The 288,358-nt window shown below is 41.0% G+C and overlaps 3 protein-coding genes and 3 long non-coding RNA genes across 68 annotated transcripts in view; 4 read left to right on the forward strand and 2 right to left on the reverse strand.

The window, feature by feature from the left end:
• Nucleotides 1-10,638: 10,638 nt before the first annotated feature.
• On the reverse strand, nt 10,639-124,343 carry sanbr (SANT and BTB domain regulator of CSR). 2 transcript variants are annotated; one of them, XM_049463958.1, is made up of 21 exons: nt 123,890-124,343; nt 91,676-91,828; nt 88,576-88,765; nt 88,002-88,095; nt 86,711-86,958; nt 85,720-85,778; nt 78,822-78,982; nt 78,307-78,393; nt 78,044-78,154; nt 77,627-77,750; nt 77,337-77,489; nt 55,243-55,388; nt 52,490-52,583; nt 31,388-31,420; nt 26,670-26,769; nt 25,484-25,572; nt 25,364-25,392; nt 23,751-23,824; nt 21,265-21,353; nt 21,032-21,123; nt 10,639-14,589 (listed from the first exon to the last, which is right to left on the reverse strand). In XM_049463958.1, the coding sequence occupies exons 2-21, from the start codon at nt 91,823-91,825 to the stop codon at nt 14,553-14,555; spliced, it is 2,160 nt and encodes a 719-aa protein (XP_049319915.1). In that variant the 5' UTR covers nt 91,826-91,828; nt 123,890-124,343; the 3' UTR covers nt 10,639-14,552. The 2 variants fall into 2 exon arrangements, with proteins under 2 accessions (XP_049319915.1, XP_049319916.1); XM_049463959.1 differs by lacking the exon at nt 31,388-31,420.
• A 12,382-nt stretch (nt 124,344-136,725) lies between these two features.
• Nucleotides 136,726-149,796, reverse strand: pex13 (peroxisomal biogenesis factor 13). The gene is made up of 4 exons (XM_007242500.3): nt 149,651-149,796; nt 143,199-143,899; nt 142,986-143,108; nt 136,726-137,630 (listed from the first exon to the last, which is right to left on the reverse strand). The coding sequence occupies exons 1-4, from the start codon at nt 149,719-149,721 to the stop codon at nt 137,320-137,322; spliced, it is 1,206 nt and encodes a 401-aa protein (XP_007242562.3). The 5' UTR covers nt 149,722-149,796; the 3' UTR covers nt 136,726-137,319.
• A 9,953-nt stretch (nt 149,797-159,749) lies between these two features.
• Nucleotides 159,750-169,879, forward strand: LOC125781049 (uncharacterized). 50 transcript variants are annotated; one of them, XR_007424114.1, is made up of 11 exons: nt 159,750-161,557; nt 161,652-161,839; nt 162,177-162,415; nt 162,753-162,995; nt 163,807-164,053; nt 164,148-164,233; nt 164,422-165,138; nt 165,374-165,471; nt 165,899-165,945; nt 165,993-166,086; nt 166,566-169,879. It is a non-coding gene; the product is annotated as an uncharacterized LOC125781049 (long non-coding RNA). The 50 variants fall into 50 exon arrangements; XR_007424116.1 differs by lacking the exon at nt 165,993-166,086; XR_007424118.1 differs by lacking the exons at nt 165,374-165,471; nt 165,899-165,945 and adding an exon at nt 165,613-165,659 and having other exon boundaries at nt 166,040-166,086.
• A 3,481-nt stretch (nt 169,880-173,360) lies between these two features.
• LOC125781051 (uncharacterized) lies at nt 173,361-182,819 on the forward strand. 13 transcript variants are annotated; one of them, XR_007424154.1, is made up of 8 exons: nt 173,361-174,187; nt 175,170-175,417; nt 175,604-176,038; nt 176,184-176,244; nt 176,535-176,596; nt 176,690-176,783; nt 176,907-176,936; nt 181,876-182,819. It is a non-coding gene; the product is annotated as an uncharacterized LOC125781051 (long non-coding RNA). The 13 variants fall into 13 exon arrangements; XR_007424158.1 differs by lacking the exon at nt 181,876-182,819 and adding an exon at nt 177,030-177,132; XR_007424155.1 differs by lacking the exons at nt 176,907-176,936; nt 181,876-182,819 and adding an exon at nt 176,969-177,132.
• A 22,964-nt stretch (nt 182,820-205,783) lies between these two features.
• On the forward strand, nt 205,784-208,949 carry LOC125781054 (uncharacterized). Its single transcript, XR_007424165.1, has 2 exons — nt 205,784-206,932; nt 207,021-208,949. It is a non-coding gene; the product is annotated as an uncharacterized LOC125781054 (long non-coding RNA).
• A 20,712-nt stretch (nt 208,950-229,661) lies between these two features.
• pdzd8 (PDZ domain containing 8) overlaps nt 229,662-288,358 on the forward strand; it is a 73,749-nt gene continuing 15,052 nt past the window's right edge. The window contains exons 1-2 of the mRNA XM_022672715.2: nt 229,662-229,927; nt 242,366-242,468. Of these exons, the coding sequence (XP_022528436.2) occupies nt 229,677-229,927; nt 242,366-242,468 (354 nt within the window). The 5' untranslated portion in view covers nt 229,662-229,676. The remainder of the gene's footprint in view (nt 229,928-242,365; nt 242,469-288,358) is intronic.

Raw genomic sequence — 288,358 nt, forward strand, 5'->3', positions numbered from 1 at the left:
ATACTCTGGATTTAGTTTTGACCCTGGGTGTGAGCATAGATAACCTGAATATTCGTTCTCAAACCTCCGCAATTTCAGATCATTACCTTCTTTCATTTAAATTACATCTTAGTCATAATATATGTACATCCCCTAGCTACTCTGTAAAACGTTCAATTACGCCTTTTACAGCCCAACAATTTACAGATAAGCTTCCCGATTTATCATCTATAATGTACTCTCCTGTAGACCCAGTAGAACTAGACAAACTAACCGAAGGGTTAGAAAATACCTTTCGCTCTACCTTAGATGTTGTAGCTCCCGTTAAACTGTAAGGGCTGGTGGCCGACCGAGGCACCCTCCGGGGCAACAGAGGGCGCGCCAGGCCAGCACCGAGGGTTAATTGGCTAATTGCCAACACCTGCTTTGAACACCTTATAAGCAACGCCAACCAGCCACTCGGCGCTGGATCTTTGAAGCTCGTGAGAGCGAATCTATGCTCGATTTTTCTCTGAGCTCCGGCTCTCATTTCCCTGCTTTCCTATCCACGGCAAGTGCCGTTTTTCCCTCTCGAGTTTGGTGTGGCTGTGTAGAGCTGTGAGCTCCACCGCTCTCCTCTGTTCTCTTAGTCTTTGTACCTCGCGCCATAAGAGGTAGCCGGCATTTACCGGCGGTCTTTGTTTTGATTCACTCCCCTTCTCTCTCGCTCACGCTAGGCGGGACTTTTGTTTTCCACCCGTTTTGATTATTTGTTGCTCCGCCCCTTTCGGCGGAGGCTCTAGGGGTGAATAAGGCGGCCGTGTCCCAATCTGTTCGCTGGTTCAGCGGTTAGAGCATTGGGCTGCGGTTGTGACAGCCTGGGTTCGATCCCCGCGTGGAACGGGGTTTAATAATAATTATATATTTATAATATTATTATATATATTATATACCCTATTAATATATATTAACAATGATATATTATTATTATTATTATTATTTTTATTATTTTTCTTTCTCTTGGGATTACCTGCTTTGAGATCTACTGCTCTGCACTTGGGTTCTAAAACCTTCTGGGCTGGAGAGCTACTGCTCCCAACCCATTACATAATCATAAAATAGAGAGAGAGAAAAAGCTCGCACCGTGGTACAATGATCAAACTCATACCTTAAAGCAGTTAGTACGAAATTTAGAGCGTAAATATCGATCAACTAAACTGGAAGTTTTTCACTCTGTGTGGAAAGACAGTCTTTTTAAATATAGAAAAGAACTTAATAAAGCCCGCTCAGCAGATCTGACCTCACAGATCGAGATAAATAAAAATAATCCTAGAGTTCTCTTTAGAGTTATTTCCAAATTAACTAAAAACCAGGAAGGTACTGAACCTCAGATCCCAGCCATTCACACCAGCAACGCTTTTATGGACTTCTTCAATAGTAAAATTGAAAACATTCGGGATAAAATTAAACAGATAAATAGCACATACTGGTCATCTGGTGTGGATCATCTAGAACAAAACCCTGTTACGGAAGTTAGGTTGGAAGTCTTTAACCCACTTCCACAGCTAGAACTAGAGAAAATTATCTCCTCTTCAAGCAGCTCAACCTGCACACTTGATGCAGTCCCCACAAAATTACTAAAACAGGTACTACCAGATATAATTAAACCTCTGTTAATGATAGTAAACTCATCGCTCACCCTAGGCCATGTACCTAAAGCCTTTAAAACAGCTGTAATTAAACCTCTGATCAAGAAACCAAATCTTGATCCTACTGTACTGTCTAACTATAGACCTATTTCAAACTTACCGTTTATTTCTAAGATTTTAGAAAAAGCTGTAGCCCAACAACTTTGCTCTTACCTGCAAAGAAACCAGATCTATGAACCTTTTCAATCTGGATTTAGGCCCCATCACAGCACTAAGACCGCTTTAGTTAAAATAACAAACAATCTACTTATAGCCGCCGACCAAGGCTGTGTTATCCTACTGGTACTTCTCAATCTGAGCGCAGCCTTTGATACAATAGATCATACTATCCTTTTAGAAAGATTAGAGAACATGGTCGGTGTAACAGGAACTGCATTATCATGGTTTAAATCATACTTAACCGATCGTTATCAGTTTGTGAGGATAAATGATATGTCTTCCAGTTATACTAAGGTAAGACATGGAATTCCACAAGGCTCTATATTAGGACCGTCATTATTTACATTATAAATGCTCCCACTGGGCAAAGTTATTAGAAAACATGACGTTAATTTTCATTGTTATGCGGATAAAACGCAGCTCTTCATATCAGCCAAACCTGACGACAGAGTGAAATTAAAGAATATCGAGGATTGTGTAAAAGATGTAAAATTATGGATGTCATGCAACTTTTCCTATTAAATAGTGATAAAACAAAAGTTCTCCTATTAGGCCCCAAAGCTGCTAGAAATAAATGATCAGACTTAATGCTAAATCTGGCCGACTTCTCGGTCACCCCTGGTTCAGCAGCAAATTACCTTGGAGTTATCATAGATTCAGATCTAGCATTCGATACACACATATCTAATTTTACTAGAACAGCTTTTCTACACCTACGTAACATCACCAAGCTAAGAAATGCCCTATCACTGCATGACGCAGAAAAATTAGTACATGCCTTTATTACCTCAAGGCTAGATTATTGTAATGCGCTATTGTCTGGATGTTCCGGCAGTAACTTAAATAAACTTCAGCTAGTTCAAAATGCTGCAGCCAGGGTCCTTACTAAAACTAGAAAATTTGAGCATATTAGTCCAGTACTATCAGCACTGCACTGGCTTCCAGTCAAATTCCGCATAGACTATTTGAGTATTTGCGAGATCTCATCTCTTATTATGAACCACCACGATTACTTAGATCTCAGGGTGCTGGTTTCTTAGCAGTTCCTAAAATTCAGAGGAGCTCTGCAGGAGGAAGAGCTTTCTCTTATAAAGCGCCTCAGACACAGTCTCAATCTTTAAGTCTAGACTGAAAACTTACTTGTTTAGTTTAGCTTTTGGTAATTAATGTTTTTCCCTTTAGATGAGGCCGCAGATCCAGGGGTTCATGGACAGCGGGAATTGTGGTAAACTGAGATGCTGGTGCTCTTGTTCTCCCAATGCACACGGTCACTCAGGTTTGTGGATGGTGGAGTGGGTGGATGCCTTTAGTGTAACGCTGTGTGAAGGACGGGACGAGGAGAGCGGACGCTAATGCAAGTATCATTTATTATAGAACAGAAAACAAAACATAAATCAAACAGAAACTCAGAAACAGGAGACTAACTAACAGGCAGGATTTAACACAGCCGTGACAGACGTATACACGCACAAGAACCAACAAAAACACTAATGACAGAGACGCTTAAATACACACACAAGGCGGGAAAGAGAACAGGTAACACCTGGGGACTGACTAATGAGGGGCGGAGCTACAAATGGACACAGGTGAGTGGAAAAACACTGGCAGAACACAGGGGCACGGGTAACGTGGGACAACACAGGCACGAGGACAGACAGGAAACAGGGCCAGGCGTGACAGAAACCTCCCCCTAAACGCGCAGCTCCCGAGGCGCGTAAAAACAAACCCCGGGGGCTGGCGGCAGGGAGAGGCCGGGGAAAACAGGAGACCGAACGGGAGACTGGACAGGGAACTGGACAGGTGACGGAGAGTGGACGGGGAACTGGACAGGAGACAGAGACTGGACGGGGAACTGGACAGGTGACGGAGACTGGACGGGGAACTGGACAGGAGACTGAGACTGGACGGGGAACTGGACAGGAGACTGAGACTGGACGGGGAACTGGATGGGTGACGGAGACTGGACATGAGACGGAGACTGGACGGGGAACTGGACATGAGACGGAGACTGGACGGGGAAATGGACAGGAGACTGAGACTGGACGGGACCGGACATGGGAACAGGGACGAGAACATTGACGGGGACGGACACAAACACGGTGACTGGGACAGGAACAGTTAAACCACAGGGGACAGGAACAGGAACGAACACAGATATGGGGACCAGGACAGGGAGAGACAAGGGAACAAAAAACATAGGTGGGTGCCCAGGACTGGCAAAAGTCTGTGGGGATAGCCTGGGCACATAACTGGGGGCAAAGTCAGGAGGCCTAGGAGCAGGCCTGGAAATACGGGGCCTGGGCCCAAACATAGTTCTGGGAGCTGCAGGTGCTTGGGCAGGAGCCGGAGCAGCAGGGACTGCTGGTGCTTGAGCTGGAGCCGGAGCAGCTGGGACTGCTGGTGCTTGAGCTGGTGCTGGCGGCGCGGCGACTTGGGCAGCTGGCACTGGTACGGAGACTTGGGCAGCTGGCACTGGTACGGAGACTGGAACTGCTGGAGCAGACACTGAGACTAGAACATTTTCAGCTAACACGGAGGCTTCAGCAGCTTCAGCAGACACGGAGGCTTGAGCATTTTCAGCAGACACGGAGGCTTGAGCAGCTTCAGCAGACACGGAGGCTGGAGCAGCACGCACAGCAGCATATGCAGAGTCTAGAGCGGCAGGAGTTCGGGGGCGTGGCTCAGCAGCCGAAGATGCCTCGTAGGTGGGCGTGTCCGCCGAGTGAGTTTCGGAGCTGGGCGTGTGGAGATCCAGCGCTGCTGCTGTGAGGCCTAGAGCCGCGGGTGAAACAAAAACCCGGACTGGATTATTACTCCTGGAGAGCGGCTCGTCCACCGCAGCAGTCCCAGAGCATGGCGTCTCATCCGCGGGCTTCACGGAGTGCGCCGTCTCAGCCGCGAGAGTCGAGGAGCGCGGATGAGCCACGGGAGTCACGGAGTGTGGCGTCCCATCCACGGGCCTCACGGAGCGCGGCGTCTCGGCCGCGGGCTTCACGCGAGCTGGCGTGGAAACAAGAGGCGGCCAGCAAACAGGTGCGGGATCAGGCAGCGGAAGGCGGGTTGGTGCGGAGAAAGGCTCCTCGTCCTCGGAGCTGCTGGGAGCACAGCCAAGAAAGTCCCACGGCTCCCGGGTAGCCCGGCCTCCTCTGTAAAGAGAACCGAGGCTAACCGCACCAACCCGTATTGCCCCCCCAAAATTTTCTCCGCTCCGAAAATCCTCCACAGGTGAGAGGGAGCGCTGAGAGCGCCGCGCCCACCTTTTCTCCTCCGGCGCCGGGAAGTGGAGGAGTTTTCAGCCGCATACTCCTCCTGAACGCCGCGAGAGAAGGGAGTGGGTCGGATAGCCAGCCTGGATCCATAAAACGGATTACTTGCAGCGTCCATGGTTTAAGGTCGGTTCTTCTGTAACGCTGTGTGAAGGACGGGACGAGGAGAGCGGACGCTAATGCAAGTATCATTTATTATAGAACAGAAAACAAAACATAAATCAAACAGAAACTCAGAAACAGGAGACTAACTAACAGGCAGGATTTAACACAGCCGTGACAGACGTATACACGCACAAGAACCGACAAAAACACTAATGACAGAGACTCTTAAATACACACACAAGGCGGGAAAGAGAACAGGTAACACCTGGGGACTGACTAATGAGGGGCGGAGCTACAAATGGACACAGGTGAGTGGAAAAACACTGGCAGAACACAGGGGCACGGGTAACGTGGGACAACACAGGCACGAGGACAGACAGGAAACAGGGCCAGGCGTGACATTTAGTTAGGCTGTTTTATTTAGAGTCATTAGCCACACTCTGATAATGTTTTATATTCTATTCTATTTATATTTTACATAAATCCAGTTAAAACTAATTTCATCTCTCTGCCTTCCTCCGAGTTACTGACTGCCCACCTGTCTGATCAGGTACTGATGGATGTTGGACCCTCAGGCTCTCACGTCTCCTGTCCGGCCAGACTGATGGAAGTTTCTGAAGTCAGCTCTTTTCCATCACCCACCACAGATCAGCTGCTCATCATCCATCTTACTCTCCACTACAGATTACATCCAAGCCATTAGTGGTGCTGCTATACTCCTGAATATATAAAACCTATGTGGATGTATAAAAGACTTTTTAAATTTCAATTTAAAAGCCATTTGACCAGTGGTAGGATGGTCCCCCCTTAAATGTGAGTCTTGGTCCTCCCAAGGTTTCTTCCTCCTCCTGCAGCTCTGAGGGAGTTTTTCCTTGCCTCCGCGCTCGCTGGGGGTTCTGTATTATGTATTTTCTATATTTAATGTGATCATGTTTCTGTAAGCTGCTTTGTGCCAACACCAGTTGTAAAAAGCGCTATACAAATAAATGTGTTATACCTAACATTGAGTCATAAATTGTGGCAACACCACCACCACGACCGGAGCTGCATGGGTAACTAAAATAGCTAAAACCTGGAGAGGTAGACTCATTTAAAGTGATATATTTATCAGGTTTAATCCAGGTTTCACACAGACATAGTGCAGTAAGGTGATTATCAGTAATAATATCATTAACAATAACTGATTTTGGTGCTATCGATCTTATATTTAATAGCCCTAGTTTCATACGGACGCTGCTGGTAGGTGGGCATCGGACCAGAGATGAGGAGGCGGGCGCGGGTCAGTCTGCGAGCGGTGTCCAGGAGAGTGCGGAGGTGCTCCTTCGGGACCTCGCTGCTCCGGGCGGACGTGTCGTTGGTACCCACATGCAGGATGACGGTGCCGGGGTCCCCGCGATGCCGAAGCACTGTAGGAAGCCGCCAGGCTGACGTCCAGGACCCGAGCTCCTGGAAAACACGACACAGCAGCATTACCCTTAGCGTTAGACACCTTTAAATGCCTAACAATAGATTCCCCGACAATGAGGGTACTGCCCTTATCTGTTTTCCTCGGGCTGGGGGAGGTGAAGGAGGCGACGTCGAGGAGCTGAGGACCTCAAACACATCCCAGTCTGTTGTAGCAAAACAGTCCTGCAGGATGCCCTCAGTCTCCAGAGACCACAGTTTAAATGTTTTGGTAACAGGGTTTGCCTGTTTGAGATGTGGTCTGACTGTCCGAAGTTGGGGCGAGGTGCGGCTCTGTATGCACCGCGCACATTGCTGTACACGTGGTCAAGTGTGTTCTTGTTGCTGGTGGGAATGTCCACGTGTTGGTAGTGTTTGTGAAATACAGTCCGTAAGTTGCACTGGTTAAAATCCCCAGCGGTGATGAAGACGGCATCAGGGTGAGCCGTTTCCAGCACGCTGATGACGTCATGGAGTTTGCCGAGCGCTGCTGTAGAGTTACCCCATGGGGGGATGTAAACAGCGGCTAAAAACACAGCAGTAAATTCCTGTGGTAGATAATAGGGATGGCATTTCAGCAGTATGAACTCCACGTCTGGTGAGCAGTGCTAATAAGCGGTCTGTATGTCTCCATACCACGCGTTGTTTACAAACACACACACACAGTCCGGGGTGCGTTTCCCGTACAACGACGGAGCCTAGCATTGAACTAACGTGGTACGATGCATCGTTAAACTAACTAACATCTGAAGTACGACAGTTTCCCGAAACCATCGTACTTTGTTGGTACCACAGAAGTCTGAACTATATTGGTTTGAACCACCATGGTCTTAACTAAGGTGTTTCCAGATGTGTTCGGCCAGACTTTCCCAGCAGAAAACGTGCAAAACTCACAATCTTTAAAATATTATGCCAAAAATATGTTTCTAATGTATCATTTAGGCTATTTATATTGTAATTATCACCAGAACATAAGGTCCGGCAATACTATTAATAAAATAACAATGAACTGCCAGTAAAATGTACACAATAATTGCTATATATTAATTATTATTTGTAACAGACAGTGTTACTTAAAAAAAAACACATATTTGCTATAGCAATATTTTTTTAAATAAAATAATCACCATTCTGAATGAGTCTTATTCAAATGAGACCTGAGAAATGTGTGTTACTCAGTGGTTCAGCAGAGCGCCTACGACGGTGCAGCGCGCGGTGTTCTGTCGAATTGTGCAACACATCGAGATGTGCTTCTCAACACCTGCGCCCATGCGTGGAAACATATTTTATTTATTGTTTTTTATGGTAATTCTGTTCTTTTTGGGTGCATTAAACAACCAGAAACCCCTTGAAATTATTTGAGTATTACAAATGCGTAAATGACAGCTGATGAAAATGAAAGTAATACTAAGTTAGCAATAATAAAAAATAAGGTTTATAATCACCCCTAATAACCCTAAACTAGTACGGTTTGACAGGGTAGCAAAACTCGACAGAACACCGGATGGACGCCTAGTTCGAATCCCAGTCGTGGTTTAATTTTCTTAATGGTTTTTTTTTTCATAATGGCAATTAATGTTATTATTTTTTACATATATATTAATGTAGCCTACATATTTCTACGTATTTCCTGTAATATATTATTTAACAAATACTAATTGATAACATTTGTATAGGCCTAGAAACACACGTTGTATTGGCTAAATGATACATTTTCTTTATTCACACTCTGTCTGGTCCTGTTACCTCCAGAGGATAATTAGGTAATTCAAAACACCTGCTTATTACATGTCTCTATTTATTTTAAGACACTTTTTACTTAGTTTTTTCTTGTTATGAATATATTATTAAAAGACACCTTCTTGCCTACTGTATGGATATATTTGTTTCACTGGGTACAAACAATGCAAATATACCCTCAAAGGTCCTTAGGGTACAGGTGTTTACGTTAAAGCCATTTTAGAGTATTACCCCAGTGACAGTTTAATAGCCTTATTCACAGAGTGCATATAGCACAGTGGGTTTAAAAAAATAATTATTAACTATTTCATAAATGTGCACAGCACAAGTTATCTTTACTCAAGAGATGCCTGCTTGAATAATTGACATACATCTTTCCAAGACTGTAAAATACATTTTAGCTAAAGGGCACTTCAGTGCACTCTTTTCACTACACTGAATTCATGTTTGCCAAATAAAGCTAAATTTTAAAGACATACATTAAAAAAGGACTGAATTTTATTATTTTACCTGGGCGCACATGGATAAAAGTGAAGTGGCTCAATTAATGTAATTAACACAAACATTAAAAAAATAGGTACACTTGACATCTTAAATCCTCGTGCAGCAATATTAATGTGATTTATCAGCTTTCTGAGTCCTACCGTCCATCGTCTGCACTAATAACCAGGAACTAAGCTCCTAACGACAGGTCTAGAGCTGTAGTTGGAACGACGCAGCTGAACCACGGTAGTTGCGAATATTCGCTGGAACTACGGTTCTGGGAAACACCTGAGTAGCTTAACTAAGGTTCGCACTATGCAAGTTACTAACGTGGTTACCTCCATAGTTCCAACCACGCTTTTGGGAAACACCTGCGTCGCAGCTGCATCGTCCAGACTATGTAAGTTGCTAACGTAGTTAGCAACTACGCTTTTGGGAAACGTACCCCCGGTCTCCCCTGTGTACGGAGTGAGTCTCTAGCTGAATATCGCTCTCCGGAACTTTATCTGAGAGAGCAGCACTCTCTTAATTCCCGCTGTGATGTAATCCTCGCTCTCAGCTCGTCCAGTTTGCTTTCCAAAGACCGCACGTTAGCTTACAGGAGGCTGGGCAGCGGTGGTCGGCTAGCGCAAGCCATTAGCTTAGCATGTAGCCCTCCTCTCCTGCCTCGCCTGCGTCGCCGCCTCCGAAGTGCTCTCCTTGGGTCAGCGCACTCGCTTGGGATCGGTGCCGCCGGGTCTTCCTGGCGGCGGCAGTGGCTGTGGGAGCGAACAATGGGTTGCAGCTCCGGTGGAATAAAGCCAGTAAGTACCATATTACTGTGTGATGCGATGTCCAACAGAGTGCTTTTGCTTTTGCACTCTGTTTGTGGCGTGCTTGCAGAAATGGCTTCTTTCGCATCACTCTCCCATACAGCTTCTCCTTGTGCAAAGTGCGCTGTATTGTATAGTGCACCGATGCACAGTGACACCATCTGCAGCAAGATGATGCTGCAGCCCTTTGGAGGTGGTCTGTGGATTGTCCTTGACTGTTCTCGCCATTCTTCTTCTCTGCCTTTCTGATATTTTTCTTGGCCTGCCACTTCTGGGCTTAACAAGAACTGTCCCTGTGGTTTTCCATTTCCTTACTATGTTCCTCACAGTGGAAACTGACAGGTTAAATCTCTGAGACAACTTTTTGTATCCTTCCCCTGAACAAGTATGTTGAACAATCTTTGTTTTTAGATCATTTGAGAGTTGTTTTGATGAGCCCATGATGCCACTCTTCAGAGGAGATTCAAATAGGAGAACAACTTGCAATTGGCCACCTTAAATACCTTTTCTCATGATTGGATACACCTGGCTATGAAGTTCAAGTCAGTAAAAGTCAGTAAAAAGTAGTTAGGAGTATTCAAATCAATAAAATGATAAGGGTGCCCATACTTTTGCACCGGTCAAATTTTGGTTTAATGCATATTGCACATTTTCTGTTAGTTCAATAAACCTCATTTCAATCCTGAAATATTACTGTGTCCATCAGTTATTAGATATATCAAACTGAAATGGCTGTTGCAAACACCCAAATATTTACAACTAAAAATGATTAAGATTAATAGGGGTGCCCAAACTTTTTCATATGACTGTATGTGCATAAATAAAATACATTTAAAAAAGATAATTACCCAGACTGGTTTGAATGATTGATAGACCAAATTAAATTAAAAGTGAATAGGATAGGACTACTCCAGACACTGAAATAGGAATCACTGCTCTGGAAAAAAGCACACAGTCAGCATGTCAGTTTAGGAAGCATTTCTTATTCTTTATTGTAGATTAGGTGTCCTTTTGTGTAGATTTGGTGTGGTTGGGACAGTCCACCTTGGATTTGGACACTGCCTCTAGCTCCAGAACTCCAGAAGAGTTAAAGTGCAGGATACTACAGAGGTGAAGTGCATAGAGACACCTGAGATTAGGGCTAAAAGAATAATAGACTAATGCAGATACAGAAGCAGTAAGTCAGGGAACAGCTGAGAGAAATTACAGATATAGAGAAGAGGAGTAAGTTATAGACGTAATAGTGAAAAATCTAATTTCCCATAATGTAATCCATCAGTCAAGACATGTTTGGAGAGTGGTGTTGGAGCTATGAGGCTAACGTACAAATCTAAAGCCAGATTTCAGGCTCAAGACAGCTGCTGCTAATGTAGCATGCTTTTATCTTTTTAGATGTCCTTTTATATCAAACAGTGCGAGAAACATTATCAGCAAGACCATTAGCACCATGCTAATTAGCATAATACAAACATTTACTACTTGTTAGCAACATTAACGCATCTTACAATACTTACAGTGCCTTGCAAAAGAATTCCCCCTTGAAGTTTTCAACTTTTTGCCACATTTCATTTTGTCTCTATGAGTTTTGCACATCGAGAAACTGAAATTTTTGCTTATTCTTCCTTGCAGAACAGCTGGAGCTCAGTGAGGTTGGATGGAGAGCGTTTGTTTGTGAACAGCAGTTTCCACAGATTCTCACGGTTGGATTCAGGTCTGGACTTTGACTTTGTTATTTAAACACCTGGATACGTTTATTTATGTTTAAAGCCTGAAATGTGGCAAAAGGTTGAAAAGTTCAAGGGGGCCTAAAATTGTAAGGCACTGTATGTTAATTACATTAAATCATACCATATATATATATATCATAGATTACCTAATGAAAAGAGACCAATAATATTAATTAGCATGTGAAATTAGCTAATTATTAATGTATATTAGCTGTTACAATTAATATTATGTTCTTTATTTGGAATTTTTATTTTCATTATATTCATATATACGCAATGTCTGAATAATTAAAAGTTAATTAGTCTTTAAAAGCAATTTGTAAATGCATTAGTACACTGTTATATTATCATTATATTCATGGCATAAAGTTGTCTTAAAATGACAATAATGTAATTTATTACTGTTTGATTATAAATCGTTGTGAAGGTATTGGATTAAAAAGAAATGTATTTTATTACATTCATTAAATTAAAATACACTTTAATTAAACAGGTAGCATATCCTTAAGTGAAGTATTAACAAATATACATTTGTCATATATCTTTTAAAGCAAGAGCTAAAAGAAATATATTTTTAAATCTTTATAATTAAATATACACTCACCGGCCACTTTATTAGGTACACCTTGCTAGTACCGGGTTGGACCCCCTTTTGCCTTCAGAACTGCCTTAATCCTTTGTGTCATAGATCCAACAAGGTACTGGAAACATTTCTTAGAGATTCTGCTCCGTATTGACATGATAGCATCATGCAGTTGCTGCAAATTTATCGGCTGCACATCAGGATGTGAATCTTCTGTTCCACCACATCCCAAAGCTGCTCTACTGGATTGAGATCTGGTGACTCTGGAGCCCATTCAAATACAGTGAACTCAAAAAAACAGTCTGAGATGATTCACACTTTATGACATGGAGCATTATCCTGCTGGAAGTAGCCATCAGAAGATACTGGTGCACTGTGGGATGGACATGGTCAGCAACAATACTCAGGTAGGCTGTGATGTCGACACAATGCTCAATTGGTACTAATGGGCCCAAAGTGTGGCAGGAAAATATCCCCCACACTATCCCACCACCACCACCGTAGAGATGGTTGTGCGTGAAAATCCCAGTAGATCAGCAGTTTCTGAAATACTCAGACCAGCCTGTCACCAACGACCATTCAAATGTTCAAAGTCACATAAATCACCTTTCTTCCCCATTCTGATGCTCGGTTTGAACTGCAGCAGATCGTCTTGGCCATGTCTACATGCCTAAATGCATTGAACTGCTGCCATGTGATTGGTTGATTTGACATTTGCTTTAATGTGCAGTTAGACATGTGTACCAAATAAAGTGGCTGGTGAGGGTAAATACAGTACCAGTCAATAGTTTGGACACACCTCTTCTCATTCAATATGTTTCTTTTTTATGATTTTTTATATTGTAAATTTAATATAAAAGATACTAAAGCTCTACAGGAACACATTCACATTTATTCTGTAAACAAAAAAGTGTTAAACAACCAGAATATGTTTTATACTTTGGATTCTTCTAAGTATCACATTTATGTTGAGGACAGATCTGCACACTGATGTTATTTTAATCTTAGAGTCTTCATCAGGGAGAATCACCTGGAATTGTTTTCTCAGCGTCTTGAAGGAGTTCCTGGAGGTGCTGAACAATATATACTGTTTAATTCCATATGTGTCATGTGTTTCATGTCTTTAATATTACCTTACAATGTAAAAAATAGATTAAATAAAGAAAAACAGTGAATGAAATGTGTCCAAACTTTTGACTTGTATGTATGCCAAAAATATGTTTAATAATACATATGTAAATTTTTAAGCACCTATTGCTGACACAGATGTGCAAACACACCGACATATTATCTCTCTGTGAAGCACATAAACATGAATTTATTTGCATTAAGCCTAATGCCAGATGAGTTGCGGAGTTGGGATGATTAGATTATGAGCCAACATTATTACCTCACTAATGCTTTTGTCACTGTGGTTTATATTTGATAAATTGAATATACTGACATATATTTATTAAAGGAAAAAACTATCCAAACCAATCTAGCCCTTTGTGAAGAAGGTGCCCCTAAAACTAATAACTCTCTAAAACTAAAAACTTTCCACTCTTGGCACTCAAGTTTTACTGATAACTTGTAATGAGTCTTTCACATCTCTGTGGAGGAATTTTGTTCTACTCTTTTTTACAGAATTGTTTTAATTCAGACACACTACAGGGTTTTTGAGCATTTACAGCCTGTTTAAGATCATCCACAGCATCTCAATCAGACTTTGACTAGGCCACTCCAAAACCTCCGTTTTGTTTTTTAAGCCATTTAGAGGTGGACTTGCTTTGGATCAATGTCCTGCTGCAGAACCCAAGTACTCCTAAGCTTGAGGTCAGGAACAGATGGCCGAACATTCTCCTTCAGGACTGTCTGGTAATCAGCAGAATTCCTGGTTCCATCTATTATAGCACGTTGTCCAGGTCATAAAGCAGCAAAGACCATTACACTACCACCACCATGTTTTACATTAAAGTATGATGTTCACCAGTGGTCCTTATTTTTTTTTCATTTGTGAATATTAGCTCTTACTGTGGTTCACTGGAGACCTAAAGTCGTGTAAATGACTTTGTAACCTTTTCCAGACTGATAGAGGTCAATGACTTTGTTTCCTCATCTGTTTTTGAATTTCTTCAGATCACAGCCTAATGTGTTGCTTTTTGGGACTGTTTATTCAAACCAAATATAACATGTTTTTAAAACAATTTAAACGCAACTGCTCACCAGCTAGATTGGTTTGGATAATTTTGCATATGTAAATGAAAAAAATAGACATCAAACAAGCCTTGGCTGACTGGAAAACAGGGTAAATGAGAGTTCACTAGACTAACATTTTTACCAGTTTAAACATTTACGAAGCAAGCAGCATGATGGGCAAGGAGAAATCCAGGAGATTCTCCATGGCTCATTTCAGTGCAACTCCACTTACTCAATCAAATTTGCATGTTAAACCGCACTGTTTTCTTTATGGCTTTAGAAATTTCCCTGTTTCTGTCTGTCTGTGATGGTCCAAGTGAGCTTTGACTAGTGGGGTGTGGGCACAGACTCCTCAGCTCATTGCATCTGCCGCTTCTCTTCTTTTTTCTTTATGTGGGTCTAGACTGTCCCGAGCGCGTCTTCAGCCTAAAAAAAATCACAAAGAGTGGTTAAAAATGGAAATAAAACAGGAGAAAATAGTGAGTAAATAAAGAAACACCAACAGCCCATAAAGAGGATCAGAAATAAGATGATTTTAGTCTCTCTCTCCACAAAGAAAAACAAATAAGCAGAAAGAAAGAGGTGAAAGAATAACAACCACAATTACAGGTACAGAAATACCTGGGTGAGATTGGAGTCAAGTTGTGGAGGTGATTATAGCATGTGTGTTTGTTATAATGTGTGCAGAACACACACACACACACACACACACACACAAGATATAGTTCATTTGTGGTTTAAATATTTTGTGTTTTCTGTTTAAGAATTCGGAGAATATCAAAACTATTTACTATCCTACAGCATTATAAACCCCCCACCCCTACACCATTACATTCATTTTACCTGATGTTTACATAAGTTGTATATCTGCATAGAATCTGGATCTACTGGATACTGTTTACACTTGTCACTACAAAGGGTCCCTAGTGCGAGCAGATACAATTTGCAGATAAAATAGTGTGAGCAGATGAAATTATTTTATACTGAATGAGTTGTAAGGTAGTGTTTCTGACCATGTGGTGATTATTATTACACACCTGGCCCAGAAATCGACATCAGGAGCTAATAATAATTTTTCTTCCTATTGTTTGCAGGGTAGGGTAACAGTAAGATTTAATTGAGATTATTTTAAATATTTTATATAGTATTATTTCTGATTGCTAATGCTAATAAATTCTGAAATTGGTGTAGGCAGGTTTAATGTGGTTGGGTTACTTTTTGAACAGATGAGTTATCTTAACTGGTGGTATTGGAGAAATTTAGTTCTCCCAATGCCATAATTCTGTTGTAGTTGTGGTTGTGATATTGTGGTGGTATTGTGATAAATGTGTTTGAGGGGTGTACTGGCCTTTTTGTTTCAAAGTGAGTAGTTGGGAGTAGGGTTGGGCAGTATTGAAGTTTTTATACCATCATACCGTCGTCAGATTATAAGGCGGTATACGGTATTACTGGCGGCAGCGGCAGGGGGTTATGTATATTATTTTATTTTTGTACCTGTGTGTACAATATTTCGTTTTGATATTTTAGAATTCGTTAGCTTATATTTCCTTTAGCATTTTGAGCTTACTTTAGTTAGTTATTTTCCTATTTCATATCTATTTTTCTGTTTTCATTAAATGTTGTTATTAGCTTATTAGCTTTTAGCTTGTTGCTGCTTTCTTTGTTATTTAGCATACAGAAAAACTGACTGGTCTTTTCCATGAATGTTGATTTATTAATTTAATAGCTGTATCTAACTATTTTAATCTAACTATTTTTAGACAGACAGTGTGTGATTTTTTTAATCGGTGTGGAGAGCTCATTCGCATGTTTGAATGGTTTATCCTGTAGGAAAACGCACGCGATTTATCTGCTGACACTGTTGTCTGACTGGCAGGCTGAGAGACTGCAGATCATGCAGCCCGTAGGCAGTAGAAGAAGCTCCAAATCCATGCGAGCCGCACACCTATTAATCCACCTGCGGAGCTTTAAACGTGCGGATGAGCTCGCGTTCAGTCTCGCGTTCACGTCCGGGTTCAGGCAGACAATCTAAACTCTAGTATGCAGAAGTATATTATTATTGTTATTTATTTTCAATTCTTTTAAAAAGCAGGACACTTTGATTTTTATTTCTCTGCCCGGACCCGACCCGAGGAAAGTAATGGAAAATCTCGGGTCGAGTCCAGGCTCCAGGAAATAGTCTGTGATGTAGTCATCTAATTTTTACTACTGTTTTTATTTTATATAAAGCTATGGCATGCTAATCACCATATACCTAAGTAACAAAGTATTACTGTTAACGAAAACAAACGAAATAACGAAAACTGAAAGTGAAAGTTCTCCTTAACTGAAACTAATAAAAACAGCAATTAAAAGAAAAAAACTAAAAGGAACTGAAATTACAGATTGAATACCCTCATTTTCGTGTTTGTTAATTTATTTATAAGCGCTGTTTCAACTACAGCGGGTGGTGTTGTGCAGTTTCTGCTCGCGAAGGGGAGCCGGGGTTCTGCGGGGGTCAGATTTCGGCAGCGCGGTGCAGCGCGCAGAGCAGTCCTCTCATTGGCGTAGGAACCGGGGGGATTAGAAAATAGAATATTAGAAACAGGTGGATTTGTCCCCCCCAAAAAGGATATCTTTTCGCTTAGCTCAGCTGTACTATTAATGAGGAGACAGACCGGACCAATCACGGAGCCGGCTCAAAAATTAAATCCCGCCTCTCAGTAGAAACAGCCAATCAGCTTGCTGGTTTTGCGTCGCGCGGAGAAGAGGCAGTGTGCTGTTGGGGAAGCCCCTCCCCCTCGCTGTGAGATTTAGCAGCGGGACCGGGATGCAGCAGCTTCAGCTGATTTTAAAACAGATCTGGATATACGGAGATTTTTCTAAAAGAAATGGAACGACAGGCTAACCACGTAAACTGTGATGATATGTTTCTGATAGCTGGTTAAACATACACGTCTCTGAATCAGCACACAGTTTAAACCCACTGTGATTAATAAACTGCAGCTGTGTTAGTGGGTTAGCTTTACTTTGGAATTAGCTAGATTGGGAGTTAACTATTTATGTTTTACTTGACCTGTACCTGATCAGCTAATCACCATTTCATTTTCAAACTGTGTTTATTAATTTAGCATTAAAGGACTTACTGTGAGCTATAATGAACGAAAATTAATTTAGTTAACTAGTTAACTAGAAGCCAGATGTAGTGGGTAGCCAGAATTTAGTACAGTACTTTATGTTTGTAGTTTAAAGCAGTTTCTTAACCCTGATCACTGCCCCAAAATTGTGCTTTCCACCTGATCCACCTGATCAGCTAATAAACAGTAATTTACTGAGTTTACCTGTTAAAATCCTTTAGCCACTTATGGAGCCTAAATTAATCATGTATATCCAGCAGTGTATTAGACACATCATGCCACCACTAACTTTATTAAATGCCTTTAAACAGAGAAAGCTCTAGAATATGCAGAACAGTGTTAATATGCAGTAGAATATGTAAGAACAGGGTTGAGAAACACTGCTGTTAAGTGACTTGAGTTCATTTGTAGTTCACAGTAAGACCACATGTCCTGACGTTTATAAAAGTCTCTATGAAACGTAAAGTTACATTCTTTTACATAAAAGGACACCATCTTAAGAAGAGCTCTTAGTAGAAAAAAAAATTAAAGCACAGGAGAAAATGTAAATGTACAACAGAATTGACATGCCAATACATAATAATAAGAATAAGAATAATAATAAACAATAATAAACAAATTTATTATTATGAATATTAGGTGATAACTAATCATTTTTGTCGTATGTATATAATTCAGACATTGCGTGCATAATTTTTTCTAACAACAGTAACTGTAACGTGGAGTAACATGTTTAGGTTGTAAAATCACCTTATAATAATAATTTACTTTTAATTAAAAGTAATTTCCACAAATGTTGTTCTAGGAAACTATAGGGTGGGCTTGGGTTCATATTGGCAAATGTGTCCCCCCCCCCCCCAATATCAAGCCCACTCCTACGCCCTTGCTCAGAATTACTTAAATTTCCAGCGCTCGAGCTAGCGGAGAATTAATGAGTCATACCACCCAACCCTAGTTGTGAGTGTAGTTTTATTTATGATAAGGGGAGAATAGGTGGTTGGTGTGAGTACAGAGTTTGTTATCTTGTGAAATTTCCACAAAGCTGTCAGTTGCTACAGTTCGTTGTTGAAACGTGTTTTTTTATTGATTGACTAACAAATGGTGAGTCAGATATCTGGATATTATTGCATAATGTTTGTTCTAAATCTATTTAAGATCTATTTGAACTATGAGATGTTATCTACTTTAATATGTATTTAAGTTAAATTGCATAGAAATAATGGTGGAAGTTTGGTGCCACAATAAGATTTTGAGTTTTGTAATGTGGTGAGTTTGATGTGGACCCACTAGTGTGCAGAGAACAGTATTTAAAACAAGTAGAATAATAAAATAACATAGAATATACAAATAACTTTACAATAGACAATACGCACAATAACAATACACATTAACTATAGACAATAAACATATTTACACAAGGTATGCACAGAAATACATTAAGTATGACTGAATATATAAGTATACAATGTTATATAGATGTGCAGATATCTAGAGTGTGTGTGTGGAAGTGAGGAAATAGGTGACAGAATAACTATGAGTAAGTGCAGGTAAGGAATGAGTTGAGTGGGAAGTATATATGGTATAATATGGGAAAGTCTGATAGATGCAGTGTAAAGTACAGTGCAGGGTGCAGTATGGGTGTCAGTGGGGTGGGTTGGGCAGAACAATATTCTACTGGCTGTTCCACAGCCTGGTCGCCTGGGGGAAGAAGCTGTCTCGGAACCGGCTAGTTCTGGTCTTCAAGCTTCTGAGCCTCCTTCCACTTGGCAGCTGTGAGAACAGGGAGTGATTTGGGTGGAAGGGGTCCTTTCATGATCCTTCTGGATGTTCTCAGGCAGCTGGATGGTGTATAAATCCAAAAGGTTTGGGAGCTGAACTCCGGTGATGTACTGCGCTGTACGCATTACCCTCTGCAGGGATTTCCGCTCCAGAGCAGTACAGTTCCCGTACCAGGTGGTTATTCTGCCTGTCAGAACGCTTTCCACACTGCAGGTGTAGAAAGTCCTGAGGATGCTGGAGTTCAGACGTCTGAGGAAGTAGAGACATTGTTGGGCCTAGTGTTCTGTCCACATCAGATCCTCGCTGATGTGAACACCAAGGAATTTGAAGCTGCTGACCCTCTCCACCGCTGCCCCCTTAATTGAGACTGACGAGAGTCCACAATCAGCTCCTTGATCTTGCTGACACTTAGAGAGAGGTTATTCTCCTGACAAGTTTTTCAGGATGTTGACCTCCTCTCTGTAGGCCGATTTGTCGTTATTGGAGATCAGGCCTACAGGTCAGCAAATTGGATCTGGACATTGGAGCAGTGTCTGGCTGTGCAGTCGTGGGTGTGCAGGCAGTTCAGGAGTGGACTGAGTACACAGCCCTGAGGGGCTCTGATGTTGAGGGTCAGTGAGGAGGAGCAGTGTATAAAATATGTTTCTCCAAACCAGAGTTTGTGCAATGTGGTAAATAGGAATTTCCAGTTTACTCTGTCAAAGGCTGAGTGCAACCACTGTTGGTATATTGCTGTTGGTGAGAGGTGTAATCTAATATATTCAATAATCTGTGCATATTGGTGGATGAGCGTCAATCCCTAAGGAATCCAGTTTGATTAGGATGTATTAAATTATACATTTTTGTTTATATTCTCTTGGCTAGAGCCTTGCTGATAATTTTTGTGTCTGTATTCATTAGGGATAGTGATAAGGGTCTGTATCTGGAGGGTAGAGTGGGGTCTTTGTTTAGTTTAAGGTGAAGGGAGATGATTGTAGTATTCATGCCTGTTGGTGGTTTTGCTTTTTGTTTACTTTCTGATATCAGTCTTTTAAAAAGTTTGGATAGGGAGGCCCGAGGTGTTTATAAAACTCAGCAGGGAATCTGTCAGGTCCTGGTGCTTTTATATTTACATTAAAAACACATTCTGTTTACATATTAATTAAATGTGTATGAGATTCATTGCTGACCACCTCTGAATGTGGTTTGAGTAATCCAAACGTAATCCAATCATAATGCATCTTGGTTGTGTTTACACCTGGCTTTTTATGCAGACAAGTGAAATTCTGACACAAGGTATGTGAACACCAGCACACGCCTACTATAATGTGAAACCACTGCCTCTTTTCCACCTGCTGCCAATGCAGCATCAGTAGGCTGTTCACGCAGATGGAGGAATGCACCAGATCCCCAGCTCTGATACATTAGCCAACAGATGCCTGTGCTGCTCATCATCACAATGGGAGTGATGTGCAACTAACCAATCAGTGTGTCACTTACTATTCCCTTTAAGAGTCACATGCACTCTGACTACCTGGACATGTTCAACGCTTTTCAGTTGAGGAGGTATTTTACACAAATAGCAATGTATTTTGATATTATACTTTGTTTAATGTTTATGTAAAAATTAAGTTTATGCACTGCTGCATGTCCACGTGTGCATAATAAGATAGCAATGAAAATCTGACTGTTGACATTCATCTAGATTGAATTCGCCAGGATAGCAATATGCTAGAAGTGTACCTGAACACACCTCAATTCAAGATCTCTACGGCCATTGACGTACATATATTTGCAAGCACTGCTGTTATTCAAACGACGCAGGTGCACGGAGTGGAAATAGACATGTTAGAGGGGTTTAAGGCATCAATGAGCTTTGCGACACATCATGAGCAAGGTGTAAGATGTGATAAATAACACTACTGTCCAGCAGTAGTCTATTAGGTTTTTAAGCGTTGGAACAATGTATGTGAACTTGTGTGTGTATGCCGTACCGGAGTGTTTTATCTGAACTGCTTTGTCGGCCACTTGGCTGAGTGGAGCTTTTAAACTGGGCTTCCAACCTGGAGTAGATACCTCCTGCAAGCTGAACAAACACACACACACACACACACGTATGAACAAAGAGTGTGTCTGAATTAGGTTCCATTTATATAGTGTATTTGAATTGTGGCTTTATTGCACACAAACTCACACAAACATCCACATACTAAGAGTAACTTTTTACCTCTTTAGTGTCCTTGAACTTGTTCTGCTCCAAATCTCCAAAACGCATTTTTGTAAGATGACCTATAATCTCCACCATTCTCCTCTGGTCTGGAGTGAAAGAGAGTAGACAAAGAGTAAACAAAACACATACTGTGGTTCTTCAATATCTCTCACACACACCCCTACATAAATATGTGTGTGTGTATAGAGTTTACTGAACTAAACAGCTAGTGATATTTCCTCTGGACTAGATACTCAACAGACATAAAAAAGTCAGACTACGTAAAGTTACAAAAAGTCTCCAACCAACATTCTGCAGAGCTCTGCATCTGCTGTTAAAAGTACAAAGTTTCCCTTACTGCATATTAATGCATAGGGGTTTAGATTAATTAAAATACAAATAAAAATATTTTAATTTAGAGTAGGGATGCACCGATACCAGCTTTTCTGGTATCGGCCAATACCTAGTACCGATACCAACTGTTTTATCCTGAATAAGATATAACCTGATTGGCTACTCCGCAGTGTCTGCCTTTTTTTTTTTTAAAGATCTGTTAAGATGATTGGCTGCAGTAGATAATGATTGACAAGGAGCTCCTGTTGTTGCCTTAAAATTATTCAATTGAACATGTAATGATCAAAATATGGTAAAAACCAGGAAAATCTTTAGGCGCTTTTCAGATTTTCTATTTTTATTTTTTATTACAAGATATATATGCAGTGTTCCTTTAGGAGCCCCCTCCCCCCCCCTCGGGTTACACACAACACCCCCCCCCTCCCCAACCGCTCTCTCAGCATAACGCTAACAGCTAAATATTTTAGCAGATATTTTAAGCTTTAAATTGGCATGTTGGGTGTCTATATTGAACCTATAATTATTCATCAACACAGCCAGATATTAATTATGCGTTAAGAGGTTAAGACTGTTACTCAGGCAAGTATTAATTATTCAGATGGTTATTTAGGTAGCTGGCTCATTTATTCAGATCTGTATTGTGTAAACTGATATAGGAGATGTAAAGTTCGGCTCGGTTAGCGTTAGCGTTCGGCTCGGTTAGCGTTAGTGTTCGGCTCGATTAGCAGGTTACTCAGGTTTGGTTGTTTACCGTTTGCTGTTTGAGCAGAAAGGCACGCTGCTGTAGTAGCAGCACTTTGCTATTCTGCTCTATTTTGTCTGTATGTTCTACCCGAGCTGTTTACCCTGCTATTTTTTTACTCCTGCATTCCAAACCAGGAAATGGTATCGGCCGATACTGTGTGTAGGTGCCAGTATCAGTGCCGATACCGATACAGTATTGGTATTGGTGCCACCCTAATTTAGAGCCTTTATTTGCAGAAAATGAAAAATAGCCATGACAGGGTCTTGATCTGGTGGTCTTTTATCCACACCTCAACCTGTGTGGCATGAAGCATTGTCCTGCTGAAAATCCAGGCCTCAGATTTGGGCAACACTGAAAACTGGACTCAGGTAAATCAGGTAAGATGATCTTATTCCAGTCCAGTTTAAACTAAATTAGGCAGGTGCATACATTTGGAAATTACAGTGGTATGAAGTCTGGGCACTCCTGATAATTTTCATGATTTTCCATTATAAATCTTTGGTTGTTTGAATTAGCAATTTTAGTTAAACCTAACTACTTCTAACATCTTCTACAAACTACAAACTACTACTTCTACAAACAAACTACTTCTAACCTCATTTCCTTCTTCCCCTCCTTCACTTCTCTATCCCATTATTTCCCTTTGACCTCCTTTAGGCCCAATCTAAAGATGTTTTTACCTTCTATTACTTTTGTACTTCACTATTGTAAGTTGCTTTGGACAAAAGCGTCTGTCAAATGTAATGTAATGTAATTAAACATTATCATATAATAAAAGTTTTTTTCCTCTTTGCATCTTTTCTGAGGAGTGACACAACTCTCAAATGACCTAAAAACAAAGATTGTTTAACATCATGGTTTAGGGCAAGAATACAAAACGTTCTTTCAGATGTCAGTTTCACAGTTTCACTGTGAGGAACATGGAAAATCACAGGCACAGTTCTAGTAAAGGCCTGAAGTGATAGAGCAAGAAAAATCTCAGATAATGGATGGTGGGAACAGTTATAGTCAACCCACAGACCAGCTCCAAACACCTACATCATTATCCTGCTGCAGATGGAGTAATGCAGAAGAAGCCTTTTCTGTGCCACAAACAGAGTCGCTTGAGGTATGCTGAAGCACATTTAAACAAGCCAGCTTCATTTTGGAATAAGGTGCTGTGGACTAATTAATCTAAAATTAAGTTATTTAGAGGGTGGCTTGCATGGTGGAAAAAGAACACAGCAGTACAAGACTACCACTTGCCCCCCACAGTAAAATTAGGTGGTGGTTCCATCATGTTTGTGGGGCTGTGAATTCACATGCATCAGAGCGTTAACTTTATTAGGATTAACTTTGTGTCCACTACGCAGATAACAGAAACATAAGAGGGTATGAGGGTTAGATGATAAACATCCACAATTACCTTCCTCCCTCTGAGCATCCTGATTAAACCTCAAAGAACGAGTGCTGTCCCATTTACTCTTCTGCATGCTCACACTGTAAGAGAAACCAAGAGAAAAAGTATCTACAGTGTTTACTAAGATACACCTATAGATTATTGATGACCTAAAACTTATGTACAAAAGTATTAACAGTAAAAAGAACATTAATTGTTCAATTGGGACATTGATGTGAGGAGGATTTGATTGCATTCAGCCTCATAAGTTTGCGCTCACATAGCTGCTGCCTCACTTTTACTACGCGTTTATTACGCGTACTTCTTAACTCTGCGCCACCATACCTACTTAAAATCACGCAATCAGGAGTATTATATAAAAGTACAGTTGCCAGTGTAAAGTAGTGCAGTGCAACAGTTTAATTTATTCATTTTGAGTCACATTAAAACTTTTTTTTACTTTTTAAACAAGCATATTTGAAAGAAATTAAGTAATGTTTATTTAAAAAATAGTAAAAACTAATGCCAAGTGGACCAGTGGTCTAAAGCGCTGCCACTATGAGCGGGAGGTCGCAGGTTCGAACCCCAGCTCATGCAGCTTTGCCATCAAGCTGCCGGCGCTCAGAGGGAGCAAAATTGGCCCTGCTCCCTCCGGGTGGGTAGATGGCGCTCTCTCCCCACATCACTACTACGGTGATGTCCACAGAACAGGGCGTCTGTGAGCTGATGTACCAGAGCTGAGCCGCTGCGCTTTCCACCGAGCCCGCTGGCTGCTCAGCAATGCTACATCAGCAGCAGCTCAATAGATATCGATTGGGGAAAAATGGGATATATATCATATAGCAGAATAACACAGTGATATTTGAGAAGGGAAATTAAGTATATAGGATTTACAGAAAATGTGCAATAATTCTTTAAACTAAATTAGACAGGTGCATAAATTTGGGCACCCTTGTTTTATTGATCTAAATACCTTTATCACTAATTATTGGTAAACTCATTGACACTTAACCTACTCATCCAGGTGAATAAAAAAAATTGGTGGTGGTTCCATCATGCTGTGGGGCTGTGCGGCTAGTTACAATGACCCTAAACACTGCAACAAATCTACTAAAACATTCATGCAGAGGAACAAGTACAACGTTCTGGAATGATCATCTCACTCCCCAGACCTGAATTTTATTGAAAATTTCTGTGGTGTGATTTAAAGTTCATGCTCAGAAACCATCAAACCTGACTGAACTGAAGATGTTTTGTAAAGAAGAATGATCCAAAATACCTTCAACCAGAAGCCAGACTCTCATTGGAAGCTACAGGAAGCATTTAGAGGCTGTTTCTGCTAAAGGAGGATCTACTAAATCTTGATGTATTTTTTTCTGTGGGGTGCCCAAATTTATGCACCTGCCTAATTTTGTTTAAAACTTTCTGTAAATCCTATAAATCATAACAGATCGATACAAGGATATACTTGCTTTTTGGCCCTTTATTTGGACTTTTTTCTGAATATTATTCAACGTGTTCAAATAATTCAACTAATTCATAAAAAAAAAATTATTTGCATAATTATTCAATTTTACACAAACGATTCAAAGAAAGTGACAACAAAACAGACAAAGTAGAGAAAGCAGCAAGAGACATACGTGAATGGGGTGGAGTCCCTTGAAGATGCCTTTAAAGCGGTGAAGAACAAAGTGAGTTAAGACAAGTTTTATTAATGAAAATTTATGTAATGAAATAAATGAAGTTATAAGCAGACACACTTTCTCTCCGTTTTTCTCTTTGCGCTGTATGCTGGGGGAGGACACCTGTCTCTTCAGAGGTCGGCCTGATTTTCTGGCCTTCTTTGCAGCTGCATAAAAAAAAAACACACAAATGTTTATGTGTATATATATATATATAGACATTTGTGTGTTTTTATACACATATTTTATATACACATATATAAACTTCTGCAGACTGAATGGCTAGAGCTAAACAGTTATATTCTCAATAAGTGAGTCTAATCTGCTGTAGACCAAAAGGGCTGAGCTAAATTGTTGTAGGTTGAATTGTGGGGGAACAAAATTTCTGTAGGCTAAATGGATGTAGCTAAACCGCTGTAGATTGAATAGCTAAATTTCTGTAGGCTAAATAGATGTAGCTAAACTGCTGTTGACTGAATGGATGAGTCTATAAAGTCTGCTATAAATGGTGGAACTAAACTGACGTGCCCTTAAAAGTTGGAGCTAAATTACTGTAGACTAAGAGAGTGAGTCTAGATTGCTATAGGCTGAACGTGTTGAGTGAACTGCTGAGTAGGGCTGGGTATCTAAAGATTTTGATACCAGTGCCCAAACGACCAAACAAATACAATAATAACACAATAATTATTTTCACACAATGCATTTATTTACCAGCCTGCAGGAATAATCTCATTTTCATACTGTCACTATTAGGGTCGCCATCTTTCAGGATCTTGTTTGTAGTGCTTTATTAAGAACAAAAACAGCAGCATTACTTAAACTATAAACCTTTACTCTAAGCATTTTGCTGGATCCATTTTAGATTTTAACAGTTCATCCTCATTAGATTAAATTATATTTATCTTAGTGGTGCCAATAACTTAAAAAATTAATTATATTAATGAATTGTTTTTTTTATGGTGGTAATTCCCTGTATTTTGGAAGGAAACATAATAATAGTGTAGTTTGGTTTACGGTACGTCTGATTAACTCATGACAGACGTACTGTACTATAATATCTCATGTCAGAGTGCAAGAGGAAAGTCGGTACCTTTTTGGTATTGTATTTTGATACCTAGCCCTACCTGCTGAGCTTACTGTTTTAGAATAAATAGGCAAAGCTAGACTGCTATAATGCTGTGACAGCAATAGTAAAAGCCTGGCATCTGACCAAAATCAATGCATCTGAAATATTTTATTTTAATTTAGACAAGCTTTAGTCAACCTTGTTTCTTTGAAGCGTCTTCTTCATCCCCAACTTCGTCCTCAGTAACCTCTGACCCCGTGGTGTAGTCCTCATCCTCAGACAGGAGAGACTGCTGCCACTGAAAAAGAGCGTATTAAGATTGAGTCTACATCAAGAGTATACTGGGTAGAGCTTCTTTTTAATAACATAACCAGGACCAGTTGCTTATTTAAATGACATCAGTTAAAGTGTTGCAGTGGTGTGTGACTGTTCGGACACTGTTGCTCAAATTACATCGTATGGAATTGTCACTGTAACTGTAATTAATGCTGTGGGCTGTAAATAACGTCTGTTACTGACACCTGAAGAACATCAGAGGGAGGTTTGTTAAAACCATATTAAAACAAATATGGGTCAGATCAGATGTAGAAGATTGAAGTGTCTTTTAGTGTTTAGTAAAAAGACATTTTGTCATCTCGTCTGTTGCTTAATACCAGTTGTTCCATTGTAGATAACAGAAGAAAGGAGAGTATGTGAGACTGTAAGTTAAGACAAAGCTTGATAGTCACTGATGTAGCAGCACCATGGTGCAACTCCACAGCTCAGCTCAGCTCAGCTCTAAACTCCTACTAGCCACAGGCAGAACTCCAATACAAACGGGGGCAGAAACAGGAAGTAAACCAAATATGGTCAGTTACCCAGATCACACAGCTAAAATCAAATGTCCAGCAGTGCTGATTTGAAATGGAACAACATGTGAGGGACTATGTGTGAGTCTCGGAAAAGCTAAAAACACCACCTAAATCAAGTATTGTAATATTGGAAAGGTACAGTGGTATTTAAAAGTTTGGGCACCCCTGATAATTTTTGGTTTTTTTGTATAAATCATTGGTTGTTTAGATCAGAAAATTCAGTTAAATATATCCTATAGCAGACTAATGCAGTGATGTTTGATATGTGAAATGAAGTTTATAGGATTTACAAAAAGTGTAAAATAATTTTTTTAACTAAATCAGGCAGGTGCATAAATTTAGACACCCCAACAGAAAAATTACATCAATATTTAGTAGATCCTCCTTTTGCAGAAATTACAGCCGAGTATGCTTCCTATAGCTTCCATTGAAAGTCTGGCTTCTGGTTGAAGGTACAGTGGCTTGCAAAAGTATTCGTACCATTTTTTCCATATTGTCACATTACAACCACAAACATACATATACATATTGGAATGTAATGGAATTTAAGACCAACACAAAGTGGTATACAATTGTGAAGTAGAAAAAAATATGTATGATTCAAAACATTTTTTACAAATAAAAAACTGAAACTGGTGTGCAAACGTATTCATCCCCTTTTCTCTGTGTGCCATCAATAAGAGCTTATATCAGGCCCAAATATCCGACCCAACCCGGCCCGAGCCCATGCACGTTCTGCCCGAGTCCGACCCAACCCAAACCATAAACTGTCATTATGAGCCCGAGCCCAAACCGCCCTATAAACTGTCTGTTTTTGGGCTGTTTGAATGAGCGAAATATGATCAGAATTATGTTAATTAACACTGTAACATAGAAGAAGCGCAGACCTATTATTGAATAAAAAAGAATTCTGCAGTTTTCTCAGTGTTTTCTGTTGTTTTGTTGTGGCTATTGTGAGCACTGTAAACAAGAATAACGCACGTGCCGTGCGCTGCCGATGTTGTGCTGAATCTGACTCCCCGCAGAATCTGGCTCCGCTTCACGAGCAGAATCGGCACAACACTGCCCGCTGTAAAACTGCTGGAGTGGAAACAGAGCTTATAAATGAATTAACAAACACGAAAACGAAGGCTATTTTATCAGTACTTTCAATTTGTTTTAGTTTGTTTTATAAACTCTCAATTCAGTTTCAGTTAGTGAGATTTTTTTTGTAATTACCATTTTTTTTAGTTTCAGTAAATGAAAACGGTATTGTTACTTTAAATTAGTCATTTCGTTCGTTTTCATTAACGATAATACTTGGTTACGTGGCTATATTGTGATTATCACGCCAGAGCTTTATCTAAAATAAAAATAGCATTAAGAAACGATGCCTATGTCACAGACTATTTTCTGAAGCCCGGCCCGAGGAAAGTGCTGGGAAATCTCGGGTCGGGCCTTGGGTCGGGTCGGGTTCTGGCAGAGAATCTAAGCTCTACAACCAATTGCATTCAGAAGATGCCTTGTGACTGCCAATGACGGAAAAGAGTCCACCTCTGTGTAATTTAATCAAAAAATCTGCTCTGTGACGGCCTTAGAGGATGGTTAAGAGAATATTGGGGAGTAAACAGCATCATGAAGTCCACAGAACACACCAGAAAGGTTAGGAATAAGGTTGTGAAGAAGTTCAAAGCAGACTTATGCTATAAAAATCTATCTATCTATAAATATCTCACAGGGCACTGTTCAATCCATTATGCGGAAAGGGAAAGTGTATGGCACAACTGTAAACCTACCAAGACAAGGACTTCCACCTAAACTTACAGGCTGAACAAGGAGAGCACTGATCAGAGATGCAGTCAAGAGGCCCATGGTGACTCTGGATGAAAGTCAGAGACTCACAGCTCAAAGAGTGGAGAGAGTGGCAAGAGGAAAGCCATTGTTAAAAAAAAAAACAAAAAAAAACAACAATAAAAAGTCACGTTTGCAGTTTGCCAGTAGCCATATTGGTGCGACAGCCAACATGTGGAACAAGGTGCTTTGGTCAGATGAGACCAAAATTGAACTTTTTGGCCAAAAATGCAAATGTGTGATCAGAATTAACACTGCACATCACTCTGAACACACCAAAGTAAAACAAGGTTGTGATAGCATCATGCTGTGGGGATACTTTTCTTTTGCGTAGACAGGGAAGCTGGCAAGGAAGACTTGAGACTTGGGTGGAGATTCAGCTTCCAGCAGGACAACGACCTTAAACATAAAGCCAGGACCACAATGGAATGGATTATAATAAAACATAATCATGTGTTAGAATGGCTCAGTCAAAGTCCAGACCTAAACCCAGTTGAAAACTTGTTGCACGATCTGAAAACTGCTGTTCACAAATGCTCTCCATCTAATCTGACTGAGCTTGAGCTGTTTTGCGAAGAACAATAGGCAAAAAAGTGGAAAGCTGTTGGAGACATACCCTAAAAGACTTGGTGCTGTAATTGCAGCAAATGTGATTCCACAAAGTATTGACTCAGGGGGGCTGAATACATTTGCACAACACACTTTTCAGTTTTTTATTTGTAAAAAATGTTTTGAATCATGTATAATTTTCTTTCCACTTCAAATTTGTACACTACTTTGTGTTGGTCTTTCACATTAAATTTCATTGAAATATACTTATGTTTGTGGTTGTGATGTGAATTTTGGATCATTCTTCCTTACAAATCATCTTCAGTTCAGTCAGGTTTGATGATTTCTGAACATGAACAGCTTTAAATCACACCACAGATTTTCAATAAAATTCAGGTCTGGAGTCTGAGATGATCATTCCAGAACGTTGTACTTGTTCCTCTGCATGAATGCTTTAGTAGATTCTGAGCAGTGTTTAGTGTTTAGGGTCGTTGTCTTGTTGAAGTATCCAGCCCCGGCACAACTTCAACTTTCTCACTGATTCCTGAACATTGTTCTCAAGAATCTGCTGATATTGACTGGAATCCATGCAATTCTCAACTTTAACAAGATTCCCAGTACCTGCACTGATCACACAGCCCCCCAGCATGATGAAACCACAGCCACAGCGACTCTGTTTGTGGTGCAGAAAAGGCTTCTTCTGCATTACTCTCCCATACAGCCTTTCCTTGTGTAAAGTGAGCTAAATAGTTGAATGATGCACAGTGAATCCATCTGCAGCAAAATTATGAGGTAGATTGTAGTTGACTATAACTGTGTTCTCACCATCCTTCTCCTCTGATTATCTGAGATTTTTCTTGTTCTGCCACTTCACCTTCCACCTTTACTAGAACTGTGCCAGTGGTCTTCTTTTTCTATGTTCCTCACAGTGGAAACTGCAGCTGAAGTCTCTGGGATATGAGCTTTTTGTATTCTTCCGCTAAACCATGATGTTGAACAATCTTTGTTTTCAGGTCATTTGAGAGTTGTGTTTTGACGCGCCTATGTTGCCACTCTTCAGAGAAGATGCAAAGAGGAGAAAACCTTGTAATTGGCTCCTCAACACAATTAGATTAACCTGTATATGTAGGTAAAGGGTCAATAAGCTTACCAAACTAATTTTGGGTTTCAAAAAGTAGTGCCCAAATGAATGCACCCGCCTAATTTTGTTTAAACTATTATTGCACACTTTCTATAAATCCTATAAACTTTATTTCTCTTCTTAAACATCACTGCGTTCCTCTGCTATATGATATATTTAACTGAAATTTATGATCTGAAAAACCAATGATTTCTAAAGTAAAATAAAAAAATGATCACCCACATTAAAAAAACAAAAAAACAAACAAAAAAAAAACCTCCTACAAATAAAACTAAAACGTAAATAAAGTGTCACCAACAGTACATGTAATTTAACCAGGAGTGCCCTAACTTTGTGTAGGACTAAATATCTTAAGTCAGAGGCAACTTGTTTAAACACAATGAGTCATGCACTAATTAATATATGATATGTTGGTACAGGTATAGTAACAGCACTGAAATACAGCACAAGTGCAATAAACTGGCTAATTATTATCAGTGTTGACACTGTCATACTGACGACTATATAGGATGTGTATTGATAATGAGAGTGTATTTGTTTCTTACTAGTTGGAGACTCCAGTTCTTCAGCAGTGAAAACTGTGGTGACAGAGAGAGAGAAAGAGAGAGAATTATGTTGTCAATAAATGAGGCCACTTGCGTGTGTGTGTGTGTCTATAGGAGAACAACACGGTAGCATTTGTGAGAGCACAAGTGTATCTATTTCAGTGTGTTTGTGTGTGTATAGCTCTGAAAAAAATGAGACCACTTAAAATTATGGGTTTCTTTGATTTTATCAAATGATATATATTTATATCAAGAGGAAGATGGATGATCCCAGTCACCAAACCAAGCTGAACTGTTTGGATTTTTGCACCTGGAGTGGCATAAAGTTATCCAAAAGCAGTGTGTAAGACTGGAGGAGGAGATACATGAAAACTGTGATTAAAAACCAGGGTTATTCTACCAAATATTAAATTTTAAGAATAGAAACTTGTTTTCTTTGCATTATTTGAGGTCTGAAAGCTCTGCACCTTTTTATTATTTTTTTTTTATTATTATTATTATTATTCTGCATCGTTATTTTTATTTGGAATTTGGGAGAAATGTTGTCCGAAGTTTATAAAATAAAGCAACAATGTTCATTTTACTCAAAGAAATACCAATAAATAGCAAAATCAGAGAAACTGATTCAGAAACTGAAGTGTAAGTGTGTGTGTGTGTGTGTGTGTGTGTGTGTGTGTGTGTGTGTGTGTGTGTGTGTGTGTGTGTGTGTTTGTCTGTGTATGTCTACTGGTGAACAAGTGCTTCTATTTCTGTGTGTATGTGTGTGTGTGCTTGTGTCTATTGGTGAAATTCAACACTGGTATTGTTTGTGAGAGCACAAGTGTATCTATTTATTTCTGTGTGTGTATGTCTACTGGTAAACAAGTGCATCTATTTCTGTGTGTACGTGTGTGAGTGTGTGTGTGCTTGTGTGTGCGTGTGTCATTGGTATTGTTTGTGAGAGCACAAGTGCATCTATTTCTGTGTGTGTGTGTGTATGTATTTGTGTCTATTGGTGGAATAAATTCAAAACTGGTAGTGTTTGTGAGAGCACAAGTGTTTTACTATTTTACTGTGTGTGTGTATGTGAGTGTGAATGTGTGTGAGTATGCAAGTATGTGCAATGTTTGTGAGAGTGCAAGTAAGATCACTTACTCCAACAGTGTTTATATTGTATGTAGCATGTGTATGCATGTTCGTGTCTGACATTATAATGTTCTTAATATTACAGTGTGTGTGCGTGCGTGTGTGTGTGTGTGTGTGTGTGTGTTTATGCATGCTTACTTTAAACGCCTTCACAGTGAGTTTGAGCACCAGGACATTTATGTGTGTATGTGTTTGAAAAACTAAGAGGGAGCACTCCAAGAAGATAATCCAACACTTCAGTGACAGCAGAAACACACTGAACCTGTGGCAGGGTCTCCAGTCTATCACAGGCTATAAACCACATCCACAGACCTGCGACAGCGACACATCTCTGCTGAACGCTCTGAATGGATTCTGAAGGTTTGAGCCACTCAACCACACACCCGCCCAGAAAACCATTCCTCCTCCTGGTGACCAGGTGCTGACGCTGTCCCCAGACAGAGCATTCAGCTGGATCAATGCTTGAAAAGCTCCTGGGCCTGAAAACATTTCTGAAGGACTGTGCCTGGAAACTCGCAGAGGTTTTTACTGACCTCTATAACACCTCTCTGAGCAGGCTGTTCCCACAAGCTTCAAAGCCACCACCATAATTCCTGTACCAAAGAAGACATCGCCATCCTGTTTCAATGACTATCGTCCAGTTGCACTCACCCCCATCCTCATGAAGTGCTTCAAACGACTATTCATGCACCACATCAAGTCTTCAACCCCCTTCTGTTCTCTCTGCTGACCCACGACTGCACACCAGCACACACCTCCAACCTCTTCATCAAGTTTGCGGATGACACGTCGGTGGTGGGTCTCATCAGCACCAACGATGAGTCACACTACAGGTGCGAGGTGAGCCGCCTGGCCTCCTGGTGCAAACACAACATCTCTCTCTGAACACAGAGAAGACTAAGGAGATTGTTCTGGACTTCAGGAGATCTCACACACAGCACACCCCTCTGTCCATCAACGGAACTGCTGTGGAGAGGGTGAGCAGCACCAAGTTCCTGGGTGTGCACGTCACAGAGGAGTACCACCTCTCCTGGAGTACCAACTCAGCATCACTGGCCAGGAAGGCAAATCAGCGTCTCTACTTTCTCCGTAAGCTGAGAAGAGCTGGAGCCCCCACCCCCAGCATGACCACCTTCTACAGAGGGGCCATCGAGAGCATCCTGACCAGCTGTTTCACCGTGTGGTACGGGGCCTGCACAGCATCCTGCCACAGGACCCTCCAGCGCATCGTGAGAGCAGCTGAGAAGATCGTTGGCACCCTCTCCTCTCCCTTTAGGACTTGTACAGCTCTCGCGTCACACGAAAAGCCCTCCGTCTGGCAGGAGATCCCTCCCACCCACTACACAGCTTCTTCAGCCTGCTGCCATCAGGGAGGAGACTGCGGAGTCTCGGGGCGAGGACCAGCAGACTGAGGAACAGCATCCTGATTGTCTCACATTCCCTGCATTTGTGTGTGTGTGTGTTGGAGTATTTATTGAACTGTAACCATGGTTGTGTTTATGTGTTGGGGAATGGGTTCTGAGGCTCACATAGCTGTAGATGTAGAAATGCTGAAATTCAGTGTATAAATGAAAATGTAAGATTATGGGCACATTATGGAGAAACACACATGCTGGAAATGTAATTTGTATCATTTTGAAAAGGATTATGCATTTATAATAGTTAATTTATGTAAGTACATTTCTCCATTCATATGTGTATTTGTTTATATTGGAAATGCAGCGCCACCCAAAGGGTGATGTACACCAAATTTGGTATACCACTTCAAAGTCACATGATGTATGTGTGTTTATTTTTACGGTCTCAATGACCGAGTTATTAGTAAACACTGCCCCCATTGACCGACACCTGGCATACCTGGCCTAGGGAGTCCATATATGGACATGTCTATCAAGCTGCGGTGTGATCAGGCAATTCTAAGGCTGTGAAGTACATGCTGAAATTTGATTGTCTGATGTTTTTTTTTATATGACCTAATACTCAAAGATGCTGAGTCAGGACAGCAGATGCTAATTTTTTTGTTGTCAATACCCACTTTATCCGCCAGGGTCGACACCAAAAAGGTACCCACTGAAATGCCTCGGTACTACCGATACTCTGCAAGAAACGTGCATACACATGGAGGGCCCTATTTTAACGATCTATAGCACAGTTGGATTTAGGGGGGTGTCCTGTGTCTTTGGTACCGTAAGGGCGTGAAAAATACGCCTTGGGCAGCTCCAATGGCGCAGGGGGCGTGTTTTAATTCCCTTAATTATTCATGGGTGTGTTTTGGGCGTAACATGAAATAAACCAATCAGTGTGTCTGTAGTCATTACCTTTAAGAGGCAGCTGCGCTCTGTCTTCTGTTCATTCCTATTTTAAGAGCGCATAAACTGACTGCGCTTCACGCTGTTCAAATAAGGGAAGCAGCTGAAATAAGGGAAGTGTAATGTTATTTTATTATTTATTCTGTTTATTGTTTAGGTAAAAACTGGGTTTGCAACATTGAATATTAATCAAGCAATCAACCATCAGTTACACTGGAGGGGGACTCTCATTTACAATGCCACTGAGCATTTACAGTTGAAAAGGGATTAAAAATAATTTTTAAAAATATCAATTAAAAAATATACGTAAAAAAGAAAAAATAGGACATTTATAAAAGATCATAAAAAATGATACATAAAAAATAAAGAATTTATATCTTATAAAGAAAAAATAATAGTAGTGAATATAAAGTAAAATGATAATTATAAAAAATATAAAATGTATATGAATAAACGAAGAACATGGGAATCATGGGAAAAATATATAAATGTATAATGTGTTTTAATATAATTTGATCAATAAAATAATTTAAATGAATTAAAAAATAAATAATATAAAATATAAATGTATTAAAAAACTAATTTAAAACAATCACAGGCTTTCTGATAATAGAAGAGAATAATAGAAGTTTCAGTTAGTTTCAGTTTCAAATCATTGAAACAGCTCATCAAAACCTCTACCAATCCTTTATATTTGACAATATTTGATTAACTTTACAGGTCCTCACTCATCTTAATTTAATTAACTAAACTGAGTTTATATTATTTGTAGCCTCGCACTGAATTCAGCTCCGCACTGCGAAAGAGAGAAAGAGAGAGAGAGAGAGAGAGAGACAGAGAGAGAGAGACAGAGAGAGAGAGAGAGACAGAGAGAGAGAGAGGGAGGCGCAGCGCTGATTTTTTTTTACTAATTATCTTTAAATCTAGTGAGTTTTATAACACTAATTTTACTACACTTGATACAACCTTATTTTTTAAAAGACTTTTTTAAGAAAACAGAGGTAATCCCGCGCCACGCGCGCTGCCAAACCCGCTAAGCGCCTGCGGTCTTTTTTTAACGCTGGACCAAATTTTGTTAATGAATTATTATATTTAATATTTTAATAAATTGGCCCTGGTGATAAGAAACGAACGCTAACATATAGCTTTACATTTCTGTGTATTTTTAAAGTTTTAAGTTGTATATAATTGACGGACAGCCCAAAAGGCCAGGGTGACAATGTGCTTTATTTTTCAGATATATAAAAGATAATAATAATAAAAGTGAATTTCTAGTTAAATAACAGTGAAGTGAAATAAAAAAAAAAATGTTTCGTCGATTTGTCCATTATGTTTATTTTTTATTTCTAAAACTGCATCTGTTAAAATTCTCAAACAGCAGAATGCTGCATACTGAACATAAATATAAGTCCTTATAACTGTCATGCAGATTTTTCAGTATATTTTATTTTTATAGTTAATTGCTAAAGGCTCTGGGTAAGTTTTTATTTTTTTACTGTGGTAAGGAAGTGATGGTATGGGGTATTTTGGAGCGCAGGGCGCAGGGTGACCGTGATTCAGTTTTGGGCGCCAGTGACAGGTGAATTTCGACGTCCTTTTACAGGATCAATCGCGTAATGCGTTTTTCCGCCGCCAAGAGCCCTGACGCACAGAAACACAGAGCATGCACAGACACGTAGTTGTTGTGCTGAAATGTCTCTGGCTCGCTCGGTCTCTCTCACACTCTCTTGCACGTCTCTTTCAATTCCATTCAAATCAAGTTGGCTTTAATAGCATGACTGTTTTAAAACAATGTTGCCAAAGCACACGAATGTCAAAAACTGAACATATAGTAAGACATCAATGAAAATATTAACAGAAACATCAATAAAAAGAAACAATGATCATAACAATAGTAATAATAATTAGACTAATTAGAATAATCAATTTAATAATGAACTGTGGTTTAATGGGACAGTTACTCACTGTCCTTTAGGCAGGTTTGGGTGTTTATTTAAAATTTTCGGGTAAAAATATTTCTTATAAGGTTATATTTTGTACATATTTATTATATTTTGGTATAGTTTGCTCTTTCACCGTTCAAAGGTGTGTATTATCGGCCTGTAGCCTGCTGCTAACCCTGGCTAGCACTGCTGGAGCAGCATTAGCATTTTCCTTTTCCTGGCTTACCGGAACACTCAGGGTTCCTCACCAGTGTTGGGCACATTACTTTGAAAAAGTAATAAGTAATAGTTACTAGTTACTTCTCCAAAAAAGTAACTGAGTTACTAACGGAGTTACTCCACTATAAAGGAACAAGTTACCAGTAAAGGTAACTATTGCGTTACTATTGCGTTACTTATTATAGTAATAATAATTACTATTATTATTAGAAAAATAACAAACGAAAATAAACCCAAAAATGTTGACAAAAATATAATCTAACGAATTAAAGAAATTTAAGAAACGAAAAACTCCACAGGACCAAAGAAAATTACTAAGACTTGTAATACTGAAAAAAAAAAAACGGAAAAACCAAATAACATCTGGGGATAAAAATTAAACAAGCCAAACCACACTCAAAGGAAAAATGTATATATAAACAAAACAAAAGAATGGACAAAAACAACAATCTATTAAAAACCTCCTTTAAAACAATCACAGGCTTTCTGCGCATAATAATAAAAGCTTTGGTTAGTTTCAGTTTCAAATCATGAAAACAGGTCCTTACTTATTTTTATTTAACTGAGTTTTATATTATTTATAGCCTCGTGCTGAACTCAGCTCCCCGCTGTGAAATAGAGAGGGAGAGAGAGAGAGAGAGAGAGAGAGAGAGAGAGAGAGAGAGACAGAGTGAGAGAGAGAGAGAGAGAGAGACTTTGACTTTTAACACCACTTTAATTAAACATTGTCCACATAAAATCAGCAATTAGAACTATAGCTGATTAAAAAACAAAACAAAATAGAAAAGAAAAAAGCAAAATCAATCAGTGTGCAAAAATCTCAGCTCACACGTTCAGTACAAACCCTCCAAACTCTTCTGGTTCACAAAGCAACCCCCCAGCTCCCCACACAGCAAAGAAAAAGTCCACATTGTCAATGAGGCTGTAATAGGCAAACTCAACACGGAGTCTCTTCATTATAAACCCCCTAACCATCAGAACCGGGTCGGTACCCCCACGACCTTTAATCCTGTTCTTCCTCGTGCACCAGATAGCTAACTTAGCCACTCCATACAATAAGTTCAACAGCACCACTCTGTCCTTTTTCGCCACTGAATACTTAGGGCCATAAATAAATAAACTCTCAGTAAAAAAGCCTAAAAACTCCAACCCCCAGTCTTTAATTAAAATCAGAATAGGACCCAACCGGCGACACTGAAGAAAAACGTGAAAAACAGTCTCTGACATCCCACAAAACGGACAGCCATCACCTAGTGAGGGATCAATCCGTGCCGCGTGCCTGTTTGTGGCTATAATACCATGCACAATCCTCCACTGAAGGTCACCCACCCTCTTCTCAGTGGGTCTCTTGTACAAGAACCGCCAGCTACCTTTAGGGGAAGAGTCGGTCTGAACAACCTCTGTCCACTTAGTCTCTCGCAGGTCTCTCAGGCTCGAAAAGTTTTGGGTCTTATATACAGCCATTATACAGTGCACCCTTCTGGAGAGTGCTGAAAAGTCTGAGACTCAGTTTTCCCAGTGACAACAGCATCCCCTGACCCTCCTGCCAGTCATCCCAGCCCAGGTCCATCACCAGCTCAGGAAAGTCACTCTGGTCAATCTGACACTGTTCAACAAGGTTGATGTCCAAAAAGTCACACAGGGAGGCAGACAGGTCAGACTTCAGTCTGTTTAAGACCTGTTTAAACAGGCGCACTGACCTATGACCGTCCAAAACTGCCAACTGTTCCTCTGTCACCCAGTCCACACCCCTCCTTAAATGGCAAACCTTAAAAACACCTTTTTCCAGCAAACCAATCCTCAGAGCCCCCGAAACCTGGTTGAGAGATGGAAAAAGGGGGTTAAAAAACAGCGGCTCCTCAAAAATCCACATGGACGGAGCAGCACCACTCTCCCGGGAAAAGGAAAAGAGCTGCCACGCCTCCACAGCCGCTAGATAAAAAGAAGTCAAACCACGTAAATCCACTGCCCTCAGTCGAAGAGAGAACAGGTGTCTGTCCAAACCCATTCTACCAGCAGTCCTAAGGAGAGCACAAGCGACATCCATCCAGCTGTGATGATCAAGGTACAGCAGCCTTTGTACTGCCTGCAGCCGCAAAGCAGCAACCCTGGAACGTATGTCAATTAGACCCTGTCCACCCTCCTGTACAGGAAGGTACAGAACTTCAGGTCTCATCCAGTGTTGTCCACTCCAGAAAAAGTTCACCAGTGCCTTTTGAACTGCATCGATCAGCAGCCTTGGTGGATTTAGCACTGTAAACTTATGCCATAAAGCAGATGCAATGAGGTTGTTGGCGACCAGAACACGACCCCTATACGATAGCTGGGGTAGCAACCAAGACCATTTAGACAACCTGGCACGGACATTCTCCTCTACACCTTCCCAGTTCCTAGCCATAGCCTCGTCGGTTCCCAACCACACCCCTAAAAACTTCAGTCCAGTCCTTCTCCACTGAATACCCACTGGAAGTGGTGGTAAAGGCTGCTCCCTACTATTAGGATCACACTCCCAGTTTAGCTTGGCTGAGGTGGCTGAACCATAAACCTGCAGGGCAGTTTTTAGGGACACAACATCCTGATCATGCCTAATTACTGCAGTAATATCATCAGCATAGGCAAAAACCTTAATAAGACAAGACTCAATCTGTAAACCAGACAGTCTCTTTCTGAGCAGACAGAGTAGAGGTTCCACTGCAATGGCATATAATTGCCCAGACAGGGGGCAACCTTGCCTAATCCCCCTGCCAACTGGAACAGGAACACTCAATCCCCCCTCACCTTGATCAAACATGCAGCACCCAAATACAGCAGTTTGATCCAAGAAATAAAACCATCCCCAAAACCAAAAACTTTCAATGTAGAAAAAAGATAGTTAAGATCTACATAATCAAAAGCTTTTTCTTGGTCAAGAGACAAAAGACCAAAATCCAGTTCAGACACTTTTGCATAGTCAATCATATCTCTTAATAAAAATAAATTGTCATAAATCGATCTTTTGGGGACACAGTAAGACTGATCTTTGTGTATAATGAAATCTAACACTTCTTTTAACCTGTTAGCTATACAGCGTGATAAAATTTCCTCCAGTTTTTCAGAAGGCAAAGATCTCCCTTCTTTGGTAAAAGAGATAAAACAGCACGCTGACAGCTTTTTGGAAGAACACTGGCTTCAAAACTAGCCAGCAAAACTTCAAACAAGTCTTTCCCAATAATTCCCCAGAAGTCCTTATAAAAGTCAATTGGCAAATCATCAACACCAGGTGCTCGCCCAGAAGTGAGCTTTCGATGAGGCCTTGGTGACCTCATCGAAAGATAATGCAGCATCCAGGTCCTGCTGCTGCTGTTCATCCAGTTGAGGTAGATCCTCATGAAGAGAGTCCAAACACTGTTGATCCAGAGGACTGGCCGTGAATAAATTAGAATAAAAACCCACAGCCAGCTTCTTCACCTCAGTCAGATCTGTTGTAACTGTCCCATCCTCCCTACGAACTGAGACCAATGTCTTATGTTGAGGAGTAGATTTTTCCAGATTAAAAAAGAATGAAGTGGGAGCATCCATTTCCTGCACAGACAGGAACCTGGACCTAACTAAAGCTCCTTTCGCCTTCTTATTCAAAATGTCACTTAGTTCCTGCAGCTTCACAGTAAGATCGGCTCGCAAATCACCCACATTCTGCTGGATCATTGCGCTGTGTATCCTGGTAATGTCCCGCTCCAGTACACCAACTGCACTTCTAAGTCTTGAGGTAGAAAAAGCAGTAAAATCTTGACAAAAAACTCTAATCTGGGCCTTTCCCACTTCCCACCATTGCATGAGGCTCTCAAATTGAGACCTTTTCCCAACCCACTCTGCCCAAAAAAAATTAAAATTGTCACAAAAAATCTTATCTTGCAAAAGCGCCTTATTAAAATACCACATACAACTCCTGGGGGATTGAAAAATAAAAGAAAATGCCAAAGTACATAAGTGGTGATCAGAAAAAGAAATGGGCTGAATACTAGACTGGCCCACCATGTTCCTCAGACCATTAGAAACATAAAATCTGTCTAAGCGTGCAGCAGACACTCTCTGTTCTGACACTTTTACCCAGGAGTACTGCTTAGTTGTGGGATGTTTTTCCCGCCAAATATTAATCAGATTAAAATTAGAGACAATGTTGGCCAGAGTACTAGCGGATTGAGGATGAGGCTCCTCCCCATTTCTGTCCTTCACAAAATCCAGAGTACAGTTCCAGTCCCCACCCAACACAACAGTGTCACCTGAGGAGAGTGGCAGTAACAACTGACTCAGTCTAGCAAACAGCTCACTTCTATCTGGTCCCCGGTTTGGTGCATATACATTAATAAAAACAAAAACATGGTCATACACCTTAGCTCTAAGCAGAAACAAACGCCCAGCCACAACTTCATTAACAGACAGAACAGACATTACAGACGACTGCGTTAGGAGGAAACCCACACCAGCACTGACATTCGAGCCATGGCTGAGATAAAAATCCCCTTTTGACCATAACCCCCAATCAGATATTGTGGTCTCATCACTGTGCGTCTCTTGTAAAAAAACAAATATTCAATTTTTTAAGAGTAAATAACTCTGAGAATATGGCCTGTTTACTTCTATCTCTAAACCCGTTAACATTTAATGATCCCACTCTAAAGACCCCCATATAAAGAAGAGAGATACAACAGAGTACAAATCCTCCCCAGTGCACTGACTTCCTCCCGCACCAGACACCTCAGACATCCTGTCATCCTCCATCCCCTCCTCCGCTAGAGACACCACTGAACCAGCCTCAGACTCATTTACCTGATCACTCAAACCAACCACCACAACCTCTTCACTCACCTGAGAACCACCACTACACACCTTAGAACCACCACTCCTACCCACGTGATCCTTTGGACTACTGTCTAGCTGTACACCATCCGTGCTACATACCCAAATACTAGTATTACTACTAACTTGAGCATCAGCCCCACTACACACCTGAGCACCAGCCCCACTACACACCTGAGCACCAGTCCCTCTACACACCTGAGCACCAGTCCCTCTACACACCTGAGCACCAGCCTCACCGCGCACCTGAGCACCAGCCTCACCGCGCAGCTGAGCACCAGCCTCACCGCGCAGCTGAGCACCAGCCTCACCACGCACCTGAGCACCAGCCTCACCGCGCACCTGAGCACCAGCCTCACCGCGCACCTGAGCACCAACCACACTACACACCTTGACACCAGCCACACTACCCACTTCGCCATCACTATTTCTCCTGTGATCAGCCACCCCACTTTGTGTAGCACTAAACACTACACTCCCCTTATCCCTACCTACACCTTCACCATGTTCAGCCTGCTCCTGATCACCCTCACTAACCACAGCCACTCCCACCAAACGCTCACTCACCTCTTTCCTGCGTTTAACCCCGGCAGCTGTAGCAGCAGAAGACCCCTCACCCGAATCTTCCGTAGCGCCAGACACAGCAACCCCCTCCGGAGCGCTGTGTTGAACACTACCACACTGAAAACACTTCAGATTGTCCGTACTGGCGTACACCATATAGGAACTCTCACCGTGAGGCACACGAAAAGAGACCTCAAGCGTCTTATCCGCGCTGTTTAAAAACATCAGCACTTGTCTCCTAAAAGACAGGACGTGCTTCAGCGCCTCGTTCCTACAGCCGAGCGGAATCAGCCGGATCTCAGTCACCAACTTCCCGAAGCGACCGAGCTCCTTCGAGATCGATTCTTTAGAAATGAAGGGAGGGACATTGGAGATGGTGACTCTGGTCGCCGGTGTAGAAAGTGGAGACACCGGGACAAAAGTCTCCAAAACCCAAATCCCCCCCTCCACCAGCTCATTAACTAACCGCGCGTCTTTTATAAACACCACTACAGCTTTATTCATCCTAGACGCGGAGTAGATCTGTTCATGGCCAACTTTACCCCCCAACCGCGAGCAGCACGTCCTCCAGTGCAGCCTCGGCCGGCGGGACACACCTGAACCCATTTGAGCGGGAGAGCAACGGCGCCTCCGCAACAAGGCGAGAGGCCATAGCGGGCCCCCCCCCACACCGCTCTCGCGGTAAGCGGTGTACCGTGATCAGTGAACTCAGAACAATAGAAAACCCAGAAAGAGGGGAAAAACTGAAAAACACACTCTCACCTCCACACACACCACCGCTCCCTCACACATCCGCACATGCTCCGCCCACTCCCAGCATGCAGAGAGAGAGAGAAAGAGAGAGAGAGAGAGAGAGTGAGAGAGAGGGAGAGAGCAAGAGAGTGAGAGACAGAGTGAGAGAGAGAGAGAGAGAGGGAGAGACAGAGAGAGAGTGAGAGAGAGACAGAGTGAGAGAGAGAGAGGGAGAGACAGAGAGTGAGAGAGAGGGAGAGAGCGAGAGACAGAGTGAGAGAGAGAGAGAGAGAGTGAGAGAGAGAGAGAGAGAGAGTGAGAGAGAGAGAGAGAGACAGAGTGAGAGAGAGAGAGAGAGAGACAGAGTGAGAGAGAGAGAGAGAGAGACAGAGTGAGAGAGAGAGACAGAGAGAGAGAGAGACAGAGTGAGAGAGAGAGAGACAGAGAGAGGGAGAGAGAGGCGCAGCGCATTTTGCCTGATTTCTCTTGATTAATTATCAGGACATTTGTTGGCTTTAGTGAGTTTATTAACATGAATTTTTACTACACTTGTCCAACCTTATTTATTAAAACATTTGCATTTTTTTAGAAGACGCGTTGCCCCAAGCACCACTTTGCTTGCCTGACATTTTAGAGCGCTGGACGAGATTTTAATTCATGAATTAATATATTTAATATTTTAATAAATTTGCCCTGGTGATAAGAAACGAATGTTAACGTATAGCTTTATATTTCTGTGTATTTCAAATGTTTTAGGTTTTATATAATTAAAGTGCAGCACCACACGCCAGGGTGACAATGTGCTTTATTTGTCAGATATAAAAGTGAATCAGTTAAATAATAGCAAAGTTAAATAAAATAAATTTATGTTCAGTCAAAGTCCTTTTCTCTTTTAATTTTCCATTTCAAAAACTCCAGCATTTGATTGAGAATGAGCATCTGTTGAAATTCTTAAACAGCAGAATGTCTGTGTCTGCTATATTAAGTTACAGTTATTTAGTCTGTGTACTAAACTTGAATATAAATCCTTATAACTGATAGAAATAAATATAACTAATACTAATTTATAGTTACTGTGCAGATTTTAAAGTATATTTTATTTTTATAGTTGATTGCTGAAGGCTGTGGGTGAGGTTTTATTTTTCTGTGATGGTATGGGGTATTTTGGAACGCAGGGCGGAGGGTGATTAATCGTGCAAAGCTTTTTTCCACCGCCAAGATAAAAACACACCAGAAATTTACCTCAACACACATCATTTCCAGACCACCACGCCCATCGGCGTTAATATATTCCAGAAGTCCAACGCTATTTTAAGGACGCGTGCAAGGCGTAAAAATAGACTGTTGACGGGTGTACGATGGCAACGCGCGACGCTACACGCCTTGCGCGGGGTGTATGATAGGGCCCTTTATCTGTATGCGCAAAGTTAAAAAAAAAAAAAGTTCATTCAGCTGCTAAAGTAACGTGTAGTAACGGGGTGTCGGAAATGGTAACGGCGTTACAGTTACAGTCAGAGTATTTAGTTAGATTACTTGTTACTGAAAAAAGTAACGGTGTTAGTATGTCTTTAGAGTACTCTTCAGAGGAGATTCAAATAGGAGAACAACTTGCAATTGGCCACCTTAAATACCTTTTCTCATGATTGGATACACCTGGCTATGAAGTTCAAAGCTCAATGAGGTTACCAAACCAATTTTGTGCTTCAGTAAGTCAGTAAAAAGTAGTTAGGAGTATTCAAATCAATAAAATGATAAGGGTGCCCATACTTTTGCACCGGTCAAATTTTGGTTGAATGCATATTGCACATTTTCTGTTAGTACAATAAACCTCATTTCAATCCTGAAATATTACTGTCCATCAGTTATTAGATATATCAAACTGAAATGGCTGTTACAAACACCCAAATATTTAGAACTAAAAATGATTAAGATTAATAGGGGTGCCCAAACTTTTTCATATGACTGTATATGGACATGTCTATCAAGCTGCGGGGTGATCAGGCAATTCTAAGGCTGTGAAGTACATGCTGAAATTTGATTGTCTGATGTTTTTTTTTTTTATATGACCTAATACTCAAAGATGCTGAGTCATGACAGCAGATGCCAATTTTTATGTCAGTTCCACAAAACTTTAAGGTACATCTTGGCTCTAGATATAGAGCCTTATATACAGTGCCCTCCATAATTATTGGCACCCCTGGTTAAGATGTGTTCTTTAGCTTCTCATAAATTGAGTTTTGTTCAAAATAATATAGGACCACGATGGGAAAAAAAGTAAAGTCCAACCTTTAACTCAAGTAAATTTTAAGGGGGAAATAAAATCCCTGACTAAGAAATAATTATTCTTCATAAAATCACCTGTTCCACAATTATTGGCACCCCTAAAAATTCTTAGGAAATAAATTTAATAAAAGTATTTCTGTCACTTCTACAGTAGTTTACGAAGTTGATCAGAGTATGTAGGAACATTTAATTAGTAATTCACAACTTCCTGTTTCCCTGGGGTTTAAATATGACGTGACACAGAGGCCATTTATCTTCAACATGGGAAAGACAAAGGAACATACCATTCAAGTGAGGCAGATGTGTGTTGACCTTCACAAGTCAGGCAATGGCTACAAGAAAATCGCTACTCGCCTACACCTGTCCATATCTACTGTCAGAGGAATTATTAAGAAGTTTAAAACAACTGGAACAGTGGTAAACAAGCCTGGACGAGGACGCAAGTTTATTTTGCCACCACGCACAGTGAGGAGGATGATAAGAGAAATAAAAAGTTCTCCAAAGCTCACTGTTACAGAATTGCAACAAATGGTAGCTTCTTGGGGTCACAAAGTCTCCAAAACAACCATCAGGCGCTATCAACCATTTCTCACTCACAATCATAAACGCAAACGTTTGGAGTTTGCTAAGCGGTACTGGGACTTCAACTGGGACCGTGTGCTTTGGTCAGATGAAACAAAGATAGAGCTTTTTGGCAACAAATGCTCTAAGTGGGTCTGGCGTAACACAAGAGCTGAGTATGCAGAAAAGCACCTCATGCCCACTGTGAAATACGGCGGGGGATCAGTGATGCTGTGGGCCTGTTTCTCTTCTAAAGGCCCTGGGAACCTTGTTAGGGTGCATGGCATCATGAATGCTCTAAAATACCAGGACATTTTAAAACAAAATCTGGTGGCTTCTGCCCGAAAGCTGAAGATGGGTCGTCACTGGGTCTTTCAGCAAGATAATGACCCTAAACATGTGGCCAAATCTACACAGAAATGGTTCACCACACACAGAATCAAGCTCCTCCCATGGCCATCTCAGTCCCCAGACCTCAACCCCATTGAAAACCTGTGGGGTGAGCTGAAGAGGAGAGTGCAGAGGAGAGGACCCAGGTCGTTGGATGATTTAGAGAGAATGTGCAAAGAGGAATGGTCAAAGATCCCTCTTTCTGTATTCTCCCATCTTGTGAAACATTACAGGAGAAGATTAGGTGCTGTTTTGTTGGCAAAAGGGGGTTGTACAAAGTATTAACATCAGGGGTGCTAATAATTGTGGCACACATGATTTGATGTTAAATAATTATTTCTTAATGTGGGATTTTTTTCCTACTGAATAAATTCACTTGAGTTAAAGGTTGTATTTTACTCTTTTTTTCCATCGTGGTCCTATATTATTTTGAACAAAACTCAATTTATGAGAAGCTAAAGAACACATCTTAACCAGGGGTGCCAATAATTATGGAGGGCACTGTATATTTATATATATGTCTGTAAGTTTGTATATTGATAGGATCAAAGGTTCTTGTCTTAGGTCCATTTAGGTTTAAAAAAAAGCCTTCTAAAATCACTGTCTCTATTTGGCCATTGTAGAGGGACAAAATGTCCAATTTGGCTCAAAATTGGTAATCAAGATCATACTATTAATATAATTGATAGGCCATTAATAGAATTGATAAGTCTTTTCTGCCAGGTAAATTAAAACTGTGGTGTCTGCAGCTCGTCTAAGGTAACAGTAACCTAACAGTTTATGATATTCCGATTTCTGAGGTTGAGAGGTTAGAAAGGGTTATGAACAAGGCTATAAGGACATGGTTGGGGTGCCGCGTTGCCTCAGTAGTGTGGCGTGGTGTGGGAGAGGGATGCTGGAACTGCCGTTGACGAGCTTGGTTGAGAAGTTTAAATGTGCTAAGGTAGGACTTTGGCAAGGTCACATCACCTGAGAAAAGGCGTATGGTTACAGGGTTTATTCGTGAGCAGGACGAAGCAAGGGGAGCAAAAGCAGCAGGGCAGAGTAAACAGGGGCAGTGGATGAGATGGGAAAGTGTAGAGAAGCGGAGAATCACCTGGCGAGAGTTATGGGGATTGGACACAGGTTGTATGAAGTTTCTTTTGGGAGCTACATATGATGTTCTGCCAGCGCCATAAAACCTTGCTCAGTGGGTGGGTGAGGATCCAAGTTGTAAGCTATGTGCAGGAAGTGGCACGCTGAAGCACATTTTGTCGGCATGTAAGGTGAGTCTATCCCAGGGGCGCTACACATGGAGGCATAATCAGGTACTTAGATCTCTTGCAGGTGCACTTGATAAGAAACGGTTAGAAGTTAATAACATGCCCGTGTAAGTTTGCAGTAGGGTAATCAAGTTTGTGTGTGAGGGGCAGCATAGTGGAGAAACAGCACAGTGCTTGAAAACTGCTGGTAAGTGGGCTGATGCATGAGATTGAAATTTGTTAGTGGATGTAGGTAGTAAACTGCAGATCCCGGAGTGCATTCTGGTTACAACCTTGAGGCTGGATGTAGTATTGTACTGTGAAAGTAAGGGGATAGTGTATTTTATAGAGCTGACTGTTCCGTTTGAAGACGAGGCAGGTGTGGTCCTGCTGTTCTTGTAGTAATATGTCTTATGAGTTTTTGTAGACGTCTGAGTACTTGGCAGTTGAGGCACGGACCATGAACATAGTTCGCTATGCTTCTGGATTCTTGTCGAGCCAGTATCAGATGGTAGTGGTTGCTGTGTTCTGCTCACGCAACTTATAATGTCATTTATTGTGTGTGATTGTGATTAGGTAGGGGGCTGTGGTGAGTGTGTTGTTGCCATAGTTAAAGGAAGTGAGCATAGATTAAGGAGTGATTCTGCTTGTTCATTGGTTATTTTTTCAGTAGGTCTGGATACTTGGCAGTTGAGGCAATGGACCATAAACATAGTGGTAGGCTGTGCTTCTGGATCCTTGTCGAGCCAGTATCAGATTGTGGTGGTTGTGGCTATTGTTGTTAGTTGAGTGAGTAGTAGATCCTGGCTGAGCCCTATGCATAACCCCAGCTGTTAGGTGCAGGATTATATTACTATATATGTGTCTAAATTTGTGGGTTAATAGATGAAAGGGTTCTTGACATTTAGCCATGTAATTCATAAAAACCTACCATGGGACATTCTGACCAATGTACTGATGCCACAAATTTTCAAAAAGTCAAAAGTTTTTAAATATAATTATTTACCTACACGGTCAACCCATTACAACAAGACCATTTTTAACGGGATCAGTAAAGATTCCTAGGACAAGTTCACAATTTATAAACAACAGGCCACTGAAGAAAAAAAACATTTTTGGTAAAGCCATGTAATTGCAAAGTTGTTAAGGCTACAGGAGTGGATAAAACTGCAAAAGAATTACATGTACAGTGAGATATTCTTGATTTTTTGTTATAGCGACCCCTAGAGGCCAATTCTTTTAAAAATTTACAGGATAATAGAAGGTCCCTAGATACCTATGGTGTATACATATCATAATGATTGGTGAATGTTTGGCGTGTCAAAACCCAACTGAAATGTGATTGGCTGATCAGGATGCCCCTTTAGTATCACTTGTAGCTTACATATGAGACTCTGCTTAGCAAGTTTGAGCTTTATAGCATGTACTGTTGCAGAGAAATCTACAGGAAAGTTTACATCATAATTATACCGCCCCCTATTGGACTACTCAAATGAAACTTTACAAGCAACCTCAGAGTCTACTTCTTAACACATCTGTGAAGTTTTAGATTTTTGGGAGTATGTGTTCTTGGGTTATAGATTTTTAAATTAAATAAGATTTTTTTTTATTTTATCGGTATGTGTTCATTTGCATTTTATAGCTAATTGGCATGCAAATATCAAAATTTTAAATATAATTATTGACAATAAGCCTCTGCTACATTTCTTGCATATATATATTTTTTTAATTTTTCACCTAAAACTATGAGATAAGTTCTCAAAAGTAGGTTTTGAACATTATGCTAATTTGCACAAAATCTAAGTAATCTAAGACCTTTTTGATTTGTCATGACCCAAGGAACAAGAAAAAAAGGGTTTAAAAAATCTGAAAATTTTTGTTTGAGATTTTTACGACAAGGCATTTCCATGTGCTATAGTGCCCCCTTGAGGCAGATCGAGATCATTTCGAGCGCCTGAGTAGAGAGAGGGAGTACTACCAGGTGACCAGGTTTCATGCCTCTAGGCCTTATGGTTTAGGCTGTGTGATCAGTTTTATGGCAGAAAAAGAATAAGAATTAAAAAAAATATAGCCGCAAGCAGCGATTTATGGGGTCCGAGCATTACAGGCAATGAGGCCCATATAGGCCAGTTAGGCTCAAAATGTATTGCTGGTTGACCAGCATGACCAAACTGGATGACCAGTAAGACAAATCTGGTTGGTCGGCATGACCAAAATGGATGACCAGCATGACTGTAAAGACCAAGCTGTACGGCCAGCATGACCCAGCTGGATGACCAGTATGATAAAGCTTGATGACCAGCATGACCAAGTTGGTTGACTAGCATGACCATAAAGACCATGCTAGATGAGTGCTGTGACTTAAAAACTTTAAAAAGCATTGATAAATTGGGCTGTAGTGTTCAGCAGGTTTTATGTGTTGTTTTCCTGCACTCTAGTGGTCATTTGGTGAAGCAACTCCAGAACAAAATAGAGCCTACCAGTGAGGCATAAAAAGGCCACATATAAATAACCCACATATAGTGTATAAGTTTTGATCTGATTAACATTCAGCCTGTCAAAAGCTTGCTGGAATGTGATTGGCTAATAGTGACCACAAAAGTGTACTTATTTTCCTTTAGTGTACCATTAGTGCATGGGCCATATATTATAATTGCCAAGGCTGACCTTGATAGCTTGTATGGTTGTAGAGAAACAGCTATCTAGCACTGTCTCCGCCCCCTGTGGTGTATGTCTACATAAACTGATGGGGTATCTGTGAATCATGTTATAAACAAAGGACTGAAGTGCTATTAGTGTCAGGTTAAGCATTCAAAAGTTGTAAGTGTTAGAAGACATTTTGCTGCACCATTGTACGACTAATTTGCATATGGCGGCCATATTGTTTACAAATTTCAAGATTTTTTTAAATAGTTATTGAGGAGTAAGCTCTGCTGAACTGTTTGACACCAAACATGTCATGATTGGTCAATGAGCCAAGGACAAGTTCTCAAAAGTAGGCTTTGCATTTTATGCAAATTTGCAAAAAAAACAAAAAAACAAAGTGGGCAGAGCATAACCAAGAATGATAAAGTTGTTTCTCCATCAAGATAAAATGGGTTTAGAGTTTAACAGGGCTTTATTTTAAAATTAATAACCTAGTTGTTTCACCAAATGACCACCAGAGTGCAGCAAGAGACCACTTATAACCTGCTGAAAGCCTAGCGGAGTAAGAAATGAAAAGGCCTCTCAGTAGATTTTTAAGCATTGTAGAGGTAAGAACAGTCCGATTTGGCTCAATTGGTAATCAGGATCATGTTGTCTGTGTATATATGTATGTAAGTTTGTGTGTTGATGAGGTTAAAGGTTCTTGTCTTGTGTCCGTTTAGGTTTGAAAAAAGCGATAAATTAGTGTTGAGGCCTCTCCTATCACAATAGATTTCTGGCTATTGTAGAGAAAAACAATGTCCGATTTGGCTCAGAATTTGCAATGAAGATCATGTTATCAGTTTGTATATGTATGTAAATTTGTGTGTTGATAGGTTCCTGTCTTCAGTCCATTTAGGTTGGAAAATAGCGATAAATGGTTTAAATGCACAATTGTTAATTTTGCACTGTAGAGCCTCTTGAAAACTCAATTGGCTAATACTTGCCACATGTGCTTCAAATGCTTCAAATACATTTGACATACCACAAACTTTTTTGGCCAAATAACTCAGAAAAGGCTTTCACGTACCTGATTGATCAAGGTGTTGGGGCCACAAATAGCCAATATGTCAAGATTCTTTTGATAATTATTTACCTACAGGCACTCAGGATTGCATCAAGGCCAAATTTGTTTTGATTGATTGAACACATTTTTGGTAAAGACATGTAATTATAAAGTTGTAAAAGCTACAGAAAAGTATACAAATCAAAAAGAATAACATGCCTAGATCACTTGATTTTCTGCTATAGCACCCCCAGAAGGCCAATCAATGCAATATTTTAAGGGATGATAGGAAGCCCTCATATACATGTAAGGTATAAGTTATGTCCTGATTGGTGATTGTTTAGCCTGTCAAAAGCTTGCTGGGATCTGATTGGCTAATAGCGATCACAAAAATTTACATATCAAATTTTCCTTCAGTATACCATGAGGACATAGGCCCAAGATGAAATTTGCCAATCCAGAGCTTGATAGCTTGTATGGTTCCTGAGAAACAGATTTCTAGCATTGGCTCCGCCCCCTGGGGGCGGATGTCTACACAGAGTGACCGGCTACCTCAGAATAATGTTAGGATCAAAGGTCAAAAGTGGCATTAGTGTAGGTTTAAGCATTCAAAAGTTACAGCTGTTAGAGTAAATTTGGGTGTGTCACGGTAAGACTTATTTAAATATTGCTGCCATATTGTTCAGAAATTTCAAGATTTTTTTTGATAATTATTGAGGTTGGGACTCTGCTGAGTTGTTTGACACAAAATATGTCAGGATTAGTCAATGACCCTAGGACAAGTTCTCAAAAGTAGGTTTTGCATATTATGCTAAATAGCAAAAAATCAGTAGCAATAAGTGGGCGGAGCTTAGTGGTTCTATTTACCTTTTTGATTTGCCATAAACCAAGGAATAATATAACGAAAGAATTTTTCTTCTAGCTATCAGGGCGTGGGAGTTATGAGGCAAAACGCATTTTGCTTTGCCATAGCGCCCCCATGAGGCCGATCAGGCTCATTTTTTGAATCTGTAGGCCTTACGGTTTCTTCTGCCCAATCACTTCTATGGCGGAAACTACGTTGCTTGGTCACCTAATTATCGGAACAATTACAATAGGGTTCCAAGCACTGCGTGCTCGGACCCTTAATAATAATAAAAATCAGAACAAATACAATACAACAAACCCCTAAAAAACTGTTAGTACTGAATATACTGCACAAGACTTACACCTGTGGTTTCTCCAACTCTCTGAACATTCAGGACTCCAGGCTCTATGGCACAATCTGGTGTTGGCTCGCCCCCTGCAGGAGACTCCGTAGACCTGTGCCAAAACAGAGTCAGACTTATGATACTTCCACAACGCTGACAAAAGTGCTTTTTCTTCATACTGATCACACAAAAGGCACCATGATCCCTGGAGTCATTGAGTGATGTAAAAATGTACAGAAGTATATAGTCCAACAAACCTCCAAGAATCACAAAACATGGCACATACAATACCAGTGAAAAGTTTATAAACATTTAAAATTCAGTGTTTTTTTATTATTAAAATGTTCTGTAATGTAGATGAATACTAAAGCCATCCCAACTGTGAACATATGGAAACATATGAAATTATTTAGTAAACAAAAAATAGTTAAACAATCCAGAATATGTTTTAGATTTTAGATTTTAGAAGCAGACAACTGACAGCTTTGGACATCTTGGCTGGATTGTCTCGATCAGCTTTATGAGGTAGAATCACCTGAATTGGCTTTCAGTTAACAGCTGTGATAAACAAAATATATATTATGTGTAAAGAGGTAGAGTTGGTAGACAGTAAATAGCCTTATCAGAATAATGTTCTAATATATATTACATCAAGAACTACTCAACTACAGTGGTAAAAAAAAATTGGGAACCCTTGATAATTTTCATGATTTTCCTTTATAAATCATTGGTTGATTGGATCAGCAATTCAGTTAAAAACAGCCACTTCAGTTTCTGAATCAGTTTCTTTGATTTTGCTATTTATAGGTATTTGTTTGAGTAAAATGAACATTGTTGTTTTATTCTATAAACTACAGACAACATTTCTTCCAAATAAAAATATTGTAATTTAGAGCATTTATTTTCAGAACATAAAATGGCTGAAATAACAAAAAATATGCAGAGCTTTCAGACCTCAAATAATACAAAGAAAACAAGTTTAAAAATTATAACTCTGCTTCAAAGTTTTCATGCATCTTGGCATATTCTCCTTCACCAGTTTTACACACTGCTTTTGGATAACTTTATGCCACTCCTGGTGCAAAAATGCAAGCTTTTCAGCTTAGTTTGATGGCATCCATCTTCCTCCTGATTATATTTCTGAAGTTTTCAATTTGGTAAAAACTCATCACTTTAAGTGGTCTCTTATTTTTTCCTGAGATGGTATATCATATAGCAGATGAACACAACGATATTTGAGAAGTGAAATGAAGTTTATAGGATTTACAGAAAGTGTCCAATAATTTTATTTTTAACACAATTAGACAGGTGCATTAATCTGTTTAAAGAATTATTGCACACTTTCTGTAAATCCTATAAACTTCATTTCACATCTCAAATATCATCTGCTATATGTTTAACTTAAATTGCCAATCCAAACAAGCTTTCTTTTAAAAAGGAAAATTACGAAAATGATCATGGGTACCCGGACTTTTTCATACCACTGTAAGTAAAGAAAAAAAAGTATTAAGGTGGAATAATCCAAAAAATAACAAAATCTGTATCCACAGGTGCAGTCGCAAATAGAATCAAAAACGCTACGATAAAACTCTCATCAGGAACCACCACAGAAAAGGAAGATCAAGAACTGCACATTTCATCAGAGTTACCAGCCTCAGAAACTGCAGATTTACAGCAATTCAGATAAGTGCCACCTAAATACTTCAGTATTTTGGTTTGTTGGTTTATTTTAAAGTTTTAAAGTTTTTTTTACATGATTCCTTATGTTCCGTTATAGTTTGGATGAATTCAAAAAAACAAAAACATTAAATTTCCACGGTCATAGACTTTACAACTGTGCATGCACCACAAAAGCAACAAAAGTCACACAGCGAGTTGAGTGGGGTGACGGTCAGCAATGCAAAGTAGGTGAATTCAGATAAGATCAAGTTTATTCAAAAAGTGTGGACAAGACAATCTCTATTGTATTTCTAGTGCGATAATACTTACTACTCAGTTCTATTGCGTTTTTTTATTCAGTATTTTTTAAGGATGTCCATTAAAAATGATATAAACTGTTGCTTGTTAAAAACATAATTTTTTTATGATATAAAAGCTTATGTCAGGGTTATAAAACTTTATAACATGGGAATGGCGACCCCCAAGAGGGTCCTGACATAGCTCTTATGAGGTGTGATAGTAACACTAATTAGGGGCATTTTCTCTGTAAAATGTGCAGAGAACTAGGTCCAGACATTATTAAGAATTGTCTTTTCACTAAATTAGCCTGACTTATTCATCATTCTACTTGATTCATACACTCAGTTAGATCAAGATGCACAAGTGTGTATTGTGAGTGTGCACGTCCAGGTTTGCTTACACATATAACACTTTTTAGGTGTTAAAACTGGATGCAGTAATGTAAAAACAAAATGTGTCGAAACACCTGACTTTAAAATTCATCTATGAATTAGAATTTTCTGCACAAGTACAGAGCCTGTCTCACAGCAGATGATGTTTAGGGACTGTTCTTAAGTCCTACGAAGTCTGTATGCAATATCTCTGTGTCTTAGTGCAGGTCAGACATTACATTAAGTAAATAAAAAGAATGTAATTTTTATTCTTATAATAAGCATTACTTCCAAGCATCTGCTTTTGTAAATAATTTAAGTCTATAGGCTCAGTTTTTACACAGGTTTGCTTGACAAATGCTTGCCTGTGATTTGTTTTTTGGTAGGTGGGCGATAGGAAGTCTTTTAATAGATTGTGGTGTACATGCAGCCCCTTGTTACCTGTCAGTAGTATGTGTGCTGAACACACACACGGCATCTCTGTGGAGCAGCAAGTCGTTCAGGATCCTGGTCTGGTTAGGATTCACGTTATCTTCACAGTCCAGACCTTCCCACACACTGACCACATGATCCCTCACCTTACAACCCTACAGGCACACACACACACACACACACACACACACACACACCCACACTCAAATAAACAAACAAACAAATACACAAACCACAAAATATGTCCCCAGATGTCCCAATAGATGTCTGAAGTACAAGCAGAGGGGTTAGGATGTTGAGTGAGTGTATGCTCGAGCCTGGTGGATGGAGCTGTCCCTCAGTCTGCTGGTCCTAACCCCGAGACTCCACATTCTCCTCCCTAATAGCAGCACATGTGGTACATGAGGTGGAATGAAATTGTATTCTCACGCTCCAGTTTACACGCAAAGAACAATTATTAAAATAGATAAATATAAAAAAATAGAATAAAATAGAATAGAATAAAATAGATATCAAGATAAATACACAAAAAATAGGGAGCATAGGCAGTGCAAGTTTGCTGTAGCAGCATGATAGCGTGAATTAAGAGCAGTAACAAGATAAAGTGTTTTAGTTCGGGAGAAGTGACAGTGTTTGTAAACAGTAATTGTCCTTGTAAAGTGTCAGTGCAGTGTGTTGTTTAGGTAAAGTTTAAGAGTCTTACAGCTTCTGGAATGAAGCTGTTTCTGAGTCTGGTTGTTTTGCACTTGATGCTCCGCAGCCTCCGGCCTGAGGGGAGCGGGACAGGAAGTGCGTGTGCTGGGTGGGTGGGATCCTTCCTGATGCAGGTGGCCCTTTTCCTGCATCTGGAGGTGTAGATGTCCGTGGTTCTGGGGAGGCTAACTCAAACAATCCTCTGTGCAGCCTTCACCACCCTCTGCAGTGCTTTCCTGTCTGCAGCAGAGCAGCTTCCATGCCACACGTTGATGCTGGAACACACGACGGAGGTGCACTCCCAAGTCCAGCTCGTCTCAGCCTCCTGAGGAAGTAGAGCCGCTGATGTGCCTTCCTGACCAGAGTGGAAGTGTTGTTGCTCCAGGTGAGGTTGTTACTCAGGTGCACACCCAGGTACCTGTAGCTGTCGACCACCACAGATCCTCCAATGTGCAGGGGGAGGTGGGCATGCTGGCCACAATCCACAATCATCTCCTTGGTTTTCTTTACAGTGATGCAGAGGTTGTTCTCTCTTCACCAAGCCTGTACTCAAAGTGGGCGTAGAACTTGTTGAGAGCCTCAGGCAGGGATGGTGCTTTGTGCAACTTTGTGGAGCTTTGTGCAACATTGGTTTTGTAGTATGTAATACACTTGATGCACTTGACGCACAGTTAGCATCAGCCTTTAGCCTGGCTAGCACCCTCTTCTGCCTCTGCTCGCACCACCTCCTCCTGCCCTTAAGGCCTCGGCATTCCTCATGCGGAGACAACGTTCGCGTGGCTTCAGCGAACAATGTGCTGTAGTTGCGGAAAATGAACAGCCGCACACGTCGCACAGGGGCTTCTTTAGCCATGTCGTGCACATGGAAGTTGGGCGAACTCCACGGCCGAACACAAGCCGCAACAATGCCTGTGATTGGTCGTCAAAAAAGAGGCATTCAAACAAAACAAAATGGACAATTTCAAAGAGAGACTTGCTGAGCAGATACAGCGTTATCGTCACCTTTATGATTTATCATTGAGAGATACATTGCATACATAGCTTGTCTAGGAAGAGCGCGATGGGTGATCGTTTTCCGGTAGTCATGAAACTTAACTTTACTAATGTCACAGCACCACCTGCTGTTTGGGAGCATACGACACCGCAGAAAGTATGCCAGATCAAAAGCTTGCGAAAGCACGCTTGACTTCGTGCAATGCTCACGAAATTCGGGTCGCTGGAAGTATGCCGAGGTTGGAGCTTGGAGGAGCAGCAGTCTGCCCAGCATAGCTCTGATGTTATTGTCCATAGTTGTTGTTTTACTGGCCAAACTGTCTTTAATCCTAAAAAAAACCCTTTATAGTAATATTGGGCGGTATACCAGTTCATACGTAGCACATACCACACAATAACCTTTATAGTAGTGATGAGCGGTATACTGGTTCATACGTAGCACATACCAAACAATAACCTATATAGTAGTGATGAGCAGTAGAAGAGAAGCGCTGTGTAGAAGAGGAGCACTGTGTAGTAGAGGAGCGCTGTGTAGAAGAGGAGAGCTGTGTAGATGAGAGGAGAGCTGTGTAGTGTAGGAGAGCTGTGTAGAAGAGGAGAGCTGTATAGTGGAGGAGAGCTGTGTAGAAGAGGAGGTGTGTAGTAGGGAAGCGCTGTGTAGTGGAGAAGAGCTGTGTAGAAGAGGAGCGCTGTATAGTGGAGGAGAGCTGTGTAGAAGAGGAGGTGTATAGTAGGGAAGCGCTGTGTAGTGGAGAAGAGCTGTGTAGAAGAGGAGAGCTGTGTAGAAGAGAAGCCCTGTGTAGAAGAGAAGCGCTGTGTAGAAGAGGAACGCTGTGTAGAAGAGGAGCTGTGTAGTAGGGAAGCGCTGTGTAGTGGAGAAGAGCTGTGTAGAAGAGGAGCACTGTGTAGTGGAGGAGAGCTGTGTAGAAGAGCAGAGCTGTGTAGTGGTAGAGAGCTGTGTAGAAGAGGAGCGCTGTGTAGAAGAAGAGAGCTGTGTAGAAGAGGAGAGCTGTGTAGTGGAGGAGAGCTGTGTAGTGGAGGAGAACTGTGTAGAAGAGGAGCTGTGTAGAAGAGGAGCTGTGTAGAAGAGGAGCTGTGTAGTAGGGAAGCGCTGTGTAGTGGAGAAGAGCTGTGTAGAAGAGGAGCACTGTGTAGTGGAGAAGAGCTGTGTAGAAGAGGAGCACTGTGTAGTGGAGGAGAGCTGTGTAGAAGAGGACAGCTGTGTAGAGGAGGAGAGCTGTGTAGTGGAGGAGAGATGTGTAGAAGAGGAGAGCTGTGTAGTGGAGGAGAGCTGTGTAGTGGAGGAGAACTGTGTAGAAGAGGAGCGCTGTGTAGAAGAGGAGAGCTGTGTAGTGGAGGAGAGCTGTGTAGAAGAGGAGATCTGTGTAGAAGAGGAGAGTTGTGTAGTGGAGGAGAGCTGTGTAGTGGAGGAGAGCTGTGTAGTGGAGGAGAGATGTGTAGAAGAGGAACGTTGTGTAGAGGAGGAGAACTGTGTAGAACAGGAGAACTGTGTAGAAGAGGAGAGCTGTGTAGTGGAGGAGAGCTGTGTAGGGGAGGAGAGCTGTGTAGGGGAGGAGAGCTGTGTAGGGGAGGAGAGCTGTGTAAGGGAGGAGAGCTGTGTAGTGGAGGAGAGCTGTGTAGAAGAGGAGAGCTGTGTAGTGGAGGAGAGCTGTTAAGTGGAGGAGAGCTGTGTAGAAAAGAAGAGAGCTGTGTAGAAGAGGAGCGCTGTGTAAAAGAGGAGCGCTGTGTAGAAGAGGAGCTGTGTAGTAGGGAAGCGCTGTGTAGTGGAGAAGAGCTGTGTAGAAGAGGAGAGCTGTGTAGAAGAGGAGAGCTGTGTAGAAGAGGAGAGCTGTGTAGAAGAGGAGCTGTGTAGTAGAGAAGAGCTGTGTAGAAGAGGAGCGCTGTGTAGTGGAGGAGAGCTGTTTAGAAGAGGAGCGCTGTGTAGAACAAGAGAGCTGTGTAGAAGTGGAGGAGAGCTGTGTAGAAGAGAAGCGTTGTGTAGAAGAGGAGAGCTGTGTAGAAGAGGAGAGCTGTGTAGAAGAGGAGAGCTGTGTAGTGGAGGAGAGCTGTGTAGTGGAGGAGAGCTGTGTAGAAGAGGAGCGCTGTGTAGAAGAGGAGCTGTGTAGTAGGGAAGCGCTGTGTAGTGGAGAAGAGCTGTGTAGTGGAGGAGCGCTGTGTAGTAGTGGAGGAGAGCTGTGTAGAAGAGAAGTGTTGTGTAGAAGAGGAGAGCTGTGTAGAAGAGGAGAGCTGTGTAGAAGAGGAGAGCTGTGTAGTGGAGGAGAGCTGTGTAGTGGAGGAGAGCTGTGTAGAAAAGAGGAGAGCTGTGTAAAAGGGGAGCGCTGTGTAGAAGAGGAGAGCTCTGTAGTGGAGGAGAGCTGTGTAGAAGAGGAGCTGTGTAGTGGAGAAGAGCTGTGTAGTGGAGGAAAGCTGTGTAGTGGAGGAGAACTGTGTAGAAGAGGAGCGCTGTGTAGAAGGGAAGCGCTGTGTAGAAGGGAAGCGCAGTGTAGTGGAGGAGAGCTGTGTAGTGGAGGAGAGCTGTGTAGAAGAGGAGCGCTGTGTAGAAGAGGAGCGCTGTGTAGAAGAGGAGCTGTGTAGTAGGGAAGCGCTGTGTAGTGGAGAAGAGCTGTGTAGTGGAGGAAAGCTGTGTAGTGGAGGAGAACTGTGTAGAAGAGGAGCGCTGTGTAGAAGGGAAGCGCTGTGTAGAAGGGAAGCGCAGTGTAGTGGAGGAGAGCTGTGTAGTGGAGGAGAGCTGTGTAGAAGAGGAGCGCTGTGTAGAAGAGGAGCGCTGTGTAGAAGAGGAGCTGTGTAGTAGGGAAGCGCTGTGTAGTGGAGAAGAGCTGTGTAGTGGAGGAGCGCTGTGTAGTAGTGGAGGAGAGCTGTGTAGAAGAGAAGCGTTGTGTAGAAGAGGAGAGCTGTGTAGAAGAGGAGAGCTGTGTAGAAGAGGAGAGCTGTGTAGTGGAGGAGAGCTGTGTAGTGGAGGAGAGCTGTGTAGAAAAGAGGAGAGCTGTGTAGAAGAGGAGCGCTGTGTAGAAGAGGAGAGCTGTGTAGAAGAGGAGAGCTGTGTATAAGAGGAGAGCTGTGTATAAGAGGAGCGCTGTGTAGTAGAGGAGAGCTGTGTAGTAGAGGAGAGCTGTGTAGTAGAGGAGAGCTGTGTAGAAGAGGAGCGCTGTGTAGAAGAGGAGCGCTGTGTAGAAGAGGAGCGCTGTGTAGTGGAGGAGAGCTGTGTAGAAGAGGAGAGCTGTGTAGTGGAGGAGAGCTGTGTAGTGGAGGAGAGCTGTGTAGTGGAGGAGAGCTGTGTAGAAGAGGAGAGCTGTGTAGTGGAGGAGCGCTGTGTAGAAGAGGAGCGCTGTGTAGAAGAGGAGCGCTGTGTAGTGGAGGAGAGCTGTGTAGAAGAGGAGAGCTGTGTAGAAGAGGAGCGCTGTGTAGAAGAGGAGAGCTGTGTAGAAGACGAGCGCTGTGTAGAAGAGGATAATAAAGTCTGATTTCTTCATATATTGTGTAACTTTGTGGGACAAAATAAACCCAATAGTAATCAGAGCCTTAATTTAAAGCCTTAGTGTTTGATATTATATGTACTCCTAACAGTACAATATGTTACAGACCTATATTAAAGCCCGGTCATGCAAAAATATATAAATAAATAAAATAAATAAAACCACTGTGATATACTGTGAAACCGTCAGAATCTTGAAAAATACCGTGATATACATTTTTGAACACACTGCCCAGCACAACTTTATAGTCATAAAAAGGGCAGGACAATAATTCAATACTGTGTATCATGTAATCATTTCATATTTATTGCGAAAAGAAATAGCGTCAGTTCGAGCTGAACACAACTAGCCTCCGTAGCCAGGCTAGGTCAGTGTGTGATGAAATAATTATAAAGGCACATAGCCAGATAGGCTAGGCCAGAATCGACTAAGCTCGGCTCGGCTGCACTCCGGTCCGCATCTAAAATGTCCTGCGCTTAAGCCGAGCAGAGCCCGGCCCAGCTTCAGTGCAGGAGATTTTAGATGCAGAATGAGTGTATCAGAATGTTCCACAAGTGATTAAACAGAAAGACATAGTTGAGGAAGGCAGGACTAATTCAGTGTTTCGGCTTTTAAAGGTCTGATAAACTTCAGACTTCAGCTTCCTGCAGATTGTGCTGTAGAGTGGAGCAGACCATTAGCAGTAATTCATCTAATCTGTTCCACCACCTCAAGCAGTTGCACTACATACAATATTTTCCTTATTCTGACTGAAGCACTTTTACAGTTTATGTTGTATATAAGTTATTTATAGTTGATAAAGCCTATAGGTCTGTTTATTTGACAGGGATGTTATGTTTTTCTAATGCTTTTTGTGTTCCTTATCCTGGTTGAAGCACTTTTGTTTTGATCTGTTAAATTTGTTTACAAAAGAATAAGAAGCTCTGCCTCTGTTGTAATGTTGTAAAGTTATTTATATTGGTAATATGTATATGTATATATATATGTATATATTGTGTTTGACAGAGATGTCATGTTTTTATTTTGATACATGCAATTAAAAGTGAGCATTGATTTATTTTGGCCATTTTTATTTATACAGTATTATACAGTTTTTGTGAGAGGAGGCTTTAAAGACTTAAATTAAAATTTCAGACAGTAGTGTACAGATTTCCATTGCTGGAATCCAATTCTGGATTCTTAGCAGTTTTTCTGAGCCATTCAAAGTATTTGGGCCCTATCGTACACCCCGCCAAGGTGTGTAGTGTGGCGCGTTGCCATCGTACACCCAGTCAACAGTCTATTTTTACACATTACGTGTCCTTAAAATAGCGTTGGACTTCTGGAATATATTAATGCAGATGGGCGTGGTGGTCTGGAAATGACGCGTGTTCAGGTAAATTTCTGGCGTGTTTCTATCTTGGCAGCAGAAAAACGGATTGGGCGATTGATCCTGTGAAAGGACGTCGAAATTCAGCTGTCACTGGCGCCCAAAACTGAATCACGATCACCCTGCGCTCCAAAATACCCCATACCAGAGACTGTAAAAAAGATGGACGTCGTGTCGCCGTTCCCATTCATTAAATGAAAATGAAGCCATGTTGCCGATCCTGAAACCGGAGTCTGCACAGTAGAGACCAGATTTATTTAAATAACCCCGCCCCTGAAGGCTGCCTCGCGCTCATAGGCTGCAGAGCGGAGCTAAGGGTCTGTTATTGGTCCCGCCCATAACCAGCCCTTTTACAATAACCAAACCTTTTTTGAATAGAGCTGAATAACGTTTTAAAAAACGAATTCAATCGAAAAATACATAATTGAAAGTTGTCTGCTTTGCCATTGAAACCTATGGGGATGGGTGGGGTTAAACAGCTTTCTGCAACCGAACAGCAGGGGGTGCCCGACCTGTGGTGGCTTCACTTTTGAGAGACAATGCTCTTTCCAGCTATACACAGTCTATTCCCCATACCACCAATTCCTAACCACAGTAAAAAATACATCTCACCCACAGCCTTCAGCAATCAACTATAAAAATAAAATATACTTTAAAATCTGCACAGTAACTATAAATTTCGCCTCCCGCATGAACAACTCAATGGTTCTGTTTCTAAACACCGTGGAAAGAGCGAACGACCTGATCAGTAAAGGAGTAATTATAAACGGTCAGCTCTTCCCGGTGTTGCCCCTCAGTACCCCCGCGAGAAAGGTAATACTGTCGAATGTTCCCCCATTCATTAAGGACGAGCTACTCGTGCGTGAGCTTTCCCGCTACGGGAAGCCGGTCTCATCCGTGAAACGGCTTAGTCTCGGACTCAAATCGCCTCTTTTAAAGCACCTTGTGTCCTTTAGGAGGATGGTTTTAATGAACCTGAAGGATGGGGAGGATCTGGACCTGGTCCTCAAACTAAAAGTGGACGAGTTTGACTACACGGTGTACGTGTCCACTGACACCGATATAAAATGCTTTTGGTGTGGACAAGCGGGTCATCTGGTGCGAGCCTGCCCGGAGAAGGCTAACGTGAGCTCAGATGTTCCCGCGGGTGCTGAGCGCGAGCGGCCGGGTCCTGCAAAGGAAAGGAAAAAGGGAAGAAGCAGGCAAAGACTGAGGTCAGTGGTACAGATGAGGAGGTGAAGGGGAGTGAGGGTGATGATGAAGGTGAAAATGATGGCTCTGTTTCTGACTCTGGGTGGTCTGTGTGCTCTCAGGATGAGAGAATGCCTGTTGTGTATTCTACTGTACAAATTAAGAAGTTTTTAAGAGAGTCTAAAGGGCAGAGAGGTGTGCGGGTGGAGGATCATTTATTGACACAGACCAGTTCATCCACAATGTAAAACTTTTAAGACGGGAGAAGGCTTTTACTACCACAGAAGTGTTCCGGTTAAATAAGATACTGACTAACCTGCAAAGCTTGTAATGTTGCTATTTTTAAAGTTTTTTAGTCCCTGCTTCGGACTGGCCCTTGCCATCACTGTTTTATGTCCATTTATTATTTTAATGGGTGAAATTAAGATTGCTACTTTAAACCTGAATGGTGCACGGGACAATGTAAAAAGAGCAGTGATGATGAAATTAATACAGAATGGGCTAAAGAGTGGGATGGCTTGGCCATTTTAAGTAATTATTCCTCTGTCAGCAGTGGAGTTGGTATTTTATTTGTGTCCAGTTTTATCCCCTACTCTTACACAGTAGATTTTACCCGGGAGGCTGCCTTTGTTTTTATGTGTGTGTACGCTCCCACTCTAGGAGTGGAGAGGATGTTGTTTTTAGACAGGCTCATCTCTGTACTCTCTGACTGTGATTTTACTGATTTTTTAGTCTTTGGTGGGGATTTTAACTGTACAGCCGATAGCCTGGACAGGAACCACCTGGAGCCACACACTGCATCCCGCAGGCGGCTGTGTGAGCTCATCGAGACTCACGATCTGTGTGACATATGGAGGAATTTACATGGTGTAAAAAAGCAATATACATATGCACATTCTAGAGATAATGCTCTCTCTCTGGCCAGGCTTGACCGATTTTATGGTTTTAAGCATCATTTATCTGTTTTTACGCACTGTTTTATTTCTCCTGTTGGTTTTACTGACCACTGTATGGTTCAATGTGCTTTTAGAAAAAGTAATATTAAACCTCAGAGTGCGTATTGGCATTTTAATACCTCACTTTTAGATGATGCTAATTTTAAAGAGTCTTTTACTTTTTTTGGGGATGTTTTAAAGTCACAGAAAGCATCTTTTAATTCATTACAGAGTTGGTGGGACGTAGCAAAAGTACACATTAAAGTGTTTTGTCAGCAGTACACTGTCAATGTCACTAGAGACATTACCAGATCTCTGAAAGCTCTGGAGATTGAGATTGTGGAGCTTCAAGGTTTTACAGAACCCACAGGAAATCAAGAGCGTATTACAGCTCTTAAAAGAAAATAGGCTGCGTTAGCTGATCTGCTAGGCATTATGGCACAGGGGGCGTTGGTCCGTTCTAGTTTCCGTAATGTAACGGAGATGGATGCTCCTTCAAAGTTCTTCTTTGGTCTCGAACGTAAAAATGGACAGAAAAGGTTTATGCATGCTGTGCGAACTGAATCAGGGGTTCTCATATCTGAGCCTACTGAAATTCGCCAGCACACAGTCAGCTTTTTCTCAAAGCTGTATGAGAGTGAGCAGGCCAATGCACAGGGTGTAGAGGAGAGGTTCTTCCCCCTGCAGACGCGAATCACGCCACAATCCGCCAGGGCACTGGACGCTGAGCTCACTGTGGGTGAGCTGTACGAAGCCCTCCAGGGCATGGAGAACGGCCGGGCTCCGGGCATTGATGGCCTCCCGGTGGAGTTCTACAAGGCGTTTTGGTCAGTCTTGGGTCAGGACGTGCTGGAGGTGCTTCAGGCAAGTGTGCAGGATGGGAAGCTCCCCCTGAGCTGCAGAGCTGTCCTGACCCTACTGCCAAAGAAGGGGGATCTGACTTGGCTAAAGAACTGGCGCCCTGTGTCATTGTTGTGTACAGACTGCAAGCTACTCTCAAAAGCATTAGCCTCGAGACTGGGGAAGGTGATGGAGCAGCTGGTTCACCTTGACCAGACGTACTGTGTGCCTGGCAGGTCTATTTTTGATAATGTTCATTTAATTCGGGATGTTTTGGCCGTCTCCAGACTATTGGGTTTAAAAACTGGTCTCGTATTTTTGGACCAGGAAAAGGCTTCTGACCGGGTTGAACACGAGTATTTGTGGAAAGTTCTGGAGAACTTTGGGTTCAACCCTGGTTTTATAGCCATGATCAAGGTTTTGTATAGTGACATAGAAAGTGTACTAAAAGTAAACGGTGGTTTATGCGCTCCTTTTAATGTTCACAGAGGTATCAGGCAGGGGTGTGCTCTTTTGGGAATGTTATACAGCCTGTCTATCGAGCCTCTGCTCTGCCAGCTGCGGCAGAGGCTCTCTGGATTTATCATCCCGAATTGTAGCACACCTCTACGCCTTTCTGCTTATGCAGATGATCTGACTGTCCTGATAACCTCTCAGAGTGACATTGATGTTTTAGTGGATGTTTTAAATGATTTTAGGATTTTATCATCTGCTAAAGTGAACTGGACGAAAAGCACTGCTGTTTTAGTGGGCGAATGGCCTGGTGGGGGACCCGCACTGCCTGGGTTGTCATGGAGGATGGGTGGTTTTAAATATCTGGGAGTGTACTTGGGAAACAGCGAATACGAAAAGCAGAACTGGGAGGGAACTATTGAGAAGGTGAAGGGTCGTCTCAATAGGTGGAACTGGATAATCCATCAGCTGTCTTATCGGGGTCGGGTTTTAATTGTAAATAATCTTGCTGCTTCGTTTTTATGGCATAAGTTGGCATGTGTGGATCCCCCACCGAACCTACTTGCTGGCATTCAGGCTTTACTTGTGGACTTCTTCTGGGACTGACTGCACTGGATACCACAGGCAGTTCTCTTCCTGCCCAAGGAGGAAGGAGGACAAGGTCTGGTCCACCTAGCCAGCAGGACTGCTGCCTTTCGCCTCCAGTTCATACAGAGACTGCTCACCGGCCCACAGGACTTGGTATGGAGAACAGTGGCATGCAGGATTTTACAAATGGTGGGCGGATTGGGATTGGACAGAACTCTGTTTTTAATGGACACTAAAACACTGGATTTTACTGGATTACCTCGTTGTACTGGCTCCTGGAGGAGCCTTTGGTCTATGGGTCACGACTGGATGTGACGAGCTGGACCTCCCCCTCTCTGGTCAGGATGCTGGTCTCCACGAACGTCATGACGCTTTGTCAGCTGGTGGAGGTTGCAGGGCCTGGGCTGGACGGAGTGGAGAACCTGGCGGTGCGTCTGAGGGTGAGGTCCTTTAGAGTCGTGGCCCAGATCTTGCAGCGTTGGAGGTCTGCGATGTCCACCGAGGAGCGGGTTCTGATAACGGACTTTGGCACAGGAGAACTCAGCCCTGATGGAGATGACCCCTTTCCCAGGGTCATCATCACTCCGGACTATCAGGGCTGTCGGGGACCGCTCCTGGACAGCACAGAGGAGCCGGTCATGGATCTCAGTTCCGTGTCTGGAAAAAAACTGTACAAGACCTGTATGAAAGTTTTTAACAGAAAAAGACTGGAGACCAGAGCAGACACACCGTGGCGTGATGCTCTGGGTCTCAGTGATGAGATTCACCCAGAATGGAGAGCGCTGTATAAACCACCGTTAACTAAGAGAGTGGCTGACCTGCAGTGGAGGATTTTACACGGTATTGTTTCTGTTAATTCTTTTATTTCCATTTTAAATCCTGAAGTCACTCAAGGTTGTCCCTTCTGTTTTCAGAGGGAAACGGTGTTTCACGCTTTTATGCACTGTTTTAGGCTACGTCCCCTTTTTAAGGTTTTACACTCTGTTTTTACGGCTCTTAATGTGTTTTTTACCCCTCAGATTTTTATCCTGGGTTTTAAATATGTGCGGAGAGGGAGGTTCAGGTGTCAGCTAATAAATTTTATCCTTGGTCAGGCTACGTTGATGGTCTACATTAGTCGCAGGAACAAAGTGGCTCAAGCAGCTGACACCGACGCAGTAACAATCCTCTCTAGACTTGTCAGATCCAGGGTTTTAATTGATTTTAATTATTATAAATGTATGTCTGATTTTATGACTTTTAGAGCAGTGTGGTGCTGTGGGGATGCAGTGTGCTCAGTTTATGAGGATGAGCTCTGCTTTGCACCTCAATTTCAGTAAAAAAAAAGAAAAAAAGTCATGTTATTTATTTATCTATCTTTTGTGACATAATGTCCTGATTTTAATGATGATTTTAATGGCCGAGATGGCCAAAAATGACTTTTACATGTTATAACATGATTTAGTTATAATAAAGTGTTGTTAAAAGTCAAAAAAGTCCCTCCCTCCCCCGTCCCTCCCTACCCCTCTCCCTCTCCCTCTCCCTCTCTCTCCCTCTCCCTCTCCCTCTCCCTCTCCCTCTCTCCCTCTCCCTCTCCCTCTCCCTCTCCCTCTCTCCCTCCATCCGTCCATCCCTCCATCTCTCTCTCTCTCTCTCTCTCTCTCTATATCTCTCTCTTTCTCTCTCTTTCTTTCTCTCTCTCTCTCTCTCTGCGCATGAGCGGAAGTGGGAGCGAGCGCCGGCATGGAGTGAAGGTGGGGTGCCGGCGCAGCGTGGAGGAGTGCTGCCTGGCAGTGGGAGATGTGATCGGACACAGTAACATCGTGTCCGCCTCCCGGATGAATAATGCTGTGGTTTTGTTTTTGAACTCTGTAGAGAAAGCCAATGAACTGATCCAAACTGGAGTCGTGATTCAGGACCAGCTAACACCTGTACACCCCCTCAGTACCCTGGCTAAAAAAATCATCATTTCAAACGTCCCCCCCTTCATCAAAGACGAACTGCTGGTAAAAGAACTGTCTTGATTCTGAAAAGTTGTCTCTACGGTGAAGAAGATCTCACTCGGCTGTAAGTCTCATCTGATAAAACACTTGGTTTCGTTTTGGAGGCTGGTCTACATGGTCCTGAAGGACGGAGCTGAGGATCTAAACCTGGTTTTTAAGCTGAGAGTGGATGGATTTGACTATGCTGTCTACATCTCATCGGACGCTGATCTAAAGTGCTTTGGGTGTGGACAGGCAGTTCACCTCATCCGCGCTTGCCCCGAAATAAGGGCCAGGGCTGAGGTGAGCGAGGAGGCGGCGGGACCGGGCGCGTTCGTGCCCGCTGCGGACGTTCCCCCTGCGGACGTGGCGGGACCGTCGGGTGCGTCGGTAACCGGGACGCCGGCTCCGGGTGAGCAGTCAGCGCCGACAACGGACGAGCTGCTGGACACTCCACCTGTTGCAGGAGAACAGGCTGAGGTGGAGTCGCACCGGGACATGGCCGGTGATGTTATGTAGGGACTGACTTTCACCACACCGGCGGTACCACCTGCCGAGGAGGAGCAGGCGGACGCGGTGTTGGTGATCCCCGGGATGATGGACAAAACACTGAGGTACTGTTTGATAACTCTGGGATGGAAGCAGTGCTGGGGCAGGGGGAAGTGATGGACACAGACCCGGTGTTTAAAACTACAGGTAAGAGGAAGAAGACAGCTCAGAGTAAAGCTAATAAACAGGTTAAGAAAGATGACGTGGTTACTGATGCTGATGTCTCTGATGCTGATGGTGGTCAGTCAGATTCAGTTTGGTCAGTAGGGTCTCAGGAAGAGCTCTTCCAGCCCATGTACTCAGCTGCTGACATTAAACTGTTTTTAGAGCGCTCTAAAGGACAAAGGAATGAGAGTTTGACAGAGTTATTTCCTGATAAAAAGCAGTTTTTAATGATGTTCGGCACTTTAGAAGGGAGGGGTTCTTTACCAAGACAGAAAAGTACAGACTGAGTAAAATGCTGACTGACCTGAAAAAAGAAGTAAATAGTGATGATGGTACTGACGTGGTTTAATTTATTTATATTTTTTATTGTTTGGATTACTTGGTGGTTTTCTTTTAACTATTATTTTATGGATGGTTTTAAGATTGCCACATTAAATGTAAATGGTGCGAGAGACTGTGAGAAAAGAGCAAAGATATTTGAGTTAATTAAACAAAAAAGAATTGATGTAACATTTCTCCAGGAAACTCACAGTGATGATAGTAACTGTGCAGACTGGATTGAGGGCTGGGGTGGCCTCGCAGTGTTAAGTTCAAAAAGTGCCGGTGTGGCTATCTTATTCTCTCAGGGTTTTATTCCATATTCTTATGATGTTGAGGAAGTGGTCAGTGGGAGGCTTTTAAAGGTGAGGGCATGTTTTGAGAACAATGTGTTTGTTTTTATCTATGTGTATGTACCGACTGTGGGGGTGGAGAGGATGCTCCTATTAGATAAGTTGAGTGAGGTACTCGCACAGTGCACTCCTAGTGAGTTTTTAATTTTGGGCGGGGATTTTAATTGTACTGCTGATACACTGGACCGGAATCACACTGAACCACACACTCCTTCTCGCAAACGACTGTGTGAGTTAATAGAAACCCATGAACTGTGTGATATCTGGAGAACTTTTCACAAAGGACTGAGGCAGTACACATGGACACATATAAAAGATAACATGCTCTCACTGGCAAGACTAGATCGGTTTTATGGTTTTAAGCATCATTTAAATGTTTTTACACAGTGTTGTATTATTCCTGTTGGTTTTACTGATCATTTTATGGTTCAGTGTGACATCAGGAAATCGTGTGTGAAACCCAGGATTGCTTATTGGCATTTTAATACTGCACTTTTAGATGATGCTAATTTTAGAGAATATTTTATATTCTTTTGGAATGTTTTTAAACTACAGAAGTCTTCTTTTAGCTCTTTACAGCAGTGGTGGGACATTGCCAAACTCAGATAAAGGTATTCTGCCAGCAGTACACTCTTAGTGTCACTAGGGACATCACTAGATCTCTTGCAGCTCTGGAGAGTGAGGTGGCAGAGCTCCAGAATTTGGGTGCTGCCACAGGAAATCGAGAGCATATTAGAGCTCTCAAAAGAAAAAATGCCACTTTGGCTGACCTGCTGGGTGCTACAGTACAGGGGGCGCTGGTCCGATCACGCTTTAGAGGATAGACGCCCCATCTAAGTTCTTCTTTGGTCTAGAGCAGAAAAACGGACAGAAGCGTTTTATGCATGCTGTGCGATCTGAATCAGGGGATCTCCTCTCGGAGCCTGCTGAAATTCGCCAGCGGACAGTCAGCTTTTTCTCAAAGCTGTTTACCTGTGAGCAAGCAGATGCATGGGAGGTGGAGGAAGGTTTCCTTTTACATCTGCCCAAAGTGACACAACAGGCTGCAAAACAGCTGGATGGGGAGCTGTCACTGGAAGAACTACATGTTGCCCTCCAAGGCATGGAGAATGGTAGAGCTCCTGGTATAGACGGACTCCCTGTAGAGTTCTACAAGGCTTTCTGGTCGGTGTTGGGGCAGGACGTGCTGGACGTGCTTAGATGCAGCTTGGTGGAGGGAAAGCTTCCATTAAGCTGCCGGAGAGCCGTCCTCACGCTACTGCCTAAAAAGGGTGACCTCACGGAGCTGAAGAACTGGCGTCCTGTTTCCTTATTGTGCACTGACTGCAAACTGCTCTCTAAAGCCTTAGCTGCTAGACTGGGGAAGGTGATGGGGCAGATCATTCACCTTGACCAGACGTACTGTGTACCCGGCAGGTCAATTTTTGACAATGTACATCTAATTCGGGGAATTTTGGACCTCTCCAGACTTTTGGGCTTAAAGACTGGGTTGTTATTTTTAGACCAGGAAAAGGCTTTTGACCGGGTTGAACACAGCTACTTATGGAATGCTCTACAGCATTTTGGGTTCAACTCTGGTTTCATAGCCATGATCAAGGTGTTGTACTGTGATATTGAGAGTGTGCTGAAAGTTAACTGTGGATTGTGTGCCCCTTTTACAGTATCCAGAGGCATAAGACAGGGATGTTCATTGTCAGGATTTCTTTACTCCATCGCCATAGAACCCCTGCTCTGTAAACTCAGAGAGTCACTCTCAGGTTTTAAAATCCCCAACTGTGACACGTCCCTTTGTGTGTCATCTTACGCTGACGACCTCGTGGTTTTATTAAATTCGCAGGCTGAGGTTAACATTTTACATAAAGTACTGAATGATTTTAATGTTTTATCTTCTGCCCGAATTAATTGGCACAAGAGTGAGGCGATCCTGGTTGGAGTCTGGAAGGGTACGGAACCCAAACTTCCAGAGGGTCTCACTTGGAAGCGGGGGGGTTTTAAATACTTGGGGGTGTATCTTGGGGACAGTGATTTTATGGTGAAAAACTGGGAGGGTTTTTTAGAGAAAGTGAAGGGTAAGCTTTTAAAATGGAAATGGTTGGTGCCCAGAATGTCTTACAGGGGACGAGCACTCGTTATTAATAACTTGGCTGCATCCTCTCTGTGGCATAAACTAACCTGTGTTGACCCCCCACCTAGTCTGCTTTCCAATATCCAGGCAGTCTTGGTGGACTTCTTTTGGGACCGACTGCACTGGGTTCCACAGGGAGTTCTCCATTTGCCCAAAGAGGAAGGTGGGCAGGGGCTAGTCCATTTGGCCAGTAGAACTGCTGCCTTTCGGCTTCAGTTTATACAGAAGCTGCTCACTGGCCCAGTGGACACGGTATGGAGAGTTGTTGTAAACAGAATTTTAAAAACGGTTGAGGGGTTGGGACTGGACAGGACTTTGTTTTTAATGGATTCTAAGAAATTGCATTTTACTGGTTTACCAGCATTTTATAGGGGACTTTTTAAGATTTGGGACTTTTTTAAATGGTACAGAGAAAGATGCTCATCCCTTTACTGGCTTTTAGAGGAACCCTTGATTTATGGTGCTCGTGGTTTTATCTACTCATAACTCCCTTGTCCTGTCTAAAGACTTGGTGTCAGCTGGGGTGATGACTATTAGGCAGCTCGTGAGGCTGGTGGGACCTGATTTTAATAGTGCAGAAAACCTGGCAGCACACCTAGGGATGAGGTTGCGGCGTGTGGCGCTCCGGATCCTGCAGGGGTGGAGATCAGCTCTCTCAGCTGAGGAGCTGTCCCTCCTGAAGGACCATGCTGCAGGGGTTGAGCCTGACGAAGCTGACCCATTCCCTACCTGCACCATCACCCCAAACCTGGGGGAGTGTGGGGGCGTGTTGTTGAAGTGTAAGGGGGAGGCTGGTATGGAACTGAGCACAGTCAGTGGGAAGCTCTTATATAGAGCTTGTGTAAAAGTCCTGAATAAGAAAAGGTTGGACGGGAGGGTGGACACTCCGTGGAAAAGAGAATTGGGGCTGGATGTAGATACTAGGCCAGAATGGAGAGTTTTATACAAGCCGCCGTTAACTAAGAAAGTAGCAGATCTTCAGTGGCGAATCCTTCATGGCAGTGTCCCTGTAAACTCTTTTATCTCTGTTTTAAACCCTGTGGTTTCACACACATGTCCCTTCTGTCCACTAAGAGAAACAGTGTTTCATGCTTTTATGCATTGTTTTAGACTCTGTCCTCTTTTTGGACTTTTACAGACTGTTTTTATGAATTTTAATGATCATTTTACACCTCAGATTTTTATCCTTTTAAATATACCCAGACTCACAGGTATAAGTGTCAGTTGATAAATTTTATTCTTGGACAGACAAAACTTTACATCAGCAGAAAAAACAAAGCAGAACAAGACACAGACTATGATGCAATGCCCATTTTCACACGGCTAGTCAGAGCACGCGTAAAGATTGATTTTAACTTTTATAAAAGTATGAATGACCTGGAGAAGTTTCAGCTGGTGTGGTGTTGTGAGGAGACTGTATGCTCAGTGGAGGAGGGCGAGCTCTTTTTTGCACCAGAGTTGCTCTGATTATTTTACTCTGATTGTGATTTTACTGTGTTCTTGTTTTTAATGATTAATGCTGCTGGTTCTATTTGTTCTTAAAATGCTGTATGTATTTATTTATTTATCTCATGACTTTTTATGAGTTGAATCCAATTGGATGATGTTTTTTTTGACACGTGATTTAGAATAAAGAGTAGTTAAAAGTCAAAAGTCTCTCTCTCTTTCTTTCTCTCTCTCTCTCTTTCTTTCTCTCTCTCTCTCTCTTTCTCTCTCTTGCATTGATTTGAAACTGAAATTAACTGAAACTGAAACTTTTATTATTCTGCACACTATCAGAAAGTCTGTGATTGTTTTAAATTAGTTTTTTAATGAGTTTATATTTTATATTATTCATTTTAATTATTTTTATTATTTTATTAATCAAATTATTAAATATATGTATATTTTTTTTTTCCCCATGATTCCCATGTTCTTAGTTTATTCGGTACCACTTTAAAATAAGACTACCTTTATAAATGGTTTATAAATGGTTTAGTTTATTAATGGTTACTAATTAGGTTGTAAATGCCTTAAAAAGCATTAATAATCAGTTATAACATATACGTAGAAATGTACGTAGACCTGTTGTTTGCCAAATAGTGAACCCACAGCCACGTAACTGATTATTAATGTTTTTTAAAGCATTAACAACCTAATTAGTAACCATTAATAAACTAATTGTAAACCATTTATAAACCCTTTATAAAGGTAGTCTTATTTTAAAGTGGTACCGTTTATTCTTATAAATTTGATATATTTTTTTATCATACTTATAATTTTACTTTAATTTCACTACTATTATTATGTTATTCAAAATATATAAATTCTTTACTTTTTATGTCAATGTTTATGATCTTTTTAAAATCATAATTTTTTTTAATTTTTCAGATTTTTCCTTTTTTACGTATATATTTTAATTGTCTATAGTAAACAGTTTTTATTTCTCTTTTTAAAAATATTTTTAATCCCTTTTAAACTGTAAATGAGAGTCCCCCTCCAGTGTAAATAATTGATTGCTTGATTAATATTCAGTGTTGCAAACCCATTTTTTTTTTTTTTTAAATAATTTTATTTCTAATTTTTCCCATTTTTCTCCCCAATTTACACGGCCAATTACCCAACCCACTCATTAGGACTCCCCCTATCACTAGTGATGCCCCAACACACCAGGAGGGCGAAGACTAACACATGCTTCCTCCGATACACGTGAAGCCAGCCACCGCTTCTTTTCGAGCTGCTGCTGATGCAGCATTGCCGAGCAGCCAGCGCTCTTGGAGGAAAGCACAGCGGCTCGGCTCCGGTACATCAGCTCACAGACGCCCTGTGCTGCAGACATCACCGTAGGAGTGATGTGGGGAGAGAGCGCCATCTACCCACCCAGAGGGAGCAGGGCCAATTTTTGCTCCCTCTGACGCCGGCAGCTTGATGGCAAAGCTGCATGAGCTGGGGTTCGAACCTGCGACCTCCTGCTCATAGTGGCAGCGCCTTAGACCGCTGGACCACTCGGCGCTGCAAACCCAGTTTTTACATAAACAATAAACAGAATAAAGAATAAAATAACTTTACTCTTCTCTTATATAAGCTGCTGGTGTATTTTCACAGCCTGACGCACAGTCAGTTCCCTATGCGCTCTTAAAATAGGAATAAACAGAAGTCAGCGCGCTCCTGTGTCTTAAAGGTAATGACTACAGACACACTGATTGGTTTATTTCACGTTACGCCCAAAACACACCCATGAATAATTAAGGGAATTAAAACCCACCCTTTGTGCCGTTGGAGCTGCACAAGGCGTATTTTTGCGCCCTCAAGATACCAAAGACACAGGACACGCCCCTAAATCCAGCTGCGCAAAGCGCAATTACCTAGTGTGCTATAGATCGTTCAAATAGGGCCCTTTATATCAATATCAAAATTACATTGGAATTAAGGAATATATCATGATACATGATACAGCAAAATCCACAGTTAGTCCTGCAAAAAAACACACAATGCTATTGGCTGCTAGCTTTCATTAGCTTTCTCACCATTCAATTTTAATTCATATTCTACATGATCTCTCCTACAGGAATCATTTGTTATTTAATTCTAATTAAATAGAAAATAACAATGTAACTGAAAATCACTGTAGATAAGGCTTTTGTTCCATCTCATTCACATATTTTAATCACTAGGACTACAATATTAAATGTTAAGGGAAGATATAGGAATGCATTTATATAGCTTGGTTAATGCCTTTTAAAAAGCTTGGCTATTGTTAATTTATAAAGTAGCCTAATAAAAAGATAGAAAATTAGTCTTACATTAAAAAATTGTAATACATCAGTTTAAAACTAATAGTAACTAATTCTTCACTAGGTCTACTTACTGCAGCTTATAAAGCTTTTAGTTTCTTGTTCACTTTCCCTTCCGCCTTAAAACCCATTTACATTCCACCTTAACAGTTTCCCTGCATTAAAACAAAATTTCTCTGCACTAAAACACTGTTCCCTTTTTAGACTGTAGTAGATGATAGAGTTTTAAGTGTTTTACAAATTTCTGCTTGGTGCAGAAATCACAAACAATCCAAATAAAACAGAACGTGTATTTCCATTTCAATGTTCTGTTCAACCTTAAAAGAGCTGAAAATAGTATCTGCCACGACAGCAGCATTTAAGGTGGATTGGAAAATTAGCAGCATTTAAGGAGGGACAGCAAATTCATGTGAGTTAATTATCTAAGGAAAAGTAATTACGAGGTAACAATGGTTGGACACATGCTTGTAAGCAGCAGCAGACATCCACACAGTTTTGCGCAGATATTTCTTGTTACAGCCAAGATCATGGTTTTAATCCCAGAAAAACACTTATATTTACCTTTTAAATGCTTAATTATTTTTGTTTTGCTGTTTTCTTTGAGTTAAAGAGCTGACTTCGTCGGTCTGGATCTCTGTCGTGAGACAGCGTGCGGGTGAGGCTGGTGCCGTCACGGTTCCTGCATTGTTTAATATTGCGCTATATCGGCATAAAAAAAACAATGTGATGTCATTTTTTTTCATATCGTGCAGCCCTATTCTACGTATGCTGTTCTTACTGTAGGTTGCCAGGTCTAAAAAGCTCTATGGGATTTTTGCTCACAATAGACATGATTATGCAGCTCTACACAGTTCTCTGGACATAAAGTGCCCTCCAAAAGTATTGGAACAGTGAGGTCAGTACATTTATTTCTGCTGTAGACTGAAAACAATCCAATTTAACATTAAAAGATTAGTGGAATACAAAAGATCAACATTTCAGTTTTTATTTCAAAGTATTTAAATCTGGATCTAATACACAGTTCAGTAGATAGCACCTTCTGTCTGAACACACATTTTTCTTGTGAGCTAAAGTATAGGAACATGTGACTGTCAGGTGTGTTTTGTTGGACAGGTGTGTCCTGATACATTAATTATTCAAACAATAAATAGCGTTGTATGTCTACACTTTGTTCCTGATTTGGGTTTTATCTGTGCAGACTGTGCTTTTATAGTTAGGGGAGTAACCAACATGAAAAGCAGAGATCTGTCTGTGGGTGGAAAAACGGATGTGAAGCTGAGAGAAGATAGAAAATCAATCAGAATCAGTGCACAAATATTGTCTATAGCCAAAACAACTGTTTGGAATGTCCTGAAAAAGAAAGTCATTACTGGTGTATTAAATAACAGGTGATGAACAGATAGACAAAGGAAAACTACAGCAGTTGATGACAGAAACATATTGAGTGCTGTAATAAGAAAACCCTAAAACAACTGTGACATCAGCATCAACCTCCAGAGGGCAGGAGTGAAGATATCACAATCTACTGATCACAGAAGACTTCATGAACAAAAATACAGAGGCTTCACCAGAAGATGAAAACCATGAATCAGCAGAAGGAATAGAAATACCAGGTTGGAATTTTCCAAGAAGTACAGAAACAAGCTTATGGACTGATTATGGACTGATGAGACAAAGATCAATCTTTACCAGTGTAATGTAAAGTCTAAAGTGTGGAGAAAGATAGGATCTGCTCAAGATCTCCAACTCACCAGCTCATCTGTAAAACATAGTGGAGGTAGTGTCATGGTTTGGGCTTACATGGCTTCTGGGACAGGCTTATTAATCTTTATTGACCTCAAAAGTCCACAGAAACATTTTGTCTGTGAATCTAAAGAAAGATAGATCATGCAGCAAGATAATTAGCATCAAATAGAATCACAGAAGAAAAATACAGAAAGTTAGTGATGCAGTTACTGCAAGCGAAGTATTTGCAACTAAGTATTAAGTCTTTTATTAAGCTCATCTGTTCCAGTCTTTTTGCTCACAAGAAAAATAGGTGGGTTCAGACAGGAGGTGCTATATTCTAAATTGTGTATCAGGCATAGACGTAAATACCTGGAAATAAAAACTGAAATGTAGATTTTTTTTGTGTCATATTTATCTTTTAATGTAACACCCAAATGTTTTTAGTCTACAGCAGAACACAGCACACCCACAATTTTTTGACTCTGATGTGATGCCATAATCATGGGCATAAATGTTTCGGTTCTAAATGGGTGTAGGTCATTCTGACTAAACACTTCTATATGGTTCCAGCTCACCCTGGGCATGGCAGCAGGGTCAAAGCGAAGAGCCCTCTGCTTGCAGCAGGGATAAAATCCAGCACCATGCCAGCTGCGGTCTGCGCCCATGCCTGGGTACACCACAGCTTCTGGGTGATACCTGCACTGGGCCAGGTCACAGCACAGGAACACCTGCAGCAAAACACACACACACACACACACACACACCATTCTACAGTGTGGGCAAAACAAGACGTCCACCACATAAACTCTACAGCAGGTACCAAAATCTATAGGAACATGGTGCATGTGTTAACAAGTGTGTTTACCTGTTTACAGTGAGAGCAGGTGAGGAAGTTGATGGTGCCCCAGATCCTCCAGTAGACCAGCACCCAGGATCTCAGCTCTTCATACAGGCTGTTTAGATACTCATGAATGTCCCAGCCCTTATGTCTAAGAGAAGACATCGCATAACATACAACACATACTGTAGATGAACCAGACAACATGCCCATACAGATGAAACACATCGGCAGTCTGACCTAGTCACAGGTGTTTCCCAGCATATTTGTCAGTGTTAAATTAACAGTGTTAGTGTTAATATGAAATTAAACACTCATTTATTTGCACTGGAAATCGTTTTCAGTTTTGATCTAAACAGAGTACATCTGAACAGTGAGAAGAATGTAGTGTTGTCTGTTAAAAGCTGCTCTGGTAATGTTAAAGCTACACTCTTCACTGTGTACCGGGAGTGTGTATAGATGATGTTCCCTCGAGGGTTAATGTTAATTTTGCCTGGAACACAAGAGATCTTCTTCTCAGTGTCTTTGGTCAAAAGCTTAAGGCAAAGACCACACCTGAAAAGAGAGAGTGAGAGAGAGAGAGAAAGAGATAATATAAGAATATTATGTATTATCCAACCCCAATAAAAAACATTATAATAATATCTGGACATTCTTCTTATAATGGCAGTGTGTCATCAAGTGGACCTTTATAGCAGATGTCTGACCTGTACAGTGTAGAAGCATTTCCTGGAGAGTCATGGTTTTCATAATTAGGATCAAACAGCTTCTCAATCTTTTTCTGAAACAACTTACTGGAATCAAAACAAAACATAAATATTAATTAGACTGCAGTTCCTGTTGTCCCAAAACTCTTGCTTGAAAGCTAGGTGAATAACAAGGTGTTGCTACATAGTGTCTATGGTGTACTTGGTGGTTGCTTTGGTGTTGCTAGGTTTTTACTAGGTTGACACATTACTGGAGAGCTTATTGATGTGCAGGGTGTACAAATTTTTTTACCAATAGCTGGTTAATCCAACAGCTCATTCATACACACACGGTGCTGCATTCACACAAATAATAATATTAAAATCTCTTAAATACTAACCGCCTTAACTGTCTGCAGTACTTGCACATTTATTTCACAGTAAAAGCTAATTAAACAGTAGGTACTGATAATTTCATCAAAGGTACTGATGCTATATTAATGGTCTTTCCACTTCAGTGGTGTATTTTGTCCGACCTTTTGAACTTGTCCTTTTTGTCTTTGATGTCGTCAGCCTGGTTGTGTGTGAACAGCACAGCGATACGACTGGCCAGGTTGCTGTTGATGCAGCTCATGTTGCACGTCGTGCTTACGATGGCGCTCATATGTTTGTGACAGTACTGAATACACTCCTCCACCTGTGGACCACATAAACAGCACTAACAATCCAGCACTTTTGCTAATGGGCCAAACTAGCCATGGGATGTATAAAAAATATTATTATTATTATTATTATTATTATTATTATTATTATTATTATTATTATTAGTAGTAGTAGTAGTAGTAGTACTTTTGTTCCCAATTACTTAAAAACAATTTTGGCAGACTGTAATATGCTACAGAAGGCATAAAGACTGCTTTATAATGCTCTATAATGCTTCATTCACAAGCTGATTCTGAAAGACTGTAATTTACCAGGATAGGGGGTGCTTTAAAACATTTATACTGTTCATACACAATTTTTAGAGACTGTAATACACTACAGTAGAGCTTAGATTCTCTGCCCGAGCCCGACCCGAACAAAAAAAAAAAAAGGTCTGTGATGTAGGTGTCAGTTTTTGATGATATTTTTTAAGGTGGAATGGAAAATTAGCAGCATTTAAAGAGGGACATCAAATTTATGGGAGTTAATTATCTAAGGAAAAGTAAACACGAGGTAACCGTGTCTTCCTCCACATGGTTGGACACGTGCTTGTAAGCAGCAGATATTTTTGATATATATATATTATACAGCACCTATATATATATATATATATATATATATATATATATATATATACAGGGGTGATAGTGAAAAAAAATCCTGAGCCTGAACTTTTTTTCCTGTTCCAACAGGGTGAGGGGGGCACAACATACTGCTTATGCGACGTAACGTAGGCATACATTTTGATACATTATTCAAACATTTAATAGTCTGTGTATGACCTTATTGTCAAGTGACACATTTTAGATAATGTTTTAATTTTTTGCCTTATGTCTATAGTGTTATTCACGAAAACAGAGATCATTTCCATCTTGGTATAGGACTTACGATTGACTGAAAGAAACTGGCCACGTTCGATTCTACCTGTAAAAACGAATACCTGCGTATGCCGTTAAAAATGCATTCTAGCCTTGTGATGTTGCAGTATAGTTAGAAATTGAGGTGGGTATTGAACCACAATGCAACATTTCAACACCAGAATGCATTAACTCAAAGCTGCATATGCAGCAGCCATACCAAGACAGGTCAGAAGGGGCAATACTACTCCAAAGTACAGTAACTACACTCTGTCTAAAATAGAGGAGGTGATTACCAATTAATTAAGCAATACTTTTTTAATGAAATAACATTACCTTTGTTTATAGACGACTATTTATCTGATCATTCATATAAACCCAAGAGACACGATTAACGTACCAGCGCCAAGAGAACAGCTCTACACTGCTATGTGCCTCTGTGTGCTAATTCTTCAAGCTACAACTCGGAGATTAGCTTTCAGCTTCAATTTCTATCCAGGACTGGCGTCTGAAGCTTGTAGTTTGCTTTAGCAAATGAAAAGGAAGCACTAAGAGTGCATAATTTTTTTTAATGCAGTGGTTTTTTTAAACATGAGGAATGATTATGCACGTTCTGCCCCGTTATGCCCTGCACACTCATTAAACCAAAACAACAATAATTTACAATTACTTTTCTAATACTAATACTTCTCTAATATGCTTAACATTGTTTAAGAACACGCAATTTTTTAAGCATATAGACTAATTTTATAGCCTTTATTTTAAGCTTATAGCACTCTGTGCTTAACATACTCATACAACAACTAACTTGAATTAGCTCCATACATCTGACTGTCCTTTGCATTGGACCAAATTTAGCTCACCTTATGTAATGTTCCTCCTCACTTCAGAAGGCTCCATTTTGCGGAGAGGAGGAGCGCATGTGTGAGTTCGGGTCGGAAATCGGGTCAGGCTCCGGCTGACAATCTAAACTCTACTGCTGTGGAAGCTTGAATGATGCGTTGAAAATCATTTATTTTTATTTTTGCAAATCCTGAAGACATCACGAATAGAAAGCCTACTGTTGCCTCTGTTTACCAGCCATAAAATATCTTTAAAATGTGCACAGTAACTATTAGTTACTAGCTATATATTTTTAACATTTATAAGGATTTATACTACACGGACTTACTCCTAGATTAACAAAGGAGATTTGCCGTTTGAGAATTAGACAGATACACGTGATGCTTATTCTCACTCATTCTCTCTCACATCCTGAAAGCGCAGTTTTGGAAAGAAAAAATGAACATAAAAAAGCTCTTTGACTGAAGATAAATCTATTTTATTTCACTTCGCTATTATTTAACTGAAATTCGCTTTTATATTTGAAACAATCGGCTGCTCGTTTGGGCAGTTAATCGGCCATCCCCTCTCACACTGGACGACAAACGACGCATGATGAAGCTAAAATTCAGCCGATTATGAAATTCAGCAAAGCAATCGCAAGGAGCATCACACGCGGTGGCATTGACACTGTTGTATTGTTATAGTTAAATAATACAGTGTTTAGATTTTGCGGGCCGTCTCTACCTGCAGCCTCGCCTGTATTGCGCTTGGCTTCGGGACCCCCCGCCGCGCGATGCTGCTTCGTAAGAGCGCGCGATGCCGCGTCCTGAGAGCGCGCATTGGTCCGCGGAGTTCGTCAGCTGCTTCACTTCAAGTTATTGCGATCAAAGGAACGTAAATACAATCAGTTCCAGTCATGAATAAATGAAATAAACCTTTTACTGATGCAGGAGGACTGTCTCTGTGTTATCAACTGTAAAGCATTATATGCGTGTTAACCTAGAGTTTTGTTTATTGACTTGGTCCCAACTGTACGCTGTAAAAATGAGGAAAGAAAAATAATAATAAAAAAATATATATATAATGGAATTAAGGACTTCTATAAATGGCTCACATGAGACCTGCTTTATGATGAATGATGACCTAAATCTGATTTAAATCTGTAACACTATATTAAATTATAATTGCTGGCCTAAAATAAAAATAATATGTTTTTAAGATGTTTATTTGAGTAGGGAATTTATATTGCAATTTTGATTAATCCGATAATTTATTCCAATATTAAATGTGTTTTAGATGTGACCAAATGTAATTGTAAGATGTAGGACAACTTATATCATCACATTACATTTAAAAACTATTATCCTTTTTATAGAATTCATTTGTAAGCCTAATATAAATTAATGGGAGACTAAAACGGGTGTTTTTGAAAGTAATTTCTTTAAAGCCAGTTATAAAGAAAATATAACTGCTGAGCACCGTGCGCTCTCCCGGCTGGACGCGTCTCGCTGCGCATTAAGTCCTACGAGTTATTTAGTTCTGCAATACCCGTCTTTCTTTTGCTTTATATACAACTAAACTAGCACTGTCTTAAATGAGTCTTTGTTTGGCTTTATATCTTGCTGTGTTCTGAGGGAAATATTATAAAAATACTAACGGACAGCGCGAGAGTAACTTTTAGCGCCCACATGTGTACCAGACGCGTGTGCACGCAAAAGAGAGTCGGATTCTGCCTGGGATTCAAAATTCGGCACACCTGTTATATATAATATGATTTAAATACATTTAATTAAATTATATATCGGGCTTTTCATCAAACCCGTCCACTCAACTCAGAGCTCCACTTCAAATGCGCGATTCATGCTGGTATGCAGCTGTCCTGTATTAAGCTTTAAGTTTATTTGGGTGAGTAAATCACGTGTGAAGCTCGTTAGCCCCTAAACAAAAAAATATATTAGACAAAAAAAGCACGTTAACTTTTACTTCAGTAGCATTTTAGCAAAGTAAATGTACTTTTATTACTTAATTACAATTTTTAGTACTTTTTCCGCCTCTGCTTATTACAGTTAGGAAGTCGTAATGCGCAGAATTTTAAGCTGCCACTGAAGTATCTGGGCCGTAACAAATTTTTCCAACTAACATGCCCGGAGGACTCGGAGCCCATGAGCGGCCAAGACAAACAAGACCCGCCGGCGTCCTATTTCTGATTGGATGGAAGGCTTGCGTTGAGCTTTAAATGGTCTGCACACGTCAAACGTAGGGGAGGAAAGGCTTTTCATAGGGGATGGGGAAAGCTTTTTTTTTTTTTTTTACAGAGCCAAGCTACGCCGGATTTCCGGCGCGGCGCCGGAACGCTATCACCCCTGTATATATATATATATATAGCGTGATAATCACAAAATAGCAAAGTAATGAAAAAAAATATATATTTTTGCACAAATCACGCAGCTCTGTCCTGCGCAGTCGCACTGCGCTCCTTGTCCGCATTGTGTGCTGTGTGTAGCTACTAATAGTAGCCTTCTGAAGATGAGGCCTTCTGAAGTAAGACGAAAATTGGCAGCAGGTGAGATAACTTTGGCCCAATGTGATGGAAAATCAGAGGTATGGAGCTACTTTAAGTTAGTTGTGGATAGTAGCAACATCTGTCGGCTTCTTGAAGTGTGTTAAGTGCAGCGTGCTCCTAGCACTCCACAGCAAAAAGACGGGGACCTCCACACAGTAGGCATATGAAGAAGGCCTGCCAGCATGGTAGAAAAGATAAGAGTCAGCCTTCAATGTCTATGTTGGCCACATTAAAAAACGTACCACTTAGAGCGAAGCAAGCCATCACAGAGAAGTGTGTGGAGTTTTGCTGCAGAGACATAAGGACATTTTATGTTGTCAGTGGAGAGGGCTTCCATGGGCTAGCTCAAGAGTTGATAAATGTTGGTGTGACACATGGTCGTGTTTCGGCCGAGTCTGTCCTGCATTACCTTTTCCAAGGCTTGCATAGAAAATTCTGATGAGAAACGAAAACTTTTAACAGACGCGAGACAGTCCGCATGCTAGTCAACAACTTCCACCTGCAGCCCAGCTCCTTGAACCGAATAGTATGGGAGACAGATCAAGGGAGCAACATTGTTAAAGCCCTGGAGTCATATAAGAGGTGAAGTATCAGGACCACCGGGTACAGAGGGTGCTGGACCAGAAGGTACACTGCAGTGGGCCCTAACTTAAACACATGTTTTTTCAATTAGAGGCTGGAAGGTATATGGCACACTGAAGTATTCAGCTGATTAGTGTGTGTAACTTTCTGATTGGATATTTAGGGGTATTTAAAGACCTCAAACAAAGAACCTGGGAGAGAGATGCTACCGCCCTGATGGACTGATCTTTAATTTGGACCCCTCTCTCCAAGCACAGCACGAAGTGTTTGAGCTGATATTTTGTACCTGTATAATTAATTATTTTTCTTGCAAAATACATCAGCAGAGCTTCATTTCGCACAGCACCAGAAAGAGACAACAGAAACAACAGAGGCTTTCTTGTCTTTAATTACCTAATTAACAATGTACTTCGCCATGGTTTGCATGTTGACCTGAAAAAGCTCTGCATATAAAGCGCACAGCCATGTATTTTGGCGCAGGCTATATGTTAAATATTAAAATATTCGTTCGTTCAGAAGGTGTTTTATAATAAACTTCTAAACCATGTTAATTATTTTAAAGTACAGAGAAAAGTAATTGTAAATTACTTTATTGTTCTTGGTTCATTGGGCTTTATGTTAAATATTAAAATATTTATTTGTTCAGGAAGTGTTTCATATTCTTAAACTATGTTAAATTATATAAGATTAGAGGAAAGTCATTCAGACATTATTCTTGTAGTCTAATTTACTGATGCTTTAAACAGCCAAAAACGTGTTAAAAAGCTCAGTTTTAATGCTCTAATTACAAAAAAAAAAAAAAAGAATTGGGCTCGGGCTTATAATGACTATCGGGTTGGGTCGGGCTCGGGCAGAATGCGCACCGATCTAAACTCTACACTACAGGAAGTGTAGGGGTGCTATAATGCTCTATCAGGTTTTTCTGATCCACACACTCATTCTGATAGACTGTAATACACTACAAGAAGGATAGGCGGCGCTTTATAAGATTTATACTGTTCACACACTTATTTTGACAGATTGTAATACACTACAATAAGGATAGGGGGCACTTCATAACGTTTATACAGTTCACACACTCATTCTGACATTGTAATCACTACAGAAAGTGGTAGGGCTGCTTTATAATGCTCTATAATTATATGCATATATTTCACACGTTGACACTGTGTTTTAGCTCTAGGACCAGATTGCATTTTTCATGTGTGACTTCTATTCCAACGTTTCTTTCATACTGTACAACTATTAGCATAGCACTGGTCATGCAGCATGCTCTGTTAAAACAGCATCCAGACACCCAGCTCCACCATTACTATTTAAATCTAAGAATTTAAAAAGGCCCAACCGAGAACTGTTACAGCTAAATGCTATTCCCGTAGTAAAATCTAATACATTTACTTTTCAATGGTGTCAAAAGTATTCACATTCATTACTCAGGTATAGGTATAGATGCTATGGTTTAAAAATACTTATGTAGTTGAAATATCAACTCAAGCTTTTTCCTCAAGTGTAAAAGTACTGGGGAAAAAATGCCATTAAGGACAAAAGCTTAGGCTGAGCACATAAATCTATGGTGCACTACACCCCACCCCCATTCTAAAAGCAATAATGACTACACTGTTATATTAAAATATTCACTCTATCTGAATGGAGAGATTTATCTGGATAGGGGTTTTATTAAATGATGAAAAGCCAGAATGAAAACAAGATGGAATGAAAAATGAGTAACAAGGCTATTTTGAAAATGTATGGAGTAAAATACAGATAACTGTGTAAAATGAGTACAAGAAAAAAAAAATGTTATTAAAAATAATGACTCCAGTAAAATACAGATTGACTTTTGCCTTTTTTCGCTATAACATACACATACACACACACTAAAGTATACACAGTATACACACTTACTAAAGTATCCATCTTCAAGAACTCGGATGAGATCAGGATAGAGATGACGTTGCTGGGCTCTGAAACCAAACACAACAGAGGATGACCAAATTACATCACAGACATCCAATGCGTCAAACACACACACACGAGCACAGAGCGGTCCAAAACGCTGCCACTATGATAGGGAGATTGCTGGTTCGAATCCTGGTCATGTAGCTTGCAATCAGCTGGCAGAGCCCTGAGAGAGCACAACTGTCCTTGCTTACTCTGGGTGGATAGATGACGTTTTTGACCCTCATCACATCTAGGGTGATGTTGATCAGCTCAGAAGCCTGTGAGCTGATGTATCAAAACCGAGTTGCTGCGCTTTCCTCTGAGTGCGCTGTGATGCTACTCGGCAATACTGCATCAGCAGCAGTTCAAAAAGAGACGGTGGCTGACTTCATATGTATGGTAGGAGGCATGCGCATCTTCACCCTCCTTGCGTTGAGGTTTTACCAGTAAGTAGGAGCTAAATAGGTGGGACAATTGGCCGAGCTAAAATAGGAGAAAAAAAACAAACACCCAACATACCTGAGTCTAGTATCTTCAGTTTCACATTAAACATTTCATGAATATGAAATAAATACTAAATGCTGCATAATGTTTACACAAGCCAGACTGTAATACAACACAGGAACCGTAGGGGGCTAAAATGTCCTATTAATGTTCATATGATCCACATGCTTATTATAATAAACTACAGAAAACTGTATATTGCATACTGTTCACACTGCCATTCTGACACTCTACACACTACATGATGTGTAGTTGGTACTTTATAAAACTCTGTAATCCACATTTGTTCCATTCACTCATTCTGAAGGACTGTACACTACAGAAAGCATGAGGAAAGATATGGCTACTTTAAATATATCATAAAAGTTTTCTTTACAATAGTCCCAGAACTAATACCTATTAGTTGCAGCCCAATAAAACTAATGTTTCTCTGCCATCTTAGTGAACTGACCCAGTTTGTGTTTGTCGATGTGTTTTCCTGGTTCGTGGGCAGCTGAGTTTCTCTTGACATAGTTCATAAGCCAGTCGAATATCTGGATGTCACAATGCACTGAAATGTCTACTTCTTCCCAGCGCTGCGTATCCACCGACAGGTATTCTTCAAAATAGCGCATCTCTTTCACTAGCAAATCTCGGGGACAGGAAAAGTCCTGCTTCAGGTTCTTTGCTTCATCACACACGTGGATCACCATGGTTGGACTGTGAAATGGAAACAAAAGAAACAAAATTTGGTAAATATATAATAATTAAATAAAGGGCAATTCAATGTCGCCATCTTGAAAGTATACAGTTGAGAAACTGTAGCCCATCATCAGTGTTTAGCTCTTGGTTCTTGGTTTGATCAACTCTGTGACCTAGCAGTGATAAAGAATATGAGAAAGCTGTGCCTGAAACACCAGTACCAGATCTAAATTCTATGAATTTAGAATTGTACAATCTCTAATACACTTGAAGCATTTTGTAAATGTACTAAATTGCATTTTGATGCACATATTGTTAAAGCTATTGGAAAAAAAAATACACTGAAGTGCACTTTAAGCAGTATTTAATGCCACCTTTATACACTGTTCAAAAAGAGGGCAACAACCCAGCAGCAGGGCCGCTACCTCCTCCTTTGTGCAAGCAGGAACAGGAGGAGCAGTGCAAGAGCCCTGCAAAATGATCTCCAACAGGCCTGTCAGAAACAGACTCCATGAGGGTGTGCCTACAGCCCATTACCGTCCAGGGCGATTGATATTTCCGAAGAACACCAAGATTGGCTGATTTGCTCTCGACACCCTGTGCTCTTCACGGATGAGAGCAGGTTCACACTGAGCACATCTGACAGATGTAACAGAGTCTGTAGACTGTGAAACCATATGCTGTGCAGTGGGACCTGGGTTCCTCCTGATGCAGGACAATGCTAGACCTCATGTGACTGAAGTGTGTTCCTGCAGTTCCTGCATGATGAAGGCATTGAAGCTATGGACTATCCTGCCCGTTCCCCAGACCTGAATCCAATCCAGCACATCTGGAACATCATGTCTCGTTCCATCCACCAACAACACACTGCACCACAGACTGTCCAGATGTTTACTGACGCTTTAATCCAGGTCTGAGGGGTGATTTTGTAATAGAAATATTTGGTGATGGGCAGACCTACACATCATACTGCCACCAGTCAGTAGAAGAAGCAGACTTGTGGTTTAATGTTGGCACTGTCTATGCTTTATACAGTAATTTCTATAAATGAATGGGATTACCTTTTCTCTCTGTCTTCCTTCTCTCGCTCCTCTGTAGCTACGGTTCTCTCATCTTCAGCCCTGGATCCTCTAACAGCAGGGCTCTTATTCGGGCCTGAGGAGCATATGGTTACAACATGGTCTTTGCTGGTGAGATTTCAAAGAATTCTCATTAGCAAATTTAAAAAAGTTAACATTTCCAAATGTTTAAAAAAAACACCCCTTCTTATGGATGCATTCTTCTGCTTGCTTCTTAATCTGCAACACTTGCTGACATTCTCTGGAGAGGATAAAAAAATAACATACTGGCACTATAACTAATGCCAGACATGGGCTAGAGGGGCATCAAGCCCCCAGCACTGAGCTGTGGAGCAGTATAACTGTGTTTTCTGGAATGAGGGTGCTTCATCCAGTTGAGGGGGGGGGGACATAAAATCAGTTATGAAAAAGCACTTATATTGTTGCTGTATATAATCAAATTCTCACAGCAATGCTTTCAAATCTAATAGAAAGCCTTCCAGAAATGCAGAATGACACCTTGATTTTAGAAGAAAAATAGAATTTGCCTTTGTCCATACAGTGTAATTTGACTCACCTGATGCTGACAGTGTGCTCTGATTGGTCCGTGGTGCTCCCGTCTCAGCAGTAATATCCAATAATGTGGATCTGATGTAAGCAGACAGCGGCTCAGATGGAGAGCTGCTGGCTGCAGTCAGGCCATTACACTGTTCGTCCACTAGAGGAAAAGTTCCAGTGCTCTTCAGTTCATCAAACCTGCGTGCGCACTGTTACCACACATAGATCCGTAATTACAATTTTATAACTGTGTAAATATAAAAATCCATACACAATTCTTGCCTTAAAGCACTGCTACAGCTTTAGTTCTTCTAATGTACTTTTCATCTTCTAATGTAGCACATCTTTTAGATAGCAATGAGTTATTCAATGCCATAAATCTCAATCAAGTCTATTTGAAATTACTGAACACCTCCACACAGTTTCAGAAAAGTGTGTGATTATTTAGGTCTGCAGTTATGCTGCCTTCAAGTCGGAAATATTGCATTTACAAGATGAGAGCTCACAAATACCATAAACTTTTTACCAGTGGGAGTTTCCCAATTGGGGGCGTGTCAGTAACAGGAGGTGATTAATTGATGCAGACAGTTTGTATTGTAAACTGCTTACACTTCTGTTATTCCTACAATACTAGAACACTTGCAGGTTGTTATTAGCTAAGTAAAAAATTAAAAGTCTAGTATAATTCACGTTTCTAATAGGATAAAAACATCACTCACCTAATGTGTGTCTTATTCGCTTCATTCTCTTAGAGTTTGGCAAAATAAACCTCCTGTTTCTTATGATAAAAGTATTAACAAAATATTTTCCTAATGGCGTATATTTTCACCTTTCAGACTTGTCATTCCAGGTGCTAAACAAGAGAGCCGTTTACTCCGGACACTAAACCCGGGCAGACCGCACCAGACAGCCGGTCACTCCAGGTGCTGAACAAGAGAGCCGGTCACTCCAGACACTAAACCAGGCAGACCGCACCGGAGGGCCAGTCGCTGCGGGTGCTGAACAAGAGAGCCAGTCCCTGCGGACACTAGACCCAGGCAGATCGCACCGGAAGGGCGGTCGTTTCAGGCACTGAACGAGGGCCGCTCACTCCGGACACTAAACATCTAAACAGACCGCACCGGAGGGCCAGTTGCTACAGGCGCTGAAAGAGAGCCGGTCACTCCGGACACTAAACCAGGCAGACCGCACCGCAAAAATTAAGCATCTGCGCTCACGAGAAGTTAGTTTACACACGCAAAACTTTAAAACACGCTGGTTAATTTTGTTCACCTGGTATTTTTGTGCTCCAGACTTTTGACATTAATGTGACGCCATAGTTGTGCAAAGCAATACCCTCATGAGGTCTAATATTATGAAGAAAAAGTTCTGTTAGAGTATAAGTTATTTGTAGTAGTGTTTAATCAACTTTTAAATGCATCTTTTGTTGTGCTGTTTTTGACAAGGGGAGGGTAAAACTAGTCAATTTGCTAGCCTCAGCTTGCTAGCTAACGCACTGTTTACATGGTCTAATTACGAAAATATTAAGATTTTGCTTTTTTACATTATCTCAGGAGTTTCTATGCTGTGCCCACTCACTGATATGAATGAACTATTACTCTCTTTTGCAACTCAGGTACATATTCTGTGCATTATAAGTTTTGGACAGTAGGGGGTAATGTTTCACCTCTTTGTGTAGTAAATGTTATATAAAATGGTTGAAGCTCTAACTGCATGGTTGGTTGTATTCATTGGCGTAGGAAGCGGGGGATATTAGAAACAGGTGGATTTGTCCCCCCCAAAAATTAAATCATAGAATCAGCTGTACTATTAATGAGGAGATATACCGGACCAATCACGGAGCTGGTTCAGGTATTAAGTCCCGCCTCTCAGTAGAAACAGCCTTGCTGGTTTTGCGGCGCGCCGTATGCTCGCTGTGAGATTTAGCAGCGGGATCGGGATGCAGCAGCTTCAGCTGATTTTAAAACAGATCTGGATATACGGAGATTTTTCTAAAAGAAAGGTAATGGTAGGCTAACCACTTAAACTGTATTGATATGTTTCTGATAGCTGGATAAAAAGACTCGTTTCTGAATCAAAACACACAAATTAACCCCACTGTGATTAATAAACTGCAGCTGTGTTATTCAGTTAGCTTAATTAGTTAGATTGGGAGTCAAGGTTAAAGAAAAAAAACTATATATGTAATGTTCAACTTGCCCTATACCTGATCAGCTAATCACCATTTCATTTTCAAACTGTTTATTAATTTAGAAGTACAGGACTTATTGTGAGCTATAATGAATGGAAAAAGAGTGGAGAAAATGTTAATGTACAACAGAATAGACATGCCATTACATAATAATAATAGTAATAATAAAAAAAAGAATAATATTAACCAAATCTGTTATATTATTTTAAATATTAGGTGATAACTGATCAGTTTTTTGTCATATGTATATAATTCAGACATGGCATGCATGGCATAAGTTTTACTAACAACAGTAACTGTAACGTAGAGTAACATGTTTAGGTTACCTTTACGTGGATGTTAACTAATAATAAACAAAATACAGAAAAAACGATTATTTGTGATTAAAAGTAATTTCCACAAATGTTGTTCTAGGAAACTATAGGGTGGGCTTGGGTTCATATTGGCAAATGTGTCCCCCCCCCCCCCAATATCAAGCCCACTTCCTACGCCCTTGGTTGTATTAATTATGGTACTGTATGTACTATTACGTAATTTTGGTTGTGATACAGCAACTGGGGAATTTGATTTATCTACATTTCGTGAAAACTATTTAATTTTATACATTTATTAAGAATTATTATTATATTATAATATGTATGTGCCCATGAATGTATATTAAATCTGAAAATATAGCTGAATATTGGGAAATAATCCAATGTGTATTTTTTTTTTCTGTTTTATACTGTTTCCATGAGGACTTTCTATGCTGTGTGCTCTCACTGACATTCAATATTATTCTCTTTTGCAACTCATAAATAAACAAATGAGGAGACAGTTCTGACTCCTGTGAAGTTAATGACACAATGCAGAGGGGTAGCTGGATGGGCAGTGCAGGGGTGGAGCAGAATCAGTCCAGTTACACTAGCCACACTAGGCTCACAATTACCTCTTTCGGTGTGAATCCAGGAACAAGCCGAGCAACATTCTCCCAGTTGATTGGCTGTGGCACTCCCCATAGTGAGCTCAGGATCATGTCCAGCACTAAGAGGTTATTGTCGTAGGGAAAATTATTGTTGACAGAACAAAGACGATTCATTATCTGAGGAAAAATAACAAAATATGGAGATTAATTATTAACATTAATATTTGGTGTTGTAACAAAGTAAAGAAATGCCTAAAATGTAAAGACCTGAAAGAAGAAATTTATTTGTTGGTTCTGATAGCTGTATACTATCGTATGTTTAAATATATATACAGTGGCAGACTGCAGTACTAAAACTTCAAACCTAAAGATTGGCTTACTTAATATCAGATCTCTAAATTCAAAAGTAGTTAAAGTGAATAAAATGATAACTGATCAGAAATTCGATATTCTGTGTCTGACAGAAACCTGGATTAGGCCAAATGAATATGTAGCATTAAATGAAGCCACCCCTGCAGGCTATAATTATATACACAATCCGAGATTGTCCGGTAGAGGAGGTGGGGTCTGCATACTTTTCCGAAGTACCTTAGTTAGCAATGAGAAACACTATGATAATTTTACTTCTTATGAGCTTCTTTACACCAGTATAATTAATCCAGTTACAAAAAAGAATGCATTTTCCTTAATTAATATCTACAGACCACCAGGGCCCTATTTAGATCTATCAACTATGTACTCTCCTGTAGAACCAGTAGAACTAGACAAACTAACTGAAGGGTTAGAAAATACCTTTCACTCTACCTTAGATGTTGTAGCTCCCCTTAAACATAAAATAGAGATACAGAAAAAGCTTGCACCGTGGTACAATGATCAAACTCATACCTTAAAGCAGTTAGTACGAAATTTAGAGCGTAAATATCTATCAACTAAACTGGAAGTTTTTCACTCTGCGTGGAAAGACAGTCTTTTTAAATATAGAAAAGAACTTAATAAAGCCCGCTCAGCGTATCTGGCCTCACAGATCGAGATAAATAAAAATAATCCTAGAGTTCTCTTTAGAGTTATTTCCAAATTAACTAAAAACCAGGAAGGTACTGAACCTCAGATTCCAGCCATTCACACCAGCAACGATTTTATGGACTTCTTCAATAGTAAAATTGAAAACATTCGGGATAAAATTAAACAGATAAATATTACATCCTCTCTGTCATCTGGTCTGGCTGATCTAGAACAAAACCCTGTTACGGAAGTTAGGTTGGAAGTCTTTAACCCACTTCCAAATCTATGAAAAATTTCAATATGGATTTAGGCCCCATCACAGCACTAAGACCGCTTTAGTTAAAATAACAAACAATCTACTTATAGCCGCCGACCAAGGCTGTGTTTCCCTACTCGTACTTCTCGATCTGAGCGCAGCCTTTGATACAATAGATCATACTACCCTTTTAGAAAGATTAGAGAACATGGTCGGTGTAACAGGAACTGCATTATCATGGTTTAAATCATACTTAACTGATCGTTATCAGTTTGTGAGGATAAATCATATGTCTTCCAGTTATACCAAGGTAAGATATGGAATTCCACAAGGCTCTATATTAGGACCGTTATTATTTACATTATATATGCTCCCACTGGGCAAAGTTATTAGAAAACATGACGTAAATTTTCATTGTTATGCGGATAAAACGCAGCTCTTCATATCAGCCAAACCTGATGACAGAGTGAGAATAAAGAAAATCGAGGATTGTGTAAAAGATGTAAAATTGTGGATGTCGCACAACTTCCTCTTATTAAATAGTGAAAAAACAGAAGTTCTCCTATTAGGCCCCAAAGCTGCTAGAAATAAACTATCAGACTTAATGCTAAATCTGGCCGACTTCTCCATCACCCCTGGTTCAGCAGCTAAAAATCTAGGAGTTATTTTAGATTCAGATCTAGCATTCGAAAAACACATATTTAATCTTACTAGAACAGCTTTTCTACACTTATGTAACATCGCCAAGCTAAGAAATGCCCTATCACTGCATGACGCAGAAATATTAGTCCATGCATTTATTACCTCAAGGCTAGATTATTGTAATGCGCTACTGTCTGGATGTTCCTGCAGTCACTTAAATAAACTTCAGCTAGTTCAAACTGCTGCAGCCAGGTTCCTTACTAAAACTAGAAAATTTGACCATATTAGTCCAGTCCTGTCAGCACTGCACTGGCTTCCAGTCAAATTCCGCATAGACTATAAAATTCCCCTGTTAACGTATAAAGCCCTACATGGGCTCGCTCCTGAGTATTTGCGAGACCTCATCTCTTATTATGAGCCACCGCGATTACTTAGATCTCAGGGTGCTGGTTTCTTAGCAGTTCCTAAAATTCAGAGGAGCTCTGCAGGAGGAAGAGCTTTCTCTTATAAAGCGCCTCAACTCTGGAATAATCTCCCCGAATATGTTCGGGACTCAGACACAGTCTCAATCTTTAAGTCTAGACTGAAAACTTACTTGTTTAGTTTAGCTTTTGGTAATTAATGTTTTTCCCTTTAGATAAGGCTGCAGATCCAGGGGTTCATGGACAGAGGGAATTGTGGTAAACTGAGATGCTGGTGCTGTTGTTCTCCCACTGCACACGGTCACTCAGGTTTGTGGATGGTGGAGTGGGTGGATGCCAGTGTTTCAGGGTGCCTCCGTGTCTATGTTACCTTCTGGCTCTCTACCTTTAGTTAGGCTGTTTTATTTAGAGTCATTAGCCACACTCTGATAATGTTTTATATTCTCCGTTTTACATAAATCCAGTCAAAACTAATTCCATCTCTCTGACTTCCTCCGAGTTACTGACTGCCCACCTGTCTGATCAGATACTGATGAATGTTGGACCCTCAGGCTCTTGCGTCTCCTGTCCGGCCAGACTGATGGAAGTTTCTTAAGTCAGCTCTTTTCCACCACCCACCACAGATCAGCTGCTCATCATCCATCTTACTCTCCACTACAGATTACATCCAAGCCATTAGTGGTGCTATTATACTCCTGAATATATAAAACCTATGTGGATGTATAAAAGACTTTTTAAATTTTAATTTAAAAACCGTTTGACCAGTGGTAGGATGGCCCCCCCTTAAATGTGAGTCTTGGTCCTCCCAAGGTTTCTTCCTCCTCCTGCAGCTCTGAGGGAGTTTTTCCTTGCCTCCGCGCTCACTGGGTGTTCTGTATTATGTATTTTCTATGTTTAATGTTTTGCCTGATTCTTTGTCCTGTAATCATGTTTCTGTAAAGCTGCTTTGTGCCAACACCAGTTGTAAAAAGCGCTATACAAATAAATTTGATTTGATTTGATTTGATTACAAAGTTTGGGCACCCCTGATTATTTTCATGATTTTCCTTTATAAATCATTGGTTGTTTGGATCACTAATTTCAAATATATCATATAGCAGATGAACACAGTGATATTTGAAAGGTGAAATGAAGTTTATAGTATTTACACAAAGTGTGAAATAATTCTTTAAACTAAATTAGGCAGATGCATACATTTGGAAAACCCCAACAAAAACAATTACATCAACTTCCAATGAGAGTCTGATTTTTGAACATGCACAACACTTTATTCCAAAATCAAGCTGGTTTGTCTAAATGTGCACAGTGACTCCATCTGCAGCAGGATGATGATGTAGGTGTTTGGAGCTGGTCTGTGGGTTGACTATAACTGTTCTCACCATCCTTCTCCTCTGATTATCTGAGATTTTTCTTGTTCTGCCACTTCAGACCTTTACTAGAACTGTGTCTGTGATCTTCCATTTCCTCATGCTCCTCACAGTGGAAACTGACAGCTGAAATCTCTGCACATTCATATCAGCCAAACCTGATGACAGAGTGAGAATAAAGAAAATCGAGGATTGTGTAAAAGATGTGAAATCATGGGTGTCCCACAACTTTCTCCTATTAAAAAGTGATAAAACAGAAGTTCTCCTATTAGGCCCCAAAGCTGCTAGAAATAAATTATCAGACTTAATATTAAATCTGGCCGAATTCTCCGTCACCCCTGGTTCAACAGCTAAAAACTTTATTATAGATTCAGATCTAGCATTCGATACACACACATCTAATGTTACTAGAACAGCTTTTCTACACCTACGTAACATTGCAGGCTTATCTCTGCATGATGCAGAAAAATTAGTCCATGCCTTCATTACCTCAAGGCTAGATTATTGTAATGCGCTACTGTCAGGATGTTCCTTAATGAAAGAAAACAGCAAAAAAAAGCAAAACCATGCAGACCTAAAAAATTACCAACTGCTCCTGGCTTCTTTTTCAGCCAGCCTCACTACTGCTAAAGCTAAATTTTACCACAAAAAAAATCTCTCAGATTCCCGGAAACTATTTGCAACATTTAAAACACTACTCAACCCTCCACCTCCTCCTCCGGCTACATGCCTTACAGCTGAAACACTTGCCTCATTCTTTACTGGGAAAGTGGCAGCCATCAGCAGCCATCCTTTTACATGCTCTGCTGCCCGGTATCCCTCTACTGAAGGAGCCACTTTCTCCTCATTTACTCCTCTCACTGAGAACAAGACACTGGCTCTCCTAACACAAAGCCGTCCTACTACGTGTCCACTTGACCAAATTCCTTTAGACCTACTACAAACCATTGCACCTGCAATCATTCCGGCTATTACTCACACGATCAATGCCTCCTTAACTTCTGGTGTATTCCCGACTGCTTTAAAACAAGCACATGTGTTAAAAAGCCTTTTCTCAGCCCCGTCCAGGTTGATAACTACAGACCGGTCTCACTACTACCTTTTCTTTCTAAAACATTAGAAAGAGCAGTTCTCAATCTGGTCTCTGGTTTCCTCTCCCAGAATGACCTCCTGGACCAGAGCTGCAGGACAATCCTCAGAGGCTCAGAGGCTGCTCGTATCAAAATCAAAGCTCTTACAATCGCCTACAAGGTGATGACAGAACAGCTCCTTCCTACCTGCACTGATCACTCCTGAAGGCTTATGCTACCTCCCGGCCGCTGTGCTCCAACAATAAACGTAGCCTCGCTTTACCAAACATTCACACAAAGCAATCCAGACTGTTCTCATACAGAGTTCCCCAATGGTGGAACAACCAACTACCTTCCACTACCAGATCAGGAGAATCTCTCACTATCTTTAATAAACTCCTGAAGACAGAGCTCTTCAAAGAGTACTTACTCTCCTAACACCTCTAACTATCTACCTTCTACTACCAGATCAGGAGAATCTCTCACTATCTTTAATAAACTCCTGAAGACAGAGCTCTTCAAAGAGCACCTACTCTCCTAACACCTCTAACTAACTACCTTCTACTACCAGATCAGGAGAATCTCTCACTATCTTTAATAAACTCCTGAAGACAGAGCTCTTCAAAGAGCACCTACTCTCCTAACACCTCTAACTAACTACCTTCTACTACCAGATCAGGAGAATCTCTCACTATCTTTAATAAACTCCTGAAGACAGAGCTCTTCAAAGAGTACTTACTCTCCTAACACCTCTAACTAACTACCTTCTACTACCAGATCAGGAGAATCTCTCACTATCTTTAATAAACTCCTGAAGACAGAGCTCTTCAAAGAGCACTTACTCTCCTAACACCTCTAACTAACTACCTTCTACTACCAGATCAGGAGAATCTCTCACTATCTTTAATAAACTCCTGAAGACAGAGCTCTTCAAAGAGCACATACATTTTTTAACCTTAAACTTCAATTACTCTTTGTACGTCACTATTGTAAGTCGCTTTGGACAAAAGTGTCTGCCAAATGTAATGTTATGTAAATAAACTTCAGCTAGTTCAAAATGCTACAGCCAGGGTCCTTACTAAAACTAGAAAATTTGACCAAAATTATCCTATCAGCACTGCATTTCAGGGTGCCTTCGTGTCTATGTTATCTTCTGGCTCTCACCCTTTAGTTAGGCCGTTTTACTCAGACTGCCGCAGTCATTAGCCACACTCTGATAATATTTTATAGTCTCTGTTTTACATAAATCCAGTTAAAACTAATTCCATCTCTCTATCTATCTCTCTATCTCTATTTATAAATTAGTACATGTTACATAAGCTATAGCTCTATATTATATTATCTCTCTTTACTGTTGTTTTGTTCTGTTATTTGTTTGTTATTTCTTAGTACTGAGTGGGTAGACTCGAGGGGAATGGGTTCCTCTGACTGAGTTTTGGTTCCTTCCAAGGTTTCTTCCTCTTGATGTAAGGAAGTTTTTCTTTGCCACTGTTGTCACCAGAATAATTGGCATGTATGTGGCGCTGCTCATAATAAGCGTGGACCGTTTTTTTCTCTGTAAAGCTGCTTTGTGACTATTTCTGTTGTAAAAAGCATTATATAAATAAAATTAATTGAATTGAAAGTGTGTTATGAGTATAATATGATAATATGAGAAATAGGGGTGTGGCTTCACAGGTAACAAAACCACTAATCCCAAAGGAACTAACCCTCGTGGTTGGGTCGGCAGGTGGCGAAGAGGGGAGATGACACAGGAAGGGAAGGAAGTGACACAGGAGAAGAAAGTGAACCAGACGTGTCGGGGAGTGGGATTCAGGGTTTATATACCTCCGCCAGTGAGATGTTTTAACTGTCAAAGGTATTGGCATATTGCCTCGGTGTGTAGAGCAAGAAAGAGGTGCAAGGTTTGTAGTGGTGAGCATGACTTCGGGCAACGTGGTACAGATGTTTAGTCTAAATGTTGTAACTCCGGAGGTTGTGAGGTTTGGAAGAAGGCTCTGGAAGTACAGATGGATAGAGCTGTTCGAGGTCTGTCTTATTCTGAGGCGCTGAAAGAGGTGGGCTGTACTAGATCTCCTGAGGTAGTTCCTCCGAGGTCAGATGACTGTTCGTCGGATCATGGTACAGTCTCGCAGCCTCTTGGTAATGTATCTAGAAATGTTGATTGTGGAGAAGGCTAAGTTTGTTATCTGTCTTGCAGATGTGATTAATTGTACTGCCCAGACAGGTAGTAGGACGGAAAAGTTTGAAATAATTGTTCGATCTGCTGAGAGAATTTAAGCACTATGTGGTGTACAGGCACACTCACTTTGGAGATGCTTTCTGGGGGGAGTTCAGGTATGGACCAGAATGGTACAGTGTTGGAACAGTTTCTGTTTGAAAGGGATCTAGTATGTCTCAATGATGGTAGGGGCACGCGGTTGAATGTGGCTAGAAATACCACTACTGTGTTGGACCTTATGTTCGCTTCTTTAATATTGGCAGGGATGAGTAGTTGGGACGTGTGCCAGTCTACCTTTCTGGGGAGTGATCATTTTCCAGTTGAAGGTGAGTTTGGTATTGAGGTGCATAGGATGGGCTGTATTTTTTGGCATAGATGGAATTTTTCTAATGCAAATTGAGATGGATTTTCTGACCTGTGTGCTCAGAGACTTAAGAACATGGGTATTTCGAATGATGTAGATGCCTGTAATGAATTGTGTAATATATTGTATAGGTCTGCAGAGGATGCTATTCCTCTTAAAAAGCCATATGGGGGAAAAAGAAAGCTGTTCCTCAGTGGACAGAGGAATGTTCAGCGGCAGTTGTGGGCGCTCCGACAGGTTTGGAGATCTTTGTTGTTCTGTGATTTAATGGTGTATAAAAAGGCACAGGCAGTGGTACGCAGAACTGTTAAGTTGGCAAAAAGATCCCATTGGAGATCATTTTGCAGCATGAATGGGCCAGGAATATCTGGGCCAGGTATAGGGGCACCAGCGGCAACAGTTACTTGTTTACCGGGAGCCAGAGCACTGGCCATTAGTGGCAACCTTAGGCTGTTAGGAAATAGGAGACATTCGAGGGTAGTAATTAATGCCGGGACCAGACCGCAGACAGAGAGCTGCAAACAGACGTTACCAAGATACCAGTATATTCAGACTATGTCTGTCCCCCGAGTCAAACTCAAACAGTCAATCCAAATAACTTAACCTACATTAAAAAACACCCAAAACCTAAAGATTGGTTTACTTAATATTAGATCTCTAAATTCAAAAGCAGTTCTGGTGAATGAAATGATAACTGATCAGAAATTCGATGTTCTGTGTCTGACAGAAACCTGGATTAGGCCAAATGAATATGTAGCATTAAATTAAGCCACTTCTGCAGGCTACAATTATATACACAATCCGAGATTGTCCGGTAGAGGAGGTGGGGTCTGCATACTTTTCCGAAGTACCTTAGTACCTCCCTGCTCTGCTCCCTGCTCTGCTCCCTGCTCTGCTCCCTGCTCTGCTCCCTGCTCTGCTCCCTGCTCTGCTCCCTGCTCCGCTCCCTGCTCCGCTCCCTGCTACTCTTGTCTGCTGCTGTGCTTGTCTGCTGCTCTGCTGCTGAAAGCTTGCTCTAATCTTAAACTTCTACACTTTTCTCTGCTTTCTTCTCTTTTACTCTCTTCACACTTACTAATCCACTTTTAGTCTGCTTCCTCTTTGCTCTACACACCTATTAATCCACTCTCAGTCTACTTTTATAGACTTTTTCCTCAGGTTTGCTGGATTAGCTGTTTGCTGCTGCAGTTTGTTTGTGTAAGTTTCTAAATTCAACTGAAACAAGGTGAGTGCTTTTTTTTCTCCATGGCTTCTGCTCAGGTTTACTCCTGTTTAGAGTGTGGCATGTATAGCTTAGATCCCTTATCCACCGATACTGGTAACAATAGTGGTATTTGTACTAAGTGTGAGATAGTTAGCACCTTGGTGGATAAGGTGAATAAGTTAGAGCTGCACGTCCGGGGTTTAATAAGGGATAGACAGCAGGATTCACTGTTAGCAGCCCCGGGTGTCTCAGGGAGAGTTAGTACCCCCTCGACTCCGGCCTTAGAGCCCTCACAGCGGGGTGAATGGGTAACGTCTCGGCGGCATAGTCGAAAGGCTAAGGCAAATGCTACCGCAAAGGCCACAGCCAGCCCACCTGAACACCACGCTCCCCCAGTTCACGTGTCAAACAGGTTTGCCCCGCTCAGTGAAGCACCAACTGAGGAGCCTGTTAAAGGTACTCTGGTGATAGGAGACTCTATCGTCCGACACGTGAAATTAGCTGCTCCTTTAGGGGCACCAGCGGCAACAGTTACTTGTTTGCCGGGAGCCAGAGCACCGGACATTAGTGGCAACCTTAGGCTGATATAGGAATAGGAGATATTCGAGGGTAGTAATTCATGTAGGGGCCAATGATATTCGTCTGCGGCAGTCCGAAGTAACTAAGGCTAATATTAAAGAGGTGATTAAACAAGCCCAGACGCTGTCCGAGGAGGTAATCTGCTCTGGCCCCATCCCAATGAGGCGTGGTGATGAAGCTTACAGCAGGCTTTCTTCGCTGAACCGCTGGATGTCCAAGTGGTGTGCAGAAAATTATGTGGGCTTTATAGATAACTGGCTACAGTTTGAGGGCAAACCTGGTCTTTTAGGTAGGGATGGTGTCCACCCCACGCGGGAGGGTGCTGCCTTACTTTCATGCAGCATAGCTCTTAGTCTTTTAGCTAGTCGGCAGAGTAGTATTAGAAGCTGCTGCCAATCCAGAGCCGGGACCAGGCCGCAGACAGAGAGGCTTAACCAACCGTCTGCGAGCTGCAAAGAGACGTTACCAAGATACCAATGTATTCAGACTGTGTCTGTCCCCCGAGTCAAACAAAAACATCAAAAAACTAAAACAGTCACTCTAAATAACTTAACTTATATTAAACAATCATATCCAGACTGTAGTACTAACACTTCAAGCCTAAAGATTGGTTTACTTAATATTAGATCTCTAAATTCAAAAGCAGTTCTAGTGAATGAAATCATAACTGATCAGAAATTCGATATTCTGTGTCTGACAGAAACCTGGATTAGGCCAAATGAATATGTAGCATTAAATGAAGCCACCCCTGCAGGCTACAATTATATACACAATCCGAGATTGTCTGGTAGAGGAGGTGAGGTCTGCATACTTTTCCAAAGTACCTTAGTTAGCAATCAGAAACACTATGATAATTTTACTTCTTTTGAGCTTCTTTACACCAGTATAATTAATCCAGTTACAAAAAAGAATGCATTTTCCTTAATTAATATCTACAGACCACCAGGGCCCTAGTTAGAATTTTTAAAAGAATTTAGTGATTTTGTCACAGACTTAGCAGTAGTGATAAAGTGATTATAGTTGGAGACTTCAACATTCATTTCGAAAAATTGGATGATCCATTAAAAAAGGCATTCACAATGATTTTAGACTCAGTGGGTATTATTCAAAATATAACAGGACCTACTCTTTACTGTAATCATACTCTGGATTTAGTTTTGACCCTGGGTTTGAGCATAGATAACCTGAATATTCGTTCTCAAACCTCCGCAATTTCAGATCATTACCTTCTTTCATTTAAATTACATCTTAGTCATAATATACGTACATCCCCTAGCTACTCTGTAAAACGTTCAATTACGCCTTTTACAGCCCAACAATTTACAGATAAGCTTCCTGATTTATTAATTATAATGTACTCTCCTGTAGACCCAGTAGAACTAGACAAACTAACCGAAGGTTTAGAAAATACCTTTTGCTCTACCTTAGATGTTGTAGCTCCCCTTAAACATAAAATAGAGATACAGAAAAAGCTTGCACCGTGGTACAATGATCAAACTCATACCTTAAAGCAGTTAGTACGAAATTTAGAGCGTAAATATCTATCAACTAAACTGGAAGTGTTTCACTCTGCGTGGAAAGACAGTCTTTTTAAATATAGAAAAGAACTTAATAAAGCCCGCTCAGCAGATCTGACCTCACAGATCGAGATCAATAAAAATAATCCTAGAGTTCTCTTTAGAGTTATTTCCAAATTAACTAAAAACCAGGCAGGTACTGAACCTCAGATCCCAGCCATTCACACCAGCAACGCTTTTATGGACTTCTTCAATAGTAAAATTTAAAACATTCAGGATAAAATTAAATAGATAAATAGCACATACTGGTCATCTGGTGTGGATCATCTAGAACAAAACCCTGTTACGGAAGTTAGGTTGGAAAACTTTAACCCACTTCCACAGCTAGAACTAGAGAAAATGATCTCCTCTTCAAACAGCACAACCTGCACACTTGATGCAGTCCCCACAAAATTATTAAAACAGGTACTACCAGATATAATTAAACCTCTGTTAATGATAGTAAACTCATCACTCACCCTAGGCCATGTACCCAAAGCCTTCAAAATAGCTGTAATTAAACTTCTGATCAAGAAACCAAATCTTGATCCTACTGTACTGTCTAACTATAGACCTATTTCAAACTTACCGTTTATTTCTAAGATTTTAGAAAAGCTGTGGCCCAACAACTTTGCTCTTACCTGCAAAGAAACCAAATCTATGAAAAATTTCAATCTGGATTTAGGCCCCATCACAGCACTAAGACCGCTTTAGTTAAAATAACAAACAATCTACTTATAGCCGCCGACCAAGGCTGTGTTTCCCTACTCGTACTTCTCGATCTGAGCGCAGCCTTTGATACAATAGATCATACTACCCTTTTAGAAAGATTAGAGAACATCATACTTGTACTCCTGCTTTTTTTCCTCTTTCTTTCTTTTTTGTTTCCTCTATCTAGCTCTTTTACATGTACTGAGATACCCTGTTCCTGAGGTTCCCAGCCTGGCTCTCCACTGCCCGCTGTGTACTCTGGCTCTGGAACCCTGCACTGATCAACATTAACACACTGTTATGCGGATGACACGCAGCTCTTCATATCAGCCAAACCTGATGACAGAGTGAGAATATAGAAAATCGAGGATTGTGTAAAAGATGTGAAATTATGGATGTCACGCAACTTTTCCTATTAAATAGTGATAAAACAAAAGTTCTCCTATTAGGCCCCAAAGCTGCTAGAAATAAGACTTAATGCTAAATCTGGCCGACTTCTCAGTCACACCTGGTTCAGTAGCTAAAAATCTTGGAGTTATTATAGATTCAGATCTAGCATTCGATACACACATATCTAATTTTACTAGAACAGCTTTTCTACACCTACGTAACATCACCAAGCTAAGAAATGCCCTATCACTGCATGACGCAGAAAAATTAGTGCATGCCTTCATTACCTTAAAGCTAGATTATTGTAATGCGCTACTGTCTGGATGTTCCGGCTGTAACTTAAATAAACTTCAGCTAGTTCAAAATTCTGCAGCCAGGTTCCTCACTAAAATTAGAAAATTTGAGCATATTAGTCCAGTCCTGTCAGCACTGCAGTGGCTTCCAGTCAAATTCCGCATAGACTATAAAATTCCCCTGTTAACGTATAAAGCCCTACACGGGCTCGCTCCTGAGTATTTGCGAGACCTCATCTCTTATTATGAACCACCGCGATTACTTAGATCTCAGGTTGCTGGTTTCTTAGCAGTTCCTAAAATTCAGAGGAGCTCTGCAGGAGGAAGAGCTTTCTCTTATAAAGCGCCTCAACTCTGGAATAATCTCCCCGAATATGTTCGGGACTCAGACACAGTCTCAATCTTTAAGTCTAGACTGAAAACTTACTTGTTTAGTTTAGCTTTTGGTAATTAATGTTTTTCCCTTTAGATAAGGCTGCAGATCCAGGGGTTCATGGACAGAGGGAATTGTGGTAAACTGAGATGCTGGTGCTGTTGTTCTCCCAATGCACACGTTCACTCAGGTTTGTGGATGGTGGAGTGGGTGGATGCCAGTGTTTCAGGGTGCCTCCGTGTCTATGTTACCTTCTGGCTCTCTACCTTTAGTTAGGCTGTTTTATTTAGAGTCATTAGCCACACTCTGATAATGTTTTATATTCTCCGTTTTACATAAATCCAGTCAAAACTAATTCCATCTCTCTGACTTCCTCCGAGTTACTGACTGCCCACCTGTATGATCAGATACTGATGAATGTTGGACCTTCAGGCTCTTGCGTCTCCTGTCCGGCCAGACTGATGGAAGTTTCTGAAGTCGCTGAAGTTGCTTCCATTAGTGGTGCTGCTATACTTCTGAATATATAAAACTTATGTGGATGTATAAAAGACTTTTTAAAATTGATTTAAAAGCCATTTGACCAGTGGTAGGATGGTCTCCCCTTAAACGTGAGTCTTGGTCCTCCCAAGGTTTCTTCCTCCTCTTTCAGCTCTGAGGGAGTTTTTCCTTGTCTCCGCGTTCGCTGGGGGTTCTGTATTCTGTATTTTCTATATTTAATGTTTTTCCTGATTCTTTGTCCTGTGATCATGTTTCTGTAAAGCTGCTTTGTGCCAACACCTGTTGTACAAAGCGCTATACAAATAATTTTGATTTGGTTTGATATTAGGCACATGATTAAAAAGATGAGGGGGGTTAGGAAAGGGACTGCTGCAAAAGTTTATAGCTCTGCTAACTTAAGTGAGGATATGCGGTTGTCTCGGGAGAAAGTTTGTTTGCAATTTCCTGGGGTTTTGTGTTGGAAAGAGGCTTTTGATTGTGTTCTAGATGCTAACTTTACTTTAAGGAAACTCAAGATAGCAGTAGCTAGGTCTGGTCATACGATCCCGGGAAAGGATGGGCTATGTTATGACATGATTAAGCATTTGACAGATGTATCTCTCTCTGTGCTTGTTGATTTTTATAATAGAATTTGGAAGTTGGGTAAGATCCCTTCAGCGTGGAAATTGGCAGTGGTGGTGCCCCTTGGTAAACCCGGTAAAGATCTCTCTAGTCCGATGGGACATAGACCTATAATCACTCACGTCTTGTCTGAGTATGATAATGGGGGATCGGGGGAAGGGTTTTAATTGGAAATTGGATTTTTTGAGTCATAGGACTTTTCAAGTGAGAGTGGGAAATTACCTGTCAGGGAATAATATTGCAGAAAGTGGGACTCAGGGTAGTGTCTGTAGCCCTTTGTTGTTTAACATTATGATCAATGATATCTTCTCCCTGGTTGGAGCAGATATAGGCAAATCTCTTTATGCAGATAATGGGGCTTTGTGGAAACGGGGCAGGAATCTTACATTTGTTATGATAAAGATGCAACAGGCATTGACCACGGTAGAGCGCTGGGCTACTGATTGGGGTTTTAAGATTTTGACTTAAAAAAAAATTTAAAATCTGTTTCTCAACTGGACGGAAACCAAATTATGTGAGCTTGCAGTTATATTGTTTAGAGATAGAACAGGTTAAAATTATAAAGTTCCTGGGTATGTGGATGGACTCCAAATTGACCTGGAAGGTACATATCACAAAAATGGTAGATAAGTGTTAGAGTGCTCTGAATGTGTTGAAATACTTGTTGGATTGTGATTGGGGAGCTGATCGTCAGTCGCTTGTCTATATTTACAGGGCATTGATACGATCAGTTTTTGATTATGGCTGTGTGGCGTATAGGTCTGTTGCTGTTTCCAATCTGGAAGTGTTGGACCGGATTCAGGCACAGGCACTAAGACTCACTAAGTAGGGCAGTGAAATCCTCCCCTGTAGTTTCTTTACAGGTAGAGGTTGGGGAATTGCCACTCCAATTGCGTAGATTGGCTTTGTCTGCAGTTTACTGGACGAACATTAAGGGTCATATGGGGAATCATCCTGTAGTATCCATTGTACATGACTGCTCTGATAATTATCACGTTCCACCAAAGAGCTTTGGGTGTTGTAGTACTGGAGAAGTTATGGATTTGGGTTCCATTCAGTTAGAGTCGGTTTGGCTTCAGCGTGGGACATTTTAGATGCGGAGTGGAGCGCAGCCGAGCCGAGTTCCGCTCGGTTTGGCTTCAGAGCCAAACATTTTAAATGCAGAGTGGAGCGAAGCGGATCCGTAGGATGACGTAGCCCGGCTTCGGAGGCTGATCGTGTTCAGCTCTGCAGCGAAATGACGCTGGTAAAAAAAACGCCTGTCCACGACATAATCTGTAAATAATACATTTCGATATAGAACAAAAATTATATCACCGTTATTGAAACATTTCTTCTCGCGATAAATACCGATATCGAATTATTGTCCAGGCCTACTTTTATGTATAAATGTATTATTTATATTAATTTTCTTTTTTGACTGCTGCTCTGGATTTTCTGATATGCAAATATATTCCCTGGATTCAAATAGTTTTGCTATGGATGCTTAATAATTATAATCTTTTGGTAGACAGCAGAATTCATAGTTCCATTTATCACAGCAAGTCTTTCAGGCCATGATGCAGCAAAACAGCCCCTGACCATCACACTACCACCACCATGTTTTACTTTAGGTATAATGTTCTTTTTCTGGAATGCAGTGTTTCTTTTATGCCAGACGTACTGACACACACCTTCCAAAGAGTTCAACTTTTGTCTCATCGGTCCACAAAATGTTACCTTCTTTCTCAATTTTTCCTGAATTTCTAATTTTTAAGGATATTTTGGTGGACTAAACTTTGTCAGGCATCACTTAAACACTGCCTATTTAGGTGATGTCTTGATTAAGAACAGGTGTGGCAATAATCAGACCTGCGTGTGAGTGTGTGTGAGAGAGAGTGAAACCACAGTGACGGTATGTTTTAAAAAGGGGGCAATGACTTTTTCACACAGGGACATGTAGGTAAACACCTTCAGGAAATCAGGAAGGGGGCAAACACTTTTTTAACACCACTGTACCTGTCAATCAGTGATTAGGACCTAGTTTGGTACCCAAACTTTTAGCCTTTTCTTCTTGTTGAAAACTCTCCTTTTAATAGATCTATTAAAAGGTCTACCTATTTTGACATAGTCACAGAAAATCTTTATTAACAACCAGAGAACCCCAAATAGTACCTCTAGCTGGTAATAACCACTTTTGAGGTGAACCATTTGGTCTCCTCAGTGTGAGGTAAGGGATAGGCATCTTTTTTAGTCAGACTGTTTAGCTTGTGACAGGGCAAAACCGCTCTTAGATCACCATTCTTTATACAGACAAGGACTATGGCTGATGCATAAGGGCTGTTAGACTGTTGGGGAAATTGTGATGTCACAACAGGAGGTATTCCTCACAGCAATTTTTCTTGCAACAGATTCTTGCTTTACTTCAACAATCTGGTCATGGACTAGCTGTCCTCCAGGTACATGGCAGTTGTGTGACTCTTCTAGAATGTGAATTTTTGTTTCTCTTGGTTTCTCTTTACTTGTACTTGAGCCTTGCTACTCAGCTTCACACATTAACCCTAATAGGTAAGGATTTTAGCTGCATACAGCATTCAGAGTACACTGTTGCCCAAAAACCGGAAAACGGTAAGCCACCCTTTTAATGCAGTCAGAGATGAGTTATTGTAGGACATTTGTGCCAACTAGCAGAGGCACTCTTTTGTTGTATGACTGGTCAGGACCAGTTGAAATAAACGGCGTTACTAACACCGTTACTTTTTTCGGTAACGAGTAATCTAACTAATTACTCTGACTGTAACTATAACGCCGTTACCATTTCCAACACCCCGTTACTGCACGTTACTTTAGCAGCTAAATAAACTTTTTTTTAAACTTCCCACATACAGACAAAGGCGCAAGTGTGCGTGAGTCACAAGGGACATGCTCTAATCAATTAGAGGTTAGATCAAGCCCAAAAAATCAGCCCACCCAGCCCGTGCACGTGCACGTTCTACCTGAGCCCAACCCAACCCGAACCATAAACTGTCATTATGAGCCCGAGCCCGACCCGCCTCATAAACTGTCTGTTTTCAGGCTGTTTGAATGAGCGAAATATGATTTGAATTATGTTAATTAAGACTGTAACATAGAAGCATAGAACTATTATTTAATTAAAATGATTTTTAAGAGCAGCTACACACAGTGCTGCAGGTCAAACACGGTGCATGAGTTCACGTGCACCCAGAGCTATGTGATTATAACATTTTAACATTCATTATAGTTTAATTTTATTTTGTTTTGTTTTTTTTCTCCTACAGTTCAGTTAGTTTTAATTAGTTTTTAGAGTGGGCTTGCTAGTTTTTATTAGTTCACACATCTTATCAGAGAGATCAATCTAAGAAACACAAACGAGAGAGAGAGATTTGAGTGTTAAGGTGTGTGAGCTACTCACAGGTAAAGATTCTCACATACTGTATCTCCTGTTTCTCTACAGAACGCGTGCTTTTATCTCGTCGTGCTCATATTCTAATCCCATACAGAATTCTACAGTTTCTCAGTGTTTTCTGTCGTATTTTGCGGCTAGCGCGAGCGCTTTAAACAAGAACTAACGCCATCAATTCAGTGATTGGGTGGTAGTGTTGTGCTGGGGTCTGAGGCCTTCATTCGGTTTCTGCTGCGCATCTCTGTTGCTTTATCTCTTCCTATCATCACCATTTCACTGTTCCACGGCTTTACTCCAGGTAGGAATATTACTCTCTGTTGATTTTTAATTATAAGATATTTGTAGAATTTGTAGAGATTAATGAGAGAATTGTTGTATCCTTTTTAGAAGTGGACAGGCCAAGTTCCGTTTTAAGGACGTTAAGCTCTCTTTCGCTGCTCCGGTTTCTGCTGTTTTCTCTTTTCCTCCTTGGTGAAGCTGTTTGATCCAGCTTAAACTGTGATATTAATACCATTTTAACAGTCATTAGATTGTTGTTTTTGTCCTGGAGACTGAGGGCATCCTGCAGGACTGTTTTGCTACAACAGACTGGGATATGTTTGAGGCTGCAGCCACTATGGGGGACTCTTCAATCAACATACAGGAGTATGCTGAGCACGTGTCCGGTTACATCAGCACGTGTGTGGACAACATCGTGCCCACTGTACAGGTGAAGAGGTTCCCCAACCAGAAACCTTGGGTCAACAACCAGGTATGACACATGCTGCGTGCTCGTTCTCTTGCATTCAGATCAGGCAATGAGACTGAGTACAAAGCTGCGAAGTACAAACTGAGGAAGACCATCACAGTGGCCAAGAGGCAGTACAGGGAGAAACTGGATGGCTTCTACTCCACTGCTGACTCAAGGAGGATGTGGCAAGGCCTGCAGGACATCACAGACTACAGGAGCACCATCAGCTCCACAGACAGCCTACCGGATGATCTCAACACATTCTACACCCGCTTCGAGACCTCCAGCAACAACACTGAGAGGGGTACACACACCCAGCTCTCCCAACCCCCCTCCTCCACACTCTCAATATCACCAGGCCAAGTTTGCAGAGCTTTGAGTAAAATCAACCCCCGCAAGGCAGCAGGACCAGACAACATTCCTGGGCGGGCCCTCAAAGCATGTGCGAACGAACTGGCTGGTGTTCTGGCCTCCATTTTCAATCATTCCCTCAGCCAGAGCATTGTTCCCACCTGCTACAAGACCACAACCATCGTCCCCCTCCCCAAGAAGAGCCCCCCCACCTGCTTGAATGACTACAGGCCAGTAGCACTCACTCCGATCATTATGAAGTGCTTCGAGAGAGTGGTGCTGGCCCACATCCAGCACAGCATACCGGACACCCTGGACTCACTGCAGTATGCCTACCGTCATAACAGATCCACCTCAGACGCCATCTCTGCTGCCCTCCACTACTCCCTCTCACACCTGGAAAACAAAGACTCCTACATTAGGATGCTCTTTGTGGACTACAGCTCTGCCTTCAACACGGTCATCCCCCAAAAACTCACCCACAAGCTGTCCACACTCAGCTTGCACCCCTCCCTCTGCGACTGGCTCCTGGATTTCCTCACTGGCAGGCCCCAGTCTGTAAGGATTGGCAACAGGACCTACACCGGCACCCCACAGGGATGTGTCCTCAGCCCCATCCTTTACACACTGTTTACCCACGACTGTGTCGCCTCACACAAGGACAATATCATCCTGAAGTTCGCTGATGATACCGCGGTGATAGGACGCATCACTGGCGGAGATGAAGCGGCCTACAGAAGTGAGGTGACCAGGCTGGTGTTATGGTGCGAAGACAAGAATCTCGCTCTCAACACGGTCAAGACAAAGGAGCTGATAGTGGACATGAGAAAGGGGAGGAGACCTCATCAGCCACTGTTCATCCGGGAACTTGAAGTGGAGGGAGTGAGCAGCTTCAAATACCTGGGCGTCCACATCAGTCAGGACCTCACATGGACAATAAACACAACGCAGCTGGTCAAAAAGGCTCAACAGCGGCTGTACTTTCTGAGGAGACTGAGGAAGTTTGGGATGTCTCTAGGGGTGTCACGATCTCGATATTTTATCGAAATCGATCGAAATGAGGTCATGGTATCGTGTATCGAAGTCAAAAAGAGTATCGACGATCCCTCCCGCGCGCACAGCGCGCTACGCAAATGGCGCAGCACCAACACAGCGCATCCTATTCATTTAAATAGAGAGAGCCGCTGCATGAGCGCAGCCCCGCCCTCAGTTCTGCTGTGTGAGAGGCAGAGAACAGAGAAACTGAAACTGAAACTGAAAACAGGGCTTTCAAGTTTTGAGTGTCGGCGGGAGTGTGATCACTGGTTTTTATCTGTCCAACGGGGCGAGGGGGGGCGGGCGTTGTGCGCGCAGGTTTAGTTTTCTGTGTGTGTGTGTGGGGGGGGGGGGGGGGGGGGTGCGTGTGAACTCGCTGAAATGCGTGTGTCTGTGTGACTTGAGAACGCTGACTATAGATCACAGTGAGGTGGATTAAAAATCTTAAACTTATGATTGACTACACCTGTTGCTTCATTTGAATTAAAAAAACATCTTTCTCTCAGATAAAGTTAATAATATATCTTTCTTAAAGAAAAAAAACTTGTAATTCTCAGGGACCGAGTCTTATTTTTCATGTTTAACTGTTATAGTAGGATACAGTTCAGTTTGTTAAGGCTTTAATTGTTCCTTTTTTAAATTTTTTTTTTTATTTTATGTTGCACGTTGCAGTTTTAATAGTGCACACTGTTGCTACCAAAAAAAGTCACTAGATGGCATTACATATATATCTTAATAAATAATAATAATAATAATAATAATAATAATAATAATAATAATAATAATAAAAATAATAAATAATATATTATTAACATTTTATGAGGCATAAAATAATAAAATGTAAAAATATAATAAAAAAGAAAATCGAGAATCGAATCGAATCGTGACCCTCAAATCGGAAATAAAATCGAATCGAGGGTTTAGAGAATCGTGACACCCCTAGATGTCTCCCAAGATCCTCAACAACTTCTACAGCTGTGTGATCGAGAGTCTCCTGACCAGCTGCATCACCGTGTGGTACGGCAGCACGACTGTGGCAGAGCGCAAACGTCTGCAGAGAGTGGTGAAGACTGCCGAGAAGATCATCAGGACTCCACTGCCCTCCCTGCAGAGCATCTACCACCACAGAGTCCACAGGAGAGCTGCATCCATCCTCAAAGACTCCACCCATCCCCAGCATGGACTGTTCACACTTCTGCCCTCAGGCCGGAGGTACAGAAGTGTAAAATGCAAGACCACCAGGTTAAAGAACAGTTTCTTCCCCACAGCCATCAGACTCTTGAACACACCTAAGGAATGACCCTGCCTTCAGACTCTAAACACACCTCAGGTATAACCCTGCGATCAGACTCTTGAACACAACTCAGGAATAACCCTGCACTTTACTTCAACATGTTTACATTGCAGCAGTCACTTTACTGTTAATCTTTTTTTAATATATATAGTTAATGTCCATAACTGCATTATTTCGCACTTGCACTTTTTTTATACATTTCTTTGCTTAAGTAACTTTTATTTTTTTATGTCTTTGACAATTAGTTTAATATTTATAACCTTATTGTATTTTTTTGCACTTTTTCTATCTTCTATTTGGCATTCTTGGCGAAGAGCAAAGAAATAATTTCATTGTACACTGAAACCCGTTTCTGTACTGTACATATGACAATAAACTCTTTGAATCTTGAATCATTCTTTTGTTTTGTTTACATATACATTTTTTCTTTGAGTGAGGTTTGGTTTATTTAATTTCATCCCCAGATGAATTTGGGTTTTCCGTTTTTTTTCAGTATTACACATTTTTTTTGGTCATGTGGAGTTTTTCGATTCTATTTTTTGAAATTCGTTAGATTATATTTTTGTCAACATTTTGGGTTTATTTTCGTTTGTTATTTTTCTAATAATAATAGTAATTACATCATTTATTTTCTTTTGTTAATTGTTTTATGGGCGAACAACAGAAGTAATGCAATATATACTTTTACTGGTAACTAGTTACTTTTATAGTGAAGTAACTCCGTTAGTAACTCAGTTACTTTTATGGAGAAGTAACTAGAAACTATAACTAATTACTTTTGTAAAGTAACGTGCCCAATAGTGACGTGCAGACTCTATGGCCCAGTGTGCTTGGGCAACTGCCCTTTTGCCCTTCTTGGCTGATATTGCCCTTCCGAGGGAGGGGAAAAAATAATATAGGCAAATATGATTTCATATTTCAACAAGATTTTCTTTATAATTTGTAATTTTGATAGAAGTTTCGTAAAACAAAGTTTTCAGAGTCAATCATTCAGCCACAAATAATTCACATGAATTTGCTGTCCCACCTTAAATGCTGCTAATTTACCATTCCACCTTAAATGCTGCTGTCGTGGCACACAGGCTTCAGGCTGTAGATACTATTTTCAGCTCTTTTAAGGTGGAACAGAACATTGAAATGGAAATACACGTTCTGTTTTATTTGGATTGTTTGTGATTTCTGCACCAAGCAGAAATTTGTAAAACACTTAAAACTCTATCATGTACTACAGTCTAAAAAGGGAACAGTGTTTTAGTGCAGAGAAGTCACTATCCAAGCTATGTACAGGGGCTGGACAATGAAACTGAAACACCTGGTTTTAGACCACAATAATTTATCGTCCGGACGGACAGTTCTGGTGTAAACAGGAGAGTTGAGGTGTACATTGAATTCTGACATGATTTGATCAGCCGTGGTTTTATGTTTTTTGAATACAATCCGGGTTAGCAGCCGAACATCCCTTTCAGACAGCTTCCTCTTACAGCATCCACAGTTAATCCTGTTAGATGTGGTTTGTCCTTCTTGGTGGTATGCTGACATTACCCTGGATACTGTGGCTCTTGATACATCACAAAGACTTGCTCACAGATACGCCAGCACGACGTGCACCAACAATTTGTCTTCTTTTGAACTCTGGTATGTCACCCATAATGTTGTGTGCATTGCAAACAGTGCTCTTACCCTGCTAATAGGGGTGTAACGGTATGCAAAAATCACGGTTCGGTACGTACCTCGGTTTTGGGGTCACGGTTCGGTACATTTTCGGTACAGTATAGGAACAAAATGCATGAACCATTTTCTTCCACAGCGTTTTGTTTATTTAACCAAAAAATTGCCAATATACAAACTGAAACAGTAAATAAATATAAAGTGCTGCTTGGTACCATTAAGTTACCAGCCTTAAGCTATATACCATATACCATATATGAACTACTGATATATACTATTTATACTGTCATTCCATCTCAATCACCATCAATATTGCACTATTGTCTTACGTATGTTTGTGTCTTGTTGTATTGTACATATAGTGTCTCCCACTCTATTATATTATATATCTATTCCTTTTTTTTTTTACTTATATTTGTATATCTATTTCTCCCCACACTACTGCACCTTGTTTTTGTCTCATGTATGTCTATTTGTGTCCCTGCTGTATTGTACTCATACTATTATCTGTACTTGCTGTAAAATTGGGAAGGAGAGTAACGTAATTTCAATTCTCTGTATGTCCTGTACATATGCAGCATTGACAATACAACTACTTGACTTGACTTAAATGAAATATTCTCAAATGATTAACCAATGTTAAAAATAAAAAAAATAAAATTAAAAATAATAAATTGAATTCCCTTTAAACAGTAAACAAAACTTTCCACATGTAAAGTGCAGCACTCAGTTCCAGAATTCTAGTGTTACAGTATTCAATTTTACTCAATCTTCATATGTTTTGCCAAGAAAATCAGTTTGTCCACATTGTCAGCAGTGAGGGCAGATCTGCTGGCAGTTATAACGTCCCCAGCGCTTGAAAATACCCTCTATATACCCTCGATGCTATAAAAGCCCCAATGGATGCTGTAATGGTTTTAGCCCGATCTGAATTGTGATTGTAATGATGCCTGAACGCAGATATCAGTGGCGTTTGCACTACAGGGATCTTCTTTTTTGTCGCGGTAATTTTAGCACTTGGGTGGCTCTGTCTCAGATGACTTAGCATGTTTGAAGTGTTGCCCGAAACATAGCCGACCTCAGCAAAACAATAACGACATACCGCTTTCGTTTTATCCACATGTCTTTTTCCGTCGCAGGTTTTCACTGGGAAACCGCAGTGCTCCCAAACGGGAGATTTTAAGGACAGGGGAGGATTTTCTACCTCCGGTTGGTCGCTAGATTCCGCCATGATGTCAAAATAGTCTCCACCATTCTCTGATACAGCAGACGCGTGCACCTCGCAAATGTGTTTTGAAGAGTGGTTAGGAAAGGAAAGGCTCGACGTCGCCCCCACATGGTCACAAGAGCACGAATCACGAAAGAGTTGCTTTAAACTTATCTAAGAACCTCCCCTTTACTACTCCAATCACGTACTGGCATCTAATGAATATTAAATAGCCACATGTCGCGACAGGCACAGACCTAGGGTAGAACAGGCGCTGGGTAGAACATATAAACTGACTGTATTCGTTCGGTACAGCACTGTACCGTACCAAAGGTCTGTTCGGTACGGTTCGGTACGAACACATTATACCGTTACAGGCCTACCTGCTAACCTCATAAATCATAATCTAACGGGAATCTAATCAAACTGGAAAATAAGTGACTATACCAACCCCTACTGGCCACTTTTTTAGAAACACCCACTATAACTTGCACTTATTTTCACTGACCACTTTGTTACAAACACCGGGCCACTATCTTATACATATTAAATATAACTTGTACTTTTGCTCACTGGCTACTTTATTAAAAACACTAACTATAATTATATAAATGTATAATTATATAAATAAATTACAATTATATAAATTTGACTTCCGGTCTCTGGCCACTTTATTAGAAACACCCACTATAACTTGTACTTATGCTCAAAAGACACTTTATTAGAAACATCTTCTATAACTTGTACTTTTGCACACTGGCCACTTTATTAGAAACACCTAGTATAACTTGTACTTCCGCTCTCTGGCCACTATATTAGAAACACTCACTGTAACTTGTACTCCTGCTCACTGGCCATTTTATTATAAACACCTACTATAATTTATACTTCCGGTCTCTCGCCACTATATCACCCACTGTAACTTGAACTACTGCTCACTGGCCATTTTATTTGAAACACCTACTATAACTTGTACTTATGCTCAATGGCCACTTTATTAGAAACAACAATTATAATTTGTTCTTCCACTCTCTGGCCACTTTATTAGAAACACCTACTATAACTTGTACCTCCGCTCACCTGCCACTTTATTAGAAACACCTACTATAACATGTACTTCTGGTCACTGGCCACTTTATTAGAAACAACAATTATAATTTGTTCTTCCACTCTCTGGCCACTTTATTAGAAACACCAAATATAACTTGAACTTCCTTTAACTCTCCACTTTATTAGAAACACCAACTATAACTTGTACTTCCGCTCACTGGCCACTTTAATAGAAACACCTACTATAATTTGTACTTCCGCTCTCTGGCCACGTTATAAGAAACACTTACTGTAACTTGTACTTATGCTCAATGGCCACTTTATTAGAAACACCTACTATAACTTGTACTTCTGCTCACCTGCCACTTTATTAGAAACACCTACTATAACTTGTACTTATGCTCAATGGCCACTTTATTAGAAATACCAACTATAATTTGTACTTCCGGTCACTGGCCACTTTGTTAGAAACACCTGCTATAACTTGTTTTTCTGTTCACTGGCCATTTTATTAGAAACACCTTCTATAACTTGTACTTCCACTCACTGGTCATTTTATTAGAAACACCTACTATAACTTGTACTTCTGCTCACTGGCCACTTTATTAGAAACACCTACTGTAACGTGTAGTTCCGCTCACCTGTCACTTTATTAGAAACACCTACTATAACTTGATGTGTAGTTTATCACCGTTAAATGCAGACCCCTATACCTCCCCCGTGAGATAAACGCCATTCTACTCACTGCTGTTTACATAGCACCAGATACAAATACTAGCACGCCCCTGGGGCTTCTGCATGACGTCATCGGCAACAACCAAAATAAGTATCCAGAGGCTGCTCACATCGTTTCTGGGGACTTTAATCATGCTGATCTGAAAGCAGTCCTTCCCAAGTTCCATCAGCACGTGAAGTGTACAACCAGGGGAGACAAAACACTGGACAAGTTGTACACGAATTTCAGACATGCCTACAGGGCTAAGCCCCTAGCAAACCTCGGAAATTCTGGTCACTTTTGCCTGCTTCTGATCCCTGCTTACACCCACATTCGGAAACGGGTCCCTGTTACAATCCAGACCGTTACTACATGGCCGGAGGATGCCTCCCACCAACTACAGGACTGCTTCCAGAGAACTGACTGGGACATTTTTGCACATCAGGACCTGGAGATCCATACTTCAGCAGTCTTGGATTACATCAGATTCTGCACGGATAATGTCACCAGAAGCAGACGTGTTTACCCAAATAGGAAGCCCTGGATGACCAAGGAGGTTCAGGGCCTGCTGAACGCCAGAAATACTGCTTTCAGGTCAGGGGACAAAGCACGCTACAGTTCTGCCAGAGCCAACCTGAAAAGAGGCATTTGCCAGGCCAAAGCACCATATAGGGCGAAAAATAGAGGACCAGTTTGGGAGTAACAACACCAGACAGGTGTGGCAGGGTATCCAGCATATCACCAACTACAGATCCAGCAACCTACCATGCACGGAGGGAGAGGCTTCTCTAGAAGAGGAGCTGAACATCTTCTTTGCTTGATTTGAGAAGACACCAGCGACAGCTCCATCACAGCTGCCCGTTCACAGCAGCCCCACTCTCGCAGTAGAGGAGCATCAGGTGAGGCTGGTGATGAAGAAGGTGAACCCAAGGAAGGCTGCAGGACCTGATGGCGTGGCAGGACGGGTGCTTAAGGACTGTGCTGATCAACTGGCTGGAATCTTTACAAGGATTTTAACCAGTCCCTGTCCCAGGCTACTGTCCCTCCCTGCTTAAGGTCCGCTACCATTGTGCCGCTGCCGAAAAAAACAACATCAACACCCTGATTGACTACCGACCAGTGGCACTTACACCTGTCATCATGAAGTGCTTTGAGAAACTGGTGCGGTCTTATCACAGGCGGAAAAGGGGAGTTGGAGTACAGGGATGAGGTGTAACGGCTATTAGAAACACCTACTGTAACTTGTACTTCCACTCTCTGGCCACTTTATTAGAAATATCTACTATAACTTGTACTTCCGCTCTCTGGCCACTTTATTATAAACACCTACTATAACTTGTACTTCCGCTCCCCTGCCACTTTATTAGAAACACCTACTATAACTCTTACCCACCCAAGATGGCGGCGCGTTAACACGCAGCGGCCGCTCCGGGTTCGTTAAATGGTGCTTTTGTGTTACTATTTGTCGTTTTTTCTGTTTATTTCCTGCAAATATGTACATCGGAACACCCGTGCACAAGTTCTGCCACCGCCAGACCCTGCTACAGTGGAGAAATCAGCCAGAAAACACGCTACCAGACGAGGTTCTGCAGACGCTACTTGAGCTTAGCCTGCTAAGAGAGCCAGGCCTGCAGCCCACGGTGTTTGGCCCAGCGGAAGTGCCATCGCAAGCGGTGCGAGCGAAAGCACGGAAAGAGAGCCGGGATCTGCGCGAGGCTAAATGCTAGTCCTAGCCGGCCGGCTATACCATCGCTCTTTCTGGCAAACGTCTGTTCCCTCGACAATAAACTGGACTACATCCGACTCCAGCGAACTACCCAGCGTGAGTTCAGTGACTGCTGTGTTTTGTTTTTTGTGGAATCGTGGCTGAACAACAACATTCCGGACAGCGCCATTCAGCTAGCCGGGCTAACCGCGTTCAGAGCGGATAGGAGCGCGGCTCTATCCGGGAAGACCCGCGGTGGAGGCGTACGTTTACATCCACACGGAATGGTGTAACAACGCTGTGACTGTCGTCAAACACTGCTCTCCGCTGGTGGAGTTCCTGATAGTCAAGTGCAGACCTTTTTATTTAGTACGGGAGTTCTCCGCCGTGCTAATAGCTGCTGTTTACATCCCACCCAGCGCTAGCATTGGTGCTAATGCTAAAGAGGCTCTGTGTGAACTCTATCGGTCTATCAGTGATCTGCAGAACAAACACCCAGACGGACTGTTTATTATCGCCGGAGATTTCAACCACGCAAATCTCAAGTCAGTGCTCCCTAAATTCCATCAACATGTGGACTTTGCAACGAGAGGAGCGAGCGCACTGGATCTTGTTTACACAAACATGCCCAGCACGTACCGGGCGGAGCCCCGCCCCCACCTCGCTTTCTCGGACCACATGTGTGTTTGGCTGACTCCAACATACACACCACTCATCAGACGCTCCAGACCAGTTCAGAAGCAGGTGAAAACCTGGCCGGCAGGCTCCATCTCTGCCCTTCAGGACTGTTTTGAGTGCACTGCATGGGACATGTTTAGGGAGGCTGCTACTGAAGGCGATTCTGTTGATTTGGAGGAGTATGCAGCATCAGTCACTGGCTACATCAGCAAGTGTATTGATGATGTCACTGTCTCCAAGACCATCACCACACGCCCAAACCAGAAGCCTTGGATGACTGCTGAGGTACGTGCGCTGCTGAGGACCCGCGACTCCGCCTTCAGAGTGGGTGACAAGGTGGCCCTGAGGAAAGCGAGAGCCGACCTGTCACGAGCCATCAGAGAGGCAAAGCGCTCACACGCCCAGAGAATCCACAGCCACTTCAAGGACATGGGTGACGCGCTGCGCATGTGGCAGGGCATCCAGGCAATCACCAACTACAGGACAATGCCACCATCCTGTGAACGTGATGCCTCCCTCCCTGATGCCCTGAATAACTTTTATGCACGGTTTGAGGCACAAAACAACACGTTGGTGAGAAAGACCATGCCCAAGCCGGACGAGCAGGTGTTGTGCCTGACTGCAGTGGACGTGAGGAACACTCTGCGCAGAGTCAACCCACGGAAAGCTGCAGGACCAGACAACATCCCCGGGGAGTGCTCAGGGAGTGCGCAGACCAGCTGACAGATGTTCTCACGGACATCTTCAACATCTCCCTGTGCAGCGCCACTGTCCCAACGTGCCTCAAGTCCACCACCATCGTCCCCGTGCCGAAGAAGTCCACAGTGTCCTGCCTCAATGACTACCGTCCCGATGCACTTACACCCATCATCATGAAGTGCTTCGAGAGGCTAGTCATGAGGAACATCAAGACACAACTGCCCTCTTCACTGGACCCCCTGCAGTTTGCGTATCGTCCCAATCGCTCCACGGACGATGCCATCACCACCACCCTTCATCTCTCCCTCACCCACCTGGAGAAGAAGGACACTTACGTCAGAATGCTGTTTATAGACTTCAGTTCAGCATTCAACACCATCATCCCACAGAACCTCATCAGGAAGCTAAGCTCGCTCGGCCTCAACACCCCCCTCTGAAACTGGATCCTGGACTTTGTGACGGGGAGACCCCAGTCAGTCCGGTTCGGGGGCAGCACCTCCAGCACCATCACACTGAACACGGGGGCCCCCTAGGGCAGTGTCCTGAGTCCTCTGCTGTTCACCCTGCTGACTCATGACTGTGCTGCAGAACACAGTTCTAACAGCTTTATCAAGTTCGCCGATGATACAACCGTGCTGGGTCTAATCACCAAAGGCGACGAGTCAGCATACAGAGAGGAGGTGCAGCGGCTGACAGACTGGTGTACAGTCAACAACCTACACCTGAATGTGGACAAGACAAAGGAAATAGTTGTTGACTTCAGGAGAGCACAACACACCCACTCTCCACTCAACATCGATGGGTCCTCTGTGGAGATTGTTAAGAGCACCAAGTTCCTTGGTGTCCACTTAGCAGATAACCTGGACCCTGAACACCAGCTCTACAGCCAAGAAAGCCCAGCAGCGTCTCTACTTCCTCCGGAAGCTGAGAAAGGCCCGTCTCCCTCCACCCATTCTCACACTCTTCTATAGAGGGACCATTGAGAGCATCCTGAGTAGCTGCATCACTGCTTGGTTTGGGACCTGCACCGTCTCTGACCTCAAGACCCTCCAGCGTATTGTGAGGACAGCTGAGAGGATCATCGGCGTCTCTCTCCCCTCCATCACGGACATTTACACCACCCATCCTTCACACGAACTGTTCTCCCTCCTGCCTTCGGGAAGAAGGTACCGCAGCATCCAGTCCAGCACGACCAGATTCTGCAACAGCTTCTACCCCAAGCCATCAGACTCCTCAACTGCAGAGACTGAACTGATGGTTTTTCTGTACATGCACACACTGTCACTCTTACCCCACTTACCCCAGAAAATGGAAAGCACTAAAAACCCTACTACCTCACTGGACTCTATTGCACACTGTGTAATAGAGGTAATTACTACCTCACTGGTCTTTTTTGCACACTGCATAATTTGCACACTGTCTTGTTATTTATTATTCTTTGTCTGTATTGTGTTGTATTGTCTGTCTGCACTTTTTTGTACTGTTGCACTATTGTTCTGTCTACACTGTGTTTATGTGCACCATGGTCCCTGGAGGAACGTTGTTTCGTTTCACTGTGTACTCTGTATATAGCTGAAATGACAATAAAAACCACTTTGACTTTGACTACTTATGCTCAATGGCCACTTTATTAGAAATACCAACTATAATTTGTACTTCCGCTCTCTGGCCACTTTATTAGAAACACCTGCTATAACTTTTACTTCCGGTATCTGGCCACTTTATTAGAAACACCAATTATAATTTGTACTTCCGCTCTCTGGCCTCTTTATTAGAAACACCAAATATAATTTGTACTTCCACCCTCTGGCAACGTTATTAGAAACACCTACTATAACTTGTACTTATGCTCACAGGCCACTTTATTGGAAATACCTATTATAACTTGTACTTCCGCTCAATAGACACTTTATTAGAAACACCAAGTATAAATTGGCTTTTCGCTCTCTGGCCATTTTATTAGAAACACCTACTATAATTTTTACTTCCGCTCTCTGGAAACACCAATTATAACTTGTACCTCCACTCACTGGCCACTTTATTAGAAACACCAACTATAACTTGGTCTTCCACTCACTGGCCACTTTTTTTATAAACACCAACTATAACTTCTACTTCCGCTCACTGGCCACTTCATTAGAAACACCAACTATAACGTGTACTTCTGTTCATTGGCCACTTTATTAGAAACACCAACTATAACTTCTACTTCCGCCCATTGGCCACTTTATTAGAAACACCAACTATAACTTCTACTTCCGCCCACTGGCCACTTTATTAGAAACACCAACTATAACTTGTACTTCCGCTCACTGGCCACTTCATTAGAAACACCAACTATAAGTTGTACTTCCGCTCTCTGGACACTTTATTAGAAATACCTACTGTAACTTGTACTTCCGTTCACTGGCCATTTTATTATAAATACCTACTATAACTTGTACTTCCACTCTCTGGCCACTTTACTAGAAACATCTACTATTACTTGTACTTCCGCTCTCTGGCCACTTTATTATAAACACCTATTATAACTTGTCCTTTAGCTCACCTGCCACTTTATTAGAAACACCTACTATAACTTGTACTTATGCTCAATGGCCACTTCATTAGAAATACCAACTATAATTTGTACTTCCGCTCTCTGACCACTTTATTAGAAACACCTGCTAAAACTTTTACTTCCGGTAACTGGCCACTTTTTTAGACACACCAATTATAACTTGTACTTCTATACTATGTACTTCTATACTATTTATACTATAACTTGTATAAATTGGCTTTTCGCTTTCTGGCCATTTTATTAGAAACACCTACTATAATTTTTACTTCCGCTCACTGGCCATTTTATTATAAATACCTATTATAACTCGTTTTTCTGCTCACTGGCCATTTTGTTAGAAACACCTACTATAACTTGTACTTCTGCTCACTGGCCACTTTACTAGAAACACCTACTATAATTTGTACTTCCGCTCTCTGGCCACTTTATTAGAAACACCTACTGTAACTTGTACTTCCACTCACCTGCCACATTATTAGAAACCCCTACTATAACTTGTGCTTATGCTCAATGGCCACTTTATTAGAAACACCAGATATAACTTGTACTTCCGCTCTCTGGCCACTTTATTAGAAACACCAACAATAACTTCTACTTCCGCCCACTGGCCACTTTATTAGAAACACCAACTATAACTAGTAGTTCAGCTCTCTGGCCACTTTATTAGAAACACCAGATATAACTTGTACTTCCGCTCTCTGGCCACTTTATTAGAAACCCACACTATAACTTGTACTTCCGCTCACTGGCCACTTTATTAGAAACACCTACTATAACTTTTGTTCACTGGCCCATTTAAGATGGACATTAAATGGGGGGGCAGTGTATGTGAGTGTATGTTCCTAGCCTGTGTCCCACCATAACCCACGGGTATTATCCGGAGCTGGATCAGATCAGGTGTGGTGTTCATATTTTTGTTACTCGTTTACTTTATTTGTATTTAATTCAGCAAAATTAAGCAATTTTACATTAAAATGCTTTACACATGCTTGCTTCACTTAAATTGCAAGCAATATAAACAGCTTATATGGTTAATATTTGCCCTTTACCTTTCTTATGTTACATTTCTTTCAAAAAGTGCTACTCTTTTTTTTATTAGTTTTTTAATAAAATGTAAAAGAAAATGAATTAAACTCAAGATATGAGTAGAAAATTTGTTTAGTTTCAAATTTACAAATCAAGCAATGTTTATTAGCCCTTGGCCAAACATACTGTAAGTAATATATAAATGGTTAGGGGGTGGGGGGTATACAGTGTGTGTTTATCAAAAATGTGTTTTGATATATGTTTTTCACAAAAAAATGAGCCAATGCCAATGAGTTTGAGTTAGAAAAAATATTTTTTTTGTATCATTTGATGAAAAATTAAAACGGGTCCCACAGACCCGAACACCACACAAGGGTTAAACAGGAAGAACCCAACGCTGCAGAGCAGGTGGACCCGAGCCCTGGAGCTAAGGAACACTGCAGTAACATTTATGTGACATATGGCATACGATGAGCACCAGAGATCGTACCTTTAATAAACAACACCCTGAATATATAATAAGTAATATATTAGTTAACAACACTTACTCAGGCTAAAGACGGTGGAGCTCTTCCCCCGCAGGCTGAGGTTTTCCTCTGGGCCAGTCTGCAGGAGCTGATGGTGTACTTGAGCAGGGAACACAGGCGGCCTGTATCTCAGATGCTGAGGGTTTAAACGGGCTAAAACACTAAACCGGGCTGTCCGGTTTGGTCTCACGCGTTTGTTTTTACATGTACGCGCCGCTTTTGGCTGCAGGAACCGGCTGTGTACAGTGTAAACCGGAGTAAAGTGTTAATTCTCGGATCCTCAGACCGGGGGATGCTCCTCTCTGACGATGCGGTTCCTCTGATAAACCTCAAACCCCGCCCACGCTGAGAAATGCTGCGTGCTGATTGGATGAGCAGCTGTGTCGCGGGTTAGACGCTGTAGTTCGAGGTTTGACGTTATTTGTAATTTTGTAACGTTAGTTTTTTTGTCGTTTTGTAGAAATGTAGTTATATCTCTCTTCCACTGCCGCAGTGCAGCTCGTGCGTTCAGCCGTCCATGTTGCTAGGCGACAGCAATACAAACGGACAACAAAACCACTAATTATAAAATAAAAGTCAATAATAAGGTAATTTAGACGTGACAATTAATTATAAATTATAGTCTTATATAAATAACAAATATAAATAACAAAGGACATAATTTAAATAATGAATTATCAAAATAAGTGTAACTTTGTATATGTTCTCACACCGTCTCAAAAAACTGTCAGACTTAATAAACAATTCATCAGACTGGTAAAATTCTAAAGATGAACAAATATTACTGTGGACTTTTTTATAATGACCGTGTAATAATAGGATTTAATATAATAAAAAAGGTCAAATGCTGCTTTGGTTTAATTCTCAGGGCATTATCTCAACAATTTAAGTCGTCTTAAAAAAATGCTAGTCAGACATAAGACATGCTATATCAGACAGTAAGAATCCTGATAAAGAACACATTTTACTGTGGATTTTATTTTAATAAGCCTGTGAACATATATATAATATAATGTAAAAATAGGACATTATCTCATCAGTCTTAAGCTGTCTCAAAGAACTGACTGTCTTATATTAACTGTTCTTGTCTTTGACTTAAGAAACAATATATCACACAGTTAGAATCCTCAAGATTAACAAATATTACTGTAGATTATTTTCATAATCACCCTGTGAAGAAAGCATGTAATATGCAGTGGAATATAAAAATTTAGGCACCCCTTATCATTTTCATGATTTTCCTGAAGGAGAATATCAGCAATATCAGTTAAATATATCATATAGCAGTGATATTTGAGAAGTGAAATAAAGTCTGTAGGATTTACAGAAAGTGTGCAATAATTATTTAAACAAAATTAGGCAGGTGGCTAAATTTGGGCACCCTTCTCATTTTATTGATTTGAATACATTTAGCACTAATTATTGGAACACAAAATGTGTTGTTAAACTTATTGAACATTGACCTACATACACAGGTGAATCCAATTATGAGAAAAAGTTAAGGTCACTAATTGCAAGTGCAACAACATGGGAGCCCCAAAACACAACTCTCAAATGACCTAAAACAAAGATTGTTCAACATCATGGTTCAGGGGAAGGATACAAAAAGCTCTTTTAGAGATTTCAGCTGTCAGTTTCCACTGTGAGGAACATAATGAGGAAATAAAAGACCACAGCCACAGTTTTGGATAAGGCCCAAAGTGGGAAGCCAAGAAAAATAAGCATAGTCCAAGGATGGTGAGAACAGTTATAGTCAACCCACAGAGCAGCTCCAAACACCTACATCATCATTTTGCTGCAGAGTCACTGTGCATCGTTCAACTATTCAGTGCACTTTACACAACGAGAGGCTGTATGGGAGAGGAATGCAGAAGATGCTTTTTCTGCGCCAAAAACAGCTTGAGTCGCTTGAGGTATGCTAAACACATTTAGACAAGCCAGCTTCATTTTGAGATAAGGTTCTGTGGACTGATGAAGCTAAAATCAAGTTATTTTGAGGGTGATATGCATGGCGGAAATAGAACACAGCATATCAAACACTTGACCCCCACAGTAAAATTTAGTGGTGGTTTCATCATGCTGTGGGGCTGTGTGATCAGTGCAGGTACTGGGAATCTTGTTAAAGTTGAGGGTCACATGGATTCCAATCAATATCAGCAGATTCTTGAGAACAATTTTCAAGAATCGGTGAGAAAGTTGAAGTGCTGGGAGATAATGCTCTGAGAATAAGGCTTATAATACAATTTTACTGTTTCTTATATGATATTACATGCTATGTTCCTACAATAATATTTGTTATTATTTAGGATTCTGACTGTGTGATTATGTCTGACAGTCAGTTTTTTGACACGATTTAAGAATAATAAAATTACGCCCTAGGAATTAAGCCCACAGTGCCATTTGACCATACATTTCTTTATGTGATATGCTAGATTCACAGGGTCATTGTGAAAAAATTGCACAGTAATATATGATCTTCTTCAGGATTATGACTGTCTTATATATATTTTCTTAAATCTATCAGGCAGCTGCTTGACATGGCTTAAGACTGATGAGATAATGCCCTGGAAAATAGACCCAAACTGCAATTTGAACTTTTATTAAATTATGTTACATGTTATTTTGACCGGGTCATTTTTTTTCTCCTTCAGGATTTAAAAAAAATCATATATTGTTTCTTAGGTATACCAATCAGTTTTTTTTTAAGACAGCTTAAGAATGATGAAATAATGCCCAGGGAATTAGGCCCACAGTGCAATTTGACCATTTCTTAAAAAGTAATCGACAATGTTGATTATAAAAAATTGTTGACTTTAAATGTTTGTTGTCGACTAATCGTCAATTAGTAACACTACACGAAGCCAACTTCAGCCTCATATGACCTTCATACTGAACAGTGTTACAGCATTATATTAATTTAATAATAATTGTGTAAAGAGTAGCTAAGGTTTACACTGATGGTATTGGTGATAGTCTGGATCCTGCGTTTGTTGTTAGCATTTGCAAACTAAAGAAGCACCCTTGTTTAAATAATAATGATTACTGACGTTTGTTAACCAAGATGGCGGCGAGTGCACACGCAGCGGCTACTCTCTCTCCCGAGGAAACAACGTTTTCATGTTTTTTGTCCCATAAGTCGCAGTGTTTTTGTTCGTCTTTGTCGTGCGTTCACGTCCTGAAACGCACCTACAGCCATGAGTTTCTGCTTGAAGTCGGCAGAAACTCACTTTTGGAGTTAAACCACGGACTCAGAGAAGAGCTGCGAGTCTGCGGCGTGCTCCGGACACCCGCACCCCCACCGACCCCACCGCTGCAGCTCGCCCACAATGGAAGCGCCACCGCCGTGGCAGCAGACTCTGTGTTTACATCAGCGATGCTTGGTGTCGTAACATTGTTGTGGTCTGTAAACACTGCTCACCGGTAGCGGAACTGATGATTATCAAGTGCCGTCCGTTCTATCTACCGAGAGATTTCTCCGCCGTGCTGATCGCTGCTGTTTATCTCCCGCCGACCTCCAACAACAGCGTGAGGAGTGAAGCACTGAATAAACTGTACCAGAACATTAGTGAACAGCAGACAGCACACCCAGATGCTTTTCTCATTCTGGCTGGAGATTTCAACCATGCAGACCCAAAGAGTGTGTTTTCTGTACTTTTTAAACACATAGACTTTCCAACCAGGGGAAACAACACACTGGACCAGGTCTTTACTACACACAGAGGAGCCTACAGAGCCTCCCCCCTCCCCCACCTTGGAGCCTCCGATCACCTCACCATTATGCTAATGCCAGCTTACAGACCACTGGTTAAAGTCACCAAACCAGTTCTTAAGCAGGTACGAGTGTGGCCAGAGGGCTCCTCAGAGGCACTTTAGGACTGTTTCAGACTGGAATATGTTCAGAGAGGCTGCCACCTACAACAACTCCACAGACATCCAGGAATACACAGAAACTGTCTCTGCCTACATCACCAAGTGCACTGATGATGTAACTGACCTCAAGACCATCACTGTTCGAGCAAATCAGAAACCATGGCTGACAGGAGAGGTCCACAAGCTCCTGAAGGCTAGAAATGCAGCCTTCACAACAGGATACCAGGCAGGCCTGAGGACAGCCAGGGCAAATCTGTCCCGCGGGATCAGGGAAGCTAAGAGGCTGTACTCAAAGAAGATATCCCAATGCTTCAGTGACAGCAGAGACACACGGAACCTGTGGCAGGGTATCCAGTCTATCACAGGCTATAAAACACAGACCTGCGACAGCGACACATCTCTGCTGAACGACCTGAATGGGTTCTTCGCAAGGTTCGAGCCACTCAACCACACACCCGCCCAGAAAACCATCCCTCCTCCTGGTGACCAGGTGCTGACGCTGTCCCCAGACAGTGTGAGGAGAGCATTCAGCAGGATCAATGCTCGGAAAGCCCCTGGGCCAGACAACATTCCTGGTTTGTGTGTTGAGAGACTGTGCCTGGGCAGAGGTTTATACTGACATCTATAACACCTCTCTGAGCCACCACCATCATCCCTGTCCCAAAGAAGGCATCGCCATCCTGTTTCAACGACTATCGTCCAGTTGCACTCACCCCCATCCTCATGAAGTGCTTTGAAAGACTAGTCATGCATCACATAAAGTCTTCGCTCCCCCCCCCTCCCTGGACCCCTACCAGTTTGCATATCTGTCAAATCGCTTGACCGGTCGATCGATCAAATCGATCGACCAATGATGCCATCTCCACTGTTCTCCACTCAGCCCTCACACACATGGACAAGAAGAACACCTACGTCAGAATGCTGTTTGTTGACTTCAGCTCAGCATTCAACACATTCGTCCCCCAACAGCTCATTCACAAACTGTCTGGGGCTGAGCACTTCACTGTGCAACTGGCTGTTAGACTTCCTGACTGGAAGACCACAGGCAGTGCGAGTTGGCAGCAACACATCCAGCATCACCACACTGAACACAGGGGCTCCCCAAGGATGTGTGCAAGTTCCTGGGTGTGCACGTCACAGAGGACCTCTTCTGGAGCACCAACTCAGCAACACTGGCCAGGAAGGCAAATCAGCGTCTCTACTTTCTCCCCAAGCTGAGAAGAGCTGGAGCCCCCACCCCCATCATGACCACCTTCTACAGAGGGGCCATCGAGAGCATCCTGACCAGCTGTTTCACCGTGTGGTACGGGGCCTGCACAGCATCCTGCCGCAGGACCCTTCCAGCGCATCGTGAGAGCAGCTGAGAAGATCGTTGGCACCTCTCTCCCCTCCCTTCAGGACTTGTACAGCTCCCTCCTCACACGAAAAGCCCTCCGTCTGACAGGAGATCCCTCCCACCCACTACAAAGCTTCTTCAGCCTGCTGCCATCAGGAAGGAGACTGCGGAGTCTCGGGGCAAGGACCAGCAGACTGCGAGACAGCCCCATCCATCAGGCTGTGAGGATGCTGAACTCTCTTCCTGCTCTACCCCCCATCCCCATCCTGCCCCCAGCACACACTCACTCAGCATCCTGACCCCCCACTAATACAGTACTGAAACTCTGCACTACAATGCACAAAGTACAGGTCCCTTCCAAACGGACTTGCACTACAGACCCAATACCTGCACTACTGCTATACTTGCACTGTCAATACACACTTCCATTACCCAAAAACTGTGAACTTTAAGTACTTTACGCACTCATTCACTTTACCAGCCTTAAGCTATATACCATATTTGCACTACTGTTATACGGGTTCTATTTATACTGTCATTCCATCTCAATCACCATCAATATTGCACTATTGTCTTACTTATGTTTATTGTGTCTTGTTGTTTTGTACATATAGTGTCTCCCACTCTTTTATATTATATATCTTATTTCTTTTTATTTATATTTATATATCTATTTCTCCCCCACCACTACTGCACCTTGTTTCTGTGTCACATATGTCTATTTGTGTCCCTGCTGTATTGTACACATAGTGTCTCCCATTTTTTCCTTTTATTATATCTATTATCTGTACTGCTGTAAAATTGGGAAGGAGAGTAATGTAATTTCAATTCTCTGTATGTCCTGTACATATGCAGTATTTACAATAAAACTACTTGACTTTTAATCATACAAAAAATTAACTAAAACATGACAACAGAAAGGATTCTGAAAATATTTTATGTTCAAAATAATTGCTTATATTTACATAAGTGCATGTGTTAATGATTAGATGACAGAGCACACAAACCAACCTGGTACACATATAAAAAAACAATGCAAGCTTTTCAATCTGCAGCATTCATTCAACAGGATTAGGTTATAACATTAGTTATCACAGGTCAGTGGATCATCAAGCTTACAGACTAGCCCCAGCATGTCCTTTTTTACAGTGAGTCAATAAATCAGTGATCGATAAACATAAAACCATAAGCTTTGAACACAGCAGAAAACATTTGAATATTTCTATTGCGAAAAAGCTCCTAATTAAAATCCTAATTAACAGCTTTTTAAACATACAGTGTGTATTAAACTACACAGCATTTCATTCCTGTAAATTATACTTAATTACTTTGTCAGGTCAGTCCAAACATGAATGCTGACCTAGGGTACATTTCCCAAAAGCGTAGTTGCTTGGTTCAGCTGCGTCGTTCCAACTACAGCTCTAGACCTGTCGTTAGGAGCTTAGTTCCTGGTTATTAGTGCAGACGATGGACGGTAGGATTCAGAAAGCTGATAAACCACATTAATATTGCTGCACGAGGATTTAAGATGTCAAGTGTACCTAGTTATTTTTTTTTAATGTTTGTGTTAATTATATTAATTGAGCCACTTCACTTTTACCCATGTGCGCCCAAGGAAAATAATAAAATTTAGTACTCAAATGTATTTGGAAAATGTAAGTTAATTGCCCATTTTTTAATGTATGTCTTTAACATTTAGCTTTATTTGGCAAACATGAATTCAGTGTAGTGAAAAGAGTGCACTGAAGTGCTCTTTTGCTAAAATGTATTTTACAGTCTTGGAAAGATGTATGTCAATTATTTAAGCAGGCATCTCTTGAGTAAAGATAACTTGTGCTGTGCACTTTTATGAATTAGTTAATAATTATTTTTTTAAACCCACTGTGCTATATGCACACTCTGAATAAGGCTATTAAACTGTCACTGGGGTAATACTCTAAAAAGGCTTTAACGTAAACACCTGTACCCTAAGGACCTTTGAGGGTATATTTGCATTGTTTGTACCCAGTGAAACAAATATATCCATACAGTAGGCAAGAAAGTGTCTTTTAGTAATATATTCATAACAAGAAAATACTAAGTAAAAAGTGTCTTAAAATAAATAGAGACATGTAATAAGGTGGTATTTTGAATTATCTAACTATCCTTTGGAGGTAACAGGGCCAGACAGAGTGTGAATAAAGAAAATGTATCATTTAGCCAATACAACGTGTGTTTCTAGGCCTATACAAATGTTATTATTAGTATTAGTATTATTAGTTATACAATTAGTATTTGTTAAATAATATATTACAGGAAATACGTAGAAATATGTAGGCTACATTAATATAGATGTAAAAAAATAATAACATTAATTGCTATTATGAAAAAAACATTAAGAGAATAAAACCACGACTGGGATTCGAACTAGGCTTCCATCCGGTGTTCTGTCGAGTTTTGCTACCCTGTCAAACCGTACTACCCTAGTGCATATTTAAATTTTAAATATAAAATTGCTAGAAAAAGCCCCATATTTAAATATGCTTTTGGTAGAATATTTGGAAAGCCTGAATCAAAATATCAGGAGACAGTTTAGGGTTATTAGGGGTGATTATAAACCTTATGTTTTTTATTATTGCTAACTTATTATTACTTTCATTATCATCAGCTGTCATTTACACATTTGTAATACTCATAAATAATGGCAAGGGGTTTCTGGTTGTTTAATGCACTCAAAAAGAACAGAATTACCAAAAAAAAACAATAAATAAATAAAAAATGTTTCCACGCATGGACACTGGTGTTAAGAAGCACATCTCGATGGGTTGCACAATTCGACAGAACACTGCGCGCTGCCCGTCGTAGGCGCTCTGCTGAACCACTGAGTAACACACATTTCTCAGGTCTCATTCAGAATGGTGATTATTTTATTAAAAAAATATTGCAATAGCAAATATGTGTATGTTTTTAAGTAACACTGTCTGTTACAATTAATAATTAATATATAGCAATTATTGTGTAAATCTTACTTGCAGTTCATTGTTATTTTATTAATAGTATTGTTGTCTGGTGTTGTGGTGATAATTACAATATAAATAGCCTAAATTAAACATTAGTAACATATTTTTTGCATAATATTTTAAAGATTGTGAGTTTTGCACGTTTTCTGCTGGGAAAGTCTGGCTGAACACATCTGGAAACACCTTAGTTAAGACCACGTTGGTTCAAACCAACATAGTTCAGACTTCTGTGGTACCAACAAAGTACGTTGGTTTCGGGAAACGGTCGTACTTCAGATGTTAGTTAGTTTAACGATGGATCGTACCACGTTAGTTCAATGCTAGGCTCCGTCGTTGTACGGGAAACGCACCCCCGTTCAGTCTGTTCAGAACAAACACAGCTGACCTTCATCGACACTGAACTGGAGTAAATCGATGGAATGAAGTATAGTGGGAAAAGCCTGACTCAAACCAGGACAAAACCTGCTTATATAACACACTATTCCATTTGAAGCTGTAATCAGGATTAGATTTGGGAACGCACTCGGCTTTTGACCACCCAAAACTGCATTCTTGACTTTTGCCCTCATAAATCTGTCCCTGCAAACGGGAGCAATCTGCGGCGTGAAACAATGTCATCATTAACCTATCTGCACTAAAACTAAACTAAAATAATATATTTTAAACTATTATACACCACTTATTATACATGATTTTAAAGTGAAGAGGGTTCTGTCTGAGGGTTTTTACTGTAGTAAGGCTGGCCTTTAAAATTTTCTAAAAGCTTACATATGCAAATTATTCCTCTAATCATTCAAATGTGTACTGTGGGCTTCACAACCAATTATAGACCTAGATGAGTTTTTTTTATAAGAAAAGGGTATTTATGTACATTTGTGTTCAAAATTGTTTAACCCACACTGCAGTAAAATGTTTTAGTAAGTTTAACATGTATCTTGTTTATAATTAGATCAAATAAGGACTTGTATAATAGACAAACGCAACTTTTTTTTTCTAACAATGTTCTTTTTGTAATTTCCTCGTTGACAATATTCAACCTGCTAGTTACAGTTGTGTTCAAAACAATGGCAGTGTGTTTAAAAACATTAGTTAAGTAGAAAATGTTTAAGTTTTTATTTCCATGGGAACATTGCATACTGTTTTCCAAATCAAAACATGTAAATGTATATAGTTTTTAACTACTTTACAGAAAAGAAAAAAAATTGGGCAGTGTCTGCATTTATCTTTACAAACTCAAAATATGTACCCTTTTTCAGGATTTAGCATTCCTAAATTTGATTAATTTCTAATTTTTAACCACAGATTTTTAGAACTGCTTCACATTTGTGTTGAATAGAGTCAACCAACTTCTGGCACCTGTGAACTAGTATTCCAGCCCAGAATGCTTTGACTACATCCCACAATTCATTTGCATTTCTTGGGTTACTGGTATGTTTAGGGTCGCTATCTGGTTGAAACATCCATTTCAAGGGCATTTTCTCTTCAGTAAACATGACATGTTCAAGTATTCTAATTAGGGGTGCGAATCTCTCAGTGTCTGGCGGTACAATTCGATTCCGATTTTTGGGGTCACAATTCAATTCAGAAACGATTTTCGATTCTGGAACGATTTTTCAATTCAAATGGCCTATAAATTTTGTTTAAATTATGTGAGAAGATAAAAAGATGAAAGGACAATTTAAACAACTAGAACATTTATTTAAAACAATAAACTTAGGTTCCTTGCTGTATTAAATCTTTTTGCTACATAGTGACAGTGCCACATTAATGAATGCCTAATGTCTAGCATAGTTAACTAATCCTGAATTCATTTCTAAAAGGAAGACATTGTTAAAACTGGAAAACACTCATCAATGTAACAGCCACAAGGTCAAGTGTGGAACGTTAGATAGGCTATAACTACGTAACAAGCAGAGAAAACACTTAAGTTACACTAGATTTTATCATGCACACCCCTCTGTTGCCTAATAGGGAGAGGCAGCCGCTGTAAACTGTAAACTGTACCGGGGAGCTTACCTACTGTCACGCGGAGCGTTTAATCTGCACCGGGGAGCTCACCTACTGTCGCGCGGAGCGTTTAATCTGCACCGGGGAGCTCACCTACTTTCGTGCGGAGCGTTTAATCTGCACCGGGGAGCTCACCTACTGTCGCGCGGAGCGTTTAATCTGCACCGGGGAGCTCACCTACTTTCGCGCGGAGCGTTTAATCTGCACCGGGGAGCTTACCTACTGTTGCGCGGAGCGTTTAATCTGCACCGGGGAGCTCACCTACTGTCGCGCGGAGCGTTTAAACTGTACCGAGGAGCTCACCTACTGTCGCGCGGAGCGTTTTAACTGTACCGGGGAGCTCACCTACTGTCGCGCGGAGCGTTTTAACTGTACCGGGGAGCTCACCTACTGTCGCGCGGAGCGTTTTAACTGTACCGGGGAGCTCACCTACTGTCGCGCGGAGCGTTGAAACTGTACCGGGGAGCTCACCTACTGTCGCGCGAAGCGTTTAAACTGTACCGCAGAGCTGACATACTGTTGCGCGGAGCGTTTTAACTGTACCGGGGAGCTCACCTACTGTCGCGCGGAGCGTTTAAACTGTACCGCGGAGCTGACATACTGTCGCGCGGAGCGTTTAAACTGTACCGCGGAGCTGACATACTGTCGCGCGGAGCGTTTAAACTGTACCGGGGAGCTGACATACTGTCGCGTGAAGCGTTTAAACTGTACCGGGGAGCTGACATACTGTCACGTGAAGCGTTTAAACTGTACCGGGGAGCTGACATACTGTCGCGCACAGCGACAGTAGCTTCACCCAAAAAAATATATTTTTTTGAAAATGAGAATTGATTTTTTCCTGCACCCCTAATTCTAATATATATGCAAACTGGTCCATGATCCATGGTATGTGGTAAATAGGCCCAGCACCAGTGAGAGAAACTGTCCTTAATATAATGCTGTCACCACCATGCTTCAGTGTCTTCAAAGTGTACTGTGGCTTGAATTCAGAGTTTGGGGATTGTTTGACAGACTGTCTGCAGCCCTTGGCAGTGGCAGTGGAGCCGATACGTTTCAATTCTAGTCAATGTGTGTGTTTCCACCGGTTTCGGCTGCAATGCGTTCCAGCTCCGTCACAGCTGCAGGGTTCTGGAGTCTTCGCCAAAAATACGGAGAGCTTTTATTTTTGCCAGGGCACAATGCATTACTTTGCACATGCGCAGTACATCATAATGGTCGGAGAAAGACTTGAAAAACAAAGAATGATTGAATTAATTACCGTATTATCACTGTCATTATTATTATTTAAATTATTTTAAATATTATCACTCAAAGGTATATATACAGGGGTTGGACAATAAAACTGATACACCTTTCATTTTAGGTTTCATGGCTGGTGGCCAATCTTCATTAATTGCACATTGCATCAGTAAGAGCAGAGTGTGAAGGTTCAATAAGCAGGGTAAGAGCACAGTTCTGCTTAAAATATTGCAATGCACACAACATTATGGGTGACATACCAGAGTTCAAAAGAGGACAAATTGTTGGTGCACGTCTTGCTGGTGCATCTGTGACCAAGACAGTGAGTCTTTGTGATGTGTCAAGAGCCGCGGTATCCAGGGTAATGTCAACATACCACCAAGAAGGAACAACCACATCCAACAGGATTAACTGTGGACGCTGTAAGAGAAAGCTGTCTGAAAGGGATGTTCAGATGCTAACCCGGATTGTATCCAAAAAACATAAAACCACGGCTGCTCAAATCACGTCAGAATTCAATGTGGACCCTCAACTTTCGCACCTCCACTATCCACCTTTCATTCCAGGTACTGGACATCAGTTGCAGACAGCATCCTATTTCTGCCACATCCAGGAAGCTTTTCCACTGTGCCTTTAGCTTCAAACTTGTGAATTATGCTACCAACTGTGTCTCTTGAAATGTTTAATATCTTTGCTATCTTTTTATATCCATATTCTTGTTTATGAAGAGCAATTACCTCCTCTCCAGACCTCTTTGACTATTCCCTATACTTAACCATGAAGTGTCTAGAAGAAGCTAAGTGTCTAAATCTGCTTAATTGCAGCTCATTGGTTGGTTGATTCTGTTCACATCTACAATGCCTGATTAAAACTTCTGTTTTTGAGAGTCTTTAAGGGGTTGAATAATTTTATGTCAGATTGTGAATAAGAAAAAAAAATATGTTACTTGCTAAAACACTTTACTGCTGTGGGGTGAATTATTTTGAGCACAATTGTTTTCCCAATGTATAGTAAAATATAACAAACACTACATGAACAAAGGTAAAGGGGCACCATTCACTGTTTTTTTTTTCTGAAGGAGGCGACAAGATATGTATTAGTAAGGTCAAGATGTTGAATGATCACTACCTCACCTCATGCCCAACACCAGTGAACAGTTCCATTGTTCCACAACTTAATGCTGGGGATCTTTTTAGAATACATTCCTATTGTGTTTGTGCATTTGCACATCTGTGTCAACAAGGGACACAACTTCTAGTAGGATACTGCATTCCTTTGGTTCAAGAGATGTCCACAAACATTTGGACATATAGCATAAATCACACAAAGGGGCTTGATTTGGAATCCAGTCTCAACAATTATGCCAATCTGTTTACAGTAGTAGACCTTACATGTGCAGACAGACAGACAGACAGATACTTTATTGATCCCCGAGGGGAAATTCTAGCAGAAATTATATCAAACTCCTACATACAGTGAGAACGCAAATCAGGCAGTGTATTCATAATCAATTTTAAAACACTGGTTGCATTCTTCTATTTTATTGTATCAAACAAAAAAGTTTATTTTCCTTTTCTGAGCATATAGTGGATTTCATTAGTGCTATAAGAACACTAAATAACCTTTTCATTTGTTCTTGTTTAATTGGATGACGTGCAGGCAATTTTAAATAAATATTACTGCACTCAGTACAAAAAATTAAAAACAGTATTTGTCATTTTATATTTTTTATTGTAATTATTGTAATACTAACGGCAATTAGTATTCTCTCCATATTGTGCATTGTCCATCTCAAACCATCCTGATTATAACTTTCAAGTATGGCTGTTTCTCCCTGCATTCTCAATCTGATGACATTTTTCTGTTATTAAATTTCTGGAATCTTAAAATGGAAAGCAATTTCACACACTCACAGATCAAATATGATGCCTATACCTCACACACTCATTCACACAGAAATACAGACTCACCCTTTCCACACACACTTAAACATTCACAAATCAATCTTCTCCACAGTCCCCGGTGCACTCTGTGTTAGCTCTGCCTGGTAAATGTGTGTGTGATGCTGGTGTTTCTGTGTACACAGACTCTAGCAGCTCCTCTGGGTCTGCATGTCCTGCTGAGGCTGTAACTGGACCTCGATCTGGCTGTAGAGCCTGCTGACCCTCCTCGACATGTGCCAACCTCTCCAGCTCCGCCTGCCTTCTGCCCCTCCGCTTGCCCAAGATTTTGACGTAGTTGGCCGGGACGAGTCCCGTGGTCTGTCCGTCTACACTGGCCATTAGCCAGCCTCGCACCCTCGGCTGTTGCTCTGGAGACAAGTGAAGCAAAGGGTGAGAAGTCTCTTTCAGACAGTTTTTAGTGCTGATGGGCAGTGATTTTCAATTATTTACACATATATACAGAAGCTTGAAAAAATATTTGATCCTTAAATATTTTTGTTTTTGCTTTTTTTGTCATACTGAAATTTTAAAAACAAACTATAATAAGCAGACAAAAATAACCTATGTAAATATAAAAAGCAAATAATAATTTTATTTATTAAAGGAAAAAAAAAATCCAAACCAACCTAGACCTCTGTGAAAAACTTGCCCCTCCCCCTCCTCCCTAAATCAATCAATTTTTTTTCCACTCAGGAATACATTGAGGGTGACCTTCATTAGCATTTTTATTAGCATTTAAAACCAACTTGAGTTTATATATAGAGCAGTCTGTAGAGTGTTAAAAGAGCGTTGAGTTTTTCTAATGCAGCGTGTGCAGAATCTGCTGAGCAGTAGAGGACTGCTCTACTAAGTCATCTGCATAAAGGTGTAATTTGCAGTCTAAGGTAGAGGCAGCAAGCTCATTGGTTAAAAATATTAAATAATACTGGACCCAGGTTTGAGCCCTGTTGGACTCCTTTTGTTATGAGCTGTAGGTCTGATTTATGGTTACTAATACACACATATCGATTCCTGCCAGATAAGTAATCCTGGGCCCAAAGGGTTGCATTATTGCTAAAACCAATCTTATGTACGGAACCTAGTAGTAGATCCTGATCAACAGTATCAAAGGCTTTTGTGAGATCAATAAAAATGGCATCACAGTACTTCTTTCTGTCTAGGGCCACGTATACAACCCCTGGCAAGAATTATGGAATCACCAGCCTCGGAGGATGTTTATTAAGTTGTTTAATTTTGTAGAAAAAAGCAGATCACAGAAATGACACAAAATTAAAGTCATTTCAAATGGCAACATTCTGGCTTTAAGAAACACTATAAAAATCTGTGGCGGTGCAGCAAAATACTAGGGATGTGTTGGAGTGTTCTTTTGTTAGTTTATTTTTCATAATTCCATTTTTTTTCCTCAGAATTGAGTGATTTCATATTTTATTGCCTCTGCTTGGTCTAAATAATTAACCCTTACTGACAGTAAAAAAAAAAATCTGGATTTCTTCTAGCATTTCTTAAAGCCAGAACTTTGCCATTTGAAATGACTTTAGTTTTGTGTCATTTCTGTGATCTGCTTTTTTTCTATAAAATTAAACAACTGAATGAACATCCTCCAAGGCCTGCGATTCCATCATTTTTGCCAGGGGTTGTAGATCATTTAAAACTAGAGTGGGGTCAGAGACGGTGCAATGTCTTTCTTTAATTTCAGATTGATTGTTATACAGGATAGAGTTTTCATAAAGAAAATACTTGAGCTGGTTATTCATTAGGGATTTAAACATTTTGGATGAAGAAGACAGTTTTAAGATTGGTCTGTAATTATTTAGATCTGCTGCATCTCCTTCTTTATGTAGAGGAATAACATGAGCTGTTTTCCAGATACTGTAAATTCTGCAAGATAAAAACAGAAAGATTAAAAATGTATGTAATATATTCTAAAATAACTGGGGTTGTGAGACGCAGAAGGTAGGGGTCCAGACCGTCCTCACCAATTGTTTTCTGAGGATTAATAGAAGAAAGGGCGTTGGCCACTATGTATGTGGAGCAGGTCTGTAGGATGAAGATATCGATTTTCTGGAAAGGCAGTAGTAGTAATGATAGGCTGATTTACATGCAGGTTTGAGTCAGTGTTTTTAAATATCTGACCAGCTGCAGCAAAGTGTACATTAAAAGCTTGGCACAGTTCTTGCTGTTCAGAAATCAAATTATTATTAACTAGAATTTTAGTTGAGATTTGTTGGGAGTTGTTTTTGAGGGAATTTACTGCTTTTCAGAAATCTTGTGGATTAGAGGAGTTTATTTATTTCTTGCTTTTTTTTTTTTTTACTGTAGCAGTGAGAAATTTTCTCCCATAAACCAGGAGCTAGATCTGTCTCTTATTCACACTTTTTTGTGTGGAGCATGTTTATTTGCCACTGAAAAGAATGATTTCCTGAAAATGTTCTAGTGCAACATCCACATCAGTACTGTTAAAAGTTAAGTGAATTTTGCTCACTGCTATCGAGATTAGCCTGAGCAGCTGAACTTTTTAATTGGTTCATTTTATCTTTATGCAGTAGGCTTATAATTAAAATCATTAAAATTATTATAATTAAAATCATTAAAAAGGCCTATGGTGGATTTAATAAGATGACAATTGAAATGGAGAAAGACCTATGTAAATTAAGTTATTTGTATTAATAAAACTGTTCAAATGATTTGTATTTTTCTTTTTGTGATTATGGAAAATGCTGGTCCTAGAATTACGCACGGTGACTACTGGTAAAATTAAATGAGTATTTTCATTTTAGTCATAAGTTAAAAACCTTATGCTTGTTTTAGGCCATTCAGAGGTGGATGCGTTTGTGTGCTTTGGATCATTGTCCTGCTGCAGAACCAAAGTACGCGTGAGCTTTAGATCACAAACAGATGACCGGAGATTCTCCTTCAGGATTGTCTGGTGAACAGCAGAATTCCTGGTTCCATCAATCACAGCATGTTATTCAAACCCTGAAGCAGCAAAGCAGCCCCACACCAGCACACTACCACCACCATGTTATTACGTTCAGAATGATGGTCTTTTTGTGAAAATGTGTGTTCATTTTACGTCAGATGTAATGGGACACACCTTTTGTCACATCAGTCCTAAGAATATTTGCGCAAAGTTCAGATGTCAGATGTTTTTTGGAAAATGGAAAATGGACCGTTGTGTTCATTTTGTTCAGTAGTGTTTTTTTGCTTTGGAAATCTCCCATGGAGAATATTTTTACCCAGTCTCTTTATTATTATTGAATCATTAACACTGACCTTAACTGAGGCAAGTGTGGCCTGCAGTCCTTTAAATGGTGTTCTGGTTTCTTTTGTGACCTTCTGGATGAGTTTTCCATGCCCTTTTAGAATATTTTCAGTTGGACAGGTTCACCAAATGTTTCCATTTGTGAATAATAGCTCTCATTGTGGCCTGTTGTGAGTTCCAAAGCCTTACTTTATAACCTTTTCCAGACTGATAGAAGATCAGTGACTTAGTTTTCTCATTTGTTTTTGAATTTCTTCAGATCGGGCATAATTTGTTGCTTTTTGAGATCTTTTAGCTGCTTCATGTTGTTAGACAGGTTCTATTTAAGTGATTTCTTGATTATACAGGTCTGGCAGTAACCAGTCCTGGTTGTGGATAGTAGTGAAATTGAACTCAGTTTTACAAAAAGTGAGATTAATCACAGTTAATTTATGGGGGGGGGGTCTTTTGTCTTTTGTAAAGAGACTATCTATCTATCTATCTATCTAGATAGTTTTTCTCTCTTAATAAGTAAAATCATAATTTAAAAAGTTAATTTTATATTTACTCAGGTTATATTTGACTTATATTAAAGTTTGTTTGGTAACCGGAAAAATTTAAGTACGACAAAAATGCAAAAATACATAAAATCGGTAGGAGGCCAAATACTTTTTTACACCACTGTATCTCTACACTACACAAAAATTATTTGGCCTCCTACCGTTTATTTATTTTTTTTGCATTTTTGTCGTACTTTTGTGGATTTAAAAAATCAATCCTTTCATTTAAATCAATCTTCATTTCAATGATCCGATATCGATTCATATAAACCTGAATCGATCTTTGAATGGAGAGCAGGTCTGGAGGGTGAAGATATCGATTTTCTAGGAAGCAGTAGTAGTAATGATAAGCTGATTTACAGGCAGGTTTGAGTCAGTGTTTTTAAATATCTGAAGAATCGATCTGTTTTTAAGAATCAATCTTTAGAAATAGCCCATTTTCCCCGTTTATCTCACAAGACCATTCTCGCGAGCACCGTCCTCTGGCTGGGGTGAGTTCACTCAAATGATTCATTCATTCAAACGAATCGTTCGCGAACGACACAACACCAGTGAGCTGGAGCAGAGGAGTTTCTGTAAAAATGTAAAAAAAATTCTTCGGAATTTCCACTCAGAGCTGCCTGTGTTTATCAAACTAGTACATTTAACACTGTTTTAAGATCTGACCGGCTGTATCCACCGTTAGCTTAGCGGGTTAGCCAAATCACCGGTTAAACTAATCCCTTTTTAGCCTGGTTTACTAGCCCCCCGCCCGTGCGATTCACTATCCCCGCCCCCTGCCAGTTTTGTCCCCAGGAATGAACATGATTACTGGCTGAGGAAGAGACTCTTATAACGGGAGAGCTGAACTTCAGTCAGACCAGCTGCTTTTTCCTTTAAATTTAATTACGTTTTCTCTTATTACAATATTCAATTTGCTTGTTGTGTTTTTATTATATTGTGCTAATTATAATATCACATCTGAACTCATGGGTCTGGGTAAATTTCAAACTTCTATTTGCAAATAATTATGAAGTTTTTAAAGCAATGTTATGTTGTGATTTTATGTAATTAAAAAAAGGGAGTGCGTACAATCATACAGCGTTGTTGAAAACGATGGCTTCCAAAGCCTCATTAATGTTCTGAATCATATTTTACCTACATGTAAATATTTGAGTAAAGTGGTCATTCCAAACCTGTATAAAGATGTGAACAACAGTGTAGCAATTAAGTAAGCTACATTAAACAATATTAAAAGAAGAATGTAACTGTTGTGTTAAGTCTATATAATATAAACACTAATATTTGAATAGTGAAAGTTTGAGTTCTCCTTGTATACTTTTCATATTTAAACTACAGTTTTTATTGTAACTGAAACTTACCTAAAAAAATTGATTTCGAATCGAATCGGGACCTTGGGAATCAGAATCGAATCGATCTGGGAAATCCGTGACGATACCCAACCCTACTACTGAAATTTGTTTATTTTGGTGAGTAAAGTGCTTCTGTTCATTTACAGTCAATTCAGATTCCCAGTGTTTGCTTAGAGGTGTAAATCTGGATCGACCATGGAGCTAAAAGACTAATAGCGCTCGAAATCACACACCCTCAAAAAACACTGAACGGTCCAAATCAAGATTTCAAGCAACTCACTATTTAAATATGAATACAATACTGTCTTTATTATTTTGACAAATTTCAAATAAATCTATTAGTTAAGATTATATTTATTAAAATAAAATAAAATAAATTATCAAGTAGAATATTAACATATATCACAGATATCATTGAAAAAATAATTAAACACAATAATACCATTGGAAATATTTAAACAATCATACAAACGATCAGAAACAATCTTAAATATTTTAAAATAACTTACTCCTATCATCTTGACTATTTAAAGAGAATAAAGGTAAAGGTAAATGCTTAATTATGTTTACCCTTAGGAGCCAAATTGAGCATATCTCCAGTCTGGATGGAGATCTCCTCCTCAGAAGCAGCAGTGAAATCATACTCTGCTCGAGCCACCACATGGTCATCTTCACCGTTTGCCCAGTTAGTGCCTGGACACAGAAACAGTCAGTCAAACAATTAAAACATCTACAAATATTACTAATCGTTATTATGAGCAATAATTATGCTCTATACTATACCGCTATCCTCTGTGCCCTCCTCAGAGCGTAGCAGCTTCCAGATCAGGTACGGGCCTCCGAAAACCACAGCTAAGAACAGGAAAATGGGCCATGACTTCACAGTGTTTGCTTTGGAATCGTCCAGCCCTGGTCCTCTGGTCCCAGCAGCCAGCACGAGGTTGTCCGCCCACAGGTCCTCTGCCTCCAGGTCAGGCCGCAATCCCAGAATCCTCTGCATGCGACGATAGAGGTAGCGCAGTGTGCGCACCAGGGCGAAGGCCGAGAGCACTTTGGTGAAGTGGACACGCAGGCGGGAGAAGTGGTTGGCCACGTCCAGCACGGCGCGGAAGCTGTTGTAGACAGCCGAGAAGGTAGCATCCAGCATCATGCTGACTGAAGAGAAGGTGTGCACGATGCTTTCGATGGACTGGAAAGCACCTCGGCTGCTTTCCTCCGCCTGCTGGACGAAGCGACTGGGTGGAACGTCCTCCATACGGAAACGGCTGTAGCCCAAACCGCCCCCGAGGCCATACCCTCCATAACTGTAGGGGCTGTAGCCTCCGCCATAGCCATACGGACTATAAGAAGAGGGGAAGGAGTTGTAGGCCGGACGGTAGGTCTGCTGGACAGGCCGAGGTGGGACTGGTGGAGCCATACGTGTTAAAACTGGCGGACCTGATGCTGGAGGTCCATTCACTCCTGCACCAATAAAGTCACTACTCCTGAAAGTTGTGAAAGGATATATGATTCTCAGAATATAAATATAGCAAAATTGTAAAACGTTGGTATTATACATAGCTAAGATGTAATTTCCTACTCATTAATAGTAAGCTTTGGTGTCAAATGCATTGAAAAAGTATTAGCCTCCATACAGACTTCTTTTGCACATTTTCATTTTTTATTATGATTATTTTATTTATTTTATTTTTTTTACATTTTTCAGATTGTCAAATGACCTTTAATATCAGACAATGATAATCTGTGTAAATACAAAAAGCAGTTTCATGATTACGCCTAAACCTGTAGAATCAAAAAACCACCTACATAGAATCTTTATGAAAACATGAAGCAGCTAAAATATCTCAAAAAGCAGCCCATTATACCCCAATCTGAAGAAATTTAAGGGACAGAAAAGAAAACAAGTCATTGATTCTCTATCAGTCTGGAAAAGGTTCCAAAGTTATGTCTAAGGCTTTGAGAGTCCAGAGGACCACAGTGAGAGCAAATATTCACAAATGGTCTGGAGATGCTTTGCTGCTTAATTTAGGACCTGGACAACTTGCTCTTGGTGTAACCATGAATTCTAAAATTCTGAAAGTGAATATCCGTCCAACAGTTTTTGAACTTGGGCTCTGCAGCAGGACAATGATCCGAAGCACACCAGCAAGTCTGAATGGCACAAAAAAAAAAAATTAAGGTTTTGGAGTGGACAAGCCAAAGTGCGATTGCGAAGCTATGGCATGGTCTTAAACAGGCTGTTAATGCTCGAAAACCCTCCAATGTGGCTGAATTATTACAGTTCTCAAAGAAGAGTGAGCAAAAATTCCTCCGCAAACAAGTGAAAGACTCATTACCAGTTGCTGCAAACACTTGATTGCAGGTGTTGCCGTCATGAGTGACACAGTCAAGTTATTAGTTTTAGGGGGCAAATACACAGGCCAGGTTGTTTTAAATAGATTTTTTATATTAACAAATACAATTATTATATAAACAAAACTTCTCAAGTTATCTTTGTCTGATATCAAAATTTTTGTAAATCTGAAAAATATATGATTATTTTAGTCCCATCCGGGCGCACATCTCTGAGTTCCGTCACCTCACGTTTAATAAAATTAAACGTGAGGTGACGGAATTAATTAACTATTTGTCCACTGCCGTGCACTGTAATTACACTTTGCACATTTCTTTATTTGAAAGCCAGACAAATTTGGATCATCAAGTTTTTGAGCCATATTTAGTTGATGATAATGTTTATAATCTTTATAATCTTTACTGGTTTATAATCTTTAAAGGAATTTTTTGTACCTCAATGTAAGGTACAGCCCCAGCGACAAGCTTTGTACCCTTTTAAGTACTTATATTTCTTAGAGTGCACATTATCAGTCAGTGTGTGCCATATTTGAATCCTTACCTATTACAAAACGGGTAGTATTGTAATACTACCATGCACAAAGTACTCTGCAAAGCATGCACAGTAGAAAAAAAGTGTAATTTATTTGAAAAAAAAAAATGACAGAAAAAAACACAAAAACAATATATATATATCTCGAGTATTTATTTATTTAAATAAAAAAACTCAGCGCGCGGTAATTCATGCTTTTAATGTGACAACGCGCTCAGCGTTACGTCACCCGCACAAAGGTTTTTGGTTGAGAGGAGGGTATTTTGAAGCGCCGAGGGAAAAGAGCGACATCTTACGAGGAAAAAGTGTAATAATAATGGAGCTTTTTAGAATGAACAGCGTACATTCGCTCTTGCCTCCCACAACAGCACGGTTTAATGCTGCGTCTCAGCCGAGGACACGTTAGCGGTGGAGCCGAGAGAAGGTTAATATAACTTATTAACAAATCAATGCGATTAATATTAATGTACCTTAATAACATAATGACAGTGCTGTGGAGCGCTGACTATTAGTAATACTGTCTGATGTGTTATTAGTTTTATTAAAACAGACAATTCTGGACTTAATACAGGCTTTATGTAAGTGAACACAGCGCTGTGGAGTTTATAAACAAATACATGTCACCGTCCTGGTGAGAGGAACTGCAACATCTCTGCTGTTCAGAAGCTAAGATGCACAACATAATGCAAATTTTTATGTCTTTTTTATTGATTAATTCACTATAGTTTTGATACTTACAAGAAATCCTTGTTGAAAATAATTTCACTTAATGTATTAAAGCACTAATTATTACATTATTATTTATTTATTTATTTCTATTTGTGTTTGCAGTTTGGAAATGTGTGTTGTGAATTTAAAATATAACTTATCTAAAAAAGCAAATCAATTGGTTATTCATTATTAAGTGAAATGGCTTGTTTTTTTGTGTATTTTTAATTACTCTTTAAGCAAACAAATATGTTTCATCCGATTACTCGATTAATCGAATCGATTTTTCAGTAGAGTACTCGATTACTAAAATAATCGATAGCTGCAGCCCTATATATAGGGTTAAATGGGCTGATTTGTGCCAGTAGGGAAGTTGTGCCACCCCCTGTTTCTAGAGAACCACAGAAGAAATTGGTGATGTGACCACACATTTTTGAAAAGTCAACCATTTTGATTGTTGTGTCTCAACAGTTACAGACAAGTTTGAAAACATTTCACAAGTTTTAGTGCTTTGGTAAGCTACACTATGAGTCTATACAGCTAGCATGTTTGCCCAAAACTATTGGATGATGGATTTTTTCCCCAAAATAGTGGGGTTGGGGTAATTTGTGCCAGTACAGTACATTGTAATCTTACATTTTATCACTAAATCTATGTGACATTCTTAATTTTAGACCAACAATTTTGAGTATGCACAAAGAAATAACATTAATTTCCCTGCCAGCTGGATCAGAGAGGAAAAAGCAGGTTGGGTTAAATGTGCATTATTTGGGAAAAAGTAACAGGGAGCATTAATAATTATTTTCTCCAGGAACTCCTCATTATCAGTTACCACACTGCAGATTGCAAAACCTCACAGAGAAGCAAAATTGGGTACTTTGTGACTTTATATAGGTGAATTTATATATATATATATATATATATAAATAAAATCTACAAATGTACAAATTTATCTGCAAAGCATGTAGCATGCATTGTGTGTTTTTTTTGTCAATTCTTTTTTCTATTGTACATGCTTTGCAGATAAATTTGTGCATGTGTAGATTGTTTCACAGTTACAGTGCCTTGCGAAAGTATTCAGCCCCCATGTACTTTTCAACCTTTTGCCAAATTTCAGGCTTCAAACAAAGATCTAAAACTGAAAAAACTGAAAAGTGGGGCGTGCTATATTTTTCTACCCTCTTGCATTAATACTTTGATCACCACCTTTTGCTTTGATTACAGCTGCAAGTCGCTTGGGGTTTTGCGCATCGAGAGACTGAAATTTTTGCTGGAGCTCAGTGAGGTTGGATAGAGAGCGTTTGTTTTTGAACAGCATTTTTTTTTAGCTCTTTCCACAGGTTCTAGATTGAATTCAGGTTTGGACTTTTACTTGACCATTCTAACACCTGGACACATTTATGTGTGAAGCATTTCATTGTAGAATTTGTTTTATGTTTTGGATCATTGTCTTGTTGGAAGACAAATCTCTGTCCGAGTCTCAGGTCTTTTGCAGACTCCAACAGGTTTTCTTCCAGAATGCTCCTGTATTTGGCTTCATCCATCTTCCCATCAATTTTAACCATCTTCTATGTCCCTGCTAAAGTTGCATTTTGGCCAAAAGGTTCAATTTTGGTTTCATCTGACTGAGCACCTTCTTCCACATGTTTGGTGTCTCCGAGGTGGCTTGTGGCATACTTTAAAATGAGACTTTTTATGGATATCTTAGAGAAATTACTTTCTTCTTGCTACTCTTCCATAAAGGCCAGATTTATGCAGTATACAACTGATTGTTGTCCTACAGACAGAGTCTCCCACCTCAGCTGTAGATCTCTGCAGTTCATCCAGAGTGATCATGGGCCTCTTGGCTGCATCTCTGATCAGTCTTCTCCTTGTTTGAGCTGAAAGTTTAGAGGGATGGCCGGGTCTTGGTGGATTTGCTGTGGTCTGATACTCCTTCCATTTCAATATGATCAGTTGCACAGTGTTCCTTGATATGTTTAAAGCTTGGGAACTCTTTTTGTATTTAAATCCTGCTTTAAACCTGTCCACAACAGTATCTCGGACCTGTCTGGTTTGTTTCTTGGTCTTGGAGTTTGCTGCACTGAAAGTAAAGGGGCCGAATAATATTGCCCCACTTTTCAGTTATTTATGTCAATTTTTTTTTTAAATATCCAGTAAATTTCATTCCACTCCACGATTGTGTCCCACTTGTTGTTGTCAGAAATAAATATTACAATGATATATATTGCAATTTATACTAAAATCTTCAGTTATCAAAACTTGATGCATCATTCCTTGATTCAATAACAGTACAATTATAACAAATTTCCTATATTCAGATGGTAAAAGAAAAACAATACTACCAGTTTTGTAATAGGAAAGGATTTAAATATGGCACACACTTGCATGAAATATTGTTATATAGAGGTGAGAAATAAGCATGCATAATAACAGACTGATAATGTGGAGTAAGAGCAACTAGAAATATGTAGAACATGCCATTTATTCTACTTCAATATTGTATTGTAAGTGCTAAGTTCAGAGAGTTATAATAAAATGGTAGAATAATATTTCTAGTACTTCGGGCTTTTCACAGTATACTAGTTCTATTTTCAGAATTTGATGTCAAATTCAACAGACTATTTGATAATCTGGAGTTAGGGCAACTGGAAATATGCAGAACAGGCTATTTATTCTCCTTTAATCATCTTAAATGCCAAGTTCAGAGGGTCATAATAACAAAATGGTACAGTAATTTTTGTATTTCTATTGAATATTCACAGTATACTAGTTCTATTTTCATACTTTGGTGTCAAATTCAACAGACTATTTGAAAATATGGAGTTAGGGCAACAGGAATCATGCAGAACAGGCCATTTTTTCTCCTTTGATCTTCTCAAATGCTAAGTTAAGAGGGTCATAATAAAAAAGGAACAGTAATATCCGTAGGTCTTTAGACTATTCACAGTATACTAGTTCTATTTTCAAATTCAACAGACTATTTGATAATCTGGATTTAGGGCAACTAGAAATACCCAGAACAGGCAATGTATTCTCAATGTATATGCCCTAAATACCAAACTCGTTTTGCTTGGCTCAATCCTGCTCTCTACTGGCGAATCATTGGTATTTCGACTTTTTAAGGTGGACCGGAAAATCCGAATAAGACATTGGCGAATAAGACGCTACCTATAAGATGTGATTTATATTTGTTATGTATGCTATGTCGGACGGACATTTTGCTATTGCGATAGCAGTTAATGAGATTCAAATATAACAAAAACTTAGGTTAGTTAAGTTAGCTTAAATACTAGTCATAAAGTTTATTCCACCGACAGCTGTAGGTCACCAAACCAGTCAAGACACGTTATAGTTAAAACATGAGTCTGGACACTCTGACACGCAGTTAGGGTCTGTCGATGGACTAGATGTGTATTAAATAATATCAGACGTTTATTATCGGGATTAAAATATGACGTGCTTTGAACTTTCAGTTGCGTAAGAACGCGGTTAGTTTAGCTTAGCTTAGTGTAGCAATCAAGCTAACACACAACAACACAGGGCCTGTCACCTTGCTACAGGGCCAGTTCACACATACGCCTGTTTTTTTTTTCTGTTTTCTGAAAGAAAAGCAGGATTTGGAGAGAACCGTGTTACTGACCGGTAGTTTACTGGGGATGGCATCGCCCCGGGAATTCGTCTCTCCCAGGGTTTTGGAGGCGGCTGAGACATTATTCAGAGGTAACCAACCGACATCCACCCACTGCTGCGCTACTGCTTTCATATGCGTCTGGACTTTACCGTAATTACGGCTGCATAAACTCATATTTCTATTCCGCTAACGCCGTAAATATTCGTGTACTTGTTCCTATAAAAACTTGATTTTACCCCCCTTGAAGGTAACCGCATAAATGAAGGCTTAAGCTTATATATGTAAGACATTTAAGACATTTTATTACTGTAAATATATATTTTATATATTTTTTAATTATTATTTAGAATGCATTAGTTTAAAAATACATTATTTCTATTTTTATTATTATTATTATTATTATTATTATTATTACTACTATTATATTTCTTTATTTTTAACTTGTTCTTCATATGTTTTAAAAATATGTTCTATTTTGTATTTAGCTAGTTATTGATATCGATGCATGTAATATTATTATGCATTGTAAAGATGCTATTTTACTACTACTGCTGCTACTACTATTACTACTATGATACCTATAACAGTTAACTATTTTTTTTTAGCAAATTAGTTTTTTTTTATTATTATCTGTAAATTAGTACTTTATTTTTATTTTTAATCTGGTGTTGCTGCTTCCACTGCTGTCTGTTTGCTGTTGTAATAAGTGAGCTATCCTCTGTGAATACTACTGTGATCTAATTTTCTGACTATCTATATGTCCATGTGTATGGATTGGTTTAACGGACAGGGATAAAGCATAGTACTAGACTATGCAACAGTGTGAAAGGAGTGTCCACATTAAAAGAGATATGTAGTCCACAACTAGGCCTCTACTCTGTCTGGGAAACCAACTATGTCTCTATTATAAAAAGGTGCTAATGGATGGATGGATGGATGGATGGATGGAAAGAAAGAAAGATACTTTATTTATCCCGAAGGAAATTTAGGAATAATAATAACATTAATAATATCTTGCGAGATATTAATAATATCTTCGTTTCATTGTATTATTATTATTATTATTAGTAGTAGTAGTAGTAGTAGTATTATTAGTATTATTATAATTATTAGCAGTAGTAGTTTAAGCAGTGATGGCAGTGTTAGCCTTATTTTAACATACATCACTACAGGACAATAGGAGACAATATTATACCCCTGTTTTCATCACTAGGTGGAACTATTGTGTAACACTCTTTGTTGCTTGACATCTTTTGATTCCATTTTTAATGGGGAAGACTGAAAACTGTTTGACTTATCTGAGTCAAAGAGTCAAAGCTTTATGATATTTTATCTGTGCTTAATAAAGATAACAGCCTTGAGCCAATACAATTCTTTATTGTGTGATTCATCTCCCTGGTTATCTCCATCACTATTTTACACTGTTAATAAGCTCAAAGTATCTCGACACTTCATCTGTAAAATTCTAAGGGCCCTGACTTTGAAAATGAGGCACTGAGAAATTTGAAGGTTCACAGGTAGTATAATAAAAACTTTTTATACACTGTGCACTTTCAAAGTTCTTAGTGCCTCATTTAAATGTCAGGGCTCTTAGAATTCAACAAATAAAGTCTGGAGATACTTTGAGCTTGTTAAAAGGGTAAAAATTGTTCATTCGTTGCTATTGCTAGTATTGTAAGCCTGTTGGAATTATCGGCTAAAAAGCTCTGTAGTTCAGAATGCTGGGCTATTCAACAAAGGTTAGTACTTAATGTCATGTTTTACTACACCAAAATTCCATTTCATATCGGATTTCTCTTTTAAGAGACGGTTTGATTTTGTTTCTGTCTTTGAGACTGTAATGTAAATAGCCTCAATAGCTGGCTGACTGGATTCTCAGAGTGAAAAGAGCTCCTGTAAGCTGTATAGGCAGATATATGTATTGTAATTCAATTGTGATAAAACTGTGAATAAATGTTTGCTTAGTAATCCTTATGACTAGATAAAATAAGATTAGAGTATTCCCTTACGTAAATACTCTGCCGTTCTGCAAGCCTGAGCTACTAGCCAATCACAGCGCAGGAGACAAGACGAGTCTCGCCAATCCCAGAGCGGGAAGGGCGGGACTCTCCGGTATACGGGTGTTAAATAAAACCCACCGGAACTCGCTCTTTGCTCCTTGCGGTCGTCATCACGCAGAGTGACGAGGGGCGCGTCGGTCCAATCAGGGCGCGCCTCCGCAACCCAGGAACGAGGCGGATGATATGGCAGCTTTGTGAGCGACCAGGTGGAACCTCGCTTTTCTTGGTGTTGTTTTGTTTTCGTTAAATCGCGGAGGCCTCCGAGACTGACAGCCGGTTGAAGATGATCTATCTGATACTGATCTCCGCGCTGTCCGGTGCCGTGGTCACTATACTGCTGCAGCTGGCGCTGCTTTACCGGAGGAGCCCGGAGCCCGTCCGGAGAACCGAGCAGTACGGCCGAGCCGTGGCGGATCCAGCACTGAGAGACTACTTCCAGCACCAGCCGCACCAGCAGACGAGTGATCCGGGCCAGAACCAGCAAGTACCCACGGTGTCTTCCCGGCAGCATGAAGGAAACGCCTCAAAACCGCCACCAGCCCAGACTTTATCCCAACCCCAGAACCAATCTCAGCATTCCCAAACCCAGTCCCAATCATCCCAGCCCCATTCCCCATCATCATCCCCCCGCACTGACCCAGCACTGGAGACCTGTGGCTTCCTCAATGCCATTTTTTTATTCCTGTTTCGGGAGCTCCGGGACACTCCAGTTGTGCGCCACTGGGTCACCAAGAAGATCCGGGTGGAGTTTGAGGAACTCCTGCAGACCAAAACAGCAGGGCGCCTCCTAGAGGGTCTCAGCCTCCGTGAGATCTCCCTGGGCAACTCCGTGCCTATCTTCAAGACCACCCGGCTGGTGAAACCTGTGGCTGTCAATGACGAGGGCGTTCCAGAGGAGCTGAGCTTTGAGGTGGACCTAGAGTACAATGGGGGATTCCACCTAGCCATTGATGTGGACCTGGTATTTGGCAAATCTGCTTACCTGTTCGTGAAGATGACCCGGGTGGCGGGGCGCCTCAGGCTGCAGTTCACCCGAGTGCCCTTCACACACTGGTCCTTTTCCTTCCTGGAGGACCCGCTCATCGACTTCGAGGTAAAGTCCCAGTTTGAGGGCCGCCCTCTGCCCCAGCTCACCTCCATCATCGTCAACCAGCTCAAAAGGGTCATCAAGAAGAAGCACACGCTGCCCAACTACAAGATTAGGTAATGGTCTTCTTACTAAAAGTTCTCATTGTACAGCTTGCCATCCCCAAAGCTGTCAAATATTCTGACTGGGTAAGATTTTCTAGAACAAAGTATTTTACACCAAACCTATTCAAGTCAGCAGAGTTTTCCTTTACCTCACTAAACCTGGTTTGTGCACTTCTGCTCTGGTTTATTACTGCGGAGGTGAGTCAGGTGTGCTGCAGCGGGGAAATCGCCAACCTGTGCTGGAAAAGGCCTTTCTCAGCCAAGCCTGAAGCACCTGATCCTGCCAAGCAAGACATCCATTAGCTGGGGCAGGTGTGATTAAGCAGATTAGTGTTAAATACACTCTTCAGTAGAACTGAACTGATATTGACTAAAAACTTAAGCTATATGTCTGAATGTTTGTGGACACCACTTGTATGTAGTGAATGTTACTTTAGGTTACTGACACAGATGTGCAAATGCGCAAACAATTTCTTTAGCCCCTGTATCTGTACTACGGTTTCTGGAAAAGAGTGAGTGACTGTCTGACTACACCTGTTGCTTGGTTTGTGAAATAGTGTAGAGTAGCGTGGAGCTTTTCCCTGTGGGTGGGGTGTGTGTACCACACAGATTTTCTGTCTCATCTCATTGACAGTGTTGGAGAGATTTGACAGCCTATTGTAAAGATAGCAAGGTTACTGCACACACTATGCTATAAATATCAGCGGGGGACCCTCAGGACTATCTAGGCCTACAGATAAGATCTAAAGATTTTTTGGAATTAAAATCTGCAATTTTTGTTATTATTACAGTGCAACACCTATTACGTTATTATTACAAACTTTTAAGACAATAATATAGTATCATTTTAGAAGCGACTTCAATTATGCACAAATGTAATTAAGAACTGATTAAGAAATAATCCATGCTAACCCACATTGTAATTTCTAGTTGAAAAAAGTTTAGTTTAATAAACTGTTTACTGAATTAGAAAAGCTTAAATACATTCTATTGTCTGTTGCAAGCTCCAGATCAAGCTCTGAATGGGGCCTGTTTTAAGGGAACATGTCTATTTTTACACATTAGAATAGGTCTATACAACTTAGGGCTATACAAAATATGTTCCTGAAGTTCTTTGAATAAAATCACTTTTACATTAGAGATCTCAATAGCTCTAGTCCAATAGCTCTAGTCTTACCAATTTTAGTCCCTTTCAGAATGAGCTGATTAAGGATTTTTATGCAATTAAGCTGTTTCTGGCCAAGCCCCATGTATACACTGAGCAATTAACACACCAAAGTGTTAGCTTATGCTAAATGGCAAAACTTGAAAAAGCTGGTTTAAGTTTAACTGTGACAGAAGAACAAAACCCAATATTTTATAAGTATCTACATCTCTCTCATCCGCTGACTTGCCACAGAGATGCAGACAAAGTCTGCTGGCTAATCCTGCTGTGTACTGTCAGAGGTTCCTAACCAAAATTATTGAAATTACTTTTTTTCAACTGATCTAGTGGATGTGGTTCTGATTGGAGGGGTTGATGGGTGGAAAGTAACGCAGCGAGGACCAAACAGGTGTGTTTAAACCGATTGCTTCTAAACGAAGCAGCGCGACACATTTATCTCTACACCTTAAACAGAAGCATGCAACAGAAGCTGCTCCCAAATGGCTTTATAACCCTTTCCAAACTGATAGATCTCAATTAACTTCTTTCTCAATTGTTCCTGAATTTCTTTGGATCTCGGCATGATGTGTAGCTTTTAAGGATCTTTTGGTGGACTTCTCTTTGTCAGGCAGGTCTTATTTAAGTGATGTCTTCATTGAGAACAGGCGTGGCAATAATCAGGCCTGGGTGTAGCTAGAGACAGTGTACTCAGGTGTCAGAAACCACAGTGACGGTATGTATGTATGTATGTATGTGTGTATATATATATATATATATATATATATATATATATATATATACATATATATATTTATTTATATATATATGACATGCAAACTTTATGCTTAACTTGAAATTTTGACTTTGATTGTCTATAGAACAAGAGCAATATCATAAAAAGGAGAAATGCAACTGGTTGTTTTACAGTAATGTGTAGGTGTGTGTGTATGTGTGCGTGAGAGAGCATGCATTTGTAAATACAGTATGTGAAACAGGAACCCCTTAGTCACATTTTTGCTCTACAGTACAGTAAGTAAAGGTCAAAAAAAGCGTTGTAAAATTGCAAAAATGTATTGTAGAGAAAGACTACAGCTTATTACCGTATAATAAGAATTGTAATTTACTGTCAGACTATAAGACGCATTGAATTATAAAGCACATTATGCAACACTAGTAAGGAAGTCTACATTGAAGTGAGCAAGTGTTTCGCCATGTTTCCCTTCAAATGGGGAAGCTGGGGGAAGCGCCTAAGTAAACAAAACTGTAAATCATTACAGCGCTAGCCAGCCCTGTTTAGTTGCACTCGCCAGCCCCGTTTAGCAGCGCTAGCCAGCCCCGTTTAGCAGCGCTAGCCAGACCAGTTTAGCAGCGCTAGCCAGCCCCTTTTATTAGCGCTAGCCAGCCCCGTTTAGCAGCGTCAGCCAGCCCCGTTTAGCAGCGCTAGCCAGCCCCATTTAGCAGCGCTAGCCAGCCCCGTTTAGCAGCGCTAGCCAGCCCCGTTTAGCAGCGTCAGCCAGCCCCGTTTAGCAGCGCTAGCCAGCCCCATTTAGCAGCGTCAGCCAGCCCCGTTTAGCAGCGTCAGCCAGCCCCGTTTAGCAGCGCTAGCCAGCCCCGTTTAGCAGCGCTAGCCAGACCAGTTTAGCAGCGCTAGCCAGCCCCTTTTATTAGCGCTAGCCAGCCCCGTTTAGCAGCGCTAGCCAGCCCCGTTTAGCAGCGCTAGCCAGACCAGTTTAGCAGCGCTAGCCAGCCCCTTTTATTAGCGCTAGCCAGCCCCTTTTATTAGCGCTAGCCAGCCCCGTTTAGCAGCGCTAGCCAGCCCCGTTTAGCAGCGCTAGCCAGCCCCGTTTAGCCGCGCTAGCCAGCCCAGTTTAGCAGCGCTAGCCAGCCCCGTTTTGCAGCGCTAGCCAGCCCCGTTTAGCAGCGCTAGCCAGCCCCGTTTAGCAGCGCTAGCCAGCCCCGTTTAGCAGCGCTAGCCAGCCCCGTTTAGCAGCGCTAGCCAGCCCCGTTTAGCAGCGTTAGCCAGCCCCGTTTAGCAGCACTAGCCAGCCCCGTTTAGCAGCGCTAGCCAGCCCCGTTTAGCAGCGCTAGCCAGCCCCGTTTAGCAGCGCTAGCCAGCCCCGTTTAGCAGCGCTAGCCAGCCCCTTTTATTAGCGCTAGCCAGCCCCGTTTAGCAGCGCTAGCCAGCCCCGTTTAGCAGCGTTAGCCAGCCCCGTTTAGCAGAGCTAGCCAGCCCCGTTTAGCAGCGCTAGCCAGCCCCTTTTATGAGCGCTAGCCAGCCCCGTTTAGCAGCGCTAGCCAGCCCCGTTTAGCAGCGCTAGCCAGCCCCGTTTAGCAGCGCTAGCCAGCCCCGTTTAGCAGCGTTAGCCAGCCCCGTTTAGCAGCGCTAGCCAGCCCCGTTTAGCAGCGCTAGCCAGCCCCGTTTAGCAGCGCTAGCCAGCCCCGTTTAGCAGCGCTAGCCAGCCCCGTTTAGCAGCGCTAGCCAGCCCCGTTTAGCAGCGCTAGCCAGACCAGTTTAGCAGCGCTAGCCAGCCCCTTTTATTAGCGCTAGCCAGCCCCTTTTATTAGCGCTAGCCAGCCCCGTTTAGCAGCGCTAGCCAGCCCCGTTTAGCAGCGCTAGCCAGCCCCGTTTAGCCGCGCTAGCCAGCCCAGTTTAGCAGCGCTAGCCAGCCCCGTTTTGCAGCGCTAGCCAGCCCCGTTTAGCAGCGCTAGCCAGCCCCGTTTAGCAGCGCTAGCCAGCCCCGTTTAGCAGCGCTAGCCAGCCCCGTTTAGCAGCGCTAGCCAGCCCCGTTTAGCAGCGTTAGCCAGCCCCGTTTAGCAGCACTAGCCAGCCCCGTTTAGCAGCGCTAGCCAGCCCCGTTTAGCAGCGCTAGCCAGCCCCGTTTAGCAGCGCTAGCCAGCCCCGTTTAGCAGCGCTAGCCAGCCCCTTTTATTAGCGCTAGCCAGCCCCGTTTAGCAGCGCTAGCCAGCCCCGTTTAGCAGCGTTAGCCAGCCCCGTTTAGCAGAGCTAGCCAGCCCCGTTTAGCAGCGCTAGCCAGCCCCTTTTATGAGCGCTAGCCAGCCCCGTTTAGCAGCGCTAGCCAGCCCCGTTTAGCAGCGCTAGCCAGCCCCGTTTAGCAGCGCTAGCCAGCCCCGTTTAGCAGCGTTAGCCAGCCCCGTTTAGCAGCGCTAGCCAGCCCCGTTTAGCAGCGCTAGCCAGCCCCGTTTAGCAGCGCTAGCCAGCCCCGTTTAGCAGCGCTAGCCAGCCCCGTTTAGCAGCGCTAGCCAGCCCCTTTTATTAGCGCTAGCCAGCCCCGTTTAGCAGCGCTAGCCAGCCCCGTTTAGCAGCGTTAGCCAGCCCCGTTTAGCAGAGCTAGCCAGCCCCGTTTAGCAGCGCTAGCCAGCCCCGTTTAGCAGCGCTAGCCAGCCCAGTTTAGCAGCGCTAGCCAGCACATTGTTGTTTCAAAATGTATTGAGTATATTCTTTATTTACTATATGTTCACTGTATTAGTTTTTGCAATCTATAACTGTAGTCTCACAACATAGCAGAAAAGTCTGTTTTTACCCCTCAAATATTACTATTATACAGGTGGCAGTTGTTTTCATACAGTATATCAACATGTATTGTGTTCTACAGTTATTTACTATATGATTTTCTGACTTTAAGGTTATAAAGATTGGTTTGAGACCTGATTTGTGAAAATCTGATCAAACTAGAGTAGTTCGGTATACCGCGGAGGGAACTTTTACCGTTATGCATTTTAGTTGCTTTGTTAATAAATAAAACACATATCTGAAGTCTAAACCCCTACATTCTTCCCTAAAAATAACTTCATTCAACGTTCAACTTTATTTTATCACACAACAGTACTGTTTTCAAAAAGTGTAACCCACAGGTATTTACTGTCTCCTCCGCTGATACTGCTGCGAGGTGCATTCTGGGTTATCGGCTGTAAGAAGTCCACACAGGCTTTTCAGGGGCTGCATCCTTCGAAGGACTCATTTGAAGGCCGATTACGTCACCGCGGTGCGACTAGGCTGTCCCATTTCAAAGACTCCTTCGAATGCGGCCGACGAATGCAGCCTACTTTTGCTCGGAAACGAAGCATGCATCGCGTGTATCCTTCGCAGCCTACAGTATCCCAAGATTCATTGAGCGCCAGTTTATTTCAGAGCAAAAAGAGCGGAGACGGCAAAGGAGTCGGCTGTATTATGTAGTTTATAGATATATAAATACTTATAGATATTATAAATATTATTTAGATATTATATAATTTGTATTATTTAGTGTATATATGTAGTATCTTATATATATATATTATAGATATATAAATACATATATTTATTTACATAAATTAAATAATATATATATATCTGTTTGTATGTCTTATGTATTATTTAGTTTATTTATGAGTATTGTTTAATTTATATATATATATATAAACTACATAATACTATATACATATATATATATAAACTACATAATACTATATATGTATATATATATATATATATATATATATATATATATATATATATATAAACTAAATTATATTTTATTCTAATTTATTCTCTTTTTTCCAACTTCATTTCAAACGCCCTTTTATTCATGTTCATGTTCAGCTCCACTCGTTCACATTTAAAATATTTAAGTAACTGCACAGTTAATTAACCTGGACTTAATTACATTGGGTTTTTTTGTGGTCTGAAGTAAAACTAGAATCAAAATCTCTGGCTCATTTCTCAGCTCTGACTTTGGTTGTGGTGGGTAGAATCTCACACAGGAAACAGGAAGTACTCCGTAGGGTACACTGTCCCATTTCAGTATAGCCGCTGCAGCCTTCCCATCCTTCAAAGGACACACCTTCTTAGACCGCATCCTTCGAAGGATGCATCCCCGGAATTGAGACACAGCCACAATCACCTTCTATGCATCCTCGATAATGTGGGAGGAGCAAGAACACATCCGGGTATTTGTTGTGTACTTGGCTAACTGCAAACTTACTGCAAGTACTTGGGCTGCGTCTGATGGCGTTTCCTGAGTCCTAAAGAACACAAGTACATACAAGAACGCAGATTGAGAAAAGGATAAACACGGTCTAGCTCCGTCCTGCAGAGAAGTCAGAGCAGCTCCTGCTGCCGTTTCTTTCTGATCATCAAGTCTGATTTCTTCATATATTGTTTAATTTTTTGGGGCAAAGTAAACCCAATACTAATCAAAGCCTTTATTAAAAGTCTTGGTGTTTAATATGAAATGTATTCCTAACAGTACAGTAACTCACAAACCTATATTAAAGTTTATATTCTATTATTTTTTAATCTAATAAACTGCATCTCTATATATATATATATATATGGGTCAATGACGTGACGCCTAAATTTTAAGGTTTAAACCCATAAAACGTTGTCATAGATACATAGTCTCCCTCTCACATTTGTACTTACTTTTACTTATTAAAAGTAATTAGTTCATCAGAAAGTTTTGGTTATTTAAAGTGTCAAAATATCATGTGGTGCGACTGTCCCACCATGACTATTGTTTTGAGAACTTCTTTAAAACCTATATATATATTTTTTTTTTTTAACCTTTTCGGCATGATTTTCAAAGTGTTTTTGAGTCCTGTGCAAAATTGCAAAGCATTTGTAATTTTATTTTCATCGTAATATATAAGCAAAATTTGTCAGATAATCTCCATTTTATAGAATATCATGTGGTGTGACCATCAAGAAACCATTATGTTAAAACTAATTTAAATACAGGAAGTTGCATCATTTACCAGTTTGCCAGGGACCTGTGGAATCTGCGAGCAAGTTTTTAAGTCTCTTAAATTTGATTAAAAAAAAAAAAAAACTTTTTAACAGCTGGAATGTAGTTGCCACATTTGGATATCATGTGGTGTGACCTCAAAAAATTGTGAATATTAAGTTATTTCTACAAATATATATTTTGATTATAAATTTCATAGTGACCTTTTGTTAAGGTGGCCAATTCTCTGCCTGTACATTCTGACTGAACTTGAAAACATCATGTGGTGCGACCATTGCAGAGTGTTTTCCATGATAGATATATGGTCTAGATTTTCACTTTTTGTGCTAGTCTTCTAGTAATAGGGGAATAGGGGAAGTCTGAATGAGTGAGTCGATACTTTGTCTTTTGGAGCGACCATCATGAGGTGCAACCTAAAATAACAGTAACTGTATTAAATTTAAAATAAAGTATCAATTTTCTGTTGCTGAAATATTAAGTATTGATACTGTATGCTTAAGTTAATGGTATTTTAGAACACATTTTAACAGTTTTATAGGATTTACAGGAAAAATTACCTTATTATCTACATTGTAGCCAGTGATTGTGACACTAAAAAACAAAATTGAGATCATAATTTACAAAAAAATTGTAAAATAAAAATAAAGTATATTAAGGAAATGTATTAATTTTAACATAAATCACAGTCGCACCACATGACATTTTGTAAGGCCAAGACCAATTCTTCTAAATAAAAATACACTAAAATCACATCGAAAATTTAAATGAGTTTATGTGTTCACAACATTTTAAATTTTTGAACAATTGCAACAGAAATGTTCTAAATCTTCTTCATATTTTGATACATGTATTGTTGGTAGTACTAAAGTTTGTACTTTTGTATGATTTGAACGATTTTGCTAAATACTAAAAGTGGTGGATGTGGGTGGAGATAAAAACTTACAATGATATATTGTTCATAAAACTTAGGTGCAAAAAGTTTTCATCTAGATTCTACTTTTTTTTTTTTTTTTACTGAGTAGTAGCTAAGTTACTGGACCTACATACCCAATTTGAAGTTTGGATGATTTACAGAGAAGAATTTATTTAGGGAAGAAAATTAACAAGAAAAATCCTAGCAATCCCAATAGGTTTCCATTACCTGCAATGTTTTAACCTCTAATAAAAAAAGATTCTGTGTTTGTCCCAACTTTAATCCCGTTTTCAACCCACAGCACAGTTATGAGTTACCTTTCAGTACAGCACAAAGCATCTGATAAGAACACAAGGCAAAACACCAGGTACAGTAGCAATGTTGAACTAGAATGCATGATAAATGCAGGATATGGGCCCTTTAAAGTAGTCAGTATCTACTTTAGTGTTCTCCTGATTTTGCAAACAATGTAATGCAATTCTGTTGTTTCCCACATGGTAGCTGAGAGAAGTCTGTAAACAAAAATAAACCATGTGATTGGTCAGTAAAAGAAGGCAGTTTTTTCAGGAGACTCTAGACTGCTCAAATACGTCTTAAAGAGTAACTACACTATAATACATTTTTACATTGATACCCGAAATATGTTTATCTGTAAAAATAAAGCTTACGAGCCCTGCTTACAATGCTTTTAGATATTTGACCCTATTTTTATCAAAAGTTTATTTACTACTGATAACAGATGGATGGTGCTGTGCTGGTTAGATTAGTAGTTTCGGGGGGTTTATAACAGATGACGCTGTGCTGGTTGGATTAGTAGGTTCTGGGGGTTTATAACAGATGACGCTGTGCTGGTTGGATTAGTAGGTTCTGGGGTTCTATAACAGATGACGCTGTTCTGGTTGAATTAGTAGGTTCTGGGGTTTTATAACAGATGTCGCTGTGCTGGTTGGATTAGTAGTTTCTGGGGGTTTATAACAGATGACGCTGTGCTGGTTGGATTAGTAGGTTCTGGGGTTCTATAACAGATGACGCTGTGCTGGTTGGATTAGTAGGTTCTGGGGTTTTATAACAGATGACGCTGTGCTGGTTAGATGAGTAGTTTCTGGGTTTTTATAACAGATGATGCTGTGCTGGTTGGATTAGTAGGTTCTGGAGTTTTATAACAGATGACGCTGTGCTGGTTGGATTAGTAGATTCTGGGGTTCTATAACGGATGACGCTGTGCTGGTTGGATTAGTAGGTTCTAGGGTTTGATAACCGATGGTGCTGTGCTGGTTGGATTAGTAGGTTCTGGGGTTTTATAACAGATGGATGGTGCTGTGCTGGTTGGATTACTAGGTTCTGGGGTTTTATAACAGATGGATGGTGCTGAGCTGGTTGGATTAGTAGGTTCTCGGTTTTTATAACAGATGATGCTGTTCTGGTTGAATTAGTAGGTTCTGGGGGTTTATAACAGATGACGCTGTGCTGGTTAGATTAGTAGGTTCTGGGGGTTTATAACAGATGACGCTGTGCTGGTTGGATTAGTAGGTTCTGGGGTTTTATAACAGATGACGCTGTGCTGGTTGGATTAGTAGGTTCTGGGTTTTTATAACAGATGGATGGTGCTGTGCTGGTTGGATTAGTAGGTTCTAGGGTTTGATAACCGATGGTGCTGTGCTGGTTGGATTAGTAGGTTCTGGGGTTCTATAACAAATGATGCTGTGCAGGTTGGATTAGTAGGTTCTGGGGTTTTATAACAGATGACGCTGTGCAGGTTGGATTAGTAGGTTCTGGGGTTTTATAACAGATGACGCTGTGCTGGTTGGATTAGTAGGTAATGGGGTTTTATAACAGATGGATGGTGCTGTGCTGGTTGGATTAGTAGGTTCTGGGGTTTTATAACAGATGGATGGTGCTCTGCTGGTTGGATTAGTAGGTTCTGCGGTTTTATAACAGATGACGCTGTTCTGGTTGGATTAGTAGTTTCTGGGGTTTTATAACAGATGACGCTGTGCTGGTTGGATTAGTAGGTTCTGGGGTTTTATAACCGATGACGCTGTGCTGGTTGGATTAGTAGGTTCTGGGGTTTTATAACAGATGACGCTGTGCTGGTTGGATTAGTAGGTTCTGGGGTTTTATAACAGATGGATGGTGCTGTGCTGGTTGGATTAGTAGGTTCTGGGGTTTTATAACAGATGGATGGTGCTGTGCTGGTTGGATTAGTAGGTTCTGGGGGTTTATAACAGATGACGCTGTGCTGGTTGAATTAGTAGTTTCTGGGGGTTTATAACAGATGACGCTGTGCTGGTTGGATTAGTAGGTTCTGGGGTTCTATAACAGATGACGCTGTGCTGGTTGAATTAGTAGTTTCTGGGGGTTTATAACAGATGACGCTGTACTGGTTGGATTAGTAGGTTCTGGGGTTTTGTAACAGATGACGCTGTGCTGGTTGGATTAGTAGGTTCTGGGGTTTTATAACAGATGGATGGTGCTGTGCTGGTTGGATTAGTAGGTTCTGGGGTTTTATAACAGATGGATGGTGCTGTACTGGTTGGATTAGTAGGTTCTGGGGTTTTGTAACAGATGACGCTGTGCTGGTTGGATTAGTAGGTTCTGGGGTTTTATAACAGATGGATGGTGCTGAGCTGGTTGGATTAGTAGGTTCTGGGTTTTTATAACAGATGACGCTGTGCTGGTTAGATTAGTAGGTTCTGGGGTTTTATAACAGATGACGCTGTGCTGGTTAGATTAGTAGGTTCTGAGGTTTTATAACAGATGACGCTGTGCTGGTTAGATTAGTAGGTTCTGGGGTTTGATAACAGATGACGCTGTGCTGGTTGGATTAGTAGGTTCTGGGGGTTCATAACAGATGACGCTGTGCTGGTTGGATTAGTAGGTTCTGGGGGTTTATAACAGATGACGCTGTGCTGGTTAGATTAGTAGGTTCTGGGGTTTTATAACAGATGACGCTGTGCTGGTTAGATTAGTAGGTTCTGAGGTTTTATAACAGATGACGCTGTGCTGGTTAGATTAGTAGGTTCTGGGGTTTGATAACAGATGACACTGTGCTGGTTGAATTAGTAGTTTCTGGGGGTTTATAACAAATGATGCTGTGCTGGTTGGATTAGTAGGTTCTGGGGTTCTATAACAGATGACGCTGTGCTGGTTGGATTAGTAGTTTCTGGGTTTTTATAACAGATGACGCTGTGCTGGTTAGATGAGTAGTTTCTGGGTTTTTATAACAGATGGATGGTGCTGTGCTGGTTGGATTAGTAGGTTCTAGGGTTTGATAACCGATGGTGCTGTGCTGGTTGGATTAGTAGGTTCTGGGGTTCTATAACAGATGACGCTGTGCTGGTTGGATTAGTAGGTTCTGGGGTTTTATAACAGATGACGCTGTGCTGGTTAGATGAGTAGTTTCTGGGTTTTTATAACAGATGACGCTGTGCTGGTTAGATTAGTTGGTTCTGAGGTTTTATAACAGATGACGCTGTGCTGGTTGGATTAGTAGGTTCTGGGGTTTTATAACAGATGACGCTGTGCTGGTTGGATTAGTAGGTTCTGGGGTTTTATAACAGATGACGCTGTGCTGGTTGGATTAGTAGTTTCTGGGGGTTTATAACAGATGACGCTGTGCTGGTTGGATTAGTAGTGTTTGGGTTTTTATAACAGATGACGCTTTGCTGGTTAGATGAGTAGTTTCTGGGTTTTTATAACAGATGACACTGTGCTGGTTAGATGAGTAGTTTCTGGGTTTTTATAACAGATGGATGGTGCTGTGCTGGTTGGATTAGTAGGTTCTAGGGTTTGATAACCGATGGTGCTGTGCTGGTTGGATTAGTAGGTTCTGGGGGTTTATAACAGATGACGCTGTGCTGGTTGGATTAGTAGGTTCTGGGGTTTTATAACAGATGACGCTGTGCTGGTTGGATTAGTAGGTTCTGGGGTTTTATAACAGATGACGCTGTGCTGGTTGGATTAGTAGGTTCTGGGGTTTTATAACAGATGGATGGTGCTGTGCTGGTTGGATTAGTAGGTTCTGGGTTTTTATAACAGATGACGCTATTCTGGTTGAATTACTAGGTTCTGGGGGTTTATAACAGATGACGCTGTGCTGGTTAGATGAGTAGTTTCTGGGTTTTTATAACAGATGACACTGTGCTGGTTAGATGAGTAGTTTCTGGGTTTTTATAACAGATGGATGGTGCTGAGCTGGTTGGATTAGTAGGTTATGGGTTTTTATAACAGATGACGCTGTGCTGGTTGAATTAGTAGGTTCTGGGGGTTCATAACAGATGACGCTGTGCTGGTTGGATTAGTAGGTTCTGGGGGTTTATAACAGATGACGCTGTGCTGGTTGAATTAGTAGTTTCTGGGGGTTTATAACAGATGACGCTGTGCTGGTTAGATTAGTAGGTTCTGGGGTTTTATAACAGATGACGCTGTGCTGGTTAGATTAGTAGGTTCTGAGGTTTTATAACAGATGACGCTGTGCTGGTTAGATTAGTAGGTTCTGGGGTTTGATAACAGATGACACTGTGCTGGTTGAATTAGTAGTTTCTGGGGGTTTATAACAAATGACGCTGTGCTGGTTGGATTAGTAGGTTCTGGGGTTCTATAACAGATGACGCTGTGCTGGTTGGATTAGTAGTTTCTGGGTTTTTATAACAGATGACACTGTGCTGGTTAGATGAGTAGTTTCTGGGTTTTTATAACAGATGGATGGTGCTGTGCTGGTTGGATTAGTAGGTTCTAGGGTTTGATAACCGATGGTGCTGTGCTGGTTGGATTAGTAGGTTCTGGGGTTCTATAACAGATGACGCTGTGCTGGTTGGATTAGTAGTTTCTGGGTTTTTATAACAGATGACGCTGTGCTGGTTAGATTAGTTGGTTCTGAGGTTTTATAACAGATGACGCTGTGCTGGTTGGATTAGTAGTTTCTGGGGGTTTATAACAGATGATGCTGTGCTGGTTGGATTAGTAGGTTCTGGGGTTTTATAACAGATGACGCTGTGCTGGTTGGATTAGTAGTTTCTGGGAGTTTATAACAGATGATGCTGTGCTGGTTGGATTAGTAGTTTCTGGGTTTTTATAACAGATTACGCTATGCTGGTTAGATGAGTAGTTTCTGGGTTTTTATAACAGATGGATGGCACTGTGCTGGTTGGATTAGTAGGTTCTAGGGTTTGATAACGGATGGTGCTGTGCTGGTTGGATTAGTAGGTTCTGGGTTTTTATAACAGATGACGCTGTGCTGGTTGAATTAGTAGGTTCTGGGGGTTTATAACAGATGACGCTGTGCTGGTTGGATAAGTAGTTTCTGGGTTTTTATAACAGATGACGCTGTGGTGGTTAGATGAGTAGTTTCTGGGTTTTTATAACAGATGACGCTGTGCTGGTTGAATTAGTAGGTTCTGGGTTTTTTTTAACAGATGACGCTGTGCTGGTTGGATTAGTAGGTTCTGGGGTTTTATAACAGATGACACTGTGCTGGTTAGATGAGTAGTTTCTGTGTTTTTATAACAGATGGATGACGCTGTGCTGGTTGGATTAGTAGGTTCTCGGGTTCTATAACAGATGACGCTGTGCTGGTTGGATTTGTAGTTTCTGGGGTTCTATAACAGATGACGCTGTGCTGGTTGGATTAGTAGGTTCTGGGTTTCTATAACAGATCGATGGTGCTGTGCTGGTTGGATTAGTAGGTTCTGGGGTTCTATAACAGATGATGCTGTGCTGGTTGGATTAGTAGGTTCTGGGGGTTTATAACAGATGACGCTGTGCTGGTTTGATTAGTAGTTTCTGGGGTTCTATAACAGATGACGCTGTGCTGGTTGGATTAGTAGTTTCTGGGGTTCTATAACAGATGACGCTGTGCTGGTTGGATTAGTAGGTTCTGGGGGTTTATAACAGATGACGCTGTGCTGGTTGGATTAGTAGGTTCTGGGGTTCTATAACAGATGACGCTGTGCTGGTTGGATTAGTAGGTTCTGGGGTTATATAACAGATAGTGTTCGCCTTGTTTAGCATTCGCCTCGTTTAGCATTCGCCTCGTTTAGCGTTCGGCTTGGTTAACGTTAGCGCTCGGCACGGTTAGCGTTCGGCACGGTTAGCATTCGGCTCGTTTAGCGTTCGCCTCGTTTAGCGTTCGGCTCGGTTAGCGTTTGGCTTGTTTAGCGTTCGCTTCGGTTAGCGTTAGCGCTCGGCTCGTTTAGTGTATGGCTCGGTTAGAGTTTGGCTCGTTTAACGTTCGGATTGGTTAGCATTAGCGCTCGGCTCGGTTAGAGTTCGGCTCATTCAGCGCTCGGTTGGCGTTAGCGCTCGGCTCGGTTAGCGTTCGGGTTAGCGTTCGGCTCGGTTAGCGTTCGGGTTAGCGTTCGGCTCGGTTAGCGTTCACATGAAATTCTATTTTGTCACCCTATATGATATGAACTGCATTTAAATACATAAATAATGATATTAGATACTTATCTTATAGCTAATAGGTGTTTAAAATATTTTGTTTAACCCAAAATATTTGTTGTAAACAGCAACACTGACTCATTCATGCAGATTCACTTACTTATTAGACTCAGTTACTCCTGAACACAAAAGGAAAAGTTCAATTTGACCCAGTGTCAGTTCACTGTAGCACAGCTGAACATCCAGCTTCAGCACAACACCAGTAGAGGCATATATTATAAACACATGGTTCTTCTGTTTGTTTCTTTAAGTAGAAGCCAAATGTGTCACTGTGTTTAGTGGCACACTGTTTTTAACAATACATCCACAGCTTTCTGATCGATGATGTTTTGCTCACTCTCATTTAAAAAGAAATTATGCATTAAATATAAAAGATTTACTAAAGATTATTAGAATACCTGTAGCTAACAGTCGACAGATTAAATCTTGTGATTAAAATTTAGTGATTCTGCTGTAACTGAAAATGATTTCAGTCACTTGCCAAACTAAGTTTGTTTGTTTGCTAAATTCAGATAATACAGATTTTTGCATACAGATTGTCGTGTGGTGTGATTCATCATGTGGCGTGACACCATGTCATATGATGTGACATTCAGAATGAAAAAAAAAAGTATTTTGATTATTTATCAAAAAAACTCTTCAGTGTGACATATAAGGAATAGTGCCAGCAAAGGTTACAAGAATTTTCTTACTTTTATAACAAGGTATTTCCAAAATAATTTAAAGTATATTGAAAGAATTCGATTAACACATGAACAATGCTAGACTTATATATAGGCCTGTCACAATAACAACATTTTCAGGACGATATATTGTCCCAAAATTTGTGATAAAAATTATAATATTGTCATTTTAGAGCACCATTATAGAAAATGATTTTTTTTCCTGCTTCTGGCCTCCCCAAAGGATCTTTAAGACACTGTGCCACAGTAATAATATACTAGCATAATAATACTATTACACCATTTTACAGTTAAACTAACTTTCTATTATTAAAAACAGATTTTGAGCTTCTAATATAAAAATATTTTAATATCCAAAATAAATGAAAACTAATAAAATACAACCACCCTGGGGTTTTGAGAAAACGGCAATAGACCTTTATAAAAAAAAATAATAATAAAGTAACAACAAATAGATTAAAGTAACATTTACATTTTTTTTCTGTGGACACAGGCGCTTGCAGATTCTTTTTTCTGATCATATATGCATATGCTGTAAAACACAAATAAGCTCAAAAACACACGAGTCCATGTGATCAAAGACACAGATGGCTCAGCTATAGCTCTTGCTATAAATGCATTTTTTAATGTAACTGTCAGGCTAATTCAGAGCAAGGAACACCAGCATGTTTACCCTGTAGGGCTTGAGGCAGGATCTCTCAGGGGGAAAAATATTTATATTAAATATTCAGTTTCGGAAAGTGGGGCTGGATCGTTGTGCTTTTAAATAAGATCTCAGGTTGGTTTCCACTGTTTAGAAACAAAGTAAACATACCGCCTCAATTGCGTTGATGGTTCTCCTCGCTCATTTGGCTTAAAGCCAAAATACTTACGCACCGGAGCCGTGGAATGGGGCTTTAAAACAAAGCCCTTCCCGGACTGGACTTCTGTAAACTTTTTCTAAAGCTGTTTAGTTTTTGAAAGTCCTATTAGCCTCGAATACGTTCGCAAGCTAACACATCTCCACAAACATCTCTGCGTCACAGGTGCATAAACTCATTACTACATTCACGATGGGCCTACTTATATATAGTATTAAAAAGGATTAAAATAAATTGACTTACATTATCACATTATACCCCTTTTTATTACACAATAACAGTCATGTTACACCATATGACAATTTTAGTCATTAAGACCGTAAACTACTGAATAAATGTAAATTTCAAGACAAACCCTACAAGACCATATATATATATATATATATATATATATATATATATATATATATATATATATATATATATATATATATATATATATGAAAAGATAAGAGTTGGTAGAATATAACCCAGTGATTTCCGTGACTTAATTTTGACATTTTTTCAGCCAAGTATGTCAACCAACCATGTACGTTTCAGTTTCAAAATGTCCAGTTTCAATTTTGGTTTTCTACTATGCTAGTGGTGGTGATAAATTACCCAGCTATGGATAGAAATCACTGAAGCTCTGTGCTTACCAGGTCAGCAGAAAAATAGCCAGCTTCTGTGACTGCCACACACAGCTTTGCATGCTGTTGTCTATACCTGACAACCCAGAATGTGGAAATAGAACTGGGGGTAATAGTGTTGGACAGATTCAGTCACCACCCACATTGATTTTCCGAAATGTTTGCTAATTGCTGACAAGAGTTGCCAGTGCAAAACTCAGCACATTTCCTTAATATCTAATAAGACATTACTACAGTAATGTTATAACAGAAAGCATAATTCTTAATGGTCCTTTAAAAGTCCGGACCAGATTCCGTACAAACATTCATGTGTTTGTTACATTGTATCTGTCGTCAACAAGTACTGAAGTCAACAACTATTATTTTGTATAATGCTGTTAATTCCAGGTGTTTCTAGATGTTGTGCTGAATTCTACCTCTCTGAAAATACCAGTTTTTGGTCCTTTGGTCCAGAAGGTGGTGTGCAGCCCTTTGACCACCTTTATTTGAAAGTGCCCTCCACCAACAACCTCAACAAATATTGCGATGGTCCAGTGGGGCTTTACTCATCACTTTACTTTAGAGTCTTTGGGCTCCTTTACCACGAGCGTCTCTCCATGAGTGTTTGTGTGTGTGTTTGTGTGTGTGTTTGTGTGTGTGTGTGTGTTTGTGTGTGTGTTTGTGTGTGTGTTTGTGTGTGTGTTTGTGTGTGTGTTTGTGTGTGTGTTTGTGTGTGTGTTTGTGTGTGTGTTTGTGTGTGTGTTTGTGTTTGTGTGTCTGTTTGTGTGTCTGTTTGTGTGTCTGTTTGTGTTTGTGTTTGTGTTTGTGTGTGTGTTTGTGTTTGTGTTTGTGTGTGTGTTTGTGTTTGTGTGTGTGTTTGTGTGTGTGTTTGTGTTTGTGTGTCTGTTTGTGTGTGTGTGTTTGTATGTGTGTTTGTATGTGTGTTTGTGTTTGTGTGTCTGTTTGTGTGTCTGTTTGTGTGTGTGTGTTTGTATGTGTGTTTGTATGTGTGTTTGTATGTGTGTTTGTATGTGTGTTTGTGTGGGTGTTTGTGTGGGTGTTTGTGTGGGTGTTTGTGTGGGTGTTTGTATGTGTGTTTGTGTGTGTTTGTGTGAGTGTTTGTGTGAGTGTTTGTGTGAGTGTTTGTGTGAGTGTTTGTGTGAGTGTTTGTGTGAGTGTTTGTGTGAGTGTTTGTGTGTGTGTTTGTGTGGGTGTTTGTGTGGGTGTGTGTGTGGGTGTGTGTGTGTGTTTGTGTGGGGGTGTGTGAGTGTTTGTGTGTGTGTGTGTTTGTGTGGGTGTGTGTGTGTGTGTTTGGTGCATGGATTGCCGTCCTCAGACAGGTCATTTGTAATGGTGCGTATGTGTGTGTGTATGTGTGTGTGTGTGTGTGTGTGTGTTTGTGTGTGTGTTTGTGTTTGTGTTTGTGTGTCTGTTTGTGTGTCTGTTTGTGTGTGTGTTTGTGTTTGTGTGTCTGTTTGTGTGTCTGTTTGTGTGTGTGTGTTTGTATGTGTGTTTGTGTGGGTGTTTGTATGTGTGTTTGTGTGTGTGTGTGTGTGGGTGTGTGTGTGTGTGGGTGTGTGTGTGTGTGAGTGTGGGTGTGTGTGAGTGTGGGTGTGTGTGAGTGTGGGTGTGTGTGAGTGTGGGTGTGTGTGAGTGTGGGTGTGTTTGGGTGTGGGTGTGTGTGAGTGTGGGTGTGTTTGGGTGTGTGTGTGTGTGTGTTTGTGGGTCTGTGTGTGGGTCTGTGTGTGGGTCTGTGTGTGTGTGTGTGAGTGTGTGTGTTTGTGTGGGGGTGTGTGTGTGTGTGTGTGTGTTTGTGTGGGGGTGTGTGTGTGTGTTTGGTGCATGGATTGCCGTCCTCAGACAGGTCATTTGTAATGGTGCATATCAATTATGCATAAAGAGAGAGACAAAGACGTGATGGTTCTACAAGTTTGTGTATACCTGCAGTGGTCAGTTGGTTTGCGTTGTGTTACGTTATATCTGCTGATTTTTTTTCAGTTCTTCTAAAACACACATCCCACTCTTTACAGGACTGCAGGTTCCCACAGACACGTATAGGAAGCACTGGCTATGTTTACATGCAAAGTTTTCCTTCAATCCGAATGAATTCATTCCGATTCTAGAATCTGATTGAGGTGTTTATATGTACACTTTCCCCAATAGTCTGAGTAAACTCTCCGTTTATGTGCACGCTATAAGTAATCCGATCAAACATGACGCGCATGTGTGGTATCGCTTAGTGTCCTCGTAACCATGACAACGAGCATCAGGTGATGTTAGCCAGCATGAGAGGACTAACAGCAACTGGATGATCACAAGTCTTTGGTCACGAATCCAAGTCGAGTCTCAAGTCTCGTCTGGTTGTAATGAGCTTTCTATCATTGTGTGCTCTCCAGTCTGCTAAAGATACTGCACAGCTTTATCTAAAAAATTCAGGCAATTAATATTACGAGAATAAAGTGGTAGTATTTTGAATGAAATGTAGCTGTAACTGCGTGAGCTGCAGTTTAAGAGCGAGGCACGCACAGTGTGCAGATTTCCCCATTGTGGGTGTCCTTTCAGTAGGCATGAGAAGCCTCCCGGGAGAGCGCGTGATTTTGCACGGACATTTCGGCTGCCTTTTAGATCGGGTTTTGCGACCAAAGAAAAAAAATACATCCTAAAACATTGTAATATAATTATTTTATACCAGCTATTATAATCTTATGCAGTGTATTTTATATAGTGTTACAGAAAAGAAGAGAAGAGGGGAGGCTTTTTGTTTTTATGCAGCAAAGAAATGAAACAGTTTACCAGTTGAGATCCGGCAAGCAGCATCAGTAAACAGTTTCAAAAAGACATTTTTTAATAAACTTTGTTTTAATAATTTGTGTTTGTATTATTATACGTCTATATATGTATTGATCTACATTTTTGTTACTTTTTATTTTAATTGATTTATTTTAATACCATAGTCACATAGTTTATTGTGTTTTTTCCTTTTCCTTTTTTCCTTATTACCTCTCTGTATGTACAGAACATTGAGCTGAATTTTAACTTGTGAAAAGTGCTTTATAAACAAAGTTTACTATTAATATTACTATTATTATTATTCTTTTTTTTTTTTTTTAAAGGAACGAAAATATCCGTGCAGGAGCGCACGCTCTTCTGGGAGACTACCACGGAAAATCTGAACACTATATTATGTACAGTAACTGTAACATTACAGCATTAATGATCAGCAGGTTATAAATGTAGATAACTGATGGTGATATGTAACAGCTCTTGAGCGCTTGTTTCCCTCTGCTCCACTCCTAAACTACAGCTTAAGCAGTAAGAAATAAATATACCTAAAATACTAAGAATATCTCCTCTCCTAATATTAGAACTTTAATCTGGAAGCGAACTGTTTGTATTTTTAAGAGTGGCTTTAAAACGCTGTGGTACATGCGCAGATGTACTTAAACATTCCAATTAGGGAGGTAATCGGGTACAGGTGTTTACAAGGCTGTTATTCTTCTTTGTATCGGATTATTTAAAGGATTATCCACCTCATTCGATCGGATAGAAATTGTAATCGGAATGGCCTCAATCGGATTACTCTATTCCGATTGAGGTGTTTACATGGACGTGCTCTATTCCGATTGAGCCGGTAATCCGATTGCTAATGGATTATTAGGCTGCATGTAAACGTACCCACTGTGATGCAAGTCTTTTAAGATGGAGAAAATGCAGCACATGTGGTGGGCAAACTGGGGTTAAATGTAAGCGGTGTTAAAGCAGCATGATGCAGGATTTGACATTTCTTTGTCCTAGGCTTCTGCTCTGACTGCTGCTAATTTTCATAATAATAATGCGGATATTGATGGCGATTCTGAAGTATGTCAACGAATCGAGCTGACTATGAGATTTTACAAACACACACTTTCTCTATTAAGGTGACCCCTATAGAAAATAAGGTGTCACTCCTCTCTCACATTTCCTCTTTCTTAGCGTCTCTATCACTGTTTTTCTGTTTCTTTTAATATCAGAATCGCATAGTCAGTTTTTAATCTCTGATTTTAGTTTTACTCATACACACACTTGCATAAATGACATCAGTTTCAGTGGCAAACTTGTCTCTCTCTCTCTCTCTCTCTCTCTCTTCTTCACACACGCACTTGTAGACACACGCGCAAACACACACACATACAAACACTGATTAGTTTGTTTTCTTGTCCTGCTGAACAATAGGTAAATGCTGAAATGACACACACACATTTAAAAAAAATTCACAATTCTTCTTCACACTGCACCATCAAAGTCTTGCAGTGCTTCATGTTCAATGCTGTTTGCAGCAGGTAACACACACAGACACAGAGAGAGACACAGGATTGGGTGATGTAGGGATGTTGTGTACAGGACTGTAGGTTGTTTTAGTGATGTTGTACAGGACTGTAGGTTGTTGTAGGGGTTTTGTACAAGATTGTAGATTGTTGTACAGGACTGTAGGGTGTTGTAGGGGTGTTGTACAGAGTTGTAGGGGTGTTGTACAGGACTATAGGGTGTTGTACAAGACTGTACAGTGTTGTAGGGGTTTTGTACAAGAATACAGGGTGTTGTAGGGATGTTGTACAAGATTGTAGATTGTTGTACAGGACTGTAGGGTGTTGTAGGGGTGTTGTACAGAGTTGTAGGGGTGTTGTACAGGACTATAGGGTGTTGTACAAGACTGTACAGTGTTGTAGGGGTTTTGTACAAGAATACAGGGTGTTGTAGGGATGTTGTACAAGATTGTAGATTGTTGTACAAGACTGTACAGTGTTGTAGGGGTGTTGTACAGGACTGTAGGTTTTTGTAGGGGTGTTGTACAGGACTGTAGGTTATTGTAGGGGTGTTGTACAGGGCTGTAGGGTGTTGTAGGGGTGTTGTACAGGACTGTAGGTTGTTGTAGGGGTGTTGTACAGGATTAAAAGGTGTTGTACAGGACTGTAGAGTGTTGCAGGGGTGTTGTACAAAACTGTAGGGGTGTTGTACAGAACTGTAGGGTGTTGTAGGGGTGTTGAACAGGACTGTAGGTTATTGTAGGGGTGTTGTACAGGACTGTAGGTTTTTGTAGGGGTGTTGAACAGGACTGTAGGTTATTGTAGGGGTGTTGTACAAGACTGTACAGTGTTGGAGGGGTGTTGTACAGGACTGTAGGTTATTGTAGGGGTGTTGTACAGGACTGTAGGGTGTTGTAGGCGTGTTGTATAGAACTGTAGGGTGTTGTAGGGGTGTTGTACAGAACTGTAGGTTATTGTAGGGGTGTTGTACAGGATTAAAATGTGTTGTAGGGGTGTTGTTCAGGACTGTAGGTTGTTGTAGGGTTGTTGTACAGGATTAAAAGGTGTTGTAGGGGTGTTGTAGTGGTGTTGTACAAAACTGTAGGGTGTTGTAGTGGTGTTGTACAAAACTGTAGGGTGTTGTAGGGGTGTTGTATAGATCTGTAGGGTGTTGTAGGGGTGTTGTACAGGACTGTATGTTATTGTAGGGGTGCTGTACAAGACTGTACAGTGTTGTAGGGGTGTTGTACAGGACTGTATGTTATTGTAGGGGTGCTGTACAGGACTGTAGGGTTTTGTAGGGGTGTTGTATAGAATTGTAGGGTGTTCTAGAGGTGTTGTACAGAACTGTAGGGTGTTGTAGGGGTGTTGTACAGGAGTGTAGGTTATTGTAGGGGAGTTGTACAGGACTGTAGGGTGTTGTAGGCGTGTTGTATAGAACTGTAGGGTGTTGTAGGGGTGTTGTACAGAACTGTAGGTTATTGTAGGGGTGTTGTACAGGATTAAAATGTGTTGTAGGGGTGTTGTACAGGACTGTAGGGTGTTGTAGGGGTGTTGTACAGGACTGTAGGTTGTTGTAGGGGTGTTGTAAAGGACTGTAGGGTGTTGTAGGGGTGTTGTACAGGACTGTAGGTTGTTGTAGGGGTGTTGTACAAGACTGTAGGGTGTTGTAGGGGTGTTGTATAGAAATGTATGGTGTTGTAGGGGTGTTGTATAGAAATGTATGGTGTTGTAGGGGTGTTGTATAGAACTGTAGGGTGTTGTAGGGGTGTTGTACAGGACTGTAGGGTGTTGTAGGGGTGTTGTACAGGACTGTAGGGTGTTGTAGGGGTGTTGTACAAAACTGTAGGTTGTTGTAGGGGTGTTGTACAAAACTGTAGGTTGTTGTAGGGGTGTTGTACAAAACTGTAGGGTGTTGTAGGGGTGTTGCACAGAACTGTAGGTTATTGTAGGGGTGTTATACAAGACTGTACAGTGTTGTAGGGGTGTTGTACAGAACTGTAGGGTGTTGTAGGGGTGTTGTACAGGAGTGTAGGGTGTTGTAGGGGTGTTGTACAGGACTGTAGGGTGTTGTAGGGGTGTTGTATAGAACTATAGGGTGTTGTAGGGGTGTTGTACAGAACTGTAGGTTGTTGTAGGGGAGTTGTAAAGAACTGTAGGGTGTTGTAGAGGTGTTGTACAGGACTGTAAGGTGTTGTAGGGGTGTTGTACAGGACTGTAGGGTGTTGTAGGGGTGTTGTATAGATCTGTAGGGTGTTGTAGGGGTGTTGTACAGAACTGGAGGTTATTGTAGGGGTGTTTTACAGGATTAAAAGGTGTTGTAGGGGTGTTGTTCAGGACTGTAGGTTGTTGTAGGGGTGTTGTACAGGATTAAAAGGTGTTGTAGGGGTGTTGTACAGGACTGTAGGGTGTTGTAGGGGTGTTGTACAAAACTGTAGGTTGTTGTAGGGGTGTTGTACAGGATTAAAAGGTGTTGTAGGGGTGTTGTACAGGACTGTAGGGGTGTTGTACAAAACTGTAGGGTGTTGTAGGGGTGTTGTACAGAACCGTAGGTTATTGTAGGGGTGTTGTACAGAACTGTAGGTTACTGTAGGGGTGTTATACAGGATTAAAAGGTGTTGTAGGGCTGTTGTACAGGACTGTAGGGTGTTGTAGGGGTGTTGTACAGAACTGTAGGTTATTGTAGGGTTGTTGTACAGGATTAAAAAGTGTTGTAGAGGTGTTGTACAGGACTGTAGGGTGTTGTAGGGGTGTTGTACAGGACTGTTGGGTGTTTTAGGGGTGTTGTACAGGACTGTAGGGTGTTGTAGGGGTGTTGTACAGGACTGTAGGGTGTTGTAGGGGTGTTGTACAGGGTTGTAGAGGTGTTGTACAGGTTTTTAGAGGTGTTGTACAGGACTGTAGGGTGTTGTAGGGGTGTTGTACAGGACTGTATGGTGTTGTAGGGGTGTTGTACAAGACTGTAGGTTGTTGTAGGGGTGTTGTACAGGATTAAAAGGTGTTGTAGGGGTGTTGTACAAGACTGTAGGTTGTTGTAGGGTTGTTGTACAGGACTGTAGGGTGTTGTAGGGGTGTTGTACAGGATTAAAAAGTGTTGTAGGGGTGTTGTTCACGACTGTAGGTTGTTGTAGGGGTGTTGTACAGGATTAAAAGGTGTTGTAGGGGTGTTGTACAGGACTGTAGGTTGTTGTAGGGGTGTTGTACAGGATTAAAAGGTGTTATAGGGGTGTTTTACAGGACTGTAGGTTGTTGTAGGGGTGTTGTACAGGATTAAAACGTGTTGTAGGGGTGTTGTACAGGACTGTTGGTGTTGTAGGGGTGTTGTACAGGATTAAAAGGTGTTGTAGGGGTGTTGTTCAGGACTGTAGGTTGTTGTAGGGATGTTGTTCAGGATTGAAAGGTGTTGTAGGGGTGTTGTACAGGACTGTAGGTTGTTGTAGGGGTTTTGTATAGAACTGTAGGGTGTTGTAGGGGTGTTGTACAGGATTAAAAGGTGTTGTAGGGGTGTTGTACAGGACTGTAGGTGTTGAGGGGTGTTGTACAGGATTGTAGGTTGTTGTAAGGGTGTTGTACAGGACTGTAGGTCATTGTAGGGGTGTTGAACAGAACTGTAGGGTGTTGTAGGGGTGTTGAACAGAACTGTAGGGTGTTGTAGAGGTGTTCTACAGGACTGTAGGTGTTGAGGGGTGTTGTACAGGATTGTAGGGTGTTGTAGAGGTGTTGTACAGGACTGTAGGGTGTTGTAGGGTTGTTGAACAGAACTGTAGGGTGTTGTAGGGGTGTTGTACAGGACTGTAGGGTGTTGTAGGGGTGTTGTACAGGACTGTAGGGTGTTGTAGGGGTGTTGTACAGAACTGTAGGGTGTTGTAGGGGTGTTGAACAGAACTGTAGGGTGTTGTAGGGGTGTTCTACAGGACTGTAGGTGTTGAGGGGTGTTGTACAGGATTGTAGGGTGTTGTAGAGGTGTTGTACAGGACTGTAGGGTGTTGTAGGGGTGTTGTACAGGACTGTAGGGTGTTGTAGGGGTGTTGTACAGGACTGTAGGGTGTTGTAGTGGTGTTGTACAGGACTGTAGGGTGTTGTAGGGGTATTGTACAAGACTGTAGGGTAGTGCTGGGCGATAAAACGATAATTATAGTTATCGAGGAAATTATATATCGTGATCGCTATAGTAAGCTGGATAGGATTCGATAAACTTTATTTTCTATTTCCCGTTTAAGTAGCACTGTGAACAGGCGCAGCACGAGATCAGGCTATGCGCTGAACTGCTTCACAGCTCAGCCCAGAACAACACCTCCCTTGTTAAGTAATGTAAGTCTAGTCTACTGAAAGCCAGTAATGTTAGTATAAAAAAGTGCATCATTTCAGAAACTTGACTTTATTTCTCCCACATCCATTACATGTCACTTGCTTTAAAATATTTAAATGTAGCATAATTTAAATGAAAGTCTATTATTTTAATCAACAATAGCAATAAATAATCTCAAAATAACAACAAATATAAAATAGAAAAACAGTAAAACATATGCAATACTAGCGTTGGGCGGTATGACGGTATTTCGGTCTACCACGGTATTTAAATATGGTGACGGTATTGTAAAATAGTGACTGTATATTAACCACGTGACGTTCCAAACCTGAACTATGAAAAACGGGACATTTAAGACATTCTGCGCATCCACAATGAAAGAACAGTGGGAGGGGTAAGCAGTTGGAGCTCCCTGATTGGTTATGGGTTGGGAATTTCTCACTGAGGAGATCATACAGCAAAAACTCAATAAACTCTACATGTTTCACTAATTTTCACCACAATTATCACCACAAATAGCCACATTTGTGCTGGAGTGGCAATAAAACCCCAACAACCAACCAACCAACCACCGAAATGATCAGATTTATCAGTTTATCCTGCAGCGTGGGGTGTTCAGTGTGAGTTACTGACAGGTACAGCTGCTTCTCAAATATTCCTCATCTCCTGATTCTCTACAAAACAGTTTTTTAATCTCCTTCACGCTCATATTTTAATTCCATACAGAATTCTGCAGTTTCCTCAAGGTTTTCTGTCATTATTTCGCGGCTAGCTTGAGCGCTGTAAATATAAGGAATTCCGCTGAGCGCTGCCGAAATCTGACCCCGCAGAACCCCGGCTCCCCTTCGCGAGCAAAAACGGCACAACACCACCCGCTGTGAAGCTGCTGTAGTGGATACAGCGCTTATAAATAAATTAAAAAACACGAAAATGAGGGTATTCAATCTGTAATTTCAGTTCCTTTTAGTTTTTTCTTTTAATTACCATTTTTATTAGTTTCAGTTAAGGAGAACTTTCACTTTCAGTTTTCGTTATTTCGTTTGTTTTCGTTTTCAGTAATACTTTGTTACTTAGCTATATGGTGATTTATCAGGTCATAGCTTTATATAAAATAAAAATTTCCTCTTCCGTCAGTGCCAGGCGACGGCAGCAGCTGGCTAGCTCTCCGGCTAACGTGTAGACTTTTTGTTTATATTTCTGTTTCCTTGTGCACCTACTTGCACATACTTTCCAGAATGTGCAAACCTATCATTGCCTACAACAGAGAAACGCTGCTAGACATCGGTAAGCGCTGTAAAGACATAACTTTCAGCCTACCGTTTTGCGATACCACGCTGCCGTGCTCGGCCTCGCATATGACCGGAAAAAGCAGGCGGCGGGCACGCAAGCGTAGCCAGAGGCAGGGGAAGCGAGCTGGTGTCCGAGTGCGGCTAGATAAGCTAGCTAGCATGGACGAACTGAGACTACGGCTCACTACTGATCGCCAAACCAGAAACAGCTGTGCTCTCATTTTCACAGAAACCTGGCTCCACAACGGCATTCCGGACTCTGCCATCAAGCTAGACGGGCTAACAGCTCACCGCGGTGATGGGACGTCCGCATCGCTAAAAACAAAAGGATCGCTGGAGATTTCAACCAGACTGATCTCAGGTCAGTCTGCCACAGACTCCACCAACTCATCTCCTGTCCTACACGAGGGGAAAATACGCTTGATTGCGTCTACACAAACATTGCAGACGCTTACAACTCCACCCCTCTGCCTCCATTTGGTAAGAGTGATCACATTTCACTTCTCCTGAAACCCACATACAAGCAACTGCTGAAGCGGGTGAAAGCAACAGTAAAAACAGTGCCCAGCAACGCCTCCACTTTCTCCGGCGGCTGAGGAGTGTCGATCTACAGCAACAGCTCCTCTGCAACTTCTACAGAGCCACTGTAGAGAGCATCCTCACAAGCTGCATCACAGTATGGTACGGCAGTGCCACTGCTGCTGAACACAAGGCCCTGCAGAGAGTGGTGAAATCTGCCCAATACATCACCGCAACTACCCTCCCATACATACATCACCTCTACAACAAGAGATGCCTGAGGAAGGCTATCAGCATCTCCTCCGATCCTACCCACCCCAGCCACTTCCTGTTCCAACCCCTGCCTTCCAGGAAAAGGAACATTAGAACCAGAACCACCAGACTGAAGAACAGCTTTTTCCCACGTGCTGTGAAACTGCTGTCTCCAGCAACACTAACTTCAACCTGAACAGTATACAGACTGACCACTCACAGTTCCTACATGGCCACTGATTGCTTCAGCACAGAGACTGTATGCACTCTGCACTTTAATCAACCTGACCTACCTCTACTATTATACACATATGGACTATATATAATGTACCTGTATAAAATACCTCATCACACAAACATAAACTTACTAAAATAATCTTATTGTTACTATTGTCTGTGTCCCCTGTACTTTTGCCCTGTAAGTGTGGTTTATGTCGCCTGTACCTTTTATCCCTACACTGTGTTTTTTGTTTTGCACTTCACTGTATCTGTCGTCTGTGCACTATTTACTCTGTCCTATACTTTTTTTGGTCTGCACTGGAGATTAAGCCTAATAGTGTTTCGTTTTACTGTACAACCCTGTATCAGTATAATGACAATAAATTGAATTGAATTGAATTGAAATATTATTAAAAAACATATTCCTGGAGTCTGGACTGACCCGAGATTTTCCATTACTTTCCTCTGGCCGGGTCGCGTCCGGGCTGAGAAATAAAAATCAAAGTATCCTGCTATTTAAAAGAATAGAAAATTGAACAAAAACAATATAGTTCTGCATACTAGAGTTTAGATTGTCTGCCTGAAACCGAGCATGAACTCGAGCCTGAACGCGAGCTCATCCACACATTTAAAGCTCTGCAGCATTTAATAAAAACTGAAAAATAGATATGAAATAGGAAAATAACCAACTAAACTAAGATCAGATGCTAAAGGAAATATAATCTAACGAATTCTAAAATAACAAAAAAGAAATAGTGTACACACAGGTACAAAAATAAAAAAAATATACATAATAAATCATCTGCGTGTTTAAAGCTCCGCTGCATTTAATAAAAACAAAAAAATATAGATATAAAATAGGAAAATCACTAAGTAAACTAAGCTCAAAATGCTAAAGGAAATAGAATCTAACGAATTATCCATAGCATCTGATGACGGGATGGCGGTATGAAAAACTTCAATACCGCCCAATCCTATGTAATACATATTTTTATCTGACCAAAATTAATTAGACTAAAACTAGACTAAAACTATTATACATTTAAGTCAAAAGACTAAAACTAAATCAAGATCACCTGTCAAAATGAACACTGTGATATACTCTTTTATTTTGCTTTACGTAGCTGCCTGCATTCAGGGAGGGGAATAATCCTTTGATTAAAAATTATTTTACTAAAAATCCAAGTGCTATTGCATTTATTTTAGTTTATATATTTGTCCCCTTGTACTCGTTTTAAGGGCCATACATGTGTCACTTATGAGTAAAAAGAAATCTTTAGGTGTAACAGAAAGTGATTTGCTTTATATCGTGATATATATCGATATCGGCTGATATGGAAAACTATATCGTGATAAGACTTTTTTCCATATCATCCAGCCCTACTGTAGGGTGTTGTAGGGGTGTTGTACAGGACTGTAGGGTGTTGCAGTATTGTTGTACAGGGCTGTAGGGTGTTGTACAAGAATGTGGGATGTTGTACAAGACTGTAGGTTGTTGTAGGGGTGTTGTTCAAGACTATAGGGTGTTGTAGGAGTGTTGTACAGGACTGTAGGGTGTTGTAGGGGAGTTGTACAGGACTGTAGGGTGTTGTAAAGGTGTTGTACAGAAATATATAGGGTGCTGTAGGGGTGTTGTACAAGACTGTAGGTTCTTGTAGGGGTGTTGCACAGGACTTTAGGGTGTTGTACAAGAATGTGGGATGTTGTACAAGACTGTAGGTTATTGTAGGGGTGTTGTACAAGGTTGCTCAAGCCCATTTATGTCACAGAACAAAGTAACACAGTAAAAAGGTGTCAAATGATGTTTAGTACTCATGTCATCATAGACGTTTTTGGTGTCTACTGGCCGATTGTTGGTGTCTGCTGCGCTCTCTTAGGATGGGTTGGGCTGGTCGGTATACAGTTACATCAAGACCTGATGTCACGTCTGGTGTGGGTGTGAGAGATTAGAGACATGTGGTAAAGAGTCTAAAGAAGAATAATGCAGCTTTGTTTGGCAAGTGTGGGTATGGGTGTTATTCCTAGGCCTGAACAGTATTTCGATATCGGTATTTATCGTGATAAGAAATGTTTCAATAACGGTGATATTATTTTTGTGGCATATCAATATGTATTATTTTCAGACAGGCGTTTTTTTAGCGGCGTCAGTTCACTGCAGCGCTGTACACAATCAGACTCCGTAGCCAGGCTACGTCAGTGCGTGATGACGCAATCATACAGGCACGTAGCCAGAGGCTAGGCTAGGCTAGGCTAGACCTGGGTCGGGTCGGCTCCGCTCCGCACCTAAAATCTCCCGCGATCAAGCGAAACCAACCCTAACCGAGCGGATCTTGGCTGCACTCCTCTCCTCTCCGGTCCGCACCTAAAACCCACCCGCGATGAAGCGAAACCGACTCTAACCGAGCGAATCTCAGCTGCGCTCCGCTCCGCACCTAAAACCCACCCGCGATCAAGCGAAACCAAGGGCAGAAACCGAGCTTCTGCCCTTTCAGAGCTAACCTTCTGACGCGCCAGGGCCAAGCTTCTGACGCGCCAGGGCCAAGCTTCTGACGCGCTAGGGCCAAGCTTTTTCACAATTAGGGCTGAGCATTCTGCCCCTTCAGAGATAACCTTCTGATGCGCCAGGGCCGAGTCTCTACCCCTTCAGAGCTAACCTTCTGATGCGCCAGGGCCGAGCTTCTGCACAATTAGGGCCAAGCCTCTGACTCGCTAGGGCCGATCTTCCTCTTCAGAGCTAACTTTTTGACGCACCAGGGCCAAGCTTCTGATGCGCCAGGGTCGAGCTTCTGCCCCTTCAGAGGTAACCTCCTGACGCGCCAGGGCCAAGCTTCTGACGTGCCAGGGCTGAGCTTTTTCACAATTAGGGCCAAGCTTCTGATGCGCCAGGGCCAAGCTTCTGCCCCTTCAGAGCTAACCTTCTGACGCGCCAGGGCCGAGCTTCTGCCCCTTCAGAGCTAACCTTCTGACGTTCCAGGGCTGAGCTTCTACCCCTTCAGAGCTAACCTTCTGATGTGCCAGGGCCGAGCTTCTGCCCCTTCAGAGATAACCTTCTGACGCACCAGGGCCGAGCTTCTGCCCAATTAGTGCCAGGCTTCTGATGTGCCAGGGTCGAGCTTCTGCCCCTTCAGAGCTAACCTTCTGTCGTGCCAGGGCCGAGCTTCTGCCCCTTCAGAGATAACCTTCTGACGCACCAGGGCCGAGCTTCTGCACAATTAGGGCTGAGCTTCTGACGCGCCAGGGCCGAACATCTGCTCAATTAGTGCCGAGCTTCTGATGTGCCAGGGTCAAGCTTCTGCCCCTTCCGAGCTAACCTTCTGTCGTGCCAGGGTTGAGCTTTTGCCCCGTTAGAGCTAACCTTCTGATGCGCCAGGGCCTAGCCTCTGGCGCGCCAGCGCTGAGCTTTTTCACAATTAGGGCCGAGGTTCTGCCCCTTCAGAGCTAACCTTCTGACGTGCCAGGGCCGAGCTTCTGACGCGCTAGGGCCAAGCTTTTTCACAATTAGGGCTGAGCATTCTGCCCCTTCAGAGATAACCTTCTGATGCGCCAGGGCCGAGTCTCTGCCCCTTCAGAGCTAACCTTCTGATGTGCCAGGACCTAGCTTCTGCCACTTCAGAGGTTACCTTCTGATGCGCCAGGGCCGAGTCTCTACCCCTTCAGAGCTAACCTTCTGATGTGCCAGGACCGAGCTTCTGCCACTTCAGAGGTTACCTTCTGATGCGCCAGGGCCGAGCTTCTGCACAATTAGGGCCAAGCCTCTGACTCGCTAGGGCCGATCTTCCTCTTCAGAGCTAACTTTTTGACGCACCAGGGCCAAGCTTTTGATGGGTCAGGGTCGAGCTTCTGCCCCTTCAGAGGTAACCTCCTGACGCGCCAGGGCCAAGCTTCTGACGTGCCAGGGCTGAGCTTTTTCACAATTAGGGCCAAGCTTCTGATGCGCCAGGGCCAAGCTTCTGCCCCTTCAGAGCTAACCTTCTGACGCACCAGGGCCGAGCTTCTGCCCCTTCAGAGCTAACCTTCTGACGTTCCAGGGCTGAGCGTCTACCCCTTCAGAGCTAACCTTCTGATGTGCCAGGGCCGAGCTTCTGCCCCTTCAGAGATAACCTTCTGACGCACCAGGGCCGAGCTTCTGCCCAATTAGTGCCAGGCTTCTGATGTGCCAGGGTCGAGCTTCTGCCCCTTCAGAGCTAACCTTCTGTCGTGCCAGGGCCGAGCTTCTGCCCCTTCAGAGATAACCTTCTGACGCACCAGGGCCGAGCTTCTGCACAATTAGGGCTGAGCTTCTGACGCGCCAGGGCCGAACATCTGCTCAATTAGTGCCGAGCTTCTGATGTGCCAGGGTCAAGCTTCTGCCCCTTCCGAGCTAACCTTCTGTCGTGCCAGGGTTGAGCTTTTGCCCCGTTAGAGCTAACCTTCTGACGCGCCAGGGCCTAGCCTCTGGCGCGCCAGCGCTGAGCTTTTTCACAATTAGGGCCGAGGTTCTGCCCCTTCAGAGCTAACCTTCTGACGTGCCAGGGCCGAGCTTCTGACGCGCTAGGGCCAAGCTTTTTCACAATTAGGGCTGAGCATTCTGCCCCTTCAGAGATAACCTTCTGATGTGCCAGGGCCGAGTCTCTGCCCCTTCAGAGCTAACTTTCTGATGTGCCAGGACCGAGCTTCTGCCACTTCAGAGGTTACCTTCTGATGCGCCAGGGCCGAGCTTCTGCACAATTAGGGCCAAGCCTCTGACTCGCTAGGGGCAAGCTTTTTCACAATTAGGGCTGAGCATTCTGCCCCTTCAGAGATAACCTTCTGATGCGCCAGGGCCGAGTCTCTGCCCCTTCAGAGCTAACTTTCTGATGTGCCAGGACCGAGCTTCTGCCACTTCAGAGGTTACCTTCTGATGCGCCAGGGCCGAGCTTCTGCACAATTAGGGCCAAGCCTCTGACTCGCTAGGGGCGATCTTCCTCTTCAGATCTAACTTTTTGACGCACCAGGGCCAAGCTTCTGATGCGCCAGGGTCGAGCTTCTGCCCCTTCAGAGGTAACCTCCTGACGCGCCAGGGCCAAGCTTCTGACGTGCCAGGGCTGAGCTTTTTCACAATTAGGGCCAAGCTTCTGATGCGCCAGGGCCAAGCTTCTGCCCCTTCAGAGCTAACCTTCTGACGCGCCAGGGCCGAGCTTCTGCCCCTTCAGAGCTAACCTTCTGACGTTCCAGGGCTGAGCTTCTACCCCTTCAGAGCTAACCTTCTGACGTGCCAGGGCCGAGCTTCTGCCCCTTCAGAGATAACCTTCTGACGCACCAGGGCCGAGCTTCTGCCCAATTAGTGCCAGGCTTCTGATGTGCCAGGGTCGAGCTTCTGCCCCTTCAGAGCTAACCTTCTGTCGTGCCAGGGCCGAGCTTCTGCCCCTTCAGAGATAACCTTCTGACGCACCAGGGCCGAGCTTCTGCACAATTAGGGCTGAGCTTCTGACGCGCCAGGGCCGAACATCTGCTCAATTAGTGCCGAGCTTCTGATGTGCCAGGGTCAAGCTTCTGCCCCTTCCGAGCTAACCTTCTGTCGTGCCAGGGTTGAGCTTTTGCCCCGTTAGAGCTAACCTTCTGACGCGCCAGGGCCTAGCCTCTGGCGCGCCAGCGCTGAGCTTTTTCACAATTAGGGCCGAGGTTCTGCCCCTTCAGAGCTAACCTTCTGACGTGCCAGGGCCGAGCTTCTGCCCCTTCAGAGCTAACCTTCTGACGTGCCAGGGCCAAGCATCTGACGCGCCAGGGTCGAGCTTCTGCACAATTAGGGTCAAGCTTCTGACGCGCCAGGGCTGAGTCTCTGCACAATTAGGGCTGAGCTTCTGACACGCCAGGGCCGAACATCTGCACAATTAGGGCCGAGCTTCTGACGCGCCAGGGCCGAACATCTGCACAATTAGGGCCGAGCTTCTGACGCTCCAGGGTAGAGTCTCTGCACAATTAGGGCTGAGCTTCTGACACGCCAGGGTCGAGTCTCTGCACAATTAGGGCTGAGCTTCTGATACGCCAGGGCTGAGCTTTTGCACAATTAGGGCAGAGCTTTTGCACAATTAGGGTCGAGCCTTTACCCCATCAGGCCGGAGCTTCTGCCCTCTCAGGCCCGAACTTCTGACATGCCTGTCACGTCTGAGCTTTTGCACATTTAGGGCCGAGCTTCTGCCCCCTCAGGGCCAAACTTTAGTCAGGGCTAAAATTCTTATTACTCAGGTTGTCTCCATCTTAGGGCTGGGCGATATGGAAAAAAAAATCTTATCACAATATAGTTTTCCATATCAGCCGATATCAATATATATCATGATATAAATCAAATAACTTTCTGCTACACTTACCGGTTTCTTTTTACTCACAAGTAACAGAATAAGGGAGTTATGGCCAATCTCACTAGCAGGCTCAGAGCCTTGTGGACAGACACTAGGATTACAGTTTAGTCTTAGTCTTTTGACTAAATTGTATAATAGTTTTAGTTATATTTTAGTATATCGGATAGTATTAGTTTTAGTCACATTTTAGTCTAGTTTTAGTCTAATAAATGTCATATAAAAAGTATGTATTACTGTTTTTCTATTTTCTATTTGTTGTTATTTTGAGATTATTATTAACTGCTAATGTTTATTAAAATAATAGCCTTTAAGTTTTGTTGCATTTAAATTATGCTAACATTTAAATATTTTAAAGCAAGTGACCTGTAATGGAGGTGGGAGGAATAAAGTCAAGTTTCTGAAATGATGCACTTCTTCTGCAGTACAGATTTATACTAACACTACTGGGCTTTCAGTAGACTAGACTTACATTACTTAACAAGTGTATTTAAAACTCATTCAGTTCAGTAACAGCAATGTTTATCTCCGCTTAAATGCAGCTACACAGATTATATAATCTTCTGTATTTAGTGAAATATCCAGCACAACAGACTCTCTGTTAAAAACTAAAAACACAAAGATAGAGGATAATTCTGCCCTCAGGGTTTTCTAACAAAAACAGTTAGGATTAGGAAAAAAACGTAAAGTGCTGCTTTTCTGTGTGTTTATATACTAACCCATCACTCGTTCTGAAGTTAACGTTAATTTACACGGAAAGTGGATTAACACGGCTAACGTGCGTTACCAATGGGTATATATTTTTCTCGATAACTATCGTTATTGTTTTATTGCCCAGCACTACTCCATCTAGGGCCAAGCAGTACACCTGTTCAGTCCGAACCAAATTGATGAACTCTTAAGATCTGACTACTCATTATAGTTCTCTGATAAATAAGTCTGCAACATGCATGTAACCTGATCAGTTTCAAACTTATGACCACTTTAGTTCTGTCCAATCAGTGCCGAGCTTCTGACCAGTCAGTTCTTTGGCAGATATTGTATTAGTCTGGGCAAAGATTTTTACTTGAAAGGGCAAAGTTCCTGTCCAGTGTAGAACTTTTGACCACTCAGGTTCTAAAGAGATGCTTCAAACATATGACCAATCAGGACGAGGCTTGGCAGTAAATACAATGGCAGTAAATACAACTGCCATTGTATTTACCTCAGCTATAGTGTATGACCAAATACACAGCTGCTCAGATGTGTGTGTGTGTGTTAGTGAAGAGACTGAGATTATGCCTTAATTCTCTAATTTACCAAAAGCAGTGTGTCCACATTAAACACACACACTCACTCTCTCTGTTTTTCTCTCACACACTCCTCTAAAACCCTCTTATGTAATTACACAGTAGACAGCTGGTGTGTTTCCGCCTGATCTTTCACCCTCCCCCAAAACCATATATACACACACACACACAAACACTTGCTCTGGCCGTAGTTTCATTTCAGTATTTGCTTTGTTTACACGAAAACAGTTATATGTGTGCTCAGGGTAAAATTAAGTGTTGTGATTTGGTCATGCTTAGTCAGCAATAAAATACTTTGACATTCTCTCTCTCTGTCTTTCTGACTCTGTTTCTGTCTCTGTTTCTCTCTCTCTCTCTCTCTCTCTCTTACTGATGTGTTCAGAGAGCGCTCATCTGGTCCTGTTGAGCTGTTATGTGATGTTAGCTCTGACATGAGATCCAAGCTCCACAATGAAAGAGAGATTAGAAGGTTTAATATCTAAATCATTTATAGTGATTATAAACTGCAACAAAAACACCAGGCAAAATGAATACATTATACTGTATAGAATACATTATAGTTTTAGAGAGTAATTTTAACAAAACTAATATATATATATAACTAATATATAATATATATATACATATATATATATATATATATATATATATATATATATATATATATATGTATATACATATATATATATATATATTTTTTTTTATTGATAAAATGTAGCAACATTTTTTAGAAATATATACAATGCTACTGTTATCATGCTGTTGTTATCACTGTTTTTTTTTCTTTGCAATGTGCTGAAGTTCAGAGAATGGTGAAAGAAGTCTAGAGAGGAAGTAATTGCTTTTCATAAACAAGAATATGGATATAAAAAGATAGAAAAGACATGAAATATTTTAAGAGACACAGTTGGAAGCATAATTCACAAGTTTGAAGCTAAAGGCAAAGTGGAAAAGCTTCCTGGATGTGGCAGAAATAGAATTCTTTCTGCAACTGCTGTCCAGTACCTGGAACGAAAAGTGGAGAAAAATCCACGGCTGACAGCTGAGGAACTGCGAGAGGACCTGTCAGAAGGGTTTTGGCGCACGCTGCAAGATGAAAAACTCTGGGTCAACTCCAGAATATCAAAAACCACAAAGGTTTTGAATTGTTAATTGAAATATTAGTTGTTGTAATTGGAAGATTTATTTGACTATTATACAAGTTTGCAGTTGGGGTTGAACTATCTATCTATCTCTCTATCTATCTCTTTTCAATTTCCTTTTTTCAATTTTCAATTTTCATGAATATTTTGTGGTGGGTTAAGTGGGTTGCAATTTGGGAAGGTTGGAATCCATGCTATAAGATATCTGCTAATAACGTAAAACAGTAAAATATTAACTCGTTTTGCACTAACAGGAAGTGAAGTTCCTATTTCTCTCTCCCCTTCAAAAGTATTGAAACAGTAAGTCCAATCCTTTTAATTTGGGTGGGTACAGATAGAAGATGCTATTTCCTGAACTGTGTATCAGATCTAGATGTAAATACCTGGAAATAATAGCTGATATGTTGATCTTCTGTTTCATATGTTTTTTATTGGTAAACCCAAATGTTTTCAGTCTACAACATATATAAATGAATTGTCCTCACAGTTTTAATACTTTTAGAGGGAAGTGTATGTGAGTGCCCTTTTCAAGTTCACTTTGCACTTTAGGATAAATGTACGGTGGCCGAGAAAGCCCAACGCAGTGCAAATTGAAAAGCGCTGCAAAAGCACAAAACACATCCATCAAAATTACAACACAGGCGCAGCAAATAGAAAAACGCGCAGCAAATAGAAAAACGCGCTGCAAATAGAAAAACGCGCTGCAAATAGAACCACAACACAACGGAAGTGAGTCACAACACAACGGAATTTTCCCGGGGGACCTTAAAAGATACTGTACCAGCTAAGCTGCGTCTTCAGTAACGTCTCGGACTTCACTATGTGTACGAAGGACAATAAGTGGCAAACAAGGCGTTTTGTGAAGCAGAACTTTTAATAATATGCACACAACCGTGATAATCACAGGTAATAAACATAACTTACTTTTCAGAAGCTTGTTTGCCACTTATTGTCCTTTGTATACAGCTGGTACAGCATCTTTTAAGGTCCCCCGGGAAAATTCCGTTGTGTTGTGACTCACTTCCGTTGTGTTGTGGTTCTATTTGCAGCGCGTTTTTCTATTTGCAGCGCGTTTTTCTTCTTGCAGCGCGTTTTTCTATTTGCTGCGCCTGTGTTGTAATTTTGATGAATGTGTTTTGTGCTTTTGCAGCGCATTTCAATTTGCACTGCGCTGGGCTTTCTCGGCCACCGTATAAATGTCTATCATAAACACACTCAAAAACGGACCAGTTCTAAGTACCGCATTTTTTTTTACTAGTAGGTGCAATTAAAATCCTTTAATTTTCCCAAAAATTGTCAGTGCGCCTTTTAATCTGATGCACCTTATGTGTGAATTCTACCAGTTCTAAAGCCACTCCACTGAAGTACAGCATTATACAGGAGTTTCAGTTTAGTTGTCCAGTACTAGGACTGGAGTAGCATTAGCTGCTAACCGCTATTTGCCCATTCAGAGGTGAGTATAATCGGTCTGCAGCCTGCTGTTAACCCTGGCTAGCACTGCTAAAGCAGCATTAGCATTAGCCGCTAACCGCACTAGCACTTTCGTCGCTCAGAGGGGAGTAAATCGAACTGTAACCTGCTCCTAACACCAGCTAGCACTGCTGGAGCAGCATTAGAATTAGCCGCTAACCATGCTAGCTCTTCCGTGGTTCAGAGGTGGGAATATCAGACTGTAGCCTGCACCTTTACCGTGTTAAAACAAGGTACGTGGGACTGCTAGCTAATATTGCCCTGGCCTAATGGAACTCTCAGGGTTCCTTAGTGTAGCTCTGTCGGCTGACATTAGTCGCTAACCGCTAGCTGTTAGCCACTAATGCTAGTGCCACCACCCAGCGGTGAGACCGCTGAATTTGAAGTTCCTTATAGTGTATCTTAAAATGTGCCTTATAATCCAGTAAAATGAGGAAAAATATGTTTGCATTGTGGATATTTAAGTTAATTTATCTTGGACACTGTTATCTATACTGCATACTTCATAAAAAATAGTTAATATTGTTAATTAGTATGCAATTTCAGCACAATTATAAACCATTTTCTGTAGACTTTCCTAACAAGCCATAGCCCAAACATAACAGTTTATTTTCTATTCGCTGCACTAATAACATAAAATGAAACAGGCCCAAAAGTTACCAAATTTTAGCACAGCACTGTGTGTTTTTCTGGCTGTGTTCTTTATAAAGGAATTAACCCTTGATTTGTTTTCTGGCTTGTTTTGTTTCTGGCTCAGTACACTTCTCTGTGTGTCTGGTCTTGTGTAGGTAGGGTGACTCTAGACCGGGTCACTGTTCTTGGGGCATTTTAGAGAACATAAACCCGCTGTAGAACTGGAGCTCTGTTGTGTCTCTGGTCCTGGACAGGGACTTTTTAACTGTAGGCTGTTTCCTCCCAAAACTGGGAGGCGCCTGTGGATGCCTGTATCCAAGCAACATCGAACACAGACACAAATATGAATCATTCAGTAAACGCCAACACACAAAAGTGGTTGGTTTGATACTGAATGATATTAATCAATATTTAGTGGATCTTGAACATCATAAAACCTTTAAATAACAAGAGCTAATGGCATCCATTTAGCATACAGATTATATAATAACATTGCACAGTATGTAACGGGGGATGAGTAGTGGATGAGAAAACAATAAATAAAAAATAATAATATATACAAAAAACTTGACAAAACAGATCTAAAGAGTAGTGTAGTCACTGGAGTTGGAGTTAGCTTTTACTCAATGAATACCCACCCAAGATGGCGGCGCGTTAACACGCAGCGGCCGCTCCAGGTCCGTTAAATGGTGCTTTTGTGTTACTATTTGTCGTTTTTTCCGTTTATTTCCTGCAAATATGTGCATCGGAACACCCGTGCACATGTTCTACCACCGCCAGACCCTGCTACAGTGGAGAAATCAGCCAGAAAACACGCTACCGGACGAGGTTCTGCAGACGCTACTTGAGCTTAGCGGTGTTTCCTGACGCCGGAGCCCAGCGGAAGTGCCATCGCAAGCGGTGCGAGCGTAAGCGGAAGCGCGGAAAGAGAGCCGGGATCCGCGCGAGGCTAAAGGCTAGTCCAAGCCGGCCGGCTATACCATCGCTCTTTCTGGCAAACGTCTGTTCCCTTGACAATAAACTGGACTACATCCGACTCCAGCGAACTACCCAGCGTGAGTTCAGAGACTGCTGTGCTTTGGTTTTTGTGGAATCGTGGCTGAATGACAACATTCCGGACAGCGCCATTCAGCTAGACGGGCTAACCGCGTTCAGAGCGGATAGGAGCGCCGCTCTATCCGGGAAGACCCGCGGTGGAGGCGTGTGTGTTTACATCAACACGGAATGGTGTAACAACGCTGTGTCTGTCGCCAAACACTGCTCTCCGCTGGTGGAGTTCCTGATAGTCAAGTGCAGACCTTTTTATTTAGTACGGGAGTTCTCCGCCGTGCTAATAGCTGCTGTCTACATCCCACCCAGTGCTAGCATTGGTGCTAATGCTAAAGAGGCTCTGTGTGAACTCTATCGGTCTATCAGCGATCTGCAGAACAAACACCCAGACGGACTGTTTAATATCGCCGGAGATTTCAACCACGCAAATCTCAAGTCAGTGCTCCCTAAATTCCATCAACATGTGGACTTTGCAACGAGAGGAGCAAGCGCTGGATCTTGTTTACACAAACATCCCCTGCACGTACCGGGCGGAGCCCCGCCCCCCACCTCGCTTTCTCTGACCACATGTGTGTTTGGCTGACTCCAACATACACACCACTCATCAGACGCTCCAGACCAGTTCAGAAGCAGGTGAAAACCTGGCCGGCAGGCTCCATCTCTGCCCTTCAGGACTTTTGAGTGCACTGCATGGGACATGTTCAGGGAGGCTGCTACAGAAGGCGATTCTGTTGATTTGGAGGAGTATGCAGCATCAGTCACTGGCTACATCAGCAAGTGTATTGATGATGTCACTGTCTCCAAGACCATCACTACACGCCCAAACCAGAAGCCTTGGATGACTGCTGAGGTACGTGTGCTGCTGAGGACCCGTGACTCCTAGAGTGGGTGACAAGGTGGCCCTGAGGAAAGCGAGAGCCGACCTGTCAAGAGCCATCAGAGAGGCAAAGCGCGCACACGCCCAGAAAATCCACAGCCACTTCAAGGACACGGGTCACGCGTGGCATATGTGGCAGGGCATCCAGGCAATCACCAACTACAGGACAATGCCACCGTCCTGTGAACGTGATGCCTCCCTCCCTGATGCCCTGAACAACTTTTATGCACGGTTTGAGGCACAAAACAACACGATGGCGAGAAAGACCATGCCCAAGCCGGACGAGCAGGTGTTGTGCCTGACTGCAGTGGATGTGAGGAACACTCTGCGCAGAGTCAACCCACGAAAAGCTGCGGGACCAGACAACATCCCCGGCAGAGTGCTCAGGGAGTGCGCAGACCAGCTGACAGATGTTCTCACTGACATCTTCAACATCTCCCTGTGCAGCGCCACTGTCCCAACGTGCCTCAAGTCCACCACCATCGTTCCCGTGCCGAAGAAGTCCACAGTGTCCTGCCTCAATGACTACCGTCCCGTTGCACTTACACCCATCATCATGAAGTGCTTCGAGAGGCTAGTCATGAGGAACATCAAGACACGACTGCCCTCTTCACTGGACCCCCTGCAGTTTGCGTATCGTCCCAATCGCTCCACGGACGATGCCATCACCACCACCCTTCATCTCTCCCTCACCCACCTGGAGAAGAAGGACACTTACGTCAGAATGCTGTTTATAGACTTCAGTTCAGCATTCAACACCATCATCCCACAGAACCTCATCAGGAAGCTAAGCTCGCTCGGCCTCAACACCCCCCTCTGCAACTGGATCCTGGACTTTCTGACGGGGAGACCCCAGTCAGTCCGGTTCGGGGGCAGCACCTCCAGCACCATCACACTGAACACTGGGGCCCCCTAGGGCAGTGTCCTGAGTCCTCTGCTGTTCACCCTGCTGACTCATGACTGTGCTGCAAAACACAGTTCTAACAGCTTTATCAAGTTCGCCGATGATACAAACGTGCTGGGTCTCATCACCAAAGGCGACGAGTCAGCATACAGAGAGGAGGTGCAGCGGCTGACAGACTGGTGTACAGTCAACAACCTTCACCTGAATGTGGACAAGACAAAGGAAATGGTTGTTGACTTCAGGAGAGCACAACGCACCCATTCTCCACTCAACATCGACGGGTCCTCTGTGGAGATTGTTAAGAGCACCAAGTTCCTTGGTGTCCACTTAGCAGATAACCTCACCTGGACCCTGAACACCAGCTCTACAGCCAAGAAAGCCCAGCAGCGTCTCTACTTCCTCCGGAAGCTGAGAAAGGCCCGTCTCCCTCCACCCATCCTCACACTCTTCTATAGAGGGACCATTGAGAGCATCCTGAGCAGCTGCATCACTGCCTGGTTTGGGACCTGCACCGTCTCTGACCGCAAGACCCTCCAGCGTATTGTGAGGACAGCTGAGAGGATCATTGGCGTCTCTTTCCCCTCCATCACGGACATCTACACCACCCGCAGCATCCGCAAAGCAACCAGCATTGTGAATGACCCCACCCATCCCTCACACAAACTGTTCTCCCTCCTGCCTTCGGGAAGGAGGTACCGCAGCATCCGGTCCAGCACGACCAGATTCTGCAACAGCTTCTACCCCAAGCCATCAGACTCCTCAACTGCAGAGACTGAACTGATGGTTTTTCTGTACATGCACACACACTCTTACCCCACTTACCCCAGAAAATGGAAAGCACTAAAAACCCTACTACCTCACTGGTCTTTTTTGCACACTTTTTGCACACTGCATAATTTGCACACTGTCTTGTTATTTATTATTCTTTGTCTGTATTGTGTTGTATTGTCTGTCTGCACTGTACTGTTGCACTATTGTTCTGTCTACACTGTGTTTATGTGCACCATGGTCCCTGGAGGAACGTTGTTTCGTTTCACTGTGTACTCTGTATATAGCTGAAATGACAATTAAAACCACTTTGACTTTGACTTTGACTAATCTTTGGGAGGTGATAGTGTACTAACAAAGTATGGCATCAGAGTAGGCAGTTTATTGAAGGACAAACAAGTTTGTGAAAACAGAAAAAAGGCACCAAACAACTAAAAGCGATCAAATCATAGGCACACAGTCTGTATTGAATAACTCAAATACAGATACTTCTGGAAAAAGGGGAACATGTATCTTCTGAAGACTAATTTTGTTTCTTTTACTCAAAAACTAACAAAAGGGAGAAAATGCAGAAATGCCTCAAAAGAGGGGGAAACAAATCAGTGTCATGGGAGAACACCCAAGAAGGATTGAAATAAACCTAAGGCTAATAATCTCTTTTCTTTTCTTTTAAACACACATACACATACACATACACATACCCCCTTACACAGTATCACTATATAAAGAAATTACACAGTAAAGTTGAATAAACCTTACATTGTAACCCTATAAAAGGCCATTACTTGGTAACACTATACAATGACATAACATGGCGACATTACACAGTAACATTACACCAGGCACATGCAGAGGGGGGGCATAGGGGGCTGGAGCAGCTGCCCATTTGCCTCTTACTGCCCAAAGTGCCCGTTTTGTTTTTTTTGTAAGTGTATGTGTGAAAGTCATACCCGTTTTTGGCCTGGAAACTACTGTATTTTACCCCTCTTTCCTGCTGTCTTCACATATTTTCCTGTAAATTTCCTGTATTATATAAAAAAACAGTATTAATGGAAGCCAGGGCACTGACCGTTATGTGAATGTAAAATCTCATAATGCCAATTGTGGTGCCGGTTCACGGATAAAGTCCCTCTTTTCAGGAGAAACAGCCAATCAGCTTGCTGGTTTTACGGAGGAGAGTCAGTGTAAATGGGGAAGCCCCCCCTCGCTGTGAGTTTAGGCAGCGGGCTGCAGCAGCAGTTGACATTAAAACTAATATGAATTTACAGTGTTTTTTCAAAACTGTGCAAACTGTGATGACACAGCTGATTAAAAAGACACTAATCAAAACATGAAGCTTGTGATTAGTCAGTTAGATTAACTTTGGAGTTAGCTAGCTTAGATAGGTAGTCAAGGTTTAAGAAAAATATATAAATGTAATGTTTAATTTGCCCTGATGTACCTGTTCAGCCAATAACTATTTCATTTTTGGACTGTGTTTATTAATTTAGGATTGCAAGACTAACTGTAAGTTATAATGAACAAAAATTCATTAAGCTAACTAGTTATCTAGAAGCTGGATGTTGTGGATTGCCAGAATTAAGTAAGTTACAATACTTTGTTGGTAGTTTAAAGCAGTTTCTTAACTAGTGCTGGGTAGTATACGGGTTTATTCGGTATACCGCGGGGGTAACCAGAACCGGTATGCACTTCTCCAATACCGCCACACCGATAGAGGCGCTGCAGAGTGCTGTGCAGAACAGAACTGACAGAGAAGCACACGCAGCCGTGTGGAGTCAAACGCTGGTCTAGCTCCGTCCTGCCTGGAGAGAAATCAGAACACCTCCTGCTGCAGTTTCTAATGTAGGAGTGTTTTTATCCCAGTTAAATAGAGCAGTAACTACAGCCCTTTAAATATATTAATACTGTAGCTCAAAGGATTATTTGAATGTATTTTTTAACTGGAGAAAGAAGGGAATTGTGGCTGATTTAAATACTGTAATGGCTCTAATGGCTTCAATAATAACATATAGTAAATTGATGTTAAACTTGTGTCTTACTTGTGCAATAGAGCCTTTGAGAAATATCTCTTTGAATACTTAAACATTGAGTATTTTATGTCCATTTATAGTGCTTATGGAACCATTTCTGATCTCTTTTTGAGGTTCATTGGTCATATTATTCAGCTGTTTTGCTGCTAATGAAGTCTGATTTCTTTATATATTGTGTAACAGTACAGTAACTCACAAACCTATACCAAAGCCCAGTGATGCAAAAATTAAAAAAAATAAATAAATAATAAAAAATAAAAATACTGTGATATACCGTGAAACCATCAAAATCTTAAAAAAAAAAAAACTGTGAAATGCATTTTTGGCCATACCGCTCAGCACTATTCTTTACCCTGATCACTGCCCTAAAATTGTGTTTTCCATCTGATCTAACTGATCAGGTAATAAACGATCATTTATTGAGTTTACCTATTAAAATCCTTATTCTTTAAATATGGCCCTCTATGGACCATAATTCAATAATTATATATATACAGCAGTGTATTAGACACATCCAACCTCCACTTACTTTATTATTGTAAGGGCCTTTGAAGCAGAGAAAGCTGTAGAATATGCAGAACAGATGGAATATGCAGTAGAATATGCAGGCTGTAACGTGACTTCTGTTCATTTGTAGTTTACAGTAACACCACAGGAAGACCGCAAATTAACCGGTTATATTGTAAGGTATGTTTCTGTATAGTGTTTTAAAAAAGAGCTCCATGCGCCCGCTTTTGACTTTGAGCACCTGCCCTTTCAAAGGTCTCTGAACGGCCCTGCATTATGCTGTATAGTGACAGGGACATTACATAATAAAAGTACAAGGTATATGATAATGTTACATTTAAATTATTTAGTAACATAACAGATAGCTCAAGAAAAGTACAAGGTAGCATTTACACAGTCTCTACGGCAAAATCTGGACTCTGTATAATTTAACACTAGAGCACTAGAGCAAGTTAAAAATAAAAAATTACTGATAATAATCCCAGCAGCCCTGTAACAGATCATGACCTTCTTAAACTAGCCACCCAGTTAGCTTTCTTTTCATTTTTAATATTATAATTTTAATCTCTTAGTCGGATATATATATATATATATATATATATATATATATATATATATATATATATATATATATATATATAATTTTTTTTTATACAGTGCTCTGGCGTACTTTCAGTGTCACATTCGCCTCCAGGCAAATTCTAATTTGAGATTGTGCTGTGCTCTTCATCACCAAGGGTGCTGAGATCAGAGGAGGAGTATCATTTCGGCAGGTGTAAATGTCAGGTATTCAGGTTTGAAAATGGTTATCTTCGCAGATTTTATGTTTGTTACATACAACTAAACTAGCACTGTCTAACAAGAGTCTTTGTTTGGCTTTATATCTTGCTGTGTTTTTGGGTGAAATATAAATATAAAGCATTATTTACACACAAAAAATAAAGGACAGCGCGAGAGTAACCTCTAGCTCCCACATGTTTACCAGACGCGTTTGCATGCAAAGGACAGTCGGATTCTGCCGGGGGTCAAAATTCTGTACACCTGTTATTTATATTATGATTTAAATATATTTATTAAATGATATCTCGCACTTTTCATTCAAGCCGTCCACTCAGCTCAGAGCGCCACTTTAAATGCTCGATTCATGCTGATATGCAGCTGCTCCAAATACTTTGTTGTCCTGAGGAGCCCTAGATTAAGCTTTACATTTATTTGGGTGAGTAAAGCACGTGTGAAGCTCGTTAGCCAGTAAACAAGATATATAACTATATCTCAATATTATTTTCTGAATTGCGATATCTAATACATATCTCTTTTTTTTTATCCCATCAGGCAATATCAAAAAGATACTTTTGAGACAAAGCTACATGTTCCGAATTTTGTATTGGTACTTTTATAATTCAGTGCCATATCCTGTATATTAGAGTAGCCTCAACAACTGAAAGTCATTTCGAATTATACTAATTATAAACATATATATATATATATATATATATATATATATATATATATATATATATATATATATGAAGAGTTTGATTCCAAAACGCGATAAACGCCAGTCTTGATTTTCCGCAGAACGCCACATCTCCACATCTCCACTCATCCAATCACAGGGCAGCATTCCACGAGCTATAGAATGTAAACATCATTGCACGCGCCCTGTTGAGCCAGCCGGCATTTTGTGTAGCCTACTTTCACTTTCGTTTTTCACTCTCAAAGTCCGCGAAAATGAGCGGTTTTGATGGTATAGAGGAGCCTGTTCGTGTAGCAGTTATTGAAATAAAGAGAAAGCCATCAAAAGAGTCTCCTGTACGTGAAAAGGTAAAGAAAATTAGGCATTCAGGAGGGGGGGGAATGCCGGCTGTCATCTGCAGTTCACACCACACACACACACACACACACACACACTATACTACACCACACTACACTACAGCACATGAATGTAACGTGATTTTGGGGATTTTATAGTCTTAATGTCTTGTTCGTTAATGAAATTTTGCACTTTTTCGAAAAGAAATGTTTTGAAATTTCTGTTTTTAGGCCCAATGGTCAAACTATTATATCCAGATGTACAATTTACTGTTATTTATTATTGTATTTTGCACATTTTCAGTAAAAAAAAAAATCTATTGATGCCAAAGGATATATAAGACATTTTGAAAAAAAAAAAACTTGGCATGGATTTATTGCGTTTTACGAAAAAACTAATAATTTTTAAAGATAAATCTTTAAATATTAAAATCTTGATTTTATTTATTTTTTTGTTATTTTAACCTTAGTATGGTATTTGATTGTTTGAAACAAAACGGTGGTTTTCAGCCTACCACTTTCTTGCTAAAGAAAACCCTTTTTTACTCAAATTGATAAAAATGGATTTATAGCGTTTTGGAACCAAACTCTTCATATATATATATATATATATATATATATATACGTATATATATATAACAAGAGATATATAAAATATTACATTGTGATTTTGGAAAAAGGGCATCTGAAGTGCTTAAGAAAAAGTAAATAAAAAGTGCAGTTTGAGTTTTCTGTAAATCTTGCTGAAACGGTGTCAGGTCTATTCTCATACCCATGTGATTGGTCAGTTCAGGTTAGAGTGAGTGTGTCTGCTCTAAAGATAAGTGTTTAGTTCAGTGGTGATGCTTCAGAACATGAGACGTGCTGCTGTTTCGCTGAAAAGTCGGGATCTGCCATCACTGTGTTTTTTATAGAGAACGGTGTCTGAATGAGCTTCGTATCTCTCCTCTGTGCGCACCACAGAACGCTGGCGATCGGTCTTTGAGTTTCCTGCACTGCAAAACCTCCGTCAACGGCTAGTCAGTGTTGTGCCAGTTCACAGCTTTTCTGAACTAGTTCAAGTTCAGTTCATACATGCTCAAAGTAAACAGTTCACGTTCAAAGTTCACAATTTTATTTCTGAACTAGTTCAAAGTTCAGTTCATTTTACTTTTTTTCGTGAGATATTCAAATTCTCCATGCCATCACTTCCACTAGACATTTTTTTTTAATTGCAGCGCTTTCTCTCACTCTCGTTCTTGGTCTCTCTCTCTCTCTCTGTATCTCTCTCTCGCCCTCGCGCTCTCCACGTCGTTGCTCCTCTCTCTCTCTCGCCCTCGCGCGCTGTGCTTTCTGCGTCGTTGCTCCTCTCTCTCTCGCGCTCCGCGCTCTCGCATTGTTGCTCGTCTCTCTCTCTCTCACCCTCGCGCTCTCCACGTTGTTGCTCCGCGTCGTTGCTCCGCGCTCTCCGCATCATTGCTCCTCTCTCTCTCTCACCCTCGCACTCCGCACTCTCCTCGTTGTAATGGAATAGCTCTGGTATTAAGTGATTCTTAATGTTAAAATGTCTGTAATCATGTAAATAGTAACATATGGGTTATCTTATCAATACTAGGTAGTAAGCTCTTCGCATGTGACCTACTCACACCTTTCAAAGGTCACACTCTTTTAGGCCACGTACTCACACATGCTGCATACAACCTGTGTGGGGTGAGGGGCTAAGAGAGCATATAAAAAGGAATGAAGGGGGTAGCTAGGCAAGCAGATTCTTGGTGTACGCGACACTGTCTGACTTCAATAAAACCTTGCTACTCACTTCGATCCTGACTCAGCATTCAACATTATTATTTCACTCCAAACCACCAAATTTCCACAACAGCGTTGTTGCTCCTCTCTCTCTCACCCTCACGCTCCACGCTCTCCGGGTTGTTGCTCCTCTCTCTCTCTCGCCCTCGCGCTCCACGCTCTCTCCGCATCAGTGCTCCGCGCTCTCCGCGTCGTTGCCAGTATGTTATTGACTAGCCAACGTTCATTTACAGGGATGTCTGCCGTTCATGACACATAATGTAAACTGCCTATTACTGACCCCCGCTCTACAAAATAACTTATTCTGCTGCTCATCTGACTCGCTGAATCCAAACCATCTGGAAATTAGCTGTAACATTAGGGGCCCTATCGTATACCCCGCGCAAGGCGTGTAGCGTTGCCATCGTACACCCCGTCAACAGTCTATTTTTACGCCTTGCGCACTGGACCTTAAAATAGCAATGAACTTCTGGAATATATTAACGCTGATGGGCATGGTGGTCTGGAAATGACGTGTGTTCAGGTAAATGTCTGGGGTGTTTCTATCTTGGCGGTGGAAAAAAGCTTTGCGCGTAAAAGCACGTCGAAATTCACCTGTCACTGGCGCCCAAAACTGAATCACGATCACCCTGCGCCCTGCGCTCCAAAATACCCCATACCATCACTTCCTTACCACAGTAAAAAAATAAAAACTTACCCAGAGCCTTTAGCAATTAACTATAAAAATAAAATCTACTGAAAAATCTGCATGACAGTTATAAGGACTTATATTTATGTTCAGTATGCAGCATTCTGCTGTTTGAGAATTTTAACAGATACTTATTCTCACTCAAATGCTGGAGTTTTAGAAATAAAAATAAGCATAATGGACAAATCGACTAAACATTTTTTTTATTATTTCACTTCACTGTTATTTAACTAGAAATTCACTTTTATTATTATTATCTTTTATATATCTGAAAAATAAAGCACATTGTCACCCTGGCCTTTTGGGCTGTCCGTCAATTATATACAACTTAAAACTTTAAAAATACACAGAAATGTAAAGCTATATGTTAGCGTTCGTTTCTTATCACCAGGGCCAATTTATTAAAATATTAAATATAATAATTCATTTAAAAAATCTGGTCCAGCGCTCAAAGAAGACCGCAGGCGCTTAGCGGGTTTGGCAGCGCGCGTGGTGCTGGATTACCTCTGTTTTCTTAAAAAAGCCTTTTGATAAATAAGGTCGTATCAAGTGTAGTGAAATTAGTGGTATAAACTCACTAGATTTAAAGATAATTAATCAAAAGAAATCAGGCAAAATTTGCTGTGCCTCCCTCTCTCTCTCTCTCTGTCTCTCTCTCTCTCTCTCTCTCTTTCTCTCTCTCTCTCTCTCTCTCTCTTTCTCTCTTTCGCAGTGCGGAGCTGAATTCAGTGCGAGGCTACAAATAATATAAACTCAGTTTAGTTAATTAAATTAAGATGAGTGAGGACCTGTAAAGTTAATCAAATATTGTCAAATATAAAGGATAGGTAGAGGTTTTGATGAGCTGTTTCAATGATTTGAAACTGAAACTAACTGAAACTTCTATTATTCTGCCTGTGATTGTTTTAAATTCGTTTTTTAATATGTTTATATTTTACATTATTTATTTTTAAAATCATTTTAATTATTTTAATTATTTTATTGATCAGATTATGTTTAAAAATATATATATATATACATTTATATTTTTTCCCCATGATTCCCATGTTCTTTGTTTATTCATATACATTTTATAATTTTGTTTATCATTCTTATCGTTTTAGTTTATGTTCACTACTATTATTTTTTTCTTCATAAAATATAAATTCTTTATTTTTTATGTATACATTTTTTATCTTTTAATCCTATTTTTTCTTTTTTACATATATATTTTAATTGTCTATAGTAAATGTCAGTTTTTATTTCTAATTTTTAAAAAATATTTTTAATCCCTTTTCAACTGTAAATGCTCAGTGGCATTGTAAATGAGAGTCCCCCTCCAGTGTAACTGATGGTTGATTGCTTGATTAATATTCAATGTTGCAAACCCAGTTTTTACCTAAACAATAAACAGAATAAATAATAAAATAACATTACACTTCCCTTATTTCAGCTGCTTCCCTTATTTGAACAGCGTGACGTGCAGTCAGTTTCCTATGCGCTCTCGATTAAAATTAAACAAATAATTTTCTGTGCCTCTAGGACTCGTTTATTTGATTTTAAAACACAGAGCGCGGTACTTCATGCTGACTTTTAATGTGGTACAATGCGCTTAGCATTAGTCACCCACGCGCACAAAGAAGCAGGAGGAGGAGGTTTTTAGTTGAGAAGCGGGAACATGGAAGCGGCGAGGGAAAAGAGCGAACTTACGAAAAAAAAATAGTAATAATATAGGCTCGACAGCAACAAATAGGTGACGTATTCAGTGCAGCGTGGTCCTTGCCTCCAACAACAGCACATCTTTAATGCTGCACCATCTCAACCAAAGACACCCGGAATATAGCGATGAAGCCGAGACCAGGTAAATTTAAGTTAATATAAATTAATGAGATTAACATGAATGTATGTGTGACGCTGGGATGAGACGGGAGGCGGATTTATATGCGGGTAAGACCAAACTTTTAATAAATAACAAATAAACAAATAAACAAACAGGGGAATAACGAATATAAATATGTACATAAACAAACAGGGAAAACAAACACAGAGCTAAACTAAACAGATAAGTACAAACCAAGGAAGGAATATATACAAAGGAATAAATACGTAAATATGTACAAAACAAATAAATAACGTGAAGCAATAATGTGAAGCAATAACGTGAGGTGGAAAACAATAGTAAACGTGGCGAGACAAACGACAGAGGAAGGTGCAAAGACCGACAGCAAACGTAGATAAACAGGTACTATTTATACTAAACATGAAACAATGAACACCTGGGGAGACAGGTAACGAGGGGCGGAGCTACAAATTAGACACACGTGATGGAAAAGGACAAGAGAAACACACTAGGAAACGGGGAAAACACAGGAAAACATAGCGAGGGCGTAACAGAAGCCCCTCCCTAAACGCGCAGCTCCCGAGGCGCGTAAAAACGAACCCCGGGGGCCGGCGGCGGGGAGAGGCCGGGAAACACAAGAGACGAGACCTGAGACTTAACATGGGGCAGAACTGGAGGCGCGGCGACTCGGGCAGCAGGAGCTGGCGGTGCGGCGTCTCGGGCAGCAGGAGCTGGCGGTGCGGCGTCTCGGGCAGCAGGACCTGGCGGTGCGGCGACTCGGGCAGCAGGAGCTGGCGGTGCGGCATCTTGAGCAGCTGGGGCTGGAGGCGTGACGACGAGCATCGCTGGCGTCGGCGCTGGAGCGGTAGGTACCGCTGGCATAGGAGCATGGATGGTGGGCACTGCTGGCATCGGCACATGGGCAGTGGACACCGCTGGCACAGGAACATGGACGGTAGGCACCGCTGGCATCGGCACATGGGCGGTGGGCACCGCTGGCACAGGAACATGGACGGTGTCTGGCACCGCTGGCATCGTAGCAGGAGCAGTGGGAACCGCTGGCATCGTAGCAGGAGCGGTGGGCATCGCTGGCATCGTAGCAGGAGCGGTGGGCACCGCTGGCACAGGAACATGGGCGGTGGGCACCGCTGGCACAGGAACATTGGCGGTGGGCACCGCTGGCACAGGAACATAGGCGGTGGGCACCGCTGGCACAGGAACATAGGCGGTGGGCACCGCTGGCACAGGAACATTGGCGGTGGGCACCGCTGGCACAGGAACACTCACGTGAACAAACTTAGGCAGTAGGTGTCTGCGTGGAGACTCGGGCTGCTGGAGAGAGCACGGAGACTTGGCTTGAACTCACCGCAGCGTATTCAGGTTCCGGGGCGGCAGGAGCAGTAGAGTGTAGCGCCGTAGCCATGGAAACCTTGGAGCGGAGATCTGCTGCCGCCCTCGGAGCCTCGAAAACCCGGACTGGAGCTGCTGGTTCGCCGGAAGAGTCCAGCGCATCGGAGCGCGGCTGGGCGGCCGCCGTGGAGGCTGGATCTGCCGCCGTCGGAGAAGCAGGCGCCGCTGCAGCTGGAGAGGAGAGCGCCGTAGCAGCCAAAGAAACATGAGCCGTGGAGAAGCTTGGAGCTGCAGCCGCCTGAGATGCTAGCTGAGTTAGCCGCGTAGCCTTGGGGAAGCCTCGAGCTGCAGCTGCCGGAGGAGCTAGCTGGTTAGCCTCAGAAGCTAGCTGCGGAGCCGCCGAAATGGAGCGCGCTATGGAGGTCTTGAGCGCCGGCACTGCTTGAGAACTCCCCGGGACGTCGTCAGCCTCCTCCAGGAGACACGGAGGACACCAGAAATCCGGGTGCAGGACGGCCCCCGGAGGAAGCGGCAAGCGGGCTCGCGTCGGAGGGTACTCCTCGTCCTCTGAACTGGACGCGGCTGCGAGAAGGTCCACGTAATCCCAGATGTAGGAGTCCTCACAGCCCGCGTTTCTGCCCGTCTTGCCTACCTCGCGGTTCGGAGCGAGGCCGATGGCCCCAACCGTTAGCCCCCCCCCCAAGAAAATCCTCCGGATCTTGGGACCTCTTAGAGCGCTGTGACCGAGGCCTTCTTCGGCCTCGAGGCCTCGGATTATCCTGCGCCGAGGTCCCAAAGGGAGCGTGACGGATGGCCAGCTTGCATCCAGCCCAAGGGTGACCCGCAAAATCCATTTGGTCGGTCTTTATGTGACGCTGGGATGAGACGGGAGGCGGATTTATATGCGGGTAAGACCAAACTTTTAATAAATAACAAATAAACAAATAAACAAACAGGGGAATAACGAATATAAATATGTACATAAACAAACAGGGAAAACAAACACAGCTAAACTAAACAGATAAGTACAAACCAAGGAAGGAATATATACAAAGGAATAAATACGTAAATATGTACAAAACAAATAAATAACGTGAAGCAATAACGTGACGTGGAAAACAATAGTAAACGTGGCGAGACAAACGACAGAGGAAGGTATTTATACTATACTATTTATATTTATAGGCTATTTATACTAAACATGAAACAATGAACACCTGGGGAGACAGGTAACGAGGGGCGGAGCTACAAATTAGACACACGTGATGGAAAAGGACAAGAGAAACACTAGGAAACGGGGAAAACACAGGAAAACATAGCGAGGGCGTAACAGTATGTTATTAACATAAAGACAGAGCTGTGGAGTGCTGATTACTAGGAATACTATCAAATGTGTGGTTAGTTTATTAGAACAGAGACAAGTTCTCTAATTTATACAGACTCTGTGTAATCAGTAAACACAGCGCTGTGGAGTTCAGAATATAAACAATAAATACATATTAAAGTTAGCTGAGCTAAAGTTACTGTGGCTGGAAACAGTATGCTTCACTTTTTCATCTACAAGTGCATTTGGACAGTGAGACAAAAATATATTTTCAGACACTGTGTGTGGTGGAACAGGGAGGTGAGTATCTCCTGTTTGATGGATAAAATATCAATTTACTACTATCTTAGGGTTCATAAATACACAGCCATGAACTTACTGTGTTATGTAATTTCGTCTTAGAGATGTCACTTAATTAGAGCTGAGTAGTGCAAAACACAAAGAAACATTTTTAATACTTTTGTTGGCACAATTATTCCACAGGTCTTAAAGTATGCAGTGTGTTTATCCAACACTGGCAGATCTGGCAATATCTCTGCTGTTCAGAAGCTAAGATGCACAACATAAAGCCAATGTGTTTGCAATTTAGAAATGTATGTTGTGAATTAAAAAATATAACATCTAAAAAAGGAAACCAATTGGTGATTCATTATTAAGTGAAATGTCTTTTTTTTCTTGTGTATTTTTAATTGCTCTTTAAGCAAGCAAATATGCTTTTAACCGATTACTCGATTAATCAAATACGTTTTTGGTTGTAGTACTCGATTAAAATGAATTAAAAGTAAAATTACACTGGCACATGTTGGCACAATTTACAGAGTGTTTGTAGTGCTGTTTTTATTTTTACCTGTACTTTTTTATTGTTCTGTTTAGATGTAACATAGAGAGTGAGTGGTGGAGGTGGGGCTAACAGTAGGATGTGTGTTTGCTTAGTGGGGGTGAGGTGGTGCATGGTTTCGTAAGTGTTGAATTTTTTATGCTGTTCTAATGGAGGAGCTGTGTGTGTGTGTGTGTGTGTGTTTGTGTGTGTGTGTGTGTGTGTGTGTGTGTGTGTGTGTGTGTGTGTGTGTGTGTGTGTGTGTGTGTGTGTGTGTGTGTGTAGTAAGTGATAGGTTTGCCCAGAATGGCCTTTCTTTGCTCAGGTACAAAACTGCACCCATGTCTTCTAATTAAGCAGCATCGTGTTTGTGTGTGTGTGTGTGTGTGTGTGTGTGTGTGTGTTTGTGTGTGTGTGTTGCCTCTCTTATCTAATTATCAGTCTCCTGTTACTCTGCCCTGCCCTGCACAGGACCACTGACCCGCTCAGCCCTCAGCACACTAAGACCAACCATACTTACACACAGACACACACACACAGACACACACACACACACACACACACACACACACACCACACTCTGTTTAATCAACAGTCATCAGTCTGTCCCCAAAAACACAAACACACTTATAAGGGGACCTTTCACCTTCAGGACTCACACAGTGATAATGATGAGTTAATAATGTCAGTGCTGTTCAGAGCTCTCTGAGTCTGTATTAGACACTGTGTCAAAGGCAGAGGTGGAAAAAGTACTGAAAAATTGTAATTAAGTAAAAGTACCTTTACTTTGCTAAAATTCTACTCAAGTAAAAGTAAAAGTACCCATCTAAAAATCTACTTGAGTAAAAGTAAAAAAAGTACTCAATTTTTTAAAAGTAAAAGTTACATAGTTACTTTTAATTATTTAATGTAAAAAAGTACAACCAATCTTAAATTAAATCATTTTTAATGAACTATTATTCCACATAATAATTTGGATCTTTCAGGCAGTGTTTGTTCAGACCACCCCATAAAACATTTTCAAGAAGTGGCATAGGTTTCTATGATCCATTCTTTTTTCTTTACTGTTAAAAGGTTATGGTCGTATAGGTCTTTTTATAGTTTTATAGTTTATTGTTATTTTTTAACTTGCCATTGCTATGCTTTAACTGCTATTTACATGTTTTTTTTAACAATCAAGCAGATTGTTTAATGTTTCCAATAAAAACTTAAGGAATCATCATTAAAAACCAGTTAGACTGCAGTGTCAGCATATAAATCGCGTGCGTTTTCCTACAGGACAAACCATTCAAACGTGCGGATGAGCTCTTCACACCGATTAAAAAATCACACTGTCTGTCTGGCTTAAAATAGTTAGATGCAGCTATTAAATTAATATATCAACATTCATTTAAAAGAATCATCCTGTACGCTTAATAACAAAAAAGCTAGCAACAATCTAGCTAATGAGCTAATAAGAACATTTAATAACAGCAGAAAAATTGATAGAAAAATCTATAGAAAAATAAATAGAAAATTAACCAACTAAACTAAGCTTAAAATGCTAAAAGAAATATAACAACAATGAATTCTAGAAGATCCAAATGAAAAAGTGACCACACAGGTACAAGAATAATAAAGTAATATTACAAAAAAAAGAAACGCAAATATCCCAAAGTAAATAAAATGCACCTGGGCTACGAAACCAAACAAAGAAATATACATGGGTCAATGACGTGATGCCTATATTTTGTGTCCAACTACATTTTTTTTTAAATAAAAAAAGATTTAAAAGTATAAAACGTTGTCATAGATAGTCTCTCTCTCATATTTGTACTTACTTTTACTTATTAAAAGTAATTAGTTCATCAGAAAGTTTTGGTTATTTAAAGTGTCAAAATATAATGTGGTGCGACCGTCCCACCATGACTATTGTTTTAAAAACTTCTTTGAAATTACTTTGAAATTATATATTAACCTATATATTTTATTTTTTTTACCCTTTTCGGCATGATTTTCAAAGTGTTTTTGAGTCCTGTGCAAAATTGCAAAGCATTTGTAATTTTATTTTCATCGTAATATATAAGCAAAATTTGTCAGATAATCTCCATTTTATAGAATATCATGTGGTGTGACCATCAAGAAACTACTACTTTGGGACCATTATGTTAAAACTAATTTAAATACAGGAAGTTGCATCATTTACCAGTTTGCCAGGGACCTGTGGAAGCTGCGGAAGTCTCTTAAATTTGATTAAAAAAAAAAAAAAACTTTTTAACAGCTGGAATGTAGTTGCCACATTTGGATATCATGTGGTGTGACCTCAAAAAATTGTGAATATTAAGTTATTTCTACAAATATATATTTTGATTATAAATTTCATAGTGACCTTTTGTTAAGGTGGCCAATTCTCTGCCTGTACATTCTGACTGAACTTGAAAACATCATGTGGTGCGACCATTGCAGAGTGTTTTCCATGATAGATATATGGTCTAGATTTTCACTTTTTGTGCTTTTATATTTAGTTGATGACATGTACGCATAAAGTACTATATTTTAGTATTTTTTTTTATATTTTAATGCAATTTGAGTCATTTTGAGCCAAAATTATAGATAATATTTAATCTTTGTAAAATATAATTATAAAAATGCAAAAAAAAAAAAAAATCAAGCATGTCTTTTAACTTTTATGTATTTCTTTACAACTGTGAATCTATTTTACCAGATGCCGCTGTCAAGCAAAGTAAAAACTGCTCGCCATAATTCTGATCCCGCAGCAAATAGACTTGTATGAGATGCTGGCCCAAAAATCAAGGTCAACTATTACTTGCTATTGAGAGCTTTTAGAAATATGATGTAATGATTCCAGGCAAATTAACCACTGTTAGAGGCACCTTAAAAATCACCAGGTTTTGTTATAGGGAGTTGTAGGGAGGTGTAGAGCTGGACAATATGGCCCCAAAACATTTTTAATTCGATTTTAAAAACAAAAAATTAAACTACAGATGATAAAGAAATGGTTAAAAACAAGTTTTTATTTATTTTGTTTTTACTTACATTTCCCCTTAGTGGTTAAAGTGCAACCAGAAACAAGCAAACTATTGTAACAATTGAGAACATCTAGTAACTTTTAGAAAGCTTTCTCCAACATAGTTTAGGTACTAGCACAATGCACCCTAAAACCTGTTTTATTCAATTCTAGAATGAAATGTTCACTGCACTATAGGGCTGGCCCGAATAGCGTTTTTTGAGCTCCGGATATTCGGCACTGATTCGAAGCGAATATTCGAATATTCGTTTTTAAAAAAAAGAGGTAAAAAAAAGAGGTAAAAAAAAAAAAAAAAAAGAAAATCACGGCCCCCTTAAGACATATTCACCCCGGATTTTTGGTGTTTTTATCCCGGATTTTTGTTTTTCACCCCATATTTTTTCTGTGTTTTTAGCCCAGATTTCTTTGTGTTTTCATCCCGGAATTTCTGCTGCCCCACACCGCGGCTTATCCGCTGCGTAAGCAGGCTAGGAGCGCTGCTGCTGCATGGTTTCTCCGCTGCGCAAGCCAGCCCAGTAAATTGCTGTTTGTGTTTTCACACTTAGGCTATTTGCTTAAAAAAACAAACAAAAAAAAAACGTTTGTTCAGGAAGTATTTTATATTCTTAAACATTGTTGATTATATTAGAGGACAGTCATTGTAAACTGTACTTGGTCTATTTCGGTTAAAGGATTGTGCAGGGCATATTACTGATTTTGTATTTTTGCACTTGGGCTATAAGCTCAATATTAAATATTTCGTTTGTCTAGAAATTATTTTATATTTTTAAACCATGTTAAATTATATTAGAGTAGAGGAAAGTCATTGTTAATGACGTTATTGTACTTGGTCTATTTCGGTTTAAGGATTGTGTAGGGCATAGCCGTATTACTGATTTTGTATTTTTGCACTTGGGCTATAAGCTCAATATTAAATATTTCGTTTGCTTAGAAATTATTTTATATTTTTAAACCATTTTAAATTATATTAGATAAGAGGAAATTCGTTCAGACATCATTTTTGTAGGCCAGGCTTTTGTAACCGATTTAGCCCCTACTGTTGCCACCTTACCCCTTACGTTTTATTATATAAATCAGTTTCGAAGAGCCTGCATTTTTTTTTTATCATGTATAATAGAGGTCTGCGCGAGACTGATTTTTAAACCCACTCTTCCACGCTCCCGCGTTTCTGTCTCGTTACCGCTCAGCAAAAAAAATTGCTTCTTTTAATCCCGCGCCCGCCCGCCACATACACATTTCTGCCGCTCCCGCCCCACGTTCCTAATATAAATTAAATAAACTACATTTAATGCTTCAAATTTACTTATATATTTATTAAAACAGCAGCGCTGAATAGTGCGGTCCCGTTCCTTACCCCAGTCCAAACATCATCGGTGTGTGCCTGTGTGTGTGTCGGTCCATCGCTTTGAGAGTTTTCTTTAGGTTTTTTTTTTTTTTACAATTATTACAGTTTTCTTAACTATTTATTAATTTGCTCCTGCATCGTCTGGCAGTGTTGGGCACGTTACTTTGAAAAAGTAATTAGTTATAGTTACTAGTTACTTCTCCAAAAAAGTAACTGAGTTACTCACGGAGTTACTCCACTATAAAAATAACTAGTTACCAGTAAAAGTAACTATTGCGTTACTTCGCCCTGTAAAAATAAATAAAGAAAGAATAAATAAAGAAAATAAATGATGTAATTACTATTATTATTAGAAAAATAACAAACAAAAATAAACCCAAAATGTTGACAAAAATATAGTCTAACGAATAAAAAAAAATAAGAAACGAAAAACTCCACAGGACCAAAGAAAATTACTAAGACATGTAATACTGAAAAAAAAAACGGAAAAAACAAATACGTCTGGGGATAAAAATTAAACAAACCAAACCACACTCAAAGAAATAAATGTATATATAAACAAAACAAAAGAATGGACAAAAACAACAATCCGTTAAAAAAACTCATTTAAATCCATTAAAAAACTCATTTAAAACAATCACAGGCTTTTTGCGCAGAATAATAAAAGTTTCGGTTAGTTTCAGTTTCAAATCATGAAAACAGCTCACCAAAACCTCAACCTATCCTTTATATTTGACAATATTTGATTAACTTACAGGTCCTTACTTATTTTTATTTAACTGAACTGAGTTGTAAATTATTTATAGCCTCGCGCTGAATTCAGCTCCGCGCTGCTAAAGAGAGAGAGAGAGAGAGAGAGAGAGAGGCGCAGCGCATTTTGCCTGATTTTAATTAACAGTACATTTGTTGGCTTTAGTAAGTTTAATAACATTAATTTTAGTATACTTGTCAGATCTTATTTATAAAAACTTTTTTTAGAAGACAGAGGTTATTCTGCGCGCAATGCCGCGCCGCTGCGCCAAGCACCACTTTGCATGCCTGACATTTCAGAGCGCTGGACGAGATTTTAATTCATGAATTAATATATTTAATATTTTAATAAATTTGCCCTGGTGATAAGAAACGAATGCTAACATATAGCTTTATATTTCTGTGTATTTCAAATGTTTTAAGTTTTATGTAATTGACGGGCAGCACCACGCGCCAGATTGACAATGTGCTTTATTTTTCAGATATAAAAGTGAAATTCAGTTAAATAATAGCAAAGTTAACTAAAATAAATTTATGTTCAGTCAAAGTTATTTTCTCTTTTAATTTTCCATTTCAAAACTCTAGCATTTGAGTGAGAATAAGCATCTGTTGAAATTTTTAAACAGCAGAATGCCTAGTTACAGTTATTTAGTCTGTGTACTAAACATAAATATAAATCCTTATAACTGACAGAAATAAATATAACTAATAATAATTTATAATTACAGTGCAGATTTTTAAGTATATATATTTTTTCATAGTTGATTGCTGAAGGCTCTGGGTGTGGTTTATTTTTATGTGGTAAAGATGTGATGGTATGGAGTATTTTGGAGCGCAGGGTGAGCAATCGCGCTAAGCTTTTTTCCGCCGCCAAGATAGAAACACGCCAGAAATTTACCTCAACACACATCATTTCCAGACCACCACGCCCATCGGTGTTAATATATTCCAAAGTCCAACGCTATTTTAAGGACGCGTGCAAGGCCTAAAAATAGACTGTTGACGGGTGGCAACGCGCCACGCTACACGCCTTGCGTGGGGTGTATGATAGGGCTCTTTGTCTGTATGCGCAAAGTTAAAAAAAAGTTCATTCAGCTGCTAAAGTAACGTGCAGTAACGGAGTGTCGAAAATGGTAACGGCGTTATAGTTACAGTCATAGTAATTAGTTAGATTACTCGTTATTGAAAAAAGTAACGGCGTTAGTAACCCCGTTTATTTTAACGCCGTTACTCCCAACACTGTCGTCTGGATTAAACTCCCGCTCCAGCCAATAACAGTTCAGTTCTGTCCCGCGCGCAAGATATTCTGACGGGACCCGCGAGAACAGAAGTGGTTAGAGTGAGGTGGAGCTCTGGAAAGTAGAAAAAAAACGAATATCCGAATACCAAAATTAAAAACCGAATACCTACTCAACGAACGAATATCCGAATACCCGAATATTCGGGTCCAGCCCTACTGCACTAACAACACATCATAACACTTATGTTTTACACATATTATATTGTGATGAGATTTTTGTAAAAAAAAAAAAAAAAAAAAAACTTTGTAAAACATTGGTGCTCATGAGAAATCTTTGATATTTTAATTGAATCTGGATTAAATCAGGGCTCTGAGTTGTCCAGCAGGCTAAGTGCTGCCATCATGATCAAGAGATCGCCAGTTCGAATCCCAGTCATGCAGCTTGCCATCAGCTGCTGGAGCCATGAGAGAGCAAAATTGGCCTTGCTCTCTCTGGGTGGGTACAGTACAGCAAATGGTGCTCTTTCCCCTCATCACTCCTAGGGTGTTGTAGATCAGCACAAGGCTGCGTCTGTGAGCTGATGTATCAGAACAGAGTCACTGCGATTTCCTCCGAGCGTTAGCGCTGTGATGCTACTCAAAAATAACATGCCCGTGTTAGGTTGCAGTAGGGTAATCAAATTTGTGTGTGTGGGGCAGCATAGTGGAGAAACAGCACAGTGCTTGAAAACTGCTGGTAAGTGGGCTGATGCATGAGATTGGAAGTTGTTAGTGGATGTAGGTAGTAAACTGCAGATCCCGGAGTGCATTCTGGTTACAACCTTGAGGCTGGATGTAGTATTGTACTGTGAAAGTAAGGGGATAGTGTATTTTATAGAGCTGACTGTTCCTTTTGAAGACGAGGTAGATGGAGCTTATGAAAGGAAAAGGCTGTAGTATACAGACTTGGTGGCTGAGGTAAGAGAGCGTGGGTGGCAAGCATGTATTAGACCGGTGGAGGAAGGTACTAGAGGCTTTGTAGCAAAGTCTGCCACAAGACTGCTGTGTGAATTCGGAATTAGAGGTCGTGTGTTAAGGACTGTAGTGAAGGAGTTGTCAGATGTAGCTGAAAGATCTAGTCAGTGGTTGTGGTTCAGAAGGGCTGAGGCTACGTGGGGAAGGGAATGAGTTTGTGCTTCTACAGCAAGCTTGGAGGGGGGTGGGTCTGGGATGCCAGACTTCACTGTTGAGCCCTCTGGAGGTGTTGTGGGCCTAATTCAGCGAAACACTGACGAAGGAAGGTGCCTACCTGATGACCCCTGAGAAGAACTTGCACTGAAGTTTGTGTTTAGAGTTTGGATGAAGGGGATTGGTGTGGTCCTGCTGTTCTTGTAGTAATTTGTCTTATGAGTTTTTGCAGATGTCTGAGTACTTGGCAGTTGAGGCACGGACCATGAACATAGTTCGCTATGCTTCTGGATTCTTGTCGAGCCAGTATCAGATGGTAGTGGTTGCTGTGTTCTGCTCACGCAACTTATAATGTCATTTATTGTGTGTGATTGTGATTAGGTAGGGGGCTGTGGTTAGTGTGTTGTTGCCATAGTTAAAGGAAGCGAGCATAGATTAAGGAGTGATTCTGCTTGTTCATTGGTTATGTTTTCAGTAGGTCTGGATACTTGGCAGTTGAGGCAATGGACCATAAACATAGTGTTAGGCTGTGCTTCTGGATCCTTGTCGAGCCAGTATCAGATTGTGGTGGTTGTGGCTATTGTTGTTAGTTGAGAGAGTAGTCGATCCTGGCCAGTGGTGCAAAAAGGGGGTATGCAGCATATGCGACGCATAGGGGCGCTCCTCTAGAGGGGACGCCAAATCAAAGCCCCAAATAAATTTGCGGAGCGTGGTGGGAAAGTAATGACAGGACGATTTTAAAACGAATCTCCCCCGCTGAAGATTTAAAAACGCATCGCCCCCCCCCATGATCCACCCCCCACCCCCCCGCTGACGATTTTAAAATGCATCTCCTCCCCGCTGACGATATTAAAACGCATCTCCCCCCCCGCTGATGATTTTAAAAAGCATTCCCCCCCCCGCTGACGATATTAAAAAGCATCCCCCCCCCCCCCCCGCTGACGATATTAAAACGCATCTCCCCCCCGCTGATGATATTAAAACGCATCTCCCCCCGCTGACTATTTTAAAACGCATCTCCCCCCCCCCCCGACGATATTTAAACGCATCTGCCGAGCCCCATCGCCTTAAATCCTAACTAATCCTTCATTTTCTCCTATTTTAAACGTTAAACTGTGAAGTATTCAACTATTCACATCTCTACGGCTCGAATGATGTCTACATCTTCGAAATATTTTAAGCCTTCGCGAGGAAAAGGGCCAACTGCGGACGAAGCCGGGGATACCAGCCCGAAACGAAACTCCGCACAGGATGATAACCTCAAGCACATCCTTGCTGAAGTGAGTAAAATGAGCTCGACGCTTCTAACCGCAGCATCGGATGCAGTGATGGTATAGTTACTTTGAAAAAGTAATCCGATTACTGATTACTGATTACTCCTTTAAAAAGTAACTTAGTTGCTTTATGGATTACTTGATTTTAAAAGTAACTAAGTTACTTTACAAGTTACTTTATTAGTTACTTTCAGCAGCTGCAGACACCACCTCCCGCCGCCTTAACATAAACATTATAACCAGTTTTGCCATTATTCCCTTTATTGGAAAATGCATTTTTAACAGCAACAATTTATCTCTAAGTTGAACGATTTCCTAAAAAAATACGTTTTTTTTTTAAATAAAAAAATTAACGTAAATATTTTTTTTATAAAAAATAAAATATGGTCTTTCTTGATTTTACTAAACATAAATACTTGTTTTTATAAAAAATATATAAAATAAAGAAAGTCTTTCTTGACCTGAAATATTTAACACTGTAAAACTGAACATTGAACCTGTTGTTCTCAGCAGGGCAGCAAGGAGTGGTTTTATAAAACAGAACCGTGTATATGATCTAGACCAGGGATCACATATTTGCAGACTGGGGTCCGGGTCCGGACCCAGACGTTGTCCAATACGGACCCATACCGGACCCAACTACTGAGAAGGATTTAATTCTGACAGTGTTCATTTAAAGCACCGGAACTTTTCTTGTCTTTACGGTATACGCGCAGTGAACTTCCATTCACGTGTGGTGTAAAATCTTTAAATGCTCTCCTCTGCCAATCAAATTTGTGGCAGACCGCTGTCCTGGCTAGTGAATTGGGACTCGGCCGCAAAAAAAACGCTTTAATAAAGAGAACTGGTGAAAAACGAAAACGGGCGGAAACTAAAGACACGCCGAGCGCAAGAGAGAGAGACGCGTGTGATTGGGGAAGAGCGGAGGGGGAATGGGTAAGGGAGCGGTGTGTGTGTGTGTGTTTGTGGAGGAGATGAGGTGGAGAGAGAGAGAGAGAGAGAGAGTAACGCACAGTGACTTAAATAAGTAACTTTAATCTGATTACTGGATTGGAAATAGTAACGCGTTAGATTACTCGTTACTGAAAAAAAGGGTCAGATTAGAGTAACGCGTTACTAAGTAACGCGTTACTGACATCACTGATCGGATGTTTCAACGATTAAGGAGACAACTGAGGAATTGAAAAATGCGGTGAATGCCATGCAAGGGCGACTAACCGAGGTGGAAGGGCGAATCTCCGACCTGGAGGACGCTACGCAGGAGATGGTGAGGGACCGCGAGCTACACGGTAGGCGCATTGATATTCTGTGGAGCCGTGTGGAAGACTTGGAGAACAGGAGTCGCCGCAATAATGTCAGACTGCTGGGTTTAAAAGAGGGCATTGAAGGGGATAACCTGGCTGTATGCGTTGAGAAGATACTGTCAGAGGGCTTACATATGAACATTGACAACGAATTCGAAATCGAAAGAGTGCACCGCTCTCCTGGGTCTCGTCCGGATAAAAAAATCGACCTCCGAGACTGATTATGATTAAATTTCTGCGTTCAACCGCGAGAGATAAAGTCCTAAAAGCTGCACGGGAGAAGGGAGGCGCGGTGTGGAAGGGATGCAACATTTCCCTGTTCCCAGACATGACGAAGGAGCTCGCTGAGAGGAGGAAAGCTTTCACAACGGCAAAACAGCTACTACGCGACAAGAAAGTGAGGTTCCGACTAGCCTTTCCTGCTACACTACACTTCGCGTGGAAGGGGAGGAATAGAAAGTTTGAAATGGCTTCAGAGGCTGTTAAGTTCATCGAGCAACAAGTTACTGATGGAGAATAAATTGAAACATTCTTCAACAAAGGAGATTGCGAGAGGTATGATGGGGCTGGATAGCTTTGTGTAGCTGACTAGGCTACAACCTAGTGGACGACTCGGACTTCCCACTGACCTAAGTAAGGTTTTTGTTTTGTTTTATATTCTCCTCCTCTCATTTTGCCGTCTGTTTTTTTTTTTTTTTTTTTTTTTTTTGGGACACGGAGTTAACAAGAGGTGAATTTCCAGCCGTTTGCTGGAGTGTTTTTTCATTTCAGGTTTTCCCCTCTGAGGTAGAGGGAAATTTTTTGTTGACGTGTTTAGTCGTGTTGGTTTATGTGAGAAATACAGGTATACTAATAATGCTCAGCGGTACAAAAGTAATAGTCTATTTTCTTGCATGTGAATGGCAAACAGTGCATATGTTAAGCTAGTTTCCTGGAACATTAATGGTTGTGGTAACCCTGTGATATCTTAAGCATAAACAAGCTGATATAGCATTCATTCAAGAAACACATTTACAGGAAGATGAAGCAAAAAATTTTAAAAGGGACTGGGTTGGTCATGTTTACTATAACTCTTTCTCCAGCAACCGTAATGGAGTTATTATTTTGGTTCATAAGAGGTTGAATTTTTTTATGTTGAGGGAGTTTAAGGATAATATTGGTAGAATTATTTGTCTTGAAACTAATATAAATGGGGCAAAAATAACACTATGTAATATATATGCTCCTAACAAGGAAGATCTTTTTTTCATGGTCTTAATAGTATACTGGGGAATGCCCAAGGACAAATAATCTTGGCAGGAGACTTCAACCAGGTTTTAGATGGATTATTAGACAAAAGTAAATACATGGGCATCTCGACATCAAAGGATAGAGCGGCCATTCACCTGCTGATGGAGGATAACGGATTGATAGATATATGGCGATTGGTCAACCCCACAAACCAGGAATATACATTTTACTCCCACTGCCACAAATCCTACTCAAGAATCGACTATATTTTAATTTCCCAGAGTCTAACCAATGTTATTGTCGATAGTGCCATTAACGCTATTTCCATGTCAGATCACGCACCTGTTGAGGTGTGTGTAAATATATATTCAGACAGACTTCGACGAGGCAGATGGAGAATGAATACGTCCCTTCTACAGGACGAGATGTACTCTAAGGAACTTGCAGAGGACCTATCCTCATTTTTTGAAATCAATTTAGGTAGTACAGAAAGCATTGCATTGCAAATGTCAAATTCAAGACATTTTTTATAAAAAAGCAGAGAATGCTATGTTCAGACTAAAAACACAATTTTATGAGTCAGGGGAAAAGACTGGTAGACTCCTAGCCAGACAGTTAAAGGAACAAAGCTCTATTTACATAATTCCAGCAATAAGAGTAGGAGGTTCTCTTGTAACATCATCTAAGGGTATTAATGAGGCCTTTAAGGAATTCTATGAGAACTTGTATAGATCATCTGGTGCTTTGAATGAGACGTCTAAATCTTCCAATTCTATCCTCTGACCAGTCATCTCTTCTTGATGCACAAATAACCCAAGAAGAGGTTAAAAATGCCATCTTGTCCATGAATACAGGGAAGTCACCAGGAACGGATGGGTTTCCTGTGGAGTATTATAAACAATATATTGATATATTTACTCCAATATTGACAGATGTGTTTCAGGAGGCTTTTCAAAGAGGCTCACTTCCTCCATCCCTTAATGAAGCACTCATTTCTTTGATACCCAAGAAAGGAAGGGATCATACAGATCCGGCGAACTTCAGGCCAATTAGCCTCATAAATGTGGATAGTAAAACACTGGCTAAGGTTCTGGCCCTAAGACTAGAAACAATCTTGCCGCACATTATACATACAGATCAAGTGGGTTTCATAAAGGGGCAGTCATCCACTGATAACTTGAGAAGACTTATGCACTTAATGTGGTCAAATGCTTCAAGTGCAGCGCCAGTGGTAGCGGTGTCACTTGACGCTGAGAAGGCATTTGATAGGGTGGAGTGGGGTTTCTTACATTCAGCTCTTTTGAGATTTGGTTTTGGCCCTAGCTTCGCAAAATGGATAAAGATAATTTACAACAACCCTAAAGCATCAGTTCTGACAAACGGCATTATTTCACCTCCTTTTGATCTCTCTAGAGGAACGAGACAAGGATGTCCCTTGTCGCCTTTACTGTTCACAATTGCACTGGAACCCCTGGCAGTGGCTATAAGAGCAAACCCAGCTATTAAAGGAGTGGATTGCGGGGGGAGTCACCATAAGTTAATGCTTTATGCTGATGATATACTTTTTCTGACTAGTGAGCCTCAAAACTCTCTACCTGCACTAATGGACACCATTGATACATATTCTAAGATATCTGGCTACCAAATTAACTGGACCAAATCGGAGGCGATGCCTATATCCAAGCACTTTCACCCACAAATAATAAAACAATATAATTTTAGATGGATTCCCAAAGGTATGACCTATCTGGGCATTAAATTGACTTCAGAGCTGGACGAGATGGCAACGCTAAACTTTGAGCCTCTGCTTCAAAACATTAAAACAAATGTAGATAAATGGGGAAAGATAAATGTAATCAAAATGGTCATTGCGCCACAATTTAACTATATTTCTATGATGTTACCAATAAATAAGCCGGATCATATTTTTAAAAGATACGAAACTATAATCAGAGAATTTTTGTGGGCAGGGAGGAAGCCAAGATTTAAATGGAGTAAAATGTGTGCACCCAAAGAAAAGGGAGGACTTGGTCTCCCGGATGTAAGGCTCTATAATCTGGCATTTGAGGTGGCTAAGATACTCAAGCATTGGAGGGGAACAGTTTCTGGTTTAGCATGGGCTTCTATTGAGGAAAATTTGGCAGCACCATTCCAGCCAATTAATGTGTTATCCCAATGTTCAAAAAGTAAAGGGAATGACATAAATCCGGTCATTAGGCACTCTCAAGATGTGTGGGCAAAGGTTCATAAAATGCACAAGATCTCTCATTATAAACAACCTTATGCATCACTCTGGTTTAATCCAGAGGTGAAGATTGGGAAGCAGAAAGTGTTTTGGAAAAAATGGCTGGATAAGGGAATACACACTAAGTGATCTGTATATAGAAGGGACCTTCAGGTCATTTACTGAACTTGTCCAACAGTTCAAGTTACAAGAAAAAGGAGACTTTTGGAAATATTTACAAATTAGAAATTGCATAAATAAAACGTTTATATCAGATACATTAGACAACCCAATTATGGACTACTTGGATAACCCTCTTAACTGTAAGGCATCAACATTTTATAAAAACTCAATTAATTCAATTAGTAGCATATGTGATAATTTAAGAATAATCTGGCAAAGGGATCTTAAGTACGAGTTTAGTAGGGATACCTGGAGTCAAATTATAGCACAAAACGGCAAATATGTCAGAGAGGCTAGAGGGAAATTTACACAATATAAAATTCTGCATCGGTACTATTGGACGCCCTATAGGCTCTTCAAAATAGGATTAACAAACAGTAGTTCATGTTGGAAATGTAAAAAAGAAATGGGAACCTTTTTGCATCTCATATGGGAATGCTCCATGGTCAAACTATTCTGGCACAATGTGTTGAAGTTTTTGGAGACCTGGGTTGGAGTAGACCTGCCAGTGTCCCCCCATCTGTGTCTCTTAGGAGATAAAACTGAAACCCCAACTTTAACAAAGAGAGTATATTCAGTCTTGATGGTAGGAATAACCACAGCTGCTAGAGTCATACTAAGACACTATTTTAAAACGCATCTCCCCCCACCCCCCCCACCCCCCGCTGACTATTTTAAAACGCATCTCCCCCCACATTCACATATGATTTGTGTTGTTTTAACCGTCGTTGAGTTGCTCCATAAGGTTTACACATTGTCTTGTTTTTCACAACATCAAAGAAGAAATATATGGTCTCTCCTCTTTCTCCCTGCTGACACTGTCGAGTTAAACTTCAGTCGAGCCCCATAAGTAACGACAGTTCACAGGCGAGTACGGTCTTCCCGGGTTTTGTATCTAACCGCGCAATTTAAAAATATGTCAAAAAAAGTAGTGTTCGTTTTGTTAATAAAAACTCTAACCAAAATATTAGTAAACACATTACACATACACATTTATATATATATATATACACACAGTGCCTTGCAAAAGTATTTGTAATTTTTTTGTCAAGATTCTACAACAAGTGGGACACAATCGTGAGGTGAAACGAAATGTATTGCCTATTATAAACTTTTTTTTAGAAATAAAAAACAATGCAATATTATTTGGCATCTTTACTTTCAGTGCAGCAAACTCACTCTAGAAGTTCAGTGAGGATCTCTGATTAATCCAATGTTGACCTAAATGACTAATGATGATAAATCATCCTGTGTTTAATCCAGTCTCTGTATAAATGCACCTGCTCTGTGATAGCCTCAGAGTTATGTTTAAAGCACAGAGAGCATCATGAAGACCAAGGAACACACCAGGCAGGTCAGAGATACTGTTGAGAAGAAGTTTAAAGCCAGATTCAGATACAAAAAGACTACCCAAGCTTTAAACATCTCAAGGAGCACTGTACAAGCGATCATATTAAAATGGAAGGAGTATCAGACTGCTGCAAATCTACCAAGACCCAGCTGTCCCTCTAAACTTTCATCTCAAACAAGATTCAAGATTTTTATTCTAAATATTTGGGTGTTTGTAACAGCCATTTCAGTTTGATATATCTAATAACTGAAGGACTGAGGTTTATTGAACTAACAGAAAATGTGCAATATGCATTAAACCAAAATTTGACCGGTGCAAAAGTATGGGCACCCTTATCATTTTATTGATTTGAATACTCCTAACTACTTTTTACTGACTTACTGAAGCACAAAATTGGTTTGGCAACCTCATTGAGCTTTGAACTTCATAGCCAGGTGTATCCAATCATGAGAAAAGGTATTTAAGCTGGCCAATTGCAAGTTGTTCTCCTATTTGAATCTCCTCTGAAGAGTGGCATCATGGGCTCATCAAAACAACTCTCAAATGATCTAAAAACAAAGATTGTTCAACATACTTGTTCAGGGGAAGGATACAAAAAGTTGTCTCAGAGATTTAACCTGTCAGTTTCCACTGTGAGGAACATAGTAAGGAAATGGAAGACCACAGGGACAGTTCTTGTTAAGCCCAGAAGTGGCAGGCCAAGAAAAATATCAGAAAGGCAGAGAAGAAGAATGGTAAGAACAGTCAAGGACAATCCACAGACCACCTCCAAAGAGCTGCAGTATCATCTTGCTGCAGATGGTGTCACTGTGCATCGGTCAACAATACAGCGCACTTTGCACAAGGAAAAGCTGTATGGGAGAGTGATGTGAAAGAAGCCATTTTGTCACAAACAGAGTCGCCTGAGGTATGCAAAAGCACACCTCAGGCGAATCTGTTTGCTTGCAGAAAAGTCTCCTTACCTGTCTCCTGACTTGGTCTGCAGTAAAGGTTGGAGGACTGGAGGAGCTGATTTGTCTGGCAGCTGATAGTGTTGATGGTGGTGATGATGATGAAGATGGTGGAGGTGAGGGTGATGGTGGTGATGATGAAGATGTAGGAGGTGAGGATGATGGTGTTGATGGTGATGAAGATGATGATGGAGGTGAGGGTAATGGTGGTGATGAAGATGAAGATGGTGGAGTTGAAGGTGATGGAGATGTTGGAGATGATTGTGAAGCTGCAGGAGGGGAGGAGGAGGGGGCAGCAGGAGCAGGACAGTCAAACCTGTTGTAAAAGTTGTCAAACTGGTTTGCTCTGTCCACACGCCCATCTACTGGGTTGCCGTTGTTGTTCTTGCTCCCAGTGATGGTTTTCATTGCACCCCAGACTTCCTTCATGTTGTTATCTTGCAGCTTTCTTATCACATTTTTCCTGTAAGACTCCTTAGCCTCTTTAAGACGTACCTTGGGTTCCCCCTGTATGCGCTTCAGCTCTACCAGGTTTCCATCTTTGAACGCCCTCTTCTTTTGGTTGAGGAGATCCTTGACGGTGCTGGTAACCCAGGGTTTGTTTTTTGGAAAGCAGCATACAGTCTTTGTGGGAACAGCAACATCCATACAGAAATTCAAGTAGTCTGTAACACAGTGAGTCACCCCCTCAATGTCCTCTCCATGTGGGTGCATCAGCACGCTCCAGTCAGTGGTCTCTGTGGTCCCTGAGGGCTTCTTCTGCTTCAGGAGACCAGACTCTGAATGAGCGTGTGGTAGTGGGCTGCCTCAGTACCAGTGGTTTGTACTGAGGCTGTAGGAAGACCAGGTTGTGATCTGATCTCCCCAGCGGTGGTAGTGGAATAGCCCTGTATGCATCCCTCACATTAGCATACAGCAGGCCCATGGTCCTGTTTTTCCTGGTGGGACAGTCCACAAACTGGAAAAAAAACGGCAGGGTAGAGTCCAGCGTAACGTGATTAAAATCACCAGTAATCACGTAGAAGGTGTCAGGGTGCTGTGTCTGCAGTGCTGCGAATGGATGGATGGAGTGGAGTGGAGTGGATGTTGTCACATGCCGCCTGAACGTCCGCTCTTGGCTGAATGTAAACACAGATGAGAATCGCGTGAGAGAGCTCCCGCGTCATGTAGTAAGGTCGGAGACTCACCGCTAACAGTTTAATATCCCGACAGCAGATCACCTCCTTCACGTTCACATGTCCATGGTTGCACCATCTGTTGTTAATGAAAAGCGCGAGCCCCCCACCTTTCCGCTTCCCGCATAGCGTCGTGTCCCTGTCCGCCCTCACTGTAGAGAAGCCGGGGAGCTCCACGTTAGCAGCCAGTCGGGGGTGAGCCAGGTCTCGGTGAAACACAGCACGCTACACTCTCTGTAGAGCTTCTGATTCTTCACCAGACAGGCTAGCTTGTCAGTTTTGTTGGTCAGTGAGTTGACATTCACCATAACCACCGATGGAACTGAGGGTTTGTACCTCCACCGTTTCTCCATCTTCTTCGGCATCTTCTTAGCCTTTAGCTTAGCCTTTAGCTTAGCTCCGGCCCTGCAGCCTCAGTACCTCCTTCTCACTTTCCCCAGTATTGTGTGGACAATGCCCCCATGTCCTAGCAGTTCTTTACGGGAATAAACACGATATTCCTCGCTGCCCCACATATTTACGCTAAAAATATCTTTAGGATATATATATAAGATGCACAGAGACGATAAATAAACGTGAAAAAAAAACAGAAAAACACACAAAGAGACAGAGCTACTGGAACAGGCAGCCACTCGCGTCAGCGCTGGAAGTGATATCCTAGATTTGAATAAATTAAATATTTTAATTGAATACTTTGTTCTGTACAAAGTGTAATGTGCCTACGACAAAATCACACAAAAATCATCAATGAAAATCAAACTTATTAACCAATGGAGGCCTGGATTTGGATTTAGCTAACACAAAGCACTTTGTTTTTAGGCCAAAACTTTCAACTTTGGTCTCACTAGTTAGCTAAATAATTTGTCGTTCATTATGACTTACAGTAAGTCCTGCAATCCTAAATTAATAAACACAGTTTAAAAATGAAATAGTGATTAGCTGATCAGGTACAGGGCAAGTTGAACATTATATATATATAATTTACTTTTTTCTTAAACCTTGACTCCCTATCTAGCTAACAGACTAACTGCAGTTTAATAATCACAGAGTGGGTTTGATCTGTGTGTTTTGATTCAGAGACGTGCCTTGTTTGTCTAGTTATCAGAAACCGTGTCATCACAGTTTACATGGTTAGCTACGTTACATTTCTTTTAGAAAATCGCCGTATATCCAGATCTGTTTTAAAATCAGTTGCTGCTGGATCCTGATCCCGCTGCTAAGTCTCACAGCGAGGAAGGGGCCTTTCCCCACCAGCACACAGACTCTCCTCCCCGCGCCGCAAAACCAGCAAGCTGATTGGCTGTTTCTGAACTGGCTCTGTGATTGCTGTTAAGAGATTTCCTGTTCACGCAGCGGTCTGTCTCATTAATAATGCAGCTGAGCTGAGCGAAACTATATCATTTTTTTAGAAACAAATTCACCTGTTTCTAATATTCCTCCCGGTTCCTACGCCAATGATCACACTGATATGCCAGATACTTTCTCCATGTCCCATAGAAGCTAAAGAATGCTATACAGTCCTGTGGAATATGCGTGTGCAGTCTCCTGTACTCAATGTGGATGTGATTTCAACCAGAGTTGCTTTAATCAAATCAAATCAAATCAAATTTATTTGTATAGCGCTTTTTACAACAGGTGTTGGCACAAAGCAGCTTTACAGAAACATGATTACAGGACAAAGAATCAGGCAAAACATTAAACATAGAAAATACAGAATACAGCCCCCCCAGCGAGCGCGGAGGCAAGGAAAACCTCCCTCAGAGCTGCAGGAGGAGGAAGAAACCTTGGGAGGACCAAGACTTTTATACATCCATATAGGTTTTATGTATTCAGGAGTGTAATAGCGCCACTAATGGCTTGGATGTAATCAGTAGTGGAGAATAAGATGGACGATGAGCAGCTGATCTGTGGTGGTGGTGGAGAAGAGCTGACTTCAGAAACTTCCATCAGTCTGGCCGGACAGGAGACGCGAGAGCCTGAGGGTCCAACATTGGTATCGGGTCAGACAGGTGGGCAGTCAGTAAGTCGGAGGAAAGCAGAGAGATGGAATTAGTTTTGACTGGATTTATGTAAAACAGAGAATATAAAACATTATCAGAGTGTGGCTAATGACTCCGGCAGAACTGAATAAAACAGCCTAACTAAAGGCAGAGAGCCAGAAGGTAACATAGACATGGAGGCTCCCTGGAACACCAGCATCCACCCACTCCACCGTCCACAAACCTGAGTGACCGTGTGCAGTGGGAGAACAACAGCACCAGCATCTCAGTTTACCACAATTCCCTCTGTCCATGAACCCCTGAATCTGCAGCCTTATCTAAAGGAAAAAACATTAATTACCAAAAGCTAAACTAAACAAGTAAGTTTTCAGTCTAGACTTAAAGATTGAGACTGTGTCTCTGTGTCTGAGTCCCGAACATATTCGGGGAGATTATTCCAGAGTTGAGGTGCTTTATAAGAGAAAGCTCTTCCTCCTGCAGAGCTCCTCTGAATTTTAGGGACTACTAAGAAACCAGCACCCTGAGATCTAAGTAATCGTGGTGGTTCATAATAGGAGATGAGGTCTCATAAATACTCAGGAGCGAGCCCGTGTAGGGCTTTATACGTTAACAGGAGAATTTTATAGTCTATGCGGAATTTGACTGGAAGCCAGTGCAGTGCTGACAGGACTGGACTAATATGGTCAAATTTTCTAGTTTTAGTAAGGACCCTGGCTGCAGCAGTTTGAACTAGCTGATATTTACGCTCTAAATTTCGTACTAACTGCTTTAAGGTATGAGTTTGATCATTGTACCACGGTGCGAGCTTTTTCTGTCTCTCTATTTTATGTTTAAGGGGAGCTACAACATCTAAGGTAGAGCGAAAGGTATTTTCTAAACCTTCGGTTAGTTTGTCTAGTTCTACTGGGTCTACAGGAGAGTACATTATAGATGATAAATCGGGAAGCTTATCTGTAAATTGTTGGGCTGTAAAAGGCGTAATTGAACGTTTTACAGAGTAGCTAGGGGATGTACATATATTATGACTGAGATGTAATTTAAATGAAAGAAGGTAATGATCTGAAATTGCGGAGGTTTGAGAACGAATATTCAGGTTATCTATGCTCAAACCCAGGGTCAAAACTAAATCCAGAGTATGATTACAGTAATGAGTAGGTCCTGTTATATTTTGAATTATACCAACTGTGTCTAAAATCGATGTGAATGCCTTTTTTAATGGATCATCCAATTTTTCGAAATGAATGTTGAAGTCTCCAACTATAATCACTTTATCACTACTGCTAAGTCTGTGACAAAATCACTAAATTCTTTTAAAAATTCTAAATAGGGCCCTGGTGGTCTGTAGATATTAATTAAAGAAAATGCATTCTTTTTTGTAACTGGATTAATTATACTGGTGTAAAGAAGCTCAAAAGAAGTAAAATAATCATAGTGTTTCTGATTGCTAACTAAGGTACTTTGGAAAAGTATGCAGACCTCACCTCCTCAGGCTCCTCAGTTGGTGCTTCACTGAGCGGGGCAAACCTGTTTGACACGTGAACTGGGGGAGCGTGGTGTTCAGGTGGGCTGGCTGTGGCCTTTGCGGTAGCATTTGCCTTAGCCTTTCGACTATGCCGCCGAGACGTTACCCATTCACCCCGCTGTGAGGGCTCTAAGGCCGGAGTCGAGGGAGTACTAACTCTCCCTGAGACACCCGGGGCTGCTAACAGTGAATCCTGCTGTCTATCCCTTATTAAACCCCGGACGTGCAGCTCTAACTTATTCACCTTATCCACCAAGGTGCTAACTATCTCACACTTAGTACAAATACCACTATTGTTACCAGTATCGGTGGACAAGGGATCTAAGCTATACATACCACACTCTAAACAGGAGAAAACCTGAGCAGAAGCCATGGAGAAAAAAAAAGCACTCACCTTGTTTCAGTTGAAATTAGAAACTTACACAAACAAACTGCAGCAGCAAACAGCTAATCCAGCAAACCTGAGGAAAAAGTCTATAAAAGTAGACTGAGAGTGGATTAATAGGTGTGTAGAGCAAAGAGGAAGCAGACTAAAAGTGGATTAGTAAGTGTGAAGAGAGTAAAAGAGAAGAAAACAGAGAAAAGTGTAGAAGTTTAAGATTAGAGCAAGCTTTCAGCAGCAGAGCAGCAGACCACATGTAAAATTATAGTGTTCACTGCACTGTCCTCTGTTGGTGGTAATGCCTTCTATGATGTATTCCCGTCACACTTGTGACACTGTGGATTGAGCAATGTTAAATACCCACAAAACTTTAGAAATGTAATGTCTCATCCATTTGCACCCACTATAAAATTATGATCTTGCACGTCTTCAGTGGGCGCACTCATTCAACGCTCAAAGTATTAGTAGAAAAAGTATGTGAACAGTTGAAATCAATAGCTGATTAATCCTTCTGGCAGAAGTAACTTCAACTAGGCACTACATGTAGCTGTGGATCAGACTTGCACATGGTTTAGTCATGATCCTTGGACACCAATTGTACATCTGTCTATAAGTCAACAGTGTTTTGGGTCATTGTCCTGTTGCATCACCCAACTTCTACAGAGTTTGAGCTGACATACAGACACTCTCACTTTATCCTGTAGAATATTTTGATCCATTCAGGAGTTCATCTTTCGCTTAATGACTGTGTGGTGGAAAGTAAAAATTAGTGACAGAAAAAACACGAAAATCTGAGTCTAGATCAAAGGAGTAGCAATTATTTAACTGGAGAAAAGACAGAATACATCACAAAGCATCTGTTCAAGTTTCTCCCCCGTATGGCCAACATCTCAGCGTATTTGTATCTTTTTTGTTTCCTCTTTTTGATAATGAAAGTCCGTGTCTCCTTCGCACATCACCTGGCCGGTCTTAACTGGTCCGGTGCATTCCTACAGCCTGGGGAGAGAGTGAAGCTTACAGTTTAGTGCCAAGTACCTTGCAAAACCTATCCACCAGCATAAATTACTGGTCTTCCACGGGCTGCGTTCGTGTGGTCACCTGCCCCGTACACCACATATACGCATTCCAGTCTTTGCAGCTTGTCATGTATCAGCTATATACATGGTTGAGAAATAAAATACCCTCCTTATTGATTAGGAATCACCTTAAATAAATACATTTCCATCACAACTGTAAGCTGACCAGGCCATGATGCAGTAAAAGAAGGCCCAATTTATGATGTTCCCTCCACCACACTTTACAGTTGGGATGATGTTTTCTTGTGATGTGCAGTGCTGTTCTATGTCAGATGTAAAGCAGCAGTAATGTCATCTGTCCAGAAAAACATTTTACCAGTACCATTGTGGAGTGTCAGCATCCTTTTTTGCAAACTGAAAGCTCTTTTGTGTGCAGTCTGGCCCACATACGTATATCTTCCTTGTGCAAAGCAAACTCTAAATGTTTGAGTGTTTTTATCAGCCAAATTAGCTCAAGTCCACACCGCCAAACTAAAAAGACTCCATGTACGTGTTTTTTTTTTAGGTCATTAACACAAGGGATCACATAATCTTTCCACTAGGACTACAAGGATTTTATGGTTGTTCTCAATGAAAACATGAATGCTCAATTAAAATAAGTGTTATCATTTCACAATAACTTGTTGTTATTAATTTATTAATATTTTAGCATATTAATATTTTTCATCTTTCGAGATACAGATTTACAGAGCAAAACTGATGAATGTTACTCAATTTATTAATGTAATACATGGTTGTGCATGCAGTGTTTATTAATTAGAAATTATTTCTACAGGAAATTACAGCCTTTTTTTTTGTTGGCAGCAATAACTAAGTCTGTGATTGAAGAAGTAACTTGTGACTTGTTTCTCTGTTTAATTGGCAGATACAAACCCTTCTTCCCGTTTCAAGTGCACCCGGCACCAGCCTCATTATGTGACCCAGAGTTCTCAGTTCAGGACTCACGATTGGTAGAGGGGCGGCTCCGTGTCACGCTGGTTGAATGTAGCAGGTAAGGGTGGTCACTATTGCCATATTAAATTAACAATGTGAGCAAAAAAAATGTATGTACACAGTTTCACCCAATTTATCCCAAATTAGAGCTTATATTCTCTGCCGGAACCCGACCTGACCAGAGGACCAACCTGAAATCCAGTTGGTCGGGCCGAGATTTCCCAACGCATTCCTCAGGCCGGGTCGGGTCAGGTTCCAGAAAATTGTCTGAGATATAGGCATCTGTTTTTTAATTCTATTTTTATTTTTTATAAAGCTCTGGTGTGATAATCACAATGTTGCTAAGTAACCAATTATTATTTTTTATGAAAACAAATGAAATAACGAAAACTGAAAGTGAAAGAACATTTTAAACTGAATCTAATAAAAACAATAATTAAAAGAAAAAACGTTACTAAATGCAACTGTATTGCATGTTTATAAAACTATCTAAAACGACCTGAAATTACTGATAGAATACCCATATTTTCGTGTTGAATTTATTTATAAGCGCTGTTGTACAGCGGAGTTGTACAGTGGGGGGTGTTGTACCGATTCTGTTTGCGAAGCGGGAGTCATTCAGCAGGATGTCAGATTAGGCACAACAGAGGCAGCACGCGGCACCTCGTGGTCCGTGGCATTAGTTCTTGTTTAAAGCGCTCGCGCTAGCCGCAAAATACGACAGGAAACACTGAGAAACTGCAGAATTATGTATGGGATTAGAATATGAGCACGAGGAGATAAAATAGAAACAGGAGATGTGACAGTGTGTGAGAACATTTACCTGTGAGTAGCTCATACACCAGAACACGCAAATCTCTCTCTCTTTCTCTCTCTTTCTTTCTTCAGATTTATCTATCTGATAAGATGTGTGAACTAATAAAAACTAGCAAGCCCTTTCTAAAAACGAATTAAAACTAACTGAACTGTAGGAGAAAAAATCAAAACAAAATAAAATTAAACTAAAATGAAAAATGTTATCACGTAGCTCTGGGTGCACGTGAACGCCTCCGCGTTTGACTTACAGCACTGTGTGTAGCTGTTCTTAAAAATCATTTTAATTAAATAATAGTTCTATGCTTCTATGTTACAGTGTTAATTAACATAATTCTGATCATATTTCGCTCATTCAAACAGCCGGAAAACAACAAGTTTATGGGGCGGGTCGGGCCGGGCTCGGGCTCATAATGACATTTTTTGGGCCCGATCTAAGCTCTATCCCAAATAGAGCTGCACAGATTCATGCATTCTTCAGTCCATGTTGAGTATGTATAGTAATAGTGTCAAAAAGCATTTAATAAACTCTATTAGAGATTACTCAACAACTCCACACAGTCTGGGAAGATTATATGATGATTTAGGCCTGCAAGTACTGGTAGCACTACTGCTAATTGTTGTACATAAACTTTATCTGTTAGCTTCATTAGCAAAAAACTACAGATGATAATATTTGCGGTAAGGAGGATTTTTTTTTGCTAAACCGATATTTTAGCATTCCAATACAATTAAAGCCGGTCTGTATAACAACACTTTATCTACATTCCTGCACAGTCTGGATTCAGAGCTGAATGGGCCAGAGCTGCTGGAACGGTAAGGTAACAGTGTTTGGGTTCAATCTAAAGATAACACTAAGTAGACCTAAACTCACAGCCCACTTTATTAAAAACACCTACAGTACCTTGTGTTTTTACGCACTGGCCACTTTATTAGAAACAAATAACCTGTGCTTCCTCACTGACCAATTTATTAGCAACGCCTTGTATTTTCTCTTTCTGGCCAATTTAGAAACTACCTTTTCATCCAAGTCAGATCATAATAGAATCTGTTTTGTTAGTGTGGTATTTATATTTTATGTATAAAATATTTGCCAGCTGTGCCAGGCTGTAAGCTCCAAATAAGTGTAATGTGTTGTGTTTTGTGTCTCCAAGTACAAGCCAAATAAATCACTGTTCACAGTTTAGTCACACACACACACTCTCTTTCTCTTTCTACACTATCAGCATAACTACTTGCATGCCGGTGCACTTAGCGTAAGGAGCTCATAAAAAGACAATCACTTACTCACTCATCGTCAACCGCTTGATCCGTTAAGGGTCGCTGGGGGGTGCTGGGGGCTGAAGCCTATCCATATTTGGCCGTTACATATTTCCCCAGGCCATTTAAATGTCAACCCCCCCACCCACTGTGAGCATGTGGACAACACCAAATACTTTCTGATTTTTGTATTTTTTTTTTTTGTAAACTGAACAAATAAGGTTCTAATTCAGAAATTCTTACAACCAAGCTGAGATGTTTACAATAAAGTAATAAAAAGTGTTTAAGGTACTAGTATTTTAACCGACGCCGTTAATACAAATGTAATTGCATTTTACATTTCTTAATTATGTTATTTATATTTAAATATACCCTAAAAAAACATGAAAATAGCTTTATTTTCACCACCAGTATATATACAGCTCTGGATGTCTTATTTGCTTAATATAGCCTTAATTAGACATTTGTAAATTATTTATTCACTACTTATTAGGCTTTATTCTGTGTTATTGGTGCTTAATTAGTGGTCTGTTATGTGGAAATGATTAATAATGGCTGTATAAGTTCTTATCGTGCACTGTAAAAAGTTATGTTAGCACCCTGTTAAGCAGGTTATTAAGCATTAACTATAAGCTAAATCTACATGTTGTAAGTGTAGAATTGGCCGCAGTTTGATTAATGAGAGTTTGGTAAGGTTATGGCTATGCTGGAGTTTACTGAGTTCATAAGGGTTTAATAAGTCACTAACAGACCAAGACGTGCACCATATTCTAAAGTGAGGTTCTGTTCATCACTAATTACACACTAAAAAGAACTGAATAAATATTGTGTTAATCAATCCCCCTCACGATGTATTTAATTATGGTTTAATATGTCACTAATAGACCAAGAAGTGTACCATATTCTAAAGTGAGATTCTGTTCATCACTAGACACTAAAAAGAACTGAATAAACAATTTATCAATCAATCCCCCTCACAATGTATTTAATAAGTCATTAATAGGCAGAGAAGTGTACCATATTCTAAAGTAAGGTTCCGTTCATCACTAATAAGACACTAAAAAGCACAAAATAAACATTTAATAAGTCAATCTCAATCACAATTTAGCTAATAAGAGCTAAATAAGTCACTTATACACCAAGAAGTGTACATATTCTAAAGTGAGGTTCTGTTCATCTCTTATTAGAGGCTGAAAGAACTGGGTTTGACTATGCTTATATATATATATATATATATATATATATATATATATATATATATATATATATATATATATATATATATAGATATATATATATATATATATATATATAGATATATATATATATTACCCTATAACTACTTTATATTATCATATATATTGTGTTGTACTAAATGGTATATTTTACAATACGCTACATTATATATTTATGCATACATATTTACATATATTACCAGTACATGTACTATTGTACTTATGTTTTGAACAATACACTTGACTATATATTCAAGAATATATTTCAATATATTATTAGCAATAATACACATATATTACCACACATATCACAATTTATTTTATTATATATTTAACAAAACACTTCACTATATGTTCAAGACTATATACTGCCATATAGTACTACTATATGTATAATACAAAAACAGATAAAGGTATGCTTAAAGTTCAGGAAAACATCAACATTAAAGAGTTCCATCAGTAGCACTCGTGCTGTCCCACTGGCTGTAGCTTGTGCTTTTGCGAGATAGCTAGATTAGTTAATTATAACATATCTCAAAGCTAATTTAGCTAGCTAACTAGTTAATTGAATGCAAAGTTAGCTAGTTATAACAAATTAAAGGTAGGTTAGCTAATCATAACTTATACATGAATGCTAGGTAAGCTAGTTATAAATTATAACTTAAAGCTAGGTTAGCTAGTTAAATTAAAGCAAAGGTAGCTAGTTAACTTAAAGCTAACCTAGCTAGTTAAATTAGGGCTAGGCTATATAGTTAAATTAAAGCTAGGCTAGCAAGTTAAAATTAAAGCTAGGTTAGCAAGTTAAAATTAAAGCTAGGTTAGCAAGTTAAAATTAAAGCTAGGTTAGCTGGTTAAAGTAAAGCTAGGTTAGCTAGTTAAATTAAAGCAAAGATAGCTAGTTAACTTACAGCTAAGCTAGCAAGTTAAATTAAGGCTAGGCTAGCTAGTTAATGTAACACTATGTTAGCTAGTTAAATTAAAGCAAGGTTAGCTTGTTAAAATAAAGCTAAGCTAGCTAGTTATTTTAAAGCTAGGCTAGCTAGTTAAATTAAAGCTAGGCTAGCTACTTCAATTAAAGTTAGGTTAGCTAGTTAAATTAAAGCTAGGTTAGCTAGTTAAATCAAAGCAAAGGTAGCTAGTTAACTTAAAGCTAGGTTAGCTAGTTAAATTAAAGTTAGGTTAGCTAGTTAAATTAAAGCTAGGTTAGCTAGTTAAATTAAAGCAAAGGTAGCTAGTTAACTTATGTTATTGGTGCTTAATTAGCACCAATAACATAAGTTATTAAAGCAAAGGTAGCTAGTTAAGCAAATTAAAGCAAAGGTAGCTAGTTAACTTAAAGCTAGGTTAGCTAGTTAAATCAAAGCTATGTTGGCTAGTTACATTAAAGCTAGGCTAGCTAGTTAAATAAAAGCTAGGTTGGCTAGTTAAATTAAAGCTAGGTTAGCTAGTTAACTTAAAGCTAGGTTAGCTAGTGTAATTAAAGCAAAGGTAGCTAGTTAACTTAAAGCAAATGTAGCTAGTTAAATTATAGCTAGGTTAGGTAACTTAGTTAAATTAAAGCTAGGTTGGTTAGTTAAATTAAAGCTAGGTTAGCTAGTTAAATTAAAGCTAGGTTAGCTAGTTAAATTAAAGCTAGGTTATGTTGGGAAAATCGCACTACCCCTTACTGCGCCATTTGCAGTGCGTTCCCCTGGATTCTTTTGATGGAAGCCAGAAGTAGAGATAAAGTATAGAGAGACAGGATACTTGATCATCAGCAAAATAACAATTTATTAAAGCAGGGATCCCTGGGAACATCTTCCAAAATCAAGAAAAGAGTTCAAAGAATATTTCACATACACAAGCATTTAAAGACCAAACCCCTCCCTCACAAGTGCGAAGACACCCAGCCTGAGGCCCCAAGAACTAATTTTAACTGATTCGTTACCAATACTTGTTTGTGTAAAATTGTATCAAACATATGTTCTCTTGCTATCATTGCTTAACCTAAATTTGTGTCGTTGCTATGACAATATGTTTATCTTCTCGTCTTGCTGTGGCCTAAAAGTTACTTTGAGACTTGAATAGTGAAGGTTATCAGCTTGGTGTCTCCGGCCGGCTGCCTTTCTCACCTGTTACATTTGTAGAACACTCAGTACCCCTTACACAAACACAATGAGCCTATTCACTAAAAAGTTATAAAACATGTGCTACTGCTACTTTAAGTCACAGCATATTTCTGATAGTTATTAGAAAACATTAAGCACACATTTTATTAAGGCAATTCAATGTTATACCCTTGACTGACTCCCTAACTTCTCTGTCACAAGTACAGAACATCCCATTATACAAGACAATGTTGCAAAGAGTTTTACTGGCAGGCCCTGTTTAGCAGTAACTGCTAAGCATCAATGCACACACATTATTCTGAATATATAAGAGTTAAATACATACTGATTAAGTAATTATTTCGCAATTAGCAATTAAGAGTTAACTAAATATTGATTAAGTCATTATTTAGCAAATTGTTATTGAAATATTGGTTATTAAGCAATTGTCATTGATATAGTAATAATTTAGCAATTGTTCTTTAATTATTGGTTATTTAGCAATTGTCATTGATAAATTAATAATTTAGCAATGTTAGCATAAGCACCAGTACCTTCCTTAACAGTTAGATAGTTAAATTAAAACTTAGCTAGATAGTTAAATTAAAGCTAGGCTAGTTAGTTAAATTAAAAAATACAAATACTCCATACTTTCTTATTATTATTATTATTAAGTAAATTGATATCTCAATATTTTGAGATACTAAGTCAATATTTTTGAGATACTATCTCAATATTTTGAGATACTAAGTCAATATTTTGAGATACTATCTCAATATTTTGAGATACTATCTCAATATTTTGAGATACTATCTCAATATTTTGAGATACTATCTCAATATTTTGAGATACTAAGTCAATATTTTGAGATACTATCTCAATATTTTGAGATACTATCTCAATATTTTGAGTTACTTAGTCAATATTTTGAGATACTATCTCAATATTTTGAAATACTATCTCAATATTTTGAAATACTTAGTCAATATTTTGAGATACTATCTCAATATTTTGAGATACTAGTAGGCTGTATAGAGACGTATGGAAGCCCATTTCCGCCACCTAAAAAATAAAAATACTCCAGCAATTTTTTTTTTATTATTATTAAGTAAATTGCTATCTCAATATTTTGAAATACTAAGTCAATATTTTGAGATACTATCTCAGTATTTTGAGATACTAAGTCAATATTTTGAGATACTATCTCAATATTTTGAGGTACTAGTAGGCTGTACAGAGACAGAAGCAGTTGAGACAAAGACGCAAAATGGATACTATCATTGAGGATTACTTCAGACGTGGATTCACAAATCATGAAATATTGGTGCTTTTAGAGCAGGGGTGTCCAAACTTTTTTTTGTTGGGGGCCAGAAGGAGAAATATATTTGAAGTCACGGGCCACACTCTGTAATAAAACAAATAATGAAATATACCACTTTAAATAATACTTTTTTTTTCTTTTATTTCATTTACACACCATTTTACTTGACTTACTATCTTTATCTTTGACAGTGTTGTGTAAACTAAGATTTTTCAAATTGATTTTTAATTTCATGATGTCTCTTAATATTTTTAACTCCTTAATTATGGCAACTTTTAGACTCTTTGGCCCGCTTTCTGCGCTAGAAATGCGCACTCTCTCCGGTTTTAGACTCTTTTGCCCCGTTTTTCTGCGCTAGAAATGCGTACCCTCTCCGCTTTTAGACTCTTTGCCCCGTTTTTGCTGCGCTAGAAATGCGCACTCTTTGGCCCGTTTCTGACACCTAGCGTTCAAACTTTGAATCTCACATTATAAAAACCTGCTTAACCGGGGGCCAACTTTCATTCTATTTCAAAAATTCCTCGCGGGCCGCTCCAAAAAAGGAAACGGGCCGCAAATGGCCCGCGGGCCATAGTTTGGACACCCCTGTTTTAGAGGAATCACACTATCAAAATAAGCCTCCGGATCTTGGACGAGGCTGAAGTTAGCTTCTTATTCGCCAGTGTCTAATTCAGATTTCCGTTCCACCTTAAATGCTGAACATACATGCGGCCGCCTGTAGATAATGACCTGGGAATTGGGCCAAAAGTGAGAGCAATAACGTTTTAAGTCATATTATCTAATTTTATTTACATTATATTTCACTTAGAGTTAAACTCTGTCCCTCGCATTGTGTTCTCTCCTTTATTCAAAGCGTTTGCACAGCGCTTTGCTTACATGCTGTTTTTTTTACTGTTAAAATGCGCCATCTACAGGCGGCCGCATGTATGTTCTCAAATGTATGTTCTTGAGATAGTATCTCAAAATATTGACTTAGTATCTCAAAATCTTGAGATAGCAGTTTACTTAATAATTTTTTTTTTTGCTGGATTATTTCTTTTTTTAAAGGTGGCAGGAATGGGCTTCCATAGCCATAAATTAAAGCTAGGTTAGCTAGTTAAATTAAAGCTAGGCTACTTACTTAAATTAATGCTAGGCAAGCTAGTTTAATTAAAGCTAGGTTAGCTAGTTAATTAAAGCAAAGGTAGCTAGTTAACTTAAAGCAAATGTAGCTAGTTAAATTAAAGATAGGTTAGGTAACTTAGTTAAATTAATGCTAGGCTAGCTAGTTAAACTAAAGCTAGGTTGGCTAGTTTAATTAAAGCTAGGCTAGCTAGTTAAATTAAAGCTAGGCTAGTTAGTTAAATTAAAGCTAGGCTAGCTAGTTTAATTAAAGCTAGGTTAGCTAGTTAAATTAAAGCTAGGCTAGCTAGTTAACTTAAAGCTACGTTAGCCAGTTAATTAAGGCAAAGGTAGCTAGTTAACGTAAAGCAAATGTAGCTAGTTAAATTAAAGATAGGTTAGGTAACTTAGTTAAATTAAAGCTAGGTTGGTTAGTTAAATTAAAGCCAGGCTAGCTAGTTTAATTGAAGCTCGGTTAGCTAGTTAAATAAACGCTAGGCTAGTTAGTTAAGTTAAAGCTACGTTAGCTAGTTAAATTAAAGCTAGGTTAGCTAGTTAAATTAAAGCTAGGTTAGCTAGTGAACTTAAAGCTAGGCTAGCTAGTAAAATTAAAGCTATGCTAGTTACTTAAATTAAAGCTAGGCTAGCTAGTTAAACTAAAGCTAGGCTAGCTAGTTAAATTAAAGCTAAGTTAGCTAGTTCAACCAAAGCTAAGGTAGCTAGTTAGAACTCATAACTTAAATTGTGTAGACTAAGCAGTTTAGCTAGAATGTACACCTCACTATAATTTTTAAATTGGTAAAAAAAAAAAAACACTTAGCCTTATTATCAGCATGTTAATTCTTTAAACTGTGTTAGGATTAGTTACTGTTTGAATTAAGGACACACCTTGCCTGATAACTGTAAAAGGACTGCGTGGAGGTTTCTTTGAATCAGAATCAGTTATCCAGCTGGTTTTACACAATACTTACTGCATTTTTGTCTGGTCTCTCCATCCAAGAAACGAGGGCAAACCAAAACCTGGACATTTTATTCAGTTCATTCAAACTGAAAACCAATTTTAGCGTCTTTTCTCCGAACATCATCCAAGTCCCGCCCTATCGCGCTGTAACTGGCTGATACTTGTTTGTCTAAATCTTCTGCTCTTGAAGGAGAGGGAGTTTGATCCTCAAATGGCAACTGGCAACAGGAAGTGACACCCACTGGCACCTGCCATTCAGCGGTGGCAACAGGAAGTGACACCTACTGGCACCTGTCATTTAGGAGTGGCCCTGGCCATGGACGCTACTGGCGCTCGCTAGCGGCATCTGCCATTCAGAAACGGATTAGATGTTGCACCTTTTTTTAATCTGTTGACTGTTAGCTACAGGTATTCTAATAATCTTTAGTAAATCTTTTATATTTAATGCATAATTTCTTTTTAAATGAGAGTGAGCAAAACATCATCGATCAGAAAGCTGTGGATGTATTGATAAAAACAGTGTGCCACTAAACACAGTGACACATTTGGCTTCTACTTAAAGAAACAAACAGAAGAACCATGTGTTTATAATATATGCCTCTACTGGTGTTGTGCTGAAGCTGGATGTTCAGCTGTGCTACAGTGAACTGACACTGGGTCAAATTGAACTTTTCCTTTTGTGTTCAGGAGTAACTGAGTCTAATAAGTAAGTGAATCTGCATGAATGAGTCAGTGCTACTGTTTAATTATTAACTTTGTGGATAATATACTATAAAATGTGTTAAACTAATTCAATATTTGAAACACTTAACTATTAGCTATAACATATGTATCTAAGTTTTTGAAATGCAGTTCATTACATATAGTGTGACAAAATAGTCATATGGTGTGACATTTTGTCACACCTTATGACGTTTCATGTTCTGAGCTAACATCATGAAACCATGCTAACCACAATACAACAATATAGTTTTAAAGGTAATATTGACTGAAAAGTCATTTAATTTGTGTAAAATATCACACCATATGACAATGCAAAAAGGAATGGAAGCAGTAGTGCTAGATATATTGCTCTTTATGTTTTCAGAAATATCAAGTATATCACAGTTAAATCAGAAACATGGATATTAGTGGCCTGTTGGAGATCATTTTGCAGGGCTCTTGCACTGCTCCTCCTGTTCCTCCTTGCACAAAGGAGGAGGTAGCGGTCCTGCTGCTGGGTTGTTGCCCTCCTACAGCCCTCTCCATGTCTCCTGGTGTACTGGCCTGTCTCCTGGTATCTGCTCCATGCTCTGAACACTGTACTGACAGACACAGCAAACCTTCTTTGATGTGCCATCCTGGATGAGCTGCACTTCCTGAGCAACTTCTGTGGGTTGTTGACACCGCCTTATGCTACCGCTATGATGAGAGAACTGACAAAATGCAAAAGTGACCAAAACATCAGCCAGAAAGCAGAAGAACAGAGAAAAGGTCTGTGGTCTCCACCTGCAGAACCATTGCTTTATAGGGGTCATTTTGCTAATTGCCTCTCATTTCTACCTGTTGTCAGTTTCATTTGCACAACAGCAGGTGAAATTTATTCACAATCAGTGGTGCTTCCTAACTGGACAGGTTGATTTCAGAGCAGTGTGGTTGTGATTTCTCTCTGTTGAAGTGTTTCCTTTATTTTATTAAATTATTAAATTAGCATTAAATTATTCATCATCTACACACATCCTTCTACACTGCTCAAAAAAATAAAGGGAACACTCAAATAACACATCCTAGACCTGAATGAATGAAATATTCTCATTGAATACTTTGTTCTGTACAAAGTTGAATGTGCTGACAACAAAATCACACAAAAATCATCAATGGAAATCAAATTTATTAACCAATGGAGGCCTGGATTTGGAGCCACACACAAAAAAGTGAAAAAACACACTACAGGCTGATCCCACTTTAATGTAATGTCCTTAAAACAAGTCAAAATGAGGCTCAGTATTGTGTGTGGCCTCCACGTGCCTGTATGACCTCCCTACAACGCCTGGGCATGCTCCTGATGAGGTGGCGGATGGTCTCCTGAGGGATCTCCTCCCAGACCTGGACTAAAGCATCCGCCAACTCCTGGACAGTCTGTGGTGCAACGTGACGTTGGTGGATGGAGCGAGACATGATGTCCCAGATGTGCTCAATCGGATTCAGGTCTGGGGAACGGGCGGGCCAGTCCATAGCTTCAATGCCTTCATCTTGCAGGAACTGCTGACACACTCCAGCCACATGAGGTCTAGCATTGTCCTGCATTAGGAGGAACCCAGGGCCAACCGCACCAGCATATGGTCTCACAAGGGGTCTGAGGATCTCATCTCGGTACCTAATGGCAGTCAGGCTACCTCTGGTGAGCACATGGAGGGCTGTGCGGCCCTCCAAAGAAATGCCACCCCACACCATTACTGACCCACTGCCAAACCGGTCATGCTGAAGGATGTTGCAGGCAGCAGACCGCTCTCCACGGCGTCTCCAGACTCTGTCACGTCTGTCATGTGCTCAGTGTGAACCTGCTTTCATCTGTGAAGAGCACAAGGCGCCAGTGGCGAATTTGCCAATCCTGGTGTTCTCTGGCAAATGCCAAGCGTCCTGCACGGTGTTGGGCTGTGAGCACAACCCCCATCTGTGGACGTCGGGCCCTCATACCATCCTCATGGAGTCGGTTTCTAACCGTTTGTGCAGACACATGCACATTTGTGGCCTGCTGGAGGTCATTTTGCAGGGCTCTGGCAGTGCTCCTCCTGTTCCTTCTTGCACAAAGGCGGAGGTAGCGGTCCTGCTGCTGGGTTGTTGCCCTCCTACGGCCTCCTCCATGTCTCCTGGTGTACTGGCCTGTCTCCTGGTAGCGCCTCCAGCCTCTGGACACTACGCTGACAGACACAGCAAACCTTCTTGCCACAGCTCGCATTGATGTGCCACCCTGGATGAGCTGCACTACCTGAGCCACTTGTGTGGGTTGTAGAGTCCGTCTCATGCTACCACGAGTGTGAAAGCACCACCAACATTCAAAACTGACCAAAACATCAGCCAGACAGCATAGGTTCTGAGAAGTGGTCTGTGGTCCCCACCTGCAGAACCACTCCTTTATTGAGTGTGTCTTGCTAATTGCCAATAATTTCCACCTGTTGTCTATTCCATTTGCACAACAGCAGGTGAAATTGATTGTCAATCAGTGTTGCTTCCTAAGTGGACAGTTTAATTTCACAGAAGTTTGATTTACTTGGAGTTATATTGTGTTATTTGAGTGTTCCCTTTATTTTTTTGAGCAGTGTACATCCAATGTGTGTGACCTATCTGTCGCACCACCTGCTTTCTGTGTGACAGTAGTGGGCTTGAAAGTGGTACATGGATCAAATGCTTTATTTGCTCTAAAACCACACACACACACACACACACACACACACAGACTGAGGGGCTCATGCTCCCTTGTGTTGTGTGTGTGATCCTCTGTGCTGCAGGTATGTCAGTCCTGTGTGTGCTTTCAGTCATCCTCCACTAGAGGGCAGCATCTCTTCACCACGGTTTAGTGTTCTCTCAGCTTAAGGACAGGTTCTGTTTGTGAAGCTAATGTTGCATTGATTTCAAATCAAACAATTATAGTAAATTACAAAAATATAATAGAAGTATGAATAATTCAATTAACCCCTGTCTCTCTCTCTCTTTCTCTGCCTCTCTCTCTCTCTCTCAGGTTGTTTATTTTGGGGTCATATGATAGAGAGACGTATGTTCACTGCACCATCGAACTCAGCAGCCACGAATGGAGGGAAAAACCTCGCAGCTCAATCAAAACGGTACAGTTCACACCCTCACTTACTGTAGTTATCATTATCAGAGTTTGTATTAGTTCTAGCTAGAAGTAGAGATATATGTATAGTTATTCTGGGAGTTTGAGTTAATATAATATATATTATGGTTTAGGCAAAAGTTATATATAATACTGAAGTTATGGCTGAAATTAGACATAGAGTTCTAACATATGTGAGGAGTTGCTATTAGAGTTATAGTAGAGGTTATTGCTGAACAGTTTTAGCTAAAATTATATCTAAATGTATTGTTTGGGTTACAATTTGGCATTGCAGTAACTATTGCACTTACAGCTGGAGTTGCAGCTAGAGTTACAGTAATTAGAGTAAGTGCGTTTTCACACCTGTAGTTTGTTTCTTTGGTCTGACTCAGTTGATTAGTTCGTTTAGTTGGAGCGTTTTCTCCCTCTGTTTGGTTTGGTTTCACACCGGCATAAACCTAAACGCACCAAAATGCGCACAAATGAACCACACGATCAGGCTGTGTTCTCTTATAGGTCATAGCTATCTGGGGTGGGAGTAAATGTAATATATATGCGAAGGAAGTAAATACATGGACACGGTGTTTATTATTTGCGATGGTAATTAGTGTTATCTGGCTAATATATCAGTTTAAACTGCACCTTATCAACAGTTTAGCTGAAATAAATGGACTATATTTAAAAGTTGGGTCGGCTCGAGACCGGATTACCTTCTCAACACAACTGAACCACTTCAGAGTTCATTTGGGACCGGACCGGTTCTTTTGATCTGCACCCGAGTGTGATTACTGTTTTCACAATCAAAATACTCCTGCACCAGCAATGCCTGACTCGCTTTATGAACTTTCCGGGTTTATGCTCGTACGGGCAGACAGACATATAGACTCTGGGAAAACGCGGGGTGGAGGCATCTGCGTGTACATAAATGAACTCTGGTGCAGACAACATTCTGTGAAATATCAGATATGTGACCCCAACGTGGAAATATTGGGAATGACTGTAAGACCTTTCTATTTACCAAGAGAGTTTGGATGTATTTTGCTTTTTGTGATATATGCCCCTCCCAATGGGAAAGCTGCTAAAGCAGCAAACATCATTTCTGACTGTGTTCATGAGCTACAACTCAAATACCCTGATGCTCCAACAGTAGTAGTTGGAGACATGAATCAGTGTCACCTGGACTCTATGTTGCCTGGCTTTGAGCAATGTGTAAAAAATGTAACCAGGAAAAAACACATTTTTTGTAAATATTAAGAACGCTTACATCTCAAAATGCAGACCTCCCATCTTAAACTCGGATCATAATGTGATTCATATGATCCCAGTCTATAAAACAAAATTTAAGAGAAGTAAGCCTGAAAAAAAGGTCATAAGAATTTGGACGAATGAAAGTAAGGATCAGCTTAGAGCTTGTTTTGACTGCACGGACTGGTGCGCCTTTCAGGAAGGCTCTTTAGAGGAAAGAATAACTGTCATTAATGATTATATTCATTTCTGTGTACAATTGCTAGTTCCTACTAAAGAAATAAAAATCTACCCAAATAATAAACTATATGTGACCAAGGATATCAAAAGGGTTATAAATAAAAGGAACATAGCTTTCAGTAACAAAGATACAGTGATACTTAGACAGACAGAAAAAGAATTAAGAACTAAATTAAGAGAAGCAAAATCAAAGCACAGACAGGACCTAGAAAATGCATTCAAAACCAGTAATTCTAAAAAAGTGTGGGACACCATGAAATCAATGACAGGTATGCGATCCCCAAACAAATCAATTGTAACAGATAATGATTATAAGTTTGCTGATGATTTAAACACTTACTTTACAAGATTCGAATTATCTGATAGTTTTGATAAATGTAACAAAATTTTAACAAACGTTCAACCAGGACCATTAGACAGAATTAATATCACTGTCGATGAAGTTAGGAAAATATTTCAAAACACTAATACTAGAAAAGCAGAGGGGCCAGACCAGTTTAGTCCTTTTATACTGAAAAACTTTGCAGCTGAGCTGGCACCAGCTTGGCAACCAGTGTTTCAATTGTCAATCGACACACACACAGTTCCAACAGTATGGAAAACTTCATATATAAAACCATTGCCTAAAACTCAAAATCCAAAAGAACATAAAGATTATAGCCCTATAGCCCTAACTTCAGTAATTATGAAAGCTCTAGAGAGACTCTTGTTAAAATATCTTCAAATAACTTTGTCCAATGGCAAACTGGATTCATTTCAGTTCGCATATAAAACAGGTTGTGGCACAGAAGATGCTGTTGCCACATTAGTTCATATTATCACTAAACATCTAGATAAACCTCACAATTATGTAAGAGCTCTCTTTCTAGATTATTCATCTGCCTTTAATACAATACAACCCAATATTTTACTCTCAAAAATGTACCATCTGAGAGTGAACCCCTATTTGATTCACTGGTATGCCTCTTTCCTTACAAACAGAGTCCAGCTTGTTAAAGTGAATAAGACCCTTTCTTCTGCTATATTGACCAATGTTGGTGCACCTCAGGGCTGTGTGAGTTCTGCTTTGCTTTTTACTTTATATACAGACGACTGTCGTTTAACCACAAAAAATCAATATGCTATTAAATATTCGGATGATACTGTTTTGCTTACTTTACTAACCGACTCAGACGGCTCTGACCTGCACCAACAAGGGGTTAATAAAATTGCTATATGGAGCAAAAACAACGCTCTGGAAATAAACACAAAAAAAAAAAACAGAAGAAATTGTGTTTAGTTTAAAATCTTTAATTATAAACCCCACCATTGTTAATAATGAAATAATCAAACAGGTGCAGTCATATAAATATCTTGGTGTAATGATTGATGCCACCTTATCATGGAAGCAGCATATGGATTATATTTGTAAAAAAACTAAACAAAGAATTTAATTTCTTCGTCGTCTCCGATCTTTTGGAGCTACTCGGCAGATACTCCTACTGTTCTATACTGCTGTTATTTTGAGTGTTCTGCAGTACTGTAATGCTGTGTGGTACAATTGCTTGTCCTTATCTGAAAAGTCTGGACTGAAACGCTTGATCAAAGTTTGCTCAAAAATTGTGGGTCAGCGTTTAGAAGGTCAGTATGAGACCGCTTATCATAACAACACAATGCGGTTAGCTAAAAACATTCTTTCTGATGCTAATCATGTTCTGAACAGCGAATATGTACTTCTCCCATCGGGACGACGATACAGTGTTCCGCGGTTTAATAAAGTCAGACTGAAGCACTCTTTCGTGCACCAGTCAATCCTTAAATTGAACCGGGAGCCTAATCTATAATCATACAAGATCTTTATGAAGCGAGATGATGCGAGCGAACTATGTATTTAATGTACCCCCTTTTCTTTTCTTTTTTTTTTTTTCTTTTTTTTTCCCTTTTATAATGGTTGTTTGTGCCCTTATATGTTGTGTTGTTAATGTATGATGTTGTAACGGAGCTACTGTTTTTATGCAAAACAAATTTCAGATCATGGATCTGACAATAAAGTATTATCTAATCTAATCTAATCTAAAAGTTTGTTTTAACCGGACCAAATAGTGCTGGTGTGAAAGCGCCTGGAGTTATTGTTGTGGGTACAGTTTGAGTTGTAGCTGGAGTTAAAGGAACTATTGGAGTTAATTGCTGGAGTTATTGTTGTGGGTACAGTTTGAGTTGTAGCTGGAGTTAAAGGAACTATTGGAGTTATTGCTGGAGTTATTGTTGTGGGTACAGTTTGAGTTGTAGCTGGAGTTAAAGGAACTATTGGAGTTAATTGCTGGAGTTATTGTTGTGGTCTGACTCAGTTGATTAGTTCGTTTAGTTGGAGCGTTTTCTCCCTCTGTTTGGTTTGGTTTCACACCGGCATAAACCTAAACGCACCAAAATGCGCACAAATGAACCACACGATCAGGCTGTGTTCTCTTATTGGTCATAGCTATCTGGGGTGGGAGTAAATGTAATATATATGCGAAGGAAGTAAATACATGGACACGGTGTTTATTATTTGCGATGGTAATTAGTGTTATCTGGCTAATATATCAGTTTAAACTGCACCTTATCAACAGTTTAGCTGAAATAAATGGACTATATTTAAAAGTTGGGTCGGCTCGAGACCGGATTACCTTCTCAACACAACTGAACCACTTCAGAGTTCATTTGGGACCGGACCGGTTCTTTTGATCTGCACCCGAGTGTGATTACTGTTTTCACAATCAAAATACTCCTGCACCAGCAATGCCTGACTCGCTTTATGAACTTTCCGGGTTTATGCTCGTACGGGCAGACAGACATATAGACTCTGGGAAAACGCGGGGTGGAGGCATCTGCGTGTACATAAATGAACTCTGGTGCAGACAACATTCTGTGAAATATCAGATATGTGACCCCAACGTGGAAATATTGGGAATGACTGTAAGACCTTTCTATTTACCAAGAGAGTTTGGATGTATTTTGCTTTTTGTGATATATGCCCCTCCCAATGGGAAAGCTGCTAAAGCAGCAAACATCATTTCTGACTGTGTTCATGAGCTACAACTCAAATACCCTGATGCTCCAACAGTAGTAGTTGGAGACATGAATCAGTGTCACCTGAACAGCGAATATGTACTTCTCCCATCGGGACGACGATACAGTGTTCCGCGGTTTAATAAAGTCAGACTGAAGCACTCTTTCGTGCACCAGTCAATCCTTAAATTGAACCGGGAGCCTAATCTATAATCATACAAGATCTTTATGAAGCGAGATGATGCGAGCGAACTATGTATTTAATGTACCCCCTTTTCTTTTTTTTTTTCTTCTTTTTTTTCCCTTTTATAATGGTTGTTTGTGCCCTTATATGTTGTGTTGTTAATGTATGATGTTGTAACGGAGCTACTGTTTTTATGCAAAACAAATTTCAGATCATGGATCTGACAATAAAGTATTATCTAATCTAATCTAATCTAAAAGTTTGTTTTAACCGGACCAAATAGTGCTGGTGTGAAAGCGCCTGGAGTTATTGTTGTGGGTACAGTTTGAGTTGTAGCTGGAGTTAAAGGAACTATTGGAGTTATTGCTGGAGTTATTGTTGTGGGTACAGTTTGAGTTGTAGCTGGAGTTAAAGGAACTATTGGAGTTAATTGCTGGAGTTATTGTTGTGGGTACAGTTTGAGTTGTAGCTGGAGTTAAAGGAACTATTGGAGTTAATTGCTGGAGTTATTGTTGTGGGTACAGTTTGAGTTGTAGCTGGAGTTAAAGGAACTATTGGAGTTAATTGCTGGAGTTATTGTTGTGGGTACAGTTTGAGTTGTAGCTGGAGTTAAAGGAACTATTGGAGTTATTGCTGGAGTTATTGTTGTGGGTACAGTTTGAGTTGTAGCTGGAGTTAAAGGAACTATTGGAGTTATTGCTGGAGTTATTGTTGTGGGTACAGTTTGAGTTGTAGCTGGAGTTAAAGGAACTATTGGAGTTAATTGCTGGAGTTATTGTTGGGGTTACAGTTTGAGTTGTAGCTGTAGTTACTGTGTAGGATGCTCTAAAATCATCATGAACAGCAGAATGTCAGTGTCTAACAGTTAATCAATAGTCTGATATTTTACAGCTCTTTCCCCTCAATGACATTTAATTTTACTACCTCTAAACAATACTTCACAGTGAAAATGTCAGCTTTAATTGCTGTGTGTGTCTGTGTGAGAAAAAGAGAGAGAGAGAGATGTTTGTTGATTTATCCACTAGGGGCCAGCATTCGCAGTGAAATGGCTGGGCTGACCTGTGGGGCTGGTTTAGTGTTTGGGTGGTTCTGTGGTCACTCGGGTGCTGAGACTGAGTGGGAACAGATCCTAGATCAGACCTCTCACAGCTGGGAGGAGGGAGGGAAGCTCAGTAGAACAGATCAGAGTGTATCTCTGGGTTCTCATAGTTCTTCTGCTGTTGTACGAGTCAGGTTCTGATTCTGTAAGAAGAGAAGCAGGTTCACTGGTTTAGAGTGTGTTTGTGGACATGCACTGTAAGAACCGGTCCCTACACACACACAAACACACACAACGCACACACTAATGCAACATACAGCTTAATTAAAACAGGAACACAATGGACTTTGTGGACATAAAATTTTATTGTCTGTGTGTGTCTCTTTGTGTGTCTGTTAGTGTCTGTGTCGCTTTGTGTGTGTCTTTGTGTGTCTGTTAGTGTCTGTCTTTGTGTGTGTCTGTTAGTATCTTTGTGTGTGTCTTTGTGTGTCTGTTAGTGTCTTTGTGTGTGTCTGTGTGTGTGTGTGTCTTTGTGTGTCTCTGTGTGTGTCTTTGTGTGTCTGTTAGTGTCTTTGTGTGTGTCTTTGTGTGTCTGTTAGTATCTTTGTGCGTGTCTGTGTGTGTCTTTGTGTGTGTCTGTGTGTGTGTGTCTGGGTGTCTTTGTGTGTGTCTGTGTTTGTCTGTTAGTGTCTTTGTGTGTCTGTGTGTGTGTGTCTGTTAGTGTCTTTGTGTCTGTGTGTGTGTCTGTGTGTGTCTGTGTGTGTCTGTGTGTGTCGGTGTGTGTCGGTGTGTGTCTTTGTGTGTCTTTGTGTGTCTGTTAGTATCTTTGTGCGTGTCTGTGTGTGTATTTGTGTGTGTCTGTGTGTGTGTGTCTGTGTGTGTGTCTTTGTGTGTGTCTGTGTTTGTCTGTTAGTGTCTTTGTGTGTCTGTGTGTGTGTCTGTTAGTGTCTTTGTGTCTGTGTGTGTGTCGGTGTGTGTCTTTGTGTGTGTCTGTGTGTCTGTCTGTTAGTGTCTTTGTGTGTCTGTGTGTATGTCTTTGTGTGTCTGTTAGTATCTTTGTGCGTGTCTGTGTGTGTCTTTGTGTGTGTGTGTGTCTGTTAGTGTCTTTGTGTCTGTGTGTGTCTGTGTGTGTCGGTGTGTGTCTTTGTGTGTGTCTATCTGTTAGTGTCTTTGTGTGTCTGTGTGTATGTCTTTGTGTGTCTGTTAGTGTCTTTGTGTGTGTCTTTGTGTCTGTGTGTGTCTGTGTGTGTATCTGTGTGTGTCTGGTAGTGTCTTTGTGTGTCTGTGTGTATGTCTTTGTGTGTCTGTTAGTGTCTTTGTGTGTGTCTGTGTGTCTGTGTGTCTTTGTGTGTCTGTGTGTGTCTGTGTGTGTATCTGTGTGTATCTGTGTGTGTCTGTTAGTGTCTTTGTGTGTCTGTTAGTGTCTTTGTGTGTGTCTTTGTGTGTCTGTGTGTGTGTGTGTGTGTCTGTTAGTGTGTTTGTGTGTCTGTGTGTATGTCTTTGTTTGTCTGTGTGTGTGTCTTTGTGTGTCTGTTAGTGTCTGTGTGTGTCTTTGTGTGTGTCTGTTAGTGTCTTTGTGTGTCTGTGTGTATGTCTTTTGTGTGTCTGTGTGTATGTCTTTGTGTGTCTGTTAGTGTCTTTGTATGTGTCTTTGTGTGTGTCTTTGTGTGTGTCTGTGTGTCTTTGTGTGTGTCTGTGTGTCTGTGTGTCTTTGTGTGTCTTTGTGTGTCTGTGTGTGTCTGTGTGTGTATCTGTGTGTGTCTGTTAGTGTCTTTGTGTGTCTGTTAGTGTCTTTTTGTGTGTCTGTGTGTGTCTGTGTGTGTCTGTTAGTGTCTTTGTGTGTCTGTGTGTGTCTTTGTGTGTGTCTGTTAGTGTCTTTGTGTTTCTGTTAGTATCTTTGTGTGTGTCTGTGTTAGTGTCTGTGTGTGTCTTTGTGCGTGTCTGTGTGTGTCTTTGTGCGTGTCTGTTAGTGTCTGTTAGTGTCTGTGTGTTTGTTAGTGTCTTTTGTGTGTGTCTTGATGTGTGTCTGTGTGTGTGTCTTTGTGTGTGTCTGTTAGTGTCTTTTTTTGTGTCTGTTAGTGTCTGTTAGTGTCTTTGTGTGTGTACTGGCGAAAACAGGTTTTTGCTTTTCTGTTTTCCTCCAGGTGAGAAGGCAGGTTGGCAGTGTCTGACGCACGCTCTAAATAATCCAATAGAGATGGTTTATCTGGAATAGTTGCCGTTTTTATTACAACGTAAAATAAATACAAATAAAAGAATGCAATGGGATGCAAAAATGATAAAGTCTATTATTAACACAACTGCAGTACAAAAAGGTTTCAGCAAGCAGCGTGTCAGCCAGGTGAGTCAACAAGCGAGCGAGCGAGGTCAATAACTGTATGCTGCGTCTGCCCTCCTCTCGTCATGCGCAGTTGGCCTCCCTTCATACACTCGAGGCAGCGTCATTCACCATCTAAGCAGGGCGCAAGCTCACAAAACGCAAAAAACAAGAAAACATGAGTCCATGCAAAATAAACTTAAATGTGGCTCCTACACACCGGCCCCTAATTGTTCTCCAAGAATCAATTATTTTACAATATACAAAAAGGAGCCAAGTAATAAAGTTTTAATCAAACATGTTTAACAAAAAATTAGCCAAATAGAACAGTCATCAAATGAGGTAAGTATGTAAGCCAATCAAAAGGTAAGTATGTAAATCAAACGAAATAACTAAAAAACACTACTTCCCTGTATAGTGTTATCAGTGACCTCATTGAGGCTTGTCATCAGGATACATCGTCAGCCTCAAGGATCAGGCACAGCTTGGTAATGGGCCTCTCAAGGACTGACGTCTTCAACTTCACGGACCTGACCAGACCCTTTGAATCTGAGGTGGTCTCCAGGACTCTTCCTAATGGCCAGGACCCTCGTGGAGCACTGGGATCGACCACCAGGACAACGTCTCCGATACTGAAGTTCTTCTTTGTGCTTGTCCATTTCTGTCTTTCTTGGAGCAGGAGAAGGTATTCTTTTGTCCATCTGAGCCAGAAGAGATCAGCCATGTATTGGACCTGTTTCCAGCGGCGCTTGGCATAGATGTCGGACTTCTGGAAGACTCCAGGGGGCAGATTGGGCATGGTCTTCAGCAAAAGGAGATGATTGGGGGTCAACGGTTCCAGATCATGGGGGTCTGAGGACACTCTGGAAAGGGGGCGGCTGTTCAGGATGGCCTCCACCTCACAGAACAGGGTATGAAGGCCTTCATCGTCAGTGGTTTGCTGGTGCAGAGTGGAGTAGAGCACCTGCCGTACGGATCGTATCAGTCTTTCCCAGACTCCGCCGTGGTGTGATGCAGCTGGTGGGTTAAAACTCCATTCAATGCCATCAGGAAGCAGGGCATCTTGAATTTTCTTCTCATTGAGAGACATCAGGGCCCTCTTCAGCTCAGCACGCGCACCCACCAGGTTTGTGACATTGTCAGACCTGATGTGCCTGACTTGGCCTCTCCTGCACATAAATCTCCTCAAAGCATGAATACATGAGTCTGCGTCCAAAGTATAAGCAATTTCCAAATGAACAGCTCTACTGGACATACAAGTAAAGATTACTCCATACCTTTTGATGGTGCTTCTCCCTCGCCTCAATCGGGCCGAAGTAGTCCAGTCCAACGTTGGTAAAGGATGGGAGGTCGGGTAGGATTCTTTCCAGCGGCAAGTCTGCCATTTTCTGCTGGCCTACTTTGCTTCTCACACGGCGGCATGTGACACATTTGGAGAGCACCTTTCTCGCTACCGAGTTGCCCTTTTTAATCCAGTACCTCTTGTGGAGCTCTGAGAGCATATGGTTTCTGCCACTGTGTCCACTGCGCTCATGAATGTGCCGTAACAACAGTACTGAAATGTGTGAATCTGTGGGCAAGATGCAGGGTGTTTAGCGTCCTCTGGCATTGCGGATCGATGTAGCCTGCCACCTACCCTCAGAAGGCCATCATCCAGAACAGGATTGAGCCTACACAGCCTACTGCTATTGGATACTCTTGGAGGTGTCATCTGCAATGTTGAGAATTCATTAGCAAAATGACAACTGCCCTTTCTGCATCCGCTAGATCTCTCACTGTTAGATGCTGTTCAATACAGGGCTTTATACCTACCTTTTGGCTCGACTGTGACCTGTCGGAGTGGGTGAATTGGATGAGCTCTTTTCCTTTTTTCATTTTCAGCATATAATTTCTCTTTAGTTTGAGGTACCAAGCTACAGCCGTTAAGAGGCTGATCCAGTTTGAGAAATGCACGATAAGCTGGTCAGTAGGGGTTCTAGATTTCACCATGGTTGTGAATACTGTAGTGGTTTTCCTAACCTCTGGATCATCCTGAAGCATGGGGCCTAGCGCCTGTACTACTGGCCAACTGTCCTCTGGTTTCCATAGAAACTCTGGTGCATGAATCCATCTCTTCTGCTCCATGAATTTTCTGGCATTCAACCCTCTGGATGAGTCATCAGCAGGGTTGTCTTTGCTGCCTACGTATCTCCACTGTGACAGCTCTGTGTTGTCTCGTATAAATGAGACCCTGTTTGCCACATAGGTTTTAAATCTGGCTTGGTCGTTGGCAATGTACTTAAGCACCGTTTGACTATCTGTCCAGAACACCGAGGGTTCTAAGTCAAGCTGTAACTCCTTTCTCAGCATTCTGTCCACTTTAACTGCAAGAGCAGCTGCTGCCAGCTCCAGTCTTGGCACTGTGACGTTCTTTAAGGGTAGCACTCTAGACTTGCCAAGTACAAAGGTGACATACACTACATCCTTCCAGTTCACCTGTCTGATGTAGCTTACAGAGCCATAGCCACTCTCACTGGCATCGGCAAAATGATGCAGTTCAACGCACCTGGTCATTCCGAAGCCCTCTGGTTTCAGACATCGCTGCACACTGAAGCCTTTGATCATCTCCAAGCTGTTGGTCCATTCCATCCATCGCTTTGTTATGGCCTGTGGCAAAGGCTCATCCCACCCAAAGCCCGCCTGACAGAGCTCCTGTAGCATCTGCTTGGCTGGAAGAATGAGAGGAGCAAGAAAGCCGAGTGGGTCGAAGATAGAGCTGACAACAGACAGTATGCCTCTGCGTGTATGTGGCTTTTGGCTTAGGTTTATGTTAAATTGGAAGTTATCTGAGTTTACACACCACTGCAGTCCCAATGCTCTTTCAACTGGCAGGCTGTCTTTGTCAAGATCAAGTGACTTTATATCTTTAGCTCTGTGCTCTTTGGGAATGGATGCCAGTACTGCACGACTATTGCTCACCCACTGAGTTAGCTGGAACCCACCTTTGCTACACAATGCAGTGAGATCTCTTACCAGCTGGATGGCATCGGACTCTCTGGACACTGACCTGGCACAGTCGTCAACATAGAAGTTGTGCCTGATGGTCTCTGCTACCTGAGGGGGGAAGCATATTTCATTGTCAGTGGCAGTTTTTTGGAGAGCATAGGTCGCAATACTTGGGGAGGACACCGCACCAAAGATGTGCACAAGCATACGATGTTCTATTGGGGTCTGACTGATGTCACCTTGTGGCCACCAAAGGAATCGCAGGTAGTTCACATCAGACTTTGCCACTCTAACCTGATGGAACATCGATTTGATGTCAGCCATGATTCCAATGAGTTCTTTGCGAAACCTCATGATGACCCCAAGAAGAGAGTTGGTGAGGTCTGGACCCTGTAGCAGTTCGGTGTTGAGCGACACACCTTGGAATGATGCAGCACAGTCGAACACTACTCTGAGCCTTTTCTTCTTAGGGTGGTAAACCCCGTGGTGTGGCAAAAACCAGGTTGTTCCTGGTGGCTGCAGGAGTTCCTCCTGTGGGACTTCCTCTGCGTAGTTGTTTTTAAAGATGTCAGTGAGAAATGCTGTGTATTCCTGTTTGAACTGCTCATTCTTTGACATCTTTCTTTTAAGGCTATACAGACGCTGTTCTACCATTTGCCTATTGCTTGGCATGTACACATTGTCTTTCCTGAAAGGAAGCTTCAAACTATAGTGGCCATTTTCCAGTATTGCCTCATTCGCCATGCGTAGGAAAGTTTTGTCCTCAACGGACATTTCTGTCTTTTCCTCTGATGCATTTTCTTGAAAATCCTGATTGTACTGTGAGATTAGCAGCTTTTCCAGACTTGCAACGGAGATCCTATTGACTGTCACACTACCTCCAGTATCAGCAGCACTTCTTTTTGGCCCATTTACCCACCCTAACAGTGTTCTAACTGCATAGGGACCCCCATTTTGGCTATTTATTACCTCCCATGGTTCTAATAGATGTGGAGCATTTGTGCCAATCAACAGTTCCACTTTTGAAGTAATGGAGGGAATGGTGACCTTACCTAAGTACGCCCAATGCACCAGGTCACTTTGCTTGGGGATGCTGCTATTGGTTACTGGCATATCCTTTTGAGTCAGGGTGTCAGGAAGGTGGAAGAATGTGTCGCTGTCCAGTGCTGAGACCTCTAATCCTGATATGACATGTGCTGGGACTGACATTTCCTGGTTCATGGTGCGCAGAAGTATGTGTGTTCTCTTTCCTCTTAGATAGAGACGTGTCATGAGCGCCTCCGAGCAGAAAGTGGCAGAAGACCCAGGATCCAGCAGAGCGTATGTTTGTATGACATGGCTGCCCTTTGCTGCCTTGACTTTAACCGGAACAATGGAAAGAACGCTCTCATGGTCTCCGGCCCCTATATGACCACAAGACTCTGCTACACTAATAACAGATGGACTGTCTGTTTCCTTGGTTGCAATGTGAAGGATGCTGGGATGGGTTCGTTTGCACACATTACAAGTAAGACGCCTATTGCAATCTTTACTAATGTGTCCTGGGTTAAGACATCCATAGCAGATGCCCTTGGTTTTCAAAAAGCTTAACTTGTCTCTATGGGCCCTTTTCATGAACTTCTGGCATGAGTTTAGTGCATGTTTATAGCTGCAAAATGGACATAATGGGTCAGGATTTGCTCATACAACATGGGCTACACTAGTTGCATAGCTACTGCTAGAGGGCTTGGAAGGCCTTGTTTTAACAGAAGCCTTTGCCTTTCCTTTAACAGCTGACTGGTCTTGGAGATCACCATACATGGGGTCACCTGCTATGCGAGCTTGTTTTTCCAAAAAAGAGACAAGATCTAAAATTCTAACCCTGCTTTCGCGTTGTTGGTGTAACCCAAACGCCTTGTTGCGCCATTTCTCCCTGAGTTTATAGGGCAACTTCACCACAATGCTTTTCATGGTTGTTACGACTGGTCTAGGGATATAGGCCAGAAATGTTATAGTGGGGAAATGAGCAGTGTAAAAAGAATTATTAACAAAAAGAAACCCACAAGACAAGGCTCCAAAAACGTTTCAAATATCAAAAGTGTATTTACAATTATTTACAAACAAATAAGCCATCTCTCCAGGGGTAAGCAAGGCCAAAATAATAAACAAAACCCACTCTAACTCTACCCACAATTCTAACTAATCTAACCAAATGAAAAGCAAAGAAAATACAGAAACTAACCCTAACTCCCTAACTAACCATAAACAGGAGAAAATATATGTACAACACAAATGGCACTTACCCCCTTCCGGCACAAACACAGTGAACACAAAGTTAGGCCTCACACACAGGCCAACAAAGAGCACTAAACTAGCAACACACAGAAAAGCACACAGATATATCTCCCAACCAGCACACACACTAAAACACACAGCTCTAGTTCTCTATCTCTCAAACAGCCAGTCAAAAAGTCCTCGGGATGGTGGATTTCCCGCCTTTTTTATTCACTTCCAGGAAGGGCTGGAGACAGCATCTAGAACAGCACCACCTAGGGACATGGAGGTACAGAGACAGAGAAAGAGAAAGAGAAAACAAAGAAAGCACAGGAAAAAAACAGGCACAGCCATAACATGGTATGGTGTCCAGCTCCTCCATGTACGACATCTCCTCCATTGCATTGCAGCAGCTCCTCAAGAACATGGCATAATCTTGCAGGGACTTGGCGTCCTGGGGTTTGATCTGAGGCCATGAGAGGGCCTTTTCTAAATAAGTGCAAGAGATTTGGTACTCATTGCCAAAGTTTTCCTTCAGTAATTTCAAGGCCTTTTGGTATCCTCTATCTGGGGCCATATATTCACAGCTCTTAACTAACTGCTGGGCTTGGCCCTTTGTGTACTGAATGAGAAATTGTAAATGGTCTCTATGGTTGTCAGTTTTACGTTCAATCATGTTTTTAAAGCTGTGAATGAATGACTTATATTCGAGGACCTCACCATCAAAGAACGGAATGCTGCCCTGTGGTAAGGTGGATGACAACTGTTGTTTCATGAGGAGTCTGGTCAATTCATTTTGATTTTCCAATACCTTTATCATGTGACTGTCATGTGGCAAGCTGGGCATAGAGGGTGTTTGAGCCTGAGGCTGAAGCTGAAACTGTGGATGAGGTGGCAATTGAGGCTGCAGTTGAAGCTGAGGCCGAGCCTGCGGTGGTCGCAGATGAGGCGGAGGCAATGGCTGTGGCTGCTGAGGCTGCAGATGAGGTAGCTGCAGTGGCTGAGACTGCAGAGGAGCTTGAAGCAGAGGCTGAGGTGGTGACTGAAGACAAGTTGGTGGCTGCGGTGTCATAAGCTGAGGTTCAAAGATTGGCTGAGTGGAGGGCTGTGTAAGCAAAGTGATTTGAGCTGAACTATCAGCTGACTGAGCTAGTGGGGAAATACTTGAATCACCTCCATACGGGCGACTATGTAGTGCCGTGTACTGCACCTGGTCACTACTGGTGGGCCAGGGGGGTGATGCAAGTCTGCCGGGATCTGGGTTAAGCAGAGGAACGTTAACATGAGCAACACCTGCTTTGGGTTTCACTGATGGGGTGTCAAGAAAGGAAATTGAACTTTCTAGCTCTTCAATATGTGCAGTTTGTGATGCTCCTCCTTCCAACATATGAGCTGTGTCTAAATCAAAAGAAATGGGACCATGGGGGTTCCTTTCTGCAGCCTTTAAGTATTTGATTTTTGCGTTTGCTGCATCCAATTTAACGCTAAGATCCAGCGCTTCTCTTTGCTTGCGCAACAATTGCTCCTGTTCCTCAATTGCATGTTTTTGCTGCAGTTTAGATGCTTTAGCCAATAAAGCTACTCCCTCGGCTTCTGCATTAATGCGCAAAGATCGGGTGGATGTGTGGGATCTGCCTGATGAAGCGCTAGACCTATGCGATTGCGTATCTATTGAATCCAGGTCTGCCTGGACTGTGCCAGAAACTAATGGGGCGGATTGAAGCACTTCATTGGCTGAAGAAGTCACTTCAGTTGCGCTAGGGGAGCTAGGGTTTTCCACAGACTTAATCCATTCCCACACTTTATCAATAAAAGCAACAATATCCGCAAGTTTCGGCTTATACCATTTCTCCTCATCTTCCATGCGTGTGGTTTCCTCAAGCATATCCGCATATGTTGCATGTAACGCTTTGAATTCTTCAAAAAGGTCATTAAACTTCATCGATAAATTCATTGTCTGCCATTAAGTCAGTTACGATGTGAATTCTCCTAGTAATGTGAGACAACTTTCCTTGCCTTGCGCATTCACGTCAGTGTTTCGTCCTCCATATTTGTAACAGGTGTCTCCGAATTTTTTTATTTTATTTTATTTTTTTTTATTACAGAAGGTCACAAAAATTAATTATAAAATTAGTATAATTAATATCAATCTATATATATCAATATCAATATTAATTATATCCATATTATCCGTAATTCTTAATATATAATAATATTAATATATTAACTAATATTAAATTATTCCTTTCCTTCTTTCAAGTAATTCAATGTCCACAATGTCCAACAAAGTTCAAAGCAGTTCCTTTTCCTTTCAAACTTAAACGTCGGGTGTCCTTCAAAAATAAACTGCGTTTGCAGCTTTATTAATTCGGTCGGTATTAATTACAAAAACAAGGAGTCCAAAAAATCTTAACGAAAAACACGAATCAAACTTGCTTCCAAATAATCCAAAGATTTTTCTTAAACGAAAAAGTTCTTAATCTTCTGGCCTTTTGCTGTACATACCCCCCTTGAAGTGATTCCTTTGTTTTCACTTTCGCGTGCACGCCGAGACTTCCTTTTGTCCTCAGCGCGCAGTGCAATGGTCTCTCCTTTTCCAAGTATTCCAAAGTAATCCAGTGTTGCAGAAGTTATTGACTAATTGTACTGGCGAAAACAGGTTTTTGCTTTTCCTTTAGCCCCTGTCCTATCTGTTTTCCTCCAGGTGAGAAGGCAGGTTGGCAGTGTCTGACGCACGCTCTAAATAATCCAATGGAGATGGTTTATCTGGAATAGTTGCCGTTTTTATTACAAAGTAAAATAAATACAAATAAAAGAATGCAATGGGATGCAAAAATGATAAAGTCTATTATTAACACAACTGCAGTACAAAAAGGTTTCAGCAAGCAGCGTGTCAGCCAGGTGAGTCAACAAGCGAGCAAGCGAGTATGCTGCATCTGCCCTCCTCTCGTCATGCGCAGTTGGCCTCCCTTCATACACTCGAGGCAGCGTCATTCACCATCTAAGCAGGGCGCAAGCTCACAAAATGCAAAAAACAAGAAAACATGAGTCCATGCAAAATAAACTTAAATGTGGCTCCTACAGTGTGTGTTAGTTTCTTTGTGTGTGTCTTTGTGTGTCTGTTAGTGTCTGTGTGTGTCTTTGTGTGTCTGTTAGTGTCTGTGCGTGTCTTTGTGTGTCTGTTAGTGTCTGTGTGTGTCTTTGTGTGTCTGTTAGTGTCTTTGTGTGTCTTTGTGTGTCTGTTAGTGTCTTTGTGTGTCTTTGTGTGTCTGTTAGTGTCTGTATGTGTCTGTGTGTGCCTTTGTGTGTCTGTTAGTGTCTGTGTGTGTCTGTTAGTGTCTGTGTGTGTCTGTTAGTGTCTTTGTGTGTCTTTGTGTGTCTGTTAGTGTCTTTGTGTGTCATTGTGTGTCTGTTAGTGTCTGTATGTGTCTGTGTGTGCCTTTGTGTGTCTGTTAGTGTCTGTGTGTGTCTGTTAGTGTCTGTGTGTGTCGTTGTGTGTCTGTTAGTGTCTTTGTGTGTCTTTGTGTGTCTGTTAGTGTCTGTGTGTGTCTTTGTGTGTCTGTTAGTGTCTTTGTGTGTCTTTGTGTGTCTGTTAGTGTCTTTGTGTGTCATTGTGTGTCTGTTAGTGTCTGTATGTGTCTGTGTGTGCCTTTGTGTGTCTGTTAGTGTCTGTTAGTGTCTTTGTGTGTCTGTTAGTCTCTTTGTGTGTCTGTTAGTGTCTGTGTGTGTCTTTGTGTGTCTTTGTGTGTCTGTTAGTGTCTGTGTGTGTCTTTGTGTGTCTTTGTGTGTCTGTTAGTGTCTTTGTGTGTCTGTGTGTGTCGTTGTGTGTCTGTTAGTGTCTGTGTGTGTCTGTTAGTGTCTGTGTGTGTCTTTGTGTGTCTGTTAGTGTCTTTGTGTGTCTGTTAGTGTCGCTGTGTGTCTGTTAGTATCTTTGTGTGTCTGTGTGTGTCTGTGTGTGTCTGTGTGTGTCGCTGTGTGTCTGTTAGTATCTTTGTGTGTCTGTGTGTGTCGTTGTGTGTCTGTTAGTGTCTGTATGTGTCTGTGTGTGTCGTAGTGTGTCTTTGTGTGTCTGTTAGTGCCTGTTAGTGTCTGTTAGTGTCTGTGTGTGTCGCTGTGTGTCTGTTAGTGTCTTTGTGTGTCTGTGTGTGTCGTTGTGTGTCTGTTAGTGTCTGTTAGTCTCTTTGTGTGTCTGTTAGTGTCTGTGTGTGTCTGTTAGTCTCTTTGTGTGTCTGTTAGTGTCTGTGTGTGTCTTTGTGTGTCTGTGTGTGTCGCTGTGTGTCTGTTAGTATCTTTGTGTGTCGTAGTGTGTCTTTGTGTGTCTGTTAGTGTCTGTTAGTGTCTGTTAGTGTCTGTGTGTGTCGCTGTGTGTCTGTTAGTGTCTGTGTGTGTCATTGTGTGTCTGTTAGTGTCTGTATGTGTCTGTGTGTGCCTTTGTGTGTCTGTTAGTGTCTGTGTGTGTCTGTTAGTGTCTGTGTGTGTCTGTTAGTGTCTTTGTGTGTCTTTGTGTGTCTGTTAGTGTCTTTGTGTGTCATTGTGTGTCTGTTAGTGTCTGTATGTGTCTGTGTGTGCCTTTGTGTGTCTGTTAGTGTCTGTGTGTGTCTGTTAGTGTCTGTGTGTGTCTTTGTGTGTCTGTTAGTGTCTTTGTGTGTCTTTGTGTGTCTGTTAGTGTCTGTGTGTGTCTTTGTGTGTCTGTTAGTGTCTGTTAGTGTCTTTGTGTGTCTTTGTGTGTCTGTGTGTCTGTGTGTGTCGCTGTGTGTCTGTTAGTGTCTTTGTGTGTCTGTGTGTGTCGTTGTGTGTCTGTTAGTGTCTGTTAGTGTCTGTGTGTGTCTTTATGTGTCTGTTAGTGTCTGTGTGTGTCTTTGTGTGTCTGTTAGTGTCTTTGTGTGTCTGTTAGTGTCTTTGTGTGTCATTGTGTGTCTGTTAGTGTCTGTATGTGTCTGTGTGTGCCTTTGTGTGTCTGTTAGTGTCTGTGTGTGCCTTTGTGTGTCTGTGTGTGTCTTTGTGTGTCTGTTAGTGTCTGTGTGTCGTTGTGTGTCTGTTAGTGTCTTTGTGTGTCTTTGTGTGTCTGTTAGTCTCTTTGTGTGTATGTTAGTGTCTGTGTGTGTCTGTTAGTGTCTGTGTGTGTCTTTGTGTGTCTGTGTGTGTCGTTGTGTGTCTGTTAGTGTCTTTGTGTGTCTGTGTGTGTCGCTGTGTGTCTGTTAGTGTCTTTGTGTGTCTGTGTGTGTTGTTGTGTGTCTGTTAGTGTCTGTGTGTGTCTTTGTGTGTCTGTTAGTCTCTTTGTGTGTCTGTTAGTGTCTGTGTGTGTCTTTGTGTGTCTGTTAGTCTCTTTGTGTGTCTGTTAGTGTCTGTGTGTGTCTTTGTGTGTCTGTTAGTGTCTTTGTGTGTCTTTGTGTGTCTGTGTGTCTGTGTGTGTCGCTGTGTGTCTGTTAGTGTCTTTGTGTGTCTGTGTGTGTTGTTGTGTGTCTGTTAGTGTTTGTGTGTGTCTTTGTGTGTCTGTTAGTCTCTTTGTGTGTCTGTTAGTGTCTGTGTGTGTCTTTGTGTGTCTGTTAGTGTCTTTGTGTGTCTTTGTGTGTCTGTGTGTCTGTGTGTGTCGCTGTGTGTCTGTTAGTGTCTTTGTGTGTCTGTGTGTGTCGTTGTGTGTCTGTTAGTGTCTGTATGTGTCTGTGTGTGTCGTAGTGTGTCTTTGTGTGTCTGTTAGTGTCTGTTAGTGTCTGTTAGTGTCTGTGTGTGTCTTTGTGTGTCTGTTAGTGTCTGTGTGTGTCTTTGTGTGTCTGTTAGTGTCTGTGTGTGTCGTTGTGTGTCTGTTAGTGTCTTTGTGTGTCTGTTAGTCTCTTTGTGTGTATGTTAGTGTCTGTGTGTGTCTTTGTGTGACTCTATAAGCCATTAGTGGAGCTGCTATACACCTGAATATATAAAACCTATGACTTTTTAAAATTAATTTAAAAGCCATTTGACCAGTGGTAGGATGGTCCCCCCTTTAATGTGCGTCTTGGTCCTCCCAAGGTTTCTTCCTCCTCCTGCAGCTCTGAGGGAGTTTTTCCTTGCCTCCGCGCTCGCTGGGTGTTCTGTATTCTGTATTTTCTATGTTTAATCTTTTGCCTGACTCTTTGTCCTGTAATCATGTTTCTGTAAAGCTGCTTTGTGCCAACACCTGTTGTAAAAAGCGCTATACAAATAAATTTGATTTGATTTGATTTGATGATTTGTGTGTCTGTTAGTGTCTTTGTGTGTCTGTGTGTGTCGCTGTGTGTCTGTTAGTGTCTGTATGTGTCTGTGTGTGTCTGTGTGTGTCGTAGTGTGTCGTAGTGTGTCGTAGTGTGTCGTAGTGTGTCTTTGTGTGTCGTTGTGTGTCGTTGTGTGTCTGTTAGTGTCTGTATGTGTCTGTGTGTGTCTTTGTGTGTCTGTTAGTGTCTTTGTGTGTCTGTGTGTGTCTGTTAGTGTCTGTATGTGTCTGTGTGTGTCTGTGTGTGTCGTAGTGTGTCGTAGTGTGTCGTAGTGTGTCGTAGTGTGTCTTTGTGTGTCATTGTGTGTCTGTTAGTGTCTGTATGTGTCTGTGTGTGTCTTTGTGTGTCTGTTAGTGTCTTTGTGTGTCTGTGTGTGTCTGTTAGTGTCTGTGTGTGTCGTAGTGTGTCGTAGTGTGTCTTTGTGTGTCTTTGTGTGTCTTTGTGTGTCTTTGTGTGTCTGTTAGTGTCTGTGTGTGTCGTTGTGTGTCTGTTAGTGTCTTTGTGTGTCTGTTAGTGTCTGTGTGTGTCGTTGTGTGTCTGTTAGTGTCTGTTAGTGTCTTTGTGTGTCTGTTAGTGTCTGTGTGTGTCGTTGCGTGTCTGTTAGTGTCTGTTAGTGTCTTTGTGTGTCTGTGTGTGTCTTTGTGTGTCTGTTAGTATTTGTTAGTGTCTGTTAGTGTCTTTGTGTGTCTGTTAGTATTTGTTAGTGTCTGTTAGTGTCTTTGTGTGTGTCTGTTAGTGTCTTTGTGTGTCTGTTAGTGTCTTTGTGTGTCTGTTAGTATTTGTTAGTGTCTGTTAGTGTCTTTGTGTGTGTCTGTTAGTGTCTTTGTGTGTGTCTGTTAGTGTCTTTGTGTGTGTCTGTTAGTGTCTTTGTCTGTGTCTTTGTATGCGTCTTTGTGTGTGTCTGTGTGTGTCGTTGTGTGTCTGTGTGTGTTATCAGACGACTGCAGACAGTAGGGTATCAGAGTCCTCAGCAGGACCTCAAACACAGGATTACTACTGCTGCCATCTGCAAAAGGTCATTCTCTCTCTCTCTCTCTCTCTCTCTCTCTCTCTCTCTCTCGCTCTTTCTCTCTCTTATTCTATGTTTTAATGTTTTTCCATTGTACTGGTTTACATACTTTGTTGTTGTACACACTTTCTCTCTTTCTATCTTTCTCTTTCTACCATTAAACATTCATCTCTCCTTCTACTAATATACATTTTGGATACTGATCTTTCTTTCTCTTTCTACATTTATGCATTCTCTTTACAGTTATATTCACTCTGTTTTTATTTCTCGTCTTTTTCATTCATCTCTCTCTCTCTCTCTCTCTCTCGCGCACGCTCTCTCACTCTCGCTCTCTCTCTTGCTCTCTCTCTGTCTCTCGGATATAGTGGTACTATATGATTGTCTGGTCAGTAATGTTCTGTTTGTTTAATGGGGGTCGCAGCTAGTGTGGATCCTGCTTCCAGATCCTCCTCTTACACACACACACACACAGACACACACACGTCACACATGTTCCGGCAGAATAATGTGTGTTAAATTTAGCTCTTTTCCATCACTGCGGTGTAGAGGGTTTATTAGTGTTTGTGTGTGTGTGTGTGTGTGTGTGTGTGTGTGTGTGTGTGTGTGTGTGCGTATGTGTGTTTTCACATCTGCTCTAATAACCGACAATAAACCAATGTGTGTGTGCTTGTGTGCGAGTGTGTCTGTGTGTGGTCCACCACCAACTAAGAGAACATGCTGGACTGAGAGCAGGTGGCCTGTGTTTGCTTGTGTGTTTGTGTGTGTGTGTGTGTGTGTGTGTGTGTGTGTGTGTGGGAATGAGGCTCTGTTGCTGTGTTCTTTGAAGCTAATGGTTGGAGGTCGTGACAGTTACAAACCTGTTACTTCCCACTACATCCTCTCTCTTTCTCTTTTTGCCTCTCTCTCATTTTCTTTCTTTCTGTTTTTTCTTTCTGTCTCATTATTAAAGGCTATATTTGTGTGTGGTTACATTTGGTTGTGAAATTCTTTGAAACTAAAACCAATAAATCTATAATTGCTTATGTAGAAGTATTTTATTCTCTTCAGTAATACAGATGCTGTGAAGTACTGTAGAGAACTGCCTTCCTATATATAGAGAATCATGTGCTAAAATCATATCATGAGATGCCCTGTGATTCCCACCCCTAGTGTGTGTGTGTGTGTGTGTGTGCATGTGATTTTTGTTGATAGGTGTGATTGTTCAGACTGATATCTGTTCTTGTCATTATAGTAGTTCAGTTGTCAGGTTAAGAGCGCTGGGTTATTGATCAGAGGGTTATAGGTTTGATAGCCAGGTCCACTACACTGCCACTCAAGCAAGACCTTTAACCTTCACTTTTGCATGGGGCACAATAACAATATATTGAATACAATAAAAAATCAGGATTAATTAGAAAGACCAGTGATCGCCCCCAAAACACTAATCAGTCCATCTCTAGTATTAATTATTATTATTTAAGTATTAATCAGAGGCAGATTTTATCTAAACCTTGAAATTTATTTAAACACAAAGGGGCCCTACTTTAGCAATCTATAGGTAAGCCGTCAAGCACACATCGCATAGCTCAATTTAGGATGTGCCAGTGTGTCTTTGCTATCGTAACAACAGGAAAAATACACCATGTGTTTAGAAATTCACAATAGACATGTACAAATTATCTTTTATTAATCAGCGTGTTAATTGCCATTTTCAATGCTTCTCAGCAGAGGATTAATGAATTCCACTCACTCACCTACTTATTGTAGATGTATAAGCTTGCATATCTTTGCAACTGGCATTCGATATGGGTTTGTGCACTGCTGCGTGTCCATGTACACATAACATGTGGGGTTGTACTTGCATTGGGCGAAACTGTTTTGACAATTCTCTACCAATATAGCAATTAATGTCTGACTGTAGACGTCTGCCTAGTTAGTCTATTCAGCCTTTTCAATCAGTTGCTTGTGTGTTTTCCGCTGCCAAGATAGCAATATGCCAGAAATTTACCTGAACACACCCCATTTCAAGACCACCATGGCAAACAGCATGCATCGTTGCTATTTAAACTATGTAGGCAGAAGGTATGAAAATAGACTCTTGGCGGGATGTAAGATAGCAAATAGCCTTGCAACAAATAGCATTGTGACAAAATAGGACCCAAAAATTGGATCAGCTGTGCTGTTAATGACGAGACAGGTCACTGGTATGTGAACGAGAAAATCTCTTAACAGCAATCATGGTGCCGCTTCAGGAATTAAGTTCCGCCTTTCAGTATAAACAGCCAATCAGCTTGCTGGTTTTGCAGCACACAAAGAAGTCTGTGTGGGGGAAAGCCCCTCCCTCGCTGTGAGATTTAGCAGTGGGACCGGGATCTGATTTTAAAACAGATAACTAGTTAACAAGACACGTCTCTGTCACGTCTCTTGGCTCTCCTTTCACACTCCCGAACTCCATGTCAGCTGCTCACCTTCACCCAATCGCGTTACGCTCCCCCGTCCAGAGTCACCAGTGTTCTAAGTTGTTCCGGTTCATAGTAATTCTAGGTTTTGTATATATAGGGTTCTGTTAGCGTCTGTACTTTGCGAGGTATTGTCGACTCATGTTGCGTACTGAGCGTTTTTCCAAACCTTTTTCTGCCTGCCCTTTTGTTATGACCCTTTTTCCTATATTACGGATTTTGCCTTTTGTCTTTGCCCTTATCGGATTTGTCGTATTATCGGACTGTCTCTCTGGCTTCGGATCTTGGACTGTTTTCACTACTACGTCTCCTGTTTATACTGTGAGTTCTGTTCGATCTGTTATCTGGCTGTGTTATTCTGTTTACGGCTCTGTAAATAAACCAGTCTTTACCTTTTATCTGTCTGGTGTTACAGTCTCTGAATCAAAACACACAGATCAAACCCACTCTGTGATTATTAAACTGCAGCTGTGTTAGTCTGTTAGCCTAACTTTGGGGGGAAAAAATATATATCTATATATATATATATATATATATATATATATATATATATATACATATATATATATATATATATATATATATATATATACATATATATATATATATATATATGTATATATATATATATATATATATATATATATATGTATGTATGTGTGTGTATATATATATATATATATATATATATATATATATATATATATATATATAATTATTGATAAATGATATAATTATTTTAATAATAATAATCATTATTTTCTGTTATACATGTTATTATGTCTGTTATGTATGTTCCTATACCATTGTTGTTAATTGTTATGCTTTGGCAACACTGTAATTTACAGTCATGCTAATAAAGCTACATTGAATTGAATTGAATATATGTAATGTTCAACTTGCCCTGTATCTAATCAGCTAATCACTATTTCATTTTTAAACTGTGTTTATTAATTTAGGATTGCAGGACTTACTGTAAGTCATAATGAACGACAAATTATTTAGCTAACTAGTTATCTAGAAGCTGGATGTAGAGGATTGCCAGAATTTAGTACAATACTTTATGTTGGTAGTTTAAAGCAGTTTCTTAATCCTGATCTCTGCCCTAAAATTGTGTGTTTAGCTAATAAACAGTCCTTTACTGAGTTTACCTGTTAAAATTCCTTAGCCCCCTATGGATCATAAATCAATCATTATGTAACTCCAGCAGTGTATTAGACACATCTTGCCACCACTTACTGTATTAAGTGCCTTTCAAAGCAGAGAAAGTTGTAGAATATGCAGAAGAATATGCAGGAACAGGGTTGAGAAACACTGCTGTAACGTGACTTCTGTTCATTTGTAGTCCACAGTAACACCACAGTTAGACCGCATGTCCTGACGTCTAACGTTTATATCTTCTGCCAACTTTTGCCAAAAATCTCTATGAACCGTAAAGTTACATTCTTTTTCATAAAAGGACACTATTGTAAGAAGTGCTCTCAGTTAAAAAAAAAAAGCGCAGGACCCAATGCTAATACGTTTTTTTAAAAAGAGTGGAGAAAATGTAAATATACAACACACAATACATAATAATAACAATAAGAATAATGAACAAATCTGTTATATTATTTTAAACATTAGGTCATAGGTCATAACATCATCAGTTTTTGTTATATGTATATAATTCAGACATTTGACGCATCATTTTTTTCTAACAACAGTAAATGCAATGTGGAGTAACATGTTTATGTTGTAAAGTCACGTTTACTTGGATGTCACTAATAATAAACAGAATACAGAAAAAAAGGATTATTTGTGATTAAAAGTAATTCCACAAATGTTGTTTTAGGACACTATAGGGTGGGCTTTGGTTCACATTAGCAACCCACCCCCCCCCCCCCCCCCCCCCCCCAATATCAAACCCGCTCCTACGCCCTTGTGTGTGTGTGTGCGTGTGTGTGTTTCCTTCCGATCAATTTCTCACCAACCTCTTTTCTGCTGATTTAACAGCCAGCTCTGGACATGACAGGATGTGTGATGACCGCATTACCCACATTACAAGCACAGATATTCCCCCACCGCCACTATTTATGACCAGTTTATCAGCCAGTTACTATCCAATCAGATGTTTTCAGCAGACATGCAGATCAATGCTTGCTCCTCCAATCAAGGGTTTTAGCTGGGAGTCTGCCCCCTTTTTTTTGCAGCAACAGAACAATTTGATTGCATTCAACCCTATGGAAGTGAGATTTTCAGTGCTAATGTCGGTACTGATGTGGGAAGATCACTCCAAAAGGTACTAGATGGAGCTGCATTTTAACTCCAGAGAACCCCACAGCCCAATGCTGGGGGCTTTTTACCCCTTTAGCCCATACTCGGGATTGGGCATGCTGACCTTAGGTAACCTCTACCCATTCTGTTAAACTGTGCTTGTTTGAGCTTGGTCAACATTGTGTTTATCTCAAAGCAGCTTGTCCGCTCATTAAAAGATCCATCTGGATGACTTTGACCATTTTGTCACAAGCATTTCTTTTAACTGTCCTGGCGGTGTGACGGATGCTGGGCTGCGGTGGGCCGAGTGTGACGGAGCTGAAGCTGCGGGTGTGTGTCGGGTTTAGTGAGCCTTGCACACGTCAAAGTAACGTCCTCCAGGCTGAAGGTGGATGCGTTTATCTAAAACATCAAACACACTTAATGTCACTCCTGCTGTTACACACAGATTCTATGGGCTAAATTACTCAAGCACACACACTTTGCAAAATCTGAATAAAGGAAGCAGAAACAGCGTTTTCACAGCTTTTCAGATACACACACAAACAGTGACTTCACTATTTTATTAGCCTACCATTATCCCCACCACCCTGGGAAAAAAAATACACAAGTACCAGACCAGTATAAACCAGCATATGTTTTGTTTTGAACACTTATATAAATGTCAGTGTTAAATGTCAGAGTATCCTGCCCCTGAATTGGGACACACCCTAGTCACACCCTAGTGAGATGCATATTTATGATTTATAAGGCATCCAGTTACCTGCATTCTTTGTAACTGAATATTTTCATGGCACCCCCGATGAAGCCAGATGGTGCAGCACCCTGGTTGAGAAACGCTGAGCTAGATTAGTTAACGTCTAGCAGAGTTGTTTACAATTAAGACATTTATTTTTAGGTGTTCAGGATACTGATGCTGTATTCTGTTTAAGCAGAGGTTAGTTTTTCTTTAAAACTATAGGTTAGTGCATTTTTGGTTATTAGGCAGCTATCAGTCTTTCATTACAGCCTGTGTGACTTTAGTTATTTAAATATTATTTAGGGCAAAAGGAAACACAGAAATGTTTTTTAATACTGTGCTCTGCTGTATCTTTCATAATTAATGAATTGCTAACATCTAAAAGCATACATAAAGGATAGGTTAGCCAGTTCAAAGGCTATACCCCAGACCTCCTGCCTTATTCCCGGCCCGGCTGTGGCAGCTGTGAGCCCATGAAACATCTCTAACCGGGTTTGGTGCAGTATGTGGAGCCGCAGTGAGCAGGCTGTATTTTTAGCTGATTGCTGTTTACGGACGGTTCCCGAACAGGCAGCTGCTCTCTCTCCGCCCTGTTATTGTTTGATCCAGACTGAAGTGTGCTGAAGCTAAATCTCATTTTTATGCACTTTATTGCTTTCTTTCCGCGAGCGGTGGCCGGGGGCTCGGCTCCTCTGCTGGGACGCAGGCGGAGGGAGGTGGGGAAGCAAAGCGAGTGAGGCTGATTGAGGAAGGTGGAGTGCTGATGGAGCTGCTGTGGAGCTGTTAGCAGAGCTGAACATTATACTGGTGGAGTGCAGGGCGGTGTCTTCAGCCTGTGATAATATCTCTAATAAATTTATGACGATAAGGAGTTTATCATGTTCAGTGTTTTGTGAGCATTGTGTCATAGACCAGACTCTCACAGTCTCACTCATGGTGATCTAGCATTTTCACTGGAACTGATGGGATGGAATCTGCTTGGTTGCATGTTCTGTAGGTAAAGGAAGAAGATAGTGTGTCAACACAACATTAAGGATTGTGTTCTGATATACAGTGGTGTGAAAGTGTTTGCTCCCTTTATGATTAATTCTTATTTTTTGCATGTTTCTCATGTATCAAACAAATTTAAATATTAGTCATAGACAACACAACTAAACACAAAATGTTTTTACATTAAGATTTTTATTATTACGGAAGAAAAAAATCCAAACCTACGTGGCCCTGTTTGAAAAAGTGTCCACCCCCCAGATAAAACATAGTTGTGGTTTATCACACCTGAGTTTATTTTCTCTAGCCACACCCAGGCCTGATTACGGCCACACCTGTTCTCAATAAAGAAGTCACTTAAATAGGACCTGCCTGACAAAGAGAAGTAGACATCTTTTGGTCACCTCAAAAGCTAGACTTCAGGCCTTCATTCAAAGAAATTCAGGTTACAAAGGCATTTCTAAAGTTTTGAGACTCCAGTAAACCACAGTGGGAGCCAATATCCTCAAATGGCGAAAACATGGAACAGTGGTAAACCTTCCCAGTAGTGGCCAGATGATAGTGATGGGCGGTATACCGAACATCAGTTTAGAACCGATATGGATTTTTTTCACATTACGCCATACCTAGTGCTGGACGATAAAAAGATAGCGATAGTTATCGAGGAAATTATATATCACGATAAATATAATAAGCCGGACAATACGATTCGATAAACTTTATTTTCTATTTCCCGTTTAAGTAGCGCTGCGAACAGGCGCAGCACGCGATCGGGCAACACGCTGAACTGCATGCTCAGCCACACGCCTCAACTCCTAAATATGTGGCATGGAGTCTCCTCATCAAGATATTTAGAGAGGTGAGCTTGTCCAGATTTCTGAAGGCAGGTAACACTGCTCTGTTTGTTAGGATAGGTTAGCTTGTCTGAGTTCAGAGTTAGCGATGTTTTAGGTGTAAAAGGGATCTGTGCAATCTGTCATCATTAGCAGCTATTACTGCTTTTTACACTCTAATAAACTAATGGGTAACGCACGTTAGCCGTGTTAATCCACTTTCCGTGTAAATTAACTTTAATTTTAGCACGAGTGATGGGTTAGTATATAAACACACAGAAAAGCAGCACTTTCCGTTTTTTTCCTAATCCTCACTGTTTCTGTTAGAAAACCCTGAGGGCAGTTTTCTTCTCTGTCTTATACAGTTTATACAGTGATTACTTTGTGTTTTTAGTTTTTAATAGAGAGTCTGTTGTGCTGGATATTTTACTAAATACAGAAGATTATATAATCTGTGTAGCTGCATTTAAGCGGAGCTAAACATTGCTGTTACTGAACTGAATGAGTTTTAAATACACTTGTAATGTAAGTCTAGTCTACTGAAAGCCAGTAATGTTAGTATAAATCTGTACTGCAGTAGAAGTGCATCATTTCAGAAACTTGACTTTATTCCTCCCACCTCCATTACAGGTCACTTGCCTTAAAATATTTAAATGTTAGCATAATTTAAATGCAAAAAAACTTAAAGGCTATTATTTTAATAAACATTAGCTGTAAATAATCTCAAAATTGATATGGAAAACTATATCGTGATAAGATATCGCCCAGCCCTAGCCATAACACTAGAGGCACATCGGAGAGCTGTGTAGAAGAGAAGAGCTGTGTAGAAGAGGAGTGCTGTGTAGAAAAAGAGAGCTGTGTAGAAGAGAGGAGCGCTGTGTAGAAGAGAGGAGCGCTGTGTAGAAAAAGAGAGCTGTGTAGAAGAGAGGAGTGCTGTGTAGAAAAAGAGAGCTGTGTAGAAGAGGAGCCCTGTGTAGAAGAGAGGAGCGCTGTGTAGAAGAGAGGAGCGCTGTGTAGAAGAGAGGAGCGCTGTGTAGAAGAGAGGAGCGCTGTGTAGAAGAGAAGAGTGCTGTGTAGAAGAGAAGAGTGCTGTGTAGAAGAGAAGAGTGCTGTGTAGAAGAGAGGAGTGCTGTGTAGAAAAAGAGTGCTGTGTAGAAGAGAGGAGTGCTGTGTAGAAGAGGTGCGCTGTGTAGAAGAGAGGAGCGCTGTGTAGAAGAGAGGAGCGCTGTGTAGAAGAGGAGCGCTGTGTAGAAGAGAAGAGTGCTGTGTAGAAGAGAGGAGTGCTGTGTAGAAGAGAGGAGTGCTGTGTAGAAGAGAGGAGCGCTGTGTAGAAGAGAGGAGTGCTGTGTAGAAAAAGAGTGCTGTGTAGAAGAGGAGCGCTGTGTAGAAGAGAGGAGCGCTGTGTAGAAGAGAGGAGCGTTGTGTAGAAGAGAGGAGCGTTGTGTAGAAGAGAGGAGCGCTGAGAGGAGCGCTGTGTAGAAGAGAGGAGCGCTGTGTAGAAGAGAGGAGCGCTGTGTAGAAGAGAGGAGCGCTGTGTAGAAGAGAGGAGCGCTGTGTAGAAGAGAGGAGTGCTGTGTAGAAGAGAAGAGTGCTGTGTAGAAAAAGAGTGCTGTGTAGAAGAGGAGCGTTGTGTAGAAGAGAGGAGTGCTGTGTAGAAAAAGAGTGCTGTGTAGAAGAGGAGCGTTGTGTAGAAGAGAGGAGCGCTGTGTAGAAGAGAGGAGCGTTGTGTAGAAGAGAGGAGCGTTGTGTAGAAGAGAGGAGCGCTGAGAGGAGCGCTGTGTAGAAGAGAGGAGCGCTGTGTAGAAGAGAGGAGCGCTGTGTAGAAGAGAGGAGCGCTGTGTAGAAGAGAGGAGTGCTGTGTAGAAGAGAAGAGTGCTGTGTAGAAGAGAAGAGTGCTATGTAGAAGAGAAGAGTGCTGTGTAGAAGAGAAGAGTGCTGTGTAGAAGAGAAGAGTGCTGTGTAGAAGAGAGGAGTGCTGTGTAGAAGAGGAGCGCTGTGTAGAAGAGAAGAGTGCTGTGTAGAAGAGGAGCGTTGTGTAGAAGAGAGGAGCGCTGTGTAGAAGAGGAGCGCTGTGTAGAAGAGAAGAGTGCTGTGTAGAAGAGGAGCGCTGTGTAGAAGAGAGGAGCGCTGTGTAGAAGAGAGGAGCGCTGTGTAGAAGAGAGGAGTGCTGTGTAGAAGAGAGGAGTGCTGTGTAGAAGAGAGGAGCGCTGTGTAGAAGAGAGGAGTGCTGTGTAGAAAAAGAGTGCTGTGTAGAAGAGGAGCACTGTGTAGAAGAGAGGAGCGCTGTGTAGTAGAGGAGCGCTGTGTAGAAGAGGAGCGCTGTGTAGAAGAGAGGAGCGCTGTGTAGAAGAGAGGAGCGCTGTGTAGAAGAGAGGAGCGCTGTGTAGAAGAGAGGAGCGCTGTGTAGTAGAGGAGCGCTGTGTAGAAGAGGAGCGCTGTGTAGAAGAGGAGCCCTGTGTAGTAGAGGAGCGCTGTGTAGAAGAGAGGAGCGCTGTGTAGAAGAGGAGCCCTGTGTAGTAGAGGAGCGCTGTGTAGAAAAAGAGAGCTGTGTAGAAGAGGAGCCCTGTGTAGAAGAGGAGCCCTGTGTAGTAGAGGAGCGCTGTGTAGAAGAGAGGAGCGCTGTGTAGAAGAGAGGAGCGCTGTGTAGAAGAGAGGAGCGCTGTGTAGAAGAGAGGAGCGCTGTGTAGAAGAGAAGAGTGCTGTGTAGAAGAGAAGAGTGCTGTGTAGAAGAGAGGAGCGCTGTGTAGAAGAGAGGAGCGCTGTGTAGAAGAGAGGAGCGCTGTGTAGAAGAGAGGAGCGCTGTGTAGAAGAGAAGAGTGCTGTGTAGAAGAGAAGAGTGCTGTGTAGAAGAGAGGAGTGCTGTGTAGAAAAAGAGTGCTGTGTAGAAGAGGAGCGTTGTGTAGAAGAGAGGAGTGCTGTGTAGAAAAAGAGTGCTGTGTAGAAGAGGAGCGTTGTGTAGAAGAGAGGAGTGCTGTGTAGAAAAAGAGTGCTGTGTAGAAAAAGAGTGCTGTGTAGAAGAGAGGAGCGCTGTGTAGAAGAGAGGAGCGTTGTGTAGAAGAGAGGAGCGTTGTGTAGAAGAGAGGAGCGCTGAGAGGAGCGCTGTGTAGAAGAGAGGAGCGCTGTGTAGAAGAGAGGAGCGCTGTGTAGAAGAGAGGAGCGCTGTGTAGAAGAGAGGAGCGCTGTGTAGAAGAGAAGAGTGCTGTGTAGAAGAGAAGAGTGCTGTGTAGAAGAGAGGAGTGCTGTGTAGAAGAGGAGCGCTGTGTAGAAGAGAAGAGTGCTGTGTAGAAGAGGAGCGTTGTGTAGAAGAGAGGAGCGCTGTGTAGAAGAGAAGAGTGCTGTGTAGAAGAGGAGCGCTGTGTAGAAGAGAGGAGCGCTGTGTAGAAGAGAGGAGCGCTGTGTAGAAGAGAGGAGTGCTGTGTAGAAGAGAGGAGTGCTGTGTAGAAGAGAGGAGCGCTGTGTAGAAGAGAGGAGTGCTGTGTAGAAAAAGAGTGCTGTGTAGAAGAGGAGCGCTGTGTAGAAGAGAGGAGCGCTGTGTAGTAGAGGAGCGCTGTGTAGAAGAGGAGCGCTGTGTAGAAGAGAGGAGCGCTGTGTAGTAGAGGAGCGCTGTGTAGAAGAGGAGCGCTGTGTAGAAGAGAGGAGCGCTGTGTAGAAGAGAGGAGCGCTGTGTAGAAGAGAGGAGCGCTGTGTAGAAGAGAGGAGCGCTGTGTAGTAGAGGAGCGCTGTGTAGAAGAGGAGCGCTGTGTAGGAGAGAGGAGCGCTGTGTAGAAGAGAGGAGCGCTGTGTAGAAGAGAGGAGCGCTGTGTAGAAGAGAGGAGCGCTGTGTAGAAGAGAGGAGCGCTGTGTAGAAGAGAGGAGCGCTGTGTAGAAGAGAGGAGCGCTGTGTAGAAGAGAGGAGCGCTGTGTAGAAGAGAGGAGTGCTGTGTAGAAGTAAACTAAATGTATTTGTTTAAGCTACAGGAGAACTTAAGGAGAACTGTGGCTTATTTTAATACTGTAATACTGTATTTTACCTACATGTAAATATTTGAGTAAAGTGGTCATTCCAAACCTGTATAAAGATGTGAACAACAGTGTAGCAATTAAGTAAGCTACATTAAACAATATTAAAAGAAGAATGTAACTGTTGTGTTAAGTCTATATAATATAAACACTAATATTTTAATAGTGAAAGTTTGAGTTCTCCTTGTATACTTTTCATATTTAAACTACAGTTTTTATTGTAACTGAAACTTACCTAAAAAAATTTAATCAGGCTTTGTGAATCGGAATTGAATCGATCTGGAAAATCAGTGAGTATACCCACCCCTAATTATATAAATATGACAGTAAAGGGTGCAGTAGTTAACTGGCCATCCTCTTGAGGGTTCTATTCATTCCTGGCATCCTATTACATTCCTGGCATCTCAATGCTTGTGCCAGTTCTCATCACATCTCTATTGACCATGTCATGTAGTTTAAAAGCGAGATAAACAGTTTTAGAGAATTGTATGATTGCAGCTTACCTCTATTACCCAGAGTACTTACAATGATGCAGACTTCAACTAGAGTAAATAACACCCAGCCAACTTTTTTGCCCTTAAATTCTTGCTTATGTCTGCTAGAGTGAATAACATTTAGGTACATTTTTTTTGGATTCAAAACTTTACCTAAATGTTATTCACTCTAGCAGACATAAGCAAGAATTTAAGGGCAAAAGTTGGCTGGGTGTCATTAAAATCAAGCTATTAGATGGGCAGAGCTAATCATATTGCAACCAGCCAGCAGAGGCTTTAGACCTGTGATGACTTCACTTTTGCGAGAGTTAGCGCTGTGCATGCTTCTATATACAGTCACTGGCTGGAACCAGTAATGGAGTTTAGTATGATTCACACGTCACTAATCGTCTAAAGGAAAATGTCACCTGTTCTCTCTTTCTCTCTCTCTCTCTCTCTCTCTCTCTTTCTGACAGTACAAACGTGCTTTACGTGCCTGGTTGAACAGAAACCTAAAGCAGCAAAAATGGACAAACAAAATGTCAGTGTGATAAGGATGTGGAGCATCCTTCTGCTGCTTATTTGAATGGTTTTGGAGTGCTGATAGCACTCTCTCTTTCAACTTCCCCACCCCCCCCACACTAACCTCTTCTGCTCTGCCTCTTTGCTCTCCTCCCGCCTCCTGTGTGGGGGCAGTATGCAGATGAGCGCTAGCCTTTTTTTTTAGGCCTTGACAATGAGGGGGCTATAAAGAGCTCTGCAGCTAAGGAAGGCCAGCCTGGATGAGAGAGAGGACGTTTTTTTAATGTCCCTGTCTCCATAACGACCTTTTCCTTTTGTTCGGCGCTCCATGAAAAGCATCCTCTTATCACAAAGCGCCGCTGCCAACATGAAAATTCAAACAGCGTGGGGATGAGAACAAGCCGCCCGTGATTGCCGGACTTTGAATCTGTGCAAGCTGAAGTGCAGAGCAGGGCTGTGGAGGAACAGACAATGTACAAACCCATTCAGTATAAATTGGAGATGTTTTCTATTAAAAACCCCCTTCTTTATAATCCCAATCAATTTCCTACATTATAAATAAATACTGAAGTCATATACTATGAGTGCCGCCTACCTGATAGGTCCAGTCTGTCTTAAAATATTCAGAAAAATTTTCCACTTAGTGAACACAAAGTATTTAAAGCATTCTTATAAAAGTTGAGAATATTCACAGTGAATAGGGATGGGACACAATATTGATATTATATGTGTTCATTTTTACTAAATGATCTATATGCTGTGTCAAATGTCAATATTTTTACTCTAAACTTCCTAAGACTCGCCCCCAGTTCGACTTACTAAAGTTACTGCTTCATTACTCCACATTGTGGCACTACATAAATGAATAGGATAAACCTGCAATGAAGAATTTTGATGGTGAAATTCTGTACAAATATTATCAATAAATCCATAATTCCTGGTAATTGTTTTTGAGTGTGGTTATGATGAACACTGTTACCTTACAGTGCAATCTTATAACAAAAAGGGAGGAGCTAAAATCTTTAAAAACGTTTCATCTTTTCCTTTAAGTACAAACATGTCAATATGTTATTATTCAGTGTACTAGCCTGCCAAATGCCAGTGATTTTCAGATTTTAAATTTTCCTAAACTGAAATCCAAGGAGGTTATGTTTATACCGTGTTTAATATAAAAGCTGCATGTAAGGTTGAAGGGATTACTAGTCATAAAAGTAAATAAATAAATACAAATAAAAATTTGGAAATTGAATGCAAAAAAACAATAGCTTGCACGTCACTTTAATTGGTCCACTTTGTTAAAAAAAATAAGTTTTTATTTGAGAACTAAAAATTGTAATTGAAATCGCTCATATATTTGAAGAATATATGACCCAGTCCTACTTTGTTTATAATATTGCAGTAGATCACAAATACTGAATCTTATGTGCAGTATAATGACGTTTATCGTATCATGATACGTTCTTGCCAGTACACATCCCTGTAGTATATAGCCCTTGTAGTACACAAATTTTCCAGTATTAGTGTGTAATACACAGTTGAGTTTGATGTTTTCTGTAAGAGTTTGATGTTTGCTGTAAGAGGAATGTGAGGGTAACCACAGAAAAACAGTTTGTCATGTATTAAATATCACTGTCATTTCCAGTTGATGTTGCATCAGTCTCAAATATTGTGAAATTTGATTGTCTTTTCTCAGCTGTCAAATTTCATGCATGTATTTAAATGAGTGTTTGTGTGCGTTTTTGTGTAATGAATCTGGAGGGGAGGGAGGCAAGGAGTGTGTGATTGAATTAGGCATATGGAGAGAAAGGGCAGCAATGACATCAGTTAATGTTTCACACCAGACTCAGATCAGACACCCGAACCAATACACTAACTCCTCCTGCTGGCTCCCGGCCTTCAGCTTGAAGCTGGATGGCTGGTCTGTTTCCTCACACCACAGTGGGTCATTTAGTACAATAATGGCTGTGGATGAAATGTTTAGAAAAAGGTTTAAATGATTAAAGATTGGAAGGTTTAAGCGAGTGGTATAGACCACTCCTGCATTCTGCACACCACTTAGTACCAGTAGAAGGTTCACATAACATAAATTCAATACACCACATTTTATCAGCATGTTTATTACCATGACCCATATTTCACCAAAAATACAGTATGTTGGATGTTTACTAGGCTTGGGCGATAAAGTAAATTCAACATTGTCATATCGTCATCAAAATTATTGTGATAACTGATGTTATTGTTGTAAACAAAGAAGACCATGTGGCCATATGAGGCAGTGATCCTTTTGCAGCTGAACAACAAAGAATAACAGTAAGTCCTAATACAGGAGAAAACTGGTATAATAATAATAATAATAATAATAATACGTTATAATACATCTATTAGGAAATATTTACCCTTCTTTTGCAAAAACAGAGAGGTGCTATTATTTAAACATATCTTTCCAAATGAGCTCCTTTAAAATATAGTGGAGAAATGCGACTCATCAACTGCACTGATGGTTTCACGCTTGAGGGGAATGATCTTTCGTTTTAATGGCTGTTTGAGGTGAAGGAGAAAGATGTTATATTTCCATTATTTTAGAAACTACACAACTTTTGTTTTAATTATTTGTTTTCAATAAAGTTTATTTATATCCAAACACAAGTCCTCTAATTATCTCTTTGTTACTTTACTATCCTGTGATTATGACATTATAGCTTTATATAACCACGGACAAACTCCAAAAGTCTTTTGTTCCACGGACAAACTCCGAAAGTCTTTTGTTCCACGGACAAACTCCAAAAGTCTTTTGTTCCACGGACAAACTCCGAAAGTCTTTTGTTCCACGGACAAACTCCAAAAGTCTTTTGTTCCACGGACAAACTCCGAAAGTCTTTTGTTCCACGGACAAACTCCAAAAGTCTTTTGTTCCACGGACAAACTCTGAAAGTCTTTTGTTCCAAGGACAAACTCCGAAAGTCTTTTGTTCCACGGACAAACTCCGAAAGTCTTTTGTTCCACGGACAAACTCCGAAAGTCCTTTGTTCCACGGACAAACTCCGAAAGTCGTTTGTTCCAAGGACAAACTCCGAAAGTCTTTTGTTCCATAGACAAACTCCGAAAGTCTTTTGTTCGGCGTAACAAACAGACAGACTCCGAAAGTCTTTTGTTCCACGGACAAACCCCGAAAGTCTTTTGTTCCACTGAAACACTGCGAAAGTCTTTTGTTCCACTGACACACTGCGAAAGTCTTTTGTTCCACTGACACACTGCGAAAGTCTTTTGTTCCACGGACAAACTACGAAAGTCTCTTGTTCCACTGACACACTGCGAAAGTCTTTTGTTCCACGGACAAACTCCGAAAGTCTTTTGTTCCACGGACAAACTCCGAAAGTCTTTTGTTCCACGGACAAACTCCGAAAGTCTTTTGTTCCACGGACAAACTCTGAAAGTCTTTTGTTCCAATGACTAACTCCGAAAGTCTTTTGTTCCTCAGACAAACTCCAAAAGTCTTTTGTTCCGCAGAACAAACAGACAGACTCCGAAAGTCTTTTGTTCCATGGACAAACTCCGAAAGTCTTTTGTTCCACGGACAAACTCCAAAAGTCTTTTGTTACACGGACAAACTCAGAAAGTCTTTTGTTCCACTGACACACTGCGAAAGTCTTTTGTTCCACGGACAAACTCCGAAAGTCTCTTGTTCCACTGACACACTGCGAAAGTCTTTTGTTCCACAGACAAACTCCGAAAGTCTTTTGTTCCATGGACAAACTCCGAAAGTCTTTTGTTCCACGGACAAACTCCGAAAGTCGTTTGTTCCAAGGACAAACTCCGAAAGTCGTTTGTTCCAAGGACAAACTCCGAAAGTCTTTTGTTCCATAGACAAACTCCGAAAGTCTTTTGTTCGGCGGAACAAACAGACAGACTCCGAAAGTCTTTTGTTCCACGGACAAACCCCGAAAGTCTTTTGTTCCACTGAAACACTGCGAAAGTCTTTTGTTCCACTGACACACTGCGAAAGTCTTTTGTTCCACGGACAAACTCCGAAAGTCTCTTGTTCCACTGACACACTGCGAAAGTCTTTTGTTCCACAGACAAACTCCGAAAGTCTTTTGTTCCACGGACAAACTCCGAAAGTCTTTTGTTCCACGGACAAACTCCAAAAGTCGTTTGTTCCAAGGACAAACTCCGAAAGTCGTTTGTTCCAAGGACAAACTCCGAAAGTCTTTTGTTCGGCGGAACAAACAGACAGACTCCGAAAGTCTTTTGTTCCACGGACAAACCCCGAAAGTCTTTTGTTCCACTGAAACACTGCGAAAGTCTTTTGTTCCACTGACACACTGCGAAAGTCTTTTGTTCCACTGACACACTGCGAAAGTCTTTTGTTCCACGGACAAACTCCGAAAGTCTCTTGTTCCACTGACACACTGCGAAAGTCTTTTGTTCCACGGACAAACTCCGAAAGTCTCTTGTTCCACGGACAAACTCCGAAAGTCTCTTGTTCCACTGACACACTGCGAAAGTCTTTTGTTCCACGGACAAACTCCGAAAGTCTTTTGTTCCACGGACAAACTCCGAAAGTCTTTTGTTCCACGGACAAACTCTGAAAGTCTTTTGTTCCACGGACAAACTCTGAAAGTCTTTTGTTCCAATGACTAACTCCGAAAGTCTTTTGTTCCACAGACAAACTCCAAAAGTCTTTTGTTCCGCAGAACAAACAGACAGACTCCGAAAGTCTTTTGTTCCATGGACAAACTCCGAAAGTCTTTTGTTCCACGGACAAACTCCGAAAGTCTTTTGTTACACGGACAAACTCAAAGTCTTTTGTTCCACTGACACACTGCGAAAGTCTTTTGTTCCACGGACAAACTCCGAAAGTCTCTTGTTCCACTGACACACTGCGAAAGTCTTTTGTTCCACAGACAAACTCCGAAAGTCTTTTGTTCCACGGACACACTGCGAAAGTCTTTTGTTCCACGGACAAACTCCGAAAGTCTTTTGTTCCACGGACAAACTCCGAAAGTCTTTTGTTCCACGGACAAACTCCGAAAGTCGTTTGTTCCAAGGACAAACTCCAAAAGTCGTTTGTTCCAAGGACAAACTCCGAAAGTCTTTTGTTCCATAGACAAACTCCGAAAGTCTTTTGTTCGGCGGAACAAACAGACAGACTCCGAAAGTCTTTTGTTCCACGGACAAACCCCGAAAGTCTTTTGTTCCACTGAAACACTGCGAAAGTCTTTTGTTCCACTGACACACTGCGAAAGTCTTTTTTTCCACTGACACACTGCGAAAGTCTTTTGTCCCACGGACAAATTCCGAAAGTCTTTTGTTACACAGACAGACTCCGAAAGTCTTTTGTTCCAAGGACAAACTCCGAAAGTCTTTTGTTCCATAGACAAACTCCGAAAGTCTTTTGTTCGGCGGAACAAACAGACAGACTCCGAAAGTCTTTTGTTCCACGGACAAACCCCGAAAGTCTTTTGTTCCACTGAAACACTGCGAAAGTCTTTTGTTCCACTGACACACTGCGAAAGTCTTTTGTCCCACGGACAAATTCCGAAAGTCTTTTGTTACACAGACAGACTCCGAAAGTCTTTTGTTCCACGGACAGACTCCGGAAATCTTTTGTTCCACAAACAGACTCCGAAAGTCTTTTGTTCCATGGACAGACTCCGAAAGTCTTTTGTTCCACGGTCTTTTGTTCCATTGTTATAATTTGCACTGCTACATTATTTTATAACTGTGTACTGGCACATCCTGTACAACTGACATCATTCATCTTTTCAATATGCACAGCAACTGATGTGTGTTGTGTTTTACTGTGTTAACTGCACTACCTCCATTAAAGACACTGAAAAGACTCTACTTTTATACTTTATTTTATTATTTTTATTGTATTTTTTTGTTGGTACCTACCTACCTACCAGCCAGCCAGCGGCCTTCCTGCCTACCTTTCTTCTTGCCTGCCTACCTTCCTGCCTAATAAGATAAACAATAGCATTCAAAAATAGAATTCGAGAATTCTTGATTTTTCCCAGACTGACTGATCTTAATTTTTCCAATTATTTTTTCTTTACTTAGTTGAGTAGTTATTTTCATAATATGGATTAGAACATTACTCAAACAGGTCACTGTATACCAACTCTACCTCTTCACAACCTTACAACTGATGCTCTCAAACACTTTAAGAGACAAGAAATTTAAGTATTGAACTCTAATTACTTGGACACAGCTATTAACTAAAAGCCATTCCAGGTGACTACATAATTTAAAAATAATAAAAAAAACAAAATTTTATGTGTTTCTAAAGTTTTGACCGGTACTTCATACATAATCATTTATATTGAACAGTCAGCCTTTAGATTATATATCTTGAATGTTACAACAAATCAGACACATTAGGAAAGATTTATTAAATATAAAATATTTTTTTAAACAATATTTTCTGTTATATTAATGTTGTACAATATTTTCAAGACAAAATCAGTGCCATGTCAAGCCTAGCTGTGTTTATTTATTTATTAAAATATTTGAAAAGACCAGTTTAAAAATGGTTAATAAACCAGTTTAATTAAGTTATTACTTAATTTATCCTTAGTAAAGGTCACAGGTCAAGAACGGTGTGTTATGTGTTTGTGCATGCATGCATGTATGATGAATCTGTGGTGGATTCACCCACACATTCCTTCTTGTTTGTATTTTTCTTTTTTTTAATCAGCTATTGGTCTTCTGTTTTAAATATATACATTATTAGCCTGTTTATTGGGGGCTATTTTGGTTAATTTTTTGGGTTTAGTATTAGTAGACATCAGGGTGCGTGTGTGCGTGTGTGCGTGTGTGCGTGTGTGTGTGTGTGTGTGCGCACATCCTGCGGCGACTGCTACCCTATACCCAAACACTAATCTCTTTGACATGTGCCAGATGATTAAATTACTGACCAACGAGACCACTGAGAGAGATAGAGAGAGAGGGGAGGGGAGGGGAGGGGAGGGGAGGGGTTAAAGTAAAGTGAGTGACACAGAGACACTTACCCTATAACATCCGTAGATGTACATGGTTTTTATGCCGTATTACTTAATACTTGCTAACTACACAGTCAAATTACAACATTATAATCACCTGTTTCTTTGTTCCTCCTATGTTGTGCTTTTGTTTCTCTGTATACTTTATTATCCTTCTTTTAGTCTGTTCTTTAGTGGTCTTGACCCCACAGAACCTCCACAGAGCAGCTGTTATTTGTATGGTGGGTCATTATTCTTACCACTGCAGTGTTACTGTACTGACATGGTGGTGGTGGTGTATTATGTGTTAGTGTGTGTAGCATGCAGTAGCTACAGCAGTGCTGCTGAAGTTTTTAAACACATTGGTATTATTGCTGGACTTTTACTGTGTTTTCACACATACCTTGTTTAGTCTGGACATTTGGACTTTTCATTTTGGACCAAAGGACCAAATTTGGGTCTGACCAAAAGTGGTCTCTGTTTAAATCAACTAAACCATGTTTTATTGTGGTATTAATACATGCTTCTAGGTTGTTTAGAATTTTAGACCAATTACTGGATGTTGTGTCTGGGTAAAGTCAACAATTAAGCTGTGCGAAAAGCTGACACCCCTTTACATGCATATTCATCATGCAGCAGTATGACCACAAATGCATATGACTGCTGTATCTACTGAAACTATAGATTAACCCTGATCTATAAACAAAAATAAAATCAGAGGAGAATCATTATGCTCATAATACTGTGTGACACTTTGTTAAAAAATAAAATGTTAACATTTAGGTAATGCTTCATTACCAATCACATCTTGATAAATGTAATCAACAGTATGTGTGTGTGTGTGTGTGTGTGTGTGTGTGTGTGTGTGTGTACCTGCGATCGATCTTAAACTTGTTAGGGTGTGTCTCTTCAGCACAGACCTTAGATAAACCTGGCTAATAACTGAATGAATGAACACATTTGGTGGCAGAGCAGCAGGGCAGAGCCTGTTCAGAGTCTGAGGAAAGGCTGAGTCTTAACACTACACTTCAATGGTCAGGACCCCACAGGGCCTCCACAGCGCAAGTATTATTTGGGTATTGGAACATTCTCAGCACTGCAGTGACACTGGTGGTGTATGAGGTGTTAGTCTGTGTTGTGCTGATAGGAGCCGATCAGACACAGCAGTGCTGCTGGGTTACTATATTTACTGTCACCTCCAACCTGCAGAAGCTGCTCCACCTTGTAAATGTAAAATCAGAGACTGAGTCTTCATCAGTGCCCACTTGACGCTGCCCATAAGACGCTGCCTTGGTGGTCTATTTTTAAACCAGCAGTGACACTGAGGTGTTTAAAACTCCAGCAGCACTGCTGTGTCTAAACTACTCGTACCAGCAGAACACACACTAACACCTTCTACACCACCTCCATGTCAGTGACACTGTAGTGTTGAGAATAATGACCCACCATCTAAATAATAGCTGCTCTGTGGTGGTCTCGGTCATTAAAGAACAGCGTAAATAGAGGATGATAAAGTGTGCACATAAACAGAAGATATAAAGTCTGTAATTATAGAACTACTAGACCTACAACGTGAAATGTAATAGATGTTCTGTGTGCATGTGTGCGTGCGTTCTTGCTTGTGTCGCTGGCAGTGACAGTGATGGTAGAATGGAATGTGTGTAGCTGTGGTCATTGCTGATGGAGTTGAAATCTGTGGCCGCTCTCTCTGATGATGTTTGCGGTGGGTATCAGATGATTGGCAATTATTTGTGTTAGACTTCATCAGATGTGTTGTATGGAAATTATCTGAAACATCAGTTCAGCTTTCGCAGCTATTCTCACACACACCATGTGGGAACAGGTACACTGTATGTCCAAATGGTTTGTGGGCACTGATATGGCCCTAAAATAAAATCAAAATGTTTCACAAGAGTGAGATTCTTTGTGATATGAAACAAAACACAAAAAATATTTTATTGTATGTATAATTTATTTCAAGTGTAAACTTCTGCATCAAAATATTTGTTTTATGTAGTAAACATTTCCAAAATTTAGAAAAAAACAAATCTGTAATCTTTTGTCTCTTTTATAAAAAATCTTAACTTACCAAATCTTTGATTTTTTATTTAAAAATCTGTGTAATAATATAAATAATGTAATGTATCAAATTTATGACAAAATCTAACTGCAAACAAAAAATGCAAACTAGCTACTTTCAGTTGCACCCATTGTTGACACAGATGAGCAAATGCACAGCACAATGTTTTCTATTCACTTTAGACAAGTACTGCCAATAGAATAGAACTCTGTTACATTAGGATCAACATCCTGATCTATCAGGATGAGGAGGAACAAATGAGTGTGTTGAGTGGGTGGGTGAATACACACGAAGCAACAGGTGTACACACAACACAACTGTTCTCTTCACACAATGGACTCAATAGGAACCTGTCAGCATGCAATCCGTAGGTGGACACTCAGGTGCGTAGAAAATGTTCACCTGTGTGTGTGTGTGGAAAATATTTGTTTGTGTGCATACAGGCTTTGTGTGCGTATGTATAGATGGAAATTTTACGTCACGCTTGGGAATGTCCACAGCTGGATAAGAGGGGTTATCTTGTGAGTAAGAATGCACCAAAACAAAATACCAAACCGAATACTGAACCTAGAATCCCAAACACAAGCCTTTTACTTATTCATTTTACCACAATTTGTACATGGATCCAGCCTAAATATATGTTTGTCTTTCTTTTAAAAAATCAATTAGAGATCTTAATGTTTAAATATTTCATCAGCCCACCTATCCTAGTGATGATTGCTCACACTTTTTTTTTTGGCTGAACACCTATGACAACATTAAACATTTCTTAATCCACAGTATAAAATGTGTACAGAGAATATGTCATAGAAGACTAATATTACGACCCATAGCATTACTAATACACATGTTAACGCGACTGCCCTTATTTACACCGCATTACAAATTATTATACAAATTGGATTTAAGTGTCATAAAGATTATTTTTTTTGTATCTCAATTAAACTCATTGATGGTATTGTGTCTCAGGGCTCTTTGGAGCACTGAAATTAATCTCAGACACCTGTAATAATTAGTTTGCCAGGTGAGCCCAATTAAAGGAAAATTACTTAAGAAGTATGTTCCACATTATTAGACAGGCAACAGGTTTCAAGCAACATGGGAAAGAGAAAGGATCTCTCTGCTGCCGAAAAGCATCAAATAGTGCAATGCCTTGGACAAGGTATGAAAACACAAGATATTACGTGATCATCGTACTGTGAGGAGATTTGTGGCTGATTCAGAGCACAGATGGGTTTGTGCAGATAATGGCAAAATGAGGAAGGTTTCTGTCAGGCAAGTTCATCGGATTAAGAAAGCAGCTGCTAAAATGCCATTGCAAACAGGTATTTGAAGCTGCTGGTGTCTCTGCAGTCCCATGAACCTCAAGGTGTAGAATCCTTCAAAGGCCTGCTGTGGTGCACAAACCTACTATTCACCCCTAACCAGAGCTCACAAGCAGAAAAGGCTGCAGTGACCCAGACATACATAAAGACTCATTTTCTTGTTTCTGTTTTGTTTACTGATGATTGTCCTGCAAACCTCAGCAAAGTATATAGAGTTTCTGACTGACCACCTTCTTTCATGTTACAAAAATAAGAACCATGTCTTCTGGAGCAAAATCATCTTCATGCAGGATAATGCACCATATCATGCTGCAGAGAATACCTCTGTATTATTGGCTGCTATGGGCATTAAAAGAGAGAAACTAATGGTGTGACCACCATTTTTCCCTGACCTTAACCCTATAGAGAATCTTTAGAGTATCATCAAGCAAAAGATATATGAGTGGGGAGGCAGTTCACATCAAAACAGCAGCTCTGGGAGGCTATTCTGACATCATGTAAAGAAATTCAAGCAGAAACTCTCCAAAAACTCAAGTTCAATCGATACAAGAATTGATGGCTCCGAGTGGACCAGTGGTCTAAAGTGCTGCCACTATGAGCGGGAGTTCGCAGGTTTAAACCCCCACTTATGCAGCTTTGCCATCAAGCTGCTGGCACTCAGAGGGAGCAAAGTTGGCCCTGCTGGGTGGGTAGATGGCGCACTCTCCCCAAATCACTAAAGGGTGATGTCTGCAGCACAGGGAGTCTGTGAGCTGATGTATCAGCAGCAGCTCGGAAAGAAGCGGTGGCTGACTTCACATGTGTCAGAGGGAGCATGTGTTAGTCTTCACCCTCCTGGTGTGTTGGGGCATCACTAGTGATAGGGGGAGAATCAAATGTTTTAAACCTGCTGTGCATAACAATTTGGAACAGTGCATTTTTTTTTTTTTTTTTTAAGGAATATACTGTTATTATCGGGAGATTTGTTCAGTAAAATTCGATTTATTAATGGGTAATGGCTTTTATTATACTGACTGTCATTTCCATCAACCAAAAATATAATTTGCATAATTTTTGAAATGCGGTGTATATATGTACATGAAGCTAGCCCAGCCAGGCATGGTGTGTGCGCGTGCGTGCGTGTGAGGGAGAGATATAAAGAAAGGGGATATTAATGCTTCAGAAGGGAGAAAAACTGAAGACAGATAAGAAACAATGATGTGTGGTTTTATTAGCACACTGAGGAGTGTGTGTTTGTGTGTGTGTGTTTTGGGTCTTCACACTGGTCACACAATCTGATTGACGTTTGTCTGATTGCTGTTGTGCTGCAGAAAAAACTAACAGAAAGAGAGAGGGCAAGACAGAACGAGAGAAAGAAACAGAGAGCCAGCAAGATATATACAAATAGATACAAAGAAAAAAAAGGAGAGAGATGGAGATTGAGACAGACTAAGAAAAATAGACCAAGAAAGCAAGTGAAAGAGACCAAGAAGAGAGTGAGAGTGATAGTAAAAGAGACAAGGAGAAAGAAGAGCAAGAGAAAGAAAAAGATAAAAACAAATAGAAAAATATAGCTGCAAGCGGCAATTGACATTCCAAGCACGGCCATATAGTTTAGCAAGTCTAAAAATTATTTTGAAAATAGACCTTATGGTTCAGAAGATATGGATCTAAATGTTGTGACTCGCCATCACAGGAATTTCCCAACTCATTACCCACTAGCGAATAGCATCGCCTAGTGGTTAGCATCGCCTAGTGGTTAGCAGCGCCTAGTGGTTAGCATTGGCTAGCGGTTAGCATTGGCTAGCGGTTAGCATCGGCTAGCGGTTAGCATTGGCTAGCAGTCCACATTGGCTAGCGGTTAGCATTTAGCATTAACTATTACTTTAGTGCAGATGTGTCCAAACTTTTTTGTTGAAGGAGAAATATATTTGAAGTCACAGGCCACAGACTCTGTAAAAAAAAAACAAATAATGAAATATACCACTTTAAATAATACATTTTCCAGATTACTTTCATTTCCATTTTACTTGACTTACTATCTTTATCTTTGACAGTGTTGTGTAAACGAAGATGTTTCAAATTGATGTTGCATTTTAAATTAAACCCCTTAATTACGGCAATCTTTAGACTCTTTTGCCCTTTTTCTGCGCTACAACTGAGCACTCTCGCCCCTTTTAGACTCTTTGGCCTGTTTTTCTGCGCTACAACTGAGCACTCTCTTCTCTTTTAGACTCTGGCCCGTTTTTCTGCGCTACAACTTCACCCTCTCCACTTTTAGACTCTTTGGCCCGTTTTCTGCGCTACAACTGAGCACTTGCTCCGTTTTTAGACTCTTTGCCACGTTTTTTTGCGCTACAACTTCACCCTCTCCGCTTTTAGACTCTTTGGCCCTCTTTTCTGCGCTACAACTGAGCACTCTCGCCCCTTTTAGACTCTTTGGCCTGTTTTTCTGCGCTACAACTGAGCACTCTCTTCTCTTTTAGACTCTGGCCCGTTTTTTTGCGCTACAACTTCACCCTCTCCGCTTTTAGACTCTTTGGCCCTCTTTTCTGCGCTACAACTGAGCACTCTCTCCGCTTTTAGACTCTTTGGCCCGTTTGTCTGCGCTACAACTTTACCTTCGACTCTTTTAGACTCTTTGGCCCGTTTTTCTGCGCTACAACTGAGCACTCTCTCCGCTTTTAGACTCTTTGGCCCGTTTTTCTGCGCGACAAATTCACCCTCTCTGCTTTTAGACTCTTTGGCCCGTTTTTCTGCACT

Source organism: Astyanax mexicanus, chromosome 14 (genome assembly GCF_023375975.1).
Source record: "Astyanax mexicanus isolate ESR-SI-001 chromosome 14, AstMex3_surface, whole genome shotgun sequence".
Taxonomy (NCBI): Eukaryota; Metazoa; Chordata; class Actinopteri; order Characiformes; family Acestrorhamphidae; genus Astyanax; species Astyanax mexicanus.

Bases quoted from the DNA above. Each gene is read 5' to 3' on its own strand.
- sanbr (XM_049463958.1), bottom strand. From the start codon at position 91,825: ATGAATCGTCTTTGTTCTGTCAACAATAATTTTCCCTACGACAATAAC. The intron at 77,751-78,043 runs GTACACAGTGAA...GTCTTCTCTTAG, and splicing joins ATCATCTATACACACTCCCG to ACATAAGGGCTGGGACATTC. The intron at 25,393-25,483 runs GTGTGTCTGCTT...ACCGCTTTAAAG, and splicing joins AAGAGAAAAACGGAGAGAAA to GCATCTTCAAGGGACTCCAC.
- pex13 (XM_007242500.3), bottom strand. From the start codon at position 149,721: ATGTCTCAGCCGCCTCCAAAACCCTGGGAGAGACGAATTCCCGGGGCG. The intron at 143,900-149,650 runs GTCAGTAACACG...CACAACTTTCAG, and splicing joins CCATCCCCAGTAAACTACCG to GAGTAGTGACTTTATTGGTG. The intron at 137,631-142,985 runs GTAAACATAATT...ACTTGTCTCCAG, and splicing joins GCTCAATTTGGCTCCTAAGG to AGCAACAGCCGAGGGTGCGA.